The sequence below is a fragment of the Homo sapiens genome, chromosome 13 (assembly GCF_000001405.40).
Source record: "Homo sapiens chromosome 13, GRCh38.p14 Primary Assembly".
Lineage (NCBI taxonomy): Eukaryota > Metazoa > Chordata > Mammalia > Primates > Hominidae > Homo > Homo sapiens.
In genome coordinates this window covers 63516716-63805073 of record NC_000013.11, presented here as the reverse complement: position 1 = coordinate 63805073, position 288358 = coordinate 63516716, and the positions used below count along the sequence as shown (strand labels likewise).

Sequence of the window (288358 nt, the reverse complement as noted above, 5' to 3'; positions counted from 1 at the left end):
ACATTTTAAAACTGACCTTATGCTAATTTTTCCTGTGATAATCTTTTAAACAGGGCATTTTTCTGACCTAGAGAACTACCTCTATATATTTTGTTTGTCCAAAAGATCAAGAAAACCGGTATCATTATAATCTTCCTGTATAAACTGCAAGGTGCAAGGGTTTCATTATTGTTCTATATCTGAAATTTAACATGTAATTTATGTTATTACGTACCCATTTGCGTATCAAATTAGATAATATGCTGTGCTCAGTGACATAAATAATTATATTCATTTATGTCACAGAGGTTAATTATATTCAACCTCTGTAGGCTGAATGTCTTTTCAGCTCTCTAATCAAATGCTGATTTAGAGTTATAGGATTAAATAAAATTATAAGATAATTAGTTATATATCTCATCTATTGATTACAACAGAAGCTTGTTTGTTTTATCAACAATAAAATGTATGTCGTTCTAAATAAGAATTTTGATACCTTGTAGCTCTTTGAAATAATTATCATTATGAACTGAATATAAATGATCACTTAGGCTATAATCAATAAAATATGTCAATATTGTTTTAAAAAATAAAGTCCTTTTAATGTTTAGTTATCGTGCTTTTGAACACTATATAAAATAAATGGTTTTGAAAATTTTTATAAATCCACTTTTACAGCACAAATTTTAAAAACTTGAATACTGTATATAGGTAATAGTCGTATTCACTGTTTTATTAGAATTCAAGCATCCTACTTAACTACTTAGATTTATAATATGTTACCTGTAATATAATTTTATAATTAATGGTAATATAATCAGTCTTCCATCACACATATTATTAGGCACCCCTAAATACACTTAAGATATTACCAAATAAACAAGAATTTATGCTTTCTTACAACCCAGTTCTAAAAGATGGATGTTTGTTAGTTGCTGCAGCAGTAAATAAATCTTGGCCATGACTCTCCTGAAACAGTCCAACATGCTGTGTGGCAAGCTTGCCCCAGGTAAAGATGTGGTAGGTACGAAATTAAATGTTAGCTTAAAGGTTAGAAAGTTAAGTTCAAACAAGTTGAGAAAGGCAGCATATGCAACTTCTTGCTGCCTGCATGGCTGCGTAAGAGTGGCCTTGGGCCTGTAATATTTCTTATTGGGAGATAAAAAACCCTCACAGCCTGGGCCGGGCTTGTCATATTTCCAGCAAGAAAATACTTTTCCCTGTTTAGGCTTGATGTATGTTCCATAAATATTCTGCTTAGGCCCAAGCTTCAGTGATCCTTTGGCACTCCCCCAGCTTTCTATATTTCAGACCCAAGGGGAAGAGGTCATGGTCCCTTTAGTGCAGTACAAAGTGAGGGACCTGCAGCCACACTAACCACATCGGCTATGGAGTGGATTCTCTGGCCATGGGGAAACAAAGTCTTGCACTGCTTTTCTTCTTTTTCTGTAAATAAATAGCTGTACCATACCACTGGAGCCTAGTGTACATGTCTTCGGTTCTCAGTGACCCCAAATCATGCAGGTCTCTTCCCTGGGTGGCATTCATCTGCTTGTTAACCTTGGCCGCACTCATTTTATATTCTGTCCTGCAGCACAGCTTGACCGCCCCGTGAACAGTGAAACACAGCTATTTCTAAAAAGTATTTTGGTAAACTCTCTTGGAAGGAACAAAACTAGTGTTTGTTGGTCTTCTATATTACCATGTGAAACTGAGAGTGTTAAGGCACAACTACTGCAGGTAGTTGCTAAGTGATGTCAGGGAAACTTGTGCACCTCTTAAAAATGTGAACAACTCAAAGTTGTGCTGTATTCAAAGTTTAAAATCAGGCTGGGCGCGGTGGCTCACGCCTGTAATCCCAGCACTTTGGGAGGCCAAGGCGGGCGGATCACGAGGTCAAGAGTTCGAGACAAGCCTGACCAACATAGTGAAACCCCGTCTCTACTAAAAGTACAAAAATTATCTGGGCATAGCGGCGCGCGCCTGTAATCCCAGCTACTTGGGAGGCTGGGGCAGGAGAATCGCTTGAACCCGGGAGGCAGAGATTGCAGTGAGCCGAGATTGCACCACTGCATTCCAGCCTGGGCGAGAGGGCGAGACTCCGTCTCAAAAAAAAAAAAAAAAAAAGTTTAAAATCAAGCATACAGCTTCAAATATTTTGACACATGCTTTTAAACAAGAGTTTGTCCAAGTAGGCTATACATCAGAAAAATCTAGAGGCTCAGAACATACCTTGCAAATAGAATTGTAAAAAATGTAGCCTAAGTAAAAGCAGATAAAATCTTCTGATTGAAAAAATTACTGCATAGCATTGGGCAATTTTTTTTTTTTTGAGACAGAGATCTGTACTGAGAAACTATTATATACAGGAACTGAAGTCATCATTTGGGGTACACTAGAGTAAATAGAAAACAAAAATAGGAAAAAGATAAAAGAAAAAACAAAATATATGAAGGTCTCCATCTTTGTGTGTTTTATATTCTGGATAGGAGAGATGGATTATAACCAAAAAAGTACAATCAGTTAGAAAATGTTATAGAGGCTAAAATATGATAAATGTTAGTGAAAGAATAAACAAATAGATCAACAAAATAGAAAAGAAAGAGAAAGACTAGAATAGAAAGCCCAGGAATAAACCCAAATAAATACAATTGATCTTAAATCAACTTAACTTAGACAAAGGAGTAAAGGTCATACAATGCAGGAAAGACAGTATTTCCAACAAATGGTGCTGGAGCTTCTGTGTATCCACATGCAAAATAATGAAATCTAGACACAGACCTTACATCCTTCACAAAATTTAATCCTAAATGGATCTTAGATCTAAATGTAAAACACAAAAGTATACAACTACCAGAAGATAACATAAGAAGAAGCCTAGATGATCCTGGGTATGGTGATGACCTTTTAGATACAACGTCAAGCGCATGATCCAAGAAACAGAAAAATTGGTAAGATGAATTTAAAAACTGTTCTGCAAAAGACAGTGCTAAGATAATTAGAAGACAATCCACAGGGTAGGGGAAAATATTTGCAAAACACACATCAGATAAAGGACTGTTACGAAAAATACGACGAACTCTTCAAATTCAACAATAACAAATCAAATAACCTGATTGAAAATGCAAATTAAATAAGAATGAGATACCACTACACATCTTTTGAATGATCAAAGTCTGAAATACTGGCAACACTAAATGCTGGCAGGTATTTTGAGTAATAGGCACTCTCATTCATTGCTGGTGGGAATTAAACATGGTACAGTCACTTTGGAAGACCATTGGCACTTTCTTACAAAATAAACATAAAACCCAGCAATTGCCCACTGTCCACCTGTATACTTAACAAAGGAATTGAAAACTTATATCCACACAAAAACTTGCACAACATATTTTTATAGCAGCCTTGTTTATCATTTCCAAAACTTGGAAGCAACCAAAATGTCCTTTAATAAGTGAATGGGTACATAAACTGTGACACATCCAGACAATGAAATATTAATCATCACTAAGAATAAATGAATTATCAAGCCATAAACAGACATAGAGAAACCTTAAATGAATATGACTAAGTGAAATAAAACAATCTGAAAAGATACATACTGTATGATTCTGTCAGTTTGATATTTGGACATTTGTCCAAACCCATACAGTGTAAATCCTAATGTTAACTATGAACTTTAAGTTATGAGATGCCAGTATAGGTTCATCAATTATAACAAAGGTATAATTGTGGTAGGGGATGTAGATAATAGGGGAGCAAATGCATGGGTGTGGGCAGTGGGTATATAGCACACTAGTCACATCTTATCTACAGGGTAGAAGTTCTAAGACTTCCAGTGGATGCCTGAAACCACTACAGATAGTACCAAACTTTGTATTTTTAGTTGACTCTTGAACAGTATAGGGGTTTGGGGTGCCAGTCCCCCATGCAATAAAACACCCGCATATAACTTTTGTCTCTTCAAAAACTTAACTACTAATAGCTACTGTTGACTATAGCCTTATCAATAACATAAAAGAGTCAATTGACACATATTTGTTGTATGTATTATATACTATATTCTTACGATAAAGTAAGCTAGGAAAAAGAAAATATTAAAATCTTAAGAAAGAAAATATGTTTTACTATTTATTAAGTGGAAGTGGATCATCATAAAGGTCTTTATCATCATTATCTTCACATTGAGTAGGCTGAGGAGGAGGAGGTAGAGGAGGGGTTGGTCTTGCTGCCTCAAGGGTGACAGTGGTGGAAGAAAATCTGTACATAAGTGGACCCACTTAGTTCAAATCTGTATTGCTCAAGGGTCAACTGAGTATTATGTGTTTTTCCTATACATATATACCTATCTACAATAAAGACACTTTAATTTATTAATTATATTAAGAAATTAATAACAATATTACTGTATTAATCAGTTTTCATGCTGCTGATAAAGACATATCTGGGGCCAGGCGCGGTGGCTCATGCCTGTAATCCCAGCACTTTGGGAGGCCAAGGTGAGTGGATCACCTGTGGTCAGGAGTTCGAGACCAGCCTGACCAACGTGGTGAAACCCTGTCTCTAGTGAAAATACAAAATTAGCCGGGGGTGGTGGAACGTGCCAGTAATCCCAGCTGCTTGGGAGGCTAAGGTGGGTGAATCACTTGAACCCGGGAGGCGGAGGTTGCAGTGAGCCAAGATTGCGCCATTGTACTCCAGCCTGGGCAACAGGAGCAAAACTCCATTTCAAAAAAAAAAAAAAAAAGAAAAGAAAAAGAAGATATACCTGGGACTGAGAAAATTTACCAAAGAAAGAGGTGCATAGGACTTACAGTTCCATTCCACATGGCTGGGGAGGCCTCACAACCATGGTGGAAGGCAAGAAGGAGCAAGTCACATCTTCGGTGGATGGCAGCAGGCAAAGAGAGCTTGTGCAGCTCAACTCTCGTTTTTAAAACCATCAGATCTCATGAGACTTTTTCACTATCATGAGAACAGCAAGAGAAAGACTCACCCCCATGAATCAATTACCTCCCGCTGGGTCCCTTCCACAACACGTGGGATTTCAAGATGATATTTGGGTGGGTACACAGCCAAACCATATCAACTACCAATAAAATATGACAGATAAAAATATCCCAGCATCACAGTCCTTGTACTTTGGGGCTGTTATTAAGTAAAATAAAATAAGGGTTACATAAACACAAGCACTGCAATTCCATGGCAATCAATCTGATAACCAAGGGGTCTACTAAGTGACTAATGGGTGGGATGATTTGTGGCCCTGATCCCTGGGCAGGACAGAGTGGGACAGCATGAGGTTTCATCATGCTACTCAAGATGATGTGCAATGTTAAACTTATGAATTGTTTATTTCTGGAATTTTACATTTAATATTTTTGGACCATGAAAGTAACTGAAACTGAAAAGTCAAACCACAGATAATGAGAGACTACTGTAATTCTCTGTACTTTCTGCTCTATTGTGGCATGAGCTTAACTGCTCTAAATAAAAATAAAATCTTTAAAAGTAAAAAAAAAAAGAGGTGGCTTATTTCATCTACATATAAAAATATATATGCATATATGGTAAATGTTACATTTTTTTAAAGTAGAATATGGATTATGAGCGGTTCCCATGGTAATGCCTCATGGTGCAGTATTGTGGGCATAACGACACATAGAGAAGATGAGATTTGAGCAAATCTTTGAGAAAGGTAAAGGAGATGCCAAGCAAATATTTTAGAGATGTGCCCTGCAGTCATGGGGAGTGTTGAAAGAAGAACACTGTGGTCAGTGTGTCTGGATATTATCTGTTCTTACATGGAAATCATTTTATTATTCTGCATGTTGTGGGTTTCCATGAAAATGCCATTTCTCTTCTTTAATCATAAGCTGCGTATGAAAATATATTTTCTGTAACTCATTTTTTATCCCTGCATATACTGGTGGTTAGAAGCTGCATTGAACCAAATTAATTCTAGATATGAAGTCAGACAAAAATGATAAATAAAGTTTTCATAAGCCTCCAGTTTGAATTACTGAAAAGGTATAAAGGGAAAGAAAAAAATAATGAGAATGCAATATTTATATGATATTTGTAATGAGGTCAACTTTAATGTTATTTTTCTGTGTTTTGGGTCAGCTTTGCATGGGGGGAGGATGATCTAGTCAGTATGCTCAGTTGAAAGAGATATATAACCACTAGAAATTTACAAAGATAATTTATATAAAACAACATTGCTTACTTAGCAGACAAGACTGAAAAGCAGGTAATAAGCTGAAATATATAACAAGAAAATTCTGGGAAGACAAAGTAATAAGCATGTAAAAAATAAAGCAATAAAAAGACATGGTAGGCAGAGTAAGGTAGTATGATCTGCATCTAATTGAAGTTCTGGAAATAAACATAAAAATAAATGTGTAAATATGTAATAATTTCAGAGGTAATGGTAAAATTTATGGCAAGTGTTGACACACAGATTTAAGAAGCCCCAAATTCAAATCATAATGCATAAAATATAAATTTCACTTCAATGCATCTTAGTAAAGCTAGAGTTAATAAAAAGACTTTAACAATTGCCAGAGAAGAGATAAATAATAACTGGAAGTCAGAGAATAAATGAATGTCTGCAGAGTACTAAGAGAAAATAATTAGCTTAGAATTCTAACGCACAGTCAATATATCTTTCAAGAATGATCGTGGAATAAAAATACTTTCTACTAACAAATGTTCTCTATGAAAGATATTTTCTAATGAAAGATCTAATAGATGTTTTTATGATGAAGGAAAATTACTTCAAATGTAAAATTTGAGATTCAAAAAGTAATGATAAAGAAAATAATTGATAAATTTGTAGGTTGATAGAAACAAAGACATAATTTTTAAAAATCATTACTTCATTTAGCATGAGGAAAGAGATATTAATTTTAACAATTACTTGGTTGACATACGTTCTGGCTTCCCACGATATTTTAAATGTATAATTATGTAAATAAACTGTATGTCTCACTATAAATACAAATATAACTCATACTTTCAACAATGCCCTGAATTAGATGACAAATCATATGCTAATAGTGGCCCTAACGTTGATAGGTGAGTTTTGTAGCAAAAATCTGTCAGAAAGTATTAGGGAAATAGAAATGACATATTTAAGTTACAAATTATTAGAGAAAATAAAGAAAAAATTTAAATCAATTAAAACATAAGAAAATAGAAAAACCACATTAAGGGATGGTATAAACAGAAATTACATAAGATATTTGAGAAATAACAGTAGTTCAGTAATATAATAATTATTAATTAATAAAAAAGACCTAGAAAAGACAAAGATTATAAAACTGCATTAAACTACTAAATTTATCTATATATTTTTTAAATAAACATATGTAAAAACAAAGAACAAATTTTCAGAATAAAAGAGTGATAAAAGATGATCTAGCCAAATATGTAGTAACTGGAAATAGCGGAGATAGCCACGTTTATATCTGACAATATAGACTTTACATAAAATTTTTACTAGAAAATAAGAATTCAAATTACCCTTAAATATCTAAATCTTTTAAAATGTATAAATGTAAATATTCCTAACAGCACATCTTCAGAATATATAAATTAAAAATTTATGTTCTGGTTAGGGGATGGGTAGCAGCAGAAACCTAGCGGTATTCATTGTGTATTTGGTGGTTCTACCATCAGAAGAGTATATGAATTTCAGTTCTCATTATCAAGTTGATTTTGGGGGTTGTATATCTGGCCAGTTGTTCTGTGAGAAGGTGATTTTCTTCAGCGTGATTTCATCTGACAATAGACTAAAAACAGAGAAGTTCTCCTTTATGGAAATCTTTAGGGGATACTCATGAGACTGCTTGTTGAATTTCAAGTTGGGCAGATTCTAGAACCTCTTGTTGCAGAGAATCCCATTCAGAGTGGACTGATTTGTGAATTATAGCATAAATTAGGCTAAATAAAATTTTAAAATAGGAATATATTGCCTCCAGAACCTTCAAAGCCTTAAAAGAAATCAAGATTCTTTCAACATTCTTGGCGCTGAGATGATCAATAGTTTGTTGTTGTTGTTGTTGTTGTTGTTGCTAACAGTGTCAGGGATGGAACAGTTTTTAACAAACCAAATAATTTTCAGAAATCTAACTGAAGTAGTGGGACCTTGTTGTAAATGCAGAGTTATAACCTATTTCCACCGCTACTTTTTGTAAACGCCTTTGTGATTACTTTTATGTCCTGCATGTGTGTGTGACAAATAAATCTCCTTGGAGGAGATACCATCAATGTAATGTCAGACCTGTGCTCCTGGAGAAAGCCAGATACAACTAAGATCTTTCCTACAAAGACTGTAAAAGAATGCAAGGCTATTCAATCACCCCATCAGTATCCAGGAAAATGCATATCCCTTCAAAGGTGAAGGCACTGCAGCTGAAATAAGCATTAAACAGAACATGTTCACCTACCTAGGCACTGAGTAGAGCATATTAATCAAATCTAGTACTATAAAGTATTTACTAGTTGTTGATTGGATGGAATCGATGATTTCAGTAATGTTATAGATGTGGGCTTTAATGGTTAGAGCCACACTGAGTTCATGGTCATCCACTGCCACTGCAAGATGTCCACCATTATTTTCAGTTTTAAGAACAGATTGAATTGGGCTATTTAATAGTAAAATAGTAAAAATAATCATCCTTTTCTACATAGGGCTACAAAGTAGATTTCAAACATTGAAACCCACATTTTAATTTATATTAGGCTTTATGAACTCTTTTAATTAAAAAAACTAGAAGATCCATCGGGTTTTATTTGTCAAGTTGATTTTAAGTTCCAAAGACATAATTTTATTTCAATTATTTACTTGAGTCAAAGGGGCCACTATAGGATATTTTAAGGGCAATGAATACTATGGCCATTAGAAATTTTGGCAAAGCAACATTTCTCATGGTTAAGGTAACACATATCTGTTAGTTTTCTGTTTTATGCCTGGTAACTTCCTTAAGAAAATAGCAGGTACTTTGTTTAAATATAGTGAATTTAGTGGGACCTCCATGTATAATAACAATTTTGTCACCTATATCAGTTAAGGCCATGAATAGTTGTCAATACGTACATTTCAGCAGATTTTAGAATTAATTTAGAACCAATGATGTAGAGAATTAAATGTCAAACAGCACCCTTTTAATATTTCTATTGGGTAAATTCTTTAAGTAAGTAAATTTATTTCCATTTATATCAGACTGTGGGCCTCTGTCTCAGTTTCTGGCTTGTCATCATGTATCTAGGTGTCTGTCTTGGTTTTTGTGCTGATGGTAGCTCATTTTGTGTATTTGTCCCTGTTAGTCCCCATGTTCTTAGGGTCCTTCTCTACACTCCTAATATTTATAAGTTTCTTCCTCCAGAAGTTCCCAAATTGCTGTCATCACAGTAAAGAGGCTCCCCACGGTACTTATTGCATTACTGGCTTTAGAGGCACTAGGCAAAAGCCAGGTTTGAATGATCTCTTTGGTATGTTGACAAGCCACAACATTCATCAGACTCACAGTCCAACCATTTTATCCTTGTCCAATAGATTGATGATGCCCCCTGGCTTTTTAAACAAGAGGTGGGTGGAAGATAAGGCGATATAAAGGATTCAAGACAACTTTTCCCAAGATCTATGCCAAGGTTCCTTGGATGTTTTCCTCCTTAAGTTTGAGGATCAGAATCTCTGTTGTGATGGAAGTATAGGTGGCGGTAGCAGCATTTGGATTCCTAGAGACCTATCTGATATTAAGAGCGTTGACATCAGCATTCAAAAATGGTGACTATAGTTATTTAAGCAACCACCTAATGGGTCCATAAATTGTACAGTATATAGGTGTTTTCCCAAGCACTCAGTAGAAAGTGAGTCAATGTTTTATTGATGTCTAGATTCAATCAAAGCTTATGGTTAGATCAAAATAAATGATTTAATTTGACACACAGATAGGTATAGGCTGAAACACACAATCTGTGCCATGTTAAGAAAGATCCCTAATCCCATGCTGGTATTCTTGAGCACCAACTACCAAAATTTTCAAATAATGCCAGTTAAATATGAAGCAGAACCTTGACAGAAGTAACATATGTGGCACTAAGAAGTAAAGCTCAAAGCACATGGAAGTCAGCTGGCAACAGCTCAAAGTACATACTGTCCAGCAGAGAGCAGAGCCAATCAGTGAACCAGGATGTAAAGAGCCACAGGTGGTGGTTATTACCTAGGCTATCCTGTTCACATACCAATTGTTTTCTGGTTCACTATGGGATCCATCCCTCCAACCCAAAACTGATATGGATGTGGAGATTGATTATACCACAAATACACCAAGGTATAAAAAGATTTATTACTCACATAATGGGATTTTTTGATTGAGTGTTTAAGGTGGAGGAGCAGAGAGAGGGTTTCTGCATGGGAGCTTGAGTTTGTGTTGTTTGATCTTTCCTGTTCATCAAAGAAAGGTGCCTGTGGGCTCTATCTGCTTTTCCAGAAATAGCACAAAAACAGGGGCAATTTAGGCCTCAAAGCTATCCAACAGTCGAATATTAAAAAACAGAGTCATTTAAAAAGATTGTGTCTTTTTATTTGTATAAATATAACAGGTATATAAAAATTTCACAAGGCATATGTATATCAAATCATCACATTGTATACTCATATATATATATAATTTTTGTCAATGGATATTAATAAAGCTAACAGAATTTTATTTTAAAAATAGAAGCCTATAACCACAATCCAATTAAGCAAAAATAAAGAGAAACCAGGAAAAATGTGTTTGGAAACTAAAATATATTTCTGAATAAATCAATGTCAAAAAAAGGGAAAATATAATAAAAGCAGGAAATTATCTTAACAGATGTCTTTCTTTCTTTCTTTTTTCTTTTTTTTTTTTTTTTTTGAGACAGAGTCTCACTGTGTCACCAGGCTGGAGTGCAATTGTGCGATCTCGGCTCACTGCAACCTCTACCTCCCAGGTTCAAGCGATTCTCCTGCCTCAGCCTCCTGAGTAGCTGGGATTACAGGCATGTGCCACCATGCCCAGCTAATTTTATATTTTCAGTAGAGATGGGGTTTCACTGTGTTGGTCAGGCTGGTCTTGAACTCCCAACCTCAGGTGATCCACCCGCCTTGGCCTCCCAAAGTGCTGGGATTACAGGCGTGAGACACTGCGCCAGGCAAATAGATGCCATTATTAAAGCTGTGAACTAAGACTACAATATTGCTCCAGAAATAAATGAATTGATTAATGGAACATTAAAACACTTCAAAAATATATATTGTTTCAGTTGGCCTTAGTTGCATGTGATGGGCTGAACTGTGGCAAAATTCAAATGTTGAATCCCTATCTCTCAGTGGATTTTATTTGGAGATAGAGCCTATACGAAAGTGATAATTGTTCAATGAAGTCATTATTGTGAGAATAGGGCTGATGATGTTATAAGAAATGACATCTCTATCTCTGTGCACACCCAGAAGAAAGGCCATGTGAAGCTACTGCCAGAAGGGGCATCTGCAAACCAGGAAGAGACCTCACTGGAGACAAACCCTGACATTACCGTGATCTAGATGTACAGACCCCAGAACTGTAAGAAAATAAATTTCTGACATTTAAGCCAGGCTGTGGTATTTTATTATGGCAGCCCAAGTAGGCTAATACATTCCATAACACAATAGTGGCTTAAACAACAATTAATTACTTCTCATGATTCTGTGCATTGGCAAACTTGGTGGTTCTTCTCTTTGTTTACCTAGAGTCAATTATACGGCAGCAGTAGTCTGGTATCTAGGCTGGAGCTAGAGATTCTCTTAGAGACCCTCAGCCTAGTAGTGCCTCACCATACACCTGCCTCCAGTGCTTCATCACGCTAGTACTGGACAGTGATCATGAGGTCTGGCACCTCATCAAATGCCGACCGCACATTTTCTCTCATTTCAGATGTCCACATTTTTCTTGGGTGGAGGGTGTTCCTATGGCACAGTCATTCATATTTCATTCACGTGAGTGGTGGATACATTTTTTAAAAAGCAGAAAACCAGGAATCACACAAGCACAGGGCCCTCTCAGGCACTCACTAGCACCTAAACATTGTCTTCACTACTTCTAGACTCTTGCCCTGTGCTAGGCTGGTTTTTCTACTTTATTTCCCACCAGTTGTTTATAGTGTAAATCTTAAGATTGCCTTAAAGCTTACTGTTTTAAAACTCTAATGGCACTTTCAATGTTAAAAAAAATGCTTGCTTGAAAAATGTAAAATATTTACTCTCAACACTGCTCTTCTGATACAAGTTTCTGGATCATGTTTTGGGCCACTATAGCTATCATTCTTTCTTTATGTAATCTTGCCATCAAATTTTCAGTGCTTCTAACTAAAAAAGAGGGTTGTTAAATCTGTCGGATTAGGTCATGCCATGTAGCTGTAGAAAACATTCTAAAAATCATAGAAACTTATTAAAACAGACCTTATTTCATTTTCCCATTTTATTTTAATTATGGGTCAGTGGTTGCTCTGCTCAATGTCATCTCATTTGCAGGACTCAAATCGCAAAGCAGCTTCTATCTAGACTATTTCCATACATCACAGCAGAAGAGAAAAGACATCTGCACTTGATTCATGCGTTTCTACCTTTCATTGCCAACAAGAGTCACATTCATATTTCTGAGTAGAACAGGGAGAAATTGTAGTCTTGTATGGAAGGCAACTGCCAGGAAGAAAAACACATGTAGCATGGTCACCTATGCAGAAGGCCAGGTGTTACGTTGCCACAATTTTACTACTAATATCTATGACTCATCAAATATATAAAATACAGAGTGTTATGGAACATTTTACACTTATTATCTCAGTGAATTTTCACGCTAATTTTATGAGTAAATTTGCCTAGACCACACAAATTTTAGTGACACTTCTTATATAAACCCAATCCTGTGATTCTTGGTTTTCTGCTTTTTGAAAAATGTCTCTACCTCTTATGTTAATGAAATATGAATTACCATATGCTGCTTCATAATTATAACACATTGCATTTACGTAGTATCCATATTATACAGGTGGTTCTTCTAGTTTTTCACTTATAAAATCAATTGATTCATATATGTATTTAGCAAATATGCACAGAATGTCTAATATGTACCCCCAAAATTACTCTGGGGCACAGTATTGAACAAAGCAAATATGTGACCTACTATCATAGAGCATATTGTCTAGTGAACAACGGAGACATATCACTAAAGTGACAAATAATTTCCAAATCATGTATAGAGATTTGCAAATGCCTATGGTAGTTGAATCTAGTTTACTCTGTGCATTTAGGGAGACCAGTCTGAGAACCCACTTTTATACTGAGATCTGAAGGTGAGTGGACAAATTGTTTCCAATAAAAGCACTTTATAGCTAAAGCGTATCATATTCTTGACCATAATTATATAATCAGGCATGTTTCATCTTTAACTCCGCCATCATTCACTATAGTGTTGTGCATTAAATGATCAAAGTTTTCTATTTACCAGCAATAAAAGTTCAATTGTCGTTGTTTAGCACTTTCTCAAGATATATTTTGGCTAAGCGGTTTATCAAAAAAGCATCAACATAAGCATATCTAAAAGATGGTGAGAGCTGCAAAAAGAGCATTAATATACTTTGGGGCTGTAAAGGTGATCTCTTCTGTCTCATCTCACACAGCTTCTGTCCTTCCGGTATAATTCTGGATGAACACAGGCTGTTCAGAAGAGCCTGCAGACAATGACCTAGTGTACTTTGTGGCCTGAGGTAAAATTGCTATTCATCAAGTCAGTTCCTTTTGAACTTAACTCTCACAGTTGTCCTTGATTCATCACAGTTGTCATTCTCAGTACAGCACAAACATTGTCCTTCTTTGTCAACATAGATTTATTTATGAGCCTCATTTTTATGTAAATATCTAAAATAACTGTAAAATATGATGTTTTTCCTCATGCAAATGTGATCAACACATTTCAGTGCTAAAATAAATTTTATAATATTGTTGAAGGGTTATTTCTCTGTGTAGGCAGCTTTGTATGTAACTTTTTTCCCTCTTATTTGTTATTCTTTTGAAATGTTTGTTATTCTTTTGAAAATCAACAATGTCTGTTTTATTACAAATTTATATTATTATTTTTGACAGTTGACTCTACCAATATAGTAGCAGGAATGTAGGAGCAATTTTTTCACATCAAATTTAGGATTACCGTAATCACCAATGACAAATTTTAATGTTAACAATGTTCGCCTCACAAGTAACAAATGACAGTATGTTTGCAGACAAAATCCTTGAGAAACAAGTTAAAAATACAAAGCGAGAAAAAACTGAAAAGGGCACAAATCATCCACATATATATATGTAATTATCTTGGAAAAATACTCTATTACCTATTTCATAATGATTAATATTAAACCAAATCAATTTATAAAAATCATTATACCAAAAGGAGTCTCTAATTTTTAATTGTCCAAATAGTGCCTCAACAATTAACAGTAATCCAGTATACAAGTTAAAGAATAAGGGTGTGTGTTTGTGTTAAACTAAACAAAATTACAACAAAATGAATTATTATCCCTTGACAGAATGATTTCTGGCTGCAAGAGAGTGCTTACTTAACAAAACCAGGCATGAGAAACGAAAAAATAATATAATGTCTAAAATGGAAATAGGAGAAAATGCTCTTATCTCAATTTATTGAGTGTTCTCTCATGAGAAGAAAAGGTAGTCTAAATATTCTGTTATTTCTATCATGTGAAATGAGAGAATTGCTTTTCTATCTAACCCAGACTTTACTTTTTGCAACTTAATATAAATTCTGCCTGGCATCTTTGCTTTTGATTCTTTTCTCAAATAAGTTGTGGCTAGTATTACATTACTTTAAGTGCATTTCTCCTGGTGGAATAAAGAGTGATTAAACATTTGCATTTCTATTACAGTGTTAAGGTACTCCTGTTTTTTTTTTTTTTTGAAATATTTTATCCACATCTGACCCTCCATATTCCATTAAACACTAGTTTCCCTTTGTTTTGCATTATCAGTCACTGTTTCAGAAATTTGTATTTGATTCCTGAAAAAGACGTTCTTGTTACCTGTAGTCATATATAACCAAGTCGTTATTAAATAAAGTGATTTTTTTAAGCAGCAATGTATCAGTAAATGTACTGTGAGGAATAAACTATTCTAAGAATCTTCGGGATGAATTAGATCAGAGAATAATTTGATTTTGATTACAGGTTGTCTCTCTACTCCTCATTTAATGTTCCATTAAGATTATTTTTTAGTCAAGCCAGGTAGAATCAAAATATCCAAGAATATAGTTATGAATTGTCATAGGAATCTGGCATTAATCACATACTTATTATTAAAATGCAAAGGTTACTTTATCTTCCTGGAAATCATAATTCGCTTTTCTCTGCCTTTTCTGATGCAATTTTAAATTTTCCCATGTAGATGCTCCATCAAAAGCATGGAAACTTAATTTTTTGTATTTAGAAAAATGTCTTAAATATCTTATGGGCAGCTGATTAGAACTTTATCGATGATATTTAACTCAAGTTTATAAAATATTTTGCTATTAATAAGGCTAAGGTAACAATAAGGTAACTATGCTAAGTAAAGCCTTTGTGCATTATTTATATTTATTATTTGTCACATTTAAATATATAAAAGATGGGAATAGGCATTATTTTGTCTTTTTAAATAAGTTTTAATTTTTGTGTGTACATGTTAGGTGTGTACATTAATGGGGAACATGAGATCTTTTGATTGAGGCATACAATGCATAATAATCACATCAGGGTAAATGGGGTATTCATCACCTCAGGCACTTATCCTTTCTTTGTGTTACAAACAACCCAATTATAATGTTTTAGTTATTTTAAAATGCCTAATAAATTACTGTTGACAGTAGTCACCATGCTGTGCTCTCAAATACTAGATCTTATTTGATTCGATCTTTTAATCAAATGGTTTAAATCATTTTCATTTAATTTAAATGATTCAATTTAAATTTAATTAGGTTACATTTTCTTTTTTTTCCTTTAACTTTTAAGTTCGGGAGTACATGTGCAGGATATGTGGTTTGTTACATAGGTAAATGTGCACCATGGTGATTTGCTGCACAGATCATCCCATCACCTAAGTATTATGCCCAGCATCCATTAGCTATTCTTTCTGATGAGCCCCCTCCCACCACAACTGCCCTGACAGGCACCAATATGTGTTGTTTCCCCCACAGTGTGTCCATGTGTTCTCATTGTTCAGCTCCCACTTTTAAGTAAGAACATTAGTGTTTGGTTTTCTGTTCCTGCAAAAATTTGCTGAGGAGTACAGCTTCCAGCTCTGTCCATATCCTTCCGAAGGACATGATCTTGTTCCCTGTTATGGCTGCATTGTATTCCATGGTGTATATGTATCACATTATCTTTATTCAGTCTATCGTTGATGGGCATTTGGGTTGTTTCCATGTCTTTGCTATTGCGAAGAGTGCTGCAATAAATATACGTGTGCATGGGGCCGGGCGCGGTGGCTTACGCCTGTAATCCCAGCACTTTGGGAGGCTGAGGCGGGCGGATCACAAGGTTAGGAGATCGAGACCATCCTGGCTAACATGGTGAAACCCCCTCTCTACTAAAAATACAAAAAATTAGCTAGGTGTAGCAGTGTGCGCCTGTAGTCCCAGCTATTCGGGAGGCTGAGGCAGGAGAATGGCGTGAACCCAGGAGGCAGAGCTTGCAGTGAGCCAAGATCGCACCACTGCACTCCCGCCTGGGTGACAGAGAGAGACTCTGTCTCAAAAATAAATAAATAAATAAATAAATAAATATATGTGTGCATGTATCTTTATAGTAGAATAATTTATATTCCTTTGGGAATATAAATTATTCCCGGTAATGGGATTGCTGGGTCAAATAATATATCTAACTTTAGATTTTTGAGGAATTGCCACACTGCCTTCCACAATGGTTGAACTAATTTACATTCCCACCAACTGTGTAAAAGCATTCCTTTTCCCCTGCAACCTCACCAGCATCTGTTGTTTCTTGACCTTTTAATAATTGCCATTATCACTGGCATGAGATGGTATCTCATTGTGGATTTGATTTGCATTTCTCTAATGATCAGTGATGTTGAGATTTTTTTTTCATGTTTGTTGACCGCATGTACGTCTTCTTTTGAGAAGTGTCTGTTCATGTTCTTTGCCCACTTTTTAATGGGGTTGTTTGCTTTTTTTCTTGTAAGTTTGCTTAAGTTTCTTGTAGACTTTCCATATTAAAGCCTTGTCAGATGGATAGATTGCAAAAATATTCTCCCATTGTGTAGGCTACTTGTTCACTCTGATGATACTTTCTTTTGCTGTGCAGAAGCTCTTTAGTTTACTTAGATCCCATTTGTCAAATTTTGCTTTTGAAATTGCTTTTTGCATCTTCATCATGAAATCTTTGCTGGTGCCAATGTCTTGAATGATATTGCCTAGGTTTTTTTCTACGGTTTTTATAGTTTCCAGTTTTACATTTAAGTCTTTAATCTCTCTTGAGTTAATTTTTGTATAAGGTTTAAGGAAGGGGTCCAGTTTTAATTTGCTGCATATGGCTAGCCAGTTTTCCCGGCATCATTTATTAAATAGGGAATCCTTTCCCCAGTGCTTGTTTTTGTCAGGTTTTTTGATGATCAGATGCTTATAGGTGTGTGGTTTTATTTCTGAGGTCTCTATTCTGTTCCGTTTGTTTTTGTATCTGTTTTTGTACCAGTACCATGCTGTTTTGGTTACTATAGCCTTGTAGTATAGTTTGAAGTCAAGTAGCATGATGCCTCCAGCTTTGTTCTTTTTGCTTAGGATTGTCTTGGCTATTCAGGCTCCCTTTTTGACTCCATATGAATTTTAAAATAGTTTATTCTACTTTTGTGAAGAACATCAATGGTAGTTTAATGCAAATAGCATTGAATCTATAAATTACTTTGGGCAGTATGGCCATTTTCACAATATTGATTCTTCCTATTCATGAGCATGGAACGTTTTTCCATTTGCTTGTGTCTTCTTTGATTTCCTTAAGCAATAGTTCATAGTTCTTGAAAAGATCCTTCACTGCCCTTATAAGCTGTGTTCCTAAATATTTTTTTCTTTTTGTAACAATTGTCTATTGCAGTTCATTCCTGATTTAGCTCTCTGCTTGACTGTTGCTGGCGTATTGGAATGCTAGTGATTTTTGCACATGGATTTTGTATCCTGAGACTTTGCTTAAGTTTCTTATTGGCTTAAGAAGCTTTTTGACTGAGACAATGAAATTTTCTTGACATAGGACCATCTGCAAATAAAGATAATTTGACATTCTTTCTCCCTATTTAAATACCCTTTATTTATTTCTCTTGTCTGATTGCCCTGGTCAAAACTTCCATACTATTTTGAATAGGAGTGGTGAGAGAGTGCATCCTTGTCCTATGATGGTTTTCAAGGAGAATACTTCCAGCTTTTGCCCTTTAAGTATGATATTTGATGTGGGTTTGTTAGATATGGTTCTTATTATCTTGAGGTATATTCCTTTAAAACCTAGTTTATTGAGAGTTTTTAAGATAAACGGATGCTGAATTTTGTCAAAGGTCTTTTCTGCATCTATTGAGAAAATCATGTGGTTTTTGTCTTTAGCTCTGTTTATGTAATGAATTGTATTTATTTATTTTAATATGTTAAACCAACCTTGCACCCTAGGGATGAAACTAACTTGAATGTGATGGATAAGCTTTTTGACGTGCTACTGGATTTGGTTTGTCAGTATTTATTAAAGATATTTGCATCAGTGTTAATCTGGGATATTAGCTGAAGTTTTCTATTTTTGGTGTATTGTGGTCAGGTTTTTGGTATCAGGATGATGCTGGCCTCATAAAATTAGTTATGGAGGAGTCCCTCCTTTTCAACTTTATGAAATAACTTCAATAGAAATGGTACCAGCTTTTCGTTGTACCTCTGTTAGAATTCAGCTGTAAATCCATCTGGTCCTGGGCTTTTTTGGTTGGTAGACTACTTATTACTGACTCAATTTTAGAACTCATTATTGGTCTACTCAGGGTTTTAATTTCTTTCTGGTTCAGTCTTGGGAGGATGTATGTATTCAGGAATTTATCCATTTCTTCTAGATTTTCTAGTTTATGTGGTTTATGTGCATACAGGTGTTCATAGTATTCTCTGATGGTTGTTTGCTTTACTGTGGGGTCATTGGTGATATCCCCCTTATCATTTCTGATTGTGTCTACTTGATTCTTCTCTCTTTTCTTCTTTATTAGTCTAGCTAGTGGTCTACTTTATTATTTTTTTTGCAAAAAAAAAAAACCTCCTGGATTCATTGATTTGTTGAAGGAATTTTCATGTCTTTATCTTTCAGTTGCCCTCTGATCTTGGTTATTGCTTATCTTCTGCCACCTTTGGGTTTGTTTGCTTTTGGTTTTCTATTTCTTTTAGTTGTGATATTAGGTTATTAATATGACATCTTCCTAGCTTTTGGATGTGAGCATTTAGTGCTATACATTTCCCTGATAACACTGCTCTATCAGCATCCCAGAGATTCTGATTCATTGTCTCTTTGTTCTCATTAGTTTAAAAGAACTTCTTGATTTTGCCTTAATTTCATTATTTACCCACGAGTGACTCAGGAACAGCTTGTTCAATTTCCATGTAGTTTTGTGGTTCTAAGTGAATTTTTCAGTCTTGAATTCTAATTTGATTGTGCTGTGATCTGAGATACTGTTATGATTTCAGTTCTTCTGCATTTGCTGAAGAGTGTTTTATTTCAGATTATGTGATCAATTTTAGAGTAAGTGTATATAGCAATGAGAAGAATGTATATCCTGTTTGCAAGATGAGGAGTTCTGTATATATCGATCAGGTCTGCTTGATCCAGAGCTGAGTTCAGGTCCTGAGTATCTTTGTTAATTTTCTGTCTTGATGATGCATCTAACATTGTCAGTGTGGAGTTAAAGTCTCCCACTATTATTATGTGGGAGTCTACATCTCTTTGTACGTCTCTAAGAACTTGCTTTATAAATCCAGGTGCTCCTTTATTGGGTGTATATCTATTTAGGAATAGTTAGCTCTTCTTGTTGAATTGACTCCTTTACCATTATATAGGGCCCTTCTTTGTCTTTTCTGATCTTTGTTGGTTTAAAATTTGTTTTGTCAGAAACTAGGTTTGTGACCCCTACTTTTTTGTTTTCCATTTGCTTGGTAAATTTTCCTCAATCCCTTTATGTTGAACCTATGTGTGTCTTTGCATGTGAGATGGGTCTCTTGAAGACAGCATACCAACAGATTTTGACCCTGTCCAGCTTGCCATCCTATGTCTTTTAATTGGGGCATTTAGCTCATTTACATTTAATGTTAATATTGCTATGTGTGAGTTTGATCCTGTCATCATAATTCAAGCTGGTTATTTTGCAGACTTATTATGTGGTCACTTCATAGTGTCACTGGTCTGTATACTTCAGTATGTTTTTGTAGTGGCTAGTAACAGTTTTTCCTTTTCATATTTAGTGCTTCCTTCAGGAACTCTTGCAAAGCAGGCCTGGAGGTGACTTATTCCCTTGGGTTGGAAATTCTTTTCTTTAAGAATGTTGAATATTGGCCCCAAATTGCTTCTGTCTTGTAAGGTTTACACTGAGAGGTCTGTTGTTATACTGACGGATTTCCCTTTGTAGGTGACCCAGCCTTTCTCTCTGGCTGCGCGTAACATTTTTTCTTTTCTTTCAACCTTGGAGAATCTAACGATTATGTGCCTTGGCATTGATCTTCTTGTGAAGTATCTTACTGGGGCTCCCTAGATTTCTTGAATTTGAATCTTGGCCTGTCTTTCTAGATTGGAGGAAGTTCTCCTGGATGACCTCCCGAAGTATGTTTTCCAACTTGGGTCTGTCCTCCCTGTCTCTTTCAAGTACCCCAATTAGTTATAGGTTCAGTCCTTTTACATAGTCCCACATTTCTCAGAGGTTTTGTTCATTCGTTTTCATTCTTTTTTCTCTATTCTTGTCTGCCTGTCTTATTTCAGAAAGATAGTCTTCAAGCTCTGAGATTCTTTTCTCCACTTCATCTATTCTGCTATTGATACATGTCATTGCACTATGAATTTCCAATGTTATGTTTTTCAGCTCCATCAGGTCAGTTATGTTTCTCTCTAATCTGGCTATTCTGGTAAAAATATGGAATGCTTCAAAGATGTGTGTGTCATCTTTGCATAGGGGCCATGCTAGTTTTCTCTCTATTGTTTCAATTTTAGTATAAGTGCCAAAGTGAGCATGACAGTATATTTTTAAAATCCCAAGTGGTTTGTATTTATACCCCATTTATTTACTGACTCCAGAATTATGAAGCTATTTTAAAAATGGTTAGCAAATTTCCCATATCTAGTTTACTAACAGATTTCAAAAAGGCAAAACATAAACAAAAGTAAAACAAAATAATATGAAATTAATATGTACAGTATAATAATGAAAACTGTTATTTAATGTTAGGATTTACTATAGTCATCATTTATATATTAATTTGTGATATAGGAATTTTTAAATCTTAATGACTTATATTAATCCTTTTAAAAGTGCTTCCTTCTAGTAATATTTAACATGCTGATTAATGCATTTTAATATTTTTGTTGAGGTTTAATTGACGTACAATAATCAGTGCATAAAGTGTTTAATTTGTTGAATTGATATGCATATAAGCCACTCAAATAAACACTGCAATTAAATTGATAAGTATACCCACCAGCCCCAAGAGTATCTTCTTTTGTAATTCATATAGAGTCCTACAACCTCTCCTTTCTACAACTATTAATTTCCTTTCTGTCATTATATTTTGTTTTTCTTATTTTAAGCATTTTATATAAGTGGAATCTCACATTATGTACTCACTTTGTGGAGTTTATTTTACTACCTTGTTTTTGTTTTCAGATTTATTCACATTTTGGTGTTAATCAACACTTTAAAATTTCTGAATAGTATTCTGCTTTATGGGTATACAATTTGTTTATTCATTTACCTGTTGATGGATATTTGGAATGTTTCCAGTTTGGTGCTTTACAAATAAAGCTATACAAATTTGTGTATAAATCTTCATGTGAACATAAATATCTAGGAATGAAATGTTTAGAATATATGCAAGTTTAAGTTAGAAAGAATTTCTAAAACTATGTTATAGAAGAGCTTGCTAGCAAGATGGCTGAATAGGAACAGCTCCAGTCTGCAGCTCCTGGTGAGATCAACACAGAAGGCAGGTGATTTCTGCATTTCTAACTGAGGTACCCAGCTCATCTCATTGGGACTGGTTAGACAGTGGGTGTAGCCCATGGAGGGCAAGCCAAAGCAGGGTGGGGAGTCACCTCACCTGGGAACCACAAGGGGTCGGGAACTCCTTCCCCTAGCCAAGGGAAGCTGTGAGGGACTGTGCCGTGAGGAACAATGCACTGCGGCCTAGATACTATGCTTTTCCCACACTCTTAGCAACCTGTTGTCCAGGAGATTCCCTCGGGTGCCTATGCCACCAGGGCCCTGGGTTTCAAGCACAAAACTGGGCAGCCATTTGGGCAGACAATAACCTAGCTGCAGGAGTTTTTTTTCATATCCCAGTGGCACCTGGAACACCAGTGAGACGAAACCATTCACTCCCCTGGAAAGGGTGCTGAAGCCAGGAAGTCAAGTGGTCTAACTCAGCAGATCCCACCCCTATGGAGTCCAGCAAGCTAAGATCCACTGGCTTGAAGTTCTCACTACCAGCACAGCAGTCTGAAGTCAACCTGAGACACTCGAGCTTCGTTGGGGGAAGAGCATCCACCATTACTGAGGCTTCAGTAGTTAGTTTTCCCCTCACAGTGTAAACAAAGCCACCAGGATGTTTGAACTGGGTGGAGCAAACTGGAGCTCTGCAAAGCCTCTGTAGCCAGACTGCCTCTCTAGATTCCTCCTCTCTGGGCAGGGCATCTCTGAAAGAAAGGCAGCAGCCCCAGTCAGGGGCTTATAGATAAAACTCCCATCTTCGTGGGACAGAGCACCTGAGGGAAGGGGCAGCTGTGGGCGCAGCTTCAGCAGACTTAAACATTCCTGCCTGCTGGCTCTGAAGAGAGCAGCAGATCTCCCAGCACAGTGCTCGAGCTCTGCTAAGGGACAGACTGCCTACTCAAGTGGGTCCCTGACCCCTGTGCCTCCTGACTGGGAGACACCTCCCAGCAGGGGTTGACAGACACCTCCCAGCAGGGGTCCACAGACACCTCATACAGGAGAGCTCTTGCTGGCATCTGACAGATGCCTCTCTGGGACGAAGCTTCCACAAGAAGGAACAGGCAGCAATCTTTGTTGTTCTGCAGCCTTTGCTGGTGAAACCCAGGCAAAGGGGGTCTGGAGTGGACCTCCAGCAAACTCCAGCAGACCTGCAGAAGAGGGGCCTGAGTGATAGAATGAAAACTAACAAACAGAAAGGAATAGCTTCAACATCAACAAAAAGGACATCCAGACAGAAACTCCATTTGAAAGTCACCAACATCAAAGACCAAAGGTAGATAAATTCATGAAGATGAGGAAAAGCCATTGCAAAAAGCCTGAAAATTCCAAAAACCAGAATACTTCTTCTCCTCCAAAGGATCATAACTCCTCACCAGCAAGGGAACAAAACTGGATGGAGAATGAGTTTGACAAATGGACAGAAGTAGGCTTCAGAAGCTGGGTAATAGCAAACTCCTCTGAGCTAAAGCAGCATGTTCTAAACCATTGAAAAGAAGCTAAGAATCTTGAAAAAAGTTTAGCGGAATTGCTAACTAAAATAAGAGTTTAGAGAAGAAGTTAAATGACCTGATAGAGTTGAAAAACACGGCAGGAGAACTTTGTGAGGCATACAGAAGTATCGATAGCTGAATTGATCAATCAGAAGAAAGGATATCAGAGACTGAAGATCAACTTAATGAAATAAAGCATGAAGACAAGATTAGAGAAAAAAAAAATAAAAGGAACAAGCAAAACCTCCAAGAAATATGGGGCTATGTGAAAAGACCAAACCCACGTTTGACTGGTGTACCTGAAAGTCACGGGGAGAAAGGAACCAAGTTGGAAAACACTCTTCAGGATATTATCCAGGAGAACTTCCCCAACCTAGCAAGACAGGCCAACATTCAAATTCAAGAAATACAGAGAACACCAAAAAGATACTCCTTGAGAGGAGCAACTCCAAGACACATAATCATCAGATTCACCAAGGTTGAAATGAAGGAAAAAATGTTAAGGGCAGCCAGACAGAAAGGTTGGGTTACTCACAAAGGTAAGCCCATCAGACTAACAGCGGATCTCGCTGCAGAAACCCTGCAAGCCAGAAGAGAGTGGGGGCCAATATTCAACATTCTTAAAGAATTTTCAACCCAGAATTTCATATCCAGCCAAACTAAGTTTCATAAGCGAAGGAGAAATAAAATCATTTACAGACATGCTGAGAGATTTTTGTCACCACCAGACCTGCCTTAAAAGAGCTCATGAAGGAAGCACTGAATATGGAAAGAAAAAGCCGGTACCAGCCACAGCAAAAACATACCAAATTGTAAAGACCATCGATGCTATGAAGAAACTGCATCAACTAATGGGCGAAATAACCAGCTAGCATCATAATGACAGGATCAAATTCACACATAACAATATTAACCTTAAATGTAAATGGGCTAAATGCCCCAATTAAAGGACACAGACTGGCAAATTGGATAAATAGTCAAGACCCATCGGTGTGCTGTATTCAGGAGACCCATCTCACGTGCAAAGACACACATAGGCTCAAATTAAAGGAATGGAGGAATATTTACCAGGCAAATGGAAAGCAAAAAAAAGAGCAGGGGTTGAGTCCTAGTCTGTAATAAAACAGACTTTAAACCAACAAAGATCAAAAAAGACAAAGAAGGGTTTATATAATGGTAAAGGGATCAACGCAACAAGAATAGGTAACTATCCTACATATATATGAACCCAATACAGGAGCACCCAGATTCATAAAGCAAGTTCTTAGATACCAATACAGAGACTTAGACTCCCACACAATAATAGTGGGAGATCTTAACAGCCCATTGTCAATATTAGACAGAAAATTAACAAGAATATTCACGACTTGGACTCAGCTCTGGACCAAGCTAACCTAATAGACATCAACAGAACTCTCCACCCCAAGTCAACAGAATATGCATTCTTCTCAGCACCACATAGCACTTATTCTAAAATTGACCACATAATTGGAAGTAAAACAATCCTCAGCAAATGCAAAAGAACAGAAATCATAACAAACAGGCTCTCAAACCACAGTGCAATCAAATTAGAACCCAGGATTAAGAAACTCACTCAAAACTGCACAACTACATTGAAACTGAACAACTTGCTCCTGGAGGACTGCTGGGTAAATAACGAAATGAAGGCAGAAATAAATAAGTTCTTTGAAACCAGTGAGAACAAAGATGCAATGTATCTGAATCTCTGAGAAACAGCTAAAGCAGTGTTTAGAGGGAAATTTATAGCACTAAATGCCCACAAGAGAAAGCAGGAAATATCTAAAATCAACACCCTAACATCACAATTAGAAGAACTAGAGAAGCATGGGCAAACAAATTCAACAGCTAGCAGAAGACAAGAAATAACTAAGATCAGAGCAGAACTGAAGGAGACAGAGACATGAAAATCCCTTCAAAATATCAGTGAATCCAAGACCTGGTTTCTTGAAAAAATTAACAAAATAGATAGACTGGTAGCCAGCCTAATAAAGAAGAAAAGAGAGAAGAATCAAATTGACACAATAAAAAATTACAAAGAGGATATCACCACTGATCCCACAGAAATAACAAACTATCATCAGAGTATACTATAAAAACCTCTAAGCAAATAAACTAGAAAATCTAGAAGAAATGAATAAATGCCTGGACACATGCACCTTCCCAAGACTAAACCAGGAAGAAGTTAAATCTCTGAATAGATCAATAACAGGTTCTGAAATTGAGGCAGTATTAATAGCCTACAAACGAAAAAAAGCCCAGCACCAGATGGATTCACATCCAAATTCTACCAGAGGTACAAAGAGGAGCTAATACTATTCCTTATTTAACTATTCTAAGCAAATGAAAAAGAGAGACTCCTCTCCAACTCATTTTTGAGGCCAGCATCACCCTGATAACAAAACCTGGCAGATACACAACAAAAAAAACAAAATTTCAGGCCAATATCCCTGATGAACATTGATGCAAAAATTCTCAATAAAATACTGGCAAACTGAATCGAGCAGCACAACCAAAAAGTTTATCCACCACAACCAAGTCAGCTTCATCCTTGGGATGCAAGTCTGGTTCAACATATGCAAATCAATAAACATAATCCATCACATAAACAGAACCAATGACAAAAACCACATGATTATCTCAATAGATGCGGAAAAGGCCTTCCATAAAATTCAACACTGCTTCATGCTAAAAACTCTCAATAGAGCAGGTATTGATGGAACGTACCTCAAAATAATAAGAACTATTTATGACAAACCCACAGCCAATATCATACTGAATGGGCAAAAACTGGAAGCATTCCCTTTGAAAACTGGCACAAGACAAAGATGCCCTCTCTCACCACTCTTATTCAACACAGTATTGGAAGTTCTGGCCAGGGCAATCAGGCAAGAGAAAGAAATAAAGGGTATTCAATTAGGAAAAGAGGAAGTCCAATTGTCTCTGTTTGCAGACCACATGATTTTATATTTAGAAAACCCAGTTGTCGTCTCAGCCCAATATCTCCTTTAGCTGATAAGCAATTTCATCAAAGTCTCAGAATACAAAATCAATGTGCAAAAATCACAAGAATTCCTATACACCAATAATAGACAAACAGCCAAATCATGAGTGAACTCCCATTCACAATTGCTACAAAGAAAATAAAACACCTAGGAATATGACTTACAAGGGATGTGAAGGACCTCTTCAAGGAGAACTACAAATCACTACTCGATGAAATGACAGAGGACACAAACAAATGGAAGAATATTGCATGCTCATGGATAGGAAGAATCAATATTGTGAAAATGGTCATACTGCCCAAAATAATTTATAGATTCAATGCTATCCCCATCAAACTACCATTGACTTTCTTCACAGAATTAGACAAAACTACTTTAAATTTGATATGGAACCAAAACAGAACCTGTATAGCCAGGACAATCCTAAGCAATAAGAACGAAGCTGGAGGCATTACGCTACCTGACTTTGAACTACACTACAAGGCTACAGTAACCAAAACGCATGGTGCTGGTACCAAAACAGATATATAGGCCAATGGTAGAACAGAGGCCTGAGAAATAATGCCACACATCTGCAACCATCTGATCTTTGACAAACCTGACAAAAACAAGCAATGGGGAAAGGATTTCTATTTAATAAATGGTGTTGGGAAAACTGACTAGCCATATGCAGAAAACTGAAACTGGACCCCTTCCTTACACCTTATACAAAATTAACTCAAGATGGATTAAAGACTTAAATGTAAAACCTAAAACCATAAAAACCCTAGAAGTAAACCTAGGCAATACCATTCAGCACATAGGCATGGGCAAAGTCTTCATGACTAAAACACCAAAACCAATGGCAACAAAAGCCAAAATTGACAAACTGAATCTAATTAAACTAAAGAGCTTCTGCACAGCAAAAGAAACTGTCATCAGCATGAATGGGCAACCTACAGAATGGGAGAAAATTTTCACAATCTATCCATCTGACAAAGGACTAATATCCAGTATTTACAAGAAACATAAACAAATGTACAAGAAAAAAAACATCAGAAAGTGGGCAAAGGATATGAACAGACACTTCTCAAAAGAAGACATTTGTGTGGCCAAGAAACATATGAAAAAAAAGCTCATCATCACTGGTCATTAGAAAAATGCAAATTAAATCCACAATGAGATACCATCTCATACCAGTTAGAATGGCGATCATTAAAAAGTCAGGAAACAACAGATGCTGGAAAGGATGTGGAGAAATAAGAAGGCTTTTACACTGTTGGTGGGAATGTAAATTAGTTCGACCATTGCAGAAGACAGTGTGGCGATTCCTCAAGGATCTAGAACCAGAAATACCATTTGACCCAGCAATCCCATTACTAGGAATATACCCAAAGGATTATAAATCATTCTACTATAAAGACACATGCACGTGTATATTTATTGCAGCACTGTTCACAATAGCAAAGACATGGAACCAACCCAAATGTCCATCAATCATAGACTGGATAAAGAAAATGTGGCACATATACACCATGGAATACTCTGCAGCCATAAAAAGGATGAGTTCATATCCTTTGCTGGGACATGGATGAAGCTGGAAACCGTCATCCTCAGCAAACTAACACAGGAACAGAAAACCAAACACCACATGTTCTCACTCATAAGTGGGAGCTGAACAATGAGAACACATGGACACAGGGAGTGGAATATCACACACCAGGGCCTGTCAGGAGGTGGGGGGGGGGGCTAGGATAGGGATACCATTAGGAGAAATACCTAATGTAGATGACGGGTTGATGGATGCAGCAAACCACCATGGCACGTGTATACCTATGTAACAAACCTGCACATTCTGCACATGTATCCCAGAACTTAAAGTATAATAAAAAAAGAAAAGATTAAAAGCTCATCATCACTGGTCATTAGAGAAATGCAAATCAAAACCACAGTGAGATATCTCATGCCAGTTAGAATGGCGATCATTAAAAAGTCAGGAAGCAACAGATGCTGGAGAGGATGTGGAGAAATAGGAACGCTTTTACACTGTTGGTGGGAGTATAAATTAGTTCAACCATTGTGGAAGACAGATTCCACAATGGTGATTCCTCAAGGATCTAGAAACAGAGATACCATTTGACCCAGCAATCTCATTACTGGATATATACCCAAAAGATTATAAATCATTCTACTATAAAGACAAATGCACACATATTTTTATTGCAGCACTGTTCATAATAGCAAAGACTTAGAACCAACCCAAATGCCCATCAGTGATAGACTGGATGAAGAAAATGTGGCACATATACACCACTATGCAGCCATAATAAAGGATGAGTTCATGTTTTTTGCAGGGACATGGATGAAGCTGGAAACCATCATTCTTAACAGTTTCCAGCTTCATCCATGTCCCTGCAAAAAAAAAGGAACAGAAAACCAAACACCGTATGTTCTCACTCATAATTGGGAATTGAACAATGAGAACACATGGACACAGGGAGTGGAACATCACACACTGGGGCCTGTCAGCAGGTAGGGGGCTGAGGGAGGGATAGCATTAGGACAAATACCTAACGCAGATGACAGGTTGATGGGTGCAGCAAACCACCATGGCACGTCTATACCTATGTAACAAACCTGCATGTTCTGCACATGTATTCAAGAACTTAATGTATTTTAAAAAAAACTGCATTATAGAGGGTCAAATGCCAGACTTCTTAACATTTTAAGAAACTGCCATTTTTAATGAATAGAAATTTGTTTCAGCTTACTAGTGTATGCCAAATAATTGCCCACATAGTCATTTTCATAATAGAATCGTAAAATAATACACTCCTTTGTACTTTACACTTTCTTGTGTCAATGTGTTTCATTCTCTCTAATTATATGGTAAGAAATAGTTGGGATTCTTCAACTGAGGTGGTTGAACAGGTATTTGCTATTATTTTATTTATTTATTTATTTTTGAGACGTAGTCTTGCTCTGTCGCCCAGGCTGGAGTGCAGTGGCGCGACCTCCGCTCAGTGCAAGCTCCGCCTCCCAGGTTCACACCATTCTCCTGCTTTAGCCTCCAGAGTAGCTGGGACTACAGGCGCCCGCCACCACGACTGGCTAATTTTTTTGTATTTTTCGTAGAGACGGGGTTTCACCGTGTTAGCCGGGATGGTCTTGATCTCCTGACCTTGTGATCCGCCAGCCTCGACCTCCCAAAGTGCTGGGATTACATGCATGAGCCACCGCGCCCAGCCAGTATTTACTATTTCTTTGCTATTCTCAACTATGTATACACTGAATAGTTTAATAGGTTAAAATTGTATATTTTCAAAGGAGTTACAAATTTTAGAGTTTAGTTTTTAAATATTATTTAATCATGTGCATAGGTATATATTAAAATACAAAACTATCATTGTTAACTCATTCTGTTGTTTTAAAATATGATTACTTCAAAGGTAACACTTGTTTTCAAAGGTAGTTGTCAGTTATTTTCCACTTATGTTCACAATGAAAAAAATTAAAAACTATAAAAACCGTTTTTTACATAGCTTGAAGTGATTAATTACTATAAGATTTCAAATTAACCAACAGTTTGTAACCATCTCTGTAGTTTAAAACATTCCTTTATCTGGTAATTTGGGTACTACCCAAATTTTCACACATTTATTAGAAAGATAAATATATTCAAGACATTAACATTTTAAGAGATTACCTCCTACAGGAACATGCTACATCTGACCACTTCATATGATCACCCCCACTAACCTTGATGCCTACTTTCTAATGACCACTATCATCTCATACCTGGACTTTCTTAATGGTCTCCTTGCTGCTTTCTTCATTTCCATTCTTACCACAAAGGAGCAGGAAAGATTCTCCATGAACATAAATCATCCCGTTTCTCTTTTGCTTAAAACATTCCAGTAGCTTTCTATTACAACTAAAAAAAGTACAAATTCTGGCAGGGTTCTATGTATTCCTGTTGAGTAATTTATTTATCTTGGCCATGTTTGATATGCTCCCAGGTGAGCAAGGTTTATGCTTGTTTTGTTGTCTCCCAAGAATCTAAAACATCCTGGCACATAGTAGGCACCCGATATATATTTGTCTAGTGGATGAATAAAACATTTTGCCATTTTATTTTTTCAGTGTAATTGTATTCATGTATTCTTGCATATTTAAGCTTCAAAAAACAGTTTTATTTAAAGGATAGTTGTTGATCATATGTTAGAAAGAAAATAAATATCCATGTGATGATAAGAAAATTTACCCAGCAATATCTCTTGGGAAATAAAAAATTGCAGGTAGTTCCTTATTCCCTAAATAAGTATGGTGTGTTGAATGTTTGCAAATATGCTTTCTGTGTTAATGCACTAGCATCTATTTTTTTTGTAAACATTGCACACTAAGTTAGCAGAAGCTGAATTTTATTCAAAAATTTAAATGGAAGTCTAAAATAAAGACATCGAAGAGTGAAGACGGTGAGGAGTGAAAGTTTCAGGGGATTTTGTTCTCATTCTAATAGGGATATGCTTAAAACTGGATTTATTAAGTGTGAATGTATAAGCAGGAGCTCTTTGGACTTTTTTTTTTCTTTTTTTTACAAGCGTAAAAGATTTGTCTGCCACTCTTGGAGGCAATCCCAAAGGAAGAGTTCCTTTGAATGTGGCTTCTCTGTTCCCTGGGGCAATAAAAGGCATGCTATTGCTGAAAACTTGTGTTTTACTTGTATCAAGTGGTGAGAAATTATGCTGCAATGCATCCAAGAATTCTTTTAGATGTCTTCTTTTTTATAATAGAGTCTTTTACTAATTATTCCTTACATAAAACCATTGTCAAGAGAGATGTATAAATGTTGTTATAATTTCCCTGAGTTTGATAATAGTGACTGCTAAACTAAGGTCATGTGGAGTGACCATGTCTTAGGGACAAAATTTAATGAAATAAAATCACTTCTTTCAGTCAAAGAATAAAGCTTCGAGATGATGTATTGCCATCTGAAGGCAGCAGTGTTTTCCATTATGTATTAAAGTTATTGCCATAGTAAAGTAACATCAAATAGACATGGATAAAGCTTGTCTTTCATCTATTGTTGCTTCAGGTTTTCTATATTAATTTCAGCATAATTCTACATTCTTGTGTTTTATATGGAGGTGTAATTTATTTGCTTTGAGTCTATCAAATTTATTCATGTATTCTCTTAAGTTTATCTTTAATAGAATATATTTACATACTTCAAAAATGTTAAAGTCTTCTGATTGTTTACTAGATATAAGTGGGACAGATTTGACATTGACATACTCTTTATGCTACAAGATATATACTATACAATTTAAAATGTCAACTACATTTAACATATATGTTGAACATTGTGTAAAAATGAGTAAAGTAGTATCATTTATCCTGAGTTTATCACAAGTATTTTTGTGGTCAGAATTCTCTAAATTAAACCAAAAATTGATAAAATCACTTTTGGAGAGCTGAAGATTTTTCAAGGTAAAAATGACGTTAAATATTTTTTCCAAACTCTTTTATGTATAAATTCATTCTGCAAAATGCACTGCCTATGCAAATGCAATTGTCAGAACTTTTATATTTACTCAAACTTTTTTATTTTTGAAAAAACGTTTATGTGCTGTTAAGATTTTCAGTATCACTTTATAAACTCTCAATAATGGACTTTTTGGTTTAAATAGTAATATTTATTTTTATTAACAATTATTTTGTGGTTTCCCTGTGCTAGACACTGCAACAATTGGTTTATATGGAATATCTTGTTTATTTAACAAAATTATACAATGAGGGAACCATTTTTACTTTTCCTATTTATAGAAGGAAAAAAATAAGGATTATGTGACTTCTTCAAAGCTCTATGCCAGTAATAGAAGAAATTAGAATCTAAATCAAGCTAGTCTAAATTTGCATATTATAACCCTAACAAGATATATCATGTTCATACAGGCACTGCACTTCTATTTTTTGATGATGAAGGTGATTATAATCATGATCATAATGAGAATTTTATGTTTTATTAAACCATTTTAGATTTAATTAGTCACAGCTCTTACTTGATGTCTCTCTGCACAGAATTTTAAGTCATGTAGCGTACAATTAGATTACATGTATTCAAGATGGACAACAACCAGAAAAATACAAAGACGTAAAAACTTATCATTTATTCAGCTTTTGTACAAGTAAATAAACCAATTTAAGTCCCGTAATCTGTGGAAGCTGGGAATATGTGAAGTGGGGGAAGGTAGGGCAGTGGAAAACACATGAACTTTTGAGGCAGGTATAAATGGGTTTTAATCCCTGTTCTCTTATTTGGAATATCTGCCTTAATAAATTACACATGACATTGAAAGATCAGTTTCTTCATTTTTAAAACCAATTAGCATTAAAATAATTAGTCTTTTTTACCTTATGTAACTTTTCATGGCTGTTTTTATTATTTTTATTCTCATATTTGATTTTTGATAGTTGTATAGTGTAATGCTTCAGAATATTTTTCTTTTGCTATTTATCCTGCTTAGTATTTATAGTGGTTTTTATATTCATAGTTTCATGTCTTACATCAATTTCATGAGCCTTTCATGCAATAGGTCATCAAATATTGATGCTGATTTATTTTCTTCCCCCTCTTTTTCTGGCACTCAATTAGCAGTGTGTTTGCCATTTTGATTCTACCTCCTATGACTCCATACTATTTCTTTATTCTGGACATTTCTTTCTTTTTTTCAGTTTATTAGCTATCTTATTAACTATGTATAATGTGTTTTAAATCCATGCATTACGTTCTTAGTTTTATTTATTGAGTTTTTCATTCTATACATATCATTTATTAGAATCTATTACAGTTCTTTGACAAACAATTTCTAATTTAAAATCCATCTTACATGCAAATTTTAATGAAATTAAGGCTTGTGCTTAATAACAAATATGTCAGCAGAATCTCACTATTGCACTTTCAGAAGCTATTTCCAAAATAATTTTCCAATTTTTATTATCAATATAATATTTATACAAAAAAATAGGTTTCCTAGTCATACCAGTTAAATATCACTCTGTAATAAAATACCACAAATCTCAGTGACTTAAAACGAGAACAATTATTATTTCTTATTACTGGTAGTTATGTGAGATTGCTAGGGCAGACTCAGTTAATCTGGCCTTAGGCTTGTGTCTGCCATGAATTGATTTGGCTGTGGTCTAACTGCACAAGGATGTCCTCAGTTGGACAATTTATTTCTGATCCACCTGCACTCTTATTTTTTAACAAGTTAGCACAGACTTGTTCTCATGTTGGTTTCAATAGAAAATGGAAATGTGTGAAGACTCGAGGACTACACTTGAAACTAGCATACTATAAATTTTCTTAGTTCAAGGAAAGAAAGAAGCCAGCCTAGGCTAACTAAGAGTGAGAAAATACATTCAAACTCTTGATGAGAGGATTTGCAGATGACATTAATATGGAAAATTTGAGACTTGTAGTCATTTTTTCAATCAACCCAACATATTAGCTTGTACCTGAAATTCTCTTAATTTAATAAAGTTCAAATGGCATAGTGATCTAAACATATACAATCATATCTAAAGGGATGTTTTAATCAAAGAAGTCTGAGCAAGAATAGATTAATAACTATCTAAAATTATAATAATAATGGTTTATCAAATAACCTATTAGCACATTAACCTAACCTTAGTTAACAGTTTTTAAGAACATTATGCATACTATAATTAAGAGCAAAGTATAAGTCAGATAAAATTCCCCGTACTTTCTCCATAATTAAAAAAAATTTCCAAATTAGAAGATGACATAGTAAACTAAATATTCTCTATGATTATAAAATCTAAAAGCAAAAACATTATCATAACCAGCTACCAAACAATTTAATTTATCATTTTTCTTTAAACTTTAGCCAATATTTATATTCAATTTTATGACTTGTATACTATTTGCATTTATACATACACATAATACTCAATTTAAGGATTTCAAGATCTCGAAACACATATTTTCAAACTTCCAAGTACAGAATTAAAGGATTTTAGATATTGTATTGGTGAATTAATTTTGACATAGTACATTTCCAAGTCCAGTGACCTCAATTATGGAATAATTAATGATGGCAAACATTCTTAATCCAAGGAACTGTATTATATCTTAAGTCCTGAATAAATCCATTATTTAGTTAATAACTTTAGAACCAAGGTCATCTTAATTACAAGTTTTCATCTCACTTATCTTCTCATTTTTTTGTGAAGGAAACTGTTTTCCTCTTTCAAATGCATTTTTCAGCATATTAAAAACACAATAGAAATATATTATTAATTTTCTTATGAAAACACCCACTAAAAAAACAGAACACTTTTATATGGCAGCGTTAGTATCAGCCAAATAATTTGTGTTAAGGTGATCTATTTTGATTTCTTAAAACCAATACATGGTTAAATGAACCAAATTTCGCTTAACATTGTGTTCTTACTACCTAGCAAAATGTGGTAGCTTGAAAAATATTTGTTTAATAAATTATGTAAATCATAATTAGAAGTAAATATTATATTGTCAGCAAATTTTAATTTGTTTTTAGGCCATAGCTATTTAATTGTAAAAGGCCTTCTTTAATCTTTGACAGAAAAGAGCATGAAGTAGGTAAAGGCAGTACAAGGAGAATTCCATAGCAGAAGTTTCCCTTTGTTTTGGTTTAGTTTTTCCATATTCTTACTGATTTTCCTCTTACACTGATTATTTTCTCCTTCTCATCTATGCCTATATCCCTTTCTTCAGTACACCTATGTCGAGAGCACGGCACATAATACAATCAGTATATTTACTGAGACCTGGTATTCTCAAATAGGCGTCCTGTTTGCCTGCTGGCATTATGTCTTATCCATGCAAACTTCATTGCTCTGATCTTTATGCCCAAAGAGATTAGCTCATATCTATAGGCCACAAAATTGGTGTTACCCAGGCTTAAAATACCTGATGATGATGAATGCCTTTGCAGAAATGCCTTCTCAGAAAAGAGATGAATGTCTTCTTAGAAAAGAGAGTAGTGTTCAGGGAAAACAGAGCTTGAAGAAAATAGAGAAAAATAAAGTATTTCATAAATGTGAGACTAAGATAAGCTCATGTGCTCTTCTCTATTCCTGTCCAATGAGAATTCTTGTAGAAAATTAGAAAAAGAAGACCAAAGAAAGTATTTGCTTTCTCTGGAGTTAAAATTTTTAACAAATAACTGGACCTACTAAATTTCTCTTAAATATTCTTTTTTAAATTTATTTTTTAACTTTTATTCTAAGTTCAGGGGTAAATGTGCAGATTTATTACATAGGTAAACTTGTGTCACAGGTTTGTTGTACAGATTAGTTTTTGTCACTCAGGTGTTAAGCCTAGTGCTCATGAGTTATTTTTCCAAATCCTCTCCCTCCCTCCATCCTCTGACAGCTTCTAGAGTCTGATGTTCCCCTCTATTTGTCCATGTGTCCTCATCATTTAGCTCCACTTATAAGTGAGAACTTCTGGTATTTGGTTTTCTGTTGCTGCGTTAGTTTTCTAAGGACAGTGACCTCCAGCTCCATCCATATTCCTTCAAAGGACATAATCTTGTTTTTGTTTTTTATGGATGCAGAGTATTCCATGGTGTGTATACACAACATTTTCTATATCTGATCTGTTATTGCTGGACATTTAGGTTGATGCTATGTCTTTGCTGTCACGAGTAGTGCTGCAATGAGCATACGTGTGCATGTATCTTTATGATAGAACAATTTATTTTCCTTTGGGTGTATACCCAGTAATGGGATTGCTGGGCTGAATGGTAGTTCTGTTCTTAGGTCTCCAAGGAATTGCCACACCATTTGCCACAATGGTTGAACTAATTTACACTCCCACCAACAGTACCATTTGGCACAATGGTTGAACTAATTTACACTCTCACCAACAGTGTATAAGTGTTTCTTTTTCTCTGCAAACTTGTCAGCCCTTGTTATTTTTTGACTTTTTAATAATAGCCATTCTTACTGGTGTGAGAAGGTATCTCCTTACAATGCAGAAGATATTGGGTGCCAATATCCAATATTTTCAAATTGAAGAAATTGCAACCCAAAATTTCATATCCAGCCAAACTAAGCTTAATAAGAAAAGGAGAAATAAGATCCTTTTCAGACAAGGAAATGCTGAGAGAATTTGCTATCATTTAACCTGCCTTACAGCACCTTTGGAGAGAAGCACTAAATATGGAAGTGGAAGACCATTACCAGCCACTACAAAAACACACTTATGTTCACAAACCAGTGACAATATGAAGCAATCATATAAACCAATCTGCATAGTAAATAGCTTACATTATGATAACAGGATCAAATCCACACGTATCAATATAACCTTGAATGTAAACAAGCTAAATGCCCCAATTCGAAGGTACATATTTGCAAGTTTGATAATGAAGCAAGACCCAGTGGTATGCTGTCTTCAACAGACCTATCTCACATGCAGTGACACCCATAAGTTCAAAATAAAGAGATGAAGAAAAATCTACCAAGCAAATGGAAAACAGAAAAAAACAGGGATTGCAATTCTAATTTCAGACAAAATAGACTTTAGCAAAGATAAAAAAAGATAAAGAAGGGCATTACATACTGGTAAAGGGTTCAATTCAACAAGAAGACCTAACTATCTTAAATATATATGCAGCCAACACAGGAGCACCCAAATTCATAAAGCAAGTTATTAGAAACATTCAAAGAGATTCAAATAGTCTTTGAATACTCTGGAGGAAGTGAAGAAAGAGGGATCGTGATTTAGTATTTTTGAATAAACTTGATTTGATTTTCCATCTTTTTGACACACACCTTTAAATAAAAGCTTGTTAAATAAAACTGCACTTGTACAACTTAAAGATAAACTGAGGTATGCCAAACATCATCTTGATTCAGGTAATAGTATATTTTTCTCCTTTATGTTAATATTTAATTAATTAATTACTTACTTTTTTAGAGACAGGGTCTCACTCTGTTGCCCAGGCTGGAGTGCAGTGGAGGAATCCTCGCCCACTGCATCCTTGAGCTCCCACATAGCTTCATGGTAATATTCATACTATTTTTTCAATACTGTTTTTCTATTCTCTCTATTACCTGTGAGTTTTCATATCACAGATTTTTGGAATCAGATAAAATGGGGAGGGAAAATAAGTTATGCTCCCTGAGCCTATGTCAGTGGTCCCTAAGACTTATCCCAGGACTGGCAATTTGCTAGGAAGGCTCAATGAACTCAACATATAGTTATATTCATGTCTATTATTCAATGCAGCAAAAAGATACAAAGATAAATCCACAAAAGTAAAAGGTGAATGCAGCAAACTTTACAAGAAACTAGGTACAAGTATCCAAAAGTCCTCTCACAGTGGAGTCACACAGGCCTATCCTCCAACAATGAGTTATGACAATATATATGAAATATTGTCTATCAATATTTTATTAGTTCATTCATTAGCATATTCTAATTAGCTCATTAGAGACTCGGTGCCCAGGGTTTTTACTGGGGTTGGTCACGTAGGCACTTTTTGCTTTGTATATATCAAAATTCTTGGTTCTCAGAAGGTAAGTAGGTATTCGGCATAAACCATACTGTTTGCAAAAAAAGTTTAGGTATAATAGTTTCTCTTATAAATTTTGGGAATGGTAGGAACTCTCCTGTAATCCATGTTCCCAGATCAGCTAACAGACAACCATAAGAGCAGTCCTTTCTAAGGATATCAGTCTCCAAACTACTACATTAACTCTTTTCTGCGCAATCTTTATTTGAAAATTAGAATAAATGCTTATGTTAGAATGCAGTTTATTATAAATAATACAAACATAGCATGCCTGTGGCAGGGTTACTTATGTAATGCTGTGTTTACTATTTTTATATTTTTTATTCATATATATCATTTCCCTGTACAACAAGAATTGAAGAAAAGTCAACTGTTTATTCTTTTCCTTCAGTTAATTCTTACATCCAATTCATGGATTAGTACTTTGTTATCAGTCATTTCAGACTGTCATAACAAAATATTGTAGTCTGAGTTGCTTACATGGTAGCAATTTATTTTCTTACAGTTGTGGAGGCTAGAAGTCTGAAACCTGGATGTCTGGATGTCAGCATAGTCAGGTTCTGCCTCTCTTTCTGGCTTATAGACTGCTGCTGCCTTTTCACTGGGTGCTCACACGACTTCCTTTTTGTGCATGCAAAGAAGGCAAGCTATATGTAGTCTATGCTTGAAAGGACACTGACACAATTATAAGGGCTCCATCCTTGTGTCCTCATCTGCTCTAACCTCCAGAGGCTTTATATCCAAATTCTGTCACACTGAGGGTTAGGGCTTCAACATATGAGTTTGGGGGAGGGGCAATCATTCAGTTTATAATAGTTTAATTTTTCTAACTTTATATTGAATCAGTTGATTAACAAAATCATTAACTTGTCTGGGATCATACTGAGAGTATCCTTTTTCTAAATTCCTGTCATCTTGTTATTGTTATGCCATTAAAACCTTTGAGAAATATATTATAATTGAACATATATAAAAAGTTAGAAAAACAATACAGGATAATAGAGAGTGGAAGGTAAATACGTTGTTTAAGCAAAATTAACAGAGCTAGCTATTGTCAGAAAGTGATTTCCAAAGTAAAAGAAAGCTTTTCTTAAACTCCAGATGTTGAATTTGAAGATCTAATGCAAGTCTCACAAATTAATATTGATGTGAAACCTACGGCAGTCACTTAACCTCTTTAAATGTCATTGTTGTTACCTGTTAAATTGAAATAATAATTAGACTCGCATCACCTTTGAAGTCCCAATTACCCATGCCTTTACTTTCTAATTGTTTTAGAGTTTCACTTGTGTGTGTTTGGGGGGAGGGTAAAATTCTGGTTTATTTCTGTTAATATCTCCCTCTGCAGCTCTGTAGACATTTCATTTTCTGCTTGCCCCATTCTCCTAAATTATTTACTTTGCTGCAACCACTTTAAAGCTTTTACAATTATGTTGAAATATTCTACCAATGTTTACTAACATTCTTATCTTTGTAGGCTTCTAATTAAAAAAAATCTCTCATTGTACTAATAAAAATTGGTGAATAAAACGCTTTCTGTTAAAAACTTTGCTGTTTAATAGCAAAGAGAAGAAACACACGTAAACAATATTTGAAATTGAAGTGACTTTATATCATATGTTATGTACATTAATATGACAAGGAAATTACAAAAAAAAAGTCAGATTGAGATTCCAGATATGTGATTTTGTTCTAGAGAAAACAGAATTTGAAACAAATGGGATGTTTAGGCTATTCTGGTACAGCACTAAGTTTTATATGGGCCTAAGGTATAGAGCATAAGTTAAGGAATAAATGAGAGGCCCATTGGAGGAATGATGAGTATTTAATTTTGGTATAAAAAGTTGTAGAAATGGAAGACAAAACTGGAAATTTACTTACAAATTTTATAGTTCTCTCACATATTTACTGTATTTACCATTATTGAGAACTAGGTTAAACAAAATGCACAGATTCTATGAATTGCAACCCATTCAGTTTTCATGCTCATGATATGGCCTTAGATTTCAAATGTCAAAACAGAAAAGCATTATTATGTTTATTCAAAATGTACATTTATTTTCATGTCAGGTTTACTATCTTGAAAAAAAAAAACGGCTATGATTATTTCCTTCTCTATATCCAAACCCCTTTCCATGTGACTTAGCAGATTCTCCTAAGAAATGTGGTGAACTTTCTCACCCTTTCATAAGGGCTGGCCTTGTGTGATGGTTAATATTAAATGGCAACTTAATGCGATTGTAGGATGCAAAGTATTGTCTCTGGGTATATGTGGGTGTTTCTGGGTGTTGCCAGAAGAGATTAAGATTTGAGTCAGTGGACTAGGAGAGGAAGACCCATCCTCAGGAAGACCCATCTACAGTGTGGGTGGGCACCATCCAATTAGCTGCCAGACTGGCTAGGAAAAGGCAGAAGAAGGTGGAAGAAGCTGACTTGCTGAGTCTTCCAGCCTTCATCTTTCTCCCATGCTGGATGCTTCCTGCCCTCAAACATCTGACTTCAAGTTCTTTGGCTTTTGGACCCTTGGACTTACACCAGTGATTTGCCAGGGGCTCTCAGGCCTTTGGCCACAGACTGGAGGCTGCGCTATCGGCTTCCCTGCTTTTGAGGTTTTGGGACTTGGACTGAGCCACGACTGGCTTCCTTGCTCCTCAACTTGCAGATGACCTAATGTGGAACTTCACCTTGTGATTGTGTGAATCAAGTCTCCTTAATAAACTCCCATTCAGATATACATATATCTGATTAGTTCTATCCATCTAGAGAACCCTGACTAATATACCTGGGACGTGCTTCAGTCAGTAGAGTGTGGCAGAAGTGACAGGTTGTCAATTCTGAGCCTCCCTCAAGTTATCTAGTATATTTTTGCCCTTTTTCTTGGGTTTCTGAAGAGCAAGCCCAATCTAGGATGGTGGTGCATAAGAAAATATGTGAGGTAGAGCTGAGTCAACTCTTTCATCTCTACCAGGTTTCCAGATACACAGAAAAACCTAGCCAAGATTAGCAAAGCCAATCTGCCATTGATCCTCTAACTGACCTCTAAAAATTGAGCAAAACTCTCTTAGTCATTTTCCAGCTGACCTACTGATTTGCCAGCTAAATAAATGCAGCTATTTTACGCCACAATATGTTTTGAATTGTATGTTACATAGCAATGACTGTTACATTATCAGATGGAAAGTGCTATTATTCAAAGTACATTTTTTGTACTAGTATTTCCATTACCTAATATAGGGATTGGAATGTGTATATGCACAAAATGGAAATGAAATTACAAGTACTTAATAAAATAAATGAATAAATACAACAATAAAATAAAATAAATAAAAAATTATAAGTACTTAAAAACATAAAGAAATTGTCATAAAAAATCCTTAAAAGATGGTTACCAGAAGCTGGGAAGGGTAGTTGGTGGGTGAGAGGAAGGAGGGGAGATGGTTAATGTGTACAAAAAATAATTTAAAAGAATAAATAAAACCGTAGTTGATAGCACACCAAGGGCACTATAGTCAATAGTAATTTAATTTGACATTTAAAAATAACTAAAAGAGTATAATTGGATTGTTTCTAACACAAAAGTTAAATGCTTGAGGGCATAGATACCCAATTTTCCACTATGTGATTATTACACATTGCATGCCTGTACCAAAATATCTCACATACCCCATAAATATGTACACTGACTATATACCTAAAAAATTCAAAATTAAAAAAATCTAATTAGAAATTGCTTAAAGATATTAATGAAACAGCAAACAAAGGGTTTGTATTAGTTTCTTCTCACACTGCTATGAAGAAATACCTGAGACTGGGTAATTTATAAAGGAAAAATGTTTAATTGATTCACAGCACTGAATGGCTGGGGAGGCCTCAAGAAACTTACAAAACGTCATGGCAGAAGGCAAAGGAAAAGCTGACACCTTCTTCGTATGGTGGCAGGACAGAGTGAGTACAAGAAGGGGAAATGCCAGATGTGTATAAAACCATCAGATCTTGTGAGAATTCACTCACTACCGTGAGAACAACAGCGGGGAAACCGCCCCCATGATCCAATTACCTCCACCTGGTTCCACCCTTGACACATGGGGATTATGGGAATTACAAGAGATTTCAAGAGGACACAAAGCAAAACCGTATCAGGGGCACTCTTCATTATTAATTGTAATTTTTAATAAAAGTATTACTTCCGCGTGGTGCATTTTTTTATACACTGGTATTTGTTTAATCCTCCTTGCATAGCCCACTGCTTAGAATATAGTAAAAGCATTGTAAGTACATGTTCGTTTTAATAAATAATGTTAAAATATTGAAGGTGAATGAGTCTTACATAATTTACTAATTTAATTTCTCTTATTTTAAAATCTTATTATATTCATTCAGTCCTCCCTCCATATTTATGGGTTCTGCATCCATGGATGTAACCAAGCTCTGATTAAAAAAAACTTATAAAATGCAATAAAAATAACTCAAATAAAAAACAATACAATAAAACAACTATTCATATAGTTGTATATATAAACATATATAAATAGCATTATATATGTAAATGTATTACATATATAATGTAATATATATAGCATTACATATATAAATAGCTTTACATATAAATATAGCATTACATAAAATAAATATAGCATTGCAAATACTACACCATTTTTGTATCTATAAGGAGAATTTTGTATCTATTAGGGGTCCTAGAACCAATCACTACATGATATCAAAGGATAACTGCATGGTTTAAATGGTAACTTTTCATTAAACAAAATAGTCAGTGACCTAGAGTAATTAATCACATCTCTGTTTGTGTGTTTGTTTATATGCGTGTGTGTGTGTGTGTGTGTGTGTGTGTGTGTAACTTCAAGCAAAATGTGTTCCATGTATCACAACCTATGTAAATGTTTAGTTTAAATAGGTATTGTAACTGAAAGCCAGTGAAATAAATAATGAAGTATTTCTGATTGATTATTTTTTAGAAATATTAAAATAGTCATTTAAAACCTAATTCAACAAGAAATAGCCAGATGTTCAGAAATGAATAAAGAAATTTCATAGGATGACTTTTAAAAATTGGTTTCTGTATCCAATTTCATTAAAATGTTTGAACAACAAAACTCATATTTTCATAGAAGATATAGCATCATTTTGTTAAAAATTACCCAACTTCAAAAATTGTCTCTTATGAATAATAATAAGTGTACAATTTACTTTCTAATGTTACAAATGCTGCAATGTATAAGAAAGCTTGAACGTATAAAGAAAACAGAAAATTTATATTTGAAAAAAAGGAAATTTGTATCTATGTCAGTATAATTTTTAGGTTTAATTAAATAAAAATAAGCTGGTGAAAAATAAAACCACACTGACTTATTTTGAATTCATATATATGCCAAACTATATCATTATAAGAAAAATATTAAACAAAAACATAAAACTGACCAATTTATCATGTGCAGAGCACCATCTCAACAAAGTTATTTATTAAAGCTGCATGAATTCCAAATACCCATATGAGGTATAATTGTAGCTGCTAATAAGTAACTACATATAATTCAAAACTATTATAACCTAGCTGTCTAATGAGACAGTAATTTCTTCCTCTGACAGCTTCATTTTAAAGAATTCACATTATTTATGCTCCATCATGGATTATAAACTATGAAAAGGTTAAATTATAATGAGTGCCGATTTTATTTCACTGCAAAGGGCAGAGAATTTATAAAGAATGCATATTAATTTAATTACTCCTCTAATAATAATACTATGCACATGTGAAGAAGATTAGCTCAGAAGAAAGTAAGTCTGAAAGCCCAATGGAAGACAAAGCAATATGAAGAGGCTATAATAAATTGTTAAATGGAATTTGACTTTGACTCTTGACTTAATAACAGCAACATATTAGCTTAGGTAAATGCATCAATCATGATTTTTTTTCATGTAGGATGTATCAGTCAGGATAGAATGGTTGTGTTGTGCTAACAATGGATATGACACGACTGAATTATATCTCTCAGTTCCAAGCATTCTCAGTCTTCCAAAGGTTATCTTAGCATTTTAGTTAGGTTCCTTTGGTCTCCAGGGCACCTACTCATAAACGTATATTCACATGGACTGGATCTGGATAATCAAGGATGAGGAATTAAACGCTTCTGCCCAGAAATGAGAGCTATTACTTTTGCTCATATTCATTGTCACAAGCAATTCATTTCACTATGGCCTAACTTAAAAAATACAGGAAAGTTCACTCTTTCCAGCTGCCAGAAAAGGAAGAGAACCTGATGTGTGGTTTACTTGTGATATCATTTACTCTTCCATGTTTTAGAAATTTTGCTATATACTTAAGTTTGTTAGGGATAACATACTTAATTGAAGAATACAATTTTAAAGTTAATCACCCAATGGTGATGAAAATCATGCACAATATTGCATGATTCTTTCAAAGTGAACATTTCTTGAAAGTTCCATGACTTTAAAACAGACAGCCTAGAGCTGACGGCATTAATTTGCCATTTGGCACTTTAAATTGACTATTAGTAATCTTTGATTTTCAAAAGATAAGTGTCTTTTTTTACAATTAAATCAACGCATTTTTGAAAATCAGATTTAAAAGTTGTAGTTATGACAGAAAAAGGCATTTAAAAAAATTTTCTTAGGAAAACGTAATTGCAATAAAGTTAAGACAGCACTTTAAGAACATTTGCTTTTCAAATATAGTCAATCAAAAGTTTTATCCAAATGCCTTAATATTATTACAACCACCAACCTATTGCAAAATGTACTGATTTAATTAAATGGTAAGAGAATCATTTAAAATTGCTCCTGAAAAATCTACAATTTAGAAAATAAATAATTTATCATTACTGCATATTAATTGAAAATCATTTTTATTTGTGACATTATGTAATTATGTACTTGAGTTAAATTTTTCAAAAAAATCTTTGGTGAACCTGTATTAATTTATAATGTGAAAAATTATGGTTTCATATTCATACTATAGAAAACTTCCTGTAGTATCATAGCCCAATGATATGCATGAACAAGATATTAAAGCCAGCTGCAAAATTAACCTTTGCTCTTATGTAATATAGCAAAACATTCACTATTTAGAGGTGAAAAGCCTGCCTCTACTTATTCTAATTTCATCGTATACTATATTGTTGATACTGGCAATTATCTTCTTTCTCTATTATATTTCAGAAATTGTATCTATAAAATAGTTTCCGTTTATTGTGGACTACGAGAAGTCTACTTTAAAGATAGCATTCGTAATTTAGTTGTTTTTTGAACTTTTATTATAAATATTAATCCAAAATCTTATAAACTCTGGATTTCAATACTATTCAACTAACTTATATTCTACATATTCTTCATTGCTTGAACAGAATGGTAAAATTAACAACAATAACAGCAATAAATTATAGTAACAAAAGGAGAAGAGAAAAAAGTGAAGGATATATGATGGGTAAGATGAAGAAAAAAATTGAACTTGCCAGTCATCAATGACGAACTTTTCTTCTGTGCTCTATGGGTTAAGAAAATCATCTATATGAATTTTAGTTGGACCTTATAAATTATTTTGTTCAGTGTATTAACATTTAAATTTATTAAAGTTTTAATGTATGCTCTACTATTAACTAAGCATTTAAAACATGCATCCAGAATGAAAACTTTCCTTATAATTTCTTCACATGGAAGAAAACTAACCTTTTTGGTAAATTATACAGCACACTCTTTCTATCTATATCCTACTAATCTGACAAATTATCGAACTTTCAATCAGAAAACCACCACATAAACCATAATATTGAATTCAGTAATATATCTATCTTCTAAAATTATAGATATAATACATCTGGCCAGATGTAGTTAAAGAATATGTTCTTTTTTATTCTTTTTTCTTGATGCGAATCTAATTAAAGCTATTCATCAGGTACCCCATAATTTAGCAAACAATTGTTTTCAGAAATTAGAACAAAGTTGTCAGCAACTGTTCAACACTGATGAACTCCTGAAACACTTCCTTGCTCTGGTTCATCAAGACAGACAGTACATTTTAGTCAAACACCCTGATGATATACACATTTTCAATATCTAGTTTTTATATATTCTTTAATTGTGGAATTGTTGGAAAATTCCCAAATGTTCATTTGCCTCCTCTCATTAAAAATGGGCACCTATCACTTCTGTTTTGAATTTTAAACAATGCATTTAAACATTTCATTACTATTGATGTTAAAAATAACCCTTGCTTTTTGATGTAGATACACTGACTTTTTTCCTCATTTGCTGCATTAATTTGATAACAGTGTAAAATTGTCCTAAGTTATTCTGCAAATTTAAGGCTACACAAACACACACACACACACACACACACACACACACACAATAAAAATTAAACAGAAGTAGAAAATAGTTACTAAACAGCCAGACTTTGATATATGTAAGCTGCTACTTTGTTTTGTAGGGATTCAAAACTTAAGCAGATATATTCTTTTCCCAGTTCTTCTGATTTATTTTTACTCAAATCCTGAACATTATGTTAATCTTCTGTATGTTTGACATTGCTTAATATCAGTGAGTACTTATTCTAAAATAAAGCTCTAATTCCATTTCTTCTTACGACTTAGTACACATTGTTTATGGTGGCTCTTGCCTGAAATAATGAGATGGAAGTTGATCTCTCTTCTTTCTCTCTCTCTCCTTCTCTCTGTCTCTCACACACACGCAGACACATGCGTGCATACACACACACACACACACACTGTCACGCTCATAGGATCAATATTTATGGAGTGTTCACTGAGTCCCAGGCATTTTCTCGGCCATTAGTAATACAGCAGTACACAAGACCAAGTTCTTAGCCTCTTAGCCTTTTGGGAATTACATACTGGCATCTGAGTCTACTTGTAAAAGTTGTTTTTTAATGACTACCATGTAAAGTATGTTCATTCATGGCTTGTGAGTAATATATTGGGGTATTAGGAAGTTAATATTTATATAGTTAAACTAAATATAACATTTAGTTAAAATATGAAAAACATGGAGCGTCTTTACATAGTTAAACCTACTAGTTTTCTAGCAGTGCCAGTGAAATAAAACAATAAATTATAATTTGAATGGTATTTAATCCACAAAACTCTATCTTCGCTTTTTAAAAGATCATTCATATGATCAAAAAGAAAGGTACTAACAATACTACTGCATGGTTAGTGAATAATTCTCAATAAAATAGAGAATAAAATGGCCAACTACAAACTTATACGTTAAGCTTATAAGACATTGATTAAGCAACAAATTTAATAATAACTTGTATCATTTTCTGTGAAAAAATAAAGTTTAACAAGAGGTGTACACATGTGATAAAATATTTGAACAATGAATATCATTTCATTTTTCATGCGTTTATATGTAGCTATCAGTTTTTTTTTCCTGTCCATGATAAAATTGTGGGAAAGATAGAATAACTCTTACAAGACTAGTATTAACACTTCCATTTTTAAGATAAGGAAACGGGTTCAGAAAATACACATAAATATGGAAGAAAAATTAATAAATTATAAGAATATGATGTAAACCTATGACTGTCATCACCTTCTAATAGTTCTTAATTTTTCCAACTTAATCCTTTATGATATTATGTTCAAACTGTGGGCTCTAGATAACATATGAATATTGTTTTACATAAATATCTACTACTTACTGTCTGTGCTTTCTCCAGTGCTAAATAAAACCATAATTCAGTTTCCTTATCTCTAAAATTTGAATAATAATGGTAACCTATCTTATAGCTATTATGGAAATTATTATTTGAAATAGTATACAATGTCTGTTATGTCAACTGTTATTTAGCACAGACTCTATTGATCTTAATTTCACTTTTCTTTTAAATCTTCTCTTTCCAGGATATGTATGTATGCAGTGTGTGTGTTCTTTTTGATAGAATTACCAATCACCAGCCCTTACATTTTGGCAACACATTAAGCACACACAAAAAATAATGCCCATTTGTACTTTTCCCACTCTTATACTTTTGTAATATTAAAAATTGGTGACATAGAGCATGCAATCAAAACCTGCAGAACAATTATATAATTCTAATATCATGCATATCACTTCCATTGTTAGTAAAACTAACAATGTTAGCTCCACTTCAATTAAGCCGAAACTATCTCTGTAGCCTTTTCCATGTATTGCAGAAGCAATACCTTGTTGATATCATCAAATATTCCTGAAAGTCATTGCAATGGTAGCATAACTCTAACTCTAGGTTAGCACAGTAACACATCACATTTCTTCTCTGCTATTTTTATTTTTCTTAGTGAAGTAAAATTTCTTTATTCTTCTTTCAGCTTTTATTTAATTTCGTTTTCTCTCTTAAGTGCTGTTTATTCATACATATTAACTATTCCTTGTCTAAAATTCTTGGAACCAGAAGTGTGTAAGATTTTGAATTGTTTGGGATTTTGAAATATTTGCATACACATAACGAGACGTCTTGAGGTTGAGACACAAATGTAAACACAAAATTTATTTTTCATAAGCACTTTACCAAGATAGTCTGAAGCTAACATTACATAATATTTTTAACAATTTTGTGCATAAAATAAAGTTCTTGTACAGTGAACCATCAGAAACCAAAAGTGCTACTATCTCAGCCACCCACGTGAACAGTCTGTGGGGCTTTTTTTTTTTTGGCAAGACCATCATTCCTAACTCTGAATTTATAACTACTGATAAGCATTTTCTTATATTTTTTTCACACATAAGCACTTAACCATAATAAATATGACATAATATTAATACAGTGAAAAAATAATAGGTTTAGGGTAACTAATCAGCACACCCGCTTCACCAGAATACCTTTAACAGCTGTTAAACAACAGCAACAAAAAAGAAGAGCAGGCTTTCAGTCTCCACCTAAGAAGCTGTGTTTTGATTAAAAGGTTACTGTAGACAGTATTTTATCTTTTATAGGTGAGAAAAAAACACTAGAAACAGTCGCCAACCAGGAAGTGGATCCTGTAGGGATGAGGAGACATTCAGCTGGATGGCTTTTTTAAATGCTTCCTCCAGAATCATCTGTCTCATTAACAACATTCTTTGTCTTAGAAGTCACTTTCTGATTTTATGAACTGAGAAGATTTCTGTTTCTGTTATGAGTGCACACTGCTTTAGGCCTTCAATAAGCTCATCACTTATTTTCACCATGTTGTCGTGGGCTCTTTTTCTGCAACGTATAAATCATCTTCAAGATCACTATTTTCATGATCACGTTGATTCGGAACCATTTTGGCTATTTGATCATCAGTCAATGAATGAAAATCTGCATTCTCATTATCACTGTTAAAAACTTCCTAAATTCCACTTCTTCCGGCTTACTGAGGGACTCTGAAGGTATTTTTTGCATATGTAAGGAGATCAGACATCGTTTTTTTTCCCTCACTTGATATGTGGAATCCTTCAAACCCACCACCTTATTCATCATCATCACTAAACATGGTTACAGACTAGAGGCTATTCCAGACATGCACAACTGTGTCTTTAGTCACTTTATTCTAAGCATTGGCAACAGCGTAGATGGCATCCTTCATGCTAAACTTCTTTTGAAAACCTTCTACAGTCAGATCTCTGTTCACTGCTGCTAGCATGCTCTTCAAAAAAAGTGTTTTTATATTTACTCTTTATTGATCTAACAATATCTTGGTGATATGACAGAATTAATGAAGTCATGTTTGGGGAAAAACACATGGCATAAAATTATTTTTGATGAGAATTTCAACAGGAGGATGAGGAGAACAGTTGTCAAGGAATAACAAAATCTTGCAATCATCATCCAGTCCAGCGACGCTGCAGTGAGCTTGAGCTGCTGGTACAAAATGTTTGTGAAACCAGTCAAAGAAGACGCCTTGATGATTCATGCTTTCTTGTTAGCATAATAATGGACTAAGAAATTTACTCCTTGAAAAGAGTGAGGATGCAAGCTTTTTCCTATCACAGGAAGTTTATACTTATGTTTGCCTGTTGCATTAGTACATCCCAGCCACTTATTCTGTCCTTGGCATACTTAATTCCTATAGTGGCTGTCTTATCAGCTCTAGTCGATGTCTTTCTAGAGCAACAACACCAAAACAGAAATGAATGTTTCATCAGCATTATAGACTTGTTCTGGCATCAGGTCTTCATCAGCGATAATCTTGGTATACTCATTAATAAATTTATCTACAGCCTAATGGTCAGCAGATGCTTTATCCCCATAAATCTTTAAAAATGTAATGCCATGACTTTTCTTAAATTTTTGCAACCAATCTGTTTAATATTCAGAGTTCTCTTCAATTTTCTAGTTCATTGTAATAGATCTTTGCTAATGTCATGATCCACACACCATTAAGTGGCATGCTTTATAAATAAAGCATATTTATTTTTAGCTTTATTCAGCGTTTTTGTATTTTTCATTATCTTCTGCTGATCACTTTCAGCACAGATCTTCAGCAGTTTACCCTTAAGTTTCTTCAGGTGTATATATGTGTTTCTTCAGGGATGCTAACATATCCACTTTGGTTACACAACTTACATATTTATTTTTAGCTTTATGCAGTGTTTCGTATTTTTCAATATCTTCTGCTCATCACTTTCAGCACAGATCTTCAGCAGTCTATCCTTGTGTTTCTCCATGGGTATATATGACAGTTATTCTACCACCATATTCTTCTGTAAGATGTTTCACACGTACACTGCTGTCCAGTTTCTCTAGCAACTTGACTTTCTCTTATATAGATAAACAGAAACGCTTTTATTTTTTCTTATTACCATTACCCACAGAGGTATTTGCAGACCTTTTTGACATTTTCAGTAATGTCTTTACACCAAAGAGCAGAGAATAAGCAAGAAAAAGCACAGTCAGTAATGCACGTAGGTCTTGGCCCCATGTAGGGCACTGGTGGGAACACACATCCAGCCTGTGCATGTGCCATTTTATTACCCTTCGTAGAAGGGCATGGAGAAGATATATCACAGCTGAAGTGGGCTAAGATGGTCATTTTTCCTTGGAGATGCTGAATAAACTGTGGGTCGTGCCTTTTGACTGCAACCTATCACATGAAGTTAGGTGTGGAATTTTCCACTTGTGGCATCATATTAGCACTTAAAATGTTTCAGATTTTGAAGTGTTTTGCATTTCATATTTTCAGATTCAGAATGCTCAACCTACAATGGGTTCTGATATATTTCTTCACTTAATTTTTGTAGATATTTAGATTCTAGTGTTTCACTTATTTTAATAAAATACTTAATGTATATTTGATTTATAGTGAAGAAAAGCAATATGTAAAAAAGGAGAAATACAAAAATAGCTATTTATTATTGTCCTTTATCCACCACTGAGCTCTCATCTTTACCACTTAATCTGTGGGAAAATTTCATATTTCACGTATTCCTTGAAACACATTACCATGAGTTTAAAGTTATAGATGGTTTTTCGAAGAATGAAGGCTATGAAAACATTTGTCTCTTTGGTAAAAAACATTTTAAGGCAATTTTATGAACATATGAGTAGATATTTCCTGAATATCTATGATGATAACGCAAAAGAAAAATCCCAGGTTGTGACATAACAATTTGTAAAATACTTCAATTGGAGTAGAAACAATTGTGCAAATTACTTCATGTCAGTGAGGCTCAGTAGTTTACTCTGTAGTATGAGAAAATACTACTTTCTTTACAGTATTTCTCTAAGAATTTAATTGCACATTACTTTGGAAAGCACTCTAAAAGTTTTTAAGTTTGAAATATGCCTAACATACAAAACAAAATAGAATAATATAATAGACATCCACGTATTTACTTCCATATTCAACAATTTTAATTAAACTTGCTTTATATTATTTCTGAGTATTAAAGAGGGAGTCAAAATTTTCCTCTCCTGAACGATTTCTATTTTATTCTTTCCCTCTCTGGTGTCGCTGTGCAACTTTCTTATTCATATTTCACATTATCATTAAATATGTATGCTTGAACAATATTCAGAAATGTTTTATAATTTTTCTTAATTAATACATTTCATCATATTATACTTATTCCAAACATAGTGGTTTCTTACTCAACATTATACTTTTAAGATTTATTCCCATTGATGCATTTGGGTCCAGCATAATCAAGTGCTGTTTAATATTCTATGAAATAAATGTTGAGTAAGTTAAGGATACTTTCAGTTTACTTAATAGAAATTCCCGACAACCTTCCATTTAAATTTAGGGGTTGTTTTCTCAAATAATAAAGATTTGGACAGAGAGTCAGTCACTAAATAATGTTATTGTAAGCCAGGCTCACTTCTTTCCATCAGCAATCCTCACATTCATTCTTAGACCCGTAGCCTCATAACTGAAAGGTAGTTGCTTCAATTCACCATATTATGCCCTCACTATTAAGCAAGAACTAGGCTGGTCTCCTATGTACAGCCCCTCAACACACACACACACACACACACACACACACACGCACGCACGCACACACACACACGTCTTTATAGGAAGAGAAATAACTTTCTCATAAACCTCACAGGAGATCTCTCTTCAAATATTACTAACCAAGATATAATTTACATGGACTAAAAGGCAAAAGAGAAACTTTGAAAGTGTTTGTTTATTTTCCATAGTAGAATGCCAGAGAAAGTGGCATATAGAGACTGACTTATGGCTGCTAATAATAACGTCTGCCAATAACATGTCACCATTTATTCAAGCATTTTTGTATTGGCCAATATTTAGATTTTCTTCAACTTTTTAATATTATATAGAATACTGAAATAAATCTCTTTGGGCATATGTGTAATGAGAGTGTCTGTTTATGTACATATGTGCATTTTGGCTGCTCAGTATCTTAATCACCTTTATATGATTGAGAAACCTTTTATTTTGTGCCTGTTGTTGCAATGCGGAGCTTGCCACCTACTATAGAAGCTGAAGATAACGGTAATCATTATCTCAGTCTCTGTTGCAGCTAGGGTATGCCCGATGACCTAAGCTCTATCAATTAGGTTAACCCACTCCCCAGAATTTTAATTATGATATAATGATACATTTAAGCACTATAAAATTCTCACTGGTAGCAATAGCAGTAGGGGCAAGATCAAGTTACTGAAACAATAGTGACACCCATGTAAGTTATAGCAACTTATCTTTAATGGTGGTGAGCGTGGTTTCCTCACTGAATCAGTTCCCGGCTCCAGATTTTGGACATTATCCTTGACTGTATAGAAACTAATAGTCTTTTGATGAATTTTTTTTGTTTGTTTACATTAGGCTTAAGCAAGGGAATTTTTTTTGCCTCGTTGTATTTTGTTTTAACTTTCATTTGCATATGTGATTGCTCAGGTGGGTACACATTTTCCACGTGTATTAAAAAGTAATATTTCCTCTTTTATGACACTTTGGTTTCAATATTTTGCCCAATATCCCACTGGATTATTTATTTTTTTCTTATTTATTTGTTGGAATTATACATGTATTCTAGATGCCAAACATTTACAAATGTTATAAACACTTATAAAATTTGACCACACCTTCTTTAAATTTGTGGTTTGTCTCTTGATACATAGTTACCATGTTCAGAAATATGGAAGAAACTCTGGAGATTTTGTATAGTGATTAAAATAACTTGGACTGTGGAGTTATTCATTCAAAAATATTTATTGAGTTTGTGTCAATCTATATCCATAATGAGTAGAAACCACACAGTTGATTTAGACAGGAGAAATGTAATACAAAAGACTGGTACACTTTGATAAAACAGTAACTCTAAAATACAAGAAAACTCTATATGGTACCCTGGAGCTGAGGGAGAGTATTCAATGAAGAAAAAATTTAGAAGGGGTGTTTTCTCCACAAGACTAGAGTAGTTGAAAAAGGTGCAGTGGCAACCCACTCAACAGCACCGCGTTTCACTGCTTTGCTCAGGTCAGAGCTATTCGGCAACTGCTGGACAATAACAATGGCAGAAAGCAATTCTCCGCGGCATAGGTTCCACACAGTTGAATCTCTTTCAGTGGATCTAGGTAAAAGGATATAGAAGGAGTGAGCCAATGACAAAGTCTTTTTTTTTTTTTGAGACGTGGTCTCACTCTGTCGCCCAGGATGGAGTGCAGTGGCGTGATCTGGGCTCACTGCAAGCTCCGCCTCCCGGGTTCACGCCGTTCTCCTGCCTCAGCCTCCAGAGTGGCTGGGACCACAGGCGCCCGCGACCACGCCCGGCTAAATTTTGTATTTTTAGTAGAGACGGGGTTTCACCGTGTTAGCCAGGATGGTCTCGATCTCCTGACCTCGTGATCCGTCCTCCTTGGCCTCCCAAAGTGCTGGGATTACAAGCGTGAGCCACCGCGCCCGGCTGCCAATGACAAGTTCTTTTTTTTTTTTTTTTTTTTTTTTTTAATGACAAATTCTTAACTGCAAGCAGGCCACAGGCCAAAGTTAGCAAAGGCCCAGGTACACAGGTGGGCAGAGGGAATCAAAAACCCTGTGGAGGTATGAAGCCTGGAAATTGTGGTGTCCATGCTGAGAAGGCTGCAGGAAGCCAGCCCCAGCTGTAAGATTCCTGAGGGACCTCAGATTCTGAAGTATAGCACCTCTAGATGTTCTCACACTCACACCACCCACTCACTGTAAGGAGCCAGGCACCATAGGAGAGCCCTTTCCTCTACAACATCTCTCCGGTGCCCTCTACTGAGAAGGCTTGAATACTGTGCTCACTATGAGGAAGTAAATACAAGAGGAATTCCACACATTATGGCAGAGTGATTGCAGGGTAAATTTGGAGCTGAGAGGCAATACATTATTTATTGACAAATGTGTGGCGTGCTGGCCAGTATAGTAGATGCTAAAATGTCATAGTAAAAATAAGAAATAAAATTGTCTTCCCTATAGAAATTATGCTTTTGTAGAAGATATATGATATTATCCAAAGAAATGATTAATAAAACAGTGAAGTTCTATGAAACAAAAATATAGTGCTGTAAAGTGTAATGACATTTATTGAGGTTCAAAGAAAGTCTCCTGAACGACAATCATATGTTTGGGGAATTAATACTTAAGATGTATACTGAATATGTGAATATGAAGTATATTAATATTCCTATAAAGCTTGCATAGTAAACTGTGATAAGTGTTTAGAGTTGGCAGTTATTGGCATGGCAGCTGATAACCGAAATTTAATAATAAATGAGATTGATGAAAGAGTAGAGAAAGATAAAAAGTCATATGAAGGAATCTTTTGATAAACACACCTGAAGAGTTTTAAACTGCTTGCAGGTCAATTAAGATGCAAATTAATATGTATTCAAAAGACAATATGTAAGTCATTCACGATCTCCATTAATATGGCTTGTGGGTGGCAGAATTCAGATTACAGAGAGTTAAACAAGTAATAATCTCATAGAACCAAAAGTGGAGATCATAACATAAATAACACATTGATTTTAATTTCCAACTCAAATTAAAAATTAGATTTCATATAAAAATTTGAATTATGGGTCCTTTTGAAAAATTGGAAACCTTATCAATCTTTCCCTAAACTGGCTTGAAAAAATATTCAACCAGGTTGCCGCCCCTCCTTGAGATTATAGGGTCCATACATTCTCTCTCTTTTTTTTTTTTATTATACTTTAAGTTCTAGGGTATGTGCGCACAACGTGCAGGTTTGTTACATATGTATACACGTGCCATGTTGGTGTGCTGCACCCATTAACTCATCATTTACATTAGGTATATCTCCTAATGCTATCCTTCTCCCCTCCCCCCACCCCACGACAGGCCCCAGTGTGTGATGTTCCCCTTCCGGTGTCCAAGTGTTCTCATTGTTCATTTCCCACCTATGAGTGAGAACATGCAGTGTTTGGTTTTTTGTCCCTGTGATAGTTTGCTGAGAATGATGATTTCCAGCTTCATCCATGTCCCTACAAAGGACATGAACCCATCCTTTTTTATGGCTGCATAGTATTCCACGGTGTATTAGGGTCCATACATTCTGTATTTCATCACTGTCAGTATTGAACTGCATCACTTTTAATATTTCTACCTGGCCTTTCTAGCACTTGCACTCATGGACTCTGCAACATGCAGTTCTTTAAAGAAGATAATGTGGAAGAGAAAAATGTGGTGTCCGATAGTAAAAGAGGGTTATGGTTTTTTTTTCTTCCCTTTTTTTTCTTCTCTTCCTTCTTTAAAGAAAGTCAATAACTGATTGCCGAAACCAAGGTGTATACTGGTTGATATAAATAAGCCCATACATAGAGAGAAATTATAGATAGAACTGAGAAAGTTGAACTCTATTTATGCCTATTTAATTACTGGAATAACACTTACCAAGCTACTTAAACTCTGGTGCTTAATGTCTTCACTTATACAGTGAGAATTAATACCCACTTCCTGAAGTTATCCTGCAGAATAAATGAAATCATGTTTCCAAAGCTTATAAATAGTTCATGACCAAGTAACTATTTAAAAACACATAAAGGAGACACATTATTAATATAGTAATCAACATACCACAGTGGCTGAAAAAGAATTAAACTCAAAGCACTAAGTTAGTCATTACACAATCCCAGGCTGTTTCATTAGGCAGTTGATGGTAACACATGGGGAAAGCAAAGGGACATCAAGACAATAAATCAAATACATTCACGTGCTGCTAAACAACAGGGATATGTTCTGAAAATTTGAGAAATGTATCATAAGGCAATGATGTTTGCCATGCAGATTTCACAGTGTACTTACATAAACCTGTATGATATAGCTTAGAACACACCTAGATTATAAGGTATAGCCTATTGCTTCTAGAATACAAACCTGCACAGCATGTTACCATATTGGATAATATAGGCAATTGTAACACAATAATAAATATTTGTGTATCTCAACTTATTGAAATCTAGAAAAGATACAGTAAAAACACAGTATAAAATAATAATAATAATAATAATAATAATAATAAAACAGTACCTATATAGACCACTTAGCACGAATGGCACTTACAGGGCTGAAAATTGTTCTGGGTGGATCAGTGAGTGATTAGTGAGTGAATGTGAAGGCCTGGGATATTACTGTACACTACAGTAGATGTCTTAAACATTAGGCATTAGGGTAAATGTATAAAATACATTTTATTTCTTCAATAATACATTAAACTTAGCTTACTGATAATTTTTTGCTTTATAAACTATATTTTATTTTAGCTTTTTGACTCTTTTGTACTAAAACATTTTTTTTTGGAATAAAGAACCATTTTTATTACAAATGATTGACTTCCCCAATTGTAGATGTTATGATCATTAACACAGTCATAACAGAGAGTCAGAGATTAAGGGAGCAAAAGATAACATTTGGAAAACAGTCAGATGACACCGTGGATCCTATGGCCATGATTTCATTCAAAGAAATGTGAGGCTAGAGGTCCAAGACTCTGTCAAGCATGTAATTCTTGGATATAGAAATCTTGGAGTATGAATCCTTGAATCAGTATTATCTTTAGCCGTGTCATTTTAGAAGCAAATTGTCCTCTGACAGTGATGTTTTAGCAGGAAGAATAGCATCTTCTAAAGCAAAATGGCCGGTAGCCACAGTAGCCAGAGCCAGAGCCACATCCACAGCCATAGCCAGTTCCATAACCACAGCCATACCCACAGCCGAAGCCAGTTCCATAGCCACAGCCAGAGCCAGAGCCATAGCCACAGCTGTAGCCAGAGCCATAGCCACAGCTGTAGCCAGTTCCATAGCCACAGCCATAGCTGGAGCCATAGCCACAGCCATAACCAGAGCCATAGCCACAGCCATAGCCACAGCTGTAGCCAGTTCCATAGCCACAGCCATAGCTGGAGCCATAGCCATAGCCATAACCAGAGCCATAGCCACAGCCATAGCTGGAGCCATAGCCACAGGAGTTGCCGTAGTAGTTGCAACACATGTTGTCAAGAGGAGAGAATTGAGATGGGTTTCAAGAAGATGCTTCTGAGGTGTGGACGTCTTCTACTTCCCTGAGACCTTTATATACTGTCAGTAATTGCCAAAGCATATCATTCATTCCCTGACTTAGCCAACAAATATTTAAACAATTATTATGTGCCAGTCACTGTTGATCATCAATAATATTTTGCTTAAAATGAGCCAATTATTTTGGAGACTCGAGTTTCATTTCAGGAACATCATTTTAATCTGCTCTGCCAAAGAACCATCTCAGTGAAATCATGTGCCCAAATATAAAGCTGATACTAATTTTCAAAATGTCCTATCAGTAGATATATATCTTACATAACAAGTTTTGGGGGGATCATAACAAAATTTTATCCTTTTTTTCTCTCTCTCTTTTTTCCTAAAATATCTACCTCTACCCATAGGGAAAGAGACAACCCTATTCCCTTTCCTGAGTCATTACAACTTCTTTGCCAGACTTCTTTCTCCAACTCACTCTGCACTTCCACACCTACCCCTTGTCCAACCTCCCTCAAATCCCAAGAAACATATTCACATCTGATCATTCAAAGCCAGACTGTATGCTATCTGCAAGTGTTTCTTATATTTTCCTTCCATCCTCCAGGCAAACCAAGACCCTGGGGAGGCAGAGAAGCCCTCCTTTTGTCTCCCATTTCTTCAGCTATATAAGTAATTATCATTGAGGAGCCTTTTAAAACCTAACCAGCTTCATTTTAAATATATATATATATTTATTTTTTTTTGTTATACTTTAAGTTCTAGGGTACATGAGCACAACGTGCAAGTTTGTTGCATATGTATACATGTCCCATGTTATACCAACACCGCTGTACCCATTAACTCGTCATTTACATTAGGTATATATCCTAATCCTATCCCTCTCCCCTCTCCCCACTCCATGACAGGCCCCAGTATGTGATGTTCCCCTTCCTGTGTCCAAGTGTTCTCATTGTTCAATTCTCACCTATGAGGGAGAACATGAGGCGTTTGCTTTTTTTGTCCCTGTGATAGCTTGCTGAGAATGATGGTTTCCAGCTTCATCCATGTCCTTACAAAGGACATGAACTCATCCTTTTTATGGCTGCATAGTATTCCACAGTGTATATGTGCCACATTTTCTTAATCCAGTCTATCATTGAAGGACATTTGGGTTGGTTCCAAGTCTTTGCTATTGTGAATAGTGCAGGGGGGTGAGGCACCACCCGCAATGTAGGGAGTAAGAGCCAACCCCTCTCCGCCCCCCGGCTCTTAGGACCCCCATCGCAGGGGGGCGGGTGCCCCCCGCGATGTGGATGGTCATATCCAGGGGGCGATAGTGGGGTGATATTACTCCCGGATTTTTCCTAGGATCCTTTCTATACTGTCACCCTCGGTTCACACCCTGGGACATTATCTTCCATATTCTAGCAAGATGCAGCTTCTAAAGTCGCAGGGGGTATACACCCTTCAGTATTATTCGTAATTTTGCAGGGGAATGTTAAACCTGATGTCACAGGACTCTGTACACTGTGATGTTATTCCCAATATCCTAGCTTTACCTTAATAATAATGTCACATTGTGTGTACACCTTGTGGTGTTTCTTATTCTCCTAATGGGAGGTTGCATTTATTGTCACACGGGGTATGTTCCTTTTGATATTATCCATAATGTCCTAGAGGGATGTCACCCCTTATGTCAGAGTTTGTACACCTTGTGAAATTACTCGTATTATCCTCATAAGATGTCACTCCTCATATCACAGAGGGTGTACACTCCGTGATATTGTCGTCATATTCTAGGGAAGTGTTACTTTTAATGTCACAGAGAGTGCACAGCTTGTGAAATTATTCGTTATAATTTTGTGGGATGTTACCCCTAATGTCACATGGCGTGTACACACAGTGATGTTACGTGCAATATGCTATGGAAATGTTACTCGTAATTCACAGGTCCTGTACACCCTTTAATATTCTTCGTAATCTTCTAGGAAAACGTTACTGCTAATGTCACAGGGCCTGTAGACCCTGTCATAAAATTCCTAATATCCTAGCGGGAGTTCACTACTAATTTCACAATGTGTGTACACCCTTTGATATTATTAGTATTGTCTTGAAGAGATGTTACTACTGATGTCCCAATGCAGGTACATTCTCTGATCTTATTGGTTATATCCTCGGGGGATGTTACTTCTAATGTCACACGGGGTGTCCTCCCTGTGTTCTATTTTGTAATATCCCACGGCAATTTCACTTTTAATGACACAGGGGGTGTACACATTGTGCTATTATTCGTGATATTCTAGAAAGATGTTACTGCTAATGTCACAGGGCTGTACACCCTGTGATAGTATTCATAATTTCCCAGGGGTCTATACTCCTATTGGAACAGACGATAACACCCTGTGACATTGTTCATAATATTCTAGGGAGATGATACTCCTCATGTCACAGGGGGTGTACACCCCGTGTTATTATTCTTACTATTCTAGGGGGATGTTACTCCTAATGTCACAGGGATGTACACCCTGTGATATTATTCATAGTGTGCCAGAGGGATATTAGCACTAATGTCACGATGCGTGTACACCTTGTGATATTATTTGTCATATCCTAATGTCACAGGGGGTGTGTTCCGTGTGATAGTCTTCCTAACATCCTAGACGGATATTGCTCCTAACGTCACAGGGTGTGTACACCTTGTCACATCATTCATAATATCCTAAAACTACGTTATTCCTCAGGTCACAGGGGGTGTTCACCCTGTGATATTTTTCATCATAGTTTTGTGGGATGTTACTGCTAAAGTCACACGGGGTGTACACAGAGTCACACAGTGATATGAGTTGTAATATTCTATAGACATGTTACTTGTAAATCACAGGGGCTGTACCTCCTGTGATATTATTCGTAATATTCTAGGGGAATGTTGTTATTATTGTCACCGGGGTGTACACCCTGTGATATGACTCGTCATATCCCAGTGGGATGTTACTACTAATGTCACAATGCCTGTACACCCTGTGATACTATTTGTAATATCCTAAAGAGATGTTACTACTAAGGTCACAATGCATGGACACCCTCTGATATTATTCGTTATATCCTCGGGAGGTGTTATTCCTAATGTCACACGGGGTGTACTCCCGGTCCTATTATTCATAATATCCAAGGGGGATGTTATTTTTAATGTCACCGGGGGTGACATTACACATTAAAAATGCGTATTCAACGCCTGTGATACTATTCCTAATATCCTAGGGGCATGCTCTTCCGAATGTCACATGGGGCGTACACCATGTGTGTACACCTGCTGTGATATTATTCATAATATCCTAGGGGAATGTTACTCCTGATGACACAGGCGGTGTACACCATGTGTGTACCCCTCCTGTGTTATTATTCACAATATCCTAGGGGGATGTTTCTTTTAATGTCACAAAGTGTGTACAAAACGTCACAGAGGTGTACACGCTGTGACATTATCTGTAATACCCTAGAAGGGTGTTACTCCTAATGTGTCACAGGGGTGTACACGCTTTGATGTTATTTGCAATCTCATAGAGAGATATTACTTCAAATATCACAGTGGATGTACACACATAGTGTATACCCTGTGATAGTATTCTTAATATCCTAGGGAGATACAAATCCTGATATCACAGTGCGTGTACCCCGTGTATGTACACCCTTGATATTAGTCGTAATATCCAGGGTAAATATTACTCCTCATATCACACAGTGTGCACACCCTGTGATATTTTTCCTCATACATTAGGGAGATATTGCTTCTAATATCACAGTGGGTATACCCCATCTGTGTATACTCTGTGACAGTATATTCTATATCCTAGGGAGTATTACTCCTAATATCACTTTGGGTGTTCGCCCTGTGATATCATTCTTATTTGACCTTGCTGCCTTTGTTAACCCACACTACAAAAGGAATGGAACAGATAAGAAGATACGGAGATTGGACGGTGCTGCTGTGCGGCCGCCGCAGGACACTTTTAATATGCCTGTTTCTCAGGCTGTAGATGAAGGGGTTCAGCATGGGGTGATCACCGTGTACATCACTGAGGCCACTGCAGCCTTTCTCGGGGAAGATGACACATCTGAACTGAAGTACCCTCCAACGCCCGTTCCGTAAAATCAGCAAACAACTGACAGGTGAGACCCACAGGTGGAGAAGGCCTTATACTGCCCACGTGATGATGAAACACTCAGAATGGAGGAAACAATTTTATAGTAAGAGAAAAGGGTCCCAGAGATGGGAAGAAAACCAAATATGACAGCAGGGAAATACATGATTATGTTATTGGTGAAGGTGTCACAACATGCAAGATGGGGGAGTTGAGAAGGGTCACAGAAGAAATTAGGAATTTCCGCATCCTGGAAGCAGGTCATTTGTAAGGCAATCAAGTTGTGCAGCTGGGCGTCTAAAACACTGAGAAAAAAAAAAAAGGCGGGAACTGAGAGCCAGCCCCTCTTCCTCAGCTGGCTCTTAGGACCCCCATCGCAGAGGGGGAGGCACCCCCACTGAGGCAGGGACTGAGAACCAGCCCCTCTTCCCCCCTGGCTCTTAGAACCCCCATCGCAGTGGTGGGAGGCAGCCTCCGCGAGCCGAGGAGTGACAGCCACCCCCTCTTCCCCCCCTGACACTTGGGACCGCCATCGCAGGGTGGGGAGGCACCCCCCCGAGAGGCAGGGACTCAGAGCTAGCCCCTCTTTCCCCCCTGGCTCTTAGGACCCCAATCGCAGGCGGGGAGGCACCCATCGAGAGGCGAGTACAGAGAGCCAGCCCCTCTTCCCCCCCGGCTCTTGGGACCCCCATCGCAGGGCGGGAGGCACCCCCCGCGAGGCGGCGACTGAGAGCGAGCCCGTCTTCCCCCCCTGGCTCTTAGGACCCCCATCGCAGAGGCGGGAGGCACCCCCCGCGAGGAAGGGACTGAGAGCCAGCCCCTCTTCCCGCCTGGCTCTTAGGACCCCCATCGCAGGGGGGGGAGGCAGCCCCCACGAGCCGAGGAGTGACAGCCACTCCCTCTTCCCCCCTGACACTTGGGACCGCCATCGCAGGGTGGGGAGGCACCCCCCGCGAGGCGGGGACTCAGAGCTAGCCCCTCTTTCCCTCCTGGCTCTTAGGACCCCAATCGCAGGCAGGGAGGCACCCACTGCGAGGAGGGTAGTGAGAGCCAGCCCCTCTTCCACCCCTGGCTCTTAGGACCCGCGTCGCAGGAGGGGAGGCACCCCCCACGAGGCCGGGACTGAGTGCCAGCCACTCTTTCCCCCCTGGCTCTTAGGACCACCATCGCAGAGGCGGGAGGCACCCCCCGCGAGGCAGGGACTGAGAGCCAGCCCCTCTTCCCCACTGGCTCTTAGGACCCCCATCTCAGTGAGGGGAGGCAGCCTCCGCGAGCCGAGGAGTGAGAGCCACCCCCTCTTCCCCCCTGACACTTGGAACCCCCATCGCAGGGTGGGGAGGCACCCCCCGCGAGGCGGGAACTCAGAGCTAGCCCCTCTTTCCACCCTGGCTCTTAGGACCACAGTCGCAGGCGGGGAGGCACCCACCGTGAGGAGGGTAGTGAGAGCCAGCCCCTCTTCCCCCCCTGGGCTCTTAGGACCCCCATCGCCGGGGGAGAGGCACACCCCGCGAGGCGGGGACTGAGAGCCAGCCCCTCTTCCCCCCCTGGCTCTTAGGACCACCATCGCAGGAGGGGGAGGCACCCCCCACGAGGGAGGGACTGACAGCCATCCCCTCTTCCCCCCTGGCTCTTAGGACCCCCATCGCAAGGGGGGAGGCACCCCCCGTGAGACAGGGACTGAGAGCAAGCCCCTTGTACCCCCTGGCTTGAGACCCCGATCGTGGATCCTATGAACCTTAGGACCCACCTGGAGGACTGTGGGTATAGGTGTCCAAGAAGAAAGCTCAAATCTGCCGACGGCTGGTACCTTACTTGGGATTTACTATCCGACAGGTGTCAGAACGCAGCCCGGGAACAGAAAGTAAGCAGGTCATTTGCAATCTACTGGAGCCTAAGGGCAGAAAGCAGGTGAGGGTTTCTTAGGGGCTACGGGGTTTTATAGGCTGTGCATCCCAAACTTTGCAGTATTAGCCAAGCCTTTGTATGAGGTCACAAAGGGGGCGGGGACCGGGAACCTACGGAATCAGGATCCCAACAAAAGCAAGTCTTTCATGAGTTAAAGGAAAAACTACTGGCAGCCCCAGCCCTGGGGCTACCCGATCTGACAAAGTCTTTTCCATTCAATGGGTCAGATAGAGAAAACATGGCAGCTGGACTTTTAACCCAAACTCCGGGGCCCTGGCTGATGCCGGTGGCCTACGTCTCTAAACACCTACACAGGGTTTCAAAAGGATGGCTCCCCTGTTTGAGGGCCGTGGCAGCAACTGCCCTGATAGTAGAAGAAGCAAATAAGCTGACTCTTGGGCAAAACCTGAACATAAAGGCTGCCCATTTTGGGGTGAGTGAGAGCCAGCCCCTCTTCCTCCCCTGCCTTAGGACCCCCATCGCAGATCCTAAGATCCTTAGGACCCACCTGGAGGACTGTGGGTATTAGGTGTCCAAGGAGAAAGCTCAAATCTGCCGACGGCAGGTACCTTACTTGGGATTTCCGATCCGACAGGGGTCCGAAGCCACCCGGGAACAGAAAGAAAGCAGGTTATTTGGAATCTACTATAGCCTAAGAGCCGAAGGCAGGCAAGAGAATTCTCAGGAGCTGTGGGGTTTTGTAGACTGTGGATCCCAAACTTTGCAGTATAAGCCAAGACTTTGTATGATGTCACAAAGGGGGCGGGGACTGGGAACCTTTGGAAGGGGGATCCCAACAACAGCAAGTCTTTCATGAGTTAAAGGAAAAACTTCTGGCAGCTTCAGCCCTGGGGCTATCCGATCTGACAAAGCCTTTTCCATTGTATGCGTCAGAGAGAGAAAAGATGGCAGGTGGACTTTTAACCCAAACTGTGGGGCCCTGGATGAGGCCGGTGGCCTACGTCTCTGAACAACTAGACAGGGTTTCTAAAGGATGGCACCCTGTTTGAGGGCCTTGGCAGCAACTGCCCTGCTAGTACAAGAAGCAAATAAGCTGACTCTTGGGCAAAACCTGAACATAAAGGCCCCCCATTTTGTGGTGGTGGAGAGCCAGACCCTCTTCCCCCCCTGGCTCTTGGGACCCCCATCGCAGTGGTGGGGGAGGCACCCTCCGCGAGGCGGGGACTGAGAGCCAGCCCCTCTTCCCCCCCTGGCTCTTGGGACCCCCATCGCAGGGGGGGAGGAACCCCCGCGAGGCAGGGACTGAGAGCCAGCCCCTCTTACCCCCTTGGCTCTTGGAACCTCCATCGCAGGGTGGGTGATGCAACCCCCGTGACGAGGGGACAGAGAGCTAGCCCCTCTTCACCCCTGGCTCTTAGGACCCACATAGCACCTGGGGGAGGCACCCCCGCGAGGCGGGGATTGAGAGCCAGCCCCTCTTTCCCCCCAGACTCTTAGGACCCCCATCGCGGGGGGGGGAGGCACCCCTCGCGAAGCGGGGACTGAGAGCCAGCCCCTCGTCTCCCCCTGGCTCTTAGGACCACCATCGCAGAAGGCGGAGGTACCACCCACGAGGGAGGGACTGACAGCCATCCCCTCTTCCCCCCTGGCTCTTAGGACCCCCATCGCAGGGGGGGGGGAGGCACCCCCCCGCGAGGCGGGGACTGAGAGCCAGCCCCTCGTCCCTCCCTGGCTTGGGACCCCCATCGCGGATCCTATGAACTTTAGGACCCACCTGGAGGACTGTGGGTATTAGGTGTCCAAGAAGAAAGCTCAAATCTGCTGACGGCAGGTACCTTACTTGGGATTTACTATCCGACAGGGGTCCGAAGGCACCCAGGAACAGAAAGAAAGCAGGTCATTTGCAATCTACCTCAGCCTAAGGGCAGAAAGCATGTGAGAGAATACTTAGGGGCTGTGGGATTTTGTAGACTGTGCATCCCAAACTTTGAAGTATTAGCCAAGCCTTTGTATGAGATCACAAAGTGGGCGGGGACTGGGAACCTATGGAATCGGGATCCCAACAACAGCAAGTCTTTCTTGAGTTAAAGGAAAAACTTCTGGAGGCCCCAGCCCTGAGGCTACCGGATCTGACAAAGCCTTTTCCATTCAATGCGTCAGATAGAGAAAACATGGCAGCTGGACTTTTAACCCAAACTGTGGGGCCCTGGATGAGGCCGGTGGCCTACGTCTCTAAACACCTAGACAGGGTATCTAAAGGATGGCCCCCCTGTTTGAGGGCCATGGCAGCAACTGCCCTGATAGTAGAAGAAGCAAATAAGCTGACTCTTGGGCAAAACCTGAACATAAAGGCCGCCCATTTTGGGGTGGGTGAGAGCCAGCCCCTCTTCCCCCCCTGCCTTAGGACCCCCATCGCGGATCCCAAGATCTTTAGGACCTACCTGGAGGACTGTGGGTATTAGGTGTCCAAGAAGAAAGCTCAAATCTGCCCAGGGCAGGTACCTTACTTGGGATTTCCGATCCGACAGGGGTCCGAAGCCACCCGGGAACAGAAAGAAAGCATGTTATTTGCAATCTACCAGAGCCTAAGGGCCGAAGGCAGGCGAGAGAATTCTCAGGAGCTGTGGGGTTTTGTAGACTGTGGATCCCAAACTTTGCAGTATAAGCCAAGACTTTGTATGAGGTCACAAAGGGGTCGGGGACCGGGAACCTTTGGAAGGGGGATCCTAACAACAGCAAGTCTTTCATGAGTTAAAGGAAAAACTTCTGGCAGCTTCAGCCCTGGGGTTACCCGATCTGACAAAGCCTTTTCCATTGTATGTGTCAGAGAGAGAAAAGATGGCAGGTGGACTTTTAACCCAAACTGTGGGGCCCTGGATGAGGTCGGTGGCCTATGTCTCTAAACAACTAGACAGGGTTTCTAAAGGATGGCCCCCATGTTTGAGGGCCTTGGCAGCAACTCCCCTGCTAGTGAGGCGGGGACTGAGAGCCAGCCCTTCTTCCCCCCCTGGCTCTTGGGACCCCCATCACAGGGGGGGGATGCAACCCCCGCGACGAGGGGACAGAGAGCCAGCCCCTCTTCACCCCCTGGCTCTTAGGACCCCCATCGCACCTGGGGGAGGCACCCCCCGCGAGGCGGGTACTGAAAGCCAGCCCCTCTTCCCCCCCAGACTCTTGGAACCACCATCGTAGGGGCGGGAGGCACCCCCCGGGAGGCGGGGACTGACAGCCAGCCCCTCTTCCCCCCCTGGCTCTTAGGACACCCATCGCAGGGGTGGTCAGGCCCCCCCCGCCGCGAGGCGGGAACTGAGAGCCAGCACCAATTCACCAATACACAATCAGTAAATATACCGATTGTATTATGTGCCGTGAACATTCCAAAGTAACCACATGAAAGAGAAGACTCAGAACTACAGGTGTTTTTCTTCTGAATTTTTTCAGATTTTCTTTTTCCCTTTGAAATTCTGCAAGTTTGAGTATGTTATGCTCATGTTTCGATTTTTAAAATGTTTTAAAATGTTTAACCGTCTTAGTGTTTTATTAGTTTAGTGGACCTATGGCTTTGAGTCATATTCACAGTTGAACATTTTCAGTCATTATTACCTCAAGTATTTCTTCTGTTTTTTGTTTTTTTTTTCCTCTCTCTTCTCCTTCTGATGTTTAATTTTGCATTTGTGGTACCTTTTCTAACTGGCCCGCTGTTCTCACATATTCTGTTCATTTGTTTAATTCTTTCATTTTATTCTCTGTTTATCAGTCTGAGAAATTTTATTAGACATACCTTAATTATTTTTTCCTTAGCCATGTTCTGTTCCCTGATGAGTCTGTCAAAGGCATTGTTTATTTCTGATACAGTGTTTTTGACTTCTAGCATCTCCCTTTGATCCGTTCTTAGACTTTTCATTTCTCTTTATTTCATTACCCATCTGTTCCTGTGTGTTGTTCTCTTTTTCTGTTAGAGCTTTTAACATATTAATCATAGTTATTTTAAATTACCTGTCTGATAACTCCAAAATCTAATTTGAGTCTGTTTCTGATACTTGCTTTATCGCTTCATTATGTGTTTTCTTTTGCCTCATAATGTGCTTGTAATTTGTGGTTGAAAGCTAAACATGATGTGTTGGTAAAAGGAACTGAAGCAAATAGATCTTTAGTGTGAGGTTTTATGTTTATCTAAGAGTTAGGCTGTGTTTACTGTTTGTTGTTGCTGTAAGTGTCAAAGGCTAACATTTCCTTTTAGTGCCTTTTGTTTCTTGTCCTGAAGTTTCTCTAGAGACATTTAAAAAGTCTGAGTCTCAGTTATTCCAACTCAGATCCCCTGTTATTAGACAGAAGTCTGATTAATGTTGTGGTAAGTTGTAAGGTTTCTCTATTAGGGTAGAGAAAATCATTTTATAAATTGTTATCTCCAAGTGTTAGGGGATGTCTTGACTTTTTCCATTCAGGAAGCTCTATCTGGGGTATTAGTTGCAGTTGTAGTTAGGTATTAGTTAATTTCACTCTAAACTACTATTATTATTTCAGATCTATCTCTCTCAGAGGCAAAACCATGAGAGAGTAGAGGCATCTAGTAGAGGGGACTGGAAAAAGAATTGTCTTGTGCTGCTGCATATCCCATCAGTCAGAACATATTCCCCTTTTGCCACATGATTTCACCACAGGCTATTCACAGATACATCTGTTCATGACAAGGAAACTTACTTTCCCCTCAATACTATGTCAAAAATTTGCATATTTTCTTCAAGGTAAATATATTTAAATGTTCAGAAATTGCCTAGTTTATTTCCTATTGTATCTTTTGTTTTTATCTATTTCTAAATCTAATTGATTTATAATACACTTGCTATTTACCCATCCCCTATTAGGATGTCAGTTTTCCTAAAAATAGAATTCAAGACTTGATATCTTTAGGTGTGACATTAAATGTGACACCTGAACTCAGTAAATGATTTAGAAGTCAGTCTTTATGTGAGTTAGAAATGAGTATTTATTGAACTAGGACACTACATTTCAAGCTTTATTTGTTACATCTTACTGGTATTACCTTAACCCATTACTTACTTCTCTACTTTTATATTTTTCCTAAAATTAACAAGCTTTGTTGGTGTAAGTATAAGCACTTAGATAACACATTGACATTACTTTCTATCTGTCCTTTTCAAAAATTTATACTTCTCAGCTCTCTTTTCTACAACCTGCTGCCTCCAACTTTAATCTCTCCAGCTATCAACTTTTTATGGCTTTATTTGCTCCTTGCTAAACCTGAAGTCTAGCTATATTATAAAATTACTCAGTCCTTAGACTTTTTTTTTGTATAACTGAGCTGCTCATCCTTAAGTGTGTGAACCTCTAACTGTCTGCTTAGTTACTGTAGAGTACTTACATCTTTGTTGACAGCTCACTCAAATATCACAAAAACACACTCCTTCAATCAGAGATTTTAAAATTTTATTGCATGTAGAATACCTTTTGAATCTTATTGCATAACTCATAGCAGTTTTCATAAGCAGTTGCCAGTTTTTTGAAGCTTTTATTCTCACCTTGTTGCCCATACTAGTATTTTGCTGAGAAATCACTCTTCTTTCTAAATCTGCCATGCAGCTTCTTGTGCTAATGTAAAAATATTTCTGTCCATATATTCTCTCCTCTTTCCATTTTGATTTACTGAAATAGAAGTATTTTGTTAGTTACATGATTGAAAAATATAGACAAATTGTTCAAATATAAAATGCAATTAAAACCACAGGTATGTGTTGTATACTTCTTTTTTGCACTGCTAATAACAATGATGCCATAACAATTTGTAAATTTATGTTAGGGTTCTTTATGTCTATCACTGCATAGTGATAGAGGCTGCATTTCTAATCTCACCATTGCTTCACTTGGCCATGAATAAGGCTGTTATCTAGCCAATATGCACCAGTGGGTCCCAGGTTGCTCCAGTATGGCAGGTGTGCATTTTGTTAGCTAAAGCTCATGCTAGAGCAATTGTTATAGAAATTCAATGTCATCCTTGATCATATGTTTGAAAGATAATATATATAATGCTGCATTGATGTTTATCAGCTTATGTTGTTCTGCCATTTATTTTCATTAATTTATTGAAATATATATATATATTTACTTTGTGTTTGTCTTGTACGCACAAACAAAATCATCTCCCTTTCTTCCCCACTTATAGATAACCTGTAGTTAGATGAACTTAAATATTTGCCTAGAAACTCTGTCAACTATACATGAAGTGTCTACTTAGTAAAACCTTAAGGCTATTTTTTAAACTCAGCACTTTATATTTCACTTGAGCAATTTCCCTCAGTTCCAATGAAAATGAAAAGCTGAACTACCCAAGATTTTTTCTGTAGTAGAACATTCTTGAATCCTTGAATTGTGAGCAGACAATTTCCTTACAGCTCCAGAAATGTAATGACACTTTGAATCAATAAAGATACATGAGAAGGGAACTTCTAAAAATAGGCATCCAATAATTCTAAACCAAGATTCTTAAATCACTCCATAAGGGTAGGATTGCTTCAAAACTTGGTACTTTTTGTCAAGAGCTTTTTAATAAGAGTGCAAGAGCTTGAATCAACTTTAGAGGTTCATCATTCTGTTGAAAATAGGAAGATCATCAGTCCTACTGACATACCTTCCTCTTGAGCTAAAATAGTTATTTTTTAAAATTAAAAGATTGGAATACTACTCATAGAATCAGACTTTGTCATTCATAGGAGCAAAACCTAGACACCATGATTCATTTAAACTGGCTACTTTCAGTATCTACACACTTGTCCATGAAGGAAGTATAATTCTTATTGATTATTTTTACCCAAAGGGCTATGTCTCCTGTTTTCTCTGCCCTAATATTTAAAAGTGAATTATTTTAAACAACAAAGCAGCACTCTGTATGCTTTTTCCTTCTTTGGCTCTGTTACAGTCTTAACAACAGAATAAAACTAGCTACAGAATATCTTTGAGTTCAAAAAAATGAACAAAATAGCAATAGCAATACTCCCCTAACTAAAACAAGGTACAGCATTTCAATCCTTCAAACTCACTGGCTAATTTCCAGTGTCTTTTTCAATGTATTTGCCATATTTTGCATACTGGATTTTTCAGTTTTAGAACAGAAGCAACATTAGTTCTCTGAAAATATTGTTGAGCCAGTACATGGATTCGAGTAACTCCCTCCTATCCTTAAATAGAATGGTAAATTAGTAAAACTTTGGAATTGGATCCCAGTCATAGCCAAATCACTAACAAGTTATGTCATCTGTGAGGTGCCTCTTAAATTCTGTCTGCTTCCATTTACTGATCTTTAACATAGAGATTATACTAACCACACCAGGTTACCATAGAACAGCTAAATAGAATAACATGTGTCAAATTCTGCCATACAACCTGGTGATCACAAAAGATTAATCTCTGTAAAACTCAGCAAGACATAGACAATCACACTTGTGTGTGCAGACACACACACGCACACATACACACACCACACACCACAGGACAAATAAAGTTAACACTTCTTCCTCTTCCTTAAACTTTCTTCTTCAAATTCAGAGTGGCATATTTAAGGAACAGAAGGATATCCTGACAATTACAATAGATACTAACTAGTTACAATGGTCAGTGTGGAGAAGTTGAGACACAATGAGAGTACCTTGCAAGTCATTAAATGATTCTTTTATCTGGAAACATGATGTTTCAGCAGACAATTTTTGGGGTGGCTGCTGGGTTCATATATTTTCTCCTCTATAAAAGGCCAAATCAGCATGTGTGAAGCAGGTTCACTGTGCACTGGTTGCCAACTTGTCTGGGTCTGGTGAGACAGAACACCCATGTATACAAGTTACATGGAGTGAGTTTATTATTAATACTTACAGATAGGCAGAAAGGGACAACAGAACCCTGAGAATCAATGTGAGCCAGTCCCCTAAGCTTCAGAAACACTGCTTGGGGCAGATGGAGTCTCCTGTGTGTGTGCCCCCTTGCACTGTAGCTGAGGGAGTCTGAAAAACAGCCCATCCTAAGTTTTTTATTCTGGGGCAATGAGATCCCCAGAATAAAAGTCATCCCATATCCAGGGGGAATTAGAAGAGATCCTGGGCTGTTTCAGGCATCTTCCCATAATCTCAAGGTGTTGCATTCCCAGCACATTCTACAGTTATTCTTGAGAACTACAAGAAAGAAAGGGAATAAAACTGGTTTGGTCCAAGCCCATCCAGACAACTGTCTTACAGGATGGGATCCTAAAATCATAGCCATGATGTCTGACTGTGGGACAATTACATTCTTTCTCTCCTCATAAGAGGCATTCAAACTTCAGAAACCCATGTCCAATTCTTAAGATCTAGAGAAATGTTAGCTTTACCTACTCTTCTGACTTAGATTCGATTTTTATTTCTGGAACCTGGAATTTACCTGCCTTGGTTTTAGCTTTAATTGTGCATTAATGACTATAAGGCAAATCACTGGGCCCACAAGGTTTCATACTTGTGGAACAGCTTTCCTATATAGGCAAGGTACTCGGTACAGCAGTATCAGGAAAAGGATATGCACTGAAATGTGTCCTGACAGCTAAGGCACAGACGTATTCTTCCTCATACTGTTGGGTTTCCTGGACCTCCATGTCTGAAACCATCACCAGCGTACCTGCAATGCACTTTGTACCAGGAAGTCCAAAGACTGCCCTGATTTCTTATATAAGCTGGCTGTGTAAGCACATTCCAGCTATGTGACCAAGCCTTATCTATCAAAACTTTTCAGGCTTCACTAAACATAAGTTTAAAATCACACATTCAATTACTGTTAATAAATAGCTAGGATGGTATGGTCTGCTCCCAAAACAACTCACAGATCTATGATCACAAAACATTATTTGTTTCTATTCCATATATTTCATAGCATTGGCCCAAAAGTCTTGTCAGGCTCCCAGAAACCTTGGGAATAAGAATTGGTCAATCCAGAGTAGCTGATTAGCCCATCTTAGGTAGTCTCAGATGCAAATATGTATTAAAACTTATTTTCCTTCATTATTTGCTTCAGTATTTTAATCTGAAATTAGACAAATGAGATGGGGAAAACAATCCTTTAATATTGGTTCAATTTGTTCTATTGACTGGATATCCCTTAGTTTCTTTTCTTTACATCTGAAGAAATAAAAACTGAAAGCAGTTTAATTACTTGTTTAAAATCAGAAGGTAATAATGAGGCCTGATTTTTAAATTGTTCAAAATTGTCATTGAACACTGCTGTGTAAGAGACCACAAATGGATCTGTATCTATCAAGGTGAAGTCTTGTCATATAAAGTCCTCTGTTCATTATGTCAGTAGGTTTGTAATAGGAATACTTTGAACCGGAATACTGCAGGTCTTATTTTTTCTATTTCTTGGATCCAAGAAACATGTAATGTCATACTTACCTAATCTATGCTTCTATTACAGTGGACACTTGATTAAATGGTTTCTTTAACAAAAATTTACCTGGCACCTAAAACAGTGTTTTATGTGTATTATCAATTCAAATATATATATTGAACTTAATTTTCACTAGATAAAACAAAGAAATAAGCTGCTATAGAAAAGTCCATTTCAAGCATAATGTTTCTTTGAAAAAACTCTAGAAAAAGATGCAAAAGACAGCACAGATAACTTATATTTTACATTTGTCTGAGGTAGGTCATATTTTGTTTTCTATTAGAAAAAAATACACATTCATGTCTTGAGTTGCTTTACGAATAAATACAAGTATAAAATATTTATCACTCATGGTAAAACACACTCAAGGGGGCTTATTTCTTCAATGCTAACAGACACACTTGTGAAAGTAATTTTTTTGAGACAAAGTCCCACTCTGTCACCCAGGCTGGAGTGCAGTGACGCGATCTCTGCTCACTGCAACCTCTGCCTCCCAGGTTCAAGCGATACTTCTGCCTCAGCCTCCTGAGTAGCTGGGACTACAGGCTCCCGCCACCATGCCCGGCTAATTTTTGTATTTTAGTAGAGACGGGGTTTCTCCACATTGGCCAGGCTGGTCTCAAACTCCTGACCTCAGGTGATCCACCCGCTTCAGCATCCCAAAGTGCTGGGATTACAGGCATGAGCCACTGCGCCCAGCCAAGAAAGTAATTTTAAGCACCAGTTTTCTCGGCATCATTTTAATCACCATGGATAATGTATATTTTTAGGACAATCCAACAACATTATCTCAATAAATGGAAACTTCATTGTTCCAGTTTCTCAGGCCAAAAACCTTGGAATCACCCTAGGCTTTGTGTCCCCACATTTAGTTGGTCATCAAATCTATTCATATATTCATAGAAAATTCCAAATTATATCAACAATCCATCTACATCTCAAAACTTCAGCTACTACTTCTTTGGCCCAAGTCTCCAGCATCTCTGGGTCACTGATTGCCTTCTGAACTGTCACTCTTCTTTTGTGCTATCACCTCTCCTCAGTCTATTTTCCATCCAGCAGTCTGAGTGATTCTCTTCAAAAGTAGATCTTGCCCCTCCTTTGCTTCACACCTTCTCACAGTAAAAGCCACAGTCCTTACAAGATCCCAGAACATCCAGCGCTTTTGTTTCCTCCCGAGCCTTTATCTCAATTCCTCCCATTCTGCCACTTGTTCACTCGGCTCAGTTTCACTAACCTCAATCTTTCTCAAAAATGTCAGGCACACTTCTGCCTCCAGTTCTTTGAATTTGCTCTTCTCTTCATCTCAAAAGTTTATTTCCCAGACATATACCTGCCTAGCTACCTGGCGTCTTGCAGTTCTTTGTTCACATACCTGCTCCTCAGTAAAGCAATCCCTGGGTACACTACGCCCTTCCCATCATTTTTTTTTCCTTTGATTTTTGTCCTTGCTACTTGTCACTGAAAACATGCCAATGATTAACGGAAACTTTTTCTATAATTATAAAATAAAGCAATCAAATGTGGAAATGACTAGAATGGCCAACCTCCATGGTTGATGAAGCTGTTAGAAAGGTTTAGTTGCCTAAATTCTTTGTTAAGGTGTGTGCTTTCAACTTGGCAGGGGTTATACAATTTAAAAACACAACAGATAAAGATTATTTGTGAAATGCCTAATAAGAGTCAAGGCACCTAACTGAAATAAGTAAGAGTGTTTAAGCCAGGAAAAACAATCATTTTATTGTATTATAATAACAAAGAAAATCAAAGTCTCCATTCGAAGATTTTGGTTTTTTATTCCTCCCTTGTTTCCTCTCCCCCTGTCTATGATTATATCACCTTGACTGGGACTATTATTCAACAGAGAAGTCCTTCAAATGTAATTGCAAAGTCAGAGACCTACAGGGAAATGGGGATCAAAAGCTCTCATCACTCCAGATGCTACAAAGCCTTCCCTTCCAGATGCTACCGATTTTACTCCCCAGGTATTTTTAAATTAGGAATCTGTCTTAGCTGGTACAAGAAGACAAGAGGTCAAGCTAAACCAGATGATTCACCTAAACCTACTCAAAAAAGAAAGTGTCCTAGGAGTCTTGTTGCTATTATAAAGGATTACTTAGTGAATCTGATTGCTGACTTTCTAAATATCTCAGCAGTTTGACAAAACTCGATATCTTGACTTATCAGGCCAGAGTCTGAAAATAGTGAAACCTTTATCAGAGTGTGTCTGTAATCACTGTGGCTGCTCAGAAATACTGATAACTGCTTACTGTGGAAAAAGCAGAAGCGTTGCTTCCTGGACTAGAATGCCACCATTACATTTTCAGGACTTACTTCTCAGCAGAAAACAAGGTGATATACTTTGATCCTTGTTCCTGAAGTATGTTAATAATTACTTATGAATATAATTTTAGAAGATAGATATATTTCTGGGCAAGTAGTCTAAAATGAGAAAAGAGTATATTTTAAAATATCCAATGCATGGATAAGGATAGGATATATTAATAAACTTTTCTTTCATTTGTTTGTTCTTGGTATTGAGTTTATAAAATATATGAAAAAATATTTGATTATATTACGTCTTTCTAACTCAGAAGGGCATAACTATTGACAGGCATCAAAACTTGTTCTTAGACATTTGTATCTAAAGAATGTGAGTAGAACTCAGAAGGATATTATATTTGTTTATTGATCCTTTATTCTAAACACTCCTAGGTATTCCATGTCATAAAGATAACTCAAAGTGCTAAATGTGCTAAAATCAAACTCAGACTTATCCATTCATACAGAAAGAAGGGGAGTGGGGAAGGATAGAGCGATAAGAAGGAGAAAGAGATTAAGGCAAATGCTTTTTAAAATTGTGGAGGATATTTAAGAGTCTAAGTAAAGATTACTATTCAGAGAAGAATAATGTCATTCCTAGGCAGAACTTCAAGCCTATGTGGCCAAAAATTAGCTGTGTGACACAGGCAAGTTTTCTAGCCTCTTTATGCCTCAGTGTTCTCACCTATGAAATGATGAAAGCTGATTATCAGTCAATCAAATGATGAGGAAATTAATACCAATCCTCTCATTGAGATGCTGTGAGGATGAAATAAGACAGTAATGTTAAATATGACTTTAACAGTTGTTATAATAACAGCTAAATGAAGATAATATCTACAAATGGGCTTATTGGAAGGGCTAAATAACACATTTAAGATATATTGAAAAGGCTCAGGAAAGTTATTTTTTAAAAATATCACTAAATCTAATTCTTTATTGCTTTGCAATAGAATTGGGTTTCTTCCCAGTAATTTATAAAAACTTCTGAATTTTACTGATTCATCTACCAGACTAACAAGTTGATAGTAGGATTGTGGATATTAATCAAGAGTTATTGCTGTTTCTAATGCTCTTTATAACTTCAATTTTTTAAACAAATATCTCAACCATGTAAAATTACTCTAATGAAGGATGCCATTCTAGTCTTGTAAAAGTGCAAATTCAAAAATTCTGGAAAAATGTACACTTTTTATGACTTTTTTTTAAACCTGAAAACATAAAATGCTTTGAAATAGGAATAAAAGCCTTATATATGTTTTCTAGTATTTATTATTAAACTTTCTTTTGGGAAATATTTTTTAAATTTATTTTTGTTGAGTATTTTTGTGTCTTTTAAAATGGAGAAAAATATAAAATAAAAATACATTCAATGAAAATACAAAATACAATCCTATTTTATGTGAACATATTATAGATTGTATTATCTATATTTTCGTTTTTTAGCTAAAAGATATATTCTAAAGCCTAGATGTGGATAAAGTAATTTTTTGTTCCTTAATACATATTTCCCAAACATGTTTATGTTTCTGTTAGGAACAAGATTTGACATCTGAAGGATGTCTGTACATTGATCTTCATAACACTAGGGCTTTTACCACCTGTCAGAAACTTTCATTACATTAATAATTCATTTCTTTAGTTGGTTCTCCACTTGTTTTAACATCAAAAACTTTACTGAATTCAATATTATGGTTTATGTGGTGGTTTTCTGATTGAAAGTTCGATAATTTGTCAGATTAGTAGGATATAGATAGAAAGAGTGTGCTGTATAATTTACCAAAAAGGTTAGTTTTCTTCCATGTGAAGAAATTATAAGGAAAGTTTTCATTCTGGATGCATGTTTTAAATGCTTAGTTAATAGTAGAGCATACATTAAAACTTTAATAAATTTAAATGTTAATACACTGAACAAAATAATTTATAAGGTCCAACTAAAATTCATATAGATGATTTTCTTAACCCATAGAGCACAGAAGAAAAGTTCGTCATTGATGACTGGCAAGTTCAATTTTTTTCTTCATCTTACCCATCATATATCCTTCACTTTTTTCTCTTCTCCTTTTGTTACTATAATTTATTGCTGTTATTGTTGTTAATTTTACCATTCCGTTCAAGCAATGAAGAATATGTAGAATATAAGTTAGTTGAATAGTATTGAAATCCAGAGTTTATAAGATTTTGGATTAATATTTATAATAAAAGTTCAAAAAACAACTAAATTACGAATGCTATCTTTAAAGTAGACTTCTCGTAGTCCACAATAAACGGAAACTATTTTATAGATACAATTTCTGAAATATAATAGAGAAAGAAGATAATTGCCAGTATCAACAATATAGTATACGATGAAATTAGAATAAGTAGAGGCAGGCTTTTCACCTCTAAATAGTGAATGTTTTGCTATATTACATAAGAGCAAAGGTTAATTTTGCAGCTGGCTTTAATATCTTGTTCATGCATATCATTGGGCTATGATACTACAGGAAGTTTTCTATAGTATGAATATGAAACCATAATTTTTCACATTATAAATTAATACAGGTTCACCAAAGATTTTTTTGAAAAATTTAACTCAAGTACATAATTACATAATGTCACAAATAAAAATGATTTTCAATTAATATGCAGTAATGATAAATTATTTATTTTCTAAATTGTAGATTTTTCAGGAGCAATTTTAAATGATTCTCTTACCATTTAATTAAATCAGTACATTTTGCAATAGGTTGGTGGTTGTAATAATATTAAGGCATTTGGATAAAACTTTTGATTGACTATATTTGAAAAGCAAATGTTCTTAAAGTGCCGTCTTAACTTTATTGCAATTACGTTTTCCTAAGAAAATTTTTTTAAATGCCTTTTTCTGTCATAACTACAACTTTTAAATCTGATTTTCAAAAATGCGTTGATTTAATTGTAAAAAAAGACACTTATCTTTTGAAAATCAAAGATTACTAATAGTCAATTTAAAGTGCCAAATGGCAAATTAATGCCGTCAGCTCTAGGCTGTCTGTTTTAAAGTCATGGAACTTTCAAGAAATGTTCACTTTGAAAGAATCATGCAATATTGTGCATGATTTTCATCACCATTGGGTGATTAACTTTAAAATTGTATTCTTCAATTAAGTATGTTATCCCTAACAAACTTAAGTATATAGCAAAATTTCTAAAACATGGAAGAGTAAATGATATCACAAGTAAACCACACATCAGGTTCTCTTCCTTTTCTGGCAGCTGGAAAGAGTGAACTTTCCTGTATTTTTTAAGTTAGGCCATAGTGAAATGAATTGCTTGTGACAATGAATATGAGCAAAAGTAATAGCTCTCATTTCTGGGCAGAAGCGTTTAATTCCTCATCCTTGATTATCCAGATCCAGTCCATGTGAATATACGTTTATGAGTAGGTGCCCTGGAGACCAAAGGAACCTAACTAAAATGCTAAGATAACCTTTGGAAGATTGAGAATGCTTGGAACTGAGAGATATAATTCAGTCGTGTCATATCCATTGTTAGCACAACACAACCATTCTATCCTGACTGATACATCCTACATGAAAAAAAATCATGATTGATGCATTTACCTAAGCTAATATGTTGCTGTTATTAAGTCAAGAGTCAAAGTCAAATTCCATTTAACAATTTATTATAGCCTCTTCATATTGCTTTGTCTTCCATTGGGCTTTCAGACTTACTTTCTTCTGAGCTAATCTTCTTCACATGTGCATAGTATTATTATTAGAGGAGTAATTAAATTAATATGCATTCTTTATAAATTCTCTGCCCTTTGCAGTGAAATAAAATCGGCACTCATTATAATTTAACCTTTTCATAGTTTATAATCCATGATGGAGCATAAATAATGTGAATTCTTTAAAATGAAGCTGTCAGAGGAAGAAATTACTGTCTCATTAGACAGCTAGGTTATAATAGTTTTGAATTATATGTAGTTACTTATTAGCAGCTACAATTATACCTCATATGGGTATTTGGAATTCATGCAGCTTTAATAAATAACTTTGTTGAGATGGTGCTCTGCACATGATAAATTGGTCAGTTTTATGTTTTTGTTTAATATTTTTCTTATAATGATATAGTTTGGCATATATATGAATTCAAAATAAGTCAGTGTGGTTTTATTTTTCACCAGCTTATTTTTATTTAATTAAACCTAAAAATTATACTGACATAGATACAAATTTCCTTTTTTTCAAATATAAATTTTCTGTTTTCTTTATACGTTCAAGCTTTCTTATACATTGCAGCATTTGTAACATTAGAAAGTAAATTGTACACTTATTATTATTCATAAGAGACAATTTTTGAAGTTGGGTAATTTTTAACAAAATGATGCTATATCTTCTATGAAAATATGAGTTTTGTTGTTCAAACATTTTAATGAAATTGGATACAGAAACCAATTTTTAAAAGTCATCCTATGAAATTTCTTTATTCATTTCTGAACATCTGGCTATTTCTTGTTGAATTAGGTTTTAAATGACTATTTTAATATTTCTAAAAAATAATCAATCAGAAATACTTCATTATTTATTTCACTGGCTTTCAGTTACAATACCTATTTAAACTAAACATTTACATAGGTTGTGATACATGGAACACATTTTGCTTGAAGTTACACACACACACACACACACACACACACACACGCATATAAACAAACACACAAACAGAGATGTGATTAATTACTCTAGGTCACTGACTATTTTGTTTAATGAAAAGTTACCATTTAAACCATGCAGTTATCCTTTGATATCATGTAGTGATTGGTTCTAGGACCCCTAATAGATACAAAATTCTCCTTATAGATACAAAAATGGTGTAGTATTTGCAATGCTATATTTATTTTATGTAATGCTATATTTATATGTAAAGCTATTTATATATGTAATGCTATATATATTACATTATATATGTAATACATTTACATATATAATGCTATTTATATATGTTTATATATACAACTATATGAATAGTTGTTTTATTGTATTGTTTTTTATTTGAGTTATTTTTATTGCATTTTATAAGTTTTTTTTAATCAGAGCTTGGTTACATCCATGGATGCAGAACCCATAAATATGGAGGGAGGACTGAATGAATATAATAAGATTTTAAAATAAGAGAAATTAAATTAGTAAATTATGTAAGACTCATTCACCTTCAATATTTTAACATTATTTATTAAAACGAACATGTACTTACAATGCTTTTACTATATTCTAAGCAGTGGGCTATGCAAGGAGGATTAAACAAATACCAGTGTATAAAAAAATGCACCACGCGGAAGTAATACTTTTATTAAAAATTACAATTAATAATGAAGAGTGCCCCTGATACGGTTTTGCTTTGTGTCCTCTTGAAATCTCTTGTAATTCCCATAATCCCCATGTGTCAAGGGTGGAACCAGGTGGAGGTAATTGGATCATGGGGGCGGTTTCCCCGCTGTTGTTCTCACGGTAGTGAGTGAATTCTCACAAGATCTGATGGTTTTATACACATCTGGCATTTCCCCTTCTTGTACTCACTCTGTCCTGCCACCATACGAAGAAGGTGTCAGCTTTTCCTTTGCCTTCTGCCATGACGTTTTGTAAGTTTCTTGAGGCCTCCCCAGCCATTCAGTGCTGTGAATCAATTAAACATTTTTCCTTTATAAATTACCCAGTCTCAGGTATTTCTTCATAGCAGTGTGAGAAGAAACTAATACAAACCCTTTGTTTGCTGTTTCATTAATATCTTTAAGCAATTTCTAATTAGATTTTTTTAATTTTGAATTTTTTAGGTATATAGTCAGTGTACATATTTATGGGGTATGTGAGATATTTTGGTACAGGCATGCAATGTGTAATAATCACATAGTGGAAAATTGGGTATCTATGCCCTCAAGCATTTAACTTTTGTGTTAGAAACAATCCAATTATACTCTTTTAGTTATTTTTAAATGTCAAATTAAATTACTATTGACTATAGTGCCCTTGGTGTGCTATCAACTACGGTTTTATTTATTCTTTTAAATTATTTTTTGTACACATTAACCATCTCCCCTCCTTCCTCTCACCCACCAACTACCCTTCCCAGCTTCTGGTAACCATCTTTTAAGGATTTTTTATGACAATTTCTTTATGTTTTTAAGTACTTATAATTTTTTATTTATTTTATTTTATTGTTGTATTTATTCATTTATTTTATTAAGTACTTGTAATTTCATTTCCATTTTGTGCATATACACATTCCAATCCCTATATTAGGTAATGGAAATACTAGTACAAAAAATGTACTTTGAATAATAGCACTTTCCATCTGATAATGTAACAGTCATTGCTATGTAACATACAATTCAAAACATATTGTGGCGTAAAATAGCTGCATTTATTTAGCTGGCAAATCAGTAGGTCAGCTGGAAAATGACTAAGAGAGTTTTGCTCAATTTTTAGAGGTCAGTTAGAGGATCAATGGCAGATTGGCTTTGCTAATCTTGGCTAGGTTTTTCTGTGTATCTGGAAACCTGGTAGAGATGAAAGAGTTGACTCAGCTCTACCTCACATATTTTCTTATGCACCACCATCCTAGATTGGGCTTGCTCTTCAGAAACCCAAGAAAAAGGGCAAAAATATACTAGATAACTTGAGGGAGGCTCAGAATTGACAACCTGTCACTTCTGCCACACTCTACTGACTGAAGCACGTCCCAGGTATATTAGTCAGGGTTCTCTAGATGGATAGAACTAATCAGATATATGTATATCTGAATGGGAGTTTATTAAGGAGACTTGATTCACACAATCACAAGGTGAAGTTCCACATTAGGTCATCTGCAAGTTGAGGAGCAAGGAAGCCAGTCGTGGCTCAGTCCAAGTCCCAAAACCTCAAAAGCAGGGAAGCCGATAGCGCAGCCTCCAGTCTGTGGCCAAAGGCCTGAGAGCCCCTGGCAAATCACTGGTGTAAGTCCAAGGGTCCAAAAGCCAAAGAACTTGAAGTCAGATGTTTGAGGGCAGGAAGCATCCAGCATGGGAGAAAGATGAAGGCTGGAAGACTCAGCAAGTCAGCTTCTTCCACCTTCTTCTGCCTTTTCCTAGCCAGTCTGGCAGCTAATTGGATGGTGCCCACCCACACTGTAGATGGGTCTTCCTGAGGATGGGTCTTCCTCTCCTAGTCCACTGACTCAAATCTTAATCTCTTCTGGCAACACCCAGAAACACCCACATATACCCAGAGACAATACTTTGCATCCTACAATCGCATTAAGTTGCCATTTAATATTAACCATCACACAAGGCCAGCCCTTATGAAAGGGTGAGAAAGTTCACCACATTTCTTAGGAGAATCTGCTAAGTCACATGGAAAGGGGTTTGGATATAGAGAAGGAAATAATCATAGCCGTTTTTTTTTTTCAAGATAGTAAACCTGACATGAAAATAAATGTACATTTTGAATAAACATAATAATGCTTTTCTGTTTTGACATTTGAAATCTAAGGCCATATCATGAGCATGAAAACTGAATGGGTTGCAATTCATAGAATCTGTGCATTTTGTTTAACCTAGTTCTCAATAATGGTAAATACAGTAAATATGTGAGAGAACTATAAAATTTGTAAGTAAATTTCCAGTTTTGTCTTCCATTTCTACAACTTTTTATACCAAAATTAAATACTCATCATTCCTCCAATGGGCCTCTCATTTATTCCTTAACTTATGCTCTATACCTTAGGCCCATATAAAACTTAGTGCTGTACCAGAATAGCATAAACATCCCATTTGTTTCAAATTCTGTTTTCTCTAGAACAAAATCACATATCTGGAATCTCAATCTGACTTTTTTTTTGTAATTTCCTTGTCATATTAATGTACATAACATATGATATAAAGTCACTTCAATTTCAAATATTGTTTACGTGTGTTTCTTCTCTTTGCTATTAAACAGCAAAGGTTTTAATAGAAAGCGTTTTATTCACCAATTTTTATTAGTACAATGAGAGAATTTTTTTAATTAGAAGCCTACAAAGATAAGAATGTTAGTAAACATTGGTAGAATATTTCAACATAATTGTAAAAGCTTTAAAGTGGTTGCAGCAAAGTAAATAATTTAGGAGAATGGGGCAAGCAGAAAATGAAATGTCTACAGAGCTGCAGAGGGAGATGTTAACAGAAATAAACCAGAATTTTACCCTCCCCCCAAACACACACAAGTGAAACTCTAAAACAATTAGAAAGTAAAGGCATGGGTAATTGGGACTTCAAAGGTGATGTGAGTCTAATTATTATTTCAATTTAACAGGTAACAACAATGACATTTAAAGAGGTTAAGTGACTGCCGTAGGTTTCACATCAATATTAATTTGTGAGACTTGCATTAGATCTTCAAATTCAACATCTGGAGTTTAAGAAAAGCTTTCTTTTACTTTGGAAATCACTTTCTGACAATAGCTAGCTCTGTTAATTTTGCTTAAACAACGTATTTACCTTCCACTCTCTATTATCCTGTATTGTTTTTCTAACTTTTTATATATGTTCAATTATAATATATTTCTCAAAGGTTTTAATGGCATAACAATAACAAGATGACAGGAATTTAGAAAAAGGATACTCTCAGTATGATCCCAGACAAGTTAATGATTTTGTTAATCAACTGATTCAATATAAAGTTAGAAAAATTAAACTATTATAAACTGAATGATTGCCCCTCCCCCAAACTCATATGTTGAAGCCCTAACCCTCAGTGTGACAGAATTTGGATATAAAGCCTCTGGAGGTTAGAGCAGATGAGGACACAAGGATGGAGCCCTTATAATTGTGTCAGTGTCCTTTCAAGCATAGACTACATATAGCTTGCCTTCTTTGCATGCACAAAAAGGAAGTCGTGTGAGCACCCAGTGAAAAGGCAGCAGCAGTCTATAAGCCAGAAAGAGAGGCAGAACCTGACTATGCTGACATCCAGACATCCAGGTTTCAGACTTCTAGCCTCCACAACTGTAAGAAAATAAATTGCTACCATGTAAGCAACTCAGACTACAATATTTTGTTATGACAGTCTGAAATGACTGATAACAAAGTACTAATCCATGAATTGGATGTAAGAATTAACTGAAGGAAAAGAATAAACAGTTGACTTTTCTTCAATTCTTGTTGTACAGGGAAATGATATATATGAATAAAAAATATAAAAATAGTAAACACAGCATTACATAAGTAACCCTGCCACAGGCATGCTATGTTTGTATTATTTATAATAAACTGCATTCTAACATAAGCATTTATTCTAATTTTCAAATAAAGATTGCGCAGAAAAGAGTTAATGTAGTAGTTTGGAGACTGATATCCTTAGAAAGGACTGCTCTTATGGTTGTCTGTTAGCTGATCTGGGAACATGGATTACAGTAGAGTTCCTACCATTCCCAAAATTTATAAGAGAAACTATTATACCTAAACTTTTTTTGCAAACAGTATGGTTTATGCCGAATACCTACTTACCTTCTGAGAACCAAGAATTTTGATATATACAAAGCAAAAAGTGCCTACGTGACCAACCCCAGTAAAAACCCTGGGCACCGAGTCTCTAATGAGCTAATTAGAATATGCTAATGAATGAACTAATAAAATATTGATAGACAATATTTCATATATATTGTCATAACTCATTGTTGGAGGATAGGCCTGTGTGACTCCACTGTGAGAGGACTTTTGGATACTTGTACCTAGTTTCTTGTAAAGTTTGCTGCATTCACCTTTTACTTTTGTGGATTTATCTTTGTATCTTTTTGCTGCATTGAATAATAGACATGAATATAACTATATGTTGAGTTCATTGAGCCTTCCTAGCAAATTGCCAGTCCTGGGATAAGTCTTAGGGACCACTGACATAGGCTCAGGGAGCATAACTTATTTTCCCTCCCCATTTTATCTGATTCCAAAAATCTGTGATATGAAAACTCACAGGTAATAGAGAGAATAGAAAAACAGTATTGAAAAAATAGTATGAATATTACCATGAAGCTATGTGGGAGCTCAAGGATGCAGTGGGCGAGGATTCCTCCACTGCACTCCAGCCTGGGCAACAGAGTGAGACCCTGTCTCTAAAAAAGTAAGTAATTAATTAATTAAATATTAACATAAAGGAGAAAAATATACTATTACCTGAATCAAGATGATGTTTGGCATACCTCAGTTTATCTTTAAGTTGTACAAGTGCAGTTTTATTTAACAAGCTTTTATTTAAAGGTGTGTGTCAAAAAGATGGAAAATCAAATCAAGTTTATTCAAAAATACTAAATCACGATCCCTCTTTCTTCACTTCCTCCAGAGTATTCAAAGACTATTTGAATCTCTTTGAATGTTTCTAATAACTTGCTTTATGAATTTGGGTGCTCCTGTGTTGGCTGCATATATATTTAAGATAGTTAGGTCTTCTTGTTGAATTGAACCCTTTACCAGTATGTAATGCCCTTCTTTATCTTTTTTTATCTTTGCTAAAGTCTATTTTGTCTGAAATTAGAATTGCAATCCCTGTTTTTTTCTGTTTTCCATTTGCTTGGTAGATTTTTCTTCATCTCTTTATTTTGAACTTATGGGTGTCACTGCATGTGAGATAGGTCTGTTGAAGACAGCATACCACTGGGTCTTGCTTCATTATCAAACTTGCAAATATGTACCTTCGAATTGGGGCATTTAGCTTGTTTACATTCAAGGTTATATTGATACGTGTGGATTTGATCCTGTTATCATAATGTAAGCTATTTACTATGCAGATTGGTTTATATGATTGCTTCATATTGTCACTGGTTTGTGAACATAAGTGTGTTTTTGTAGTGGCTGGTAATGGTCTTCCACTTCCATATTTAGTGCTTCTCTCCAAAGGTGCTGTAAGGCAGGTTAAATGATAGCAAATTCTCTCAGCATTTCCTTGTCTGAAAAGGATCTTATTTCTCCTTTTCTTATTAAGCTTAGTTTGGCTGGATATGAAATTTTGGGTTGCAATTTCTTCAATTTGAAAATATTGGATATTGGCACCCAATATCTTCTGCATTGTAAGGAGATACCTTCTCACACCAGTAAGAATGGCTATTATTAAAAAGTCAAAAAATAACAAGGGCTGACAAGTTTGCAGAGAAAAAGAAACACTTATACACTGTTGGTGAGAGTGTAAATTAGTTCAACCATTGTGCCAAATGGTACTGTTGGTGGGAGTGTAAATTAGTTCAACCATTGTGGCAAATGGTGTGGCAATTCCTTGGAGACCTAAGAACAGAACTACCATTCAGCCCAGCAATCCCATTACTGGGTATACACCCAAAGGAAAATAAATTGTTCTATCATAAAGATACATGCACACGTATGCTCATTGCAGCACTACTCGTGACAGCAAAGACATAGCATCAACCTAAATGTCCAGCAATAACAGATCAGATATAGAAAATGTTGTGTATACACACCATGGAATACTCTGCATCCATAAAAAACAAAAACAAGATTATGTCCTTTGAAGGAATATGGATGGAGCTGGAGGTCACTGTCCTTAGAAAACTAACGCAGCAACAGAAAACCAAATACCAGAAGTTCTCACTTATAAGTGGAGCTAAATGATGAGGACACATGGACAAATAGAGGGGAACATCAGACTCTAGAAGCTGTCAGAGGATGGAGGGAGGGAGAGGATTTGGAAAAATAACTCATGAGCACTAGGCTTAACACCTGAGTGACAAAAACTAATCTGTACAACAAACCTGTGACACAAGTTTACCTATGTAATAAATCTGCACATTTACCCCTGAACTTAGAATAAAAGTTAAAAAATAAATTTAAAAAAGAATATTTAAGAGAAATTTAGTAGGTCCAGTTATTTGTTAAAAATTTTAACTCCAGAGAAAGCAAATACTTTCTTTGGTCTTCTTTTTCTAATTTTCTACAAGAATTCTCATTGGACAGGAATAGAGAAGAGCACATGAGCTTATCTTAGTCTCACATTTATGAAATACTTTATTTTTCTCTATTTTCTTCAAGCTCTGTTTTCCCTGAACACTACTCTCTTTTCTAAGAAGACATTCATCTCTTTTCTGAGAAGGCATTTCTGCAAAGGCATTCATCATCATCAGGTATTTTAAGCCTGGGTAACACCAATTTTGTGGCCTATAGATATGAGCTAATCTCTTTGGGCATAAAGATCAGAGCAATGAAGTTTGCATGGATAAGACCTAATGCCAGCAGACAAACAGGATGCCTATTTGAGAATACCAGGTCTCAGTAAATATACAATTAGACATCCTTGTTTGATCCTGAACTTAGGGCAAAACATTTAGTCTTTCACCATTAAGATTATGCAACCTGTGAGTTTTTGCAGAGGCTTTTTATCATATTGAGGAAATTTCATTCTATTCCTAGTGTGTTGAGTGGTCTTTATCATAAGAGGGGAATGGATTTAGTCAAATGATTTTTTCTTGTGTCTCCTGAGATTGTTATGTGCTTTTTGTCTTGTTTTCAATTATTATGGTATGGTATTACAGTAATTGATTATCAGATATTAATCCAACATTGCATTCCTTAGATAAGTCTCAATCGTTCAGAGAATATAAGTCATTTTATATATTGCTGGATTCTGTTTGCTAGTGTATTGTTGATGAATTTTGTGTCTATATTCACGTGGGAACACGTGGTGGAACAGTGGACTATGACATTCAATTTAATTCAAAATTACCACTCATATGGTAACATGCCCTTCTTCTGAAACCTGATTTACTTTGCTCCTGGGACACTATTTATAAATATTCAGACAAAAATTTTTAAAGCTTCAATATATTGATCATGTCAAAATTAAAGACTTATTTAACTTGCTTGTACACTCATAATTTATTCATTTTTACATTTGGGATTTGACACTTATAAATAACTTATAATTATTAAATTGACTTCCACTAATTGCTGTTAGTCAAGCTTTTCATATATGAAATGTCAAATACATATAATATGATTAAGCACCAAAGTTGTAAAATTATTTTAATTATCAATCATAGAAAACTACAACTAAGAGTTACATCGATAATATGCAGAGCTTTTGTTCTTGTTAACAGGCATATAAATATTTGAATTTTCACTGGTGTTGTGGGAAATGCCACTAGCTTAGCTAGAAGTTGAAATTTCTCTCTTAAATCCATTTTATATGTCTTTTCTTTTAAGAAAATGCAATTAATTGAGCAGAATGGTTTATGTTTCAATAGTCATATGGGTTGGTCACAAGTATACTCTTGTATCTATCTTGCTGAAAAACAGTAAATCAATGAAAAATGGTCTAGAAATACCAGAAAGTCTTGTTTTCTTCTTTGAAAATAAAATTATATCAAATATGCTTAGTTTTACATCAACTTTACAATTTTTACATCAATTTACAATGTTTTACATCACTTGCTAATTTCAACAACACAAAGGAAATGTGATAAAATGTATTTATTTTTATTTGAGTGCATTTTTCATAGACAGCTCTTACATTTCGTTGATTCCATTCATGCTATTATTTCTTATTTCTTACCTGTTTTCTAATATTCACCCAAATAACAATCTGATTTTACTAAACAAATGCACACTTTCTTTTTCTAATTCTTATCTATTTTCTAGACCTCTGCTTTCTATTTAGTACGGCAATTCATAAGAATTACCGTAATATCTTAGAGTAGAATAAGCATTGGAATTAGAAATCAGACAACTTTTTTTTCTGTATTTGACCATTTGTATAAATCTGGTTGTATTATCCATCTTGCACATCTGAAGCTTGCTCATCCACAAAATAAGAAAAATGGCTTTCAATTGAGTATGCATGTACACTAAATGAGAAAATATATTTAAAAGTGTAGTGTAGTGTCAAGTTCATGTGAGATACTCTCTAAATGTCTATGATTATTTTGTGGGAAATATTATAGTGCATTGTTTAAATTATATAGCCTAAATTCACAGAATAAAACAGAATAAAAATAACAGAGTTCAAATTTAAACTCCACGAACTTCCTGTATGTTTTTGGTACTTTTTTTATCGTCCATATTACTCATCTGTAAAATTAAGTTACATTTTAACTACTAGGGTTAAATGCAAAGTAATAAATTAAAAATTTTAGCAGAATGCCTGATAAATAGTAAATTATTTCTAATTCTTCACTTTCTCTAATTTCTAATCCTTCTCCTTCCACATTGCTCTCAGAATAATCCTTTTAAAAATATGTACATGTGACCAAGTCACTTTTCAATAAAGCCCACTTATCCCCAAGAAAATATCAATAACTTATACTAATAATTTATTTCTGGAATCATCTGACTCTAATGCCCTCTTACTTTCTATACAATTGTTTTATTCATCATTTTTTAACAAGTTCTTTTTTTCTGTCTATATGACTTTGATCTTAATCTGCCTGGAGAATGTCTACTTCTCTAAGATATTTTGCAAACATCATTTACTCCAAAAGACCCTATTTAACCATTTCAGTTAAATACATTACTCTGTCCTCTGTGGTGCTAGGTAATTTTTTGCATACCTCTTCACAGCAAATTATATTGCATTTGTGATTTACATTGCCATTTTTTTTTCAGACGGAGTCTCGCTTTGTCGCCCAGGCTGGAGTGCAATGGCACGATCTCAGCTCACTGCAACCTCCGCCTCCTGGGTTCAAGCGAGTCTCCTGCCTCAGCCTCCTGAGTAGCTGGAATTACAGGTGCCCACCACTATGCCTAGCTGATTTTTGTATTTTTAATAGAGACGGGTTTCAGCATGTTAGTCAGACTGGTCTTGAACTCCTGACCTCAGGTGATCTGCCCTCCTTGGCCTCCCAAAGTGCTGGGATTACAGTAGGTGTGAGCCACTGCGCCTGGCCTATATTGCCATTTTTAATCTTCTGCTAAAATAATGAGAAAAGCCGTCATAAGGTTCTTCATTTGTTTGCCTTTGTACTAGCAGGTCATATCAGAGTGCCTCACAGATGGTAGGTTCTCAATTGTTGGATTGAATTAAATGATTATTAGGCTGTATGGCTAATATCTAGCCAATTAACATTTATTCATTCATTCATTTAAGCAATCTATCATCGAATAAATATTTATGGAACTCCCATTATATACATGTTCTAGGCTTAGTAGTGTGAACAATAAATTGAATAAGACGCATTTATCAAGTAACTTAAGGTCAATAGTACAAATAAAGAGGTGTCTAACACTGCGTGAATAAAATTTAATGTTGATAGAAGGAAAGATTGCTAAAATGATATGATCATCAGACTCATTCCTAAAAATGATATTTTTCTCTGTCAGGAAGTCCAAGTGTAAAAAGAAACTATGGGAGGAATATTCACAATTGAAAAAGCTTAAAATTGTGTTTATCTTGTAATTCCCAGGAAAATGTATAGAGGGACAGAAAAACCTTATGTAAAGGGACAGAAAAGATAGGACAACAGCTAGGCAAATTATTCACGCAAGATTATGACAGTTTATTTGGTTTTGTAAAAAGTATGTGATACAAAGGGAGAGAATTATAACACAGGAGAAAGAAATAATATTGTGTGAAACTGCGTCTAGAAGAGAACAGAGAGTTTGTGCTTGTAAACAGCACCGGAGAGACCATTCTTTCTATAATACTGAAAAAAATAGACTCAGAATTAGGTCAGATGCTGTTATGAGTTTGGAGTATTAAGTGAAGGAATTTCTTGTCTTGTACACCAAATGAAGGTAACCTGACCCTCGTTTGCATGCCCTCTTTCTCTTTTTCCCTAAGCTTCAGAATCTATAAAAGGAAAAGTACATAATCAACCCATACATTGCACACCCCAAGGATTCTCTAAAAATTTCTGGCACAGGTTATTCATAGCCAAGATGCCAGCCACTCCATTATGAATGGCATGCTTCAGCATTGTGTGGGACTTAAATGTTACCATCTGCTAACTGTACATAAGAGTTCTGACAAGTATTGCTTATAAATGTCATCTCCATAGGGAAGCTTTCAACAACCACATATGTGAAATTATTCTCTGATTCCTATCCCCCAATACACACACACACACACACACACACACACACCCCTTCAGTTTCTATTATCTGTTACTGTCTACATCATTAGTTTATTTCATATCTGTCTCATTCATGTAAGCTCCATGAGGGCAATTACTTGTCTTATGTCTTAGCAATACCTGACATATAGTACAGACGCAATAAGTACTTGTTGAATAAATGAACACTGAAGTAATTAAAATATATTTTTCAGAAAAACAATTTTATAAGTCTGATGATCAACACATTTTGATCAAATATTTCTGGCATTTTCTATATTTTAAAAGTTGTTTGCAGCTCAGGACACTCACTTCTCTCTCCCTTCTTCATGTAAGTAAGTATGCTTAAAAATAATTTGATGTCGGCCGGGCGCGGTGGCTCACGCCTGTAATCCCAGCACTTTGGGAGGCCGAGGCGGATTGATCGCCTGAGGTTGGGAGCTGGAAACAAGCCTGACCGACATGGAGAAACCCTGTCTCTACTAAAAACACAGAATTAACAGGGCATGGTGCCACATGCCTGTAATCACAGCTACTCAGGAGGCTGAGGCAGGAGAATCTCTTGAACCCAGGAGGTGGAGGTTGCAGTGAGCCAAGATAGCACCATTGCACTCAAGCCTGGGCAACAAGAGCAAAACTCCGTCTCAAAATAAATAAATAAATAAATAAATAAATAAATAAATAAATAAAATTTGATGTCAGCAAGGAGAAAAAATAAGACATTGTGGCATGCGCATTCAGTGAATATAAAGTACTTCAACCTGAATTTTTCAATCACATAAAAGAAACATTATGTAGCCAGAAATCAAACAATTTTTTAAAGCTTTACTTACATCTGTGAAGAAAATACAAAGGTTTATATTTCAAACCAGATATAATTCTGTCAGACTGATCCAGATATCACATTAACAATGAAGATATTATTGGTGGGAAATTATAGCTAATAATGTATCATAGTCTCTTTTTATTTATATAGAGTGAATATTATTATAAAATGTTACGTTTAGGCAGCAAATATTATGTTTTAAATTTTAAAAAACATCGGCACTACTTATATTGAGGATAAAAAGAACACAACTGAGTAAATTATAATAGGTTGGTATATTTTGAATTGTTTCACATAATTAGTTTATCACAAAATAAGGTAGTAGTTTAATTGTAACACAAAAAATAATTTTAAGAATGAACAGAGTAATAAGTACCATTACTAAACAACTTATTGATAAAATAAGTTTAATATCATTGATTAAAAAATGCTAAGGAAGTAAAGTAGAAATTAAGTGTGCCTTAATAAAGCTTTTAAACGGAAGCATCCAATTTTGGAAACATACGGCAATATTGCCTTAAAAAACTATTTATACAATTTTGTTCAATATTAAATTCAAATTTAATAATATATAAAACGTGATTTGGAAAATAGCACATTAAAATAAAGAAGACGTTTTAAATGATGTTACCCATAATTGCAAACACATTCAAACATCCAATAACAGGACAATGGATCAATGGGTCATAGTATACCACTGATCTTCATAAAGTTCTGTAAAATTCGTATTATGAAAAACACAATGCATGGATTTCAAATCTTTTTGCACCAAAATAAAGTCACACTAACTTCTTATTACATGTCTGAATTGGGATCTAGTTTGAGGTATTAAGAAGGATAAGAGCCCCTATAAGAAAATACTAACGCAACTAACATTGAAACAAGAACAAACATCAAATTTATGCTGAAGCTTGGATGGAAGAATGATCAAATTATTGATGTTTTATGAAAAGTTTCCTATGGGAACAATGTCCCAAAGAAATCAGCAGCTTACAAATGAATAACTCATTTTAAGAAGGGACAAGACAACATTGAGGTTGAAGCCTGCAGTGGCGACCATCCACAGCAATTTGCGGGGAAAAAAGTTTATCTTCTTTGTTCTCTAATGGAAATGGACCAACAATTAATAGCAGAAACAATAGCCAACACCAAACAATTCTCAATCAATTCAGCTTACACAATTCTGATTGAAAAATTAAAGTTGGCCCAACTTTTCTCTTGATGGGTGCCAAAACTGTTGTGCCCACATTAGCTCCAGAAAAAAGTAGAACTTTCAATGGAAATTTTACACAGGCAGAATCAAGATTCTAAAGCATTTCTTCAAAGAATTGTAACAGGAGATGAAACATGTCTTTATCAGAATGATCCTGAAGACAAAGCATGATGAAAGCAATGCCTGCAAGAGGTGGGAATGACACAGTCAAAGCAAAAGTGACTGGTCAATAACAAAGATTATGGCAATAGGTTTTTGGGATGCTCAAAGCATTTTGCTTGTTGACTTTCTGAAGGGCAAAAGAATGATCACATCTGCTTATTATGAAAGTGTTTTGGGGAAAGTTAGCCATAGTTTCAGTGAAAAAACACCCAGGAAACCTTCACCAGAGAGTCATTCTCCACCATGGCAATACTCAAGCTCATTCTTCTCATCAAGCAAGGGCAATTTTGTGTGAGTTTCCAGGGGAAATTATTAGGCATCCACTTTATAGTCCTGATTTGGCTCCTTATGACTTCTTTTTGTTTCCTAATCTTAAAAATATATATTTAAAGGCTGTCCATTTATCTTTGGGCAATAACGCAGAAAAGACTGCATTGACATGGCCAAATTCCCAGGACCTTCAATTCTTAAGGAATGAACTAAATGACTAACATTATTGCTTAAAATGTGTCTTGAACTTGATGGAGTTTATGTTAATAAATAAAGTTTGTATTTTTATTTTATCTTTTAATTCCATTTTCCACACACTTTTTGAAGTCCCCTTGTATTTACTTTAGCTTGTGTCTGTATCCATTTAAATTGAAGTCAATAAAGACTATGTGGCAACATGGAAACTACATATAAGTCTATATAAACCCAAAGCACACAAACAAAGTACACACAATTTTATTTTCTGTGATTGCATCTCTGTGAGATGGGAAAAAACAGTAATAATTATTCACTCTGCTAAGTAATTCTGTTGGTGTAGTGGTTTTATGAGTATTTTTTTATCTCATTGGTTCTATATTTTATATTATATAATGATTTTTTACTTAAACGATAATTGGTTTGGGGCCTCAAAAAGCCATTAAAATTAAAGTGAGAAAGCATTTCTTTTAAAAATATTTATTCCTAGTGTAGCATCATTTGACTTATTTCATAAATCATCTTTTAAAAATACATAACAGAGTAATTCTTTCTCTTTTTGCCTGGAACTTTATCATGTCACAACTCTGGATTAATGATATTCTTTTAAAGTAACTTTATTGGTTTGTGCATTTGATCAATGCATCCTTGGCACTATAAATGCACTGGAAAAGAATCCAGGGAGCATTCTTAAATTGATATATAGCACTCAGTCTGAACACTTTGCAAACCTAGCAAGTTAGACTACCAAATAAAAATTAATAAATGGAGGCATTCAATTATTTCCTGTTTCTCATATTAACCTTGCTAGTTGAAAATAGAATTGTGATAGGAATAAATTCTACCTGAATAATTCAAGTTTTACCGCAATAATTGAGAAGGATTGACAGAAAGAAAATACGTTTTATTAGTCAGGTATCCTCATTTTTCAAAGTTCTTTCAAGTATTTTTCTTTCTCTCACTTTCCCACTGGATATAATACATGCTTGCAATTCCCAATAGAAGTGTCTCATATTAATTTCTATTTGTGTTTCTAGTTGACTTTTCCAAAAGATAGCTACATACAACATCTTATTAGTTTGGCAAATCCTACTAATAATGTTCCAATTCATTTAGAAAATTATTTATTTTTCCTTCAATTTTATTTTTTAGTATAAAAGCATGCTTATTCCAAGAGTGCTAAGTTAAAAATATAAATTATATTTCATACAGTAAATTTGATGGAAGCAGACGCCTTAAAATATATATATATATATTCATGTATAAATTTAAAACTAAACAAATACACACAAACACACTTACTTGAAATGTGATATAGAACATATTATATGTATTTTCCTAGGATTTTTTTCTACAAAATCTCATACATGTGATTTACACTTTTTTCTGACTTTGCATGCATTTGTTATGAATATGTATGTGTCTTTAATAAAAACATGTATCAAATGGGTATCAAATATATGTCATTTGTGTTTCAAGACTTGAGTACTGCTGCATGATCACATCTTTAAGCCAAACAGTAGTTTATACATGAAGATATTTGATATAATATATAATTTATTATTTTATTTAAACTCTGATTTACCAATTTTATAATTACTAAATATTTATAAGCTTCACTGGACTTACATATATGTAACAGAATGGATATAGCCTATTATAGTCATTGAGGAGGGTGATTTGATATACTTGTGTGTAACTCTACTATTGCATAACATCCTAAAGACATTTTCACATTGCTTCGTAAGGGGGATATATGCAGCAGTTATTCTGTTGTTGTTGTTGTTTTGTTTTGTTTTGTCTTTGAGACAGAGTCTTGGTGTGTCACCCAGGCTGGAGTGCAGTGGCGCGATCTCGGCTCACTGCAACCTCCACCACCCCAGCTCAAGCAATTGTCCCGCTTCAGCCTCCCCAGTAGCTGAGATTACAGGTGCCCACCAGCAGGCCCGGCTTATATATATAATTAATATATATATTATATATTATATATAATGTATATAGAAACCTTGTCTCTACTAAAAATACTATATATAATATATAATTATATATAACATGTATTATACATAATATATATAAAATGTATTATATATAATATATATTATATAATTATATATTTTTAATTATATATTATATATGTATTACATATTATATATCTATTAAAATTATATATTATATATAATTTATATATTATATATAGTATTTTAGTATAATATATATTATATATAATTAATATATTATATATAGTATTTTTTGTATAATATATATTATATATAATTAATATATATATGTATTATATATAGTATTTTTAGTAGAGACAAGGTTTCACCATGTTGTCCAGGCTGGTCTTGAACTCCTGACCTCAAATGATCCACCCGCTTCAGCCTCCCAAAGTGCTGGGATTACAGGCATGGGCCACTGTGCCCGGCCTACAGCAGTTGTTTACGGTGATAGAAAATAGGTAGCAAACTGAGTATTTACCACGTAGTACCATGCAGTTGTTTTAATCAATAAACTGAATGTACACTCACTCAACATCATGGATATAAGTTAAAAGCAAAGTATTGAACGAAAAAGAAAACAAGTAAACCTGGAATTAGATATAGGTATAGATGTAGATATAGATATATATATAGATAGAGATATAAATAGATCACTATCATTGATTGTGAATGAAAATAGATATTAACAAAACAACAATGGGAGGCAGTGAGAAAAGAAGTGAAAGTGGGGGATGAGGACATTAATAATATAGAAAGCAGAAAAAAATACTGTCTATTGAAATTGAACTGAATACTATAATTAATTACTCCCTCTTTATCAAAGGTTGTGATAGTCCTAAATTAATTAATTATTTCAAAGAGATTCAACAGAGAAAAGCTAAAGTATTGCATTACAGTATCTTCACTGAATTATGTAACTACTTTTAGTCATTCCTTATCTGTGGAGACTTGCTCTTAATACAACATTTCTAAAGAAAGCATTTTTCAAAACATGTTTTGATTTAGATCATATAAAGGCACTTTTAAATTGCAATAGCCTAAATTTGGATGGAATTTTTCCTTGGATACCAGCTGGCATCTAGGACTGGCTTAAATTTCAGGTAACTCTTTTTGGTTGGTTTCTTGTCCTCTGTCAGTACCAATTCCAGCTTAACCAATTTAGCAATAGTGCTTCCTGGAGCTATAGTGGGGAGGGAAACTAGGATGCAAAATTTTATGTACAAGTTTCTTTCAGGGTCGTGAAAAGACACCTGCAGAGTATATTTTCTTAATACTGTCTCTGGGGAGACAAACACTTTGACTTATTGTAGTAGTCTTAATAACAATGGCAGCAATTAGGCTAGCTTCCTAAAAAAGTCATAGGAGGGAATAAATCATGTTCGTGTTAATCCAGTTGTAATGTCAGCCTGTGTCCACTGGAAAATAGAAACTTTTTTAACAGAATAATACAATAAGAAAAGAAAATTGGTTTTATAGATTTGCCATGGTTGGAGAAGAGAAAGGTGAACAGAGAGAGGTCAAATATAAAAGAGTTGTGGTTTTTAAAAGTTATCTGAAAATAATAGTTCAGTATTGTTATACCTAATATAAAGTTGATCAAAACCTTAAGCTCTAGAAACTTTGAGGAGTAAGATATCAGTTTATTTGTTCTTAACTACAATTTTATCTTGATGTTTGTTCCAAGGGAAAAAATAGTAAATTTGAACTTGTTTCTTTTTCAGACCTACCACTGTGTATCTAAATTATATTACTGTATTATAATTTTTACATCCGCCTATAAAGGAGCCATATCTAAACTCTGTTGGGGGTTATAAAGCTTTTTCCTCTGGTATTCTAATATTACTTGGGAGGACAAATAATACTGTCTGTATTCCAGAACTAGCAGGATATTTTCTTAGAATTTGAGTAAGAAGAGATACAATCATAATAGTAATCACAGCAGAGTCACTGAAACAATTTTATTCAAGTAGATAAGATAAATTATTCAATTTTAAACAATATTTTAGCATGTGCCAAGTATATCCATAAAATTTGGAAGCTACATCTAAGATGACTTAGTGTGCACTGCCTAACTGGGACTTATTTGTCACCTAGGAAGATTATATTTAGTTTCCACTCAGCAGGGAAAATAACAGAAATAACAGCAAACCCAAGCTGCTAATATCTAGGCACACTTTATCCAGGATTACAGTTTACCAGTCAGGAAATTGTTTAAATACCTAGGAGGGCAATATAATCTTCCTCAGTGCATGCCCCAGGAAAGAATTGTCTGAGACCTCTGGCCTCTCCCTGGTAATTGGAATCCTTTTGAAAATGTTCTTTATATTTATAAATATTTTAGTTACAGGGCACTAACTTATTTGGGGAGTAGCAATTTTTATGAGGTAGCAGGAAAGATCTTGTATTAGTTATTTTAGTTCTCATTTAATGCATAAAAAATGATTATTATGTGGTGCTGAAGTACTGAGATGAAGATGAAAGCATGAGAAGCAGTAATAGAAAGCATCCCACCCTAAATTCCACTGTTAATTTTATGAAATATGTTAAGACACAATGCAAAATCAATATGTCTATTAACAAAATTATTTTAAAAAATCTTTCTAAACCACTTCAAAAACAAGGTCTGTGTCTTGCCTACAATTCTGTCCTCTCCTGAACTCAAGATGGATTCTCTATATTCATAAAAGCCATAGCAGGGCAGCTATTCAAAGACATATTTTTAAATAAAATAAAAAAAGTATATTCAGAAATCTAGGGAGAGAAAAAATTTTTTTCTCTGCATATCCATATTAAACTAGAAACATTTTGTTTTTCCCTGAATCTAGCTTTTCTTATGTTGCATATTTTTTTGAATTATACCACTACTATATAGCCAGTTACTTTCAACAGAATCCTATGATTTTAAAAATCAGATATACCTCCTAATGACTCTCTCATTTCACATGCCATCTCCACTCTAAGCCTCCTAAAAACTGGTACAGTTCACATCTCATAACTGGTCTGCAGTTATGTCTCTTTCCAACATGTGTTCCATATTGCTTCTAAGCTGATCCTCCTAGGGCAAATATCAGATCAATCCACCTCTTGCATTACAAATTCATTAATTATATCACGTTCTTAACAAGGTGAAGTCCAAATCATTTACTGCGGAGTGTTTATGTTTCTAGTAAACTCCATGGTAACTGGCTTAAATCATGTAAAATTTATTAACTCACATACTTGGAAGGCAGTGTGGACTTCAGCGTTTGCCCATTCCAGTGACTCAGTAATGTCACAAATGTAAAACTTCTCATCTGTCCTCTCTGCCACTCATAGTTTCAAATTCAGTTTGATGCATTACTATTCATGAACTTAAAATGACTTCAAATAGTTGTTAGGCTACATAAGCTTTCATCCATGTTTGAGAAGAGTTTTTCAATTATGAAGAATGTCCTAAGCTTGCTTCAGATTTGGCAAATTGGGGCAGGTACTTAACTGAAGCAATGACTCTGGCCAGGGGAATGAAATTTGTTGATTGGCTCAGCCCTTGGAACCACAAGGGCATCTAATCTAGGGCAGATACAATGAATGGCGAGAAAATCACAATGTTCTCTACAAGCTGCTAACTTGGCTGAAGTTTCCTACTTCTCTTCGTTCATTCACACATTGAATATGAAACACACGGTGACAGCTTGTCTTTTCCAAACATGTCTGACACAGTATGTTTTATTCCACATGCTCTTTCAAAGTCCTCTCCTTGAACCTGGGAAATCCTTTGTGACTGACCTGATAGAATATAATGGAAGTGAGGGTAAATGACACGTGAGTTTAGGTTACAAAAATGTCACAAAAATCTGCCTTGTTCTCTGGGGATGCTGACTCCTGGAACCAAGCCACGATACCACAAAGAAAGTCAGACAACATAAAATGGCCTTGTACAGTTTCCTTTTTCTATGTTTTTTTTTTTTTTAACTGAATGCACCAGATTTGGCCTGAGTCAATTGTCAATCTAATGTATCAAACAGCATTCACTTGAGTGAAGAAAAATTCAATACGACTCTAGCCTCCACCTCCATCTGAATATGAACTCCTGAGAGACCACTAAAGAAAATTGTCTGTCTCAAACTAGCAACCTTCAGAATTGTGAAAGATATAAAATAATTGTTAATGTTTCAAACCACTAAAATTTGGGTGATTCATTGCAAGCAATAGACAACAAAAACACATTGATACCAATACAACTTTTAAGAGCCAGTCAATACTTCATCTATATAAAGCTTTTTCTTTATATTCTTGTTCTCTCATTCTCAGTTATTTTCTCTCTTTTATGCTCCTAAAGCTTTCTACAGAAAGTTTTACAAATCACATCCTGCATTAAAACTATTTTTATGTATGTCTCCTTCACCAGACTGCATTCCTTGAGGAAATTGGTTATACTATGTACATTTTTTTCAACTGTGGAGAGTGTAGTCTATGTAATGGTTCCCTATAAATGTTGATTGAATCAATTAATCAACCAATCAATCATTTAACTCTGAATTAATGTTAATATTTGTAATAATCTTTACTTCTTTAGATTATACCTGTCTTTGTGTATGGCATGATTATATGATTTCAATATTTCTGTTTCTAAGAGGGTACTATAATGGCAAAAACCATGATTACTTTTGCCAACTTTAAACTTTACTTTTACTTTTGCCAAAGTTAAGAACCAACTTCTTAACTTTTGTAAACATATTGCACATTTATCATATATGCCTGAAAGCTTATATTAAAGTTGAAAACTATTTTCTAGAGAATTGAAACTATTTCTGTTTGACACAGCACTTTTTTATTTATTTATTTATTTTTTTTTTTTTTGAGATGAAGTCTCACTCTGTCGCCCACGCCAGAGCGCAGTGGTGCAATCTTGGCTCACTGCAACCTCTGCCTCCTAGGTTCAAGCAATTCTCCTGCCTCAGCCTCTCGAGAAGCTGATATTACAGACCTGAGCCACCACACTCAGCTAATTTTTGTATTTTTAATAGAGATGTGGGTTCACCATGTTGGCCAGGCTGGTCTTAAACTCCTGAACTCAAATGATCTGCCCGCCTCAGCCACTCAAAGTGCTGGGATTACAGGTGTGAGCCACCACGCCCGTCTGACACAGTACTTTTTGAAATGAAACTGATAATATCATCATCATTTTGCCTTTCTTTTTATCTAGTGGCTTTGTTTAGAAACAAACACAAAACAAAACTTCTATTTTCATGTGGATTTGCAGTTTACTCTTCTCATGTGTCTGGAACTTCTAATGACATCAACATTTTGTATGAAATAGGGTAGAAATCTTCCCTCAAGTTTGTGTACATTCTTCAAGCTATTATCAGTAAGTTCCCCATTCTGATAGCTAATGCATTTCATTTATTGGTTTACCAGTTTAACCATTTATTTATTGCTCTGCAATAATTGCTTCTTTTTCATCATGACTCCTTACATGATGAACTTTTTCCATATGACTTAAAAATACTTTATTTTGCAGCAAATAAAAGCATTTATTGTTCGGAATGCAATTTTCAACATTTTCAATGACAATATAATCCTTTATATTTGTTTAGTAGTCTAAGTGAAAAAGTATTAAATATGTACTCTCCTCTCCTCTTATAGTATGTATCTTTGTATAACATTAAAATTACTGAGAAACGTAATTTGAGAAATCTTTGCAAAAACTTCCTTCCGCAAACTTTGGTTTTGCCATATACAAATGACAGTGTTTTCATGATAGTATGGTATATACAGAAAGACATAAATGACATCCTCTGCCTCCAAAATAAAAAATGACATTATACAGTAAAGTTGTTCTCTAAGCAAAAGATGTTTAAAATGGAGTGTTAAAGTAGTAAAGTGGAGGGAGAGACTACTTTATGCTGAGAGAATCAAGGGAAACTAGAAAAGTTATGACGTTTTAGCTGGGCTTTAAGATATTGTTTTGATTTGCATATATAAATATGGCTGAGGACATTTGAGTCAGAAATTATACAAGCAGGTCAGAATAAAGAAAAAAATATGTAACTGCTGGGCATGTTGTGATATTACCAATAGAGTATATGAAAAGATAGTAACAAAAGTCAGAGATGACTACAGGTTTAGAAATATGAATAACAGATTGTGGCACTAATAAAAATGTGAAATTCATGTTTGGGAACTGACTTGTAGAAAAGTAAGATTAGTTCAGTTTTAGTCTGTGGTGTTTGAAATACTAATTGGATACTGAGTCTTATACGGACCTGGAAGTTCAGAACAACAGCTAAAGAGACCGATTGTAGTTAACAGATATCAGATATTTGGATAAATTTAGAGGAAGATAGGTGGATAGATTGATAGATACTAAAAATGTAGAAAGAGATACAATTAAAGGCAATTTTAGGAAAAGTAAGAAGACATTTTAATTAGCTTATTTTGTCTCCAACTGTTTACTTAAAGCCTTTTGTTTTAACCAGAGGTCCTGAAAATGCAGGAAAAGTTGAATCTGAAGCCATGTTTTGTTTAGCTAGCGTAATTCTGAAAAAGCCAAATTTTGACTGTAAATGTCATGTGCATTTCCCATTTGCCTGTGAACTCCAAATTATCCCTCATCCTGGGTACATCACAAATTTGTGATTCTTTCTTGCTACCTGAAGTTACTGAACCTCAAGGCCACCATATGTAACCATTGTTGTGAATTCATTGCTTACTTCAAGTGCCTTGGAAGTTTATTTACTCATTACTCTTTTCCGAAAAGCATGGAACATGCAGCGTGCAATGCTAGAAGTTTAGAGTATGAAAATGGCAGTGATATAGCAAAAAATAAATAAGACAAATATATATAATACCACACCACAAAAAGAGCTAATGGCAGTGCTTTTCCAACTGTCTGAGCTGAAAGGTTATTTTTCCCCAGTCTTTTGTGGAGTGATACAATTATGAAAATAAAAATGTTATAAAAAATAAAATGAGATTAAACATTATACACACAAAATAGAAACAAATTTTTTATTATTAGATTCAACAAACATAAAATTACATTTCAGTAAATATAATCAGAACAAATGTAAAATAGAAAAAAGGAAACAGAACAAAATGAAATCTATATAACTCTCCAAACTGTTTTGATGTTTTGTTTTAATCAAAATCTTAACATAGAAATCAGTCTTACAATAATATACCAATAGGAATGGAAAATAAGAATTTAGTAGCAAAAAAAAGGCAGATAAGAGGCAGGACTAAATCGTAGCTCCCACTGGGACAGACAGAGCAGTATGTGGAGACTCACATTGTGAACTTCTGCTCCAAGAACTACTGCAGAAATAAACCAGGAAAGGCAAGAGAATCCACAGACCCTTTGAAGGAAGCAGATGGTTCCTGCAGGACCGAGGAGACAGCCAAATACTGTGAGTGCCAAACTGTGAAAGTGGGAAAAAGGAATCATCCTCCCCCAAATACAGACCTGCACTGGGGAACCTGAGGCGGATTACGGGAAAAGGATTTGACCATAAAATTACCTGGAGGTGAGACAATTTGGAGAGCCAAGTGAAATACGGGGTAGAGGAGGCAATTGTAAAAGCCCTGTGGGTCCTCCGGAAAGCCATTTCTGACTTGTCTCACTGGGGTCCCCTTGGGGACAGCTGCCAGAGGAACTGGGGAAAAAAACACAGGGAGAGGGAAACCTCCAGCTGAACTTGGTAACAATTCCAAACAGATTGGAAGTGTCCTGGCCAGAGCTCAGGGGAAATCATGAATCCAGAGTGCAGACTCCACAGGCGGAAAGATGTGAAAGCCCTGCTTGCATTCTCAGCTGAGAGGGTGGTAGCCTGGGGCAAGTTCTCAGCCCTGCTCACTCACTGCCTGGAAACAAACTCCGTGCTGTTGTGGGAGTGCACAGTGAGAATAAGACCAGCCTTTTGGGTTGTGAGGGAGCTGGGTGAGGCCTGAAACTGCAAGCTTTCCCTCACTTCCCTGACAACCTTCATGACACAGAAGAGGCAGCCATGATACTCCTCGGTACATAACTCTATTGACGTAGGAAACACACCGCCATCCCCCACAGAAGTAGCAGCAAGCCCCACCCAAGGAGAGTCCTAGCTCAGATACATCTAACCCTATTCTCATCTGATGGTTCTTCCCCTCCCACCCGGGTAGCCGAAGACAAAGGTCATATTCTCTTGGGAGTTCTAGGGCCTTGCCCATCTACTGATCCTCCCCTATACTTACCACACCTGATGCTGTCCTGAAAGCATCACCTCCTGGCAGGAGGCCAACCAGCACAAAACTAGTGTATAAAACAACTACAACTAAGGACCCGCTCAGAGTCCATTTCACTCCCCTGCCACCTCCACCAAAGTATCCACAGCTGAGAGACCTGAAGGTGATTCACATCCCAAGATTGTGTGCAGATACCCCTCAGTACCAGCCCAGAGCCTGGTAGCCCTGCTGGGTGGCTAGATCCAGAAGAGAAATAACAGTCACTACAATTCAGCTCTCAGGAAGCCACATTGCCAGGAAAAGGGGGAGAGTAATGTATCAGGGGAGCACTCTGTGGAACAAACGAATCTGAACAGCAGCCTTTAACCTCAGATCTTTCCTCTGACATAGCCTACCACAATGAGAAAGAATCAGAAAAACAATTCTGGTCATGTGACAAAACAAAGTTCTTTAACACTCCCCAAAAAATCACACTAGCTCACCAACAATGGGTCCAAACCAAGAAGAAATCCCTAAATTGCCAGAAAAAGAATTCAGAAATTTGATTGTTAAGCTAAGCAAGGAGGCATTAGAGAAAGTTGAAGTCCAACTTAAGGAAATAAAAACAAAAATACAAGGTATGAGGGGAGAAATCTTCAGTGAAATAGATGCCATAAATTAAAAAACACAACTTCAGGAAATAAAAGACATACTTAGAGAAATGCAAAATGTACTGGAAAGCCCCAGCAATAGAATCAAACAAGCTGAAGAAAGAACTTTAGAGCTCGAAGACTAGGTTTTCGAAATAACCCAATCCAACAAAGACAGATAAAAAATAAAAATAAAAAAAAAGAACACAGTCTCCAAGAAGGTTGGGATTATGTTAAATGACCAAACCTAAGAATAATTGGTGTTCCTAAGGAAGAAGAGGAATCTAAAAGTTTGGAAAACATATGTGGGGGAACAATTGAGGAAAACTTCCCCGGCCTTGCTAGAGGTCTAGACATCCAAATACAAGGAGCTCAAAGAACACCTGGGAAATTCATTGCAAAAAGATCACCACTTAGGCACATAGTCATCAGGTTATCTAAAGTCAAGATGAAGAAAATAATATTAAGAGCTGTGAGGAAAAACACCAGGTAACCAATAAAGGAAAACTGATCAGGTTAACAGCAGACTTCTTAGCAGAAACCCTACAAACTAGAAGGCATGAGGATCCTATCTTCAGCTTCCTAAAACAAAATAATTATCAGCCAAGGATTTTCTATCTAGAAAAACTAAGCTTCATAAATGAAGGAAAGGCACAGTCTTTTTCAGACAAACACTTTCACCACTTTTATTCAGCATAGTACTGGAAGTCCTATCCTGAGCCGTCAGACAAGAGAAAGAAATAAAGAGCATACAAATTGGAGAAGACGAAGTCAAACTGTTGCTGTTCTCTGATGATAGGATTGTACCCTAGAAAACCCTGAACTCATCCAATAAGTTCCTAGATCTCGTAAACAAATTCATTAGAGTTTCAGGATACAAAATCAATGTCCACAAATCAGTAGCACTGTGGTGATTCTCATTTCTAAATTTCCAACATGCAGGTATGTTCTTACATTGACAATTCAAGATATTACATTAAAGTTTTAGGATTCATAATTCCATTTACTTCTTGATTATTATGACCAAATTACAGATCATCTCTCTCTCTCTCTTTTTTTCTTTCCTGACAGGGTTTCACTCTGTTGCTCAGGCAGGAGTAGAGCTCTGTGATAACAGCTTGCTGCAGCCTTTGCCAAAAGGGCTTAGTTGATCCTTCCACATTAGCCTCCTAAGTAGCTCAGCCACTGGAGTAGCTGGAGCTACAGGTGGGCCACCACGCCTTGCCTTTTTTTTTTTTGTAACTTTTGTAGTGACATAGTCTCACTGTGTTGCCCAGGCTGGTCTCCTGGGTGCAAGTGATCCTCCTGCCTCAGCCTCCCTAAGTGCTGAGATTACAGGTATGAGCCAACACACCTAGCCACTACTTCCCCTCTTTTTTTTTTTTTTTGACAAGGTCTTGCTCTGTCGCTCAGGCTGGAGTGCAGTGGCTCAAATATGGCTTATTGCAGCCTCCACCTCCTGGGCTTAAGTGATTCTCTTGCTTGCCTCAGCCTCATGAGTAGCTGGGACTACAGGTGCACACCACAAGTATGTTCCAGCTATTTTTTTGATTTTTTTTTTTTTTTGTAAAGACCAGGCCCCACTTTGTTACCCAGGCTTGTCTTGAACTTGTGGGCTCAAGTGATCCTCCCACCTTGACTTCCGAAAGTGTGGGATTACAGACAAAAGGCACAGTGTCCAGTCAGATCATCTCTTAATAATGTAATAAAAATACAAAGAAACTCTATTCTTACAAATGTCTAATTTTTGCCTTTTGATCTTATCTGCCACAGGAAATAATTTTGTATTTCTCCCATGAGGAGGTTATAAATGAATTATTGAATATTTTCAGACAAATAAGCTAATCTAGGGGTTCAATTCAGACCTCTAAATTGGTACCAAATTTATTTCTTATTATGCAAAATGTTAATTCCAGAAATTTCCACCTTGATAACCATTGCACCTAAGCATGTGATAATAGCTATTAATGATCATATTCTCATTAATCATGTGATAAAGACAATAATCCAAAGTTTAATATAGTATTTATTCTGCAGTTTATGAAGTATTGTGTTGAATTCAGCTGCTATTTTGTTTTGTTTTTATTCTTACTTGCTTGATGAAGAAAGAATAGTGTTGATTTATATTTTTGGCAAGTTTCTTAATCAGCTTCATTTATGACTGGTGACTGGATGTAAGGATTTTATTTATAAGGAAATGATTTAAACTTTGATGATTTAAGAATATATGAAATTATTAAAATGAAAAGGGGTGATTCATAGAATTATAGAGAAAAAAGAGACATAGGTACAAACTAAAATATGAATAAAGTGAGCCCATGAATCCACACTCTCCTTAAAAAATAAACCAAATCCATACCATACTAGTAATTCTCTTAATAAGATAAAAAAATTTCATAGTGCTGTTGTAAATATTAAATGGGATAAATAATGCAAATTAACTCAACATGTGCATGAAACACAACCAGTTCTTGGTAAGTGTAGATTTGAATCTATTGCTTAACACTTATTCAATAATACAGGATTTCTTCAATCTGAAAATAATACAAGCTCCTCAAGAATTATTTAATTTCATCTCCACTGAAGATTCCTGGATGGAGAATGCTTCCAAGTCTATGTTTTTGGCCCATTCCAGATATTAAGCATTTTGAATTAATACACTGTAAACCTATCTAGTTATAGGTTACTTCCTTGTTCCTGATGTAGCAAATCACAATCACACAGAGTTGGAGATCTTTACATAAAAAGGATATAGAAAAATAGATTTCAACTAATGAGTGAAAAACATGGATTTTAAGTAACAAAGGTGAATTCAGAAATGACATATTTTAGAAACAAAGTGGGCCAAACATCTATAATAAAAGCTGATTTTAGAAAGTCACACCTGCTTAAAATCAAACTGTAACTTTCTGTTAAAAATAATCAAAAAGTACATGAAGTAATTTTTTCCAAAAATAAATATTCTTTGACAATATTAAAAGCATTACAAAGAAATTTCAGATGATAAAATATGCCTATGATTTTTCTTTTTTTACACAAGCCCATCTCAGGTAAACAATAAAATTAATCTGTCCTCTTTACCATAAAAATGATATTTTGCTATGCATAGCTATAATTTCATCTATGAAATTGCTTTGTTATTTTAACATGGTTAACTATTACTCTACAAAGACTGTTTATTCAGTTTCAGATATCTGTGACTCATTTTTTTCTTCTACATCTAGTTTTCTGCTATCTGATCTTTTAAAATGCTTATTAGCAAACTTTCTTCTGTATGGAAAGCAGGCAAAACAAATCATGACCATGCATTCTTTTGCAAGTAAAAGTATGAGCACTTGGCTAAAGTGATGGTTGTTTATACTTTTCAATAATTTGTGTTAGTGTTAGTATTCTAAATGCTGGCTAGAAAGTATTTTAAATATTTATGAGTCATCTACAGGAGTGAAGTTTTTTTTTTTAGCTGTATCAAGAAAATTATGTTTAACAATAAATTCTCTACAGACATTTGTGTAACGCTATATGCCATAAGTATTGCTGTCATATTAATGATATGCTATAGAAATTACAAATATTTCAAGAATTATTAAATTTAACATTAAATGAAAGCCATAAGAAATCATATAAGGAATACAACTAAGGCTATAAAGGAATGATATAAATCTGATAAATTGCATAAATACAATTTTATCAAAGCGTGCTCTGTTTTTAGTTTTCTTTAACTTAGTGAATTCCATTTTATCCTACTTTATTTGGCATTTCAACTATTTTACTTTTTATACTTTAAGAAATTTATCTTGATTCCTTATATTATTGATGGTAGCCTAAATAATTCCACTGTTTCTTGCTTAGAGAATTCTGGAAAAAGCGAAAGGAATCCATGTGTGATTTCTAGGGTTGGGCCAGCCTTCTGGGGGTGAGTCTAACAATCAGGGCCAGCTGAACCTCCCCGGTATAGGAGTTAGTCCCTTTGGGATGAAGACAAAATACAGGAAAGGTAATAATGGATTAGCCATTGCACCCAATGGTCATCACAACCTCCAAGGGACACATTACCTTGCTCAAAAAGAATTGATGATCTGTTGGCTGCATTAACTTTTCAGAACTAGATTCTCTTTATGACTGAAAGATTACTAAGGAATCTTAAGTGTGTTTTAATAGAAGAGACTGAAAGCCATTTGAGTAAATGAAGAAGGCCACCGATTGGGGACCAGCAGTAGATTAAGTGAAAAATGACCCTGGAGTAGAACAGCTTTTGGCTATAGGGAGTGTTTAACACACGATTGACCTACTACAAGATCAATTGCTATTTTGGCCACTTGGCTGTGTAGAAGCAAAATAAATGTCTTTGAGACTCTAAATGCAAACTACAAATCTCCTGTGGGAGACTCATACTGGGACATGGTCACTGAACTGAAATGAAATCTATGCCAAATAAGTTGCACAGATTTTCTTCTACTGGCAGTGGACCTCAAAATCATAAAACTTTTTGAACTCACAAAATGTGTCTGTTAATTGTTTTAGGAGATAGTGCAGGAGACAAACAGTGTTAATTTTACATGTCAGCTTGATGGGGCCACAGGGTGCCCAGGTATTTTGTTAAACATTATTCCAGTTATGTCTGTGAGGGTGTCTGCAAAATGAGATTAACAGTTGAATAGGTAAACTGAGTAAAAAATATTGCTCTTTCCAATTTGGGTGGGCCTCATCCAAACCATGAAGACCTGGAGAGAACTAAAAAACATTTTGTAAGGAAGAATAAGATAAGCAAGGAAGGAAAGATAAGTAAGGAAGGATTCACTCCCTTTGCCTGACTCTTTTAACTGGATTACTGGTCTTCTGCCTTTGAACTCAGACTCAAACTGGAACTGTCCCATCAGCTTTTCTGGATCTTCAGCTTGCTGGCTGCAATTCTTGAGATATCTCAGCCTCCATAATGCTGTGAGCCAGTTCTATCTATCTATCTATCTATCTATCTATCTATCTATCTATCTATCATTTATTCTTCTTCTTCTATTCTGTTTCCCTGGAAAACCCAGATTAATACAAAAAGTATGTATACCAATGCTTCTTAGTGATTTGAATAAAAAACTGCATTGGCCATTCTGTACATGAAGTGTCTACCCAGCAGACACTTAAGAGATGCCTATTTCTTTAGCTCAAGGAGTAGAATGAATTTACAGTAATAGCTTTTTTATTATTCAAATTGGTATCCTTTATTGGAAACTGCTATGGGCAAAAATATGTCCTCCAAAATTTACATGATAAAGTCTTAATCCCAGTACCCTAGAACGTGACTATATTTGGAGACAGAAATTTTAAAAAGATAATTACATTAACATGAGATTAAGTGTGGACCCTAATTCAATATGATTGGTGTCCTTATGAAAAGAGGAAATTTGTACACTGACAGTGAAAGAAGGAAGACCATGTGAAGATGAGAGGTGACAATGTGCTAGCAGCCCTCCCATGCTCTCAGCGCCTCCTCGGCCACGGCGTCCACTCTGGCTGCTCTTGAGGAGCCCTTCATCCTGCCGCTGCACTGTGGGGGCCCCTCTCTGGGCTGGCCAAGGCTGGAGCCAGCTACCTCTGCTCTTGCAGATGTGTGGAGGGAGAGGCGTGGGCGGGAGCCAGGGCTGTGCATGGCTCTCCTGGGCCGGCACGGGTTCTGGGAGGGCACGGGCTTGTCGGGCCCACACTCGGTTTGGCCGGCGGGCACATGCTGGGCTTGATTGGGGGACAAGCTCCCTCTGGGCTGCTGGAGTGCCCTGGCTAGGTGCCGCAAACTGCCATGGCAAGTGCCATTGAGAGGTGAAGCCAGCTGGGCTTCTGGGTTGGGTGGGTACTTGGAGAACATTTCTGTCTAGCTAAAGGATTATAAACACACCTATCAGCACTCTGTGTCTAGCTAAAGGATTGTAAATGCACCAATCAGCACTCTCTGTCTAGCTAAAGGTTTGTAAACGCACCAATCAGCACTCTGTGTCTAGCTAATCTGGTGGGCACTTGGAGAACTTTTGTGTCTAGCTAAAGTATTATAAACACACCAATCAGCACTCTGTGTCTAGTTAAAGGATTGTAAACACACCAATCAGCACTCTGTCAAAACAGACCAATCAGCTCTCTGTAAAACGGACCAATCAGCTCTCTGCAAAATGGACCAATCAGCGGATGTGGGTGGGGCCAGATAAAGGAATAAAAGCAGGCCACCTGAGCCAGCTGTGACAACCTGCTTGGATCCCTTCCATGCTGTGGAAGCTTTGTTCTTTTGCTCTTTGCAATAAATCTTACTGCTGCTCACTCTTTGGGTCCATGCTGCCTTAATGAGCCATAACACTCACTGCATAGGTCTGCAGCTTCACTCCTGAAGTTAGTGAGACCATGAACCCACTGGAAGGAAGAAACTCTGGACACATCTGAACATCTGATGGAACAAACTCATGACACACCATCTTTAAGAACTGTAACACTCACCATGAGGGCCCACAGCTTCATTCTTGAAGTCAGTGAGATCAAGAACCCACCAATTCTGGACACAAAAACATGGAAAAGACAGCCATCTACATGCCAAGGAGCAATAATTTTTTCCTTTTTCAGAATAAAATACCCCTGTGAGGGTTTATCTTGGACTTTGATGCTCTAGAATTGTGACAAAATAAATATCTGTTGCTTAAGCCACCTATGTGATGGCAGGCATAGTAAACTAATACAGCAATTCAGTTAATCAAATGAAAAGTTGGCCTTCATATATTGTTTTCACCTCTGTCCTTCATGGTATAAAGTTTTATGCTTATTGTTGTCAAAAATTAATTAAAATATTTTTAATAAAAGAAAAATGTAAAACATGCAATAATGATTTTATGTTTCATGTAAAATAAATTGTTAAAGCTATTAAATTTATCTGCACTTTATTCCACTTTTAACATGTTGCTCTTGGCATCTAAAATGTTTTGTATATTTTTTGTGGATTGATATTAAAATTGTACATGAAACATATAAATAAAATTGTACATTGATTACAATGGGTTTGAATAAATTAAATACAAAATTTAGTTTCTTGACATGAGAGGGATTTTCTCTATTATTTAGTTTTCTATTTTAAAAGTGCCATGAGACACATCTTTAAAATATTCATCAGAGAAATCTAATAATTTTAAATGGGATTTAAAATAATATTTCACAAAAGAGGCATTAAGATTTAAGAAAAATTTGGTATTGGGAAAAAATATAAAAATGTCACTCCCTAAGTGATATTTATAAGACTAGTTGGTGCTGAAGTAAAATGAAATGTTCAATTATGGAGCTTGTTTTATGGTCCTTATCGTCACTGGATAAAGACATTTTATAGATCTATTGGGCTTAATGCAGAACATGAAAAAAAAGAAGGACTATTTTGCAAAAGAGCTTATACGTGCTTTAAAATAAAACAAACCCTTTAATAACCTGGATATATCAAATTATCCGATGAACTCCATCATAATCAAACTGTGATTTTTACTTTATATAATTTTTAACTTGAGTTCTTCAATATTAAAAATGTGTTTCATTTGATTTGACATATTTAACATAGTTGTTAATATAATTTTAATTTACCAGTTGTTCAATGCTTAGTGACTAGTCAAATTTATTGTTTGAAGCTCCTCTGTACTTTTATGTGGAAAATCTGACCTTTCTAGTATGGACTACTTCCCTTTTTTCAACTAGTCTGATAGGATTTTCACTTGCTAAAATGAAAATTGTTTATCCATCTACAACAGAAGTCAATGGAAATGTGTTCATGGCTGTATATACAGCTCGCAGCTAATCTGAGAGGAATACAATGCAATGCACGATATGGTTTCTCCAGACGTGTTGCAGCATACAAATGGAGTCAAAAATCAATATTTCTCAAAGAGATGATTATCTTAGTTGTATGCTTACCCCATACTGCTGAATACAGTGAAGAGGTTAAATTAATGATAATATCACAAATGATGCATTATACCATATATTAAAACCATATGAAAATAGACCTGTTATAGGTTACTAAGGAAAATTAATAAAGATTTTAAAAATGCACAGAAATGCAATTGAGCTGTGCTTCAAATTTTATTGATTTAAAAATCAAAAATTCAACTCTAATTTTCAATAGAAATAACCTGTAAATACAGTAGATTCCAGATTTAGTCACAAAATACATATTCTTAAAAATACCATATAAAATATGTGTGTATATATATATACAAACATACTGTTTATGTATATAAAACATATAAAATACAATACATATTTACAAATCAGATATATACACACACACGTAAATGTATATATACGTGTGTGTGTATATATATACTGATTTACAAATTCAAGACCAAAAAAGTGTTCATAATGGAATATACATTGTGGCAAGTACACTACTAGTCAGACTATGCCAGATATCAGGGAACAGAATGGATCACAGATGAATGATATTCAATTCGAATTGCCTGGTTTCTTGGATCCATTTAAAGCGAGCAAGAAGTAAAGGGAAAAATATTGGGTAGGCAAAAATGTTTAGAATGCACTCAGGACGGAAGGACCACACTTACTGAATTACTTCCTGTTTAGTCCCCATGTGTCCTGTTCCTCTTTCTGCTGCATCAGCCATCCCCACTAATAGTATGATTTTGAGGACCCAAGTAGACAGCGAGTGAGAGGCCTTAGAGTCTGAATGAGTCAGAAATTAAATCACCCTTGTTCAACAGAAGGGATGCAGATGCAAGTACATCTGGCTACGATGGTAATTTGCAGATAGCCTGATGAGCAGCTATGGTTTTATTGCTGTGTTTGGCACAGAGGACACATGGGGCCAGAGTGTATGTCACCAGTGGGTGGTTAATTTCGGGATTTTATACCTGTCAATATGGAAGTGACATAAAATGTCCTTTATGAATAATTACAATGTATGTGATGCTTCCATCTCTTCCTATATATAATTAATATTAATTAATTACTTTATACTTTGGTTCAACTCACATATGTTCCATTTATTCCATATCTAATTTAACTTATAAATTAATTTCTATATTCTTACTTATAAACACACCTTATAAGATTTACCTGTGTCTCAAAAGCTATTCACTTATTTGCTATCTATATTTACTTTTATATTTTCTCTTTATTGTTCCCCTTGTTAATTTTTCTTATTCCCTGTGTTAAAATAGAATATTTTTAAATACTTAGCAAACATGCATTACAAAACTATACGGCACTGGCAGGACAATATATAGTAGCACTTCAAAGATTTTTTTTGTATTCTTACTGTTTCTCCACCCATTGCTTTAATCATGGAAGTTGTCAAAAACAGCTTTGCAACAGTCTTAAAGAATCTCCAACTCTAAGCTGACCTTTCAAAAATATAAAATATTCAAAGTTAACTGTTTATTATTTCAACTCTTCCAGTTCAACCTAAGGTAAGCCTTTATACATTGAAATGTCTTTATAGAGCATTTGGAGGTGCTTTTAAGAATAATTCAGTGGCAGGAAACAGAAACTTTTTGATGTATTTTCTGCCAGCTACTATTTGTACATATTTAGTTCTCTGACTTTCAAAAGTTGAAAAAATAATTGATATTTTAGTATTGGAAGAAGCAGCAACAGATATTTACAAACAAGACATGCAAACTAATGCAGGCATTTTAAAATAAATGCATTGTTGCTCCCTAAGATTGTTCATTAGCATAGATCAAGCACATTTGTATAAGAATTTTAGCTATCAATATAATCTAAAAAGTGTAAAGATGTGCTTTTACCTCTTTTATTGCAAGTTGGATTTTGATCACAATGAGTTCTGATATCAGATGCTATAGTCAATGACATCTAACAGTTTCTTTTCAGTGAATTACTACAGGAAGCTAAACTTACCTGTGTATGTCACAAACATTAAAGCAGACTGAATAATAGTAATAGCTCTAACTTTTGTGTAAGTGCTATTCGTCATAAAATCTACTAGTTGTGCTATTTTATTTTATTCATTCATTTGTTTTGCAAATAGTTAACTATGACTCAGAAAGTTAAATACTTGGTCATAATGCCAGTAAGTAACTAATGTAGGAAAGAAGTGCATATTTTCCTGATTTCAAAGTCTCTGTGGTTCTGCTCATAAATGCTACCTTTTTCAGAATGTGTGTGATCTTACGTGATAATAGAGTTTGGGTTCTTTTACCCTGGTCTACCATTTATGTCACTATTTCTGTAGCCAATCCATCTATGTGGAGTGCTCTATCTATCGTTCCTCTCATCTTACTATGAATTTTGTTTTATATATTTATTATGGAAATTTTCAAGGATACTCGAAAACAGAAAAACATAATATAGTGGATCGCCATATGCTAACCATCCACTTCAATTTTATCAACTCACAGGTATACTTGCTTCTATTATAATCTCATCTGATTCTCCCCTTTTCTACCATTTCATCCATAATTTTTAGATACTGGATATGTTAAAAACAATAAATATATTACAATAAATAGGACCACACACATTTTACACATTTAGGAAAGTAACAATAATTATTGTTCATTAAATAATATTAAAATTTGTCCAATTACCTTGTAATTTTCAGTTGATTATTATCATCTTGTCTCATCTTCCTCTTCCTTCACCTCTTTCTTCTTCTAACTCAGGATCTAAACAGTGTCCAGTGTTTTGACAAAATGCCTCTCTTACCAGTTATTATTGCCTCAAAACAATTCACCCTCAAAATCAGTGTGTTCATTTTTGAGTGATTTCATCTAGGCTTGCACATTCTTCTTCAGTTTTACAGGTTAGCTCATCAAAGCTGGGCTCAGTAAGTTTGGCTCTGCTCTTGTCCATGAGCATCTCACTTTCCTCCGGTAACCAGTAGGCTAGCCTAGAGGTTCTTACATCAGTAACAGACTCACAAGAGAGTAAGTTCAATTGCACCAATATATTTTTGTAAGCTTCTGATTTAATCAGATCTGCTAGCTTTTCATTCTCCAAGTGAAGTCACCTAATCAAACTCAGAAACAAAAAGAAAAGAATTCAGCTCCACTCAATGAAGAGAACACTGTAAAGGCAAATGAAAAATGGCAAGCTAAAGGAGGAGTAAAAAATTGGAAACATCAGCACAATTTTCCACAGTTGTTGTTTATTATGTTTCTTTAATCTATAGCTGTTGTGAAACATTTTGGTCTCAGGACTACCTAACAGTTGTAAATGTATTGAAAACCATATAAATCTTTTGTTTACTTGGCTTATATCTATCAGTAGTTACCATATTAGAAATTAAAATGGAAAATACTTAAATGCTTATATATTTCTATAAATTTGATAAATTTTATATTTAGATATAAATAACGATACCAAAATTAAAAGTAGTGAAAACGAGTTTCACGATTTTGCACATGCATTAGTATCCGAATTAGTAGAAGGCAGTTGGTTTCAAACATCTATTTCTGCATCATATTTGCTGATATATACTTTGGGCTAAAATATACTTAAAAATCAGATTTAATACCAAAAAATCAGATTTAATGACCAAATATATATTTGAGAGAGGCCTATTTTATGTACCTTTTCAGGTAATTGCAGATTATTTTTTGACATTATACAAAATTCAACAAGTGGTACTTTAAGGTGATTGTGACTGGAATTCTCACCTATATTAACTTTATGTAGTAAGTTGCATGCAAATCCATTGTCTATCTTGCACCTTAAATGGATGTAGACACATCATGCATTGCAATTTGGAAAATATTTGTTTACTGAATTGTGCAGATTTTCTAAATTTCCACGTCTTTACATAAGATTTAAAAATTACACTTACTATATCACTGATTATATCACTGTAAACTCCTTTTTAAAGTATTACATATTATGAAGCCGTTAAGGTGAGAGTGGGGGATTTTCTAAAGAATTTTCCAAGATTCTTCTCTTCTTCATGCTGATGGTATTTTGCTTATAAGCTCTAATGTTGTTACCGGGGGTCCTTGCTCACAGAACTTCCAAGATGGTGGTGAGCCGCTTCCAAGATGGTGGCAGGCCGCTTCCAAGATGGTGGCAGGCCGCTTCCAAGATGGTGGCAAGTCTCGTGTTCTCTGACCTGGGGTTCTTGGCCTCATGGAGTCCAAGGAATGGAATCTTGGGTCATGCGGTGAGTGTTATAGCTCTATTAGAAGCCATGGGTCATGGAAGAGAACCGTGGAACCCAGTGACTAGTGTTCAGCTCGATTAGGATGAACCCAGGCACTTAGCTGTGCAGGAACAATGGCAAGCCTTTAGCCCAATTGGGAGTGGCAATGGGCGCCTCGCTGGATCAGAAGCACAGCAGATACCCTGCCAGATCTGGAAGAATGAAGTCAGCTTGAGCTGTAACGAACACGGACCAGAGTGCAGTTGCAAGATTTAATAGAGTGAAAACAGACCTCCCATGCAAGGGGAGGGGACCCAAAGGGGGTTGCCATTGCTGGCTCGAATGCCTGGGTTCATATCCTGATCCTTGTTCCTCCCGCTGTGCTCTCAGGCAATAGATGATTGGCTATTTCTTTACCTCCTGTTTTTGCCTAATTAGCATTTTAGTGAACTCTCTGATTGGGTGTGAGCTAAGTTGCAAGTCCCGTGTTTAAAGGTGGATGTGGTCACCTTCCCAGCTAGGTTTAGGGATTCTTAGTCAGCCTAGAAAATCCAGCTAGTCCTGTCTCTCAATGCTATCATTAGTAACAAATACTGCTAGCTGTTTTCCATGAAGTGATAGGCTCATTTGATTCATTTTTGAGAAATATCTGCCAAACGCCCAAGTCTGAACAACCAGAGTTTGACTTTTAGTTGTTCCTTTAAATATAAAATATATTATATGAAAAAACAGCTATTTCAGCTTACAAATCATACTAACACAAACGTGTTTGCCTTGGGACACTGTAATTCAGTATTCAATAGAAGTGCTTTATTTTTACTTCCAATGTTTTTCAAAAGAATTTTAAAACTCAAGTATCGGTGCCAATAAAACTAATAATTATTGCTTCAATGAAGACCATCATATGTGAAACTATTATTTAAATGTGTGTGTGTATGGCAATAAAAGATACAATGATACTAGTACAACTTGCTGACACTTCCTCAATTTGTGGTAAGATGCCACCATTATTTTGTCCACATTAATGTCAATGTCCATACAGCAAAAAAGGAAAATAATATCCAAATAACATTATGTAAATAATTTCAATCTCTAATATCTCCAGCAAGGGTCGGGAGTTTTGCTGACACATTTCTGTGTTTGTTTGACATGGTGATATGCTTATCTGTGTTCTTTATTTTCTTTAAATTTATTGTTGCATCTAAGGCATTTATCAATGCAGTTTCTTTTAGGTAAAAATACCTTATAGGAGATGCAGTGAATTTTCTTCAGTAGATATACAATATCTGGTTGTCTTTTGTGTGTGAGTGTGTGTGTGTGTGTGTGTGTGTGTGTGATGTTAGCAACTACCGATAATCATTGGTTAGATCTATTATTTTATAAAGAATATCAAAACATGATTTTTTAAATTCTATTATGTCTTCTCCATATATCAAATAGAATAATTCTATGTAGGGAGAATTTCCCCTTATCAACTATTTGATCACCAGGAAAAGACATTCTACAGGAAAGGCAGGATAAATACTCAAATATATGAAAATAAAGGAAATCTCAATGCTATGCAACCAAAAACTTAACTGATTATTCTGGTAAGCAGGCTTGTATTTTGAAAACAAGTTAATAAGGGAAAAATATACATTTGTCTTGCTTTTTTCCGGGGTAGACTCTGCTAATGTAGATTTCTCTTAAATTTTACATTTAATCTTCACAGTTTAAAGTAGAAAATGCCTTTGGGGTGGGGAACCCATTAATGGATTATAAATTCTAAATAGACATTTTACAACAGCAATAAGCAAAACAGATGTGCCTGGCCATGTCAATTGGCTTCACTAGTAGATTCCTAGAGTGGTGTCATTTTAGTGAATAATTTGTTTCTTGGCAGGGTTGAGGCCTTCAGACTTTCATTCTCAAAAACCTAAATTAGCAAGGCAGAAATAATAAATTTGCTTCACTAGAGAGTTACAAGAGCAAAAATCTAAATATATATGAATGAGAAGCCAATTAAAGCAACGAGGTGTTATGTTGAGAGAATAGAATCAGATGAAGGGAAAACAAAGATACTTCCTTTATATGTATGTACTGCCGGGGCTTGGCTGGAAAGCCCTGAGAACAAAGATTCCTCTCCCCTAAAATGACCAGAAAGAATCCTGTTAATAGTCACCTAATACTCCTGTTTTTGTGTATATATGCTTTTACTACTAACCAATTCCAATTATGCAAGATATATTTAATATATTCATCATGTCACATAACTTATTTAGAATCTGGGAAACATTTTTCCTTAAAGTACTGTTCTATTCAGTTACAATCCATTATTGGTAGAATTGTATTTTAACAATTGAAGACAATGCTGTTTTCACATTCTTAGAATTTTTAGCACATTGATTTTGTATCCTGAGACTTTGCTGAGTTTGCATATCAGCTTAAGGAGTTTTTGGGCTGTGACAATGGGGTTTTCTAAATATACAATCATGTGGTCTGCAAAGAGAGACAATTTGACTTCCTCTCTTCCTATTGGAATGCACTTTATTTCTTTCTCTTGCCTGATTGCTCTGGCCAGAACTTCCAATACTAAGTTGAATAGGAGTGATGAGAGAGGGCATACTTGTCTTACGCCAGTTTTAAAAGGATATGCTTCCAGCTTTTGCCCATTCAGTATGATATTGGCTATGGATTTGTCATAAATAGCCCTTATTATTTTGAGATATGTTCCACCAATACCAAATTTATTGAGAGTTTATAGCATGAAGGGAGGTTGAATTTTATTGAAGGCCTCACCTCAGCCCCAAAACTCCTTAGGCTGATAAGCAACTTCAGCAAAGTCTCAGAATACAAAATCAAAGTGCAAAAATCACAAGCATTCCTCTACACCAATAAGAACAAACAGAGAGCCAAATCTTGAGTGAACTCCCATTTACAATTGCTGTGAAGGGAATAAAATACCTTGGAATACAGCTTACAAGAAACATGAAGGACCTAGTCAAGGAGAACTACAAACCACTGCTCAAGGAAATAAGAGAGGACACAAACAAATGGGAAAACATTCCATGCTCATGGATAGGAAGAATCAATATCGTGAAAATGGCCTTACTGCCCAAGTAATTTATAGATTAAATGCTAATCCCATCAAGCTACCATTGACTATCTTCAAAGAACTAGAAAAAACTATTTTAAATTTCATATGGAACCAAAAAAGAGCCCTCATAGCCAAGACAATCCTTAGCAAAAAGAACAAAGCTCGAGGCATCACGCTCCCTGACTTCAAACTATACTACAAGGCTACAGTAATCAAAACAGCAAGGTACTGGTACCAAAATAGATATATAGACCAATGAAACAGAACAGAGTCCTCAGAAATAACACCACATATCTACAACCTTCTGATCTTCAACAAACCTGACAAAAACAAGCAATGGCGAAAGGGTTCCTTATTTAATTAATGGTGCTGGGACTGACTAGCCATATACAGAAAACAGAAACTGGACCCCTTCCTTACACTGTATACAAAAATTAACTCAAGATGGATTAAAGACTTAAATGTAAAACCTAAAACCATAAAAACCCTAGAAAAAAACCCAGGCAATGCCATTCAGGGCATAGGCATGGGCAAAGACTTCATGACTAAAATACCAAAAGCAATGGCAACAAAAGCCAAAATTGACAAATGGGATCTAATTAAACTAAAGAGCTTCTGCACAGCAAAAGAAACTATCATTAGAGCGAACAGGAAACCTACAGAATGGGAGAAAATGTTTGCAATCTATCCATCTAACAAAGGCCTAATATCCAGAATATACAAGGAACTTAAACAAATTTACAAGAAAAAAACAACCCCATCAAAAAGTGGGTGAAGGATATGAACAGATAATTCTCAAAAGAAGACATTTATGCAATCAATAAACATGAAAAAAAGCTCACCATCACTGATCATTAGAGAAATGCAAATCAAAACCACAAACGGATACCGTCTCATGCCAGTTAGAATGGCAATCATTAAAAAGTCTGGAAACAACAGACACTGTCGAGAATGCAGAGAAATAGGAGTGCTTTTACACTGTTGGTGGGAGTGTAAATTAGTTCAACCGTTGTGGAAGACAGTGTGGTGATTCCTCAAGGATCTAGAACCAGAAATACCATTTGACCCAGCAATCTCATTACTAGGTATATGCCCAAAGGATTATAAATCATTCTACTATAAAGACACTTGCATATGTATGTTTATTGCAGCACCATTTACAATAGCAAAGACTTGGAACCAGCCCAAATGCCCATCACTGATACACTGGATAAAGAAAATATGGCCCATATATACCATGGAATACTATGCAGCCATAAAAGGGAATGAGTTCATGTCCTTTCAGGGACATGGATAAAGCTGAAAACCATCATCCTTAGCAACTAATACAGGAACAGAAAACCAAACATCACATATTCTCACTTGTAAGTGGGAGTTGAACAATGAGAACACATGGACACAAGGAGGGGAACATCACAAACCAGGGCCTGTCAGGGGGTGAAGAGCAAGGGGAGGGAGGGCATTACAACAAATATCTAATGCATGCGGAGCTGAAAACCTAGATGACGGGTTGATGGGTGCAGCAAACCACCATGGCACATGTATACCTCCTATGTAACAAACCTGCATGTTTCTTATAGTAAAATAAATAATAATAATAATAATTTTTCAAGCACAATATCCAACATAAACTCAAAGATAAAAAGACACAAAAGGAAGGAAGATTCCAATAGCAAGAACCAACACAGAGGAGGCATATAGGGATTCCAGATAATATAATTAGTAGACACAGATGGAAAAATAATGATGCTTATGTTGTTTTAGGAAATAAAATGAAGCCTGAAAATGTTATCAGGAATTTTTACAAACAGACAGTCATAAGTAACCAGCACTCAGATGAGAAATACATCACTGACTCTCGAGAAGTCACCTTATATTCCTTTCTAGTCACTGTTCCCGCATGGGATTCACTATCCTCACTGCTAATAGTATAAAGTTAGCTTTATCCATTTTTGTACTTTATTTAAATGGAAGTATACAGCTTGTACTCCTTTGTGTTGGCTTTTTCACTTGTTGTATATGTGAGATTCATCCACATTGTTGTTTGTGGTTGTAGATTTTTCATGCTCATTGCTGTATGGTGTTCTATTGTGTAAAAATACCATTAAAAATCCATTTATAGGCAAAAAAAAAAAAGAATTTTTAGACCTAGTGCTACTGACAAATATTTTATAAAATTTAAGAATTACTTGGATACACAAAGTCTATGTTTTAAGAAGAAAATCAGTTTAAAAGTTTTGCAAAATACCTGGGCAAAGATAGGCAGATGTCAAAAAGTATGTTTTTCTTTTTTTCTTTCTATTTTCACTCAAGCCAGCTTTTTTTTGGAAACAAACTTTTGGCTTTTGCTTAGCTACCCAGGCCTAAGTGCTAAAATCAGACCTTAGTGAGGTCTTTCTCAAACAATGTGAAATGCAAGATGTAAATTTTACACTCAATGTTCTTGTGAATTACAGTTAATAGAGCCAAGCAGTATCTTCAGTTTTGAGAAATTAACTCTTAAGAATTCTTTTAACTTCAAGAAAACTAAATAGTCACATTTTACCTTAGTTTTAAGCTTAATTTTTATTTTAAGGCAAGTACAGTAATTTTGGATTCATTAACTCATTTATTGAGGTGAAATACACATAATATGAAATGAACCTTTTTATAGTGAAGAATTCTGTGGCATTTACTACATTCACAGTGGTGTTCAATGACCATCTCCATCTAGTTCTAAAAAATTTTCATCAGTCAAAAGAAAATCTCCTGTCCGTTAGCAATCATCCTGCTTCCTGGTATCTGAAGGTGATTTTTCATATATTTTTAGTGTGTTTGTTTATTTTTTAGATTTTCTCTCTCTGCTAGATAATTTTATTTAAAATATTATTTCTGCATCATTTATAAAAGAAATAAACTTTAAATCTCAGATTTGTTTTTTATTTAATAAGTACATTTCATAAAATTTGTCCAGATACTACACATGTTAAATTACACAAAATAATATATTTTAATTTTGTGTATTACAGTTTTCTAATTGATACACTTTATGCTGTTATTTACCTTTTAGTTTTTAAGTATAATTTTAAAACTCATATAGGAAATGACATATTTGGACACTAAATATTGACCTAATGAATATTCACTTTTGAGGAGAATTCGAAAAAAAAGAAACAATTATTTTTCTACTATGTTTGTTTCCTCTGAGATAAATAACTTATGTAATCAGAAAACAGTCATGTTAAAGCAAATACTGCAAGTGAAAGACATGTCAAATATGCCTTCTGTAAGAGCAGAAAACAGTGAAAGCAATCAGGTTGCCAATGACAGTTTAGCCAAGGGTGATAATCCCTATTTCATCAACTACATTTAAACAACTCGGTTTCACATTTCCTCCAAAGCACTTTGTACATGTCACAGCACAAATTAGTGAAGTCTAAATTTCAGCTTCAGGCTCCATGTGTCATTTAATAGCATACATTTGCTAACTGTAGCCAAAAAGCAAGCTTCCATCAGGGACTCTGAAACTCCTCATTTACATGAGAATGAGATGTTAATGTTAATTGTGTTACAGATATTCTGGTCTCCCCAAGGAGTTCATTAAGCATGCTGAACATGCTGAGATTATAACTTAACTGTCACTTCTGAGAAATTGGGAAAATTCAACTTCAGATACAACACAGTCGGCAATAACAAGCACAATTTAATGTATACATTGCTCTGAATCAGAGATGGACCTCCATTGAAATATATAATCTCTCTGATTTCTATATTCATTGCTAAAATACTATGTAATATCTGGGAATTAAACAATCCAGAGGACTTTCCTCCTGCCCCCACTTCTCTTCCTGCATATATGGATATATTACCTACAGGTTTTAATTACTTAAAACATTTGTGGCACTATGGAGGTCACCTGAAACGCCTCATTTACATTAATAAAACTTGTAAGAATAAATATGAAGCAAAAAATAGAAAAAAATGTTAAAAAAGAATGAAATTCACCATTATATTTAAACAAAATTTATATACGTATATATGTATGCATATTATATATGTAGCAATATTAATTATTTGGAGAGGAATTTAATTTTATAAACATTGTTCAAATAAGCCTAGAGATATTTTAATTGGGATTGCTTTGTATAATGACAAATCATCTATATGTAGGACACAGGACTCCAATCCTACAGTAAAAATGTCCTTCCACTTAATAGATACTAGAACATTAGCTAAAGAGCATTGCTCTTTTTCTCAAACAATGTTTCAGTGTTAATAAAGTTTCACTCAAAAGTGACATGTACAGCTATGCTGCCAGAAAAAAAAAAAAGAAGCTTTTTTCTTTTTGTCTGTTTCATCTCATTTTTTTCCCTCTGATGCAACCAACCAGTCTTTCTAGTTAATGTGTTCATCCATGCTGGGAGTGGTGAGAGATATTCAGTGTCAGAATAATCTGAGATTATATTCCAATAGTAGAGACAATGAACACAGGTACAAACCAACTTCGCCAAGTGGTGATGACTAAGGCAAGATAGGAGAATAGAGAGTAATGAAGAGGAAAAATAAAGCAGGTGAAGAAAAGAGTGATTAAAAGGACTATGTTTAGGCTATGTTTATATAAGAGATGCTCGTTATACTTCCCAATTAGTAGTCTCTGCCTATGTACATATCTGATACAGATGTGTAAACTCAGAATTTGCCAGATGCATTCCATTACAAATGCACAATTCCACATTTCTTTAGTATGATATTCATATATACCATATAAAGCAAGTAAATCAGAAGTTTTACCTAACATAACATTTTAAACTCTAATTTTTAAAGAGTCCTTTCATTGAGGTAAGTGCATTTGAGAGGCACATTTTACATCTTTCTCTAAACTCGTTATGCAATCTTTTGCAACAATAGTGAAACTTGGAATATGGAAAAGCTAATACAGAGACTATATTTGTGCTTCTCTTCTGGTTTATTTCTAGAATGAACAAACTTGAATGTCCAAGAACTAGAAATATTTTGCCCTGTAAGGCTTTTGAATCTCAACCCTGCTACAAAGCAAATCAATCAGTTGATGAAAACTAAAATGTTTCACCAGGTTGGCAACAATGTTAAAAATCTGTTGTGGTGTTCCTTCAATGGCTAAAAACTTTTTAAGTTAATTTGTATTATGCTTTTCCTGTATTTTAATGCTATAATTCCCTTTTAAAGTATTTCCTGTTAATGTGAAGAGCATTGACTCCTTTTGAAATTTTATCTAGCTTATCATATTTGTCATGAGTACGGATGCATACGTGAAATTCCTTTAAGAACTCCTCTCCAAGTGATTGTGATGGCTGCCTCCTTTGAACCACAAAAGCCCTCTTTTTTCCCTCCTCTTACCGTGTATCATAAACTTCCCAATGGGTACTTTTCTTATCCTCCCCAAAACACCTACGATTCCCCCGGCTGGATACCCAATTTATCTTTGTCTTTCAAGAACGTTTCTCCATTTATTTTTGCAGACCTCTTTGTATAAATCTGAAGGCCCACATATTAAACAAAGGAAGCATTTTCCCAAATAATACTGATATCAATAGTATACTAATGGATACAATTATATTTTTATTCTGATTTGATTATGAAAACATTTAGAGACCACTTATAACTACATTTTTTCCAATCTTTTTCTCCTATTTTCAGCCTTACTTCATCCCCTTGGGAACTCTATTATATAGTTATGGTATATTCTCCTTACATTTACCTCAACACAAACACACACACACACACAAATACACACACAACCATATAAATTCATATAAATATAAGGTGATGTTTTATGTATGGTTTTCTAAAATTATTTGACTGTTATTAGAATTTCAGTGTATTTTATAACTGGTTTTTACAAAAACTATTTTTAACCATTCATTACTGAAAAAATGTTTATTATTTCCACATTTTAATACTGTAATTAGTGGCACACTGTATGCTCTGATATACCATTTCTTATGCAGGCATACCTTGTTTTATAGCACTTTATTTTATTGTACTTTACACATATTATGTCTATAAATTGGAGGTTTATGGCATCCTTGCCTTGAACAAGTCTATTGGCACCATTTTTCCAAAGGGATGTGCTCAATTTGTGTCTCCGTGTTACATTTTAGTAATTCTTGGAATATTTCAAATTTTTTCACCATTATTTTATTTGTCATGATGCTCTATCATCACTGATATTTAATGTTACTATTGTAATTATTTGGGGACACCATGACCCTGACTATATAAGACAATGAACCTAATAAATGTGTGTTTTTACTGCTCTATAGACCAGACATTACCCTGTCTCTCTCCTTGGGCCTCTCTGTTCGCTGAGACAAAACATTATTAAAAATAGGCCAATTAATAAAATGCCTCCAAGTGTTCAAATGAAAGAAAAAGCAGCACATCTCTCACTTTAAATCAAAAGATGTAAAAGAGAAATATTGAAAGCTGAGAAAGGCTACAAGCTAGGCCTCTTTAACCACCAAAGAGTTAGCTAAGTTGTGAATGCAAAAAAAGTTCTTGAAAAAAAATTAAAGTATTATTCTGGTAAACACATGAATGCTAAGAAAGAAAAACACTTTATTGCAGATATGGAGATAGTTTTAGTTCTCTGGATAGAAGATCAAACCAGCCAAAACATTCCCTTAAGCCAAAGTCTAATCCAGAGCAAGGCCAGAATGCTCTTCAATTCTATGAAGGCTAAAAGAAATGAAGTTTTTTAAGTTAGGAGAGGCTGGTTTATGAATTTAAGAAAAGAAGTCATCTCTCTAAGATAAAAGTGCAAGACGATTCAGAAAGTACTGGTGGAGATGCTGCAGCTAGTGATTTGGGAGATCTAGCTGAGACAACTGATGAAGGTGACTACATTGTGGAAGAGATTTTCTATTTAGATAAAACAGCATTCTACATAAAAAAAGATGTCATCTAGGACTTTCAGTGCTAGAGATGAGAAGTTAATGCCTGTCCTCAAAGCTTCCAAGTACAGGCTGAGTCTTGACAAAGGCTAATGTAGCCAGTGACTTTAGGTTGAAGCCAATGCTCATTTACCATTCTAAATATCATAGGGCCCTTAGAACGATGCTAATTCTACTATTCCTTTGCTCTAGAATGGAAAAGCAAAGACTGGGATAGCACATCTGTTTACAGCACGGTTTCCTGAATATTTTAAGCCCCCTGCTGAGATCTACTGCTCAGAAAAAAATATTCCTTTCAAAATACTATTGCTCATTGACAGTGTACCTGTCGCCCAAGGGCTCTGACGGAGATGTATCAAAAGATTAATATTGTTTTCATGACTGCTAATTCAATGTCCATTCTGTAGCCCATGAATTAAGGAGAAATTCTGACTTTCAAGTCTTATTATTTAAGAAATAGACTTCATAAGGCTATAGCTGCCATAGATAGTGATTTCTGTGATGGATCTGGGCAAAATAAACTGAATACTTTCTGGAAAGAATTCACCATGTTAGATGCAATCAAAACCATGCATGACTCATAGAAGAAGGTCAAAATATCAACATTAGCAGGAGTTTGGAAAAAGTTGATTCCAGCCTTCCTGGGTGACTTTGGGGTTTCAAGACTTCAGTAGAAGAAGTAACTGCAGATGTAGTGCAAATAGCACAAGAACGAGGATTAGGATTGGACCCTAAAGATGTGACTGAATTACTCCAATCTTATGATAAAACTTAAAGGGATGAAAAGTTCCTTCTTATGGATGATAAAAATAAGTTTTTTTTTTTATGAATCTACTTCTGGTGAAGATGCTGTGAACATTATTGAAATGACAAAAAAGAATTTAGAATATTCCATAGATTTAGTAGGTAAAGCAGTGGCAGGGTTTGAAAGGATTGGCCCCAATTTTGAAAGAAATTCTACTGTCAGTAAAATGCTATCAAACAGCATCACATGCTGGGCAGAGAAATCTTTCATGAAAGGTAGAGTCAATCAATTCATCAAAGTCATTATTGCCTTATTTTAAGACATTGTCATAGCCACCCCAACTGTCAGCAACTACCACCCTGATCAGTTAGTAGTCGTAAACCTCAATGCTTGACACTTTATCAGCAAAAACATTACAACTGACTGAAGGCTCAGATGGATGTTAGCATTTTTTAGCAATAAAGTATTTTAAATTAAGGTAAGTACATTGTTTTTTAGAGACAATGCCATTGCACGCTTGATAGACTACAGTATAGTGTAAATATAACTTTTATATGCACATGGAAACAAAAAAATTTGTGTGACTCACTTTATGGTGATATTTGCTTAATGGAGGTGGTCTGGAATGAAACTGGCAATATCTCTGTGTGATGAAGTTATACCAGTGTACAAAATTCTGGAATCAGAATTGGTTGATTGCCTAGTATTTACAGTTTTCCCTTTAATTAAAACTGTTACATCACTCTTCATTATAATTCAATTATTTACATTAATACCTGCAGTATATGAGAGGTTTTTTCCACAAACTTAATGACTTTAGATTTTAATCCAAATTCTAATTGTTTTCAAGTTTATTTGTGTAGATACAGGTAATTTATTGTTGTTTCTCTGATCAATAGTGAGATTGAACACCTCTTTATATTCATTTACTATTTATTTGCTTATTCTGTTATTGTCCTCTTTCTTACTTTTATCTATTTTTCCTCTGGGTTATAAGTATTTTATTTTTAAATTTGTGGAAACTCAAATATATTCTAGATTTCCATTTACTAACTTTTGTATTAATTATACATCTATTAATAATTTTATTTATTTTATATATTATGTATTTTGTAAATACCTCCTCTCAGTCCACCACTTAATTCTGAACTTTGTATATGATGTGATATACCATAAAGAGAGGTTTTATTTTAATGTAATTAATTATCTCTTTTGTGCATGCTTAATGTATTTTGTATGTTATTAAAGAAAATATTCTTCAGACAGAATGTATATTATTCCTAATGTCAGGTGTTTTATATTTATCCCTCTCTACATTTGTCAGCTGGTCCTCATAGTCAATATTAGAATATATTTTTAATATCATTTATAAATTTGCTCAGTATTTTATACTTAGTTGTTTTAGGTTTAATACATTAGCATTTCATCATATCTTGCAAACAAGGGGTCTCCAAAGATATATTTTCACAAGAATTGAGAAACAATGAGAAGATTCTGTGACACTAGAAAGCCTGGCTATGCAACTACAATAGGGTGTAGTCATACACAGTGAATCTGAGACCCAGGAAAGCTTCGTGTGGTAATAAAAATGAAAGAGGACTTATAAATGAGAGTAAGTGAAGGAAGACAACATAGAAATGCAGAGGAAAAACGATGAACAGAAATTTTACGTGTTTTACATAAATTAGATAAATGACGAGTTAATGGGTGCAGCACACCAGCATGGCACATGTATACATATGTAACTCACCTGCACATTGTGCACATGTACCCTAAAACTTAAAGTATAATAATAATAAAATAAAAAAGATTTATCTTTGTTTCAACTTTTTGTATTTTTCAAAAATTGAAAACACCTTTCACTTATTTCACTGGCAAAGTTATTATGTGACAATGAAAGTGAGGCGTTATTGATTATTCTGCTTGGATACATAGAGTAAAATCTATTTCACAGGTTGTTTCTTGAAAATTCAGCTTAACCAATAGATTTGGGCAAACTTCCTCCTTTTGTCAACTTCATTGCTTCTAATTACTCCCTCAATGACTAGACTAAAAAAATACAAACATCTGCCTCATTAAAAACAGAAGCCAAAAATGTAAAAAACAATGTATTCCCACATAAGAGATGCTCATAAAAACAAAATTTAAAAATGGAATACAATGAGTGGTATCTTTAAAAACATTTGTCTAATTTTCTTTAGACTGAAAGTGATTTCTTTGGGACTCTGATTCATGGAATTGTGCTTATTCTCATGGATGATTATATATTATTTTGATTATTATTGTGATTACTGTTGTGTGAAATGAATTTGGCAGTCCCAACATAGTGTTAATTTTCATTGTCCTGACACAGTGTGACACATTGGAATCAATGGCTATAGAACAACAGAAATTAGATAGAAAAGCCACAGTAGATTTATGTTCCCTGAACACACATTTCCTACTTTACAGCCAGAAGAAAACTGAGGTGATTGTTGACTTACCTGGAAAACCACATACACACACATAAAACAGGCTGATAATATAAATTTCTTTGTTACATGTATTATGTTTTGGTAGTTAATAAAGTATCAATGTTCCTTGCACTTCTTCTTTGAGTTTAATTTTAAATCTCAATTAAATTTTGAAGACCTCAAAGTTTAGATATGAATTTCACTAAATTTTTAATATTTGGAGTTTTAAAATCAGATATGCAAAATCTACTCATTATAATTGTCTAGATAAATAAATAATATTAGAATTAAGATCAAAATAACCCATTTATTCTACTACTATCATTAGAAAAGTTATATACCTTTCATTTAATTGATTATCTTATCTCTGTCTTGCCAAACAACTAGTTGATTTTTTTCCACATAACCCATTTTTTTTAAGGTAACATGGATAAATGGTCAGATGTTGTGTTTAGGGGAAAGAGTGAATGTCAAGAAAGTTAAGCAAATGAGGGGTAAAGTCTGAGACTGGACTTAAGTAATTGGCTCGGTGGAGGACAATGCTCCATTTCCAGGACTGCCTTATAATTGCTCATTTACACATTCTAGGAAGTAAAACAACTGAATTCACTTCACAGTATTACCAATTAAACTGTTTAAGAAAAAGACCTGCTGATAATGTATTAATGATAAATGTTCCTTTAATGCACGTAAATGCATGCTGGGAATCTGTAATTGCAACATTTAATTTCTTTTAGATAGTTATGTCACCTTACTCCTATCGAGAATATTTCTAGTCTTTGTCCAAATTTGCTCCACAAGAATTTTCTCTTTTCAGCAATAAGTAATATTGTAATAGACATATAAATATTTAACAGTTTTGTTTTTAAGAATATTTGCAACACCATAATTTAATGATACAACATTTTTAAAGCTCTTTCAGAACAGCGATGCAGGAATTGCCACAATATAATAACAAAAAGAAAATTAATCTCAACAATTTTTTCAAATAAGCAAACCTCAATTTTGATATCACACATAAAAATGTTTTTACCTTGAATATCAACTTTCATACAGTCATTGAACCAATATTTATTAAGCATTTCTATGCCAGGCATTGTCCAAGCATGTGTGGTACAGCACAGAAACACACATATACATAGGCAGATATGCATATATACACACAAACACATCCCCTGCCTTGTGAAGGCTTCATTTTAACAGGACTTGACACTCAATCCCATATGAAATTTTAAGATCAGAGTGGGCTGACAATGTAATGTTTCCTAGTTTTACAATCAGCTAATAAGAAGCTAAATAATTATTTGCATTTCATAGTCTTCAGTTTTCTTACCCACAAAATAAATCTCCAATGATCTTCAAAGACCTTAAGATTTGTTAGAGTATTTTTATATGAATGTAAAATGAGATTGGATACTGCCCTGTGCTGGGGGAGAGCGTACTTAATGATGGATTTTGATTCTACTAAAGGACTCAGAAAGTAATGTGAATGACTTAAGGTGGGTGACTGTGCCCATCATAATCAAATGCAGTGATTTTAGTCTTTGCCTGGTAATGCTGAATAATCTTTCAAAGAATCTTGATCACACTGTGTATTTTTAGACAAAAAGCTGAGATGAATTCCAAAGCCTTAGCAGTTAAAACTGCTATGTTTTGAACAATGAACTGAGAAATGTTTCATATGATTAGGTCATGTTATTACTTCCCCACAATCAAATTTAGATCTATAGACAACTAGTACTCTAGTAGACTTTTGGCAGCATGCACACTTTGGAAACAAAAGACAGTATTAACTGATAAGCTGGATCCACTCAGGACATCAACATTGAAATTATACTTAAAGGCATTTTTCTATGTAACCATCCTCTTCATTACTCTCTCATGCTACCTAATAAGTCTTGTTAAAGTGAAATTGGGATGGAAACAATCTATTCTTCCAAGCACTCAGATTATTTAACACCAAGGTGTTCATTTGCGAGTTACTGGGATACTAGGGTGAGAAACAAATGCTTTTAAAAATACAATTCACATTCCTAGTACAAGCATTACATATTATCTATCATCCTTCATCATTACTGCACTAAATGGTACAGTATCCCATCTTCTTTCTCTCTATTATCCTCATTTTATTTTATTTCCTCTGGAAATCTCACCTTTTTGACTGCTATCTTTTAAATTAAGACAACACGATTATAACTATTTTATCATGGTGACAGTATGTACCAACCAATGCAACAGTGAGCTGCAGCCATTCACAGGAATCATGATTTGGAGGAGGCTTATAAATTTCATGCCTATGCCTATATCTCTTCTGATAGTTCTTATCAGTGAAATAATTCCAGAGTTAATGGAAATGAGGCTGTAAAATGTGTAACCGTAAAACATGATTATCTTCTGCCCTGTAAACAATATTAAGAAGAAATTCTTTGTTATCACCTGTAGGCCATAGAAATTTTTTTTAAAAAGTGTGGTAGATTCAGTTAGTAGAGATTATTAAGTATTATTAAATGATCATCTTTAGTATGATTGTACTTATTATATGTACTGGTTACCAATCCCTCTCTATAAATAGACACTATTTTTAAAAGGTTTATGTAAAATTAGTACACAATTTTAAATTAAAGATATCTACATAAACTGATATTTAGAAAAGTGACATAATTGGTTAAATTTCTAAGTGTATTTAACACAAATATTTTCCTACTTATTTACTTCTCATAATGTCAGTTTTCAAATTAAGTAAGATTTACATTTACCATCTGTTCACTTTTAGTAGGCCTGTTAGAGAATTAAAAATGTATCCTAATCTGCAGTCTTCTAAGTACCAGATGTTTATTATGTGGCACTAGAAACAAAAAATCAATAAATTAAGAAAATATAAATCTAGTGATTCTAGATTTCTCAAAATAACAATGTTTTAGTCAAGGATCTTCCCCCTGAAAATTATGTGTAATTTTAAGTGTTTACTTCTAAATCATGCATTTTCAGTTTCATCAAAGTGCCTCAAAATACCTAAATTTTATTCATCACATGCATATTTCACCAGCAGCATGGTTACAAATAAAAAGATAACATGAAATTCAACCCCGATTTTGTCTAACATAACACATTACCCACCTATCACAATGAGGCCATTCATGACATTGCTCTAGAGTATAATGGTTCTATAAAGTCCTAAACATGTGTCTGTGATACAGTTGGGCAAACTATGTGGTTATCTAATATCACACCAATTATGGTAGTTTCTAAATTCAAATATATGATAGTTAAGAATGAGCCATCAAACACTGGTGGAGTGAGAGTAATGAGGGAGGGTAAGCTGTATTTTATGCCGCTCTCCAGGACTCTTGCCATAAGAAGCACATTTCTTGGGAAAGAGAAATATTGTACATTGTTCCTGTACTCTCTGTACTATTTATACAATTGTAGTGACAATATTAAAACCGAAAATTTTTAGTCAGATTCTCTGCATCATAATTAGCAAAGTCTTCCCTCCAAAGTGTTGTTTTATATACTCCTTGGTCTTTAGACTAAAAAGAAAAATATGTTTCATAGACTCTTCAAGAAAAAAAGAGCATTATTTTTCTATCAATGAGTCTTCTTTCCAGAAGAATGCCTTGTCTTCAAATTACATAAGAACTTTATGAAATAAAGTGTAAATTGTAATATACAGTCTAATTTCCAAACTTTCTGAAAAATAAAAGGAATCTATAAATATATATGAAAATATATATACACGTGTCTTTGTCCACCAATTATATAATCTTAATCTCTACTTTTTTCTAAAAGCTTTATTGAGATATCACTGACCTATAAAAATTAGATATATTTAAAATGTACAACTTGATATTTTGATATATTTATGCATTGTAAAGTAATCACCACGTTCAAGCTAATTACCGTATCAATCACCTCTACATGGTAATTATTGGTGTGTATATGCAGAGAATATTTAAGATTTACCCACTTAGCAAATTTCAAATATACAATACAATATTTTAACTATTTCTTATAGTGTACATTACATCTCCAGAACTCATTCATCTTGCATAATTGAAACTTTGCAACTTTCGACAAACAGCACCCCGTTATCCCCTCTCCCCAGCCCATGGAAATCACTATTCTACCGTCTACTTCTATGAGTTGGAATATTTGAGATTACACATATGAGTGACATCATGCAGTATTTTTCTTTCTTTGTCTTGCTTATTTTGCTTAGCACAATGTCTTCCAATTCAACCCATGCTGTTGCAAATGGCACAGTTTCCTTATTTTTAAAGAATGATTAATATTACATTTTATATACCACATTTTCTTTATCTGTTCATTTTTTTGAAGGACAATTAAGTTGTTTCCAATTTGGCTATTGTGTATAATGCTGCAATAAACATGGGAGTGCAGATATCTATTGGAGATCCTGATTTAAATTCCTTTAGGTGGATCCCCAGAAGTAGGGCTGCTTATTCATATGCTAGTTTCACATTCCCACCAACAGTGTACAAGGATTCCCTTTGCGCTGGATCCTGGAAATACTTGTTACTCTTTGTCTTTGATAATAGTCATTCTAATAGGTCTAAAGTGATATCTTATTGTGGTCTTAATTTGCATTTCCCTGATGATTAGACTTGTTGAGCAGCTTTTCATATGCCTCTTGACCGTCTGAATTTCTTCTTCCATGAAATGACTATTCAGATCCTTTGTCCATTTTTAAATTGGGCTATTTGTATTTTTGTCATTGACTTGTATAAGTGTCATCTATTTTGCATATTAGCTCCTTATCAGGTATGTAGTTTTAAAATAGTTTTTCTCATTTTGGGGGTTCCATGAGTTGTTTTTCATTTTGTTGATTGTTTCCTTTGCTGTGCAGAAGCTTTTTTAGTTTGATATAATCAAACTTGTCTATTTTTGCTTTTGTAGCCTGTGCTTTTGGTGTCACATACAAAAATTTATTGTCAAGACCAGTGAGAAGAGGAATTTTTCTTATCTTTTATTCTAAGAGTTTTATAGCTTCAAGTTTTATGTTTAAGTCTTTGATTTAGCAAGGTGTATAAATAAACCCTCACTAAAAGAAACTGTTACTACTGAAGTTCAATATGTACCTTAGTAAAAGAATTTTTACTTGAACATTTAAAGAACATATTAAAAGCAGCACTATTAATGCCAAAAACATCCTAGGGAGTAATATGTATCATCGACCCTTTATATTTCATAGAAGGTAGCTGACTTCAATTCTACAAAACAAAAGCTATGAGAAAAGCTCTACTTTCTACCCAAAACCAAATTTTTCTAGCTTCTGCATATAAAACAAGGAGTGAGGCACATTTCTGAACAGAAGGAGACATATGTGAGTGAGTATCTTAGGAACCCTGCATTCTCTGCCTTTGGAGAAACTGTTCCTGGATGTACATGTTTACCTCAGTCATGAGATAAGTGATATAACACTTGGGTAACATCTACAGCTTTTCCTATGTGTGTCTATATGAGTAAATTCAATTCAGTGGTAAAAGTGTTACAAAACACATTTGCCTTAAACCTAAGCTAAGTTATTAATCAGGTTTATCAGTAATAAAAATATATTCCACTTTATTTCTACAGGTTTATTTTGTATTTCTAAATTGGTTATAACATCAGGAAGAGTGAGAAAGAGGTGCAGGCATTTGTAATTTTCAGAAAAACTCCAATAAATGTTAATTAAATATCTGCCTCTATTATGGTAGAGCATGTCATTCTAAAAAAAAAAAAAAACTTTTGACTACCTTTACCACATTATTATTGAATTATATAGAATTTCTACTCTATCTTAAGTTTTGAATAATTATAACAGTGACAGGACATTAGATACAGTAGAAAATGGAATAAGCATTAAACAGGGTTTCAATATTTTATTTTAGCTAATCTATTCATATTTAAAAGCACATATTTTAATTTTTACAATGATAAGAAGTGATTAGTGTTGAAGAACATCACAAATTAAATATTTTAGTCTCCAATAATGTTTCTTATTAGAGACATAGTATACTGAGGATAAATGAGAAAATTGTCAGAACTTACATAATACTCATTGACTCATCACAAATGATGTGTAATTATCACAAAATGCTTTTCCCAGTAAGTCAGAGAGAATGAGTTCAAGATATATGCAGAAAATAAAGAAAAGTATATATGTGTTTGAAAAGGAGAATCAGGCCTGATCTGCCTGATTAAAAAGCTAAAATTTTCCAATGTTATTGCAAATAGGAGTGGCTAGTTGATTAAACTGCAGTTAAAGGAATCAGAGTTAAAAGTTACCGAGTGATTTGTCTAAAAGAATTTCTTACAAAAAGAGATGATTTCATAAACATTCTTTTGTACTTGTCCTTTTTCTCTTCTTGCTTCCTGGACCATGGATATGTCTGAAGCTACAGCTGTCATACTGAAATCATGAAGCTAAAGGCTACAGAGGGCTACTAGAAGCCTGAGTTTCTGAAGACTGTGTGGAACCATCAAAGCAGCCCTGAATATTTCCCTTGAGACTTTTCCATTATAGGAAGGGCAAATAAATAGATGATGTATGATGTATGATGTTTTTACTTAGTTTTCTTCATAATTCTACTGAAATACATCATTGAAACCCAGGAATTCTATACAATCTTGAGTTTAGATTGGTGAAACATTTATAAAACATTTAGAACATTATCTCCCAGTTTCTATGGGTCACAAGTCTTGGGATAGCTTGAATAAATAATTATTTTTCAAATTCACATGGTTATTGGCAGATTTCAGATCCTTGCCATTGTAGGACTAAAATAAAATGTCTCAGCTCACAGATGTAGTTTCCTGTGATGTTGTCCTCTCCATGGGCCATTCATATTACAGCATCTTTCTTCTTCAACGCAAGTAGGAAAGTCTATCTAATGCATATGTAGATATAATTATATATAACCTAACCAAAGGGATTGCATTCTATCCTCATCTCCTTTGTCGTATTTTATTAGAGGTGAGTCACATGTCCTACCTACACTCAAGGTGAGAGTATTTATAGGAAATCCACCAGGTGCTGGAGAACATGGAACCCATATTAGAATTTTGCCTAATACATCAACTAAAAAAAATTAATCTTGCGAAGAGAGTCTGTTGAGAGTTTCTTCATCTTTTTCTACATTTTTTCACTAGAAAGAATGTTCTAGATGGCTTTTCAGAGAACCCCCCCCCCTTAAATCTTTGTAGAATTACTTAAATGTAGATCTCAGTATATTCCCATCATAAAATATATTTATTAATCTCTTCCAGTCTAAATTGTGGTTTAATCTAGCTCTCCAGAGTCACAACTTACTTGTCAGGAAGAAAGAACTCTCTCAATACATACTGCTTTTTACCAAAAGTTTTCAAAATTCTTAACAACTTTTAGAGTTAAGATTTCCTTAATCAAAAACCCACATCATAGAAGTTTACAATGAAAAACTTCTGGAAAGAGGCATTTTCTAAACTTAACCTGAAGTTTAGCTCTCCTTCATTCTTGTGTTTATGCCACTGTTATTTAAGGTGTATGTATCAAGACAATGGGCAAAAATGAACATATTTTTGTTCGTTCTGTCATATTTATTCTTGTATTTGTCCTGTGTCTTGGAAATTGAAAGTCTGATCTTTTTTCTTCTATCTTGGTCTTTATTACACTGTGTTTTAATGATCTGTTTCCACATTTACTTTCCCTGCTGGACCAAGAATTGAGATGGCAAACTCTCTAAGGACAGGAAGTTCATTCAGTTGATGTTTCTATTTCAGAGCTTACTCAGGCTGAAACTTAATTTTATTTGAACTGAGGGAATGACATCTTTTTTTTAATGTTATTTATTTTAAAGTGATCCTAACTTGTTTGGCAGAGTCTAAGTAAGATGCCACTTTACAAAATAAAGTATTTTGATATTATTTAAAAAGAAAAAGTAAGACATTAATATTTGTGTTCTTAGAGTCAGGGACCCAATTAGACAATTGTCCTAAAATCCACACTAGATATCTGAGGATAGCTCGCATACGTAAAACAGATTTGTTAATGGTATCTACATTAACAAATGTAGACATGGTATCTATGCTCTTGTTTTACATGAACTCTGGGTGAGTTAGAAGTTAAAATATTTATAAAAAGAGTTCACTTCTGTATTTTGGGATAAAGATCTTTGTGCTAAGGGGCTCCCTACAAAAACCATTAAATAGTACTCTATGTATTCAAAAGGCAGCAGAAGAATCAGCATTATTAATAGAAACCCTTGCACTTTAAATCTCTTGTTGCATTAAACTTTCAACTACGAAAGCTGAAATTGTGCACTTTTTATGTTGAAATCTCAAATTTGTATAAATATAAATTACATTACCATGAGCAAAATATAGAGGGAAGTCTCGTTAATTTACTTGTTACATGAATTTATCCAAGTATGTGTTTTTTTTCTTTTCACTAGCAAGTATGTAAAACAATTAATTCATTATTATCATTATTATTATTTTGAGACGGAATTTCGCTTTCATGCCCAGTGCAATGGTGCGATCTCAACTCACCGCAACCTCCATCTCCCGGGTTCAAGTGATTTTCCTGTTGAATCAGCCTCCCGAGTAGCTGGGATTATAGGCATGTGCCACCATGCCTGGCTAATTTTGTATTTTCAGTAGAGACGGGGTTTCTCCATATTGGTCAGGCTGGTCTTGTACTCCTGACCTCAGGTGATCCACCTGCCTTGGCCTCCCAAAATGCTGAGATTACAGGTGTGAGCCACCGTGCCCGGCCTACAATTAATTTATTAATGAAGGAATATCTAGTGCTTTCATAAGATCTGAGAGACAAGTAATGCCAATAAATTAAAAATTAGCATCTCTGTTGTATTTGTATGTCTTTCATTTTTTAGCATGTGCATAGAAATAAGAAGATAAGTGAAAAATTAAAATTACAGTTAAGGGGACTTCTAGTTTAGACAAGGGTAGGCCAGTTTTTTTGTTCCTTCCTGCTAGACTACAGACCCCAGAAACAATGCAGGAGGTAATCAAAGAGATCACTGAAAGGTACTAAGAAGGTGATACAGTTTGCGTGTTTGTCCCCTCCAAATCTCATGTTGAAATATAATCCTGAATGTTGGAGGTGGGACCTGGTGGGGGGTGTTTGGGTAATAGGGTGGATCCCTCACGAATGGCTTGGTGCTGTCCTGGAGACAGTGAGTGAGTTCTCACCAGAGCTGATTTTTTGAAAGTGTTTGGCACCTCCTTACTCTCTCTCTTGCACCCACTGTCATCATGTGACACATTGGCTCCCATCACCTTCTGCCATGACAGTAAGCTTCCTGAGGCTCTCACCAGAAGCAGATGCCAGCACCATGCTTCCATGTACAGCCTCCAGAACCATGAGCAAATTAAAACTCTTTTCCTTATAAGTTACCCAGTCTCAGTTATTCCTTTATAGTGACACAAAAACTGACTAAAACAGAAGGAAAACTGGTTTGACTAGAAAAAGAACACAGTCTCAGGGCAATCTTACTTGCAAACATCCCATGGAAGAAGTTGACCCAGACTAAGTAACCCTCAATTTATCAATAGAAGGCAGCCCAGGCAGTTCCAGTCACCCCCCACAACAAAATGAGAGTCCAGTTGGAAACAACAAGCATGCATGGTAGACTTACAAGGGGGACTGATCAGGAGCCCCAGTAACAATAGCAGCCAGAAGAAGTACTTTGTTTTCCATGCAGGCTTGAGAACTCATCACAAGAAGTCTTTCTTGTCCCTCTAGACTTGAAATTATCCTCTGCAGAGACACTACAAAAAGGAAGACAAGGGACACATTTGGGGGATTCCATTGTAACAAATGGTTTGGTCTAGGAGTATTCTTCATCCTAATAGACCTGAGATTCTCTTTCCACACTGGCACACACTGAGGCAGATGGACACAACTGGCAAAAAGCACCTAGCCACAACGAGGAGGTACAACAAAGAGACTTTATATTCTGGAGACTCCACTCTATCCCCAGGAGATGCCGAATGGCCCAACCTGGGGAAGTCTGTTATGTCCCATAAGCCAAACACCACTAGCAGGGACACATGGAAACACTGTGACATCAGATAAACCAAGCAGATCATTGCAAAGCCTCTAAAATTCAAACTGTCATTGGAATCAGAGACCACAGAATGAGGCCAAGACCTGTATGCTAAACTTAAGCAGGGTGAATGCCTATTAAAATAAAAGTTTTAAATAGAACCTAGAGTGTCCTAACCTAATAGACAAAATATCCAGGGTACAATTATAGTCAGGGTCATAAAAAGAACCAAGGAAATTACAACTTGAATGAGAAAATACCAACAATGAGATAAATCAGATATTAGAACTATTTGACAAGGATATTAACGCAGCCACCATAACAAAGTTTCAAAAATTAATTAAAAATTATCTTGAAGGGAATTTAAAAATAGAAAATCTCAACAAAGAAATAAAATTATAAACAGAACCAAAAGTGCATACAGTAAAACATTGTAAAAAGATATTCATTTTCATTTTCTATGAAGAGAAATGAAGTACTGATACATACTTCAACATGGATGTACCCTGAAAACATATGCTAAGTAAAAGAAGCCAGTAACGATAAACTATATATTATAGATTTCCATTTATATAAAATGGTCAGAATATTTAAATCTGTGTAGGCAGACGGTAAGACTGTCTGCTAAGATTGAGGGGGATGAGTTACTTAGGGAGCAATGGCTGAAGAGTACAGGGTATCTTTTAGGGAATAATGAAAATATCTTAAAATCCATTACTATGATGAATGCACAATTCTGTGACTATACTAAAAACTATTAAATTGTGTATACTTTAATTGGGTGAATTGTGTTTTTTTGTGCTTTTTAAGAACCCTAAGAGAATGAAATATTTATAAAACACACACTGCAGAAAATTTTTACAAAACACATATCTGAAAAAGGGCTAGTATATAAAAATATACAAAGAACACTTAAAGCTCAACAAGAAGAAAACAACTCCATTAAAAAATTGTCAAAAGGTCTAAATAGGCACATCACTGAAGAAGATAGATGACAAATAAGCATATTTGCTCAACATCATATTTAATTAGGGGATTTCAAATTTAAAACAACAACAGAATACCACAATATACAAATTAGAATGGCCAAACTTCAAACAACTGAGAAAACCAAATGCTAGCAAGGATGTGGAACAACAGGATCTCTCATTCATTGCTGTTTGAAATGCAAAATGGTATAGCTACCTCAGAAAACAGTTTGGCAGTTTCTAACAAAACTGAAGATACTCTTACCGTAAAGTCCAGCAATTATGCCCCTTAGTATTTACCCAAATGAGATTAAAACTCTGTCCACACAAAAAGCTGCACATGAATATTTATGGCAGTTTAATTAGTAATTGCCAAAATATGGAAGCAACCAAGATCTCCTTCAATGGGTAAATGGATAAACATTTTTACATCCATAGCCTGGACTATTTATTTAGCAATAAAAAGAAAGAACTATTGCTATTATCTGAAAGTTTGGGTCTCCCCAAAATGTACATGCTGAAGGCTAATCACCAATGTCATTTTATTAGGATGTGCGACCTTTGGGAGACAATTAGGCCATAAAGGTTCATGGGGCTAGTGCCCTTATAAAAGCGTCTCCAGAGAGATGCCTTTCCCCTTCTGCCATGTGAAGTCACCGTAAAAAGTCAGCCATATATGGGAAAGCAGTCCCTCAACAGACATCAGATCTGCCGATGCCTTGATTTAGACTTCCCAGTCTCCAGAACTGTGGGAAGTTAATTTCTATTGTTCATAAGTTACTCATTTTAGGGTATTTTGTTATAGCAGCCAGACAACTAAGACAGCTATCAACTGTGGAAAGTCATGGATGAAAGGTTAACAGCATAATGCTAAGTGAAATAAACCATCCTGAAAAGGCCACATGCTGTATAATTCCAACTATATTACATTCTGGTAAGAGGAAAACTAAGCCAAAATTAAAATGCCCAGTACTTTCCAGGGATTCTTGAGAAAAGAGGGATGAAAAGATGAAGCACAAGGGATTTTTAGAGTAGTAAAATTCTTCCATGTGATACTATAATGGTAGACATGGGTCATTCTACATTTGTCAAAACCCTTAGAATGTACAACACAATGCATAAACCCTAATGCAAGCTATGGACTTTAGTTAATAATGTATCAGTATTGGTCAATCGACTATACACAAAATACTACATAAATGCAAGATGTTAATACAGAGGACACTGTGTGTGTGATCCAGCAGGTGAGGACTACAGAGGCTCTCTGAATTTTCTGCTCAATTCTTTTGTAAACTTAAAACTTCTTTAAAAGACACAGTTAATAAATTGAAAAAAGAAACAGTGGATTAGGAAAATGAAAAACATAAAACACAAAAAAGGAAACAAACTGAACAGATGGGCTCAATAGTAGAGATGATAGAAGACAGAATCACTGAATTTTAGGACAGATAAACACAATTCACCCAATCTAAATAATGAAGAGAAAGAAAAAAATTAAAGAAGATTTTGGGAATCTGTGGGACTACAATAAGATATACAATACATATTCTCCTTGCCAGGGTGGATATGGAGTTATGTCCCAATAACCCCATTGTGTTATACATATTATAAGTAGAAAATGCATGGCTGTCTGGGAGCTGTGTCTTGCTGCCACTGCTCAGCATTGCAAGAGAAATACAGTTCTACTAAATGTGTATTGTTGTCACATCACTGTAGGGTCAAAAAATGATAAGTAGAACCGTCATATATCAGGGACCATCTATATTCCTGTCACCACAGTTTCAGAAGAAAAGGAGTGAGATTGAAAGATTATTTGAGAAAATAATAGCTGAAAAGTTTCCAAATTTCACAAAAGACAGAAACTTACAATTCTAGAAGCAAAACAAACCCTAAACAAGGTAATTCCAAAAAATTTATGCCAAGACACATTATAATTACACTTCTGAGACTGAAACAGAAAAAAAGCAAAGCAAAACTTGAAAGCAACCAAAGAAAAATGACTCTACCTATAGGAGAACATCAATTTGAATGCTAGAAATTCCACATCTGAAACTATGGAAGCCAGAAGAAACTGGCACAAAACTTTCCAAATGCTGAAAGAAAAGTACAATCAATAGTGAACTATATATATGGTGACACTATGCCCCAGGAATGAAGGGAACTAATAGAATTTGACTCATAGGTAAAGGGAAACAGCAAAACAATACGAATACAACACTCAGAAACATTAAGCATATATCAGGTTGAATCTTTAAAACATTGCCCAAATAGCACACAGGAAACCAGAAAAGAGAAGCAGAGAAACACACAGAAAATCAATAGTAAAATATCATAGGTTAGTACTAGAATATCAATAATTACTTTAAATGTAATTGATTTGAATACTGCAATCAAAAAACAAACACTGGATTTAAAAATTTACCCATACATGCAGCTTAAAAGAAACTCACTTCAGATTTATTGACATTAGCACATTGCAAATAAAAATATGAAGAAAATATATACCATGCGATAGTAATTTAAAAACCAATACACTGGCTATATTGGTACCTGAAACATTAGACTTTAAATTAATGACAATACTAGAGACAAGAAGAGGCGTGACATAAGATAAAAGTTCAACCAGCAAGAAGACATAAAAGTGTACACACTAAAAAAATAAAGCTTCAAAATATATGAAGCAAAAACCAATAGAGCTGAAAAGAGAAATAGACAAATTCACAGTTATAATTGAAGATTTCAAGTTCATTGACTATTCATGAATGTGAAACTGGCATGTCCAGAGAATAGCGAGGAAGAGAATTGTAGGAGTTGATGTTGGAGAATAGGCCAGAGTCAAATTATGCAAGACCCAGGTGGGTGCTGTGGCTCACACCTGTAATCTCAGCACTTTGGGAGGCTGAGGAAGGAGGATAGCTTGACTCGAAGAGACTAGCTTGGGCAACATAGTTAGACCACGTCTCTAAAAAAAAAAATAGAAAAAGATAAAAATTAGCCAGGTGTGGTGGTATTTGCCTGTAGTCCCAACTATTCAGGAAACTGAGGCAGGAGGCTCATTTGAGCCTGGGAGGTTGAGGCTGCAGTGAGCTGTAATCATGTCCCTGCACTTGGCCTGGGTGACAGAATACAACCCTGTGTAGAAAAAAAAAAGGCCCTTTTAGATGTAATATTTCAGTGATGATAGAAGGTTCAAAATATATTTGTGTAGTGGAACTATCAAGATTTCCTGATGAATCAGACTTTGGAGATTTTTATACAGACAGCTAGGTGGTCAATAGTTTCCTTTGATAAGAGAGAGGCTGGGAAATAATCAGATTTGGAAGGGGGAAAAAAGGAATTTCAGTTTGGATATGTTAACTTTGAGATGTGAGTTTTTATAAAGACTCTCTTGACCAAACTTTAGACAGGCTCCTATGAGTCCACTTTCTACTAGGCCTCATCCTTGATCTTTATACTTAGCCTGCATAGTCCAGCTTTGAAAAGAATCCTGTTATGTAAATGTATTAATAATAAGAATCCCTCCACCCTTCACATATGATTTGCCTTGACATCTGTTCAAGTTTCTCATTCCCTGGCTTTAAAATCCGATTCACCATGATCTGCCTTTAGCAGTAATCCTGTTGAATCAGTTTAACAAGAATCTCCCTACCCTTGATGTCGCCTCTTAATAATTTTCCATTGACTTATCCCCCTCCTCTGGTCTTTGGCTCTAAATCCCTACATGTTCTGGCTGTATTTGAAATTGAACTCAGTTTTAATACTCCCATTGCAATAGTACTGAATAAAAATGGCTTTACTGCCTTTCACTGTGGCCTGACATTATTTCTATTTAACAGTTTGTTTTATTAGATTATCTAATAATCAAACATGAATGCAAATCTTCTCTACCAAAAATCACATTTTTTTTTTCCTGAGGCAGAAAGCCCACTTACATTGGCTTTCTAATTCTTCCCTCCCTTGGAGAAGCAGGTACTGGGCAAAATGCAATTGCTGGATCCAGAGTATGTCTGTTACCATTAAATGTTGATGAATCTGTAGGCCTGTGTGCTAAGCTCAGAAGTACATCTAAGAAAGAAGCCAAAGGTACATCCCTAGCACAATAGCTTCATGGTTCAGTGCAAGTACTGCTATCCATGGAAACGCGGGCTAGCCCTGCATCTTATGTAAATGGGGTCATTTTCTTTCTAGTAAAATAAAACCATTCCTTTTGTGGTTTCACTTCATGTACATCCTTAGAACTTGGACATGTCCTAACATATTACCATCTACTCTAATTTAAACTTTACTCTAGATGAAAACATGTTTATGAAATAAATATTTTAAGGTAGGAAAAAACCTCACTATGGATAGGATATGTTATACTACCAAGTGCTGCTTTTCAGGTGCAATAAGTGTTGGTTTTTAAAAATTATATTGGCTTAGAATTCTCGATACAGATTAATATAGACATAGATATACTCAAGTTACCTTTGCTTCTAGAACAAACAATGCTTCCTTTAATGTGGAAGACGTAATGGGATTCCAATCAGAGCATTCCTAGAAGTGGGAACAGCCAGTGTAGTGATCTTGAGATGGGAAAGAACTTAGCTGTTCAAGGAACAGAGAAGATACCTGTGTTTTAATTTTGAGGATCACTGAGAGGAAGGAACTATATATATATTATATATATATTATATGTAATATAACATATATTATATATGTTTTATGTTATATATGTTATATATGTATATGTATATGTAACATATAATATATATGTTACATATATTATATATGTTATATATTATATATTATTAGTTATATATATTATACAATTTCTATCTTTTAGCAAATCCCATGAAAGAAATGATATAAAATTGTTGCTGTATAATTGCCTGAGCAATTGAGACATATGTTTATAACACTGTGCAGGTTTTAAAGAAATTATCATCTTGTGAAATCACATTAACACAATCAAATAATTAATAATAGCACATCGTGGTATATAATTTTACTAAAGTGGTGTGGTTGATGTCGTTGCATAACAAGGGAAATCAGTGTGATTTCTAATAGTCAGGGAAGATATTATTTTTGAATAAGGACATGGTCAGAAGCTTATCTTAACAAATGAGTCTTTTACTTTTAAAAAAATTCTCAAATATAAGCTTTCATTAATACATTTTAGGAATATCACACTTTTTATCTTAAAAAAATGATGGTTGGGAGTGAGCATGTGTTTCCCTCATATTGAGAAAAATAAAGGCAATTATTGGTTAATGCTCATGTACTTTAAGGAAGAGGACATACGTTGGTAGATTAAAAATAAGTAATAACTTAAGAGACGGCTAGAATTGCCTTTTACAATCAATATTTGTTTTACACATTTATCTTTTAAGAATTTCTTAACTTACAGCAAATGTCCTTCCATTTATAGTATATTTGTGAATATTAATTTAGATGACACCTTCTGTATGAAATTTACTTAGAACAAATCTAAGGCATTTTCAGGAGTATTAAGAATTTTGGAAATTATTTGGCATTTTCAGTTAAAACACCATGGTGTTCTTTTCAAGCTAAAGAATATACCCTATTGGAATTAATTTAAAAAATCTCAAAGACTTTCTTGAATTAGTCATATTTACTGAGACCACAAAAATTCAAATAATAAATGTGTTTGATATTTGTAATAAATAAAAAATCTTTCAAAGATTCTTAAATTTACTTTTAAGCAATATGTTTCTGTGATGATTGGTTATGTAACTGATAAACGTCTTTTTCTGATGTTATGTGTTTTCATTGATACAGCCCTTCAGTTTAGATCATCTAGTTTTAATATAAGGACTGACTCTTCTACCTTGAAACTACCAACAGCCCCAGAGAAGTGCTTCTGTTGAATAGCTGACATTTATGTTTAACTTAGTGAGACTCCCAATGTGCTTATCCTGTCAATATATTTAGTATAAATAAGCAATACATCAGGAAAAGATAGGAGAAGTTGTTAATTTGTTAATAATACACTTGATAATATATCTTCTCCAAGACTAATCTTTGGTACTAAAATTCTCTCATGTCTGATGAATCCTAAGATGAATATTTTAATTTATACTCATGCACTTACTTTTAAGAGAATAATAGGTCTAGCTTTGATTTGTTTATTGTGAAGTTTATGGTTCATATAATTCATATTTCTGCTTTTGAGATGACTAGAAATGTTTTAAGCAATTAATTATATACAGTAAAATTGTTTTACTTATGTGAAAAGGCCTAATTCCTACTCTTAATGGCAATATTTCTAATACATAAGATATAGCTCTTCAAGGTTCTTATTTTTATTTCTTTTATTTTACTCATCATATTCCATCCTTTTTAAAGTTATTAGGTCCATTTTACATTGCCTAAAATATTAAACATTCTCAAGGAAATGACATTTGTTTTTATCTTAATTTTCACTGTAGCACTTAGAGCTATAGCACATATGGTAGGTACTTGATAAATACTGTGTGAATTGAGTGTGTCACACTTTAAAGATTTTTTTTTTTTCTGAGCAGCTAGCTTTAGTTTTTATTTAAGATGGAGACCAGAGATCAATAACTATTATTACCTTGCAATGGAACAAATTGATATCTATTTATTGATGGGACAAAGCCCACAGACATAATGTGTATCCATGAAATAAAAGGAAAATAGTTATTTAAGGCCAACCTGAAATTAATTAATTGATTTAAATGTAAAAATCTACTCCAGAGCCAAAAGAATCTAGGTTTATATTGTTCTAGATTAAAATATAGAAGCTAGGTCATATTGTTAAGTGCATATTAAACTGTAATTAATATTTAAAAATTGAAAATACATTTATTCTTAAGTCGTTCATTTACAAACAATATTTTTGATTTTATCATATGCTGTTGTAAGTACCAGGGACAGGGCATTAAGAAAAGAGACAACTTTCTTACCCTCACAGAATTTACCTTTTAGTTAGAATAAGAAATGGGATAACAGGATAACAAACAAATTAATAAGTAATTGTAATGTAGAGAAAATAGTGAAAATTGCTAAAAAGAAAAAATAAGCAGGATAACAGAGACTATAAGTGCTAAGTTTGGGAATATTGCTATTTTATATAGGGTTTGTGAGTGTTTTAAGGAGGGTATATAGTCAGAGAGGTCTTATTGCTAGAGTGTGAATTGAGCACAAATCTGAAAGGAGTGAAAAAGTGAGCCATCTGGCTATATGAAGAGAGAGCAGTAAACTCAAAGATCCTGTGGAAAGTGCAAGCCTGAAGTGTCCAATAAGCAAGGAGATCCACTATGGCTGTAGTGGAAATGAGGGAGATGGCCACTGATAGAAAATGTGGTCAGACACATAATTGGAGGTAAAACACTCCTCCGCAAATGTAAAAGAATGGAAATTTTGACAAACAGTCTCTCAGACCACAGTGCAATCAAATTAGAACTCACAATTAAGAAACTCAATCAAAACCACATAGCTACATGGAAATTGAACAACGTGCTTCTGAATGACTCTTGGGTAAATAATCAAATTAAGGCAGAAATCAAGAAGTTCTTTGAAACCAATGAGAACAAAGAGACAATGTACCAAAATCTCTGGGACACAGCTAAAACAATGTTAAGAGGGAAATTTATAGCACTAAATGCCCACATCAGAAAGCTGGAAAGACCTCAAATCAAAATGCTAACATCACAATGAAAAGAACTAGAGAAGCAAGAGCAAACAAATCCAAAATCTAGCAGAAGACAAGAAACAACTAAGAACAGAGTGGAACTGAAGGAGATAGAGACACAAAAATCCCTTCAAAAAATCAACGAATGCAGAAGCCGGTGTTTTTAAAAAAACAAACAAAAAAACAAATTAATAAAATAGATAGACCACTACTAGACTAATAGAAGAAAAGAGAGACAAATCAAATAGGCACAATAAAAAATGATAACGGGGATATCACCACTTATACCACAGAAATACAAACTACCAGCAGAGAATACTATAAACACTTCCATGCAAATAAAGTAGAAAATCTAGAAGAAATTGATACATTTCTGGACACATACACCCTCCCAAGACTAAACCAGGAAGAAGTCGAATCTCTGAATAGGCCAATAACAAGTTCTGAAATTGAGGTAATATTAGCTAGCCTACCAACCAAAAAAAAAAAAAAAAAACCCAGGACCAGATGGATACACAGCCAAATTCTACCAGAGGTACTAAGAGGAGTTGGTACGACTCATTCAGAAACTATTCCTAACAATTGAAAAGGGGGGATTCCTCCCTAACTCATTTTATCAGGCCAGCATCATCCTGATACTAAAACCTGGCAGAGACATAACAAAAAAAGAAAACTTTAGGCCAATATCCCTGATAAACATCAGTGTGAAAATCCTCAGTAAAATACTGGCAAACTGAATCCAGCAGCACATCAAAAAGCATATCCACCACAATCAAGTTGGCTTCATCCCTGGGATGCAAGCCTGGTTCAACACACACAAATCAATAACCGTAATCCATCACAGCAACAGAGCCAATGACAAAAACCATGTGATTATCTCAATAGATGCAGAAAAGGCCTTTGATAAAATTCAACATGGCTTCATGCTAAAAACTCTAAATAAACTGGCTTAATGGAAATAAATAAAGGGTATTCGCATAGGAAGAGAGGAAGGTAAATTGTCTCTGTTTACAGATAACATAATCCTATATTTAGAAAAACCCATCATCTCAGCGCAAAAACTCCTTAAGCTGATAAGCAACTTCAGCAAAGTCTCAGGATACAAAATCAAAGTGCAAAATTCACAAGCATTCCTATACACCAACAATAGACAAGCAGAGAGCCAAATCATTAATGAACTGCCATTCACAATTGCTTCAAAGAGAATAAAATACCAAGGAATACAGTTAACAAGGGACATGAAGAACCTCTTCAAGGAGAACTACAAACCACTGCTCAAGGAAATAAGAGAAGACAAAAATAAATGGAAAAAATATTACATCCTCATGGATAGGAAGAATCAACATCATCAAAATGGCCATACTTCCCAAAGTAATTTATAGATTCAATGTTATTCCCATCAAACTACCATTGACATTATTCACAGAATTAGAATAAACTACTTTAAAAGGCATGTGGAACCAAAAGAGAGGCCGCATAGCCAAGACAATCCTAAGCAAAAAGAACAAAGCTGGAGGCATCACACTACCTGACTTCAAACCATACTACAAGGCTGCAGTAACCAAAACAGCATGGTACTGGCACCAAAACAGACATATAGACCAATGGAACAGAATAAAGGTCTCAGAAATAACACCATACATTTTATCTTCCAAAAGCCTCACAAAAACAAGTAATGAGGAAAGGATTCCTTATGTAATAAATGATGCTGGGAAAACTTGCTAGTCATATGCAGAAAACTGAAACGGGACCCTTTCCTTATAATTCAAGGGGGATTAAAGACTTAAATGTAAAACTCAAAACCATTAAAACCTTAGAAGAAAACCTAGGCAATGCCATTCAGGACACAGGCATGGGCAAAGAATTTATGATGAAATCACCAAAAGCAATTGCAACAAAAGCAAAAATTGACAAATGGTAACTCATTAAACTAAAGAGCATCTGCACAGCAAAAGAAACTATCATCAGAGCAAACAGGCAACCTACAGAATGGGAGAAAATTTTTGCAATCTACCCATCTGACAAAGGCCTAATATCCAGGATTTCTGAGAAACATAAACAAATTTACAAGAAAAAAACAAACAACCCCATCAAATAGTAGACAAAAGATATGAACAGACACTTCTCGAAAGAAAACATTTAGGTGGCCAATAAACATATGGAAAAAAACTCAACATCACTGATCATTAGAGAAATGCAAATCAAAACCACAATGAGATACCATCTCACGCCAGTCAGAATGGCGATTATTAAAAGTCAAGAAAGAATAGATGCTGGCAAGCCTGTGGAGAAATAGGAACACTTTTACATTGTTGATGGGAATGTAAATTAGTTGAGCCATTGTGGAACACACTGCGGCAATTCCTCAAGGATCTAGAACCATTAATAACATTTGACCCAGCAATCCATTACTGGGTATATACTGAAAGGAATATAAATCATTCTGTTATAAAGATACATGCACACGTATGTTCATTGCAGCACTATTCACAATAACAAAGACATAGAACCAATCCAAATGCCATACATAAAGAAAATGTGGTACATATACACCATGGAATACTAGGCAGTCACAAAAAGGAATGAGATCATGTTCTTTTCAAGGACATAGATGAAGCTGGAAGCCATCCATCCTCAGCAAACTAACACAGGAACAGAAAACCAAACACCACATGTTCTCACTCATAAGTGGGAGCTGAACAATGAGAACACATGGGCACAGGGAGGGAAATAACACACACTGGGGCCTCTCAGCAGGGAGGGGGTGCGAGGGGTGGGGAAGCATCACGAGAAATACCTAATGCATGCGGAGCTTAAAACCTAGGTGATGGGTTGAAAGGTGCAGCAAACCACTACGGCACATGTGTACGTACATAACAAGCCTGCGCATTTTACACATGTATCCCATAACTTAAAGTAAAAAATAAATAAATAAGTGAATAAACAAATAAAAAAGAAAATGAGGTCAGAAGGGTAACTTTAAAACACTAAACAGTATTTACTGTTCCAAAGAATGTTATATTTTATAATAATAAATATCTTTTCTAAGTTGTGTTGTGGTATCTTTTATATATTAAACATGATGCTAAGTGTTTTATGAAAATACTATCATTTAATACTTCTAACCATCCTGTAAATGAACCTTAGAGAAGTCATTTAATTTGACAAGGTTATGGAACAGGAAAGTTCCTGAATTGAAACCATTTTATAGCTAATATTGTTTTTTCTTTTTTTTTAAAAAGTTTTTAAAACATTTTTGAAACATTTAAAGCAATTTAAAAATAGTTTTAAAATGTATTACTTTTCATTTATTTTATTTTCTTTATATGTTTATATTTCAATAGAATGATCTAATTCAGAACAATATTTAGTATGCTACTAATAGTTACCTTGTGTTTACTAGAGTGGTTCAATTATACTGCAATATAACACTCTAATATCCATTTCATTGAACTGCACCTATTTGTCAGCCAGAGATAAGTATCTAGCAACAGCATTTGTGCACTTATGACCTGTCCAAATTTTATGTCCTGTACAAGTGTTTGCATGCTATATAAATCCAGCTGCAAGTTGAATATCTGAACTTGCAGTGGAAAATAATGATCTGAACTCACTTTTTAAAAGTAATAATCCTTCTGCTATAGAGCAATATTCACTAGTTAGGTGTGCAAACAGAATGTAAGTTTAACTCTAAATTCACATTCTACCCAAGTGTAATTACTTTTGATCATATCAGTTTCAGAACTATTTTCCATCCAATGCATTTCCATTGCTCAAAAATATAATGTGAATAGAAAGGGGAATGTGTGTTAGTACTTACATAAAATTAGAACATAGAAGAAATGTGCCTATGAATGGATTTTACACAGTTTGGATAGATTGTTGATGAACCAGAAGGTTCTTTTGAATTTAATCACCAGTCATATGAAATTCAAAATTTTAGACAGCAGCAGTGACTTGCAATTTCTGATGCCAGTGTGACAAATGACCTAAATCAAAATTACTGGATTTTCATATTCATAATGCAATTTGAGTACTAATGCTTTTGACCACTAGGGAACTATTGATATAATTATGTTAACTTCCAATATGTTCCCCAATGTTCTCTCCATACCAGTGATTGCGTGAAAGAAAGTTAATATTTTACATTTAAAATGAAGCATAAAAATAGCATAGTTTGCTTCACAGAAGCTGTATTCTATTAAAAAAGACATTCACATAGCAAGTATAGAGAAAATCAACAGATTACAACTGAATTAATACCAAGGACTTTGTTTACATTTATTTACTTATTTATTATTTATTTATTTACTTTTTTTTTTTTTTTTTTTTTTGAGACGGAGTCTCGCTCTGTCGCCCAGGTTGGACTGCCCTGGCGTGATCTCGGTTCACTACAAGCTCCGCCTCCCGGGTTCAGGCCATTCTCCTGCCTCAGCCTCCTGAGTACCTGGGACTACAGGCGCCCACCACCACGCCCGGCTAATTTTTGTATTTTTAGTAGAGACGAGGTTTCACCGTGTTAGCCAGGATGGTCTTGATCTCCTGACCTCATGATCCACCCACCTCGGCCTCCCAAAGTGCTGGGATTACAAGAATGAGCCATCGTTCCAGGCCGGATTTTGTTTATATTTAAATTGCTTTTAGATCAAACTCACCATATTATAACATTTCTGTGAAAAATGCATTGGCTACACTCACGTGAAAATACTGCAATTTGTTTGCCTACCTTAACAATTGATCCTATGGCGTCTTGATCAATTTGATTTCGGTAATGAATATATATATGTGTGTGTATATATATGATATACATATATATATATATATATATATATATATATAGAGACAGAGAGAGAGAGAGAGAGAGAGATGATATAGATGATATAGACAGGGAAAACAAATTAATTGATATGCTCCTGTTCAGTAAAATCTCAGAATAAAACCTTGGCAATTATAAAGTGAATTCTATTTAACTAATAAATAATTAATAACGATGCCAGTACATACAGAACAAAAAAACATAAGCAATAAATAAAATGACCTTTTGTTTGACTTACAAACATAAAATAAATTCAAGTCTGAATGTTTCCATCAAGTTACAGGAAAGTGCGTATGCACATCTAAATGGAAACACATTTTTATTCCTTTTTTTTTTTTTTAACTCACCATTCTAGTCATGGTGAGTTTAAACTAACTTCCCTGAATTTATCTTGGTTTCACTCAAACGAGACATTTCAAATAATATCTAGCTATTGATATGAGAAAAACTTGTGACTTTAATTTCCCCTCCCCACCCCCCAAACTGGGAAGGAGCCGAGAGATCAAGACTGACTCAGACAAGTCTAGCTTGACCAGTAGATAAGTTTATTAGGATTTATGTATGGGACTCTTCTGGGGGACAGCAGGACAGATCTAGAGATCTGCACCATCTCCCATCTCAAAGCTGCTTTTAGGCTATTTTTCTGGCTCTTTGCCTACTGTATGTATGTGATAGCACTGTTTTCCATGGTAGGTTCTCAGATACTCTCTGGGATTTGTGGGTTCTCAGGGACACTTGCTCCTTGGCTAGGTACCATAGCCTTGGCTCACTGTCCAGCCTTCGGGGTTCAGGTAGCAGACATTCATCCTTACATAACCCTGGTGGGGTACCCATCACACTACAGCTACAACTCATGTAAAATAGCAAATACACTCCAAACACTATGTGGCACAGCAAGGAATTACATTAAATTCCTTTTCTTAAATATAGTGATTAAATATAGAAAGTCATTAGAGGAAATGTGGCAGAACAAATACAAGTGAGACATATAAATTAGGGATAATAAGGAGACTTTTGTTCAGCAAGCTCTAACTAGGATGAATAACAATAAGCTCATTAATCAAAACTATGCCAATGTCCCAAAGTTTAGAAATGCAGGACATTTTCGCATGGGCCACATGTCAAAGATAGTGATAAAACAAAAAGGCCGAGAAAAAAAAAAGTCACAAAGAAGACACAGTGAAATAAATTTGCATAATGTTACATTTCACCTTTTCTAAGGGGAAGAGGACATTTTATCAGTCTTAGCCTGGTCATTCTTTGTAATTAAAAGCAGTAACTATTAAATCTAAAATTTAGACGAAGAGTGTATATGTATGTATATTAAACTGTCTGTTAATGTTATACTAAACACACCTCCCAAGTTTTAAAATTAAAAACAAAAACAAAGAAACACACTTTATCACAGGTATTTTACATTGATCCAATGAGTTATGTCTTGTTATTGTAACTGTAAAATAGTGTGTGTAGTTTTCGCCACTAAAATAATTGAGTTGAGAGTAGGGTTTATAACCCCTGACACTCAAGCTGTGACTATCTAACCTTTCTACCAAGCCTGGAAGATTTAAGGATGGTTAGGTTCCCACAGTAGATTCAACCTAAAATGGAATTTATTATCCCAAATACAATCTCTTGTGCACATCGAGGAATCTATTTTCTATCTCTTCTAACATCTGTAATATTATTCCATCTTTTTGGCAGAATTCATTTTTGCTTTTCTAAGTGTGCTCAGATAATCTTGTCGAAATGGAAAGTCCATGGGAAATTAGTTTTTTTCTTGCTTGGACTTAAAACATTGGCCTAAATTCTGCAGTTTCCTTCCTCAGTAGAGCTAACTGATTAGTTTTCTTTGCTTTGATTGTTCTTTTTCTCCACTGCAGTTATCATTTCATTGAAGACAGTTGTATGCTTAAAGGTCAAATGCTCTAATTTATGTGAAGGGTGGTAAATGCCTTAAAACTGGGCTCAAAACTCATCATTAATCTATACTTGCTACTTCTATAGCAGATCTTTTATCTGCCAAATCACATTTCATATTTTAAATTGCATTTTCATTCCAAGGCAGTATTTAATTATGGAGTATTTTAATCAAATACTCTAGGTAAAGGGAAAAGAGGTAATTACCTCTCTCAGGTTTCACAACAGCTCTACCTTACTGAAAATTTGGGAAGAATGTATATTTTGTTATATATTGTATGAAACATATATTGATATATTGATATTGTATTAACTTTAATTGGTACAATATCATCGCATATATTGTATTACTTTTGTATTAATTGTATTAATTTTAACAAATTCTGACTTATAAAATGACTTAAATTTAATACACTATTTAGATTAAAATATTTTTAGGGCATGAACTAATAAAAAATATCTAATAATTTCTCTGTCACTTTACATTCATGAAGTCATTCCTACTTCCCATAAATCAGTGTGTTCAACAAAGATAACAAAATATTAAGAGTTTTTAAATGCTAATAATATAAAATAAACAAAAGCAATGATCTGAATTGTATCCTCTAATATATAAAGAAATTGTAGAAAATAATTTTAAAAATTCATATTCGTCCTGCAAAATTCAACTAAGGGATCACAAATTTGAAGGATGGTTCATTAACACACTGTCTTAGTCTGTACTGCTATAACAAAACATCTGAGACCAGGTAATTAATAAAAAACATAAATTTATTTTCTCATGGCTCTGGAAGCTAGGAAGTCCAAGATTAAGGCACTGGTAGGTTCAGTTGTCTTATAAGAAAGGGCTACTCTCTGCTCCCAAGTTGGCACCTTCTTGCTTTATCTGTTCAGGGGAGGAAAGTTTTATCCTCCCATTGTGGAAGGCAGAAGAGCAAGCTAGCAGAAAGCTATGAAAACTTTCTTTTATAAGGGCTTTAATCTTGTTAACTAGGGAGGAGCCACTGTGTCCTAATAATCTTTTAAAGCCCCTCCCTTCTTAATACCATTACATTGGCTATTAAGTTTCAACACCTGAATTTTGGAGGAGAGCACATTCAACCACAGCACACGTATATAATAAAATTAGGTTTATTATTTTCATGTATGAGCAGAAATGCATTGTTCCTTATAAATTAATAAATGAAAAATGAACGAGGTGTCATAACATTCTGAGTTTATGCTACACATTTTTAATAGAATATACATTAAACAGTATTCTAAATAACCAAAAAAAGAATAATATAGTAGATCAGATTATATTTTGGAACAATTTGATTATGAACTTGTGTAGCTCTGTTGCATTCCTTTTATATTTTAGACATAGCACAACAATTTATACTGTAGGTTTGCATATCTGCTAAAGAGGGATAAAGTCAAGTTTTAAAAGAATAATTTATTTTTCTTAATGCCATCTCTCTTTAGATACATGTAGGGCAGTGTATCTATGGAGCTGCCAAGTTCAATTCATTTAATAATGACTTCAGTATCTTTTTCTGATGGCCTAAATTTGATAAAACATCAGCTGAATTGTACTGGATGTGTAGATCAGATTCATTTCCAGAATGTTCCATTTCTGTCAACAAATAATCTAAAAACTCAACATTTTCTACATCACTTTCTACTTTGGATGAGCAAATTTCACAACGTGAGACAATGTCAGCTATCTGTTACATTGACAGCAAAGGTTCATAGATTTAATTTGCAAAAGTTATTTCAAAAAAGGGATTCAGCAAAAGGTAACTTCATTCCTCAAACATTATATAAAATATTGGGCAAGAAGAATTCTATTTTTGCATCAACAAAGTTGATATGATTGTGGATGAAACAAATAAGTTATAAAAAAATCTACCTTTCTGTTTAACCTACAAATATAGCAAAAAATGTTAAATCTCATCTCTTTGAATTATTATAACCAGTATTGAGATGGGTAGTTATCTGAAGTCCATAAAGGCCATTTGTAAGTGTATTTGCTTTAACGTAGAAAAACAAATAATTTCTACTTAATAGGAAGATGTCAAAAATATGATTTTTAATTTATCAGTATATCTCTCTGATTTTCTACTTCCACTCTACTTTTCTAAGGTTATTTTAGAATCTAAAAGTGGAGAATAAGCATGCATAGAACATTACGGAAAAACTTCTTAAGATGTTTTCACTGAAAGCTCGTTTTCCAACACTGATTTTGTTCACCTCTACCTTATCTTCCTCTAGAATTTTGTACTTAGTCTATTATCTTGAAAACATTTAAATGTCATCAGGAATTTAAGCTATGACTGCTTTTAATATTGTAATATTTATTCCTATTTATTTTTATGCTAACAATAATTGCTTTCTTTGACATGTTTATTCTCATCAGTAGCATTATCAATTTTACAAAAAGTTTATTTTAAACCATTTTAAGAGACTTTGTGTGTATCTATTTGTGTGTGTGTGTGTGTGTGTGTGTGTGTGAGTGTGTACAAGAACACTTAAGGGGAAATAACATAAGACCAGATTCAAATGATACTGCTAAATACTCAGGTAACTATATGTAAGCTCGCAGTAGTCAAGAGACTCACTCACACTCATAGAGAATATAATACAAAATAAAATTACTTTGAATCATACATATCCAATTTTTCTTCCAAAAATATCCAGAGTATGCATATATGGATCTCAGTTCAGTTATCGCTTTAAAATAAATTGAAAATATTTTAAAAATGAATAAAAAGAGAGATTTTGATTTCTAGCAGAAGTGTTACCTGGAACCCTGGCCTAATCTCCCAGTGAAAGGGTAGATATTAGTTAACTAACACAAAGATATATACTATGCAAAAACTGAATGAAAGTTGAACACAGATAACTTTTTGAGCTGAATCAAATAAAATTTCAGTTTTCATAAACTCGAAGTTTGTGGAGAAGCGGAGGCCAGGATTCATCCAAAATAAGCAGTCTAATAGGTGAGAGCACCTCTCCCTGGCCCATTCACAAAGCTGGGAAGACCAGGGTGACGCACTTAGTGTAAGTATATAAAAAAAGAAATAAACATAAAACTTAAACTTAGAAGACACCAAATAAAATATTCTGACCAAAAACGTGAAGTTAAGTAGAGCTTTAAAAAAAAATGTACAAGTTCACCTTTAATATGGATTTGCCTCCTGAATTTTCAGTGTATTAGTATCACCAAGATTCTGGAAATAACAAATGCAAATTCTCTCTGGAGAAATTAATCTCCAAACTAGACCTCAAAATTTTGTCAAATCAAGTTCCTAAATATAGAAGGTAAAAGTAAAAATTGTAAACATCAAAAAAGACACTGTGAATAAGAACAAGCAGAAACAACATAGAGCATAGTTAGGCTCTCAAAGACTAGAAATTCTATAACCATCGGTGACAAAATATTAAATATATTAAATATGTTCTTAATATGTTGAAAGGAAAACACACAAGAGAAAAATATTAAAAATGGCCACCTGTTTAAAAAAATAATAAAACAAGATGTTTATGTGTGAATATTTTAAAATAAAAAATTCTAATACAGATTTGGAACTAATTGAAAAGGAATTTGTGAAATTACAGATATATCTGAAGAAAGGCTAAAATCCTAGTGAAATTCACAAAGTGATAAGTAAGAATGAATCCATACCTAGAATATCAGATACAAACTGCTGATTGAAAAAGAAAAAGAGGAAATGTAAAAAGCAGATAGAAGTGGGGTTAGGAGAGGAGAACAAAATATCTTCAAAAATACGTCATATTTGCTATCTATTTTCTCATCATTGTCAATCTGACAATAGTGGGACAATGTGCTTCTAAATTTGCTGAGAGAGTATGACTTTCAACCTAGAATTTAATTATCTTATAATAAAGTTAAAATAAATTTAATTTCAGAAAAACAGATTTTCCCATTGACAGCTCCCTTTAAAGAACATTTTGAAAGTTATATTTCTAGAGGGAGGAAACTAAAAAAAGATAGAAAATTTGGGAAAAAAAAGAAGGGAAAAGAAATAAATGCATAGTTAACATAAACAAAGATTAACAGTCAAAACAAAATTGCTACCTTGAAGTTATAAAATGAACTAAAGTTCACAAGAGCAGAATTCTATATGTTACACTGTTTGCAGGCTCCTTGTATTTTCTATAATCAGGGGCAAGTTTCAAGGTTTATTTGATTCAATGGCTCAATAATATCAACAAGCACCTGCCTTTATATTTATAGCCATAAGTATAGATACAGATATCATATGCGTATTGGCATAGGTATAGTTATACGTAACAGTAGGTGTTGGAGATTTGTTAGTTACATTTATTGTTTCCAATATAAATTTCCTTTAATTTTTTTTTCATTAAACCCCATTTTGCACTCCCATCCTCCTTTACATTCTATGTTATAGGTAGTCATTTTAATGTATGTATTTATTGTGAATTTTGGTGTTTTGTTTATACTTCAACAAAAAAAGAGTGCTGTTTTGTATGCATGCATTTTTAATTAAGATAAATTACGTGGTTAGACCCACATTATGTGGCAGAGTGTGGTTTCTATCCCTCACTCTGCCTTTCCAGTCACGGCTTCATTCCATGGCCATCTTTCTTTCTGGTGTCATAACTTCTGGCACATATTTTTGTATCCATCCTAATAGAGGGAGTATTTATCTTTTGGCCATTAATTTTGTTTTAAATTTAGCTTTATTTAATTGGGCCTACTTTGCCAAGCACCTAAACTTGAACCAACACCCTTGCGTGGGGAATGGAATTCCACTGATTGGCATAGGCCAAATGGGGTTTGGAAAATGGGTTGATTCCACCCAAATTGAGAGGGAACAATTGTTCTTCTAGGAAAATTTGAATGGATTTAAATGAGAGAAGGGGAGAATGAAAGCTAGATACCAACACACAAATGATACTTGGTTGGTTGTTTTTACATTAGTGCTACTCAAATATGTTCTGCAGACCAGTGGCAGCACACTGTTTATTATTAAACTGTGATAAGATATATAAATAAATTGAGACTAAACATTTCTAATCTTGTAGAGCAATGTGACACTGCTGAAACATGCAAGCCTGTGATCAGTGGGTTTGTTTTAATTAAAAGTACAGATGAGTTTTTGAAATTGTGTGGTGAGTCACTGGAAGTAAGAACGGCATACTAATCATTTCAGTTATAACCATGTTAAAGTATGTGATAGTTTAAGGTTAGTTTGTAAATTATGACTCATTAATTTCACTGAAGAAAAATTCAAGAATCACAACAGGCAGAATGGTTCACACCTGTAATCCCAGCACTTTGAGAGTCCAAGGCAGGACGACGGCTTGAGGCCAAGGGTTCAAAAGCAGCTGGGGCAACATAGTGAGAACTTCATCTCTCCAAAAAGTTTTTAAAATTAGCTGGGCATGGTGATCTGAGCCTATAGTCCTAGCTTTTCAGGAGGCTATGGTGGGAGGCTTGCCTGAGCCCAGGAATTTGAGTTTGCAGTGAGCTATAATGATGCCACTGCACTCCAGTCTGAGTGACAGAGCAAGACCCTCCCTCTAAATGAAAAACAAATAAATAAATGAATAACACTGACTTCTAATCAAAAATGTAATAAAATATTTAAAGTCATAATATTGCTTCCTTTGTTTTGAACAAAATAAAACATGATATCCTTACTTTGCTTGAATTCTTTAAAACATCTTCCATTCTCAACAGGGTAACTCTGTGAGATGGGTGTTTCTACTCTATGAGTTATTAGAACAAAACACAGAAAAATTTTCAATATGTATTATACCTTGTGAACAACATTGTTACTATGCATCCCTACAATAAACAAATCATCTATTAAAATAGATGAAAATTAATTTAAATAGATAAATTGAACAAAACAAAGCTGACTTGTTCCATAAAAATTTTAATATAAATTACATTTTTATTTAATTGATATTAAATTGTGTTTAATGTGAGCATATAGCCATATAGGCACAATGTATAATCCTTCTTTACCCCTAACAACAAAATGTTATCTGTGTAATAACAATTTTCTAAATTATACATCTATTTGCGTACTTTCAATAAACTATGCATATAATTTAACTTTTTTTACCCTGCAATTTTTTTCTGATTTATTGATTGCAATGTTATTTAAGGTTTATTAAATCTAATATTTAGAATAATATGGCCATAAATTTTATACATTTTATGGAAACACATAAGTTGACCTAATCAAAATAAAGTTTATATTTTTTCTTAATTTTTTCATGGGTAAGGAACAACTTCTCTTGTACTAATGTCACCACAAAAGACTCCAAATAGCCAAAGTAATCTTAAGCAAAAGAACAAAACTTGACAAAAAGAACATCACACTACTTGATATTAAAATCTACTATAAAACTCTAATAATCAAAGCAGCATGGAACTGGCATGAACACAGACATGTTGACCAATGGAAGAATCGACCTGTGTTCATTAACGGATGAATGGATAAAGAAAGTGTGGTGTATATAGACAATGGAATACTATTCAAACTTAAAAAAAAAGAATGAAATACTTTCGTCTGTGACAACACAGGAGACCTTGGAGTAAATTAGGTTAAGTGAAATAAACTAGGCACATATAGAAAAATACTGAATGATCTCACTTAGATGTGGAATCTAAAGTAGTCAAAATCATAGAAGCAGTGTAAAATGGTGGTTACCACAGGTCAGGTAGTGGAGGGATTTGGGAAAGTTGGTCAAAGGGTACAAAATTTCTCTCAGACAGAAGGACCCAGTTAAAGATATCTGTTGTACATCACAGTGACTATAGTTAGTCACAATATATTATATACTTGAAAACTGCTAAGACAGTAGATTTGAAGTGTTCTCATCACAAAATATAAGTATGTAAGGTTATGCATATGTTAAATAGTTTGATTTAGGCATTCAGAAATGTATACACATTCAAAACGTCACGTTGTACACCGTAAGTATATGCAAGTTTTACTTGTCAATTACAAAATTTTAAAAATGGACAACTTAAAAATGTATATTTTTTCATTGAATTTTCTTAATTATTAAATTTTATTGTATTTTACAAAATATTAGAGTGGACAAGCAAACAAAATAATGCTAAAACAAAAAATACTCTACCACAGATAGTTAAGAATCATTATTCCATGGGATTGAACTAAATCAATAGTTTTCAAACCATGCAGTGCCAAGTGTCTACTTAACTTCAAAAACAATTTTTATTAGTTTTACACATTGAATAAAGGGGCCAATAGACTGTGAAATACAGTTTGCAAATCCTCTGAATGTAATGTTCTCTCACCATTTGATCTAGGTTTCAGTTTAACAAGAAGGCTCCTTCGAATTACTTTCTTTAATTTGCTGCATTTTCTTTGGGACTTTAAGATATGTCTGGAGCTTAACTTGATTAAAAATGCAGCAAATTAAAGAAAATAATTCCAAATACAAAGTTAACATCCTCTTAAAACATTAGGAACAACTTGCACAGTAGTAGAATGAAAAAACCTAGAATAATACCATTAGCTAATGAACAAGAGGATGTCATGACTTGTATATAAGTCTCATAGCTTGCCTCATGGTTTGCAAGGTAAGCCCAGAGTGGGGGAAGTTTAGAGCTTGTGAGGAAAACAAAATGAGTATACATTACCCTAATTTTATATATGCATATATTTGAGGTAATAATACTGCTAGATATTTTTTCTTTAGTATTTTTCTATATATCAAAAGAGAAAAACTTTAAAACATGCTTATCAAATTAACATTAAATACATATATAATGCATTGCTACATTTTATGAATATACTGTTTTGATACCTAGCAACTGGCCTTTAGATTCATTGTTAATGTTTTCAATGTATTTGTTCATTGATGAAATTATTCATATTCAATTTCATAGGAGTCAATTATTATTAATTATCCTTAGATTTAATTAAACATACTAAAATAAAAGTAATCACACTTTTTTGTTTCACAGTGTTTTTTTTTTAAAACAGTCTTGATTATAAGATGAAAAATAAACTGTTAAAATAGAAAGTTAAAAGTTTGCCATTGCCCAGCTTACATTTAAGAAACACTGACTTCTCAAATGCTTCTCTTCTTCTTAAGCCATCTGATTTCATAATTTCATAAACATTAACTTTACAATAGTAGACAATATATACTGTTTAAAACTGAGTCTCCAAAATCATAGTTCTTAGATTCTGATTCTGATTCACATTTTGGAATTGTTGTAGTTTTAAAAGAATTTAGAAATTCCAAGAGATATAGAGAAATGTCATCTATTAATAGATTAAAACTTGGCTTACTTAAAACGCCTGCTTTTCTTTTGTTAGTACAGTATATTGTAGAAAAATCTATATTTATCCCCCATCCTATCATATATGATTGAACTCAAGATAAGATTTATGGATATATTTGGAGTTATAAAATTATTTCACTGTTTTATAGAGAACAATTTATATCTTATTAGTTTTATGTACAAAAGCCTGGAAAAATCAATTACATAGTGCCGGCAGACAAAACTAGAGAGTGATTATGTATTTATTCCAAAGTTGAGATATATATATACACACACAAACACACATATACAAAGACATATATATATACACATATATTTATATATACGTGTGTGTGTGTGTATAGATAGATAGAGAGCGAGAGAGAGACACAGAGAGAGAGAGAGAGATCACCCTAGTTTTCACTCTGTTAATAGGAAGTTGTTTAACCTTGGGCAAGTTTCTCAACCTGTCTAGACCTTAGTTTATGTATCTGTAAATTGACAGAGTTGAAATAGAGAAAGACCCTTTAGGCTCTAAATTCTATAATTTTATGAAATAGGTATTGAAGATTAATAGAGCAAGAATGGATTCAATGAAAACCTGCTGCTCTGAAGTTAGTCAAGTGAGTATATGTTTTACATGGGTGCCAGGAAACATATTCAATCAAAGCACACTTTGGCCTTCATGCAGAAGATGCTTTTGCTCTCAGTCACTCTCATACTAAAAAAGCCTGAGGTTAGAATTCAGACTAAATGTTCCTCAGCTTTAGTGTGAATTATTTTCTAAAGAAAGTGACTGTACCTGAAAAAATAAAAATAACTATCTACCAGTATATCTGCCAATTATTTGAAAACTTGAAACATTGTTCTGTGGGTTAGATTATTATTTTATTTTTGAGGAAACCTGTCCACCATTTAATGTCACTTAAAATTTCCTTCTTGTGAAGATGTATTCTTCTGGTGCCCATTAGATGTTATTATTATTATAAATTATAATGTTATTATAATTTCACATATCATGATACTTGAGATTTCTTACAATTATTTCTGCAGTTTTAAATGGAGGTTGATGATAGTGAATATATAGCAGCTGTTTGAGTTAGGGTTTTGTTTTAGTTTTTGATATGTACCTTTGTGCTAATAGATCAATAGAGAAGAAAAATAATGAAGCTCTCATCACTTTAAGAGGAAGAATGGTTATAAGCTCACTTCTAACGTATGTCTAGGCCATAGTGGGAGCTTAAAAAAACATTTTTGAAGCACTTATCTTTGGCTTTTCAAAAACCGCCTCATATCTCTCTGTAACTTTGTTTTATTCCTTTTTTAGCATGTTTTTCTTTCTTAATGTGTTTGATCTTCATTATGAGAACTGTCGAGATCATAAAACTAATTTTGCTTTCTTAACCTAAACCAAAGTTTTGTTCGTTTGTTTTCATATTAAATCTCATTAATGCTGATTTTGAGCATCAGGGAAATACTGTTAACTCCTGAATCACATGTTATTCTCAATTGAATTCAGAATATATGTAGATGCTGATTTTTATATGCAACCTGACACTATTTAGGAAAGATGTAATATGTCTTGCTGAAGTTCATCTACTCATTCAGTCATTTATTTATTCAATTGACAAATATCTCTTGTGCTTATTAAATATAAACCCACTTCTTCACATTTACCTTTATGCTTGTTTTAAACTTAAAGTGACTATTATGTAGCCTCAATGGTAATAGAAAAATAAAACCCAAAATAATCTTGTTTCATGAATCAGATGAAAACCAAAGATTAAAACCCATATCTATCTCTCATTCAGTTTAACATTTTACAAAATGTATTGGCACTTACTTTCTCTAATTCTCAATGAGTAATATTATTATTATTGATATATATTATTACTTCTGAGGTGACAATAAATATGTCTTTTATTGAATAGATTATAGACTGATCACAGCTGACCTTTTCTGGTCAACAAAGATCAACGTGGTAACAATGTTCATCCACCACAAAATTAGCAGTATATATGATTTAGCTAAAGTCTCAGAAACAATAGTGACAGGGACAATTGAAATTCACAGGTCTAATTTTAAATCTAATGCTTTCTGTACTACACCACAAGGAACCCCAAATGATCACTTCTGTTTCAAGTGTGCATAAAATATTATGAAATTTCACAGAAGACTTTCATGGGATTATATTGAAGAAAATCTCACACATCCAATAAATAGCATTTTCGATCTAACAAGGGGAATGAGATTTCTGTATAGAAAAATACAGTCTAGATTGAATTATAAGAGAAAATAAAGCAGGGAATCAGGAAACTGCAGGACAGGTATGGGAAATACTACATAATTCCATTTAAATGGAATGCTGAATGATATTCAGAAATAATAAAATACAGATTGAAAAAATTGACTAGGTCCTGAGTGTAAAGGGCCTTATATAACAATTTAAGGTTTCTTGTTTATTATTTTTTTCTAAATATGTAGTGTAATCATTAAAATCATTTATGACTAAAAGGGAATATTAAGTTAGAAGCAGTGTGTCTTAAAACTTTTTAGTAAGTGGTTTTAATATAAATTGGAATGGGAAAGGAAAGAGACTAGAGATGCTGATTAGTTTGGGTGGTCTTACAAAAGCACCTGAACTGTGCAATGGTAACAGAAATAAAAGAGCAGGAAGTGGCTGCATGTGAGTAATCAGTGAGATGAAGACAGAGACTCTGAGTCTTTAAGTTTTAGAGACTAGAAATATGATGGAGTCATAAGTGTAGGAAAAGATTTAGAAAGAAAGAAAGATTTAGTGTAGCATACATTGACTTTGAGATACTAGTGGATCATCCACACAAGCAGTGCCCAACAAGGGCCTGGGAAATATGCTAAGGTATTTAAATTCTTTTAAACTCTGTAAATTCTTCAAAGACATGACCTTTTGTTTTTGTATTCTAAACAACAATCACAGAGTCTCAAAATGATACATGCCTCGTATAAGTCTTCTATTGAACAGATTACAGACTGATCACAGCTGACCTTTTCTGGTCAACGAAGATCAATGTGGTAAAACTGTCCATCCACCACAAAATTAGCAGTAGAACTGCCTCTTTTGTGCGTTGTCTTATGCATATTTTTAAATTGACATCTGTAATTTTACTACAGTCACATATTTAAAATAGCTGTCTCTTTTTATTAAACTATGCACACTTTGAAGACAGGGGAAATTTCTTAGTCATTAATTTTCTTGCCCCTAAGTTTATGCTAAACACATACAATATGTTTAATAAACAATGTTTGGTGAATAAATTAATTAACAAATATCATATTAAAAAAAAAGACCTGATGTCTATAGTAAACTTAGCAGGGCTGTGGGGGCCAGTGTGCTTATAGCACATTTTAAATCAGTATTTGTAAAGTTTCATAATATTACATGCCTAAGCTCTCTACTATATTCATAAGAAGATAAAAATTGATTAGTCCTAACCTTTTTTCCCACTGTCTTATGTATGAGAAACAAGCATTTTTATGGACAATCTTAATGACAGAGATCTAATTCTCTTTTATGTGCCTTAGCTTTTAAAGTAGTATTATCAAACAAGATTTCTTAGTTGTAATTTTCTTTTTATAAATATTTTCTCTCCTGGATATGTGTGTAAGTGTGTGTGTAAGTGTATAATAGGCAGTCTCAACACTAAAAACATTATTTAATTTTGCTATCCAGTATAAACTTTTACTTTCACTTCACCTGACTGAAAATGGAAGTAAAACTACATTTAAAGTGTTAATGATCTCTGTCAATCTACTAAACATTCTTAGATCTCGCTGAGAAAAGCATTACTTTTGTCTTTTCTCTTGGCTTATCAGAACCTTTCTGAGTTCTTCACAGAAGCAGCAACAATGGAAAAAACTCCGTAACATATTAGCAGATATCTTCTCCAGATGGCAGTAACTCTATTAACAACAGGGAAGCAAACATAAGCACCCAGCTTGCATCCAATCCAGTACAAAGATACTCTAAGGGAATATCTAAGTTGGGTCATCAATTAAATTCACTCTGAGGGACTATTAAGGTATAATATATTGTCAGTTCAGCTAAATTACACTCCTAAACAAAATCGGCTTCATCCGTCTTCTGTCTGTACCTCCCCCTGTTGGCAATATCATGCTGTTTACCCAAAGCAGGTGGAATAATACCCGGGAGCAGCGGCAAATAACTCATCACCTGCAAGGTCAAGCCATCTTCATATTTCTATCCAGATGCTTGTGGGTTCCAAGTTCTTACACCATCTTTCACAATTGAAATACATTGGTAATAAATAAATTCTGGGAGAGTATTGCCTCATTTAGAAGCCAGGTGAATTCTCTATCAGCATCTCTTATATATTTCAGATCAGTCCTTCATATAAATCTTCGTGAAACATGTATGCAGTTCATCTTTCAGAGTGTTAATAGCTAGCTGTGGCTTAAAATATTATATTGTGAGTGTTTTATTCGGGAGCCACTGCAGTTGATTAATTCCCAAAAAATCTTTGTCGAATGTTAGCAGGGATGAATTTTAATGCTGTTGAATGAACTTCTCTTGTTTTTTCAACAAATATGCAAACTGAAACCAGGGTTAGGAACTTATGAGATGATGCTTGAAATGTTAGAGCTTTATGAAATACAAGATATTGACACTGATCCTTCTCCTCCTTGGTAATCTGCTAGATATCTAACTGTTTAAAGAAAATAAGAGCTCAGACTCTGAACATTACACACTGTTCACCATGCAAAGATAATGAAAAAGAAATTCCATTCTTTACTCACATCTATCAAAGAACATTAAAAACATCTAATTCATAATCACAGCAATACTGAAGAGCTGCATTTCTTTTTCCCCCAATTTTCTCATAAATCATGCCATAAAGAGCCTCTGGTTTGCCAACTACTCCAAAAAATCTCTCTATTCACAATCATATTCTTCAAAATTCTGTGGAAATTTTATCTCTTGCAAAAAAGGTCATTTTCATTCATCTTATTTAATTTACAAATTACTTACCTTAAATAAGGTTTATTCTAATGGGACAAGCGGTGTGAACAGGGCTTGAAGACGTAAGATTCTCTTTGTTGGAGAAAAACAGACATTTTTTAAGGATCAATATTAATACGTTTTCTGCTCACGCAAGTACATAAACTTTGGAGTATTTTTCCAGTTTAAGGACAATCACATTTAAATTCATTATTTTTGTCCTATGTTTAAAAACTGATGTGATCGAATATATCAAATGATAAAATCTGTGATTTTGAAAATTCTGTTTTCTTGAATCCACTTTAAAGTTCAATTTTTAATTAATAGATGAGTTGATGAATGAAAGAGAAATTTTAGAATGAGAGCGTATGATGTGGGGTTCTCCCAGAAAATATATAGCAACTACAAAATGCTTAAGTGGGAACCAAGATTTTCATATAGTACACAGTCATTAAACATTTATTGATTTGGCTTTTTGTCTTGATATCACTACCTAAATCAATATCTCTGTGAATCATAAATCCCTTATTTGTATACAGACAACTCTTATGCTACCAATTAAAAGGTTTGATGCTCCACTTTTGAAATATTAACAGAACTCTTCACTAAAGAACAAACACAATTCTCCACTTTTGTCAGGTTTTCAAGAGCTTTTAGGAAATAGCTATTCATATGCTATTACTCTCTCTTTCCTCTGCCTAGAAGAACATTAAATAATATAAAAGGAAAAATAGCTGTAGGCATTTTAATTACTGAAAAGATGGATATTTAAATAACTGGTAAAAAAAACACTATCTACTTAAAAAATGTATATGCACATATAATAGATGTCATCCCATCATGAATGTTTAGGCATTTAATGATCCAAATTCTTTCTACTTTACAAGACAGAATAAGTAATGTACATCTTCATACTCCATTAATTCAGGTGACTCAGGTACCATTTAGTAAATTAATATTTAAGTGCACTAAATTTGATATACTTACTTCAAAGTGAATTTGATGAAGTAAACATCCATTTGCTTGCTACTCTTATTATTTGTCATGTTTTTGCCTAATGCTTATACTACTAAAATCTGATGTTTTTTTTAATTTGTAAAGACAAGTGCCTGTTATACTATTTGACTTGCCATAAAAGGGACTGCATCAAGTTCCTGGAAATAGGGAGACACATCATTTATCATAAAACTTTACCTTATAACAAGGAGCAGGGTGGACTTACCAGATTAAAGAAGAGACAGAAGTTCACTTCAAGTTGGCTTAAAGCAAATAACTACGGTGTAGGAGAGGATTTACTGACCTACCTAGCTGAAAAAATAAGCTGTAATTAGGCATGGAGGAATCCAAGACTTCAAGAATTTTGTTATTATCTACCCCATATTTTCTAGAGTTTGTTTCCTATGTGTTGATTTTAATCTCCACCAGGCTCTTCATGCCTGAGATCTGTGCGTAATGGCAAAGATGATAACTGTCTCCTATGATATATCCTATACTCTTCATAGCAAATGAAATGTATCACATTTTCCCTGATAGCATCAGCAAGATAGCTTCATCTTTACCAGAATCAGTCACTACAGTAGCAGCAGGCACCATATTCATATTGATCAATCTACAGCCACAAGCCTTCCTCTGAAAAGAGGTATGAGGGTAATCCCACCCAAACTACATGGGCTGAAAGTTAAGAGAGTGCATGTTGTCTACTAGAATACAGATGCTGGGTGAGAAAGAAAAATCAGAAGTCAACCTCATAGTCCAATATACTATTAGCATTCATTCTAACATAAACCATACATAAAAAAGGAAAAATAAATTATATATCAATATAATATTGGACATAAACATAATTTTGACTGTTCATTATCAAGGTAGGTGTCCACATAGACTAAATTTAATTTGATAAATGTAAGTTTTTTACTTTAAGTTTTCCCCTTCCTTCTCACCATTTGAAACGCAAGGGTCAAATGCTGTAGTTAAGGCTTCTATACTAAGTATTAAATTAAGGCAGCAGAGAAACAAGTTTTTACATGGTTTATATTTTCTAAGCTAGGTAAATGAAACAGCAATTCAGTGTTAATCAAAATAACTATGGCCCATAGTTTGAGGTAGGAATAAAAGTTCTGACAATCTTATCCTTCATCCTTACTGGAATCTGCTTACCTATCACTTGGTGAGAAAATTATTCTACTGACGCAACATTATGTAGAAGAATGTCCTACAAAAAAAGAAAATAAGCATGCATTTTAACAGTGGCAGATAGTAATTCTTCAGTCTCAGTATTAAGGTTCCAAAAGGTAAAATATATCTGTCACGTATTTCAAGAAAAATGATAAGGGAACAATAAAATATGTTCAAAATATCTAATAAGTCAATTTTAATTGAGAGAAGTTAAGCATTGTAAAATACAGAGTAATTCTATCCAATTCACTGAACACCTTAAATGTGAGAAAAATACACAGATTTCTATTGTAAGTTTTAGAAGCTTTGGTGCCTACATTACATCCTTGCTGATCTTGGCTACACAGCTGTAGTGGAGCACTCAGTGCACTGTGACAGCCTCCCCACTTGTAAGGCAAAGTGAATCTGGCTTTCTGCCTCAAGGCTTTGCTCCCAAGTTATTTAGGAGATTGTTAAGCACACAGTTATTAATACAACCCTGGGACAGTATAGGAGTTAAATGTCTCTAAACTACCCTTTACTGAATAAGGAATGAGAGATGGTGGAGAAATATCTCTGCCCCATGTATATAAGAAAAGTCTGGATGGAGTTTCTGGGAAAAGCCAATAAAAGAGTTGCACACCAACCCCTAAGGATCTAGAGCAAAGCCTTGCCTTTTATGGAAGATAACAACTTAATACTTGTAAAAGGTTTCCTGGATTCTTAGTAGAGACTGAACACCTTTTCATAAAACATCAAGTGATTATGGGAATAAAGCTGCCAAAATTGAGTACCTAGAGTATTTTCTGATCTACCAGGTTATAACTGTCAGGGAAGCATTGCAGCAATCCATTGTACCATGGAAATGATGCATTTGGGATTGAAGCCAAAAAAGCTCGAAGAACATAAAAGTTATTTCAATGAGTAGTTCAAACCCCTATGTATCTTACAACGTTACACTTAACATCTGTCCCTAAGCTCATTCTTATGGCCTTGTGACTACTGTAGTCTGGCCAAGAAAAGTAGGTTGGAATAAGCTATAATCTTCTGCAGCTGATCTCGAGGCATTAATTAATAGTTAGTGTTTCCTTTTCTATTACCCATTCTAGATTTGAATACTGATGGTAAAGAAAATCTAGATTGGATGAGTGAAGAAAAAAATAGTGAATATCATATTTTCAGAAATAGTTGCAGAAGTAAATACTGATTCATTCCACTCGTTTTATGGTCCGGTTTTTCCCCCCTTTTCTTTTCTTTCTTTTTCCTTCTTTCTTTTTTTTCTGCCCCAAGAAATTGCACTTGACCCCAAACTGGAAAAGTTAGTGAGATGGATTTAACATAAATCATGAGACATTTGAACAATGCAAGAAGTGAATTCTAGTAGACACTTTGATTCATCGTTTGCACCTTTTTGAATCACCTCTGACTTCATGCACAAATGTGGAGGAGAGGTTGTTGCATGCTGAAAGTTATATTCTAAGCACTCATGGAATGGATCTCAGGCTTTCTGCTTCAAGACTTTACATTGAAGTCCAAGATTCTGCTCAGTTTGAGCAGGCCCAACTCAGAAATGTGAAATGGTCAGCTCCAGAAAAGATTGTCAGGGGAGCAAAGGCACAGATACTTTAGCCTTTAGTCCTTCAAAAGAAAGGATCAGGGAAGCACTGTACCTATATCTCAGCGGTCCTTTGACAGTCATCTTCATACCACACTGTTTATTAGCATTTTCTCTATCACTTTCTCACTTTACCTGTTCCATTTCCATACTCCCTTCTTATGTTTTATTTTACAAAGCAAATTCATGCAACCAAAGTCTTATCTCAAGCTATGCTTTTGGGGGAACCAAAGGAGCAATAGTTATAATAACACCTAACATCTATTATCCCCCAATTCGTCATTTTAAGCAATGTTTTATTCTTGCTTAGAGAACACTGAAAGTGTAGTAAGATATAACTTCCAGAAATATATGACTCTCTTTATCTTGTATTTTGTAACAGCCTAAACTTACTGAAGGAATTATGCCTAATTATTTAGGGGACATGGAGAAAGCAAAAATGGCTTTGTGAAACTAGTGGAAGCAGAGATTAAGAACCCTGATGTGACAGTTAATTTTAGGTGTCAGCTTGACTGGGTTAAGGAATACCTAGAGAACTGGTGAAGCGTTACTTTTGGTAAGTCTGGGAAGGGTGTTTTCCGAGAAGAATGTCATGTGAGTCAGTGAACTGAGTGGGGAAGGTCCACCCACCTGCAATATGGGTAGGCAACATCTAATGAGCTGGGCTCTTGGATAAAAGACAAAAAAAGGAGAGCAAAACACTTTCCGTCTCCTGAAGTGAGGACTCTTGTCCTCCTGCCCTTGAACATCAGAACTCCAGGCTCTCCATGCTTGGGACTGAGAATTACACCATAAACTTCCCTGGTTCTGAAGCTTTTGGATTTGGACTGAGACAGGGCACCTTCGTCCCAGGGTCTCCAGTTTACAGACCGCCTGTCAAGAGATTTAGCCTTCATAATCATGTGAGCCAATTCCCCTTAAGAATCACAACTCATATCTATCTATCTCCATGTTCATGTCTGTATCCATATTTATATCCCTATCTATATATCTCTCTATCTTTTCTATTGGTTCTGTCTCTATAGAGAACACTGACTAATACATCTGATATTTCAGCAGGCCTTGTGAAGAAAGGACCAGAGCTACTCCACAGCACTGCAAAAGGGTATGGTGTGACCTCAGAGAAGATGTCTACTTGGCATGGTTAGGTACGGGCGTTTCCAATCAGCAAAGTTTCTCATTGTCCATAGACAAGCAAAGAATTGCTTGACATCAAATGAGCACTGAAAGTTTAGATACATGGAATTTTAGTAGCGACCATTTTTGATTGGTTAAAACTGCTTACATCAATTAAGCATCATAGGATTATCTCATAATCTAGGATGGAAAGTGGGGGTGGCTTTAATAATCAGTAATATGGCTTTTTCCATATTATTATGTGTGGGTGTTCTTAATCAGGATTATATTAACTTAAATTTTATCTGAGTTTATGGATTGAGAATCATTTTCTTTAACTCTTTAGTTAGATTAACGCATTTATATCTCAAACAATCTTACAAGGTCATTGTTACTGATGCTTTGTGTGTACCAGAACTTTTTCTAGATCATAGTCAATGTAGGATCATCAAAGAAAAAATATCTTTCATTCCATCTGAGAATTAATACCAAAAGGAGTTAGTAAAAACAATTGAATATGAAATATTTTTTCTAAAAGCTATATGTCTGCTAAATTTAGATTAGATTTTATAAATTTTAAGATCATATTTTTATATGTAAATGTATATTTAATTATAATATGTCTAAGAATTGGTAGTTTGCCACACTTTAATTGGCAGGGTTTTTTTTCTTTCTTAGAGACATAAAATACTAGTTTGTCTCAATTAACTTACATTAGATAAAATACTCAGAACTGAGAAGTTATAAAATTCTGCAGTTTGTATTTTATTCCAGATTTTGATATTAATCATTAAAAGACAAACTTCAGAGAACAAACTGCTGCTGTAGAATTTGTCTAGGACACATGATTGTACACTGGACACATGAGTGCACACTGGATCATTGCCTGACACATCGCATGAGCTGCCACAAGTCAAGATTATCTGTTTTCATAGAAACCACCTCATTGATTTCCAGAATCAGAGGAATATGCTAGTTTTTCAAGTTAGCTCGGCTGCACAGTGTATATTTCACAGGCAAATTATTCATAAGGAAGAGGGGGTGTTACTCTCAGGCTTTTTACTGGAAAGCAGAAATGAGCAGCAAGCAAGGAAACCTTGTGGAATGGTGCTATATAGATATACAGTTTTCCTTTGGGGAAAATGTTTCAAAAAATATTCACTTTTGTTGTATTATTTGAAATCATTTAATTGTCATATAATTTGCTTGCGTATTTGGAAAACCCATGTTTGGAAATACATTTCGCTACTGTAGCATTTTTTATTTACATCATATAATTTTTTAAATTAAGGAAACACTTTAACAAAGCTATTAGAAAATAATTTGAAAAGAACAAGTAGGTGCATTCAATTCAGGAATATTTTTTTACCAGTAGATACCTAATATGTTTCATAATTTCATTATTAGGTTTCTGTAACTCCTCCTATTTATTATGACAAGAGTTGGTTCTGGAATTGATGATACTGTACCACAGATTTTTGTAAAAGGCAAATAATTACATATTTTAATGCTAATATTAGACTCAAGATGTCCTAAAACGTGCCACAAAGCAGTGGAAAAATGTTCATGGCTACAATATAGGAGAGAAAATCAGTATGTGCAGTTAGCATAATAAAGAGAAGAAAAATATATTCTAGATATAAACAATCTGATAAAACTGAGTTAAGCTTAAATTAGTGAGGGCAAATAATAAGGATAGAAAATAGAATATGATTAAATAGGCAGAAACAGAGAGAAATTAACAAGAAAATATCAACAGAAACAATAATCTAAGATTCAGTAATAATAGCAATATAAAAAAGATGCCAATATGCTAACTGGGGAAAAATTCAAAATATTAGGAGCAAAGAACAAGATAAAATCACAGATAAGTGGAGAAAAAATAGGGATAGAATGTATAAATTAAGAAGCTGGAAGCTGATAAATGAAAGACAAAAAGCACAAGATGAACACAACAAGAAAATATAGAGACCTTATCACTGGAAGGAAAGGGAGAAAGTAAAAGAAAGATAAGGGCTCAAGAAAGAACAAGATGAAAGAAATCAATCCCACAAGAAATGTGACTCTTGTCAGTTATAGGTGGGAGAGATGTTTCATTTCAGACAGCAGGAAATGAAAGCTTGATAGGTCAAAGCTGAATGACCTTACTGAAAGTTTAAGTGAGAAAAGTGACCACTGTGATAATAAAAAGGAAAGTGAAATAAAAATTTTGATTTATGCTTAAGCCGAAGGTCATTTTAGTGCTCTTATGTAGACGTACATTTTCAGCAAGAAATTACCAATATGTTAAAAATAAAGTTTCAGACAGCATATGAAGAAATGCGTAAGATAATTTTGCTGTACTACACAGTACAGTTTTGAGATAACAGAAAGTTTGTTGTGAGATGCAAATTACTTTTCCTTGATCTCTCTGGGTCTATTATGTGAACATTTGACATGTATGACCTACTGTAACTCCTGATAATACAGTAGTGCATTGAAACTGAGACTTACCAAAGGGAGAAGGAAAATTCCTAAGTATATTTATTAATCTAATAATTCATATACTTATACTATACATTCTTAGTTTCTCTCTGTTTCTATGCTAGGTTCTGGAAATTTAAAAATAAATTAGGTGCAGCTCTTGTCCTTTAAAATTGTGAAGTAAAAAAACAGCGGGAGAAAGAGATAAGGAGTCAAGATCATTAGAGAGAATGATAAATGTTCTCATTGATATAAGCACAGGGTAGTATGTTGAGAGGAAATATTTGGGCAGGATGAAATTTCCAGACAAGAATAGGAGGCAAATCAATGCAGGAGTAAGAGGGCAACTAAGAAAGGGTAAATCTAATTCTATTTACATTTCAATGAAGATATGAGTGACAATTATTAATGGGCCTTTAAGAATTCTTATACCTTTGTTCCTTTTTATGTTTGTTATATTTACCGTGGTTTTCAGATAATTCGTTTTAAAAAGCACTTGTAAAATTGATGGTGTTTTTTACATAAAGAGGAAGGAAGGGGACAAATTAGGAGAACAAATCTCACCTTTTTCTCTCATTACCACGTACATGTGAACCCCCAAAACAAATGTGTTCAGCACAAAACACACATACTTCCCCAAACATAGATGGATTTATCTTCTGAAATGTTTGTGAAGCTCCTTTTGGGTGCAAGGAACAGAAAATACTGGGATTATCTCCAGTATCAAAGATTCTCATAAATATACAGATAATCCTCTTGGTAAATTTGAAGCATTTACAAGAGTAATTCTAGCTTGCAGGTCAAGTCCCCAACTGATATGCCTTGCTTCTTCTGCAAGCAGTTTATAGAAAGGGGACACATAGACTGTAAGAACGGAAACACTTAGTACTTTAGTAAATATAACCTAATGAAACTGAACACCTCATTTAATAAAATTATCCTGCTATCCAGCACCTAACATCTAAGTTTTATAGTATTATCTCATGAAGAGCTCTCATGAGTTCTTTAAATATATTCAGAAAGGCCCTTTATGTATGTGTCAGCAATAGTAAGCAATAAACGAGTAAGATTGGAAATCCATCTGCTGCCTATAGCTAGAGACTGGGTTAAAATGTGATCAGTAATAAATGAATGATAACATATAACCTCACTGCTTACAAATCTATTTAAGACCTTGCATATTACACATAGCTAAATCATGGAAGCTACCGTACCCATGTAACCTTAGCAAAGAGGCTGCCCCATACCAAGTTTCCTACCTTAGAGAAACAGTAAGGCTCCACAAGTTAAGCACATCTTCTCTGGCCATAGCTGAATAGACTAGGAAAGATTAGCTGGACCACAAGCCACAATTCATGAGCTGGCCAGCAATATCTAAGGTGGTCTGTCAAGAAAAAAAAGAAAGTGGGAAAATGTTAGATGCAAGAAGATTCTCTTCTTTGGAAAAATAACCAGAAAATACGAAAGCATCAAGAAATTACTATTCAAAATAGACAATAAAACTGTGGATATATGTAAGGTATGAAGCAATAAAAACAATAATGGGCAGTAAATTGGTCCCACATCATGAGGAGATAGAAACACAAATAAGCAAAAACCACAAGACACAAAATCTATACAGAATAGCACTGGCAGATGCAGTGAAAGAAAAACTAAAAAGAAGATAAATGACAATAATGACAGAGATTGATAAATTTATATAATAAAGAAAAGATATAATGTAAAATGTAAGCGTTAAAACTTCTAGCTTGAAGGATATATCACTGTCTCTATGGGCCAAGCTTTATACTCTGTTATTTCTATGAGAGTTTATGTTCATTACGCCTATACATATTTTTAAAATATTTCTGTGCTGCCTGAGTTAGACTTAATGTATCGCTTTTAGAAAACCTAAATAATCCAACTAATATAATGATGCTGAGTACAGACATTTGCACTGTTTCTCTATGTGTTATTAAATTAGTAGAAGGCCATTAGCCTGAGGCTGTCTCTGTACTTTTTGAGTTCCTGCATAACAAATTGCAACCTAACTTAGTACATACACATGCCAAAAAGCTAATTTAGGAATATAACAAAGCCAAGTTTAGCCAATCACAGGCAGCCAGTTCATCACATTATGCCCAAATAAGGCACATGGTTCATTATGTCATGCCCAAAGAAGGCAGATGACTCATCACACCATGCCCAAATGAGGTGGATGCCTAAGTGTAGCAAATGACTTATCTACTTTGCTTCTGTGTTCACCCAATAAGGCCTATAAAAGCTCCCTGCCCATACTGCCAGGCAGGGCTCTATGAACCTCCTCTGGTTCTGAATGTCACTCAGTTAAGGAGTCGTTCTTTGCTCAGATAAACTCTGCCAAATTTAACTTGCCTACAAATTAAATGTTAACAATCCCCAAATGGTATGAAAATTTTCATATGTCCATGTGTGCACCAGCCAGTTCCCTTTTCTTTCCACCACAGTTATTACTGGTGTCGCTATTTAGGTCCTCATGATGGTGAAGGGTGTATAATTTCAAAAAATGTCTCCGGCTTGGGAGGTAGTATACAAATAGTGTATTAACTGAGCTCTGGAAAGGCTTTCAAGCTCTGTGATTTATTCTAATAAATAGTCATCCAAGGTGTTGTGAGATGTATTTGTATACTGGAAAAAATGGAAAATTAAGATTTCTTTTGTGATGAGACCATGCTTTAACTAAAATACTCACAAATATGGCCAACGAGGCATTTTTGCTACAAAAAGCTATCGTTCAGAACACTAGATTTGAATATTCTCTCATTTTACCTGTTATGGTTTGGGTAGTAATTTAGTTTCTCTGAATCCGAGATGACTGATTTGTAAAACAGGGTAGTATGGCAGTGCTACTTAATGTATAGTCCTCTTATGAGAAGCAAAAAGAGAAGCACTTGGTAAATTTAAAAAGATAGCACAAAGCCAGGCGCCATGGCTCACGCCTGTAATCCCAACACTTTGGGAGGCCGAGGCAGGCAGATCACAAGGTCAGGAGATGGAGACCATCCTGGCCAATACGGTGAAACGCCGTCTCTACTAAAAATACAAAAAATTAGCTGGGCGTGGTGGCAGGCTCCTGTAATCCCAGCTACTCAGGAGGCTGAGGCAGGGAAATTGCTTGAACCCGGGAGATGGAGGTTGCAGTCAGCCAAGATCGTGCCACTGAGCACTGTACTCCAGCCTGGGCAACACAGCAAGACTCCGTCTCAAAAAAAAAAAAAAAAAAAAAAAAGATTGCAAAATACGAGGCACTGGTGTCGACATCACTCTATAAATGAGAGGGAGTTTCTCACCTGTCGAATTTAAAGCCCACACAACACTCAAAAAGGCAAGATGTTTCTATTAGGTAGAAGAAATTCTATCACATCTTCACCCACACATCTAGATGAGGAATATAGCATAGTATGAGAGTGGCTACTATACATTTATTTATTCATCTTATTTTTATATGTTTTATATTAAAGCAGTTACTTATCTAATGAATGAAGCTTAATATTAACTATATAAATAGTTTCTCTTTTCTATAAATAATTGATAGAGAATTTCTAAATGGGAGAAAGTAATCCAAATGTAGTTTTTTATTCGATTATATAATGGACTTATTCATTACGTATATATTTAATAAATGGTTTCAAAACATGTCATGTTTCCTTGACTCAAGCTGATGTCAGTTAATGAAGAGACACATACAACTTTCGGTGATATTTTAACCACACAATCCATTGCTCCTGCTAGCTTTATAATCCATTGCTCCTGCTAGCTTTCCTCTTCAGCCATATCATGTCCTTAGTTTCTTCTGTAAATAGGTTAAATCCTGATTTCAGTAGAATACCTTCAACCCTCTCAACCTTCACTCATTTTTCTTATTTCCTAGACCAGATACCAACACTAGATTAGCACAAATTCCTTTCTTCTCCATTCCTAAATCTTCACCATTGTACATGGCTGAAGTATGCATATAATCATGTTGAATAGTTTGACTTTAAAATTTATGGTCTCTAACATTTAGAAAGACCTAATTAAATTCTTTTCAATTTTCAAACTTTCAAAATTTCATCCTCATACTTGTTCTTAGATGATGACTTTTATTCCAATTTTCCACAGTCTGAAGAGAACCTTAACACCTTCCCACCACCACAACCCCATCTCTGTCTTTTCTTGTATTTTTTTTTTTTAAAGTCTTGCGCTGTCACCAGGCTGGAGTGCAGTGGTGAGCTCTCTGCTCACAGCAATCTCCACCTCCCGGGTTCAAGTGATTCCCCTGCCTCAGCCTCCGGAGTAGCTGGGACTACAGGCGCACACCACCACGCCCAGCTAATTTTTTGTATTTTAGTAGAGACAGGGCTCCACCATGTTGGCCACGATGGTCTTGATCTCTTAACCTTGTGATCCACCCGCCTCAGCCTCCCAAAGTGCTGGGATTACAGGCGTAAGCCACCACGCCTGGCCTGTCTTTTTTATTACTGAGGTGTAACATTCCATGTACTTGGCCAAAGACTGCTCTCTTACTTTTGAAAGAGAGACCCCATTTGCTCTTGTCATTCAAGGACATTGCTTAAGGAATTCTCAACAATTTCTTCTACATATTTTCAAGCAACATATAAACTTTCTGTTATTTCTGTTCTATTTTTAAGAAGCCTCTTTGACTATTTCCCTGGTTAGCTACTAAATCATGAATTTTAGTTTTTACAGAATTACTCTTTGAAAGACGTTTGTATATTTGGTCTAATTTATTTCCTTCCATTCCTATTCTCCTTTGAATCCAGTTAAATCAAGATCCTAATCCCATTACTTTGCCAAATCTGTTTGTCAAGTTTCCAGTGATCTTCACATTTTCACATCCAGTTGTCAATTCTCTGTCTTCGCTTACTTACTTCACTCCTTCCTGCTGAAATTAGGCCTTTACATGGCTTTGAAAACATAAGATTTTCTTGTATTTCTTTTTCCTCAATAAACATTTATTCTTTGTCATCAGTTTGGATTTCCCTCATTTATTAAGGGCTTTCTACCTAAAATAATTTTGTAATAATTCCTTCTATTCTTGTGGCTTTAAATGATATCTAAATTCTTATAACTTGATATAACCAGCATTAAATTCTGCCCTGAACAACTTCATATTGGGTATACAATTGCCTCTTTAAAATATTCAATTGATTATCTAATAGAAGTCTCAAAAATAACGTGTTCAAAATTCAGCTCCCATTCTACCCTCCCTATCACAACTTTCCTTTCTACAGTCTTCTCTATCTTAGCCATTGGCAAGCCCAACATTCTAGTTGCTTTAATGAAAAACCTCAATTATATACTGGACACCTCCCTTTCACCTAGAGCTCACAGTCATTCCAACAACCTATCTTGTTGACTTTATCTTCAAAATACATTCAGAATCTGATGACTTTTCACAACTACTGTTATCCTAATTCAAGCCACCCTCATCTTTTGTTTGAATTATTACAACAGTCTCCTAATGATTCCCAGCTTCAACCCATGCTCTTATCACTCTCTTCTTAAACTAGTAGCCAAGTGACCCTGACGTAAAGCAAGTCAAATTATGCCACTACTTGTATTTGATATCCCCAATTGCTTCTCATACCACTAAAAGTAAAGCTTATTTTTATCTGAGATTAAATTTATTATATTTTATTATTTGTACAATTGGAACAATGACATATTTATTAGCCAAGGAAGTTGTAAGAACTAAATTAGAGTATGCTACTTTTAAAGTACACCATAAGAAACAACATTCAATGATTAAACAAATATTATTTTCATTATCTTATGTCCTTGGTCTTGCTCCATATTTGGTCTGTGATACATATTTCAAGAATATACCAAAAGAATAGTATAGTATTTTCCTTTTTCTTCTATTCCTTTTGCTTCTAAAAATGTAAAATTGCACAAATGCAGTTTTACTGACATCAAGACACACAGCTATGGATTATGTTATTTAATATACTCAGTCCAAAATGTTAATGCTTGTTAATTTCTTCTTCTTTTTATTAGATAATGAATTTGAATTTCATGGGGATCTTCAGTGTCTCAAATTTAAGAAGTAAATTTTATAGTAAATATTATGGGAATCAAAAAGTGAGATCTTTGACACAATAAAGGAGATTTATTGTACCTTATATTTCACCAATGTACGTAGGTTCCTTTCTTACTGCAAGAAAGGTCACTTGAAGATCGAATGTGCTTGTATTTTTCTTAATATGTTAATAAAGCAGAATAGCCATTTCGTTTTGTTTCAGGTGGTTTGTTTATTTACAAACACAGACACAAAATTATTTATACTTTTCTGTTAAGACACCATCACTGTGGTCACTGTGGTCAAACACATACTTGTGTTCGAAATTTGGGCAATTTTTTGTGGTGTTACCTCAGGCACTTGTATGCACTCAATAAATGGTACCTGTATTCATTATTACTTCTTATAATTCTGATTTATCAGAATCCTTTTTGACAATAAGAAGCAAGTTCTCCTGCCATTTTAGCCATTCATTCCATTGCCTCATTGGTACAGGGAAGGAGTGAAGATCTTAAGTAACTTACCAGGTACAGAAGCCAATTGAGAAAAGTAAAACTTACCTTAGAGTAGAGAGAGAGCACTAGCACCATACTGGAAAGTAAAGCATACAGAAAAAAAGATTGAGGGTGAAGCAAGATTAATAAAGATGGGAGTAAGGTACACCAGAAAATAAAAAGTGTTAAAAATAATAAAACCAACAAAAGCAATATCAATAACCAAAAGGGTTATGCAATGCCCCATGGTCAACTATAAGCACAGGGCTTTCTCCTGTAAGAGCACATTTCAAAAATCCTAATTTTAGTCATCATTCATAGAGTGCAATTAAAGAATGGACTAATGTTTTTGTGTCCATGTCAGAATAAACAAAGAGACAAGGTCAACATTACACAGAATAAACAAAGAGACAAGGTCAATATTTTATCTCCTTGTTGGTATGTTGGTGGTTATATGTTTTATATACAGTTATACACAGGTGTACAGATTATATACAGTTCCCTGTATTGAGAAAGATTAAGAGAAGGGAAGAGGACGTAGGCTTTGAATACAGAACCAGCAAGATAGAAGGTAAAGCACATTTATGAAACACCCACTATACATCAGAGACTGTATGTCTCTGACTGGAAAACAATTTAACCTAACATATTTTATAACCAGGTCATTTGTGCCAAAAAATGGAATTGTATTAATTACAGAGATGAATAGATTTCATAGCTTCCTTAATAAATTAATATAGCAGCCTCATGCTATCATTTCATTACATCATTTGAGGGGAGATGTTTGGTAAAACTGACATGAAGTTTTTTTACTTACAAACTTTTTATGATAGATTAAGCCATTGAATATTTTTTAAAAAAGAAATATTTTATAGATTTGATTCAGTAGCTGAGAGATATTTATAAGTAAAGAGTAGGCTATAATTCATAATTAATACTGATTTCTGATTAACACAATGCCTTATAATTAATTCAAAAAGAAAGCAATTTTAGGTAAGTCATCGAAGAGATTTTTAAAAATTATCATATCATAAAAAAGCCAAATTATCTTCCATGTTTTAACTAATTTAGTTTTCTTTATCTGCAGATAATACGAATTCATGTACAAAACTTAATTTTATAATTTCTCCAAATACACACACGCATTTGTGTGCATGTGTGAATTACATCCATATTTTCATCTTTTATAAGAGTTCCCTGTATTGAGGAAGGTTAAGAGAAAGGAAGAGGCCCTAGGCTTTGAATGTGGAACGATCAAGACAGATAGAAGGTAAAGCACATTTATTGAGCACCCACTATGTAATCAGGAACTATATGTTTCTCTTAAATGCCCCAGCTAATCCATGATGGATATTTCCCTATACAATTAAATATATGAGTTAAATGAGGTTTTAAGGTTAAGAGATAGATATAAAGTCACAATGGCATTTACTTGGTATTTGAACTTTGACTACCATGACTCCTAAACTCGTGTAGCTAATATTGCATTACACAGCTTATAGGTTGCCCTTCTTATACATTCCCAAATGACCCCAATCAAATTATTTTGGTTTTACTTCACAACCTGAAAATTTTAAGAGGTTTTACACTCAAGTTCCATTTGGAGAAAATACATATGTTCAAATATACTGCACTAGTAAGCAAACACCATATTTCTTAGCAGAGTTCAACAAAAACTTAGGTGGTTTTAGCTGTGTAGGTGAGAATAACATGAAAACAGAAAATTAAATCTGAGTTTAAGTGAGAAAATAACAAAAGCTTTGTTGAATAATTCATAATAATAAAATTCAGAGGATTTAGTGTCATCAATGGAAAGCTTCTGAGGCAAATGGGAAAAAATATATACTTTTCTTATTCTTGAAGAAGTGGATATAGAGCACAAAGGTTCATCCTATCTACAAAAAGAAAATAGTTTGCTGGATGCAGACTAAATCATAAGGAAGGGCCTGTAATCCCAGCACTTTGGGAGGCCAAGGTGGGCAGATCACCTGAGGTCAGGAGTTCAAGACCAGCCTGGCCAACATGGAGAAACTCCATCTCTACTAAAAATACAAAATTAGCTGGGTATCGTGGTGGGTGCCTGTAATCTCAGCTACTCGTGGGGCTGAGGCAGGAGAATCGCTTTAACCCAGGAGTTGGAGTTTGCAGTGAGCTGAGATTGTGCCACTGCACTCCAGCCTGGGTGACAGAGAACCCATCTCAAAAAAAAAAAATCTATATATATACACACACAAATGTGCACACATACACATATATATATACATACATACACATATACATACACACACATATATACATATATATGTATATATGTGTGTGTGTATATATATGTGTATATATATTATATATATATATGTATCTGAGCTCTCTAACACAAGATACTTAAAAGTCCTTGATGGACTTAAGATTAACCCTGTGTGTGTGTGTGCACACGTGTGTGTGTATGTGTAATAAAATAAAAGTCAAAAGGTCTTGGATGTTTCATCATCAACCAATGTCAATACATTATTAGATATTTACTATGCTCAGAGTACCAAATCTGAATTTCTAGACTAGATCCTCTTTTTAGCTCCAAAATTCTATTTCTAAAACCTACCAAGCTTCCCCACCTATGGGCAGAACAAGCAAAATATTTCAAAAATAACTACCATAATGCTCTTCCAACCCTCACCTCCAGAAAGATTTGCTTCTTTTTCTGACTCCAGCACTCCAGTATCACAATAGCACAATTACGTACCCAATTTCCTTTGCCTGGAATTTAAAAATATGTTGTGGAGTATTGTCAGCTCTTCCTACTATATATCGCTTTAATTCCCACCGCTTTCTACATTGCTACTGCCTTTACTAAACCTCATGTTATCTTTTTACCTAGATTTTGTTATGGGAAACTTGATGTGACTAGCACACCTTTCTGATTCATTTAGAATTTTTTGTTCTAAATTTGTTAAAATGTATAAAAGATCATTTTACTTCCCTGCTAATAATATACTGTATAATGATTATGATGATTACTTCTTTTTGCTTCTTTTCTTTAGTAGCAGAGTTCTGTTTTTCAAACTAAACCTTTTGCACAACCCAATTAATTAAAATAGATTGATGAAGTGATGCACTAATTGCTAACTCCATATGACCACAACACCCTCAATTTTGCCACCAAAGTCCATGACAACTTAAGGTATAAAACTAACCATTGCAGAAACAACAGCAACAATAAGTGCTTTTTAGTATGTCATACCTGCACACAATATTCATTGCCCAGTTATATATAAATCAACCATAATTATTTTCCACATAATTGCCACATTCTATACTGTTTCTATGTCTGTAGCATTCATCTCAAAACTTTGGTGCGACAGTAAGACATCACCTTGTTCTTAGTGTATTATAACATTTGTTGGTACACCTTAAAACTAAGTATGAGTTTGGAAATGCTTAGTTACGGTATAACAAATTATATCATACCTGGATTTAAAAATGACACATCCTGGGGTAGAATGCAAAGCACATAAAAGACAAATATGCATTGCAGAGACAAGGAGAGATAATTGGTCCATTTGAAAATAAATATCTATGACAGCTGTGAGGTAAGTGACCACACGAGCAGCTAGAGAAGTGAGAATGAAGAGAAAAAAACTAACAAATTAGGAAGAGCCAAGGAGCTACTTCACTAAGGCAGATTCTCATTGTGGACTTCTACATATGTGCTAACTGTGAAGTAGAAATTGAAGTAAAAATTGCTTTATGTATTAAGATGAAGATGAATTACTTTTTTGAGACAAATGATTTCTTCCCATGTGTCTTTTACCTTGAGAAAATAATAAGAAAACGTGTTTATCAAATATAGAAAACTTTGCTGTTAATCTTCCAACTAATGGCTTATATTATTTAAATTTCCTTTTGATCTTAACCTCAGACATATAATTTTTGCTTAGCTTTATTAAGTTGAATATGTTGTTTCTGTTTTCTTCATACTCAAAAGTAGCCATTTTAATTGCTTTATGAGAGGTAGAACAATAATAAGAAAAAATGTGTAAGCTAAATATTGCCTATTTAAAAGTTATATAAATATTAATGAAACACACAAGCTTGGTTTAAAAAAAAAGTCATAGACATGTTTTCCTATCTTCACTGAGTTAAAAATATAGGATGAGACAAGCCTGATCTCCAGAAACAGGTTAAACATGTCAATATTGCAACATGGTAAATAGAGGAGAGAATATTAAAAGTTTATAGAATATTCTTTCCTTAAGGTCATTAGGAAAAAGACTCGCATTCTTATAAAGGGTTTGTTTAGATAAGTTTTACACTAAAGACAACAGAAACACTGGCGAATCCAAGGTGACTTCCAGTCTTACTTTGTATTCTAAGGAATAATGCATTTATTTTTGAAATGATATTTAGGATCAAAATAGAAGGAAGTCACAGAGACTGATCCAGCTGGCAATAGGGAGAAAATATTTCAATAATTCTGGTGAAACAGCAGGGGAAAGCAAGTTATTGTGTATGTGAGTAAGCAAGGAAAATAGTAGCTGAACCTGATTACTTCTTACCCCAAATGGATGTGCCACTGCTACGGAGAAATTCCATCTAGTCTTTAAAATGAGTGTGAACTAAAGTAACGTAAAGAGAAGCTAGCCGAGCACAGCTAATCAAAATCTATCAGAAAGCATTATACTTGGCATTGTGCTTGGTTCTGTATAGAATCAAATTAAATGGAACTGGGATCTTACCCTCCAAAACTCCGGCTTTCATTTGTCAACTACCCCTTTGCCTGTTTTTCTGATATTAAAAAAAAAACTTCAATACTCAACAGAGAATATAAACTTTCTTCTTGGGAAGTAATTCTTGCTGGTTCAGTACAACTGAACCTGTGATCTCTTATTTAGGGTAAATATGGTCAAGCAATGAGGAAATATGGGGAAAATAAATTAACAGTGAGTAATTAATCTTCTTTGTCAGAAACAAAAATTCACTTTTGATGCTCTCCTGTGCACAAAAGGGAGTACATTTCTGAGTATGAAATAACCATGGACATTTTGTATCTGCGTGTCCTACATTACAGGTGACATAAAAACGTTCCTGAAGTAGTGGCATTGCTAATGATTTTATCACAACAACGTGCTATTACTTTCAGTACAGCCAACAAATTTCTCCACTTGACACTCTTACAAGGAACAACAGGGAATCATTTGTGACAAACTTTCATTGATGAGGACAAATTCTGATGTGAACTTAGCTAATGGGCTTTCATCTTATGATGGATATGAAATGTGAGAAGTCAACAATGCCATCTTAGTTGTAGGAGAACATAAGGACACACTATCCATGTTCAAAATTCATGAACAAAAGACATTCTGTTTCAATAATGATAAATTGCCAGCAGGAAACTTATAAAAGGATATTCTCCACTTTTTCTTTCTGAACAGTTATTAAACATTAAACTGATGCAGACATCATTTTGGTTTTGATGTTTAAAAAACGTAATACCTTTATAGCAGAGACTAATGAAGATTAATTTACTTTATTGTTGCTCATGTATATTTAGCCTGATAAATGTATATGTGTGTACATGTACATATATAAATACATATGGGAGATATATCACATAAACATCTTTAGCCTAGGGAGTAACTGTTGCTTCAATATCCCGTATCTACTCTTCCTAGCTAAAACACAAGACCACAGTCTATTGCACACAGGCCAGCACACGTCTCCTGGCATAGTACAGCAGGGTCAGAAACATCTAGAGAGTCATAGAATGTCAGCGTCACAGCACAGTCAGGGCAAGCTGATTGAACTTTGTCTACACTGGGATTGTAGAATGTTTTGAGTGTTACTGAATGACTGTTTTGACAGATCAGGAAACCTGAGTAAGAGGTTTTAAGATAAGTCAGACTTTATTCTGCAAGAGACCAGCACACATCTTTCAAGAAAAGAAAGAATGGTTAAGATGTGTTTAATAAAACATTGTGTCTCACGTAGTTTACCTTCTAACCTAGCTTCCATGCACTCATATAGTGAGGCAAGAGGCCTGCAAGAAGAGTTTAAAAATAAATATTGGGACGTTGAAAATCTGATTCTTACTATTTAAGCCATGGTTGTATTATTAATGTAAGCCTTCAATGACTTTACAAAGGCTGTTCAAGGGCAATAGCAAGGGAGTCAGCAGCATTATCACTTTTTCAGTGTTCACTGGCATTAGATTTGCAAACTTGTATAGTACAAGACATCATCCTAGTGGAATGAAGCTGAAAAGGAGAGTAGAGTACGCAAAGTTGTGAAACACCACTTGGATGATCAAAAAATGACTTGGCAAAGGTGTAAAGGGAGCTCAAGTTTTCACAGTACAGGCTTTAAGGCACATAAATCCTCACTGTGTTCCATTATTAAATATGTATGCGAATCAAGATTAATAGTATCTCAGAAACAGAGATTACATACAAATAAGACTACCGAAGCCCATTATAGTCATCAATGTGGAATCAGAGTTTAAAGTCTTAACTCTCAGATTAATGTTCTCCATTCTTTAGATTCTTTTTCATTAACCAGGAAAGCACTTCTAGTATAAACACACAGATTAAAGACACTATTCAATCTGTAGAAGAAGATGACTATGCCCTGGTAGTATCCCTGCAGCTCACTTCAAAGATCTAGTGTCTGCATCTGTCTCTCTACATTCTTTTTAGAACAGTAGATGGCTGCTTTGTCCAGAGGCCAGAAAGGCAAATGCCTGTGAATTACAACTCCCACCCGCTACCCAAGCTCTTCCTTCACCCTTCATCCTCACATCTCCTCAGTTCCCAACCCACCTAAGTAACTTCAACCTAAATACCCTGGTTTTTAGGGTGTTTTGCAGCATTTCCCAGAATTTCCATAGGGGATTAAGCTCCACTTTCCCACAATGGGAACTGGCTTAATAATAATTTATTTTTTTACCCCCCTCCTTTACCAATATCACTTCCCACTTCCCCACCACCCTATGTTTCATGCAACTGCAAAATAGCCTGCATAATTTTACATTCCCGTCTCAGGGTCTGTTTCTGGGGGAAACTCAATCACGCTGCTCTATGGCTGTTTTATTAAATTTACTTTTCATGAACCAGAATGTAGTACAGAACAAAATATGGTATGGTCCCAATACTTGATTTTGGAGGAATAAATGAATTAGAAATTATGACATATGGAATTAGGAGTGCATTTCCTCCAGGTAGGCTTGCCAGATTTTTATCTGGCTAAATATCTAGCGAAAGGGAAAAGGAGACAGTGCTGTGAAAATTTTGGTTACTTGGTGATATTGTCTCTGCTGCATCATTAAAAATGTTTAAAATGATTTTGAGACAACTTTTTCTTTTATCAAAATATTTCCACAATACTATGGGCTTCCAAATGTAAGCAGAATATATTGCAACTTTTTAATATAAATAAACAGCTTTGTTTGAAGTTGGAGGGATATTTCCCATGGTGGTTTCCATCTGTTTATACACAGAGATGGAGAAATTGGCACCAATATAGTGAAGTGATTACAGGAAAGTGATGCATTGGAATACAGGATGATAGGCAAATTAAGCTTGACACTGGAACTCACTATGCTGCTATCAAAGTAATAACATAAAATGTCTTAGTTACTTACAAACAGAAAGTAAGCCTATTATGATGAAGTAAATATAAATTTAAAAAAATTTAGACCTCTAATTTCCAGAAAGAGGTTCTGTGATACTTAAATATTAGCATAAGCTAATTTTTTTCTGCGTCATATATTTTCATAAGTTTTATACTGCCACCTCAGTATGTGATTGTCTATATTACCCTTTAGAAGATAAACTACTTCACAGTGATTTATAGAAATTGAGAAAATGTTATGCTTAGAAAATAAATTTAAGAAATCATGATTGTACACATCTGTACAATGTTCAATAGTCTTATTACACACATACCATTTTGCATTGTTACTATATAATAAATTCTATACAGCCACGTCTCAGATGTGTTTGAGTTTGTTTTATCTTTACTCCTACAACAGAAATGCAAGCCATTTCTATATAATGGCCAAAAGCAGAGCTATTGCAATTTAAAATTTTTAAATAAGTTAATGCAATAAAGATTTCAGGTGAAAGAAGAAAATATTTTACTGAAAGTTAGGGTGTGCACACGCATGTGTGTGTGCACAAGTGCGCAGTCATGTGCATGTATGTGTATTCCTACTCAAGGCAGCAATAAATGTTCTCACTTTGCTTTAAAACTCTATTAAGATAAAATAATCATTTCCACTTAATAAGTAATTCAAAGCTAATATTTGCCTTTATTATCTAAAATGAAATAATTTAGCATACTTCCTATCATTTTAAATCTATGTTTGATCATTGCTTCATATTTTAATAGAGAATGTGTCAGGAGATAAAGGAGAAGAAAAAAAAGTTTTGACACCCATTTATGGGTTTCATTCATTCTGATCTCCCTCCCCCTGTATTACTATACAGGATAAAGCACATTACAATAGAAATAGACTGTTTATAATAGCTATGAAACATGTGTGGTGTATTATTGTTGATATTCCTGAGTAGGAAGAATCATACCTAAAAATGACCCAACATAATAGAAGTAAATAACATTTTAAAGTCATTATTTTTCAAAATGCATAATAATAATAGAAATCATAATAAGAATATATTTCAGTTGTCTTTTTGCCTTCATTTTGATACCTAATTTATCATGTCAATTCTTCAGGAATTAATAGAAAGACAAATTTTAAGGGAAAATAGTAACAAAAAACTATTTACAAATATTTTTCCAAGCAATAAAAGGTGCTTATAATATATTGAAACACATCATTTAAGAAACAGAGAACATTTTAATATAGATTATTAAAAATTAGAATTGTTTATAAATAAATCCTTCAATGTATAAAAAGCCCCTGTATACAGTTTAGGTGCTATTCATATGTATATCTGTATTTATTTACATATGTAAGAATATGCATATGTATAATATATTCATATTTATGGTATTTTTATTCATATATCAACTGGATATGACATAAAATATAATGGGTTCTCTGTAAAATTTCAGTTTACTGGACAAGTCAACATATTAGGTTTTACAAATTATTTATTGTCTTACTTATTAAATAAGTATTTATTGAGTTACTACCATATGCAAAGTATGATGCCAGACCCTGGGTATTCATTGATTAAATTTAAAAACAAGGTAATCTATATACACTGTCGGAGGAAATGTAAATTAGTATAGCCATTTTTGAAAACTATTTTAGTTTTACTTTACATATAGTTACCATATGATCCAGCAATCCTAATTCTGCGTATTTACCTGAATCTTTGAAATCAGTATGTCCAAGAAATATCTGCACTCCCATGTTCATTACAGTAATAGTCCCAATGGCCAAGTTGTGAAAACAACCCCAGTATCCATCAACAAATGAATGCATAAAGAAAATATGGTATATATACACAATAGAATACTACTATGCATCCTTAAAAAAGAAAGAAATTTTGTCATTTGTGACAACACGGATGGAATTGGAAAACATTCCACTAAGTGTAATAACATGGGAAGACAAATACTCCATGTTCTCACATATATGTGGAACAAACATGGGAAGACAAACATGGGAAGACAAATACTCCATGATCTCACATATATGTGGAATCCAAAACAATCAAATTCAAAGAAGCACAGAGTAGAATGGTTGTTACTGAAGGCTGCAAGCATGGGAGGATGGATTGTGGAGGAAGAATAAGAAGATAATTGTCAAGGGATACAAAAGAATATATTGCACAACATGGTGAATATAGTAAAAATAATGTATTTTACATTTCAACATTACCAAGAGAGTGAATTTCAAACACTCTTACCACATAAAATAATAAGTATTTGAAGTGATGGACATGTTAGTTAGCTTGACTTAATTATTTCACATTGAATTCACATATCATAGTATCACTTTGTACCCCATAAATACATACAACTATAATTTGTCAATTTGTAATTTTAAAAAGTAAAAAGGAAATAAATAAAAACAGACAAAAATGTCTGCTTTAATAGAGCCTACAAGCTTGAGTATAAGAAAGTAACTATTTTCACAGTCTTTTTATTTAATGTCCAGTAAGTCTTTGGGCGTATTTGTGTTTTCCCACATTCCTGAAAAAACTATCTGTGCTCATGTCTGATCACTGAAGGAAAAGTATACTAAGTACTGTCATTAAAAAGTTATCACTTAAATTATTAAAAATAACTTTAAAATGACAATTAGCTAGTGAAGTCAGTGTGAAAGACTGCCTTGTATTAATTGACCTGCTAATTAAAGGATAAGTACATCTTCAACTGAATTGTTTAAACAAATGAGCTGGTCTTATTTTTTAATTATGTAAAATAATTATTAAAATGTCAAGACCAAACTCTATGCAAAGATGATACAGGGACATCTTTTATAGACTTCTAGTTCATTTTAATTGCACTATATACAATTTGAAACATTATGATATATCTACAGATTGTTGAAAGTTTTGGATTGCAAGAAATCTTCAGAAGAATGAAAGTAAGGGCAGGGTAGTAGATCTAGTTACAAACTAGCTCACTTAGAATCATTGGGACTCTCTAGTCTAATGATTTCTTCTAAATTCTCAGGCATCCATCACATGTGAAATATTACCAGGATTGGCATAAAATATCATCAATTCAAAGTAGAGACTAAAGATTCAAAAACAATTCTTTTTGGAGAAAAGGGGAAAAAAGAAACAAAAAGATATTTAATTTTAAGATCTAAGTAATTGAGTAAGCAACAGAATAAGAATAATTAAAATTATTGTTCTTTTTCTTTGGCTTTTAATAAGAAAATTACAATGATCTTACCTATCAAATGAGCTCTGTTTGGTTCCTTCAAACAAATATACTAGAAAAATGATTTTAACAAAGAAAAACCTGAATTCTATCTCTGGCTGCTAACTGACATTCAGTAAAAAACATTCCTGAAATCCATTGATCTCATATCTTCAATCCTCTTTTAAGGACTGGAGTCCATAGCTGCAAAATATTCTGCATATTATGTGATATATAATTAGAACCCAATATTTTTGAGCCCATGCAAACAAAAATGTGTTACTAATAATGTAGATAAAGATGGTAATTGATATTTTCAATTTGAGTACATAGTTACAAGTCATATCATTCCATTAGTTTTATTATCAAGTTTTGTGACTTCAGAAGAGACAAATCTCTTACTCTGTTCAGGAAGTTTGAGTGCTCCCTTGAGAAGCGATAGTTCAGCTGAGTTCTGAAAGTAGAGAAGTATGTCAAACAGAGGTGGGGAGTTCATGCTTGACAGAAGTTATACAGTGTTCCTGCAGTAGAAAGGAGCATGTTGTGAGCCATCAAGGAAGTAAGAAGACCATTTTTCTTGGAACAGAAGAACCTGGGGGAAAGTGGTAAAAGATTAGTGAAGAATATGCCATGAGAGATACTGTAACCTAAGACTGATTGTACATTGGACTTATTTTAATTAGAGGTACAAAACAATCAAATTTGCCTTTCAAAATGATTTCACTGGTTGTATTATTTTGTATGGTTTGAGTGTGGAGAGTACTAGTGATGATATATTGTAGTGGTTGGAGAGGTAGTTAAGTAACATATCATGACCAAAATGAGATGTCTCAGGATCAGCGAGTTTACGCTGCAAAAACAAACAATATTAGGATGTTGTAGCTTACACAACACTAAATTTTCACTTATGTTACATATATCTCTAGTATGTCAGACGTAGCTCTCTTAATTTCAGGTCCCAGGTAATGAAATAGCCTTTATCTGGGGCACTGCTGGTGGTTCTTGAAGAAAGAAGTTGACAGAAATTGACTCCTAAAGCTTTTATTCTAAAGTGCCATATATCATTTCCTCTCATACTTTATTGGGCCAGTCACAGGGTCAACTCTGTAATTAATGGACCAGGGAAGTATTTTTAGAGAGAGGCACTGCAAGAAAGCAAATAGGAATAGACTAATAGTGAGACAGTTTACCACACATAAGGAAGAGCTTAGTTTTCATGATGTATCCTACGGAAAACTAGTGAACAATTTCAAACAGAAATGTATTTTAAGTTAGTACATACATATACAGGCATCAAAGCTAAGTTACAAATACGTAAAATTTTAGTATTTATTACTCAACAAACCTATTATTCTGCTTTCTGGACTGTATATCTTAAAAGACATAATCATGATAATATATCCTGATATTATCCTAAATATTAAAGTGCTTGAGTTTTTCCAAAACACTTTAATATCCACAAGAAAAACATGTGAGCTATCTGGAAAGACTTAAAAATCTTTTTAGGAAGATTCAACTTTACCACCAGAGTACAATATAAAACTATATGTATGGAAATGTCAACTAAAAGGGCCAGAAAAAGAACAAATGCACACAATAATTTATCTTTGTTTACTCCAACAATAACTAGATACAATATATTAGAGAAGAAAATGTGTACTTAGGTATAAATGTAAAAATAACAGTGCAAGACTAAAGTGATTAGAAACAAAACTTTATAAATTAAAAATAAAGAAAATGTAAAAAATTATAAACACTTTATTGTACCCTGAAAAAACCTAATAGTGGAAATATGGTGGTCTTTACTATATTAATATACACATTAAATTTAATTCTCATTTGTGGACAAATAGAATTTGGTAGAGAAATGTCATATATTTTTGATAAAGTTCATCTGGAAAAGCACTTTCACAGAATATCCAGGAAAATAATTGTGGAAAAAGAATAGTTGATGATATAGATCCTTTTCTGTGTAAAATTATACAATAGAACCACAGTAACTGAAATAGAATGGCATCAATACCAAAACACATATACATACACAGAACAGAAAGCCTCATATTTATGAAATCTATTATAATATAAAGTGTCGATTTTAATAAATTAGCTAATTGAAGAAGCAAATAAATTATAAAGTTATTTAAATTAATATAACCAATTCAAGACTAAAATTAATATATAATTTATATTATTTCATATAATTGGGTAAGGTTTTTCTAAAGTAAAATACATACAGCAGAAAACATAAAAAGAAATTCTGACACTTGTACTTCACTTCCTCTCCCCACATTTTGCATTTTTGATGTTACCATTTACATCTCTTTACATACGATATCCCTTAACAAATTATTGTAGTTATTATCATTATTATTATTATTATTATTTTGAGACAGAGTCTTGCTCTGTTGCCCAGGCTGGAGTGCAATGGCACGATGTTCGCTCACTGCAAACTCTGCCTCCTAGGTTCAAGCAGTTCTCCTGCCTCAGCCTCCCGAGTAGCTGGGATTACAGGCATGTATCACCAGGCTCAGCTAATTTTTGTATTTTTAGTAGAGACGGTGTTTCACCATGTTGGCCAGGCTAGTCTCGAACTCATGCCCTCAGATGATCCACCTGCCTTGGCCTCCCAAAGTGCTGGGATTACAGGTGTGAGCCACTATGCCTGGCCGCTATTATTATTTTAATAGTTTTGTCTTTTAACCTTCATGTTAAAGATAGAAGTGATTTAAACACCACTATCACAGTATTAGAGTAGTCTCAATTTGACCGTGTACTTACTTTTAGCTGTGAATTTTATCTTTTCAGATGTTTTTGTGTTAATCATTAGTGTTGTTCTCTTTCAGCTTGAGGAACTTCTTTTAGCATTTCTTGTAAGACAAGTCTGGTGGTGATGAATTCCCTTCGCATTTTTGTTGTTGTTCTGGAGTGTTTTTATCTTTCATTTCTAAAGGACATTTTTGCTGTGCACAGTCTATTTGGCTGGCAATTATTTGTTTTAGAACTTTGGGTATGTAATCTCACTCTTTCCTGGCTTGCAAGGCTTCTGTTAGGAAGTCCACTGATAGCCTTTTGAGAGATCCTTTATATATAACAAGTTTTTTCTCTCTTGCTACTTTTAAGATTCTTTGTCTCTGAATTTTGTCAATTTGATCACAACGTGCCTAGGAGGATTCTTTTTTGAATTGATCATGTTTGGGATTCTTTGAACTTCCTAAATCTGTATGTTCATATGCCCCCAAAGATTTAGGAAATTTTTAGACATCATTTTTTTTAAAAAAGCTATTCGTCCCTTTGTCTCTTCTCCTTCTAGTACTCCCATAATTCTTGTATTTGTATGTCTAGTAGTATTCCATAGTTTCCTTATGCTTTCTTTACTCTTTTAAATATCTTTTTTTTTTATTCTCCTAATTGGTTACTTTAAAATGACCTATCTTTGAGTTTTCTATTTCTTTCTTTTGTATGCCAACTCTTCAATTGAAGCTGTTGATTTTTTATTTTTTTCACTGTATTCTTCAGCTCCAGGATTTCTGTTTATGCTTTCTATTTATTCACCAAACTTCTCTTTTTGTTCATGTATTTTTTTAATTTCATTTAGTCGTCTGTCTGTATTTCCTTGCATCTCACTGAATTTCTTTAAAATAGCTACTATTTTAGATTATTTTTCAGACAATTTGCATATCTCCACTTCCCTGGGGTTGGTTACTGGAGCTTTTTTAGTGCCTTTGGTTTTTGTCATGTTTGCCCAATTTTTTGTTATCCATGTAGCCTTGTGTTGATGACTGTGCATTTGAAGAAGTGAACTCTACTCTCAGTTCTTAACATTGATTTTGAAAAGTTAGCTCTCCAGGCTGATAGGGTTGCCTCTAGGATTGTAGTTGAATGGGGCTGGAGTCAGTTCACATGGTTGATGCTGGGTCTACAGTGGATACCACAGTTAGTGGCCTATTTCCAGGGGTTGTAAGTCTGATCTGGTCCCTAAGTGCCCTGGACTGTCTCCAGGACTTCATTCTATGGGGCTGGTACTAGGATAAGGGTACACTTTAGGGTTCGCAGATCAGCCAATTTGTTATCAGGTATACTGACATGTGTGGCTTCTTCTGGGTCTCTGGGAGGGTTCCCATGGGATCACTAGATGGACTGCTAGGCTGGCTGGTCTGCTCTAGTCCATGGCGCAATGTGCTGGATCTAAGACTCATGGTTGTTTTAGGTCCCCAGTCAAGAACAAGATCTTCAGACCTGTATCCAGTTCACAAATACATGCATTTCCAGGTGGGTTTCTGGGTGAACAGGCTGGCTCTCAGACGGCAGTTGAGAAGACTTGGAGACAATCTATAGGGCTCTTCAAGATCCACAGTGGAACCAAGGTCAGTGCATCAGCCTGTAGGGGTATTGTTGGATGTGCCTCCTTCCAAGTCCCCAGGCAAGCAAAACTGCTCTGTGCCCATAGACAAGAGGGGCTGGGATCAGGATACGGGGATGTTTAAGGATTGGCTGTAGGAAAGAGATTATCAAGGCTACCACAAGGACTCAGATGAGCACATCTTCCCACAGAGACCTGGCAGGGCAATAACTGCCCCCAGACCACAGCTGAGAGGGACTATAACTGAGTTTCAGGGCTAATTCAGTATTTGCTGTGGAAATGATGTTGACAAGCTTGACCTGGTGACACAATTGGGTAAGAATGTTAGGAGTTCTCTATGCAAGCAGGATTGCTCACAGATGAAAGCTTAGAGGGACTACAACTGAGATTCAGGCCCCTTTCAAAAACCTCTGTGGGATAAAGTTCAGAAAGCATGTCAGGAGTTTTCTGTAAAGTAGGATAACTCTGGGGCTGTGGAAAAGAGGGACTATGGCTGAGACAGGGCCCCTTCAAGATGTGCAGTGAGACAGAGTCTGGCAAGTCTTTTAGTGGTGGCACAAATGGGTGAGTCTCCCTCTGGGTCCTTGTCCAAGGAGCACTAAGCTGGGACTACAGCAGAAGGAGGCTGGAGCTAAGTTACTAAATAACTTTTAGGTCCATAGTGGTGATGGATATCAGAGTGCAGACATGCCTGTCTTCTAAAAAACTAGTGTAAGTGATTTCTCCTAGACCTCCGGATAGATGGTTTTGGTAGTAGGATAAAGCCTAAAGGTATCTGTAGCCTTGCCTGTCAGGGAAAGGAACACTTTCTGGGTCTGAAACTAAGAACACGATCAGTGAGCCTGCCACAGGTGGTGTGGGTTTGCAGTCTCAAAATGATCTTTCTAGGTCTTGGGCTTCACTGGGGTTTCACAACCTCCTACCTGATGTTCATGGCTCCCACAGTTTTGTCTGTGGATGGTTGCAGAACTCTTGTTTTCATGAGAAACTTCTGGCAGATTACTTCCTATTCTTCCATCTTGCTCAAAAATGACATTGCTTTATTATTAAAGAAAAATTCAAGAAATTCCAGTATTATAGGACAAGGGGAGCATGTGGTTCATAAGGGTAGAAAAAAATTTGTTTTTGAGTAGAAGTAATTTTGAGAGCAGCAGTGTTTGTTTAATGAATTGATCTTTCCTGTGAGGATTTAGAAAACTAAATCTCTATAGATTATTTAGAAGAGCGTGGGAAGCAAGTGAAATTCAATCTGTCTCCCAGAAGAGGTGACCACTTCTACATTCTTTCCTCCTCATCTACCTCTTCAGGAATGATGGAGGAGGCTGAGGGAATCAGATGGGCAATACTGAGAAAAAAATTACTAATTAGAATGTCGATGTATATCTTTCTGAAGACTTGTATAATAAAATATATAAAGTTGTATAATTAGATAAATATATTCTTATGAAAATAATAAAATATGGACAGGCACAGTGGCTCTCGTCTGTAATCTCAGAACTTTGGGAGGCCAAGGCGGACAGATTACCTGAGGCCAGGAGTTTGAGACCAGCCTAGACAACATGGTGAAACCCTGTATCTACTAAAAAAACAAAAATTAGCTGGGCGTGGTGGTGGGCGCCTATGACCCCAGCTACTCGGGAGGCTGAGGCAGGAGAATCGCTTGAACCGAAGAGGCAGAGGTTGCAGTGAGCCAAGATCATGCCACTGCAATCCAGCCTGGGCAACAAGAGCAAAACTCTGTCTCAAATAAATAAATAAATAGCAAAACATGAAGATATAAAATGTTGGGAAGAGTTTTGGTCAAATATTTAAGATTTTTAAAAATAGCTTCATTGATTTGATAATATAATACTTATAATTCTATGTTGTCTTATTTTCAAACTACAAATAATTTAAAATTAAATGAATCTAAAGTTAGCCATTATGCAATTTTGACAGTTCAATCTAATTGTAACATTTTCATTTCTTTTGAAAGTCTTATTTTCACTTTCATAATATAACACTGACTTTTTAAATACATTTGCCATATTTTTGTAATGAATGGTATTGTTTTCTCTTTTATTAACATCTTGGGAGATTGACCAAATATGTAAAAATGTTTACACCATAAAGTATTTCTTAAAATGTAAATGGACTAGTAACATTGGTGGCTATGTTTGCAAACTTTGTCTTGCTGGTTCCACCAGAACTATTCTGTTATTCACAGGCAAATTTAATTTGAACAATCCCTGTTTGCTTTCCCATCTGAATTTGATCAGAAGGCTGCATCTTTTTCTGTTATTTTCAAACTCTATGCAGGCTATAGATGCTTCATATTTCATAATCCTCTGTCTCAAATTAAAACTTTTCTAGATATAGCATCATGTCATCTGCAAACAGGGATAGTGTGACTTCCTCTCTTCCTATTTAGATGCCTTTTATTTCTTTTACTTGATTGCTCTGATCAGGATTTCCAATATTATGTTGAGTAGGTGTGGTAAGGGAGGGCATCCTTGTCTTGTGCCAGTTTCCAAGGGGAATGCTTCCAGCTTTTGTCTGTTCAGCATGAAGTTGGCTGTGGGTTTGTCATAGATGACTCTTATTATTTTGGAGTATGTTTCTTCAACGCCTCATTAATTCAACATGAAGGGATGCTGAATTTTATTGAAACCTTTTCTGCATCTATTGAGATAATCACATGGTTTTAGAATTACTTCTGTTTATGTGATTAATCACATTTGCTGATTTGTGTATGTTGAACCAACCTTGCATCCCAGGGATAAGGCCTACTTGATTACAGTCGATTAGCTTTTTGATGTGATGCTGGATTCAGTTTGCTAGTATTTCCTTGAGGATTCTTACATCTATGTTTATCAAGAATATTGACTTGAAGTGTTCTTTATTTGTTGTGTGCCTGCTGTGTTTTGATATTTGGATGATGCTGGCCTCATAGAATGAATTGAGGGAAAAGTCCTTCCTCCTCAAGTTTTTGGAATAGTTTCAGTAGGACTGGTATCTACTCTATTTTATGCATTTGGTAGAATTTGGCTGGGAATTCATTTAGTCCTGGGCCTTTTTTGGTTGGTAGGCTTTTTATTACTGATTCAATTTTGGAACTAATTATTGACTCAAGTTCAGGGATCCAATTTCTTTCTGGTTCTGTTTTGGGAATTTATCTGGGTCCAGGATTTTATGCATTTCTTCTAGATTTTCTAGTTTGTATGCATAGAGGTGTGCATAGGAGTCTCTGATAATTTTTTTGTATTTCTTTGGGGTCACTGGTAATGTCCCCTTTGTCATCTCTAATTATGCTTATTCGGATCTTCTCTGTCCTTTTTTCTTTATTAGTCTGGCTAGCAGCCTATCTTATTAATTTTTTCAAAGAACAAACTCCTGGATTCACTGATCTCTTGAGTGATTTTTGTGTCTCAATTTTCTTCAGTTCAGCTCTGATTTTGGTTATTTCTTGTCTTCTATACTAACTTTGGGGTTGGTTTGTTCTTGCTTCTCTAGCTGTTCTAGTTGTGATGTTAGGTTGTTAATTTGAGATATATATATAACTTTTTGATGTGGGCACTTAGTGCTACAAATGACCATCTTAACATTGTTTTAGGGGTGTCCTAGAGATTGTGATATGTTGTATCTTTGTTATCTTTAGCTTCAAAGAATTCCTTTATTTTTGACTTAATTTAATTATTTACCCAAAACTCATTCAGGATCAGATTGTTTAACTTCCATATAATTGAATGCTTTGGAGGAATTTTCTTAGTATTGACTTTTATTTTTGTAGCGCTGTGGTCTGAGATGTGGTTGGTATAACTTCTAGAAAACCCCCACAGTCTCTGTTCAAAAGCTCCTTGATCTCATAAACAACTTCAGCAAATTTTCAGGATACAAAATCAACATATAAAAATCAGTAGCATTTCTATATACCTACAACATCCAAGCCAAGAGCCAAATCAGGAACTCAATCCTATTCATAATTGCCACAAAATGAATAAAATTTCTAGGAACATAGCTAACCAGAGATTGAAAGTATTATAAACCACTGCTCAAAGAAATCAGATATGAGACAAGTAAATGGAAGAACATTTGATGTTCATGGATAGAAAGAATCAATATCTTTTAAATGGCCATAATTCCCAGAGAAATTTACAGATTTAATGCTATTTCAATCAAATTACCAATAACATTATTCACAGAATTAAGAAAAGCTATTTTACAATTCATATGGAATCAAAAAAGAGCTTGAATAGCCAAGGCAATCCTGAGTGAAAAGAACAAAGCTGGAGGCATCATGATACCTGACTTCAAACTATAATACAGGGCTACAGTAACTAAAAGAACATGATACTGGTGCAAAAACTGACACATAGACCAATGGAACAGAATTGAAAGCCCAAAAATAATGCCACACCCCTACAACCACCTGATCTTTAACAAAGCTGACAAAAGCAAGCAATGGGGAAAGGACTCCCTATTCAATAAATGGTCATGGAATAACTACCTAGACATACGCAGAAGATTGAAACTGGACCCTTTCTTTACACCATATACAAAGTCAACCAAGATGGATTAAAGACTTAAATTTAAAACCAAAAACTATCAAAACACTGGAAGATAACCTAAGAAATAACACTCTGGAAAAACAACTTGGCAAATATTTCATAATGAAGATGCCAAAAGCAATTAAAATTTTAAAAAAAGAATGACAAATTGGATTTAATTACATTAAAGAACTTCTGCACAGCAAAATAAACTATCAACAGAGTAAATAGACAACCTATATAATGGGAGAAAATTTTTGCAAAGTATGCATCTGACAAAGTTCTAATATCCAGAATCTATAATGAACTTAAACAAATTTACAAGCAAAATAACAAGCAACTCTATTAAAAAGTGAGCAAAGGACATAAACAGATACTTTTCAAAAGAAGACATACATGTGGCCAACAAACATATGACAATAAATGCTTAACATCAGTAATCACAGAAATGAAAATCCAAACAACGAGACATCATCAAACACCAGTCAGAATGGCTATTATTAAAACGTCAAAAAATAACAGATGCTGGCAAGACTGTGGAGAAAGGAGAACACTTATACACTGCTGGTGAGAGTGTAAATGAGTTAAGCCATTGTGGAAGGCAGTGTGGTGATTTCTCAAATAACTTAAAACAGAATTACCATTTGACCCGACAATCCCATTATTGGTATATACCCAAAGGAATATAAATTTTTCTATCATAAAAACCTATGCACGCATATGTTCATTGCGGCACTATTCACAATGGCAAAGACATGGGATTAACCTAAATGCCCATCAATGACAGACTGAATAAAGAAAATGTGGTATAAATACACCACGGAATACCTTGCAGCCATAAAAAGGAACAAGATCATGTCCTTTGCAGCAACATGGATGGAGCTGAAGGCCATTATCTTATGAAAATTAACCCAGGAATGGAAAAACAAATATGCATGGTCTCATTTATAAATAATGAGAACACATAGACACAAAGGAGGGGAAAAACAGACACTAGAGCCTTCTTGAGAGTGAAGAAAGGGAGGAGGGAGATGAGGATAAAAATACCTATTAGGTGCTATGTCACCTGACTGATGAAATTATCTGTACACCGAAATTCCATGACACCTCCCAGTACTTTTGAAGGTCAAGGCAGGTGGATCACCTGAGGTCAGGAGTTCAAGACTAGCCTGGCCAACATGGTGAAACCCCCTCTCTACAAAAATACAACAATTAGCCAGGTATGACAGTGGGTGCCTGTAATTTCAGTTACTCAGGAGGCTGAAGAAGGAGAACCAGTTGAACCCAGGAGGCGGAGTTTGCTGTTAGGCAAGATTCTGCCATTGCACTCCAGCCTGGGCAACAGAGCGAGACTCCGTATCAAACACACAAACACTCCATGACATGCAGTTTACCTATATATCAAACCTGCACATGTAGCCCTGAACTTAAATTTTAAAAAAAGAAAGTAACCATTTTTTTAAAAGTTTAATATTTCATCTTTCAAATTTCTTGAATATTCATGTATTTATGTAATACATACATTTTATAATAAAAAGTCCTTATAGATAGAATATTTAAGAAAAAGTCATTGCTCATAGTCTTTGAGTGCAGAGCTTCATAGTATGTACATTTATTTACATTTTATTCTTATATGGATACTATTTATATAATCAACATTCTCAAAATAAATTACCTGCATGAGCCAGCACCTAAAAAACTTTTAAAACTTTTATTTTAAATATAAGTAAGGGCTGGGTGCAGTGGCACCCACTGGGTGAGTGGTAATCTCAGCATTTTGGGAGGCTGAGGCAGGTGGATCACCTGAGGTCAGGAGTTTGCGACCAGCCTGGCCAACATGGTGAAACCCTGTCTCTACTAAAAATACAAAAAAAAAAAAAAAAGCTGGACATGGTGGTGCACACCTATAATCCCAGCTATTCAGGAGGCTGAGGCAGGAGAATTGCTTGAAACCAGGAGGCAAAGGTTGCAGAGAGCTGAGATCACGCCACTGCACTCCAGCCTGGGCAACAAGAGTGAAACTCTATCTCAAAAATAAATAAATATTAATAAATAAATAAATGTAAGGATCTACTGTGAATATAATTACTCTGTCTAAGACTTTGTGGAACTAGAATCTATGTACAAAAAGACAACAGACAGTCAAAACTGTGCACATGTCAGAGTAACTGCTTACTCTGGTGTAGACACCAATTCTTTTTTGACCTGGCTTATTTAATGAAGCATATATTTCATTTTTAACCCAGCTGCCTTATAAACAATAGTAATCAATGTGATTGCAAATGTTTATTTCTGAGTCCTGTGGTGAGTACAGACATTGTTCATAGGAAAAGACTATACATATTTAAAAACAATTCACTTTCAAATGGTTGAAAAGGGGATGGGGTCTATAATGCTCTTACCGTAACACAAAAGAGCCTACTGGCCAAAAGTCATGAGTTAGTTTGTCAAATTAAGGTCACTCAATTGAAGATGAATTTTTAAATTCTAAATCATTGGGATAATGTTCCCAATATGAGATAATAACAAAGATAGAAAATGTAGCATTTTGGATATTTATAAAAACTTTCAAAAACTTACCATTATAAATGTCAGTTAGGAGGATTTTAAGTCAATTTTTGTTTTTGTATTTGTTTTTTAGCTGAAATCGAAAGGGATTATCTGTCTACCTAGCCAGTTAGCTCTCTTTTTCATTTAAATTGTCAAAAGTCAAGGTTGATCTTCTATTTTGTGCTGAGTGTAAAATGGAGCACAATCACACAAAAGCTGGGCATGGACAAAGGTCTGTGATCTGGGTAGACAGACTTGCATAAGGCTGGAATTGCTGTTCACTGCAGCAGCAAATATCAGGAGTTAACACCTGGAGATCAGATTCCGATTTGGGTTCTTGATTGGTTCATTTTGTATTAAGGAATTTAACTTCCAAAGAGAGGTCTGGCCATTGTCTCAGCCCCTGAGAGACAGGTTCTAAACCTTTTGCATTTCTTAAGTGATGGCAGTGTCTTTGTTATTCATTGTGTGCATCGCTGGCCACAGGTGACAGTTCATGATGTTCCCCTTAATAGTTTATGCTAGTGAGATGACTCCGTGGTAGGGGTTGGTCACATCAAAGCCAGGCTTGGGGTAGAAGGTTTGGCCATGGGCCTCATGAGGCCTCCATACTGAGGAGTGGGGCTGAAAATTAAGTTCAATTATGTAAGCAATGAATCAGTCATGCCTATCTCATGAAGCCTCAATAGGCACTCTCAAGCTGAAGCTCTAGTGAGCTTCTTGCGGTGGCTATACTTTATTATTATTGCCAAAAATTGATGCTTGGTAGAATAAAGCATCCCTGAAGATAATGGAAATTTCACATTTAGAAACCTCCCAGACTATCTGGCTGTGGTGAATTATGCATGTAATTCCAGCACTTTTGCAGGGCTGAGGCAGGAGGATTATTTGAGGCCAGGAGTTTGAGACCACCCTGGGCAACACAGTGTCAGAGGCATTTGAACAAGAGCAACTCCATCTTGAACAGGGGCTGGGTAAAACAAGGCTGAAACCTGCTTGGCTGCCTTCTCAGTAAGTTAGGCATTCTAAGTCACAGGATGAAATAGGAGGTTGGCACAAGATACAGATAATAAAGATCTTGCTGATAAAACAGGTGGTTGTGAAGAAGCCAGCCAAAACCCACCAAAACCAAGATGGTGAGGAGAGTGAACTCTGGTAGTCCTCACTGCTCATTATATGCTAATTATAATGCACTAGCATAGAAGACACTCCTGCTAGCATCATAACAGTTTACAAATGCCATGGCAATGTCCAGATGTTACACTATATGGTCTAAAAAGAGGCGAAACTTCAGCTCCTGGAATTGTCCATGCCTTTCCCAGGAAACTCATGAATAATTCACACCTTGTCTAGCATATAATCAAGAAATAACCATAAAAATGGGCAACCAGCAGCCCTTGGGGCTGCTCTGCCTATGGAGTAGCAATTCTTCCATTCCTTTACTTTCTTATAAACTTTCTTTCACTTTACTGTATGGATTTGCCTTGAATTCTTTCTTGCATGAGTTCTAAGAAGCTTCTCTTGGGTCTGGACTGGGACCTCTTTCCCATAACATTAGCAAGACCTCATCTCTAAGAAAAGTAAAAAATAGAAACCTCCCAGAATTCATCTTATGCATATCTTTTCCTTAGACTGATTCTAATTTTTATACTTCTTCTATAATAAAATTGTAATCATCAGACATAACACTTTCCTGGGATTTGTGAATGTTTCTAGTGAATTATTGAACCTGAGGGTAGTCATAGAGACTCCTGAATTTGTAGCTAGCTATTGTGAAATGATGATGCTTCTGAGGATCCTTGAAATCGATGGTGGTGTCTGAAATGAGTGCAAACTTTGGAAATTGTTTTCTCAGATGTTGCAGTTTAGCTAAGCTCCTTTGCAATTATTAAAAGTAATACTGAGTTATAGTATTGGATAAAACATAATTTAAACTCAGATAAATTATAGGCCTAGTTACCAAAACAGGTTTTCAAGGAAGGGTTTGGTCACAAAATGCAGGTCTAATTACTAGAATTAGGTCACACTGAATTTTTCTAAAAATTTTATAACCTGAGGCACCCTCATTACCACCCTTATCTTAGTTGTTAAATCTCTGGCTTTTTTTTTCCTCCTAAAGGGTTTCAGATTTAGTTTCTGTTATATACAGAGAGCTATACTATAAATATGAATAACTTTCAAGACAATCATCGTGTAATATTTATACTTATTATGCAACAGCAATAGAATTTTAAATTTTCTTGAAAATTAGAAAGTCAGCTGGCCAGGCGCGGTGGCTCACGCCTGTAATCCCAGCACTTAGGGAGGCCGAGGAGGGCAGATGATGAGGTCAGGAGATCGAGACCATCCTGGCTAACACGGTGAAACCGGGTCTCTGCTAAAACACAAAAAATTAGCTGGGCGTGGTGGTGGGTGCCTATAGTCCCAGCTACTCGGGAGGCTGAGGCAGGAGAATGGCATGAACCTGGGAGGTGGAGCTTGCAGTGAGCCGAGATTACGCCACTGCACTCCAGCCTGGGCGACAGAGCGAGACTCGGTCTCAAAAAAAAAAAAAAAAAAGGTCAGCTGTAAAATAGTCTACTGAATTGTGTGAAAAATGCATTTTATTCCTATGCTGTCCTTTATGTAAACCAATGCTGGAAACCTACTATGACAAACTGGTAGTTTAGTGGCAAAAATACTAAATATAAATTAATTTGGTATTATTCCAACAGATGGAAAATCTTGTCACATCTTTAAAAATATGTGCATTTAAGCCTTTGGTCTTATCTTTTAAGTATATATATTTGTATACATTTGCATAATGTATAATACAATAATTTATATGCATTGTTTATGCATTTTAAATATATGCATATATTTTAATTAGATGCATTTGAAATTGATAGAGGCAGGAGGCAGAGAAATTCTAGGCAGGTAGGTGGGTCCCGAGTGAAACCCCACCTCTAAGCCAAAGACAGTTTAGAGTCTGAAAGCCAAGCTACAAGTTAAATCCTCAGACTGGATTGAGAACTTGTCTTCCTGTTTGGCATGTGTTCCTCTGATTGGTCCCTACCCTTTACCTATTTTACTTATACCTACCCTTTCCTAATTTGTTTTTCTACACTGTCCTGCCCATCTTTGAGTGGTATATTTTCTTTAACCGTTTTTGCATACTCACAAACCAATCAGCACACACTCCCCATTCTGAGTCCATAAAAGGCCCCACATAGAGCCACAGGGGGGGAATTTTCCCACCTTCTGGTAGGGGAAACATCCCCACCATGTCCCCTCTCTGATGAAAGCCATTTTCATCATTCAGAAAAATTCTTCTCCACCCTTCTCGCCCTTCAATATCCTGTCTATCCTCATTTTTCTCGAGCATGGTACAAGAGCTTGCAAACTGCTGAATGCAGGTACAAGCTGTAACACAGGCAAGCTGGGGCATGCCAGCATGGCCGAGTGAGGCTGGGGCGGGACGTCGCTGGCCAGGGAACTCTGGCTTGCAAAGTGACTGAGAAGAAAAATCCTGCATCAAAATCCCACTTGAACAAATAGCGAACATTAAATAGAATAAAAGTATTTCATAAGTTGCTAATTTTATGAAGGAAATGAAGTGTAATTGTTCTGTTCTCAAATGTGATATTGAATACACACACACAGAGTCAGTCATAGATGACCAATTAAAATTGGATATATCTTAGAAAAAATGTTTGCAATACTATAATTTTCTATTTGCTATGCACTTCTCAATGTAAGGGAAAATATTACTATGTTCTCTTCAAATCCTAATAAAAGACCATTCTCATTGAGCACTATTTACGAATCTGGAAATGTACGTTAAATGACAATATCAAAATGAGGGACTTCTAAATCACTTTTGCAAGAATTATTATTTCAATAAAGTATATAAAACGTTTTGGCAAAATGCTCTCAAGGAAATGGAAAGACCAATCAGGGTACCAGGTGAGCTATAAAATTTACTTACAGAGTATATTTCTGCAAAACTAAAATCAAAAGTAACACTATTTGTTAGTCTCTGTGAAGGGAAAACAATAAAGTGCACCCTGATGAATTCCAGGATTGAGCAGCTTGTTGTCAAGAGGTATTTAGTTTCCTGAAGTAGAGTCATTGTAGCAAATAACTGGCTGTGTGCATCAAGAGAATATATTTAATTGAAAGATACCAGTTGTGTGGAAAGTATTGGCATTTAGACATTAGTATGTTCAACCTCATCAGAACAAGTAACGTTATCTTGGAATGTGAGACATAATTAGCTATGCTATGTCTCTTTAACCTCTGATTTAGAATCCATGCATTTTCCATTTTATTTGATCAAATGATTTTTAAACAGCTTGGGAACTGCTCAGCATACATATCTACATAAAAAATATGCTAAGCATGTAAAAATAAAATTTCACTCTCAAGAAGAAAATTTAACTCTCATAATATCAAATAATCAATTTCATTATTTGATACTGTTTACACAGAGGAAAAAAGAGAGCAAAAACTTTTTAAACTGCATTTGTATGAGTAATTTATATTCATCAGCTTCAGGTATTTAAACAGTAAAAGGACTAATGAAGCACTGGTGACTGAACACCTATTGCTATGTTCCTTTATTATTTTTCTTCTTAAGCCTTAATGAGCTGTAATTAAGCAAAATAGGAGTCGCTCGTATTTTGTCTTGAACATGCTTTATTATAACAAAGAGTAGTGACAAGTAGCTGTATCTCACTTCATGAACACCAAACTTACTGCAGATATGTAAATGAGAAGCTACAAAGCTAGAGAAGAGCCTGGAGATATTAACATCTGTGTGAATGAAACAGCCATTTCACAACTCAGTGGACCTTAAACACAGCAGACACTGAAATCTGTTCAGTACATGGGGTGGATTTTTAAGTATGTTCAATTACTACTTATCTCCCAGCTGTTGTTTGAGCATGGCTTCTGTAATATTAGCGAGTTCTGCTTTGACATCACTGACATATAAACATTGTGTCCTTGATTAACAGTTACTACCAGACTAAATAGCCATTTTAAAATCATAAGTTCAAACTTGAATTGCACCATGCTATAAGTCTCTCCCTTGGGGTGAAGAGGTTAGAAAGTACTAAGAAGTAGAGAAAAATAAGAATGACCTCTGACAATCTTGATTGTTGTGAGTTTTATGTGTTACCTTCTGAGTATGAATATTTCATGACTGATTATATGTAAAAACATTTCAACATAAAATATATAACTATTTTTAATGAGATACTTGGAAAATCAAAAACAGGTTTGAATAGGGAGTGTTCAATCATAAGAAGGTGATAAGCATTTTGAAAAACTATATTTTTCTCCAAAGAAAATCAAACATTATATTAATGATTATTTAAAAACAAAGACAATCTTAGGAACTTTGAGATGATTTTTTAAACTATGTGTAAGGTTATTACGTTACGAATACTTGCGTGTCCGGAATTGGTGGGTTCTTGGTCTCGCTGACTTTAAGAATGAAGCTGCGGACCCTCGTGGTGAGTGTTACAGTTAAAGATGGTGTGTCCAGAGTTTGTTCCTTCTGATGTTCGGATGTGTCCGGAGTTTCTTCCTTCAGGTGGGTTCGTGGTTTCGCTGACTTCAGGAATGAAGCCGCAGACCTTCGCAGTGACCGTTACAGCTTTTAAAGGCAGGGCATCAGGAGTTGTGCATTCCTCCTAGTGGGTTTGTGGTCTCGCTGGCTTCAGGAGTGAAGCTGCAGACCTTCGCTGTGAGTGTTAACAGTTCATAAAGGTGGCGAGTCCGGAGTTGTTCATCCCTCCCAGTGGGTTCGTGGTCTCGCTGGCTCTAGCTGGCTTCAGGAGTGAAGCTGCAGACCTTCGCGGTGAGTGCTACAACTCATAAAAGGCGGCGGCGACCCAAAGAATGAGCAGCAGCAAGATTTATTGCGAAGAGCAGAAAAACAACCCTTCCACACAGCGGAAGGAGACCCCAGCGGGTTGCCATCCCTGGCTGAGGTGGCCAGCATATATTCCCTTATTTGTCCCCACCCACATCTGGCCGATTGGTCCACTTTACAGAGTGCTGATTGGTCCTTTTACAGAGTGCTGATTGGTCCATTTTACAGAGTGCTGATTGGTCCGTTTTTGCAGAGTGCTGATTAGTGCGTTTACAAACCTTTAGCTGACACAGAGCACTGATTGGTGTGCTTTTACAGAGTTTTGATTGGTGCGTTTACAAACCTTTAGCTAGATAGAAAAGTTCTCCAAGTCCCCACTCAACCCAGGAAGTACAGCTGGCTTCACCTCTCACTTGGAGAGGGCAGGCATATAAATGAGAAAGATCCAATATAGTTCCTTTTCCATTATGAAAGCACAACCATCATAAGTTTTTTTAAAAAAATAAAAATCAAATTGCTATACCATATAAAATACCAAAAACCTTTCCTATTATATTATGGATTCCAGTCTTTTATTAGTTTGAAAGCATGCAATTACAAGTTTTCCAACATAATTTATAGAATAACATGATCTCCTTTTTAAAATCAAAATAGTTTTTGTTCTGCTGAATATTTGCAGAAATGCCACCATTACCATTTAAAATGCCAATGATAAGAACTTTGGAGTGTATAATGGTAGTAAATTATCATTATTTTCTTTATGGCTGATGCCTTCGCAATTATAATAGGCTATTTCGTCAATTAGTCTCTTTCACAAAATCCAGGTGACATATATTTTGTAAGATTATACCAATTATTTATTGTAAAAATATCCTTTATATTAGGCTGCAAGAATCCAGAGTAAGTAACAAATATTTTAAAAAGTCATTCAGACTACTTAAACTCCCTATTTACTTTATAATTGAGAGAATTCTTAGGTACATTAAGGATCATAGGTTGCATACGAATCTTCAGCTCTCTAAGCTTATCAAACCCCATACGTGAGTAAGGACTTTGTATGACACACTTTCACAGGCTATAACTTTCTCAGGATTATTTTGCAAGTTATTTTTATTACTCCCAAAGCATTTCTATAATGTCATTTCCTGGCCTTTAAAAGAGCCATATTTTTATTTCTTCCATGTGAAGGGCTTGTGGATTGCTATGTAAAGTAAGTTGGAGTTAATTAGTGGTGCTAAACTTTAGGGAAGCTTATGTAAGTGACCCGGGATTTGAAGGGTATTATGCTAATCGTAATTTTTGAAGCTTAAACCTCTTTGTTTTCCCTAAGATATAGAAAATTCATAGTGAAATAGTATAACAGAGATTCTACAACATTTTAATAAGTCAAACATAATCATTATTTATTTGAAGCAGTATGCTACTGATTGCCGAAGGTCAGTGCTGTCAAATATCTCAAGAAAAGTATTTTTTAAGAAGAGAATTTAGTATAGTATAGTTATTTCATCTATTATCAATGTATTTCAGCAAAAGTAGTTGTAAAATTATTTTCCCGTTGATTTATATTATAAAAGCTAAGACAATTCCCAAGAGGCAGAAATATAAATGAGCAAATCCTTGCAAAGGAATAAATAACCCAAGAACTTTTATGTGTATGTTTCTAAACAAGATGGTGTTCATTGTTATTATTATTACTTTACAAAACAGCTTTTATTCATTCCCTCAGCACCTTTTAGGCACCTCATATTTATCAGCTATGCTAGGATTTGGAGATTTAAGGGAAAAATGTCATAAAAATCTTTGCCTTCAAGGAGCTTGCTTGCACTAAAATATGACAGAAAAATATACGTGAACAAATAAGCAAACACAAGTGAACAAATATAGATAAGGGGAATAGAGCTCTGAGGTAGGTTAATTTTGCTTGAGATGGTCAGGGAAAGCATTGCTGAGAACATTCATGTAAGCAAGGACTTGAAGGAGAGGTGAGTGAGCCACATGACTATCTGGGAAAACAGTGCTAAACAGACAGAACGGCAAATACAAAAACGCTGAGATGGAAATGTGTCTGGTTGTGACTATTGGAGCATTCCTTTATGATTGTTCTTTTGATACGAACATAGGTGAAATTTCAAGATTATTTATCATGAGGAAAAAATAATAACAACTAGGGAATAATCAAGTTAAAAATAACCAAGAGATGGAAGTAGCTTCTAGAGATTTAATATTTTTGAATAAATAATCTGCTATGTCACAAAATTGCAAATATAATTAGCAAAATAGTCTATGACTCCATTTCAATTTATCTCACAAATAATATAGAACCCACAAAAAACAAAACTATATTAAGATGCAAATTTATAGTTACATCAGCAACTAAACTTTTGATTCTGGATGTTAATAATGTTTTGAGAAAAAAATGCCAAAACACTTTGTATGTAGTTATTAGGGGGTGTGTGTGTATGTGCGTGTGCGTGTGTGTGTGTGTGTGTGTGTGTGATGAGAATCAGGGCCAGGGCTTGTGAAATCATCAATGTTTGTTGAAAATACAAAGGGTAAATAGGCACTTAAACAACAATAGCCTTGGAGCGCTTATTTCATCAAACATAAAGGAATTGCATCTATCTTATATAAATATCCTTTTTTTTTCTTTTGCGTGTCTGCTGTACAGTACTAAGGTAATCAACTCATCAGGTCACAGCACAATTGCCTTATTGACCTGTTGAAAGAAAAATAATTATTTTAATATGGCTTAATCTTTCATTCCTACTTCCCATTACGTGCTCTTCCACACCAGCATCCACCCTGAAACATTTAAAACGTGATCATAGATCAGTATGTATTTCTTAAATATAGATATATGCATTTGCTGTTGTATATGTTTCTTTGTTAATTATTTAATTTGAATGTTTTTGTACTATATGTCTTTTTAAATTTTAAAAGTCTTATTCAAGTTGGAGACAAGTGTCATTTTTGTTGTTGTTGTTGATATAGGATTCCACAATTTGCCAGACTGCTATATGTCAATCCATTCCTATACTAATAGAATATAGTCTGCCTTCAAATCTCTGTTACTAAAATCACTGCAAAGATCATTATACCTATGCTTGGCCTGTGTAAGGATTTTCTTTGAGTGTTTTCCTAGAATAGTGCATGAATAGTCCTATGAATCTACCACTTTGCTTATTCTTTACATGATCTAAATTTTCTAAGTTATCATCTAAAAATAAAAAACAATAATTAAAAATTAGATATGCAACGTAAACATTTCCTTCTTGTTATATTTCTTTAAAAAATTTTCTTCATGTTTATCAAGCTTAGAAATATCATGCTATACCTCACTAAGCACACACTTAAAATTGTGTGTCTGATTTTTTTTTCCTTTAATAATCTCTTTTTCATTTAGAAAACTGCATTTGTTGTGAAAAATTATACTCCCTGGATAATTTTTCTCCTTTAATGAATTTTTTTATTGGAACTTAAAAAAATTCCTTTATTGTTTTTCTTTTTGAAAAGTAACTATGTAGATTATTTGTGTCATATATATTTAGTAAACTCATTTCACTGAACCCAAGTACGATGTGAATAAATTATACTTTTTTGAGGTTTAGTTATGGGACTATCTACCTGCAGCCCAAGAAGTGTTTAGAGGTCTGTGCATTGTTGACTTGTGTTCTCTTTTTCATCTTCTAGAGCTCAAGTAGAGAGCTCAGCTGGGACATGCACAGTCATGATTCATAAGATTTGTCCCAGCTGTTTTTTGTGTGTAATTTGATTAAAAGCTCTCTATCACTCCTGAGCTAGGCTTTACACCACAAAGGCATTTCTACTTAGGATAAGACATTTGAACTATTTTTCCAATACAAGGTCAGTAATTAAGCTTTTACTCAAAATGAGAAAAACAGCCCTAGACATTTATTTCTGGAGGTTCACTCATCTTTACCCTGAAGTATTTCCTATTTTCCTTCTTGCTATGGGAAGGAAAGATTATGAGTTTGGGACATAATATTAATGTAAAATGTTTTTTTAAAAAAGAGGCAACCATGTGCTTCAGCCCTCCCACCCTTCCTTGACTATTTTTCTCCTTATTTATTTTGTTTTTGCCCTTCAGATATTTAGAATCTCACATCTCTACAGATTCTAACTCTAATCCTCTTTTTACATTAGAATTATCTTCTGTTATCATGAATCACATCATATGCTGTGCTTACTAAGCTCCTTCAGATATATTTAACCTCATTTTATTTCACTGTTTTTTTTTTTTTTGAGTCTCGCTCTGTCCGCAGGCTGGAGTGCAGTGACACAGTCTCGGCTTACTGCAAGCTCCACCTCCCAGGTCGTGATCCGCCCACCTGGGCCTCCCAAAGTGCTGGGATTACAGGCGTGAGCCACCGCTCCTGGCTGTTAGTTTACTCTTATTTCCATACACGGCACATCAGTTACACCAGTCCTTTCCTAAAATAGATTTGGAAATTGAAAAAAAACTCTGTGTGTGTGTGTGTGTGTGTGTGTGTGTGTGTGTGTGTGTGTGTGTCTGTTTTCTAACTCTGAGAGTTAACATGCTGAGCCTGGTGAGGTGGCCCCTCCCTGTACTCCCAGCCATGTGCGAGGCAGAGGTGGAGGACCACTTGAGCCCAGGAATTTGAGATTAGGCTGGGCAACATAGACTCCCACTCCAACTACAAAAAAATAAAAAATAAAAACATCCTGGCAGTGAGAACATCTAGCATCTATATACTGGTTTCTAAATACCATTCCCCAGCAAAACAAAACAAGCCTCTTGGAAAAATTCTTAACTCTGCGACTGTGGCCAGGAAAGTGTAAGGTGAGCCTGTAATATCTTGTAGTGCCAGAAAGTAATGAATTGCTCAAAAAAATAAAATAAAATAAAATAAAATAAAAGATAGGAGGGCATCAAAAGATTACAGGAGTCACTATGAAAGAACTCCCAATGACCGAGTCAAAGTTATTTTGAGCAATAAAAAAAGCAGTGTTGCTAATGGAATAAAACACATAAAATATAAAATAAATATCCATAACCACATAAAGATATAAATAATCAGGAAAGTGAATTAATGCAAAAAAAAGAGTTATTCTTTAGAGTAGAATTCAAAACAATGAATATAAAAGGAATGGTAGACATAGAAAAATCCCTACTTGGCAAACACCACATTAAGAATTATTGCAGCCAAGAGTAATTAAGGAATGTTAAACCGGGTGGGCAAAAATATTATAATAAACAGGATATTTTCTTAGTGACAAAAATTCTTTCCACAAGATAGTGATAAATTACAAATGAAAAAACAGAAGTCTACAGTAGAGAATTCTGACAAATACCATCTCAACAAAATGTTCTAAGTTAATATTTCTAGGAAGGAGACATGTCAACATTATTTACTTACTGATATAATATCCTGGGAAGAGAAAAACATCACTTCTCTTATTCCTGCCAAAACTGCACAAAGTCAGTCTAATTTGAGATTCACACCAAGGTACAGTCGACAAAATAACCACTACTTTTCAAGAGTGTCAAGGTCATAGAAGACAAGTAAAATTGAAGGACTGTTCAAAATTGAAGGAAGCTAAGGAGGCATGAAAACTAACTGTAATGGACAATCCTGGACAGATCCTGGGTCAGAAAAAGGACAGTACTGGGGCAACTGTTAAAATTTGAATAAGGTCTGTGAATCACTTAATAATATTGTATTAGTGTTAATTTTCTAGTTTTAGTAAGTGTGCTATGATTATATAAGATGCAAACATTGGGGAAACTTGCATGAAAGAAATATAGGTTCTTGAAATATGATTTTTGTAACTTTCTTCAAAAGATCATATTACTTTTTTGCATAAAAGTCATCTGATAACTTCCCACTTCACTCATAGCAAATTCCAAAATTATTAACATGGCTTACAAGATACTACATTTGACAGACCTAGATACTTCTCTGACATCAATTTTTTTCATACTTCGTTGGTACACTGTCCTTATTTGTCCTGCACAATTCTAAGTATGTCTTGCCTAAAGCTTTTGAAATAGCTGTTATCTCTGTCTGGAAGTCATTTCCCCAAGTACCCAAATGGATCGCTTTCTTCCTGAATTCCTTCATGTTTCTATACCCTATCACATAAAATAACAGTCCTTGCACCTCATTATCACTTACTATCCATTTGACCAGCTTTATTTTGCTTCATAGGACATACCATGACTTGATACATTGTGTCACCAGTTTTATTTTTAATTTTTGAGTCTTTCCTCATGCATCAAGCAACTAATTGTTCAAACACACAAACTTCATTCTAATTAAATAAGACAGTTATTGGAAAGAGGATGTGAGCATGTGATTACATTCCTAATTTCATATTCTATCTTAATGGAGCCACAGGATTACTAGTAGCAAAGGAAATTTTAGAATAAGTGCTGTGTTTCTTCTGAGTTAACAATCACATGTACTCTCCCAAGAGGCATTTTTCCTACCTGTCATTTAATGAAGAGGACTCTGAGGCCTCGCTGATTCACAATATGAAGGAATTATGTATTTTTAAATAGGCAGGAGGAAGGACACTTGATGAGGAGAATTTCTGGTAGATGGTGACATAAGAACAAAATAAAGGTTAATTATAAGTTGCCGAGATTTCAGAGTTTGTATGTTACTACACCTAGAATTACCTAAAATTATAATGAAACGTGTTTTTTTAAGTAGAGGTTAGCTAGGTCATTGGCTTAGTAGGCAGCATAGAAAATAAAACAAAATCATTTTGAGACAGCGAGGTGGGAGGGGGTCCCTAGAGAAACTCCAACCAGCCTGCCCACTGGGGTGGAGCCTTGGGAAATTCATGCTGTTCGCAGCGGGGAGGAGCCTAGCTCCTCCTCTTCCTATGTGGAACCTGGGATTCAAACTACAGAGTGGGAAATGCCCTAGTGGAGAGACTATGGCCATGGGAGAGTCCTTGTTTCCCCCATGTTTCCCTTTTCCACCCAATAAAATCCTGCTTCACTCACCCTTTAAATGTCTGAGAGCCTGAATTTACGTGGCTAGGAAACAACGAACCCCGTTTTTAGCTGAACTAAGGAAGAGTCTTGCAACAATTTCTGACACAACATTTAAGGCTGAGTATGTACTCTCTGAAGCCATACGTCTAAGGAAATATGTTGGAAAGTGGAATGCTAGTTATCTCTTTTTTTCCTAGTAAAAAATAAACCTTTGATTTTTGAGCATGAATAAAACAGCTCTCTAGTATTAAACTTGCAAAGGCTAAAAGCTGACTGCAAACGTTTACATCACCTCCTAAAGGCACACGTTCCTACTTCGACTTCAGATGTTGCCAAGGAGAATAAAGCACAAAGGAGAATTGTCTCTTGTCTGCATAGCAGAACAAAGAATATCGAGGTAAAGGGGATAAGGGAGTTTCTACCAAAAATAAAAAATTGTATCTAGCCTAAATAGGAGAACTGTCATCTTCGCAATGTCATGCAACTGACTGCATCGTTGTTATGAAGTACTAAGTGTTGCGTGGCCCCGATTCTTTCTTCAAGTGTCATGTTGCTCCTGCTTGCGTTAGTTTTAACCACGGTTAATTTTCCCGGCTCTACTCCTATAGATTCAGAGTTGGAGGGGCAGACATTTATCTGTTTTAGCTTACAGTTTGCCTCCTTGAGAGAACCACATCCAGATCTTGTGGAGATGACTCTTCATGACCTGGACTTTAAATTGGATACAGTTATTAGAGAAGATTTGAGTTGTCATCTTTGGGGAGAGGACACGATGTTATATGAGAAGAAAAGTGAAAGAGGTATTTGTTCCTTGACATGGGGGACGGTTGTAATAACAGTTAGCTGACGATATGAGTCTGTATTTCTCTCTACAGGGTGTAATTTTGCGTAGAAGCAGTTGTGAAGTCAGAAGTGACATTTCCCCGTAGTCCTAAGTGGTGCTCTGAAACTTGTTCTCATCGCTGGATGTAAGAAAAAGTGATTTTCCCTTTTCTACCCGAAGCAGCTAAGAGACTGCTGTGGTTTCTCATGTTCTCTTTCTTCATCGGCCATCTAGGTGTTAAGTTCATTGTATGGTGACATAAACAAGAAATAAACTTTCATTTGTTTAACCCATTTTGGATTTATCCATTACAGGAACTAGCATTACTTGAACTTAGTATCATATTAGAATGTTAGCTTCATGAAAACTGTTTTGTTGTTGTTCACTGCTTTATCCAGTCATGTGGAACTGTGATGGGTTCTAAATAAATAAGTGTAATAATGAATGAATCAAGGAAGAAAAGGTAGAAGACAACTAAAATATATTTATTTATTATCAACCTTTTATTTTCCTCTGTGGGAATATTCAAAATAAGGGTAACAACAAACCATTCAATATCAGCATAGCTGAGAAGTCTATGCCATTATAATAATCTGTATTATATTATAAGAACATATAAATTATAAAACAAATCACAGCTCTTAAAACTGCACATATTTAATTGTATGTTTACGTGCATGCACATTGTTTTGTTTTTTTTTTTGTCCTTAGTTTGCCAAAGGCAGAATGAAAGAAAAACCTTATTGAAAACCTCATAAATGTGTACATCGTTGTTTGGGAATGCAACTTTCTCAAACAAAAGCATCACATTCAGGGTTTTTTTAGCAAATTTAGGATAGACTTGGAATTTAACTTTTAACAAATGTGAAATATCAGCATATTCATTGCTTGGTACACAGGAGGTATTACATAAAGTTTGTAGACTTTTATTCTCCTATAATATTAAGTAGTGAAGAAGAGAGCTCTTTATTTATATTCTTTATAAAAATAAGAAAATCATATTCAGGCATTACTTACCAAGTTTCATATACAGTTTATCCATCATTTCGTGTATAGAATGTAGGGCACAAATTGTGAATGCCTTGCAGAAAGTCATATAGCTAGTCTGTAGTACAGTGATCTTGAAACTTAAGTGTAGTTTTCTCCATTATCTTACTAAGCCTGAAGAGTCATTATGTTCCCATAAGTAAATGTCTGATAATGCTGTCTCACTCCTAACTCGAACACAAAGGACTGTGAGCAGAATTTTCCATAGTTTCCTTAATTAAGATGAATGTGTTAAAGCTTGTTATGGTATAGGCTTTGTACATGACTATTCATGCAACAAAAGAATTGAGTTTATTTTAAAAAAAGAATTCTTCCAAGGCTTTTGTAATAAACATTATATTCTTTCAATATGATTCAAAAATGACAATAGATTTTTGTTAGAAACCTGAAAAATAATGTGTATGCCTTTGACAACAGAAATTACACAATGTTAGCCTCAAATGAGGAACAACATCTTAGCTTTAAGATTACTAGATAAACCTTAAAATAATCTTAACAGCAAGGAAAAAATGAATTAATTATATACCTAAACCCAAAAATATACTATTACAAGACAGTTTTCCAGGTGGCCTTAGACTGGTGCAGTTCCCTCCTTTTCTTGCTGTTTTTTGTTTTGTTTTGTTTTGTTTTTCCAGGAATAAATATGGAGTACCCTGGGAATGCAATATCTTAAGGAAGAGCTATCAGAAATAGTGCAGAACTGTTCTTGACCCTCTTAGGGAATGTAATATCTTGAGTTAGGAGGAAAAAGTTCAGGAAAGCCTGGGCTTTGTTCCTCTTTCCCCTGGAAGCAGAATGTCCATCAAAGCTTTGCCCAGCATGTGACATGACTCCTGTCACATGATGTATATAACTTGGTATGGACTGCCTTTCAGAGTTCTTCAGTTGTGGTGTGCAAAGTGGAGCATGGGCAGTCAGGACTTCTTCTCTCCTGGAAGGCTTTCTTGAGTCTTGGGGGACCAGTTCTCACTGGATTCTAGGGTGTTTTTCCCTTTCCCCTTTCTGTCTATCCATGAATAATAAATCCACTTCATGTAACTTGTGTATGAGTATTTTCTATTTCACTAAGCTCACACAATTTGGTGACCAGTGCATGGTAGACCTCCTACAAACTTTGAACATTTTTTTCTAAAAATTAAAAAGATACTTTTGACTATTTGAAATCAATGAAAAGTAAAAAGACATTGTTTTCTTTTTCATTGCATAAACCCAAAGATATTGTAATGCAGCTTGGTAAAATACACTTATCATTTAAAGTAATTTTTTTGGATATAATCCAAAGAAAATCAATGATTTTCCTTCAAAGGAAAACATTAATCACACAATCATGGAACATTATATTATGTACTTACCAAGCAAAGAAAGCCAGGGACCAGATGGATTCATAGCCAATTTTTTTTTTTTTTTTTTTGAGATGGACTCTCACTCTGTTGCCCAGGCTGGACTGCAGGGGCACAATCTTGGCTCACTGCAACCTCCACCTTCTGGATTCAAGTGATTCTCCTGCCTCAGCCTCCCAAGGAGCTGGGATTACAGGTGTGCGCCACTGTGCCCAGCCCAAATTCTAACAGATGTACAAAAAAGATCTGGTACCAATTCTACTGAAACTATTTCAAAAATCCAGGAGGAAGTACTCTTACTTAACTCATTCTGTGAAGCCAGCATCACCCTAATACCAAAACATACTAAAGACACAATGGAAAATGTAAACTACTGGCTAATATCCCTGATGAACATAGATGCAAAAAAAATCGTCATGAAAATACTATCACACTGAATACAACAGCAGATCAGATGTTAATTCACTATGTTCAAGTAGGCTTCATTCCTAGGATGCAAGATTGGTTCAACATATGCAAATCAATAAATGTGATTCACCACATAAAAAGAATTAAAAACAAAAGTTGATCATCTCAATAGACATAGAAATGTTTTTGGGTAAAATCGAACATTCCTTCCTGATAACAACCCTCAAGAAAGCAAGCATCAAAGTAACATAGTGAGAGCCATCTATGACAAACCCACAGCCTACACCCTACTTAATGGGCAAAAACCATAAACATTCCCCTTGTGAACTGGAACAAAACAAGAATGTCCATTTTCACCACTCCTATTCAACACAGTATTGGAAGTGCTAGCCAGAGCAATCAGGCATAAAAGGTGTCCAAATAGGAAAAGAAGTCAAACTATCATTCTTCCTGGATGATATGATTCTATACTTAGAATAGGTATGGAAACCCTAAAGACTCTGCCAAAAGGCTCTTGGAACTGATACAATTTCAAGGTACAAAATCCATGTTCAAAAATCAATAGCATTTTTATACCCCAATAACATTCAAGCTGAGAGCCCTATCAGGAACTCAATCCCATTTAAAATAGCCATTAAAAAATAAAATATTGAGAAATAGATCTAACAAGGAGATAAAAGAGCTCTACAAGAAAAATTAGAAAACACTGAAAGAAATCAGATGACGTAAATAAATGGGAAAACAATCTAGTGGTTATGAATTGAAAGAATCAATCTCATTAAAATGGCCCAACTGCCAAAGGCAATTTACAGATTCAACATCGTTTCTATCAAACTACTGACCTCATTTTTCACAGAACTAGGAATAAAAAATATATTTATCCTTGAGTTCATATGGAACCACAAAAGAGCTTGAATAGCCAAAGCAACCTAATCAAAAAGAACAAAGCTGAGGCATCACACTACCCAACACTAAACTAAACTATAAAGTGACACTAACCAAAACAGCATGGTACTGGTACAAATACAGAGTTATACAGCAATAGAACAGAATAGAGAACTCAGAAATAAAATCACACACCTACAGTCATCTGGTTTTTAGCAAAGTCAACAAATAAGCAATGGGGAAACAATTTGCTATTCCATAAATGGTGTTGGGACAGGTGGCTATCCATATGCAGAAAAAATTAAATAAGACCCCTACCTTTCACCAGATACAAAAATTAACTCAAGATGAATTAAAGAGTTAAATTTAAGGTTTCAAACTATATGGTTTGGTTCTGTGTCCCCACACAAATCTCATCTTGTTTTGGACTCTCATAATTTCCACCTGTTGTGGGAGGGACCCAGTGGGAGAGAATTTGAATCATGGGGGTGGTTTCCCCCATGAGGAACGACTACCATGGTTCTCATGGCAGTGAATAAGTCACAGAAGATCTGATGATTTTATCAGGGTTTCTGCTTTTGAATCTTCCTCATTTTCTCTTGCCGCTGCCATGTAACAGGTACTTTTTGCCTCCCGCCATGATTCTGAAGCCTCTCCAGCCATGTGGAACTGTAAATCCAGTTAAACCTCTTTTCTTCCCAGTCTCGGGTATGTCTTCATCAGCAGTGTGAAAGCAGACTAATACAGTAAATTGATACCAATAGAGTGGGGCGTTGCTGAAAGGGTACCCAAAAATGTGGAAGTGACTTTGGAAGTGGATAACAGGCAGAGGTCGGAACAGTTTGTTGGGCTCAGAAGAAGACAGGAAAATGTGGGAAAGTTTGAAACTTCCTAGAGATTTGTTGAATGGCTTTGATCAAAAGTCTGATAGAAATATGGACAATTAAGTCTAGACTGAGTTGGTCTCAGATGGAGATGAGGAACTTGTTGGGAACTGTAGCAAAGGTGACTCTTGTTACAGCAAAGAGACTGGAGGCATTTTACCCCTGCCCTAGAGATTTGTGGAACTTTGAACTTGAGAGAGATGATTTAGGGTATCTGGCAGAAGAAATTTCTAAGCAGAAAAGCATTCAAGAGGTGATTTGGGGGCTGTTAAAGGCATTTACTTTTATAAAGGAAGCACAGCATAAACGTTTGGAAAATTTGCAGCATGACAGTGTGACAGAAAAGAAAACCCCATTTTCTGAGGAGAAATTCAAGCCTGCTGCAGAAATTTACAAAAGTAAGGAGGAGCTTAATGTGAATCCCCAAGACCATGGGGAAAATGTCTCCAGGGCATGTCAGAGGTCATCAGGGCAGCCCATCCCATCACAGCCTGGAGGCCTAGGAGAAAACAGTTTCCTGTGCTGGGCCCAGGGTCCCCATTCTGTGTGTAGCCTAGGGACTTGGTGCCCTGTGTTCCACCTGCTCCAGCTGTGGCTGAAAGGGGCCAATATAGACCTCTGGCCATGGCTTCAGAGGGTGCAAGCCCCAAGCCTTGGGAGCTACCATGTGTTGTTCAGCTTGCAAGTGCACGGAAGTCAAGAATTCGGGTTTGGGAACCTTCACCTAGATTTCAGAAGATGTATAGAAACGCCTGGATCCCTAGGCAGAAGTTTACTTTAGGGATGGGGCACTCATGGAGAACCTCTGCTAGGGTAGTGTGGAAGGGAAACGTGGGGTCAGAGCCCCCACACAGAGTCCCTATTGGGGCACCACCTAGTGGAGCTGTGATAAGAGGGCCACCGTCCTCCAGACCCCAAAATGGTAGATCCACCAACAGCTTGCACCATGCCCCTGGAAAAGCTGCAGACACTAAATGCCAGCCTGTGAAAGCATCTGGGAGGGAGACTCTACCCTGCAAAGCCACATGGCGGAGCTGCCCAAGACCGTGGGAACTCACCTCTTGCATCAGGGTGACCTGGATGTGAGACCTGGAGTCAAAGGAGATCATTTTGGAGCTTTTAAATCCTCTGGATTTCAGACCTGCATGGGCCCTACAAATTTCTCCCATTTAGAACGGCTGTATTTACCCAATACCTGTATGCCCATTGTATCTAGGAAGTAACTAGCTTGCTTTTTATTTTATAGGCTCGTAGGGAGAAGGGACTTGCCTCGTCTCAGATAAGACTTTGGACTGTGGACTTTTGGGTTAACAATGAAATAAGTTAAGGCTTTGGTGGACTGTTGGGACAGCATGATTGATTTTGAAATGTGAGGACATGAGATTTGGAGAGGCCAGGGGCAGAATGACATGGTTTGGCTATGTGTCCCCACTCAAATCTCATCTTGAATTGTAACCATAATTTCCATGTGTTGTGGAAGGGACCCAGTGGGAGATAATTTGAATCATGGGGACAGGTTTCCCCATTCCATTCTCGTGGTAGTTAATAAGTCCCAAAAGATCTGATGGTTTCATCAAGGGCTTCCAGCTTCCACTTTTGTATCTGCCTCATTTTCTCTTGCCACCACCATGTAAGAAGTACCTTTTGCCTCCTGCCATGATTCTGAGGCCTCCCCAACCATGTGGAACTGTAAGTCCAGTTAAACCTCTTTTTCTTCCCAGTCTCAGGTATGAAAGCATAAAAATGGACTAATACAGAATCCTAGAAAAAAACCTAGGAAACGTCATTCTGAACATCAGCTTTGGGAAAGAATTTATGACTAAGTCCTCAAAAGCAATCGCAAGAACAACAAAAATTGGCAGCTTGATTCATTAAATTTTGTATCCAAAAAGTCTACAATCTCATCAATAGGATGAATAAACATAGTTTAATTAATACAACATTACTAACAATTTTGTAATGAATGATAGAATCATAGCAAGTCACCTCATCTTAGTCTTGCTCCCAAAACCAAAACTTTCCAATTTTTTACTGTTCTTTAGTAGGCTTCACCTCCATATTTCTAAGTAAAATATTTCTATTTATTTATTTATTTTTAATTTAGACGTTTTAAATTTTATTTACTGGTGTCACGTTGTAAGAAATGAAGATTATCTTTATTTCAACTTTGCCATGTATTTCTCCTCCAATTCCTTGGGTAATTAGATTCTAATTTTAACTGAATCATTAGTATGTGTTTATATTACTATGACTATATAAATACTGTACAGTAGAGGGCTAAATGATAAATTTCCTATATTTATCATGAGATTGACAATTTCCTCATTGTCATTTTGATATCTTTTTGTAACATTCTTAGTTATTCTTTATTCTCCTCCTTTAAAATTTACTGGTTTTTGTCAGATTCTTTCATATTCATTATTCTCAGATTTCTCTTGCCTGCTTGTCCCATTTCCCGAATCCTGTGTCTTCCCTCATTTTTGCTTCCTATTCGTTTGGTGAAGAGTGTTCCTTATTTCTTTCTAAGAAAAGAAAATCACAAATCTGAATCTTTAATTATCTAAAAATTTATCTAATTAATAAATTGGCTAAGTTAAAAATTCTAATTTTCTCTCAGAATTTTGAGGCCATTGCTCATAGGCCTCTTTTTTTTTTATTTCAATGCTACTTTTTATGATCCACATATTATTTTGTTTCTCATTTTAACCTAGGTACCTTTTATTCTGTCTTCCTGGAAGATGTTAGCATTTCTAGCATTCTAAAATATTGTAATAATACCATTTGGCGGTTCTTCCCCCTTTCCTTATATTACAGACAGCATTAAATAAGCCCTTTAAATTTAGATATAACTTCATATGAATCCTGTCAAATGTTCTTAAATTACTTCATTACTATTTGCTTCTCTCTGGATTATCTGTGATTCCTGAATCTCCCAAATTATTCTAATATTTGACCTCCTGGATTAGTTAAATACTTATACTTTTTTTCCTTCAAGAGCTCCTTGAACACTAGATTATTCTTGTACATTATTTCTGTTTTTATTGCCTAGTTTCTTTATTTTAAAGCTACACACAAAGAATTGCTGAACTACTTAGTTCCATCTTCCAAATTTCTTAGCAAGTTTAAAATTTATGTGTGTGTGTATGCATGCGTAAAATCTCTGTACCACCTGAATATAGGAAGTAATTTTCTGCTTTATATTCTTCTTCATTACTTCTTTTTTCTGCTGCATGGCGTCTGTTTAATTCTCCACTAGTTTTTCTTTTTAATAAAAATATTTTTATTTCTAAAAGTTACTTTTGACTACCTTTCTTAAATTTGTGTTATTTTTCACTATCATAAAAAACTCATATATCTGATTAATAGAATCTTATTAATCTGAATAGTCTCATTCAGATAGGTTTATTTTTTTAAGATTGTGGAGTATCAACCCACATTTTTAGTGAATACTAATGATGAATCCCCTCTATGCGCACATTGTATTTACTCATAGAGCTGTCCCTTCAGAGTAGTTTTACCATTTTCTTCTGCCAGAGCCGGTAGACTTATCATCAGCTCAGGGAAAATTCCTTAAAATCATCCTTTAAGATTTATAGCAGTTTATTTGACAAGCGTATGTACTTAGTTTCTCAGGAGAGTGTTTCCATTCTCTAACTAATATACTTTTTACATTTTATATTGTTTTTGTTCTCCTTTATTTCTTATGACATAGATATATATTTGTTCATTTGTTTGTTTTTAGTTACTTTCTGCACGCAAGAATGGCTGTTTTCTCCAAGTTTATTTTGTTATGGAATGGTTTTGGGTTTTTTGACACTTTCTTGTTAGATTATTCCCTAAAATACTGTGATATTTAGCTCTTGCTTAGTTCACTTTATATGGAAGAGTAAGACATGAAAACTTTGATCGAAAGTTTGTTTTCAGAGGAAACACCTGTCGGCTTTTAGTTCGTGGTGAGAGTGACCACCAGACACACTTAATGTATTTTTCCCCTGTGATTCCAGCTGTCTTTGTCTAGAGACAAATCTCTTGGCTGCTGCCATTCTTAATATAAAAAAATAGTATAGTGAGTGATTAGGTTCACTGTTCATCATGTAGAATTTTGCTTGTTATCAGAAAGTTTCCTTAGCCACAAATCAGACTTTTGCATTAAAGTATTAAGCCTGTTTGTGGCAAATCCTGTTTTATAGTCCCATTTTTCCATATATGCTGATGCCTTAAACTTTATTTTTACTAAAGATTCTTCGAAAGGGAAAAAAATTAAACACATATGGCCAAATTACCATCATTAATTAGAAGTCATATTCAGACATAATTAGAAATTATATTCCTTTTCAATCTTTGCACTAGGACACAAGCCAAAACCAGGAAGAGCTAAGGGAAACTTTCTGTATATACAGCTATAAATTACCACAGCTGTGGAATTAATAATAGATTTTCTCTATTCAAAGGAAGCTGTGCTGAAACAGGTACTATGTCTTTAATCCAAAAATATTTATTCTTTTCTTTCCATATTTACATGTTCCTATTTTTACCCCCTGATCTACTTCAGGTAAATGTAGGTACTATGATGGAGTTATTTAAGGAACATTTCTGTAATCATATTTCTGTAATATAATGTAAAGCCACATCATATAGGACACAACCCGTTTTTGAAGGTTAATATCACTTTGGAAATAATTTATCTTTTTATCTCTCATCACTTCCAGATTACCAGTTAAAGAAGGAATCAAATTTTTGAAGATAAATGCCTATTTAATGCCTATATAATACCTGCTATAAACATTATGATAGAATCACCTAATTCTCAGAAGCCAGTCTTGCAGACTTTCACAGAGACTCTTCCCTATAGTGAAAATATATTCACCTTCTTTAAGTACCCACAATTTTAGACATTATCATACTATTGGCAACTGGTAAAAGAATCAACACAGGTCACCCAAGTGAATCTGCTAGGTTTCTTCTGATCATTCAAATATTGCTACAAAGCTCTACCAGCAAATATTATATTTGAGAAAAAGTCATTAAAAAGTGGGATCAGATCTGGCATTCCATTTATTACATCAGTACTACCTTCTTCAATTTCTATACTTTATAAATAAATCTCTTAGCTCTTTTAAGGAGACAAATATTAAACATCAGTAATTCAATTCTATAATCATTTCTATTTTTGAATTCTATTGTTTACTAGTTTGGGCACACTTTTCACTTTATAATTTATAAATTATTCATAAGCTTTAAAATTAATTTAAAGAAACAATAAAATTTCAAAAATAGATGTCCTAAATTTTTTAATACACCTTAATGTTTACTAATCTTATAAACGCTACTCAATTGCCATAGAAAAACAGCTATGTGACAAGCTCACCTGTATAAAACCAGTTAATAATCAGAATCCATAATCAAAAACAAACCTTTCAAAAAATATAATGTGCATTTGGTAAAGCAGTAAAAAATAAATTAACAAATCCATGCCAAAATTAAATGGTGTTTTAGTTTTTTGTGTGTGATTTCTGTTGCTATTTTTATTGTTTTCTGGAGAGAGGGTCTCACTCCATCGCCCAGGCTGGAGTGCAGTGGTGTGATTACAGCTCACTGCAGCCTCAGTCTCCTGGGCTCAAGTGATCCTCTCACTTCAGCTTCCCAATTAGCTGGGCCTATAGGCAAATGACACCTGCCCGGCTAATTTTTGTATTTTTGATAGAGATGGGCTTTCATCATGTTGCCCAGGCTGTATTTTTTTTTAATTAATGGAATTCTTCTAAAGGGCTATATGTAAATAATTCTAAATTCTATATGTAGAATAATGTTTACAAAGTGTGATAGAACATTCCTTTCTTGGAAGCACATTCTTTTAGAATTGGTTTCAGAGCTTCTTGATGAACTCCTTGCTATGTAGTTGACCCTTCTGAAGATCTATCACTATGCTTCTATGAGCTGTGTAATAACAGTAATGGCAACTAGAGATTTGGTTTTATGACAAAGGACTACATAATGTGAAAGTTGTCAAGCTGCAGAAGGTGGAGGCTATAAAAAATAGGCTCAGATTAAAAACTCTATATATTCTCTTGGTAGAAAACTGCTGTATAATAAAGCAACTAGACTAAGATAAAAATATGCATTTCCATAAAAATATCATTATCATGACAAATGTATCATCTTTCTTGTCATCATACCATTTTGAGGAAAAGCTTGAAGAATCTATGACTCTGTAACTGAACTTTAACTGCATGGAAGAGTGATATTATGAAACCTGACGACTGACCCATATTCAATTCAATTTGATTCAGTTCAACAAATATTCACTGAGTGCCAAGTGCAAGGCATTGGACCAGTCACTTTCAGAAGCAGTCTGATGAAAAAGGTGTGCAGTGATAAATAAGGAGATGTCATTTCCTCCAATAGAGAAGATGTCTGACATACGTTTATGTATACAGCAATATGGAATGTTATGTATGTTGTAAAGGAAACAAAGGGTTTGGAGAGTGTTAAATTATGCATGCAAGATATATATCAATATAAAGTGAAAGAATTCATAGGTATGTTATTTACCTACCTAAGCACAATCTAGGAATTGGAATATTGGCTGTGATATTACTCGAAGAGCTATGCCAACTTACTACCTTCTGAAAATAGTAATAAATAAATAAATAATTGAAAATGATTAGCTGTGTTACACAGTAAGGCTCTCACATTATTTCGACGTTTTTCTAGTTTAACAGAGCTAGCGTGATTTAGAAAATCTTGATGTTACCATGGACATTTGTATAGGTTGTCATGGGAACAATTTTAAGTGGCACTTCATCCTAACTTAAAGGGTAAAATAAAGTTTTAAGAATGATATAGAGGATAATCTATGACCTAAAAAACACACGGGAGTTATCCAGAGAAATAACGCAAGGGAAAGCACCAGGTGGAGGTTGTTTAAAAACCAGAAACAAGCAAAATCATAAAACTTCCTGAAAACACCAACGCAACCCTGGATGGGGTAAAAGCATAAAGGTCTTAGTAAGGCTTGTTAAGTTTTAAGTGCATGAACATTTCATCAACGTGGGAGAATTTTAAGTGAGAAAAAGATATAATCAGATTTTTCTTTAAAATGAAACATTTATATTAACCAATATAATTATATAGTTCAAGAAATATTTAGCAATACATATTTAACAATACTATGAATAAAATATTTTTCACATTTATTGGTATTGGCATTTGAAAATTGACTATAATAGTTTTAGTCCAGAAATATTCAGATTGATAAAATGTAGTTGTGATCAAAACTCAATAGAAAGTGTATCAGTTTTATATATAAGCCTTTCCTAATTTCTATAAATATTGTAGCTGACTCTGTCCCCAAAATAAGAATTTGAACTTGGAGGGAAACCTACCGGATTTCTACTGGATAATCTGGTAGAATTCCTACTGGATAATCCTGAGGAATTCCTATTAAATAGGTAAAGATAGACATTTAAAATACCTAAAATAGATAAATTTAGGTATCTACTTTAAAGGTAAAATAGATATTTAGATTTTTAACTTTTCCCCAGAATGACAAAGGAATGAATAATGATTTGTGTCTGCCTTTCTACCAAATACTACTTGATTGATTCTCTCAAAAGATAAAAATGAGCTTTCTTCTCTTGTCTTCTCCTAAAGCAGAAAAAGGCTGACTCAGTTTTGGATTTTCCCTTTATTCCTCCCCAGTTGTTTTATTCTACCTCAATTTACCTCTCTTATCGTGTGAATATCTTCCACATTATTTTTTTAAAGGTTTACGTTTGAAGGACAAATTTGCTCTCTATGATTTTAGTAAACTTGGTCAATTATTAGAGCACTTTTGAGTATTTTAAGAATAAGTTAGATCACTTCATGCTCAAATGGATTGAAATTTCTAAATGTTATATACATTTTATTTTAAACTGACAATTTTATATATTTCCACCTATTTTTGTAATATATAACAAAGTCATAGTGAGATCTTTGCCACAACTAAATGCTGTTTTTTTAGTATAGATAAAGATTTCACTCTATTTAAATGCAAGCTCATAAGCTCAAATCCTAGTTGCTCTATTCTTATTATAAATTCTGCAAATTATTGTGATTTTAGACAACCCTCATGTATTTAATATCCCTGAACTGTACATTTAAAAATGGAACAAGATAGTAAATTTTACAATATGTGCATTTCATCACAATGAAAAAATAAAAAATACATATGTGTATACCATGAAGAAAAGACTCAATTATTTGCTTTAAGAATATATTATAGCTGCATATGCAAAAATAAGTGATTAAAAATTAAAACATTTATGTTCACATTCCTTTTATCTACACATCACCAAATAATTTCTCTTCTACTAAAATGATTTTATACATTATAAAGTCACATACTATCAAAAATGTAAATGTAGAGTTAGTTAGGATTAAGTTTTATAAATTGTACACAATAAAGTATGTAAATATTTATATCAATCAGGAGAGTAGTCAAAATATACAATGGTGCATTAAATGATGGTGAAGGTGGCACACTGTGTTCACCTCTCATATTTCCTAATGAAATGACTAAAAGTAAAGTGGCTCCAATAATTTCAAGGTTACACTACCTGTTCCAAATTTGGAAATTACTGTGGCAGATACTAAACCAAAATTTTTGGCAGAAGCATAGAGATCTCTTACTTAGATTTCTAGTAAGCTAGAATCTTTTCAAAGATCATAACATACATATGATCAAACCCCCATAGTTACATAAAATAAATGATATTACCTATTTATTTGATTCTAGTATGTACAAATAATAGCAGTGTTGAGTTCTCTGTGGTTTCTATTTATTTCCTCTAGAGAGTAGCTGCTGATTCTAGTAATTTCAAATAAGTAGAGTCATTTTGACAGGACTACACTCATTAGGGTGCTCTACTGCTTACAACACTGATTATGCCAATCTGTTTTGAGATGCACGGGAAAGAAGAGAACTTTGAATTTAGCCAATGTCACTACACAGGAGCAATTTCAATTAGAGTATGGTCAACTATTATAAAATTGTAAGGATTAAATATTCATGTTACCTTAATGCAGTTTATGCTTTATAAAATTCTATTCCTTTAACTTCAGGAAATTAATGTACTATACCTAGTTAATGAATGTTATGAAAAACATGAAATGTAAATAATAAATTGAAATTTAATAACCTTTCAATAAGCTCTCCTGCCATTTAAACACACACAGTTAGGCCAGGCACGGTGGCTCATGCCTGTAATCCCAGCACTTTAGGATGCTGAGGTGGGTGGGTCACATGAGACCAGGAGTTTGAGACCAGGAGTTTGAGACCAGTCTGGGCACAATGGTGAAACCCTATCTCTACTGAAAATACAAAAATTAGCCGTGTGTGGTGGTGCATGTCTGTACTCCCAGCTACTCAGGAAGCTGAGGCATGAGAAGCACTTGAACCCAGGAGGCAGAGGTTGCAGTGAGCCGAGATTGTTCCATCACACTTTAGCCTGGGCAACAGGGAGGGACTCTGTCTCAAAATTAATAAGTAAATACATCTAGTTTGTCAGATCCTAATTCTTACATAGATATTACTTCTTATACATATATGTAAATGTTTACATTATTTAGAGTGATAACCTGTGCTTCCTTTTTGGCTGCTTTTTGACTAAAATAAAAATTATTATTGATATTTATAGTTCAAATGTTTGCATATGTTCACAAAACATCAAACATCAAGTTTTATGAAGGAAACTATAAAAAGTTTTTTTCTGGCCGGGCGCGGTGGCTCACGCCTGTAATCCCAGCACTTTGGGAGGCCGAGGCGGGCGGATCACGAGGTCAGGAGATCGAGACCATCCTGGCTAACACGGTGAAACCCCGTCTCTACTAAAAATACAAAAAATTAGCCGGGCGTGGTGGCGGGCGCCTGTAGTCCCAGCTACTCGGGAGGCTGAGGCAGGTGAATGGCGTGAACCCGGGAGGCGGAGCTTGCAGTGAGCCGAGATCGCGCCACTGCACTCCAGCCTGGGTGACAGAGCGAGACTCCGTCTCAAAAAAAAAAAAAAAAAAAAAAAGTTTCTTTCTGTACCTTTATTGGTTTAGTTTTAAATGTTAAATGGTAGTTGAAAATTATATGTTAGAAATTACCTAATTTACAAATACTTCATTACACTGGAAAAGCCCACAACAACATCTTTTATGTTCTAGTGTTTCTACTATATAGGAATTTGAGAAGCCATACTATAATATATTTCTAGCACTTTCTGTAACTTGAATAAAGATAACCAATTCAAACTAGTTATGAGTGTCTTGTTTAAAATTTACTATTCTTTTTATTATGGAAATAACAGAGTTAAAGGAAGTCTCTGTATACACACACACAAACACAAATGTAAATTGCTTATATTAAAATTTTATTGACTATCATTTCATATGAAAAATTAATAAAATAGAATACAAACTATTCAGTTAATACATTTAAGCCAGAGGATTGTAGTATCTACTTTGTCTTACTTCTAATATAGAAACATAATATGCTGAACTATGTATAGCCATGTATATCTATCACCCTTGAACTCTATTTCTTTAATTTTTTGCTTGATTTTTTAAAATGAATTTGACTGGTAAACATTAACTTAATTGACATTTGGCTGATCTGTATAAATGCCAGCAGTCTTTTATATAGGAGAAGAACCTACAGAACTAAGGAAAGTGGTCAGGATTATTTATTGTGCTTTGCATCAGTGTATATACCTTGAGGTGCTACTATTTAATGTGATATATTGCTTCAAATTGCTGCCTAAATATGTAGTGCAAAAGAGTACACTAGCCTAAAAAGATCTATCGACATATCATAGAAAGTATTATATTAGTAAATGTTTTGGGGAAGACTTTATTACACGTAATATAACATAGTATAGCTATCACATAAAGAATTTATTTTAAAGGCATTCAAATTTGATCATTTCATAATAATTTGCTAAGAAATAGGAGGAAGAGAATTAGAAGAACACTGGTTAGACTACTAAAATATTCTCTCTATAGTCAATTAAACATACATTACTTGTTAATTAGCTTTTTGTCAGAGTGTAATTTTATGATAGGATTTTCAGACTATTTTTCAATCAAAGATCACTGACAGAACTCAAATTGTTTGATCAAAAATTTGGCACTTTGTACATGAATGACCTGGCCTTAAGTATTACTAAAAGGTTTAGGATAACTCAGTACATGTAAGAATTCTAGAAAGGTGCTAAAATATTTAATTCATCCCCAAAGAGTTTATTTTTATATGAAGTTTCCATAAGCATATAATGATAAGGAATATGAACTTGGTATTTTTTTAACTATTTTAACTTTACAACAATGAAAACAAATTAGAAAATTATAACAATTTTAAACTTCATTATTTATATTCTTTTAGTGCCATTGAATGTGGAATGTCATTTAAATTCATGTTGAGCATTATTACCTGAGCAGCAGATTTGTAGATGCTCGTATCATGCAGATATATTCTATCTGCTCCATTTATTAAAACAGGGACTGGAGTACTGAGAATTGTAAAATAAATGTTTATTCTAAAACTGACACACTAGTTCTGTCCTTATTGGGAAGGTGCTTTGACATGGGAAATGTCTCTGGAAAGAACCTGCCTCACTTCCTGCTAGGATTGAGGGACTTACATAGGAATCTGTTCTCTGCTTTATGGCATGTGAGAAGATCCCACAAAATGTGGAGTATGGGACTAAAGGACACTCAGCCTAAGAAACATTTTAGTGACTGGCATGGGTAATTTTCCAGGATTCTTGGCAAAACCAAGTAAGTATTTTTAAAAAGAAATAATGTCACATATGGATGGGTAATTTTCATAGAGATGATTAATTAGCTTTTATGTAGAAGGAGCAAAATAGGATCCAAGAGTTTCAGAATTTATAAATGTATGTTAGCAATAATTAAGAGTAAATTGAGTCAAGGCTGTGAAATCCAGATGGCTGTACAATCACTCCTTGAAATTGTTCATAAAATTTTCTATTCTTTTTAATGATCTGAAGAACTGCTTTCAGAAAGCACATGGGGAAGATGACAATGACACTCAATCTTATAATCTGCTTTAATTTAACCTTGAATTCTAAGATGTTCCTCGCTGTTCTGACATGGAGAGTAGATCAAATTATTTGTTGTCAGTGACATATCAAGTCACTTAAACCTAGTGACAGGAATATGGTTTAAAAGACCCAGCAGCTAAGAAAGCAAACAAGTTCATTCAAAAAACAAGTGCCTACTAAAAAATGACAGCCATTATCTATTTCTATTGAAAATAATGATAACTAAATACTATTCCACAAATTTACCTATTTATGATTTTCAAATGGTAAATAACAAAAGAAGTTTTGGAAATTATTTTGTGAAAAGTCACTTTTCCTTTCATCACCGTTCCTTAGTCTCCCAGCTGTCTCTCCCAGAAGCAACTCTATCTTATTCATCCCCTTTCTTCTATATCTTTTTAGATACATTCTCAGCACAGACATGCAGATAACATTAAAAAGGTGTGTGTATCACCTGAGGTCAGGAGTTCGAGACCAGCCTGGCCAACATGGTGAAACCCAGTCTCTACTAAAAATACAAAAATTGGCTGGTCATAGTAGTACATGCCTGTAATCCCAGCTACTCGGGAGGCTGAGGCAGGAGAATTGCTTGAACCTGGGAGGCAGAGGTTGCAGTGAGCTGAGATTACACCACTGCACTCCAGCCTGGGTGGCAGAGTGAGACTGTCTCAAAAAAAAAAGAAGTAACAATACCAAAAAGAAAATCATTTATCAAAAATCAGTAAACGTTTTTTAAAGTAGAAAGTTTAGGTTGTCCTTCAAAATTTATATTATAAAACTCTCTTCTCCCTAAACCTGCGATATTGTAACTGGAACATCACAAATGGGGCTAGCATATTTATAACTTAAATGGCACCTAAAGTACCTACAAAAGAAATTCCACAGAAAGAAATTATATACACATTTTTCATTCCCCATTGTCTTCTTCCTTCTTTTCACTTTTCTCATCTTATTTTTCTCTCTAATGTTCTTGATCTTTTTCCCCAACACTGTATTTTGTCGTCTCCATCTTTATTCTTTTTCCATGTTTTAAAATTTTTTCTTCTTTTCTACTTTCTTTCCTTTCCTTTCCTCACTTCACAAATTTGTTCATGTTTTCCAGAAAATTCTCACAACACTACCACTTTGTTCTGTTACAACAGTTAGTCTGACATTGTGTATCTTTGAGTTTATATTGCCTTCAGTGGCTAACATTAGAGGTGAGGCTAAGAGGATGGAAGGTAGTTCCCTCAAATACTGAGATTCTGTGCTTCCCTCCAGTGATTTTCAGAGCAAATTCATGATAGTTAATATGTTTACCAGCTATACATTGTTAATGTGTGATAGTTTGTTAATTGTGTCACTTCTGTCTGGAATTACTTTTTGTCTCTCTTACTGCTCTAAAAGTTTATAAATTTTTAGATCTATTAGGATTAAAATATGAGTGTTAGATACAAACAGCGTAGGTTTGAATACTGACTAACTTCTCTACTAATGGGGTCCCCTTAACAAAGTCAATTCATTTTATTGTGCCTCAGTTTTAACACGTAAAATAAAACATAACATAATACTGTAGAGGTGTTACAGGATCCTTGGGGTGTCACTTCATCAGAGATAACATAATACTGTAGAGGTGTTACAGGATCCTTGGGGTGTCACTTCATCAGCCAGAAACCTCTGTCTCCAGTGTTGCCTTTGCCTGAGTTTTGCTCAGGCCTGCTGGGCCCACTTGGCCTGGCAGGCTGTGCTCGGCTTGTGCTACTGATCTGGATCCCATGCCTGCCAAGGGTGAGCAGAGTGGTGAGGGATATGTAAGCAAGTGACCATGGGGTGTAGCCACTATGCACAGCCAGGCACACTGGGTGTGGTGGGTTGGGCAGCTCCAGGCACCAGCACTGGACACTGGCTCCCTGTGAGGCTGTGGCTGGACCAGGTGTCCTGCAAGCAGCTCCCACAGATGGCACTGGGAAATGTGGTAATTCCTGGAAGCTTGAAGATGCCAAGAATTGCAGAGCCCCAAAAAGGATGTCACAGCCCTGGCTCAGGGCTCCTAGGTCTAGGCTCCTGGAAGGGCTACAACTCTTCTCTCCTTCTTGTCACCTACATTGTGGCAAGCAAGGGGTGTGCTTCAGCCCTGTTTATGTTACAGCTCTTTCAGCTCTGCCATTCAGTGGGTCCCAATGTCTTGTCCCGTGCCCGAGAAGAAGGAGGTACACAGACAAATGGAGGGTGACCAAGGCCAAAAGGAGCTTTATTGAGTGATAGAACAGCTCAGAGATCTGCAGTGGGTGTGTAGCTCCTTTCTGCAGCTAGCATATGTCAGCGAGTGTTAGCTTTCAGCAGAGAGGAGACCCTGGAGTGAGTAGTTCCTCTCTGCAGCTGGTCGTCTGGTTGTCTCACGTCTCGCTGAGTCCGGGGATTTTATGGGCTTCAGAAGGGAGGAAGGGCATGCTGATTGGTATATGGGTGGCCATTGGCAGGCCCCAATATAGCACCGTAAGTCCCCACTCCAGTCCACAGGACTGGCGGCCTAGACCCCAGGCTTCAGGCCTTCCTCGGTTTGAAGGTGGGACTTCATCAGTAACCCTCACCTTTCCCCACAGAAGCCTGTCTGCGTCTTGCCACCATTCATAGCATGCAGGCTGTTCGTGCCAAGGGGCACTTGCAGGCCAGTGCTGAGTTGCCCTCAGTAGCCCCTCAGCCTTCCTCCCATGCTCATCAGCCCCCAATGTCAAAAAGGGTCCAACACGGCAGGGCACTGGTGTATCCGGACTGCCTTGAGGGTGTGCACAGCTGGCTAGATTGTGACAGTGCCCAGGCTTGGCCTCAACTTTGCCCCAAGATTGGAGCAGGTGCCAGTAGCAGGGAAAGGCCAGGCAGCAGTAGCAGACACTTTTAAGCCTGCTGAGCAGTGCTGGGAATGGGGAGAGGTCAGGCAGTGGGAGCAGGTACTTCTGAGCTTGCAGGGGTAGGGGGACCTTCCTAGGCCCCCGAGAGTTCAGAGATGGCTGGGTCCATAGCTGCAGCTTGGGCAGACACAGTTGCACCCAGGGAGTGTGAGGCTCCCACCCTGCCAACTCGGAAGGGGGCAAGGCTTCTGCCTGTTTCTGGTTCCTGCCAGCTCTGGGAAGCACGTGCCCCAGCCACACTTCCCCCACCGCAGCTGGCATCAAGGCAGTGGCCACTCCAGGCAGGCCACCACTGGCATCAGAGGCAGTGTAGAATATAGGGTTAGAAGATACACTTCACCAGAATTCTTGGGTTCTAGTTCTGGCATTAGCACTTACTCTTTTCATGGTTCTTAACAAGGTCTTTGATCTCTCTATGCTTCAGCTTTCTGCCTGAAAAATGTGAACAATGGAGTACCAGTGTAATCATAGGAATACAGTGAGATTATATTATGTAACATACATGACATACTTAGAAGAGTGTTTGGCACAAGGTAAACACTAAAAAAATATGTTTTACTTTCCCTCTAAGTGATAATGTGAACCCCAGAAAGACTGCAGTTTTTAACCTATTTATCCATCCCTGTATCCAGTTGTTCCCTGAACACTGTCTGGCTCAGTACTATTCAGGTAACATTTAAATGTCACAGGTGAAATTAAACACTAAGTGGTATATATGAGGAGGCTGAAACAGAGCTCTAACTTACACTGCTTTTTTCATAAATAAATTCCATTTTATACAAAATCGATTTATTAACAAATGAGTTTGCTACTAGCACATACAGGCATTTTTGTGCAAACTGGATAAAAGGGAGCTTCTTTCTTCAGGATGAAGCAGCAATGAGCCAGGGAATATGGCTTGATGGGAAGAATATCTCTGTAATCTAAGAACAATCTTAATGCCCTTGTCAGACCCTTCTCAATGAAAACCACTGAATGTTGAAGAATATTGTTAAATCATGCAGAGATTTAGAGAAAAGATGGTCAACTGTTAATAAAGCCAGTGTCTAAATTAAGATTAATAATTTTAAATTGACATTTTCTAAAACTACCACTTCTTGATTTTCTTCTTTAAATAAACAGATTATTTCAAGATAGAAACAAGATAAACATAAGAAGCTGCATATGTAGAGTGTGTGTATGTGTGTGTGTGTGTGTGTGTGGTTTGGGCTAGAGGGGGGGAGAGTAATACACTTATTACCATCTATGTGTCCACTGATATTTGGACATTGTTGTTTTAAAAAATAGCTTTAGGGCTGGGTGCAGTGGTTTTTGCCTGTAATCTCAACACTTTGGGAGGCTGAGGCGGGTGGATCATGAGATCAGGAGATCGAGACCATCCTGGCTAACACAGTGAAACCCTGTCTCTAACAAAAAAACAAAAAATTAGCCAGGCATGGTGGCACACACCTGTAGTCCCAGCTACTTGGGAGGCTGAGGCAGGAGAATTGCTTGAACCCAGGAGGCAGAGGTTGCAGTGAGCCAAGGTCGTGCCACTGCACTCCAGCCTGGGTGATAGAGCAAGACTCTGTCTCAAAAACATAATAATTGTAAAAATAAAAATAGCTTTAGGTATTTCCTTTTTTAAATCTGGTAGAGCAGCTAAATCTTCCATTTCATATCAAATGTCTGAAAAAAATCAGTTTATAAATAAATTTATAAAATTAAAATTTTACTGTTTATTTTATTTATTTTATTTTAATTACTTATCTTTTCTAACTCAAGTTCCACACTTTTTTTTGCCACTTCTGTTTTCCACAACCCTAAAAGGAAGGGATATTCTTTACCCTGATCCCTTCTCTTTACAGAGTCTGCTTTGAAGTATCTTCCTCATACTCTTTGACCAATAGTTCCTACTTGTAATAGATTCAGCTACATTATTAGTGTTTCTTGATTATGACAATTTGCAAACTTTTCTCTTTGCGGCCATTATTTCCTATAATAAATATCTTATTAAATCTATTATAAGTCCAGAATGGTGGTGTGTTCCTGTAGTCCCAGCAACACAGGAGGCTGAGGTGGGAGAATGGCTTGAGCCCAAGAGTTTGAGACTGTAGTGCACTATGATCATGCCACTGCACTCCAGCCTGGGCAACAGAGCAAGACTCTATTTCTTAAAAAAATTAAAAATAAATAAATATAATTGTTTACAGTGATAACCTTAGAAAATTTAAATAATTATGTTGAGTACACATGATATTTGCAAGATAAAAATTTAACAAAGTTGCTACTTTGCCAATTCTAATACTTGTTTAGAAAGTGTGTCTGAATTGACAAAGAAACTGTAAATAAAGATTAAATTTGTATTAGAGGTAATTCATTAGAGTTAAGAGGCAAATGCATTAAGCAAAGCTCTTATGTATGAGATATTTGAGCTGGTTGCGTGTAAGAAATGAGGATTGAGGAGAGATTTACATATGAAGCTCATACCAGCTAGAATAGTTCTGACCATGACATCTTTTTCGTCTAAGGTTCTAGGTCACTACAAATGCAGCTGGTGCATTTCTATTGTATTGCTATGAAACATTACACTTATAAATATTATATTTGTATATGGTTAAGAAATAATTCTAGGTCACCTCTGTTCATGTCCTAATATAGATGAATGGGCAAGAATTAAAACAACCAAATACAAAATGGGACAGCTACTTTGACAAACAGTTTGGTGGTTTCTTACAAAACTAAACATACTCTTTCCATGTGATCGAGCAACCACACTCCTTGGTATTTATTCAAAGGAGTTTAAAACTTAGGTCCACAAAAACCTGCATATAGGTGTTTACAGAAGGCTTATTCATAATTGCCAAAACTTGGAAGCAACCATTGTGACCTGGAGTAGGTGAATAAATAGGATCCATCCAGATAATGAAATATTATTCAGTGATAAAAAGCAGTAAGCAGTCAAACCGTGAAATGACACATAGGAAACTTAAATGCATATTACTAAGTGTAAGTAAAACTCTGGAAAGACTATATACTGTACAATTCCAGCTATATGATATTGTTTGTCTCTGGAAAGGCAAAACTATAGATACAGTGAAAAGATCAGTAATTTCCGGGGCTTCACAGAGAGAGAGAGATGAATAGACAAAGCACAAAGGTGTTTAGGGCAGGAAAACTATTTTGCAAGTTACTACAATAGTGGATACATTATAGTCTAAACTGTTATACATTTGTCCAAACCCATAGACTATATTAACTTTAAAAGCAATAAATTATTAAAATGCCCATACTCTCCAAAGTGATCTACATAATTAATAGTTTCTATCAAATACCATTGATGGTCTTATTAGCAATAGAATAAAACAATTTTAAAGTTTAAATAACTTTAAAAGCAAAATTATAAACATTGAATGGTTAAAGTTTCAATAAATCACAAATCTAGGCATGTTATTATCAGTAAAAGGAATATGTTAGATAAAAGTTTCTCACATACATGTGAGAAACAAGAAGCATTAAAAAAGTGTATAGGAACCATAAAGTTGAAAAATAAAGCAAAAAGAAAAAGTATTCATGTCGGACACAGTGGCTCACGCCTGTAATCCCAGCACTTTGGGAGGCCGAGGCGGGCAGATCACCTGAGGTCGGGAGTTCGAAACCAGCCTGGGCAACATGGCGAAACCTCTTCTCTACTAAAAACACAAAAAATTAGCTGGGTGTGGTGGCACTCACCTGTAATCCCAGCTACTCAGGAGGTTGAGGCAGGAGAATCACAAGGCGGAGGTTGCAGTGAGCGGAGATCATGTCACTGCACTCCAGCCTGGCAGCAGAGAGAGACTCTGTCTCAAAAAAAAAAAAAAGAAAAAGAAAAAGAAAAAGTATGCAAGTGAGAATATGACAGTTTTTAGACATCTAGAAAAATCTTGTTTCTTTCACTATTCTTGCATCAGTAAAACAGCTTCTGGGGATGTCTATTTATGGAGATTTTCTGATAAACCTTCGTTTAATATATTTAATAGGTTTAACTTCTCAATCTTATCATTTGAATATGGCTGTTTTGTTGAGTAGGACATATCCAAAGATCAATTCCTTTTTATTTTACTCTTGATAGGAACATCAATAATACTTGATAAGTTCGTTTTTGGTGATTGCTGTATGTTGAAACCTAATCCTCATAGCGGTCATATTATCAGCCGTGGGCCTTTAGGAGGTTATTGGATCATGAAGGTGGAGCCCTTGTGAATAGAATTAGTGCCCTCATAAAGGAGAACCAAGGGAGTTTGTTTACCCCTTCTGCCGTGTGAGGATGCAATAAGAGCACACATTGTATGAGGAACAGGCACTCACTACATACTTTATCTCCTGGCACTTAGACCTTGAACTTCCCTTCCTCAGGAAGTGTAAGAAATATATTCTATTGTTTACAAATTACCTAGTTTATAGTCTTTTGTAACAGCAGCCCAGACAGACAAAGGTCCTGATATTGAAAGGCTCAGACCTCTCCTGTTGTCTGTGCTAGGATACAAAATTACCCAGTTTTAATTTATTTAGGGGTACATTGGTTGGTTGGTGAGGATAGGCAGTCTGTAGTTCCTGATGGTGAAATGGAAAGTACTGAGTGTTATGTAGGTGAAAATATTTCATGTAATATGGCTGTTGTCAGTCACTCACAGTCTGACTTTCTAAGGAGAAAAAGTATAGGTTCGGTACAGCTGAGGGAAGAATTGTAGGCCATAAGAGATGTAAGAAGACTGTTAATTTAATTAAATATAATTTTAAATTTTCTTTTTATCTGTTGAAACTTTCCAAAGATTATGGGAGATAAGGCAGTCTTTTACCGACTTGAATGTGATTTTAGACTTATAAACCCTACATATTTTTTCTTCTTTCTGTTGACCTCTTTCATAATTTGGCAGGTTCTTATGAAATTAAACAGTCTCAGCACCATGAGTTATTGACTGGGAAAGGACACGACGGAAGATTTTGGAGTGATGGTTTTTATATCTTGATTGTGATGATGAATATGTGAGAATGTACAAGAATGTATAAATTTGTAAAAAAATCCATAGAATATATACTTAAAATAGATGCATTTTATTATAATTAAATTATACATCAATACAGTTTATTATATTAAATGGTGCTTTGAGAGTCAACTAAAACTTTTTTCCATGTTTTCCAAGGATCAATAAAAGATTGAAATTGATACCCCAGAAGCAGTCATGTTTGGTCTAAGCTACATTGTTCACAGAATGATTTTTTTTATCTTTAGAATCTTTCACCTTGGAACTGCATATGAAACATTAGGAAGAGGAAAAATTAGCGCCATGTTTGCTAGGCTAACTCTTGGCTATTATAAAGTGTCTTGCACTATAGAATGGTAAGTGTTGTGAAAACATTGGCAGAGAGAAAATTTTAATATGCGATTTATAAATTGTTAGACATTTTATTATAACATCTTCATAACTCACATCATGTGTGGAGAATGCAGTCTGGGCTAATGGTCATTTCAGCAGAGATTGGGATTGTAATGAGTACAAAATCAAGATGAGGAATCTCTTATATTTTTTAGTTTGACTTAGAAGAACATATACATGTTAGTAAGGAAATTGCAAGGAAGTAAATTCAAAATAAATCATGCAGCTTTTAGATAGTAACATTATTTTAAGTTGTAGAAATCTTTTGACTACATTAAACTACTTCTATTAATGATTTATAGATTGAACAAATAACTTTAATTTTAGGCAGACACAGGTTCTGTATTAGAGTTCTCTAGAAAAACAGAAACAATACAATCTGTATCTATCTATCTATCTATCTATCTATCTATCTATCATCTATCTACTATCTATCTATCTACCTATCTATAGTCTATCTATAGAGATATTTATTATTAAAAATGCCTCATTGGATTATGGAGACTTAGAAATTCTACCAATTGCAAGCCAGAGTATCAGGAAAGCAGGTGATGTAATTCAATGAGTCCAAAGACCTGAGAACCTGGGAAGTCAATGGTGTAACCCTCAGTCTGAAGCCAAAGGCTTGAGAATAGCGAGGCTGGGGAGAGTGAGGTAGAGAACCAGCTCTGATGTCCAAAGCAGGACAAGACAAATGTCTCAGCTGAAGATTAATGTCTGAGCTCAAAATTCACCCTTTTCTACTTTTATGTCCTATTCAGGCCCTGAAGGAATTGGATGAAGCCCACTCACCTTGGTGAGGGCATAGCTTTTTACTCAGTCCACTAATTCAAAGGCTAATGTCTTCTGAAAACACCCTCATAGGTAGATCCAGAAAGAATGTCTTATCAGCTATCTGAGCATCCCTTAGCTCAGTCAAATTGACACAAAAAATTAACTACCATAGTTCCTACACTTATGAAGCAGACACTCTAAAGGAGAGACATAGGAAGTTAATTATGCTATAATTAAAATTTGTGACAAATGCTGATAAAGAAAAAATAAAGTGCTAAGAGAATATATTACAGAAAAATTGGACATTGATTGAGAATCTCTCCTAAAGAGGTAACTTTTAAGCTAAGCAATAAATTTTATGTATGGATGTATAAACTGCTTTTCAGCATACAATATGAACTGCAAATATGCCAATTTTGCCAGAAGATGACTTTTTTTAAGAATCGTGCACATTGAATGTTTATTTAGCACCTACTCTTATTTGAATAGGCATTTATTACATTGCACTGAATTTTAAGATGACTTCAAATGATATTTTTGGCTGAATTATAACTTCCTTATGTGTACTATTTTGATAAGTGATGATATTTTAGAGAAGGGGTGACACTAGGAACACTATTTTGAAAAACTTATTCAAAAAAACAAGTTAAAATGGAATTTTAAAAATTTATTTTATATCAATAGCAATACTGTATTACTAAACACATTTTACAATCAATTAATCTTGAATAAAATCAACTAATAACATGTTTTATGCATATATTGTATCCATTTCCTATATTAAAACAAAAATATATTTTCATGGAAGCTTTTTGAAAATATTGTAAACTTTTCATGTTGATGTGCCATGGATCTAGCTTGTTTCAATGTTGTTGTCTTCTCGGAAATGTGTAGAAGAAAGGCAGTGGATTTAGTATTAATTAATCTGTGACATCACAAACATATCATAATTTTATAACATTATCTTCATAACCTTTATCTTGTGTGGACAGTCCATTCTGAGCTAGCAATTGTTTCAGCAGAGATTTTGTTTCAGCAGAGTTTGGGATTATGTAAAGAACATGATCAAGAGGAGGAATCACTTACAATATTTTTCAATTTGATTCAGAAGAACGTATGAATGCTAGTAAGGAAATCAGAAGGAAGTAAACTCTGGACCCAAATGTTCATATTTCATTAAGTCCCCCGAATAAATTTTTAAAAGTAAATTTTCCCCTTCTTATATATTAAACTAAAATAATAAAGCTTGAAGTTATATTTGCAATATTGTTAGGGTTTATGTGGAGTATGGAATGTTTCAGTAATACAATAATAATTACAATAACTATTTTATTAACAAGTAACAGATAATAATCATCATATTGTCTACTGTATTTGTTAATCTTCAAATCTTTATCTAGAACTTGTGTTTTCTAAGTTCAAGGCCTTTTTGTCTAGTATAGTGTTTGTCACATAGTAGGTGATAGGTAAATGTTTGTTTCTTCCATTTCTTTTCTTAGAAAATTCTTTGCAGGCTCATACTAATCAGCAAATATGCTTCTGAAGAATTACTGTATTAGTCTGTTTTCACAGTACAAGATGGAGTCTCGCTCTGTCACCCAGGCTGGAGTGCAGTGGCATGATCATGGCTCACTGCAGCCACCACCTCCCAGGTTCAGGTGATTCTCCTGCCTCAGCCTCCTGAGTAGCTGGGACTACAGGCATGCACCACCACGCCCAGTTAATGTTTGCGTAGAGACAAGGTTTCACCGTGCTGGCCAGGCTGGTGTCGAACTCCTGACCTCAAGTGGTCTGCCTGCCTTGGCCTCCCAGAGTGCTGAGATTATAGGCATGAGCCATCATGCCTGGCTAGGAAAGAGGTTTAATTGACTTATAGTTTCACATGGCTGGGGAGGCCTCAGGAAGCTTACAATCATGGTGGAAGACCAAAGAGAGGCAAGTACCTTCTGTACAAAGCTCCAGGAAAAAGAGTGTGTGAAGGAACTATGAAACACTTATAAAACATGAGATCTCATGAGAATTCACTCACTATCACGAGAACAGCATGGGGGAACCACCCCCATGATCCAATCATCCCCCACCAGGTCCCTCTCTTGATACATGGGGATTATGAGTTTACAAGTAGAGATGAAATTTGGGTGGGGACACAGAGCAAGACCGTATCATTCTGACCCTGGCCCCTCTAATATCTCATGTCTTTTTTACATTTCAAAACCAATCATGCCTTCCCAATAGTCCCCCAAAGTCTTAACTCACTCTAGCATTAACCCAAAAGTCCAAGTCCAATGTCTCATGTGATACAAGGCAAGTCCTTTCTCCTAGGAGCCTGTAAAATCAAAAGCAAGTTAGTTACTTCCAAGATATAATGGCATTGGATAATATGGGCACTGGATACATGGCATTGGATAATATAGGCATTGGATAATACAGGTATATAGGCATTGGATAAATGCTCCCATTCCAAATGGGAGAAATTGGCCAAAACAAAGCTGCTGCAGGTCCTATGCAAGTTCAGAATCCAGAGGGGCAGCCATTAAATCTTAAAGCTCCGAAATGATCTCCTTTGACTCCTTATCTCACTTCCAGGGCATGCTGATGCAAGGTGTGGGCTCCCACAGCCTTGGGCAGCCCTTTCACAGACTGGCGTTGAGTGCCTGTTACTTTTCCAGGGGCATGGTTCAAGCTGTCAGTGGATCTACCATTTTAGGGTCTGCAGGACAGTGGCACTATTCTTACATCTCCACCAGGCAGTGCCCTAGCGAGGATTCTGTGTAAGGGCTCCAACCCCACATTGCCTTTCCTCACTGCCCTAGCAGAGGTTCTCCATGAGAACTCTGCCCCTGCAGCAGACCTCTGCCTGGATATCCAGGCATTTTCATATATCCTCTGAAATCTAGGCAGAGGTTCTCAAACCTCAGTTCTTGACTTCTGCACACCCATAGACCCGACACCACGTGGCAGTTGTCAAGGCTTGGGGATTGCATCCTCTGAAGCAATGTCTGGAGCTGTACCTTGGCCTCTTTTAGCCATGTCTGGAGCTGCAGTGGCTGGGACACAGGGAACTGAGTTCTGAACAAAGCAGCTGGGTCCTGAGCCAGGCCCAGGACAAAATTTTTCCCTTCTAACCTCTGGGCCTGTGATGGGAAGGGCTGCTGTGAAGGTCTCTGACCTGCCCTGGAGACCTTTTCCCTATTGTCTTGCATATTAACATTCAACTCCTTTTTGCTGATGCAAATTTATGCAGCAAGCTTGAATTTCTCCCCAGAAAATATATATATTTTTTTCTACCACATTGTCAGGCTGCAATTTTCTGAACTTTCATGCTGTGCTTCATTTTTAAACGTAAGTTTCAATTTCAGATTATCCCTCTCAAGTTTAAAGTTCCGCAGATCTCTAGGGCAGGGACAAAATGCCACCAGTCTCTTTGCTGAAGTGTAGCAAGAGTGACCTTTGCTCCAGTTACCAATAAGTTTCTCATGTCCATCTGAGACTACCTCAGCCTGGACTTCATTGTCCATATTACTATCAGCAGTTTGGTCAAAACAATTCAACAAGTCTCTAGGAAACTCCAAACTTTTTCATATCTTCCCGTCTTCTGAGTTCTCCAAACTGTTCCAACTGGTGCCTGATCCCCAGTTCCAAAGTTGCTTCCACATTTTCAGGTTATCTTTAGAGCAGTGCCTCACTCTCTACAGTATCAATTTACTGTATTAGTCCATTTTTACACTGCTATAAAGATACTTACTATCTGATACTGGGTAATTCATAAAGGAAAGACATTTAATTGACTCACAGTTCCACATGGCTGGGGAGGCCTCCAGAAACTTACGCTCATTGGGGAAGTCCAAGGAGAAACAAGTGCTTTCTTCCCAAGCTGGCAGGAAAGACAGCGTGTGAAGGAGGAACTGTCAAACACTTATAAAACCATCATATCTCGTGAGAACTCATTCTCTCAAAAGAACAGCATGAAGAAAACTATCCCCATGGTCCAATCACCTCCTACCTTGTCCCTCTCTTGACACGTGGAGGTTATGGGGATTACACTTTGAGATGAGATTTGGGTGGGGACATGGAGCCAGACCATATCAAATACATTTAAATTTTAACAAAATACGATATAAAGCAGTATTTCAGTTATTAGAAACTGGAATAAATTATTCCCTGAATACTTACGGGGAAAAGAAACAAAGAAAAAGGTGTTGGAAGAGCAAGACAAAAGAAAATAAAGAGATCATTTTAATATACTAGTATTCAATTTTCATGCACAGCATATGCCTCACCATTATGCAAGAAATACCAGCAGTAATACATGCAAACATACCCACATTTCATGTTGTATCCCACTAGTTTTTTCCTAATGTGATCTGGATATTATTTTAAATTAATTTCATTGGAGTGAAAACATAGGACAGTGAAAGGGAAGAATTGTGTGATGGTTTTTAGTCTTTAACCACTATTAAAAACAGAAAATTGTAGAACTAATATTTGAAAAAGCATTCTGTAAATTGTGATAGATTACATCATTATTATTTCCTCCTTTATAAATTTATAATTTCATAATATGGCATTCAAAAATTTAAGACATTTCAGACAGAACTATATCTATATCATCATTCAGTACATTATGCAATATTTTCAAATCTCTCTTATCATAGATATATACTAACACGATATACCTTTGTTAATTACTCTTTCTTTTGTGACTGTAATGCATATGGAAATGAAAAGGGGCTACTCACAGACCCCCTTGGAGCACATATTGCCTATGGATAGATCCAGTGCCTGAGAGAAAGTGAATTATTACCTCAGATTTTGCTTTTCTAAATGTCAATGGGTTATTGAAAGCCCCTTGGTAATGATTTCCATTGGTTTCCCGGTAGGAGCTTTTCTCTCGTTGTGTGTACCTAAAGCCAGAGTACTGAACATTGCCCTGCATACTCTGCTCTCTATCCTACTTTTGACTTATGCATATATGCATTTTAAAATTTCCTAGAATGCTTTTGCCCTGGTAAATACAGTATTACGTATTGGGAGACAGGTGGCAAAAAATATAATAAATTAAAAACTTCAATCACCTCAAACATAATGTTATTAGAACATAATTGGAATATTTGTTGAATTTAATGTCATTTCTTTCACCTCTTAGGATTCATCTGCTTTGCCTATTACTATACATGCTTATTTTAAGGATCATATCCTATCCAAATCTCAAATACCCATTTCATTCCTAGTGAGAACTCTTGAAAAAGTAAAATCAATTTGTTTGCATAAAGATTCCAGGCTGTTTTTATCTTAAATGTCTTTTTTAAAAGTCATAATACTGCATATCTTAACAGTTGAAACAATAATACAATTGCTCCAAAAAAAGACAGGCTGTTTTGCTTAGACACCTAATTATTAATTCCAATGTTTCCTCATTCTCCAGCTCTTTAATTTTTTATTTCACAAGAATATTCCTAGACCTTACATTCTTAAATTGTTTCTCTAATAACATGTTAGAAATTGGATAGGAATAAAATTTATAATTTTACCTTACAAAATAAGTAATTTTTGGCCTACATAAAGCTCTTAGCATATTATCAGGAGACACTACATTTATGCCAGGATTTTGTTATAAACCAATTGTTCTCTGTTGTTTATTCAGTAGAAAGTGAGTGCCTAAGGGACAGAAATCAGACTTCATTGTCCTACTTTTTAAGTATATAAATAATGAATCACCCTAACAGGCTTCTCATGGGGAAGTCTGTCTGCAGCAATTACTAACCATTTTTATACAAAACCTTTACTGCTTAATTTATTCAATTTAATGTCAAGAGAAATGGGCCAAGCGAGTCTTAAACTCTTCCTAGTTGTCATGTAACACATTAGTATAGCTTGTATTATTCATTTTATAAATATCTGATAAGATATATACTGTAAGGTATTCTTCTTTGCCCTCATGATAAATGTTCTTTAATTAAACACATACACAGGCTGGGCACGGTGGCTCACACCTGTAATCCCAGAACTTTGGGAGGCCAAGGCTGGCGGATCACAAGGTCAGGAGATCAAGACCATCCTGGTTAACATGGTGAAACCCCGTCTCTACTAAAAATACAAAAAAATTATCCAGATGTGGTTGTGGGCATCTGTAATCCCAGCTACTCGGGAGGCTGAGGCAGGAGACTATCTTGAACCCGGGAGGTGGAGCTTACAGTGAGCAGAGATGGCGCTGCTGCACTACAGCCTCAGCGACAGAGCAAGACTCCATCTCAAAAAACAAAACAAAACAAAACAAAACAAAAACAAAAAAACACATACACACACACACACCCAATTTGGCCAGTAAGTATGGACTACTCTGACCTCTGAAATTATATTTGTCAAATATGCCAATGATTATAATTTATTAAATTCTGAACTGTGTCAGTTATACAAAGATTCACAATTTCACTAAATCTTATGTATTATTTTGATGATGAAACCAAGTGTCGTATGAGTGGCGTGACACAATTTTTATTCCTGCTTAAACAGTTTTAACTGCATGAATACAGTGACTGATAACTAAAAGTATTCTCTTTTGTTAGTCAAGTTACTAAGGAATTTAGTGACTGCGAGTCTGTCAGAACCATTTCTTCCATAAAGTTTATCTTTATCTACCTTTATCAGTCAATAATGTCAGAGAGTCTAACAAATAATACGGTAAGTAGTAAGAACTAATGCTTGGCCAGGTGGGTGACACATGCCTGTAATTCCAGAACTTTGGGAGGCTTAAGTAGGAAGATCACTTGAGTCCAGGAAGTCAAGACTACCTGAACCATGATCGTGACACTGCACTCCAACCTGGGTGACAGAGTGAGACCCTGTCTATCCATGGTGAGTTTAGGTTTTGGAGGGCAGATGACCCACATAAAATGCTACTTCATCATATAATAGTGATGTAATCTGGTTAAAGTTACTTATCCCAAATCTGACTTAGTTATTGTACCCGTAAATACAAGTTTATAAAATGGGGTCTGTTTTAATCACATTATAAATAACAGAGAGTAAGCTTTTATTAACCTCACACTTAACACCATCAGCAAAAGGCACATTCATTAATGTATAATATTTAATTGATATAAGAATAGTTACATTTTACCTTTCATTTGATATATATAATTTTTATCCAACTGTTATTAAAATCTTGCTGAAATATGATTGTTTTTCACAAAATGTTTTTCTCATTATTTTCAAAGATGGCATACATTGATGCTTGCAGTTAAAAATTTACTTTTGAATACAAGATATATTAACACAATGCATATTTATTATGTACATTTTATATGATAGTTTTCTTAGATTCTGAGCATATAGTGAGAATAAGATAGATGAGATTTCTGTACTCACAATAACACCATGCACATTGAATATAAACTTCTTAGTGTGCATTATTGCATTATAACCTATAGGTCACATACAGAAAATAATTTACTATAAACTCTGAAAAGATTGTAGTCTTAATATAACATGATGTAATATATATAGTACAAAAGAGTTTAATTCTTATGAATTAACTACAACTTTATATATTTATTTTTTTCATTACCTTACTGAAGCTGCAAATAAGATGAGAAGAGAAAAATACAGTGCAAGAAAATAAAAACACCTGCCTTTCTTGTGAAAGGTAAACATGCTAATTTAAGTTGATTTTCATATTTTCCAGGTTTTAAAAGCATTTTTGTTGATTTTTTTCAACTTATGGATCAAAGTGTATTTTAAGAGTTATACCTTGCTATATTATCAAAAATACATCTGAAATATAATCATAAAATTTGAAACTTATGTGGGGGCCGAGGCCCTTGGTCTCCCAAAGGTTCACTGAAAAATCACTGACATGAGGCAGATTGATTATAAGAGAAAAAGGATACAAATTTATTTAGCATGTACACATGGGAGCCTTTAGAAGACCCAAAGATACAGGGAAATGTGTTCATTTTTTATGCTTAAATTCAACAAAGTACGGACAGACATGTAGCAATATAAGTGGACCAATAGAATATAATCTTATATTAGCAGACTGAGTGTGCACCCAGGAAGACCTGTCTGTCTAGATTCTTCTTGGCCTCTGTGAGCATGCCTTCCTTCCTTCTGGGCATAGGGCAGGACCCTCTCTGGAATGGTGTTCTTACGACCTACAAACAAGGTAGGTCAGATAAATTTTTTTGTGGCCAGTTCTTATACCGATAAGATTGAAGAAACAGAGTAATATTTTTAGGTTTTATGGCTGGCTTTGAGGAAAAGGGATTCTGGTTTTCATTACCTGCCTTGAAGAAAAGGGATTCTAGTTTCCTCAGCTAGCTTTGGAGGAAAATGGGACTCAGGACAGGAGGGCAGGAAAAAGTCAGAGAAAAACTTTTGTTTCTGAGGTTACTGCTGAAGCCTTCATTTTGAAGTACTGTGTTCTAAGCTCCAACACGTCAGAAACAAATGTATTGTTGTCAGTTACTCTTCTTTAGCCTTAATAAATAAAATGGGCTTGAATTTTCTACAGTCACTTTCTATTTACATACTGAGAAATAATTAAAATGGATGCAATAACATATATTTGATACTTTGCTCACTTAAGCACAAAGGAGTTATTCTAAACACAAGTCTGTCTCCTTGACTTAATTTTATGTGGTTTACTATATTAAGCACTTGAAAAAAGAACTTTGTATTTATATTTATATTCATATAATTATTTGGTTTCTCTTAAATTTAGAAATCATTCTATAGTTGCTGAAACTTTTTTAAATCATAGAATAGTATCATTAAATATTATTTAAAAGATAATATTTCCAGTAGCTTGGGGTTTAATATTGAATTCAGTGTGCCACTTGTGATTTATGTGATCCTACTAGAATCCTCAATTTTCTGTTTTGAAAACTGGATCACAAATAAAGCCTAATTTAATTGAATGTTGTAAGAAGTGAAAGTAAATAATATGTAAAACACTTAACTTAGTACATGGCACATAGTAAACACTCAGTAAATGACAATTAATACCAAATCCTAATGATAAATATACTGTGATAATAATTATGTGCTTATAAAACTTCCTATCAAAATAATTAAGATTAATTTGAACACAATTGTAAAAGTTGTTGTTTTTAAAAATAGATGCCAATACCTTAAGAACTTTGATTTGTATACTCTTGTCATAATTTCTAGGATATCATATATTTACTCAAAACATATTATTTCTTTAGCATACATTTCTTTTTCTTTATTCTGTCCATCTCAATAAATTTGAGCTAGTCTCATTTCACTTATGAAATAAATTGATTTTGCTGATCTAGGCTTTAATTAAAATATAATGCTAAATGCAAAATACTAAAATTAGAATATAAATGGAAAATTAAACTATAATGCAATATGTTTTTTATTTTCAAAATTGTTTTTCTGATTATTTTTATTTTATGTAAATAAATATACTTAAAATTATTTGTGTAATTGAGTAAATGATTCAACTATGTGTTCCAAATAGTTGTATTGCTATCACATTCCACTATGGTAAGTCAGGTATAAATTTTAAGTGAGTTTGTTTAATTATATAAATTTAAGTAAACATTATATTCCAGACTAGTTAGCTGCATAATTTCTTGCTTTGATTAGCTTCTTTTCCTGAAAATGTACATTCTAAATAGATAAAATTTAGAAATAAAAACTTTAAAAATTACAAAGCTAGATTACACACACACACACACACACACACACACACACACACATTAGTAGATCAGAAACCAAGCCAAACCAAACAAACAAAAACAGTGAATGGGGCAAAAGATGAGGTATAACAATAGAAGGTATAACAATAGAAATTGAGACCTGTGTTCCTGATTTTGAAAAAGGGCCTAAAAATTCTCTTTATCAAGCTGAAAAGTAATGGGTTATGACTACAGACACATACACTAGAAAGATAACAAAATGGCACAGGAGACATGGCAAAAAAGATACAAAGAAAAAAATAACAATATTATCTTAGTCAAACTGAGGCAATAATCAAACTTTCAAAGCACGTAAGCAAATCTAATTCTAAACACACACACATACAAACTAAATATAAATAAAGTCCTATTGAAACTAATTTAATCAAAATGTCTGATAAAGACTTTACAATTACATGTTTAGGAGGCTAAATGTAATTGGGAATGAAAGCTTGGCTTACATTTTCCCTCCTCTAGGTACTTCTGGAGAGAAGAAAAACAAAAAATAAATGATCTGGCCAAATCTCATTAAATAATGAAGAAGGAGTTTTTACCAAATATCTTTAGCAGGATATACCTGTCCTTTCTAGGTTGTTTATAGTCTAAAAACCTCAAATTTATGGCTTGATGAGGCAAACTAAAACATTAATACCACCTATGTAATTATCAGAATACAAATCAGACATATTTTATAACTGAAATAGATCTTTCTGTGTGAAGGATGCACCACATGTGTCATTTAGAATTTCATATATTAAATCTCAACTAGATTCATTTTAATGTAACATGAAAAACCTGGAGAGTTGTCTGACAATTACTTGTATCATTTAGATTATTAACAAATTTGAATCCTACTTAAGATTTCTGATTTTGGTGACTGTGGTTTGATAATCAGACACCTCAATGATTAACCAAAGAATATCTTTCTTTACAATTAGGAAGACAGTATAAAGGAAAGATACACAAACATATAATAGAAAATAAAATTTTTAAATAAAATGTAGCAAGCTTAGAATAAAAAACAGAGTCATGGAAATTAATAAATGAGATAAACTCTTTCCTGACTACAGTTGGAAAGATAATCCGTGAGATGGAACACCATACCTAATTGCTCACAAAAACCATAAAACAAAGAGAACAAGAATTTATAACAAATTCATAAATTTTGTGTAAGGCCTGTAGGATAGATTCTGATGCTTCAACATACATCTAACAGAAATTGGAAAAGAATGCAATTAGGAGAATGGGCTAAATTCAATTTACAATTTACAGAATTAAAAAAAAATTCTAAGTGTCAATCACCATCAATACCTGCAGAATCCAAGTGTCTAAGAACATTATCATGCTGAAGAAAAATAAACATCTGCCTAGATTTTGTTTCCAGCTATTTCACACGTTTAAAGAGATTGAGGTAAAAGAAACATACTGTAATATCTTCAGGAAAATAGTAACATTTTATTTCCAAAAGAACTTGGAAAGATATCTTGAGTGTATTTCAAATGGAAATATCTTGGGCTTATGAACAGCCTCAGGAGGAATAAGTTTATCTTTTGTTTCATCCAAGACAATTAACTGAATGGCTGAATTTATAATAGTAATAATGATATTAACAATAGTAATAACTATAATCAAAAGAGTAAATTACTAATATTATTTCTACTATATGGCTAACATACTTGAAATATAATGATTGCTTTAAATTGAACTCCACCAACACCCACACTCATAGAAATAGACTTGATGCAGAAATAATTATTGTTTCTTCACTTATTTTCTATTTACTAAGAAATGAAGTCTGTTTTGACATAAGATGCATTACAGAAAATATAGTTCATTTATCATCTACTGGGTAGCATATGCACTGTCTTAGTCTGTTTTGTGCTGCCAAAACAAAATACTTGAGACTGGGTAATTTACAAAAAAAAATAGATATTTATTTCTCATAGTTTTGTAAGCTGGGAAATCCAAGAACAAATTGCCTCTATCTGATGAAGGCCTTTTTACTGCATCCTCACAAGGTGAAAGGTGGAAGGGCAAATAGTAGATTAATGTCGTTCCTTCACATAGCGGAAGAATAGAAGAAAGCAAACCCACTTTCCCAAGCCATTTTAATAATGACACTAATTCATTCATGAAAAATAGAGTCCTTGTGACCTAAACACCCCCGATTAGGCCTCACTTCCCAACAATGTTGCACTGGAGATTAAGTTTCCAACACAGAAATTTGTGTGGAGGTGGAAATTCAGATCGTAGCATGCCCTAAGTACTGAATTTTTGTTAATATACCTACAAATAAAAGGGCTGGGTTAATATAATTTGACTAAGCTTTAGCCTGTGCCTCATATTAAAATTACTGGATCTACAATTTTGGAGATATTGACATTTTAGTTCCTAAAATGATTAAATAAAATGAAATTGAAAAGAAATGTTGATGATTTTACTGATTGTAGATAGCCTACAAGTTGTCTGCACTCATTTATTTCTACAAATTCTGTGACATTGGTATAAAAGTTTATGTCTATAAAAATAAGTGTAGCATGAAAGTATTCAATTATTAATAAATACATACACACACAAAAATAAATAATACTTATACTAATTGTTTGCCAATTTTGCAAAGATTTCCACAGTTTAGGAAGAACATGACAAAGGTTCTTTAGCCAAAATAGGGTCACATTGTTTCAAAGACTGCTAAAATATAATATTTGGAAATAATGAATCATTTTTGAAGTCTCTTTCATAGATGGAAAGCATTTGTAAAGTATATAATTTTGTAAAAAAACAAATATTTAAATAATATAAATTCTGAAATTATCTTAAGCTATAAAAGGCCCTCAGAGTCAAGCTTTATGTGTTTTTTTTTACACAGTTAATACCAAGAAGATAGATTCAATATCATATACTAACTTCTCTATGCGTAGAACAGATTGACACAGATATAGGTAATAAATATGAGCCTGAATCTCTGGGCTAAATGCAATTCACTTTTAAATGGCAGTGTCCATAATAAGTAGTATACACCAACATAATATACAAATGAGCAGTGGATTTAATTCAAAGTCACACTCCACCCTTAGCAAATAGGCAGAGAGAATCTCCTATACATACATTGGAGTATATTATGGATATATCAATGGTGATTCACTACAGGGTAGATTTTCATATGTTGATGAAAATGTTCAGAATTTTATATTTTATACAACTGTTTACAGCACAGGGATTTGTACTGCAAAAGGCTCAGTAGGAGGAAAATTATTTTCAATTCCATATACAAGCGGCCTACTAACACTACTATGGCATCATCAAAATAAGTCCATACAGTTGTGCAGTCATAAGTCCATACAAACAGTCTTATTTTGGTGAATGACAGACTATATAACATTGGTCCTAAAAGATTCTAATATTATATTTTTAATTGGACCTTTTCTAAGTTTATATATGTTTAGATACACAAATACATACCATTGTGTTACAGTTGCCTACAATATTGAGTACAGTAACATTCTGCAGAGGTTTGTAGACTAGGAGTAATAGCCTAGGTTATACCATCTCTGTGATGTTCACAAGGTGACAAAATTGCCTAATGACAAATTTATTATGATGTGTCTCCATTGTTGAGTGACGCATAACTGTACATAAATATTGTAAGAAGGTGCTTGAGAATCTATGTCCAGATGCTTAATGACAACAGGAAACACTGATGACAATCTTTTAAGATTAAACAAAAGTGATTTAAAACTGACATGGTAATTATTCATGATTCAATTCACGAGTATAAATCAATGTTGACATTATAGATGTGCAAATGACCACTGAAAAAACCTTGGCTTTCAAAAATACTGAGTTTGGCTCTATTTTCCAAGGGAAGATTTTTAGCAAACTCACGTTGTACTGTCTTACATAAATAGATTAATTTTCCACGTTTTATTTTTAGTTCCAAGGGCAGGAGTCATTTTTTTCTTAATTATTTCCTGATTATTGGTATTTCAAATAGGTGCCCAGAAAAATTTCAAATATTTTGAAGTATAAAATCTTTTATTTACATTATAATTTAAGTTGCAAACACTGTGCACGTAGTATACTTTTTCTATTTATTAAAAAGTAGAGGCCGGTCCTGGTGGCTCACTCCTGCAATCCCAGTGCTTTGGGAGGCCAAGGTGGGAGGATCACAAGGTCAGGATGAGAGGAGGTGCCAGCTGGGCTTCCTGGGTCGAGTAGGGGCTCAGAAAGCTGTGAAACTCTCTCATTTCCTGCATCAGGACTTACTTTGGTCCTGGATGAATAATATTGAAGATACATGCTTAAACTATTCCTAACACCTGGATTCGTGCATGTGTTTTCTTCCCCAGGAAAGCTATAAACAGCTAAAATTTTGCTGTAAGTTTGCCTGTGTCCTCTCTCCCTCTCTCCTTGCCCCCTCCCCCGAATCTAAAGTAAAAGGAATGTTAACTGCCCTTTTTTCTGTAACCAGTGGACCTTATCTACACTCCCAATTTCAATTCCTTGTAAACATACTTTGTAAAGTCCTGTAAGATCCTGTCTCCTTTGCCATGTCGCTGCAAGGTCATAAGGTAGATAAAACCTAAGTTGCAATTCCGGTTTTCCTCAAAATCTAGGACATGTCACAAAATAATTTACTGCCTTTGTTTCTCACTCTGGTAACATCTTCCCGCCGCACATATTTCATGCCTTAGAGAGTTTAAAAGGCAATCATATAATCTAACTCTGGCTACCCATTCGGGACCCCTTCCATGCTGTGGAAGCTTGTACTTTTGAGAGAGAGGACTAGTTGGATTTCCTAGGCCGACTAAGAATCCCTAAGCCTAGCTGGGAAGGTGACCATCCACCTTTAAACACGGGGCTTGCAACTTAGCTCACACCCGACCAATCAGGTAGTAAAGAGAGCTCACTAAAATGCTAATTAGACAAAAACAGGAGGTAAAGAAATAGCCAATCATCTATCACCTGAGAGCACAGCAGGAGCAACAGTGATTGGGATATAAACCCAGGCATTCCAGCTGGCAACGGCTACCCTCTTTTGGACCCCTCCCTTTGTATGAAAGCTCTGTTTTCACTCTATTAAATCTTGCAGCTGCACACTGTTCTGGTCCGTGTTTGTTATGGTTCCAGCTGAGCTTTCGCTCACCATCCACCAGTGCTGTTGGCCGCTGTCGCAGACCCTCCGCTGACTTCCATCCCTCCAGATCCAGCAGGGTGTCAGCTGTGCTCCTGATCCAGCGAGGTGCCCATTGCCAATCCTGATCCAGCTAAAGGCTTGCCATTGTTCCTGCACGGCTAAGTGGCTGGGTTCGTCTTAATCAAGCCAAACACTAGTCACTGGGTTCCACGGTTCTCTTCTGTGACCCATGGCTTCTAATGGAGCTATAACATTCACTGCATGGTCCAAGATTCCATTCCTTGGAATCCCTGAAGCCAAGAACTCCAGGTCAGAGTACACGAGGCTTGCCACCATCTTGGACGCGGCCCACCACCATCTTGGAAGTGGCCCTAGAACATCTTGGGAGCTCTGGGAGCAAGGACCCCCACCCCTGTAACACTTTCACTTTACTCAATTAAGCCTACACCTTTTGCTTTCTCTTGGTCCGTGTTGCCACAGTCAGCTGCAATACTAATTCTTTGGCATGGCTAGGCAAGAACCTTAGGTGTTACAAGGAGATCAAGACCATCCTGGCCAATATGGTGAAATCCCGTCTCTACTAAAAAATACAAAAATTAGCTGGGCGTGGAGGTGCATGCCCATAATCCCAGCTACTTGGGAGGCTGAGGCAGGAGAATCCCTTGAACCCAGGAGGTGAAGATTGCAGTGAGCCGAGATCACGCCACTGCATTCCAGCCTGGTGGCAGAGTGAAACTCTGTGTCAAAAAAAAAAAAAAAAAAAAAAGAGAAAAAAAATGTAGAATACTCAAAGTTCTCTCTATTATGTAATGGCAAAATATAACAAAACAAATCAACTAACAAAATCTTTTGTTTCCAGTTGATTTGTTTTCAGAATTTTCTCCTACAGTTCCAAATATTGCTAATCACATAGATTCAAAATCATAATACCCTATGAATCAAATCTCATCAAAAAGGATGTATTTATTATTTAATATTTCTATTTCATACTGACACACATATGTGTGTATGTGAATTTTCCTATTTTGCATGAAATGTTCTGAAAGCAACAATTACAAATAGAAGGTGAGAGGAGATTAGAAACATGTTTTAAGTTTAATTTTAAAAAATCACAGTAAATGCTCTAGAGGAAACCAATGCAATTCAGTAAAGGAGAATTATTACATTATGACTGGAGTTTCTACTAGCTAACATGGCTAGAAAAAAATGTTTCTGATAAAAGAATGTAAGTTGAGGCCTGAAAAATGAGAAGCAATCAGTTATGCAGAAACACCAAGTAGAGACAAGAAGCTTTTAGAACAAAACCTCCAAACCATGAAATAGCTCCAGAGTTAAAGGCACTAAAGGAATGTAAGCTACTAGAGGGTAGTGAATGTCAGAGAGAGTGAAACAAGAAGAGATTTAGAAAATGACCCACAGGTCAATATCGAATTAAAAGTGTGCTTTGTGTGGTGTGCTATTTCCCATAATGTTATTCAATAACCAATGGGAAACCATGGAAAATGCTGATTTATTTAGATAGATGACAAGATACGATATCTATTAAATAGATTACTGTGGCTCCTATTGGGAGAAAAGACTTGAAGTTTACAAAAGTGGATGCAGAGATTATTATGGCAGACCCTCCTAGTCTCAACAATGTCTTTCTGTTTCCCTCTTTCATGAGTATATTTTTAGACAAATTAAGGCAAAAACCAGATCACAGACAAGAGAATAATAGGCAAGGTCGCTCCCCTTCTCCAGAGAGCAAAATGTGATTATTTGAATGAATTTTTCTCATTGCCAGATCAAAGTGAGCAGACAGTGTATATTCAGAGGAGTTTAATTATTATTCCAGACCAGTAACTGCTGTGAGTCTGTCAATATTTCCTTCCAAATGTCAATGTTTATTGCCGTTATGCTTTCCTTGTTTCATCCTTATATACGGAATGTAGTAAATGTTGGAATTGGAGACAGAATTTGTCTTATTAATTCATAGATCACTGTACTACAGGAACCACAGACCCGAGGAGTTCCACTATCAATACCAAATGAGAAGAAAAACCACTTACTATGTCTTAGCACTGACCAGACAAGATTGGCATTGATTCTTCAGTCTGTCACCAAGTCACAGTACAGGGAGTCAGTGCCCTAAGGGTGAATTTTCTTTCCTCAGTGAAAGGCAGAAAGCAGAAAGAAGCCAGCAGGCAAATTGATTGCTATCTCCCCACCCCTCAACCCCACTCCCCGATCCACAATGGACTGTTTGAGACTGAGTGATTTCAGTAGTCTCTGGTGACATTTTGTAGACTAAGCAATCATCTGTGACATTGTGATGCTGTGACTGTGCTCCTTTTTTGCTGCCTTGCTTCTCTTTTTTCCCCTAATTTTTGCTTTTGGGAGATACCCTCCCAACCACCACAATACACTCTGAATGTTATTAGGTAAGTATTCTCTTAGCCTCTCTTGTATGAAAGCTTGGCTAAGGCAATGGAAAGTATAGGATTTTGCTGCAAACATTTACATCAATAAGATTAAACCATCATTGTTGAGTACTTATAAGGCCTCTACATCTTTTTTAACTTTATTATTTATTTTGTGCAAATATGTAACCATGTCTTTTTATATCACTTTTACAGATACTTGTAAATAGAAACATGATCTTATAGACATATATATTTTACAAATTACAGTTTCTTGAATATAAGTCAATTTTATTCACATTTATCTTTAATGTGTGAAAAACAATGATTTGATAGTAAAAAGACCTTGAAATGGGCAGGCTAACACTTTTTAGTTATAATTTATAATTCAGTTTAAGCAGTGAAATTTTAAATTGCCCTTTCAGTACTATGAAATTGCCTAATATAACTTGGCAGTCCTGTTAGTTCTTTGCTCAATTAACTGGATAATGCATTTTGTGCCTAGAAATCCCTAGTCAAAATTCAGTGTTATAAGTAGTTTGGTGTTTCATAATTATATACTTAAAATATGTGACTAAATCCCAATTTCTACATTAGAATTTATATATTTATACTCTTAGTTGACTCAAGAGAACCACTTTTTTTTTCCCCGTACCCTATTTTGGTATGAAGTTTAGAATTCAACTTTTAGATATTAAGCCAAAATTCTAGAAATGGAAATACCGAAAAAAATCCAGAGTATTAATTACTTCTACATTTTAAGTCAAAAGTTAAAGCTGACTTTTAAGACTTTATTATTTGTATATTTGTACATTATATTTAGAGCTTCTAAATAGTCTTGTCCTGTCAATATTTCTGTACTATTTGAGATTTTATATATATATCCACCTGAAATTGTGATTTTTTTAAATGTACTTGAGCAGTCTTCCATTTTCTGCTCTATTTTCCTGTTCCTGTCATTTTTACACTCATATATCTACCATTTGTCCTTTTATTCTTGATCATTAATTTACCATACCTTACTGAAAGTATTTGGGCATACTTTTCTTCGAGTACTAGCTAAGATGACCTTAACATTCCTCTCCTTTTGATTAACCTTTAGAAGACTTCTTCCTGACTTTATGCCCGTGATTGCCCTTTTCCTGGAGTATTCACTTAAAAAAAACCGTGTAATTGCAGATTTTTCTCTGCCCCTTTCGTATGTAAATCTTCTCTCAGCCCCTTGCCAGTTTTACAAACCAAGAACAAATTCTTTCTCAAGAACCCCGAAACCATTCATTTGAAATGTAATCATGGAAATAGCTAGAGCTCCTGTCTACCAGTGTCTATGGGAGGGTGGGATCCTAACAGCAATATGGGGCAATTATCAAACACAGATCACCTAATCACATTGATCCACTTCTCCGTTTAATGTTCTGTCCTCTTGTATTTTTTCATTAGCTCATCTCAGAGTTTAAAAATTTTCCCACCTTTTGTTTCAGTGGAATTGAGTTCAATTTTTCTTCTATTGCGAGAGTCTTGACCATTATCATAGTTTTGAACACAATCTTCCTTGCCTATTTAACTGCATTAGTGCAATTTTTCTTTGACAGCTCATTTTAGATATTCATTCTCGACAGGCACTTGCTATGAAGAGGCAGGTCCGATTTCCACATCAAGCCATAGAGCCAGGGGGATTTATGGCCCATCACTACTAAAAAAAGAATTAGATGAGTATGTGGTGGTTCTGGATTGATTACATAGCTCTCAGAAAAGAAATTTGTATTTTCTTAACAAAGATAATAAAACCCCCATGAAAACAACGCGCACACACACACAAGCATATACACATGTACATACATACATATATATATATATATATATATATATATATATGGTTTAAAAATAAATGTTAATTTATAAGTAGCAACTGAAAGAATATTCTAAAAATTTCTGTTATGGTTTATATCTTATAAATTCTCAAATCTTGATGTTGAACTTGTTTTTATCTCAGATTCAAACAGATTTTAGTAAATTCATAAAATAGTCTCAAGTATTTCAATCTCTAATTCTACCTCCTATTTTTCAATGTAATAAGCTCTCATCTGCATAAATAAAATACTTTACAATATTTATACTTTCTTTGGTCTGATTGTTGAAGTCAAATTTGAAATATATACAAGTAATATTCATATAAATGGTTTCGACAAAGTCCTAAAATCTAAGGCTAACTTTGTCTCCTAAGTAACTGTATTTTCTAATTTTGATATATGAGCAAATACTTTATTCACTTTTGATAGAGTAAATTTTAATATGATAAAAGAGTCACGTAACTATTGACACAAACTTGACCCATGCTCTCAATTTTTGCCTTTTCAATCTGTTCACCCACCAGAAGTTAGTGTCCTTATTTCCCCAAATCCATTTAATTATATCACAACAAATACCCTAAAGAATGGGCACGAAATTACTGTGAAACATATGGTGTTAGAGATCAGAGTGTTAATGGGTTTGGGGATTATTTCCTCCTGTCACTCACTCTGCACATGGAAAAATCAAGCACATGTATAAATGAAATATGGTTTCCAAAAATAGTAAAGTCAAACAAAACCTCTCCACCAGTGCTTTGCAACATTTTAAGCTTAATGTGTAACCAAGTTAAGAAAAATGTTATAATACCTCTAAAATGAGTTATTTTTTTCCTATGTAGACTTGTAGAATAAAATTTATATTAAAGTTTTTTTTCCCTTATCTACACTCTGGGCAAACAAAAACAGTGATATTAAATCATTTGTTAAATGTAAATATTAAAGCCCCACTTTGAGCATTTTTCAGAAATTACACTGTGAGAGCAGGAGACAGAAATCTGAAAAAAAGAAGACAATAAACTCAAATTATCTTATTAAAAATGGCTTTTTGGTGTACAGAATGAGAATGCTTCATTTAATTATTTTTAAAAACTTTTACCCATAGTCAATCCAATTTTTGTTTTCTGGAGTAAGAATGATTCTTGAACTTCAGAGACACATGAGATTACAAACCTTATGAGTTCAGAGAATTGCATAGTTTTTATTTTAGTTGTTTCTTTTGTGTAAATAAATATTTACTTGCATAGAGATAGTAATTTGAATCTGTGAAAGCTTGTAGACAGTATTTTCATGTTTACAGAACCATAGATATTGAGAGAAGGACACACTCAGAGCAACTAGGTCCCGTTTTTTCCTCCTGTATGTGCAGAGACTTGGAAGACATCAATTGCATAAAATAGCTCAATATTTTAAATCATAAGTAATAAGGTACATTGAAATTATTTATTTGAAACAGTATAAATATTAATTCTAATATTTACTGCTTTATACAGGTATGTATAAAATTATAAAAATAGAAAAGAGTGCAATTACTTGGGACACTACTAATCTGCTACAATGGCACCTGTCCCTATGTAGTAGCTCTGTTTTAAGTTTGTTTATATATGTCCTTTACTGCATTTTTCCAGTTATTTTATATTTGACAGAGTGATCTCGTCTCATCTTATACACTGCTAAATATGAAATATTCTGTGTATGTAGAATTTCTTTAGATGTCTGATGGATCTAACACTTTCAGAGTAAGGTCATAGTCTTTTCATTTTATAATTACAAAACTCAGAAATGTTTCTTAAGAAACTTCCTGCCTGGAAGGTTGGTGTAAAATCTTTAATTATTTCTCTATTTATTTCATTTGTAAATAAATAGAAAATAGTATTATGATAGATGATAATTCTGTTTCACCATTTATTAAAGAACATTCCACTAATCAATGTCATAGAACTTCAAAGTTGGATATTACAACGTAAGTTACAACATAAGCAGGCAGCTATGTTGTAATCAAAAAAAGTTAAAAAATTTGAAGTTCTGGATTGGGATTATGACTTTACCATTTGTAATTGATATAAACTTGGATAACCACTTTGTATCTCTCCATCTCCTGGTCTTTTCAATTAAACTGGGATGACAATTACATTTTTTAAACATAAATTAAATGAAATAACCTAAATTAAAGTGCTTCACATTCTTTGAACTAATTTAAAATTGAGATACTATTGAAATCATGTAAGTTTTGGTGAAATGAAGAAATAAACTCTTGGATGACATTAGGATGATAATAGGAAATCAAATTTTAAAATGCTAGATGGATTAAACAAAGACGTGTATGATGAATGCCTGCTATGCTGTTTACACCATAAACATGAATGTCCAATGAGAAGAAGAAAATTAGTATTTATTTGTCCACTTAACAGACATTTATATTTTTGAAAATAGATTACTATGATAGATGCTAATATTTAAGGTAAAATAGAATATCTGCACCCCAAAAAGTTCACAGACAAAATAGAAGAGGATAAAATAAAGCAATAATGATCATTAATATTCCTAAATGTAATGATGGAATCAAAAGGAAAATGCTAAGAAACAAATGCAATATATTATTAACATGTATTAATTACATAATATACAATTATTTCCCTTCCATATATTTCTATTACCCTGCTAATATTGAACACTTAACATTTCATACAAGACATTTTAATTTTTAAAATATTTTCATATACTTAACGATCACTCATGTTTTCTGCAAGACATCCGTCATTTTTTTTTCTAATTTTCTTTTTATTGAGGACATTAGTTTTACTTTTTCTTCACTTTTTGGTTCTATGTGTTGAAATACTTCCTGCTAATTTGTTACTTATTTTTCTATTGCCTTTGTAATTTTTTATTTTAAATTTTCTTTTAGTGTCTTTTATTTTTGTTTTTAACCCAGGTGGTTGAATACAAACCTTGATTTTCCTGTCAAATTAGCTGTGAGTGCTTGAACAAATACCTTAGTCTTTTACCCCTCAGCTTTTGCATATCTTGGATTGGGATAAACAATAATATCTACCTGTTAAAATTATTATGATGATTAGATAATGTAATTTCTTCTGATATTAATAGCTTATATTTTGGAGTGTATTCAGCACAATTAATGAATCAATATTGATACACTGTTACTAGCTAAAATCTGTACGTTATTTAATATATATTTCTTTAGTTTTTACTCAATGACATTTTTCTGTTCTAGGATCTTGTCCAGGAAACCATATTAAATTTAGTTGTGATGTCTCCTTAGGCATCTCTTGGCTGTTACAGTCTTACTCTTTTTTTATTTAAAAATGATAATAGTCATAAGTTTTATTTTTAGAGCAGTTGTAGGTTCATAAAAGTGAGCAGAAAACAAAGAGAGTCACCATATATAGTGCCACCTGCTTCCACACACACATAGTCCCACCTACTCCGGCCCCTACTCTCAACTTCCCCCACCAGAGTGGTCTATTAGTTGTAATTGATGAACCTACACTGATGCATTATTATTGCTGAACATCTGTAGTTTATTTTAGGGTTTAGAGTATGGGCATTTTAATAATATTTTTTCTTCCAATTCAGATACATGAGATATCCTTCCACTGATGTTCTTTCATCGATGTTTTATAGTTTTCAGTGTAGCGGTTTTTCATGTCCTTGGTTATGTTTATTCCTCCTATATACCATTTTTTTTGGTAGCTATTGTAAATGGGCTTGTTTTCTTGATTTATTTTTCAGATAGTTCATTACTGGTAGGTCTTGGAGTCTGGGGAAGTGGGAGTCTATCAGGTGCCAAATTGTTTTTTTGTGTGTGTGGCAGGCCCAAAGTTGGAGTCCAAGGTACAGCCCTGTGCTCACTTTTATTTTTCTTTTTCATAAGCAGCTATTATCTTTCTCTCTGCTTTGCTGCCTGAGATTGGGAAAGGGGTGATGTGGATAATGTAAAATTTTCCTTCCTGGTTCTTCAAGGCATCATTTCTTATTATTGTGCTACAACCAGGTACTGTGATCTCTCACTTGGCTTTCTTGGCTCTTGTGAAGATATTTTCTGTATAGATAGCTGTTCAAATTGATGTTTCTTCTGGGAGACAATTGCTAGAGAGACCTATTTCACCACCTTGCTCTGCCCCTCCTCTCTCAACTACAAGAATCTTTGACACTAACACCTCACTGTGAAAGATGCAGTCTATCAAATCAGATTTTCTTTTGTTTTCTTTCTCATAAGGGAAGCAAAACCTCTCATCAAGGTAAACATCATTATAGATACAAACACAGCAATTCCGAAGCAGACATTTTATTTTTACATGGGAAGACAAATCATTAAATATATCTTAGCGTTTGCTTGTCTCAGGCAGTAATTTGTTGCAGACTGAGTTGTATTTAATTTCACCACCATTTACAAATCAGATAAACACTTCAGCATGGCATTTATGGGGGAAATCTGTTGAATCATCCACCTAGATTGAGAAGATGTTGTTTATTATATGAAACCCCTTCAGCCTCAAGTGACATATCATCAATACATTTATGTATATTACTTTTGTGAGTGGAACCTTTTCAATTTCTCATTTTACATCTTGTGTCAGCATTTACCCCATATAATTTACATGCTGGAATTATTAGTTTCTCAGGAGCTGAATGGCATTTCCTTTTCTAGTCATTTAGCTCCGTATCTAAAAATTTTGCTTTTTGAGACTTTTCACTAAATATCTTTAAAAAAGGCATTTCTCTGTTACTTTTGAGAGTCTAATGGCTGTATAAAGCAATCAGATATTTCACTTGTCAAATGCAGTTTTTTATGGCTATTTGTCTCTTTAATATTGCTGAAATAACTGCTTATTTTAAAGCTACTTGCCAGGTATGACACCAGGTGGAATAGACAGTCTTGGATTACTGGTCATGTAAATCCATGGATCAATCACTTTTCTTGTAATGGCTGATTTTGCGTTTGTGTGTCTTGAAGTGCCCATGCTGTGAAATGACTCAGAAAAGTGTTATCTTTCATCATTAATTTTATAAGAATTAGTTATAGGCCTAGAATGTTTCTCTGATGTTGTGCCTCACCACCCCACACCCATATCACTGTTGCTTGATTCTTCAAAGAGAAAATAAATTAATTGCAATAATAAAAAATTATGTTTAAAAAATCCAGTTCAAATAATTAAAGACTTCTGAATGGATATTTTTCCAAAAGTGAAATAACTGACATTCTTGTGGCATCTACTGTAAATTCAGCTAAAAAGTTAACTATTAAGATAAAATGAATTTATTTTACTATTGTCGATATGACCACAATGTTTTATAAACCACAATATAGTGCTAAAAACAATATTTTCCTATTCAATAAGAAATTCTAGGGAGGGGAGGCAGAGCGAGATAGCAGAATAGAAAGCTCCACCAATCATCTCCCACTGCAAGGACACCAAGGTGACAACTATCTACACAGAAAAAATTAACTTCCTAAGAACCAAAAAGTAGGTGAGCACTCATAGAACCTGGTTTTAACTTCATGTCGCTGAAAAAGGCACTGAAGAAACAGAAAAAACAGTCTTGAATCACTGATGTCACCCATCCCACACCCTCTGCAGTAGTGGTGTGGGTGTGGAGAGAGCCTCTGAGTGCTGGAGGAGGGCGAACACAGCAGTTCAGAGGCTTTGAACTTAGTGCTGTCCTGGTAGAGCAGAAAGGAAACCAGGACCAAACCTAGCTAACATCTGCCCATGGAGGGAGCATTAACACCAGCCTTAAAAAGAAGGGAATCTGGCCGGGCGCGGTGGCTCACGCCTGTAATCCCAGCACTTTGGGAGGCCGAGGCGGGCGGATCACGAGGTCAGGAGATCGAGACCATTCCGGCTAAAACGGTGAAACCCCGTCTCTACTAAAAATACAAAAAAAAAAAAAATTAGCCGGGCGTGGTGGCAGGCGCCTGTAGTCCCAGCTGCTCGGGAGGCTGAGGCAGGAGAATGGCGTGAACCTGGGAGGCGGAGCTTGCAGTGAGCCGAGATCCCGCCACTGCACTCCAGCCTGGGCGACAGAGCGAGACTCCGTCTCAAAAAAAAAAAAAAAAAAAAAAAAAAAGAAGGGAATCACTGATCCCAGTAATCCAAACTTGAGTGCCTGCAAACCTTGCCACCAAGGGATACAGCACTCTGTGTCTCCAAGTAACTTGAAAGGCAGTCTAGGCCATAAGGACTGCAGATATTAGGCAAGTCTTAGGGATGAATTAGACCCAGAGACAGTGGACTGAGGGGGCACACAGCATACTGAGACATCCACTGGAGCAGCCAAGGGAGTGATGGCATCACTACTCCCCAACCCGAGGCTGCACAGCTTGAGGCTCCGAAAGAGATACTTTCCTTCCGTTTGAGGAGAGGAGAGGGAAGAGTGGGAAAGATGTTGGTATCTTGGATACCAGCTCAGCCACAGCAGGAGAGGGCACTGCTCAGAGTCGTGAAGTTACTGCTTTGGATCCCAATTCCCAAATGATATTTCTAGACACACCCCTGGCCAGAAGGAAGGCCACTGCTGCCAGAACTTTGTCCAGAACTTTGTCCTTTCCTTCAAGGCAGTGGCCTTCCTTCTGGCCAGGGGTGTGTCTAGAAATATCATTTGGGAATTGGGATCCAAAGCACTGTTAACTGAAGAGCCAATGGGACCTGAATAACCAGCAGTGATAGCTAGGTACTACATCAAGGACTTTAGGTGAGCCTTTGAGACTTGCTAGCTTCAAGTGAGACTCAGCACATTATCTGCTGTCATGGCTGTAAGGCAAAACTCCTTGAGAAAAGTAGAGGATAAAGTAAGGAGATTTTGTCTTGTACCTTAGGTTCCAGCACAGCTACAGGGGTTAGAGAACCAAACAGGCTCTTGGGGTCCCTAATTCCAGGACTTGACGGCTGGATGGCATTTTTGGACCTGCCTTGGGCCAGAGGAGAGTCCACTGCCCTAAGGGGTGAATCCTAGGCCAGGCAGCATTCATGACAAAGATGACTTAAGAGACCTTGGGCCGTAAGAGAACATCTGTGGTAGTCTCACAGTACTCCTCATGGCCTGGGGTGGTGGTGGCTATTGGGTGAAACTCCTCTGCCTTTGGAAAGAGAAGGGAAGAGTAGGAAGAACTGAGTCTTGTGGTCTGACTGCCAGCTCAGCCACAATACAATGTATTACCAGGTAGACTTCTAAGGTTTGTTACTCCTCTGACTCCTGGAAGGCACTTCTGGACCAACTCAGGGCCTGGGGGAGCTCACCACGCTGAAGAGAAAGACACAGGCCTAGATGGCTTTGCCATTGACTGGTTATAGAACCCAAGGGCCTAGAACAAACATAAATAGTAGCTAGGAAGGTGTTACAGTGTAGGCCTTGGGTGAGACCAAATGCAGTGCTGACTTCAGGTTTAACCCAGTGCAGTCATAATAGTGGTAGCCACAGGGGTGCTTATGTCCCTCCACTCCTAGCATTACATGGCTCAGAACAGAGAGAAAGAGAGAGAGAGAGAGAGAGACTTTGCATGTTTTGGAGAAAGTAAGGAAAGAGAATAAGGGTCTCAGCCTGGTAATCCAGAGAATTCTCCCAAATCTGGTCCAAGACTATTAAGATGGTGCTCAGAGTCATGAAGTCTCCAAGAACCACAGAATTACTGGGCTTGAGCTGCCTTCTAAAGCAGATACAGCTCAGATCACAATATCTAAATCCTTTTAAATATCTGGAAAATCTCCCCAAGAAGGATAGCTAAAATAAGCCCAGACAGTGGAAACAAAAATAACTACCTAACTCCTCAATGCCCAGACACTGAATAACATCTCCTAGCATAAACACAATCAAGGAAAACATGACCTCATCAAATGAACTAAATAAGGCACCAGGGAACAATTGTGGAGAAACAGAGATATGTGACCCTTCAGACTGATAATTCAAAATAGCTATGTTAAGGAAACTCAAAGAAATTCAAGGCAATACAGAGAAGAAATTCAGAATTTTATCAGATAAATTTAACAAAGAGATCGAAATAATTAAAAAGAATCAAGCAGAAAGTCTGGAGCTAAAAAAATGTAATTGGCATACTGAAGAATGCACCAGAATCCTTTAATAGCAGAATTGATCAAGCAGAAAAAAGAATTAGTGAACCTGAAGACAGATTATTTGAAAATGCACAGTCAGAGGAGGCAAGAGGAAATAGAATAAAAAACAATGAAGCATGACTACAAGATCTAGAAAATAGCCTCAAAAGGGCACATCTCTTATTGGCCTTAAAGAGGAGATAGAGAAAGAGATAGGGTTAGAAAGTTATTCAAAGACATAATAAGAGAAAACTCCCTGTATTAGTCCATTTTCACACTGATGATAAAGATATGCATGTCTGAAATCCAGCAAGCCAGTCAAATTTTAAACTCCAAAATGATTTCCTTTGACTCCAGGTCTCACATCCAGGTTATGCTGATTCAAAAGGTGGGTTCCCATGGTCTTGGGCAGCTCTGCCTCTGTGGCTTTGCAGGTTACAATCTCCCTCCCACAGGCTGGTGTTGAGTTCCTGGGGCTTTTCCAGGCACGTGGTACAAGCTATCAGTGGATCTACCATTCTGGGGTCTGGAGGATGTGGCCCTCTTCTCACATCTCCACTAGATGGTGCCCCAGTAGGGACTCTGTGTTGGAGCTCTGGACCCACATTTTCCTTCTACACTGCCCTAGCAGAGGTTCTCCATGAGGGCTTCACCCCTGCAGAAAACTTTTGCCTGGGCATTTAGGCATTTCCATAATCTTCTGACCTCTAAGCAGAGGTTCCCAAACCTCAATTCTTGACTTCTGTACACCTGCAGGCTCAATACCATGTGGAAGCTGCCAAGTCTCAGGGCTTCCACACTCTGAAGCCACAGCCTGAGCTCTATGTTGGCTCCTTTTAGCCATAGCTGGTACAGCTGGGACATAGAAAACCAAGTCCCTGGACTGCACACAGCGTAGGGGCCTGGGCCCAGCCCATGAAACCACTTTTTCCTTCTGGGCTTCAGTCTTGTAATGGGAGGGGCTGTTGTGAAGTCCTCTGACAGGGCCTGGAGACATTTTCCTCATGGTCTTGGGGATTAACTTTAGGCTTCTTGATACTTATACGCAAATTTCTGCAGCTGGCTTGAGTTTCCCCTCGTAAATGGGGTTTTTCTTTTCTACTGCATCATCAGGCTGCAAATTTTCTGAACTTTTATGCACTGTTTCCCTTTTAAAACTGAATGCCTTTAACAACACCAAAGTCACTTCTTGAATGAATGCTTTGTCACTTAGAAATTTCTTCCACCAGATACCCTAAATCATCTCTCTCAAGTTCAAAGTTCCACAAATCTCTAGGGCAGGGGCAAAATGCCACTAGTCTCTTTGCTAAAACATAGCAAGAGTCACCTTTGCTCCAGTTCCCAACAGGTTTCTCATCTCCATCTGAGATCACCTTAGGCTGGATCTTATTGTTCATATCACTATTGGCATTTTTGTCAAAGCCATTCAATAAGTCTCTAGGAGGTCCCAAACTTTTCCACATTTTCCTGTCTTCTTCTGAGCCCTCCAAACTGTTCCAACCTCTGCCTGTTACCCAATTCCAAAGCTGCTTCCACATTTTTCGAAATATCTTCAGCAACATCCCATTCTGCTGGTACCAATGTACTGTATTAATCCATTTTCATGCTGCTGATAGAGACATACCTCAGACTGGGAAGAAAAAGAGGTTTAATTGGACTTACAATTCCACATGGCTGGAGAGGCCTCAGATTCATGGCATAAGGTGAAAAGCACTTCTTACATGGTGGTGGCAAGATAAAAACGATTAAAAAGCTAAAGCAGAAAACCCTGAGCAACTCTTCACATCTCATGAGACTTATTCACTATCATGAGAATAGCACAGGAAAGACCGGCCCCCATGATTCAATTACCTCCCCCTGGGTGGGAAGTTTGGGAGATGCAATTCAAGTTGAGATTTTGGTGGAGACAGAGCCAAGGCATATCACTTCCCAAACCTAGAGAAAGATATCAATATCCAAGTACAAGAAGGTTATAGAACACCAAGCAGATTTTTCCCAAAGGAAACTATCTCAAGAAATTTAATAGTCAAACTGTCAAAGTTCAAGGATAAAGGAAAGATCCTAGAAACAGCAAGAGAAAAGAAACAAATAACATACAAGGGAGCTCTGATAAATCTGGAAGCATACTTTTCAGTGGAAACCATACAGGCCACTAGGGAGTGCCATGAGGTATTTAAATTGCTGAAAGAAGGTAACTTTTACCCTGGAGTAGTATATCTGGCAAAGAATATCCTTCAAAAATGAAGGAGAAATGAAGACTTTCCCAGATAAACAAAAATTGAGTGATTTCATTAATGCCAGGCCTGTCCTACAAAAAAAAAAAAATGCTAAAGGAAGTATTTCAATCAGAAATAAAAGGACACTAATGAGTAACAATAATCACCTGAAGGTGCAAAACTCACTGGTAATAGTGAGTACACAGAAAAACACAGAGTATTATAACACTGTAACTGTGATGTGTAAACTACTCTTATCCTAAGTAGAAAGACTAAAAGATAACCAAATCAAAATAATAACTACAGCAATATTTCAAAACATAGTCACTACAATAAGATATAAATAGATACAACAAAAAATTAAAAAGCAGAGAACAAAGTTAAGGAATGGAGTTTTTATTAATTTGGGGTTTTTCTTTTTGCTTGTTTGTTTATGCAAATCCTGTTAAGTTGTTATCAGGTTAAAATAATAGGTTGTAAGATAATATTTTCAAGCTTCATGGTAACCTCAAACCAAAACACATACAATGGATACACAAATAAAAAGCAAAAATTAAATCATATCTCCAGAGAAAGTCACCTTCTCTAGATGAAGAAAGGCAGGAAAGAAAGAAGGAAGAGAAGACCATAAAACAACAAGAAAGCAAATAGCAAAATGGCAGGAGTAAGTCCTTACTTTTCAATAATAGCATTAAATACAAATAAATAAAATGCTCCAATCAAAAGACATAGACTGGCAGAATGGAAGAAAAGACAAGACCCATTGATCGGTTGTTCAAAAGAAACATACTTCAACTATAAAGATACACATAGACTGAAAGGGATGGAAGAAGATATTCCATGTGGATGGAATAAAAAAAAGAAAGCAGGAGTCATGAGACTTATACAATGGGGGTAGAGGTATTGGATAAATGGTACTTATATCAGACAAAACAAATTTCAAGACAAAAACTAAAAAGAGACAAAGGTCGCTATATAATGATAAAAGTGTCAATTCAGCCAGATGGTATAACAATTTTAAATATATATGAACCCAACACTGGAGTACCCAGATATATAAAGCAAATATTATTAGAGTTAAGTAAGAGATAGGCCCCAATATAATAATAGCTGGAGATTTCAACACCCCACTTTCAGCATTGACAGATCGTCCAGAAGGTAAATTCCAAAAACATTGGACTTAATCTGCAGTATAGACCAAATGGATCTAATAGTTATTTACAGAACATACATATGCAACCGCTGAAGAATACACATGTTTTTCTTCTGCACATAGGCCATTCTCAAGGAAAGACCATACGTTAGGTCACTAAACAAGTCTTAAAACATTCAAAAATATTGAAATAATATAAAGCATCTTTTCTGACCACAATGGAGTAAACTATAAATTATAACAGTATAAATTTTAGAAACTATACAAACACATGCAAATTAAAGAATATGCTTCTGAATAACAAGTGGGTCAATGAAGAAATAAAAAGGAAACTGAAAAATCTCTTTAAACAAATGATAATAGAATCGTAACATACCAAAATCCATGGGATACAGCAAAAGCAGTACCTTGAGGGAAGTTTGTAGGTCTAAGTGCCTACATCAAAAAAGATGTAAACTTCAAATGAACAATGTAATGATGCATCTTAAAGAACTAGAAAACCAAGGGCAAACCAAATGAAAAATTAGTAGAAGAAAAGAAATAATAACCATCAAAGCAGAAATAAATAAAATTGAAATAAAAAATACAAAACAAAACAAAACAAAAAGTTTTTTTTTTGAAAAGTTAAAAATGTTGACAAACCTTTAACTAGACTAAGAAAAAAAAGAGAGAAGATGCAAATAAGGCTTGAAAAAGAGACATTACAACTGATACTGCAAAAATTCAAAGGATCATTAGTGGCTACTCAGAGCAACTATATGGCAACAAATTGGAAAATCTAGAAACAAGTGAAAAAATTCCTTAGGAATTTTTCCCTAAAAAAAATCCCAGGACCTGATGGTTTCACTGCTGAATTCCAGCAAACATTTGAAGAAGAGCTAATACCAATTCTACTCAAACTATTCTGAAAAATAGAGAATGGGGGAAAACTTTCAAACCTATTCTGTGAGGACAGTATTACCCTGGTACTAAAACCAAACAAAGACAAATCAAAAAAAGAAAACTACAGTCCGAGATCTCTGATGAATATTGATGCAAAACTCTAGAAAACGCTAGCAAACAAAATTCAATAACACCCTATAAAAGTCTTTCATTATGACCAAATGGGATTTATCTCAGGGATACAAGGATGGTTTAACATACATAAATCAATCAATGTAACATATCATATCAACAGAATGAAGGACAAAACCTTATGATCATTTCAATTGAGGCTGAAAAAGCATTTGATAGAATTCAACATCTCTTCATGATAAAAACCGTCAAATAATTGGGGAGAGAAAGAACATACCTGAACATATTTATATAATTCAATATAACAAAAATATGAGGATTGAGACAATCCTTCAAATAACAGAATTTGCTAAGACAACCAAAAATTTCAGTGCTAATATGAAGTGCTAACTGGGGAGAGAAAGAACACACCTCAACATATTTATATAATTCAATATAATAAAAATATGAGGATTGAGACAATCCTTCAAATAACAGAATTTGCTAAGATAACCAAAAATTTCAGTGCTAATATGAAGAATATATTATCAATTTAAAAATTCTGTGATCTACAGAAGAGGATCAATTGACGGTGTCAAAATGTTCAAATTTCATAGACAAACATCAACTTTTGAAACGGGCCCAAGAGTCCCATAGACAGTTGCTTTTGGATAAACATAGAAATTGACCCTTTTGCTGTTAAAGCTTGAAAACTGTATTTGCTTTATCTGAGTTCTTTCACCTAGAAAGGACCTCAGGCCTCTCAAAAAAAGTATCAAAAACTGAAAATAGATCACAGCACCAGATGCCTTTTGCCCCTCCCTAGTTCTCGTTTTCTTACACATTGTTAAATTTCTTCCCTGCCACTAAAGCCCTAGTTTTAGTCAGTCAGGGAAATAGAGTTGATGCTAGCTCCCATCTCCTGGGCTGTGCTGCAGCACCTGATTAAAGCCTTCTTCCTTGGCCATATTCAGTGTTTGGCTTTCTGTCTTGGTGACTGACTTTTTCATCTTAGTGACGGGCTTTCTGTGCAGTGAGCAGCAGGACCTAGACCAAACCCCCAGTGTTTGGGTAACACTTTGATGGCAATTTTATATTTTAAAAATAGTATTATACATGAAAATCCTTTTTTTTCTTTTTTTACAAAAAGACCAGTGACATGGATTTGAGACATAAGACCCTGATTAAAATACATTTAAAAACAGAGATTATTAGTTTGCATGTCAATTTTAATATTTATATAGTTTATAAAGGATCTTTAAATTTTCTTTAGCACAGACATTTGCTATTTTCAGAAAATATTTTTGAAAAGAGCTTTAAAATTTTTTCTAATAACATAAAGCTGTTTTTGGCATAATAAATACTTCAAAATAATTTTAGGTAATTTTTACATGCTCTTCACTCTCAAAATATCCTGTTTGGACATCCAACTAAAGTAAATTCCTCCAAAACAAAGTTCTTACAAAATTTCACATTAGCTTGTCTTTTGTTTTGCTGTGTTTATAAATATGAAGAACCAATAATCATCAGATTTGTTTTAAAGGCTCAATTTGAAAGAGGTAAAGTGAATGAACAAATAAAAAAACTGAGAAAAGCGAGCAAGCAAGCAAGCATACATTTGCAGCATTTGTTATACTAGCCTTCTTATTTATTATTTTTCTCTTCATTTTTTCTAATGTGTCCAAGTTAACAGGTGGTTTATTTCCTACTCAAATATGCTTGTCTCCTACCTGCCTCTTTTGAACTGTTATTCTCAAATATATTACAATTCTTTCTGCTAAGCAACCACAAAGCCAGAATATTTTGCCTGCTCCCCACTACTCCAGTCTTCATGTTTTGATTATACTTTCCCGTTTCTTTTCACCTCTCATATTGTGTGTGTGTGTGTGTGTGTGTGTGTGTGTGTGTGTGTGTATTTGGACGTTTTAGATAATATAGCAACTTTGGACACTGAGTCCCCTACCTCCAGAGCTTGTTGATATTTTTGCTTCTTTGCCTATTTGTTTACCAACTTTTCTAAACTATTTTAGTAAAGTCTATTCTCCCCTTGATATACAGCCTCTGATGTCACTATTCAGAGGCTACAGACTTGAGCATAATCACGGTTAATCTGAATCCCTCTTCCCAGCCCCCATGACAGTGGCTTTCCCTGAGCTCTCTTTGGGGGTCTCTTTCCCTGATCTCCCTGTGTACTTTCTGGATTTTATCCCTTTATTGGCATATATCCAGCTCTTAGCATCTACTAAGTGCAATCTTATTTCTCTACTATTCTTAACAATACACTAAGGTATAAACTGATCCACATTTCAAACAATAAAATGTAGACCCCTTTGGATAGATTGTCATGGAGGCCAGTCTTTGAGGCTTGCTCTGACCCCAGCAGGGCTCTTCTTATTTCTGACTCTTTCCCTTATTCTCTCTGATAAATTATTAGCTGGTTTGAAATTTAGCTGTTGTTCTCAAGAAGCTATCAGCCTCCTCTTAATTTCTTATTGCCAAAATATCCATTATTTAAAATTGTATTGTTTGACTAAAACTGGCAGCACTCTTTTTTACATATTTGTCCCAGTAAAGTGAGTCCCCTTAGGGAGAGCTAAAGTGCCATATGTTTTCATGGCCTACCTCTCCCCAGGGTGGAAGCTCTATGTTGCAGCTCCAGAGCTGGAGGCAAGGACAGCAGCCCATTTCTCTCAAAGAAACATATCTGCTCTACAGGCAGAGTGCTAGGTGGGCAATAGCCTCTAATCCTCTTCACCTGCCTCTTTCAATGTAAAATTTCCCTGTAATCAAGCTAGGGTGAACCCAATCATAGCACTGTATTCTCAGCCAGCCTTGTACAGGGTAGAGTTTCTGCCATATGATTAGGGACTAGATTATGGAAATAAAGAGCCCCAGATAACAGCACTTACCTGGAACTGGGTTTCTTTGAACAGAGATGGAGATATGAGAGCAGCCTGCCACTCCTGAAGTGAAGCCATTGCCTTAGACTGGGAGGTGGAGGGAAAGGGAAACTCTGTCTTCATGATTGCGCCCACTTGGAATAGGGCTTCCATCATGCCTAGCTGGGGAAGAGTGAGGGGTGGATCATGGCTCAAATGCCACAGGCTGTCGCTGTTCCTAAAATGATAACCACATTTTCCTTAACAAATGTTTTCTCATATCCTATGTATCCTTAGGACAATTTCCAGAGATAGTAAATTGTTGTGTGTGTATATGCTTGTGTGTGTGTGTTTATATAGAATTTTCAACAATTATGATTGACTCAATAGAAAGAAAGTCTGAAAAGCTCTTTACGCCACCATTCTGGAAGTGCTTCTCTTCAGAGAGTGAACTGTTGACCGAAAATGCTAAAATATAGCAAAACACAGTCCCACCTATAAGAAATGTTATGCATTATTAATTAAATCATTACTTTTATAATTAAAATTTTATCTAATTTTTGTGCTCTGTATTTTTTTCATTTCTGAGTGTTATTTCTTCATATACATTAGCCATGATATAATACCCAATTTATGTGAAATACCATTTTAAGTTCTTTTATAAATTATTGCTGGTGTCAGTTATATTTTTCTTAGCTCTAAATGTAAACCTGATTATCTATACAACTTCTTTTCAGCAGTTTGTTCTGTTCCACTTTTGTTTGACATAGAGAATCTCTTAATTTAATTGTATATATTCACATATTTTAGGTTTTCCTTTAATGAATTACTTCATTGTTTAAGCTTGAAGAGATCTCCTCCTTTGCAGACTTGGAAATGTCATCAGTGATGATTTTACTTTATGTCACTTTGTGTTTAATCTGATTTTTATTTTAAATTTAACTTTCTTTAACCCATTTAATGAATATCTTCATGGGCATGCTGAGGCAAAGGTTCAAGCAAATTTTTATTTTATGAAAAATCAAGCCATTAATGTAGCTTCTTTGAACATTCGTTCCTACTGATTTGAGATGACATCATTTTTTCTACACTAAGGTATCATATATTGTATACAATGGTCTGTTTAGGCTACATTAATTTAATCATTGATACTTAATAATATATTTCAACATTTATTAGGCAAAATTTCTCATATTTTTAATCTTTTATCTATTCTAGCCTACATTTTCCAGATGACATTAGATTCATGCTACAAAGTTGAAATACATTAATTTGTCAAGAATTCATTGTCACACAAAATTCAGATGGGAAGTATTCAAACATGCAGCTATGTAGAGCAAAGCATTTCAGGCAGAAGAAACACCAAATGGGATTAAGGTAAGAGAATGCCTAGAATGTTCCAAGAAGAAAGCAAAAAAGCCAGAATGGCTGGAATAAGGTGAATGAGAGCAGGGAGTGGTGGGAGATGATGTCACAGAATGTCACAGAACGTAATAGTGGCAAGGGAGCCACATCACACAAGGTAGACTTCATTTGCTGAGTGAAGTAGGATGCCAAAGATGGGATGTAATTAGAAGAGAGTAAAACAAAATAATAACAAAGAAAAGAAAGAATTACTAAGCAATGTCCTTTAATAGAATTTTCTGAAAAACCGGTATTTTAACCTAGCAAGGAACAAAGCTATTTCATCTATGATATCACAAATATAGAGGATATGGGAACAGACCGAAGTGGCAAAGGAGTGGTGAATGTTTGTAAAAATTCAACTTTTTCAGTTTTCTCAGTAAAATATGATAGTCATTAGCTAAGAAAGGGTGAGGATATGTTGGAAGTTTGAGAAGAAAAGAGAAAATGTAAAATTATTATTTAAAGGAGTGGAAAAGAGATTGTACTAATACTTATAGGTCATTAATAAAGTGGTTCATTTTCATGCCTTGTCAGTATTTACCCAAAAATTTATCTAGCAGATAAAAGTCCTACCTATCACTTGTAACTATTCTGTACTTTTTGTATTATTGTTTGTTTTTCTGTTTGACCTGATTTTTATAACAGACTTTATATGCCAGAATCAAAAATGTATTTAGTATTTTCCATTTTATATATATTGTATGATCCATTTTTAGGCAGATAATTTTATTACATTAGAATGTTTGAATAAATATTGAAGAAGCCATCTGGGTTGAGACCCCCTTTTTTTTTTATTTTTTTTTTGAGGTAAGGTCTTACTCTTTTATCCAGGCTGGAGAGCAGTGGTGCAAACAGAGTTCATTGTAGCCTTGACCTTCTGGGCTCAAGCTATCCTCCCACCTCAGCCTCCTGAGTAGGTGGAACCACAGGTGCATGCCAGGAGGCCAGACTAATTTTTATTTTTATTTTATTTTTTGTGGAGACATGGTGTCACCGTGTTACCTGGGCTGGTCTCAAACTCCTGGCTCAAGTGATCCTTCCACTTTGGCCTCCCAGAATGCTGGGATTAGAGGCCTGAGTCACAGTATCCATCCTGGGCTGAGGTATTTATATAAATAATATCTTATAAATTTAAAAAAATTTAGTCTCTTCAGGTTTATTTTCTTCGTGAATAAGTACTCATAACTTGTATTTTAGAAAATTATCCGTTCATTTTTAATATATAAAATAATTTAAATAAGCAATAAAAATATTTTATCTCTAGTCCTGATTTGTTTTCCAGTATTATTTTCACTAAACCAAGCATTCTGTAAAATGAAAAGCAAAAACCAAAATACAATGAACAGTGATATAACATTCAAATATTCAATTTTATATGTTGAAAATAGATAATTCAGTGAACACTGCATATACACTTAGGTATTTTTGTCCATTTACAATTTATCCCCAGGAATAAGGCAAACAAATAAAAACTAACCCTGGTTATATTACTAAATAATGACAATATGACCCTTTCATGACAGGATTTTAAGCATTGCCATCAACTAAATTCACTGTGAAGAAGTATTTTTATGATCTTCAAAGCATGAATAATTTAACACATTTTACATTCTATAATACCTGGACAAAATAAGATAAGTTAAATATAGAACTGCCACCTTTAATTCAATTTTGTTGCTTCTATGTATTTAAACTTGACCATTAATGCACTTTTGCTGATTTAATTTCCTATACAATCATACTTAATTGCTTGCCATGTCATATAATGTTCAATAAAGCAAAGTAATGAAGCAAAAAATAGCAAGACCTTTAAGAGAGGTTAAAAGGAAACCTGTATTAGGACAAGAGTGAATAACACCTCCATGCTAATTACCACTGAATGGCTGAAGCTTATAAATAGTGGAAACTCTCATTAATGCTATTAAAAGGTAAGTTTTAATTTTATGTGGTCAGGTAAATAAATGTAACTTGGTAGTCATATTGCCTCTTAATGTTAACTTGTTATATTTATTTGTGTTTTACTCAAAATATTTTTCTCAGTTATGAAAATGGTGTATAACATTGAAAATTACAAGAAGATAAGAATCTGAAAACAGTAAATAGAAATTGTTATTTTGTGTTTGGAAATATTGTAGACACACTATTTTTCTAAAAAATTAGCAAACAAATTCTGTTTGATAATTGTTTCATTTCTTTCTATCTTTTCAACCACCTGTTTCTATTAATTAATATTTTTTCTATCTATCTATCTATCTATCTATCTATCTATCTATCTATCTATCTGTTTTGCTTACTGATTTCCCCTCAGTAGCCCTACTGCTCAGGTTAAAAAAATCATTTGTCATTTTACACATGTAGTGTTTTATACTTTTCTTGGCTGGAACTTTAAATTTCAGTTGACCTTCCAAAGAAGATTTTAAATAAAATATGAGCCTATTATTTACTAAAATATTATATAATGTATACATATTTAGTATAATTAATATATTAAAATATACATTTTCTTCAGTAAAGGGCATTAATCATCAAAAACTTCATTTGGTAAAACTGAGAAACTGTTGAATTACTTCCTGTACTGCACTAGTTTCTACATAAGAAGCTTAATTTGTACTCTTCATTTTCCTTAACAAAAACCTATGATGCCATAAAATTTACATATTTACGAGTTTTTTAAAGAATAATTGAATTAACCTCAACACTTTTAAAATTTGCATCAGCAGGTTCATTAAGCAGAGCCAATCATTCTGTTTTATGTGCTATTTATATCAAAGGTCTCCAGATTTCTTAGAAATCAATTGTTGCCTTTATGAATATATTTAGACTTCTCTCCTAAAATTGTAAAGGTCATATTTTTAAAACAAGATATATTACTTCATTTATTTGTGTATTTATGCACTTAAGCTAATAAATAAATATTGTATATATTTATGGTGTATAATTTGATATATGTATATATTGTGAAATGGCTAAATCATGCTAATTAACATATATGTTACCTCACATATTTTTTGGTGAGAATATAAAATTTACTTTCTTATCATTTTCAAGTATGAAGTATATTGTTATTAACTATAGTCATCATCATTGTAATTAACTGTAGTCAATATATTGTTATTAACATAGTCATGTGCAGTGGATCTCTTGAAGTTTTTTTCTAACAAAAATTTCATATCCCTTCACCAAAATCTCCTTGCCCCAGTGCCCTAAATCCTCAGCATAAGGTAAATACCATTAGACTTTCTGTTTCTATGAGTTCAACTTTTTAAGATTACAAAAATAAATGAGATCTTATTTATATTTCTGAACCTGCCGTATTTCACTGAATATAATGTCCTCCAAGTTCATCCGTTTTTGTCACAAATGAGAGGATTTCCTTATTTCTTAAGGCTGAATGTCACGTCATTTTGTACTTAGACCATATTTTCTTTACCCATCCATCAACAGTCTTTTTAGCTTCTTTACTACTTGGAAGAACATGTCTTCTTACATCTCTGTCATAAAACCAGTACTAACAGGCCAATTCCATTACATTGGAAATACTTATAGTTTATTTTTCTTATCATTTGCCAATGAGATTAATATAATCCCATTTGTCTATTTTTGCCTTTGTTGTCTTTGCTTTTGGGTACATATTCAAAACATCGTTAGCCAGACCAATGACAGAGATTTTCCTCTGTATTTTCTTGTAATAGTTTTTTATAGTTTGAAGTCTTATGTTTAAGTTTTTAATCCATTTCTAGCTGAATTTTGTATATGACATGACATGAGGTCTAAGTTCATTATTCTGCATGTGGATATCAAGTTTTTCCAATTTCATTTATTGAAAATACTGTCATTTACCCATTGTATATTACTGGCATTTTTGCTGAAAAAAAATTGGTCTTAAATGTATGGATTTATTTCTGGGCTCTCTATTCTCCTCCATAGGTCTTTTTGTCCTTTTTATGCCAGTACAATGCTCCTTTGATTACTATATTTTGTAGTTTATTTTAAAATCAAATAGTGTGATGTCTGCAGCATTGTTTTACTTGCTTAATATTGCTTTGATTATTTAGCATCTTGCGTTGTTCAACACAAATTTAGGATTGTTTTACCTATTTATGTGAAAAAATCATTAAAATTTTCATTGGGATTGCATTGAATTTCCAGATTGCTCTGGTAGTATGGGAATTTTAACAATATTGATTCTTCCAATCTATTGCTTTCTCTTTATCTGTCTTTACTAATGTTTTCAGAAGGGGAAGTTATTCTCAGGTTTTTTATTACCTCTTGGAAAATTAAATTCTTACATCTCTGTTATCAAACCAATGCTAAAAGGCCAAGCCTATTACTTTGGAAACAAAGTTTCTTCTTCTTGACATTTGCCATCATTCTGATAATTTCTAATAATGAATCCTAATTTATTTATTTATCCTGATCCTTCTTCTTATTTTCAGGAAATAAAAAGTTCAAAGATAGTCAGGACTTTATCATTTTAGTTGCGTTAATTCTTCACATCTAATCAGAAACTGCTCAACTACAAATTATTGATTTCAGCTTTTCCAGTCTCTATCTTCAATATTCTATCATATTCCATCATTCTAATTCCATCATAGTCCAATATTCCATTATGCTATTACTTCAAGTGAATCAATTTTTTATCTTCATTGAGATTCCCAATCCAACATGCTCAATTCTTCACTTTTTGCCAGGACATTGATGATCTCACTTTATTTCTTTTTATTAATCTTTTCCAGTGGAATATATTTATAGTCATTCTTTTAAATGGACTCAACTGCCTTGGCCTTCTTTCCAGTATACTTACCTCAAAAATCCCTAATCTGTTTTAATCTGTTTTTCACATAAGCAGTTGGATTTTGTAAAGCGAACAAACAACCAAAAAAAACCACAAATAATTTTGACTTAGTTCTCTTTACATTAATAGGCTCTCAACATTACGTGATAATTCAAATATATATTTTTATTTTAAGATTTCTTTTCCCAAAAACTAATTTCAAATTATCTACTCTTATCAAATTTCCAACATAGCTACCCAATCCTACTCCTATTAACTTCACATTGTATTTTCCTTCATAAAAATCTTTTCAACTTTATCCAAGTCCTTTGTCTTTATATTTGCTATAATGTAAAAAAGACTTTGTTTTGCTTCAACTCATCCACTTAATGCTCTAGATCACATTATCTATTGCTTTTTCCAAATCTTTGCCTTTGCATAGATAGATCTCTTTATCATATTTAAAAAATCGTTTGCTGTTTTTCATTAGATTTTTCACATCAGCATAAAAACATGTTCTAATGCCAGAATTTATTAATCTTTTGTATGATGGTATTTTTGATAGTCCAGTGAAGCCCATGGATCTCTTCTGAAAAAAATTAACTTGCATAAAATAAAACCATGGGATTACAGGGGAAACTGATCATACTAACATGAAGTCAGTGGGAGCAAGTGGGAAAGGATGAAACTGGCCTAACTAATGTATGTACAAAGGGAAAGATACAGAAATAATAATAGCTATATGTACACACATGGGTTAGTATATACATAAATATACCTTAGGCCTGTCCTATGGTATATGGTATAACAATTAACACACCCCAAGCTCAGACTTTGTTTTCTAAGTACCATTCTCCAATAAAAGGAATCAGGACTTCTTAAAGAGGTAGCTGATTTTAGTCTGCAGCAGAAAATTATGAGCATAGCATATGAAGCATAGCATAATGCCAGAAAAATACCAGACAATCCCAAATTTAGAGAAACATTATACAGAATATCTGATCAGAAGTACTCCTCCAATCATAAATAATAGAAAACTATGAAAGACTGAAAACTGTTACAGACCAGAGGAAGCTAAGGAAATATGACTAATGTGGCCTGTTGACTTGGATCATGGAACAGAAAAAGAATGTCAGTGTAAAAACTTGAAATCATTATTAAGAATTTAGTTACTAGTAGTGTACTAATGTTTTGTTTTTGTTTTTGTTTGGTTTTGACAATATTACAGTGGTAATGTAAAATGTTGCATTAAGGAAAAATGGTTGAGGGAACCACTAAATTGTTTGTGCATATTTGTATAAAAATAAATTACAGTTGACCTTTGAACAACACAAGTTTGAAATGTGTGGGCCCACTTATATGCAGATTTTTTCCATAAATATATGGGAACCATTTATTGGAGATTTTTAACAATCTGAAAAACTTGAACTGCATAGAATAGAAATATTTTTTAAAATAAGAAAAAATACGTTATGAATGAAAAAATATATATAGCTGCTAGTCTATTTTATCTTTTACTACTATAAATTTATAAAAATCTATTATTAAAAGTTAAAAATATATCAAAACTGATGCACATAATCACAGATCATATATAGCTCCATTTGCAGTAGAGAGAAATGTAAAAAAAAATTAAGATGCCGTATTAAATTATAACTACATAAAATTTCCTGAATTGCATACTGTACTACTGTAATAATTTTGCAGCTACCTCCCGTTGTTATTGAGGTGAGCTCGAGTGTTGCAAGTATCCGCTTAAAACGCCATGTGACTCTAATCATCTCCATGTGAGCAGTTCATCTCTCCAGTAAATTGCGTATCACAGTGAAAAATGATCTCTCGTGGTTTTTGTGTGTCTTTCATCATGTTTGGCGCAATACCATAAACCTTGAATAACAGCATGGGACCCGTACAAAGTGCCACTAATGATGCTGGAAGTGCTCCCAAAAAGCATAGAAAAGCCATGACATAAGAAAAAGTTGAATTGCTGGATATGTTCCATAGACTGAGGTCTGCAGCTATGATTGCAGTGATTACAGAGGATTCATCACGTAAACAGATGATATAGACTTACAGTATCAATAAATACAGTATAGTACTGTAAACATATTTTCTCTTTCTTATGATTTTCTTAATAACATTTTCTTTTCTCTAGCTTATTTTGTCATAAGTGTATGGTATGTAATACATACACCAGAAAAAATGTGTGTTAATTGACTGTTTATGTTATTGTAAGGCTTCTGGTGAACAGTAGGCTATTAGTACTTGGCTTTTGGGGTAGTCAAAAGTTATAGTTGAATTTTCAGCTATGCAGGGGCTATGTTACCCTAACCTCAGAATCAACTGTATTTCTAAGTTAAAATATTATTTAAATAATATTAAAATATTATTTAAAATATTATTAATAACAAAGTTTAGATATTGTAATGCATGCACTTTATTAAGTAATAATTAGTGGCATGATTTGTAACAATAATTTCTGAGTAAAAATGAGTGTAAATAATATCTGGGGTAACTATTACATTATTTGAAAATGACTGTGATTTCTACTGCTGTTGAAATGACAGATATGGCTATATTCCTTAAAAGTTTTTCTCTATATCAATAATTGAAATAAATGTTAAATTTAATTAGAAATTAGTGAAAATTAGCATGAAAATTTTCCCTCATTCAATTCCATAAACCTTGTGAATTCTACTCACAAACCTTATATTAAGAATT

The 288358-nt window shown here is 35.0% G+C and overlaps 1 protein-coding gene, 4 long non-coding RNA genes and 2 pseudogenes across 11 annotated transcripts, besides 3 other annotated features; 2 read left to right on the top strand and 5 right to left on the bottom strand.

The window, feature by feature from the left end:
* RNU6-81P (RNA, U6 small nuclear 81, pseudogene) lies at positions 21170 to 21273 on the bottom strand (annotated as a pseudogene).
* LOC112267897 (keratin-associated protein 21-1-like) lies at positions 56898 to 58333 on the bottom strand. Its single transcript, NM_001395920.1, has one exon. It carries the CDS (start codon positions 58271 to 58273, stop codon positions 57884 to 57886), a length of 390 nt encoding a protein of 129 aa, NP_001382849.1. The 5' UTR covers positions 58274 to 58333; the 3' UTR covers positions 56898 to 57883.
* Positions 58334 to 62505: 4172 nt separating this feature from the next.
* On the bottom strand, positions 62506 to 67639 carry OR7E156P (olfactory receptor family 7 subfamily E member 156 pseudogene; annotated as a pseudogene). The gene is made up of 4 exons (NR_002171.2): positions 66725 to 67639; positions 64831 to 66201; positions 64165 to 64308; positions 62506 to 62722 (listed from the first exon to the last, which is right to left on the bottom strand). The product of NR_002171.2 is annotated as an olfactory receptor family 7 subfamily E member 156 pseudogene (transcript).
* On the top strand, positions 67056 to 137392 carry LINC00395 (long intergenic non-protein coding RNA 395). The gene is made up of 4 exons (NR_047011.1): positions 67056 to 67165; positions 75565 to 75685; positions 77992 to 78023; positions 137241 to 137392. It is a non-coding gene; the product is annotated as a long intergenic non-protein coding RNA 395 (long non-coding RNA).
* LOC105370235 (uncharacterized) lies at positions 69793 to 76783 on the bottom strand. The gene is made up of 3 exons (XR_942017.3): positions 76708 to 76783; positions 71944 to 72102; positions 69793 to 69947 (listed from the first exon to the last, which is right to left on the bottom strand). It is a non-coding gene; the product is annotated as an uncharacterized LOC105370235 (long non-coding RNA).
* LOC105370236 (uncharacterized) lies at positions 132446 to 211181 on the bottom strand. 6 transcript variants are annotated; one of them, XR_942019.2, is made up of 7 exons: positions 211092 to 211181; positions 194638 to 194827; positions 178128 to 178252; positions 171678 to 171732; positions 170743 to 170828; positions 169551 to 169613; positions 132446 to 133235 (listed from the first exon to the last, which is right to left on the bottom strand). It is a non-coding gene; the product is annotated as an uncharacterized LOC105370236 (long non-coding RNA). The 6 variants fall into 6 exon arrangements; XR_942020.1 differs by lacking the exon at positions 132446 to 133235 and adding an exon at positions 146327 to 146440; XR_942018.2 differs by lacking the exon at positions 132446 to 133235 and adding an exon at positions 167121 to 168463.
* Positions 178864 to 179158: an enhancer, noted in NCBI's record as "tiled region #1301; HepG2 Activating non-DNase unmatched - State 24:Quies, and K562 Activating non-DNase unmatched - State 24:Quies". NCBI's record gives its function as "activates a minimal TATA promoter and a strong SV40 promoter by Sharpr-MPRA in HepG2 and K562 cells {active_cell/tissue: HepG2 | K562}" and the evidence as "EXISTENCE:reporter gene assay evidence [ECO:0000049][PMID:27701403]".
* Positions 208615 to 209114: an enhancer, noted in NCBI's record as "H3K4me1 hESC enhancer chr13:64170093-64170592 (GRCh37/hg19 assembly coordinates)". NCBI's record gives its function as "activates a minimal SCP1, AML or CMV promoter by ChIP-STARR-seq in naive H9 embryonic stem cells {active_cell/tissue: H9 hESC(naive)}" and the evidence as "EXISTENCE:reporter gene assay evidence [ECO:0000049][PMID:30033119]".
* Positions 209115 to 209616: an enhancer, noted in NCBI's record as "H3K4me1 hESC enhancer chr13:64169591-64170092 (GRCh37/hg19 assembly coordinates)". NCBI's record gives its function as "activates a minimal SCP1, AML or CMV promoter by ChIP-STARR-seq in naive H9 embryonic stem cells {active_cell/tissue: H9 hESC(naive)}" and the evidence as "EXISTENCE:reporter gene assay evidence [ECO:0000049][PMID:30033119]".
* A 7502-nt stretch (positions 211182 to 218683) lies between the features above and the next one.
* LOC105370237 (uncharacterized) lies at positions 218684 to 219635 on the top strand. The gene is made up of 3 exons (XR_942025.3): positions 218684 to 218916; positions 219165 to 219319; positions 219395 to 219635. It is a non-coding gene; the product is annotated as an uncharacterized LOC105370237 (long non-coding RNA).
* Positions 219636 to 288358: the final 68723 nt, after the last annotated feature.

Bases quoted from the DNA above. Each gene is read 5' to 3' on its own strand.
- LOC112267897 (NM_001395920.1), bottom strand. From the start codon at position 58,273: ATGTGTTGCAACTACTACGGCAACTCCTGTGGCTATGGCTCCAGCTAT.